At 42.9% G+C, this 288,358-nt stretch overlaps 6 protein-coding genes and 2 pseudogenes across 19 annotated transcripts in view; 3 read left to right on the plus strand and 5 right to left on the minus strand.

The window, feature by feature from the left end:
• Positions 1-20,661: 20,661 nt before the first annotated feature.
• PMFBP1 (polyamine modulated factor 1 binding protein 1) lies at positions 20,662-186,528 on the plus strand. 4 transcript variants are annotated; one of them, XM_063597724.1, is made up of 28 exons: positions 20,662-21,264; positions 56,275-56,348; positions 68,694-68,736; positions 80,277-80,441; positions 81,453-81,528; positions 104,931-105,078; positions 112,040-112,182; positions 131,358-133,374; positions 134,160-134,231; positions 140,468-140,620; positions 150,932-151,180; positions 154,566-154,787; positions 164,805-164,975; positions 165,988-166,098; positions 168,567-168,693; positions 168,781-168,938; positions 172,387-172,630; positions 174,651-174,840; positions 175,016-175,160; positions 176,139-176,306; positions 176,578-176,715; positions 179,241-179,405; positions 179,968-180,135; positions 180,439-180,651; positions 181,723-181,826; positions 182,384-182,458; positions 185,283-185,521; positions 186,018-186,528. In XM_063597724.1, the coding sequence occupies exons 9-28, from the start codon at positions 134,220-134,222 to the stop codon at positions 186,032-186,034; spliced, it is 3,069 nt and encodes a 1,022-aa protein (XP_063453794.1). In that variant the 5' UTR covers positions 20,662-21,264; positions 56,275-56,348; positions 68,694-68,736; positions 80,277-80,441; positions 81,453-81,528; positions 104,931-105,078; positions 112,040-112,182; positions 131,358-133,374; positions 134,160-134,219; the 3' UTR covers positions 186,035-186,528. The 4 variants fall into 4 exon arrangements, with proteins under 4 accessions (XP_063453794.1, XP_054956208.2, XP_054956210.2 ...); XM_055100233.2 differs by lacking the exons at positions 20,662-21,264; positions 56,275-56,348; positions 68,694-68,736; ... (3 more) ...; positions 112,040-112,182; positions 131,358-133,374 and adding an exon at positions 133,477-133,695 and having other exon boundaries at positions 172,387-172,645; XM_055100235.2 differs by lacking the exons at positions 20,662-21,264; positions 56,275-56,348; positions 68,694-68,736; ... (3 more) ...; positions 112,040-112,182; positions 131,358-133,374 and adding an exon at positions 133,479-133,695.
• On the minus strand, positions 27,262-27,657 carry LOC100995724 (c-Myc-binding protein-like; annotated as a pseudogene).
• Positions 186,529-192,470: 5,942 nt separating the features above from the next.
• On the minus strand, positions 192,471-209,101 carry DHX38 (DEAH-box helicase 38). Its single transcript, XM_008954865.5, has 27 exons — positions 208,779-209,101; positions 208,250-208,437; positions 207,478-207,582; positions 206,467-206,614; positions 206,214-206,332; positions 205,979-206,055; positions 205,372-205,527; positions 204,663-204,824; positions 204,067-204,174; positions 203,648-203,760; positions 202,049-202,186; positions 201,472-201,658; positions 201,129-201,314; positions 200,634-200,774; positions 200,123-200,233; positions 199,912-200,028; positions 199,636-199,743; positions 199,143-199,255; positions 197,699-197,907; positions 197,448-197,602; positions 196,865-197,020; positions 196,640-196,774; positions 196,323-196,448; positions 195,853-195,948; positions 194,285-194,406; positions 192,849-192,965; positions 192,471-192,753 (listed from the first exon to the last, which is right to left on the minus strand). Exons 1-26 carry the CDS (start codon positions 209,099-209,101, stop codon positions 192,881-192,883), a joined length of 3,684 nt encoding a protein of 1,227 aa, XP_008953113.1. The 3' UTR covers positions 192,471-192,753; positions 192,849-192,880.
• TXNL4B (thioredoxin like 4B) overlaps positions 207,131-288,358 on the plus strand; it is an 89,753-nt gene continuing 8,525 nt past the window's right edge. The window contains exons 1-6 of one of the 9 annotated variants that reach the window (XR_010110289.1): positions 211,744-211,881; positions 214,462-214,630; positions 216,110-216,261; positions 277,457-277,512; positions 283,589-285,993; positions 286,494-286,607. Coding sequence is in view for 8 of the 9 variants with exons in the window: in XM_063597733.1 (XP_063453803.1) it covers positions 214,499-214,630; positions 216,110-216,261; positions 277,457-277,512; positions 283,589-283,725 (477 nt within the window). In the remaining variant the exon portion in view is untranslated. Of the gene's footprint in view, positions 207,468-208,933; positions 209,144-209,798; positions 211,056-211,590; positions 211,882-212,120; positions 212,275-214,461; positions 214,631-216,109; positions 216,262-218,441; positions 220,363-277,456; positions 277,554-283,588; positions 286,416-286,493; positions 286,608-288,358 lie in introns of those variants that run through there. The other 8 variants (XM_055100243.2, XM_055100244.2, XM_034940609.3 and 5 more) reach the window with 8 other exon arrangements.
• LOC134729309 (large ribosomal subunit protein P1-like) lies at positions 216,133-233,355 on the plus strand (annotated as a pseudogene).
• LOC100972567 (haptoglobin) lies at positions 222,951-233,012 on the minus strand. Of its 2 annotated transcripts, none has more exons than XM_034940606.3 (5): positions 232,895-233,012; positions 231,395-231,480; positions 230,975-231,076; positions 230,149-230,223; positions 222,951-228,913 (listed from the first exon to the last, which is right to left on the minus strand). In XM_034940606.3, exons 1-5 carry the CDS (start codon positions 232,978-232,980, stop codon positions 228,135-228,137), a joined length of 1,128 nt encoding a protein of 375 aa, XP_034796497.1. In that variant the 5' UTR covers positions 232,981-233,012; the 3' UTR covers positions 222,951-228,134. The 2 variants fall into 2 exon arrangements, with proteins under 2 accessions (XP_034796497.1, XP_034796498.2); XM_034940607.3 differs by lacking the exon at positions 232,895-233,012 and adding an exon at positions 232,684-232,813.
• Positions 246,264-249,356, minus strand: LOC103783441 (haptoglobin-related protein). Its single transcript, XM_008954870.5, has 3 exons — positions 249,127-249,356; positions 248,297-248,371; positions 246,264-247,220 (listed from the first exon to the last, which is right to left on the minus strand). The coding sequence occupies exons 1-3, from the start codon at positions 249,284-249,286 to the stop codon at positions 246,442-246,444; spliced, it is 1,014 nt and encodes a 337-aa protein (XP_008953118.4). The 5' UTR covers positions 249,287-249,356; the 3' UTR covers positions 246,264-246,441.
• LOC103782687 (haptoglobin) lies at positions 262,446-274,512 on the minus strand. Of its 2 annotated transcripts, XM_008954872.5 has the most exons (5): positions 267,119-274,512; positions 265,533-265,615; positions 265,145-265,246; positions 264,312-264,386; positions 262,446-263,389 (listed from the first exon to the last, which is right to left on the minus strand). In XM_008954872.5, the coding sequence occupies exons 1-5, from the start codon at positions 267,163-267,165 to the stop codon at positions 262,611-262,613; spliced, it is 1,086 nt and encodes a 361-aa protein (XP_008953120.2). In that variant the 5' UTR covers positions 267,166-274,512; the 3' UTR covers positions 262,446-262,610. The 2 variants fall into 2 exon arrangements, with proteins under 2 accessions (XP_008953120.2, XP_057156050.1); XM_057300067.2 differs by lacking the exons at positions 264,312-264,386; positions 267,119-274,512 and having other exon boundaries at positions 262,459-263,372; positions 265,181-265,246; positions 265,533-265,550.

Below are 288,358 nucleotides of genomic sequence, written 5' to 3' on the forward strand. Positions count from 1 at the left end.
AAACTGGTACAGCCACTATGGAGAACAGTATAAAAGTTCCTTAAGAAACTACAAATAGAACTACCATGTGATCCCATGGAATCCCACTATTGGGCATTTATTTAGAGGAAAGAAAGTCATTGTACTGAAGGTATATATTGTCCTCCGATGCATAAAGCTGTTTATTGCAGCATTATTCACAATAGCCAAGATGTGAAGTAAACCTAGGTATCCAACAAGAAATAAATGGTTAAAGAAAATGTGGTATATATGCTAATTTATATATATATATATATATGTTATATATACTATTTTGCCATAAAAAATTGAAATCTCATCATTTGCAGCAACCTAGATGGAACTGGAGGGTATTATGTTAAGTGAAATAAGCCAGGAACAGAAAGTTAAACACCACATATTCTCACTCATATGTTGAAGCTAAAAAAAGTTGCTCTTATAAAGGTGAAAAGTAGAACAGATGATACTAGAGGCTAGAAAGTGTAGGAAGAAGGGAGAGATGTATTAAAAGATACAAAATTACAACTAAATAAGAGGAATAAGTTCTAGTGTTCTATACCACTGTAGGATGACTATAATTAACAATAGTATGTGATTTAGATAGCTAGAAGAAAGATATTGAACATTCCCAACACAAAGAAATAAATTTTTGAAGCAGTAGATACACGAATTACCCTGATCTGATCACTGTACATTATATGCATCAAAACATTATTGTGTACCTCATGCATATGTGAAATTATTTGTCGATTAAAAATAATGTTTTAAATGGGAAAAAGAATGAAAAGCAAAAAAAAAAAAAAAAAAAAAAAGGATGTTTGATATGGTTTGCCTGTGTCCCCACCTAAATCTCATCTTGAATTCCCACGTATTGTGGGAGGGACCCTGTGGGAAGTAATTGAATTATAGGAGCAGATCTTTCCTGTGTTGTTCTCATGATAGTGAATAAGTCTCACAAGATATGATAGTTTTAAAAGGGGGAGTTTCCCTGCACAAGCTCTCTCCTTGCCTGCTGCCACACATGTAAGACGTGACTTGCTCCTCCTTGCCTTCCACCATGATTGTGAGGCCTCCCCAGCCACACAGAACTGTAAGTCCATTAAATCTCTTTCTTTTGTAATTTTCCCAGTCTCAGATATGTCTTTATCAGCAGCATGAAAACAGACTAGTACAATATTCCAACTTAGGCTGTATGTTTCCTGCAATAGACCTGGAATCAACCATTTCTCTAAGAAGGTTTGATTTCTGTTAATAGAAAATAGTATTTCAATACCACAATCTGGGCACTAAAGATTCTTAATGCTACTGGATTAGTCATTATTTCTAGACTTTTAAATTGGATTGAACTATGAAAATATATATATTATATATATGGATATTTTAAAATATAGCATTTATTTCCTATATTTATGTTTATAAATATTTAATTACATATACTTATATTTATTATATCTATGTATCCTATATTTCCTATGTAGCAAGATAAATACATCATAAGTTCATATTGATATCTCCAATTCAAATTCAGGACTACAGGATTAATTTAAATGTTCTGTGTTGCACCTACATCTCTTTTCTTCCACACCAAGAGTTCTGGTTCTCAAGGACATATGGGACAATAGAATTAGAATATCCCATAATTACTCATTTACTTTATACCATATTACATATACAAGTTTGAAATTATCCTTATTCTACCATCAAAAACCATTTTTGATTACTAAAAACAGTTAAATATTTGTGGCATATGTTATCCTTATTTTTCTCTGCCCCTCCCCTATTTTTTAATGATTATACCATCTTTAGATTTTCAGATCACATAGGTGTTATATACTATGAACTCTTTTTTTAATCCCCAGTTAGTTCTACAAGTAATTATTTAATGTCTAATGCCTCTCTAGTAATTTTAGTCTAAAGTTTGTCCTCTAGTAGATCCCTTAGGTAGAGCTTATGGGAACAGTTTCTCTTCCCATCACCTCCACTGTTACTACCCTAGTTCAAGCCACCCATCATTTCTCTCTTGGTGCTGTAATACCCTCCTAACTGATGTCTCTGTTTCCACTTTTGCCTCCCTGTGCTTTTTCCCCACACAGTGGCCAGAATTAGCCCTTTACAATGTCGACCAGAGAATGTCATTCTCTACTCAATATCTTCCAATGATTCCTCATCACTATTAGAATAAAATATAAAGTCTTACATGGCCTGCATGGCCCAATACAATATAGCCCCTGGCTACCTCTCTGAATTCATTTTCTGCTACTCTTCTTACTGCATTTCAGCCATGCCAGCCTCTTTGCTGTTCCTTAAATATGCCAAGCACATTCCCATCTTTCAATTTTGGACTTGCTTTTTTTTTAGCCAAGTATATTCCCCTGCCCTACAGATGTTCCCATGGCTCACTCTACTTCAAACAGGTCTGTGCTCAAACGTCACTTCCTCAGAGAAGCCTTCCTTGATTGCCCTGTCTTAAAAAAAACTCCATCAGTCTCTCTCTTCTGATCTTGTTTTATTTTTCTTCATAGCACTCAATTGTTACTTGACATTATAATGTATGTCAATTTATTTATTTGCTCAAGTCTTTCTCTTCTACTGGAATATAAACTCTGGAAGGCAAGGACTTTGTCTCTCTTGCTCACTGCCTTCTAAAGCACTGGGGACCCTAAAGAGAGAACATCCTCAAGGCCAAGAACAGTCCTTAGGACAAAACAAACAAAAACATTACAGACGTTAAGGGTTTCAAGGCAACACTTTGACATATTTGTAGGGCTCTTCCACATAACCACATTTACCTCCAAACCCCTAAAATAAGGGAATAAAATTTTTGATTTTGTTGTTGTTGTTGTTTATACTTGGTCCCATTTTCTGAAATTTTTAGAAAAAAATTTCAAAATTTCAGAAATCATAACAGTGGAAAAAAAGGTCTGAATTCCTTTCCGAAAATCTGTATTTATTCTTAACTTTCCTAGGTAGTATGGGCATGTATTCCACTCCCACAGCCTTAACTATTTAATCCACAAAAAGAAAAACTTTCAGTGGTCCTAACACAAAGCCAAGTGTCTGTGGTGTGTCTTTGCGTTGATCACAGGATTTGTGAGGGGTTTTTTCCCCCATCTTTACTCTGTTGCCATCAAAGGAGGAACCAATTAAGCTAAATAATAATATTTAAAACCTGACAGCACTCAGGAGGCTGAAATGAAAACCTGTATTTGCCTTGTGGATGCTTTAGAGCCCATGCTCTTTGTGTGACCATAGATTCACCCCAGCTTGATGCCATGTGCATTACCGGTGCCTGGACACAGCAGAACTAATTATAGACAGAGCTCAAATTTTCTGTGTCTAAATGTCACTCCTTATATTTGTTGATGCAACTTAGAATCCCTCTTCCTGACCCATGCCATATGAGAACAAAAACAGAATAGCCTAGAACACAGTGAATAGTGTGGAATACTCAACTTGTCCTTGTAACTGCCTACACAAAGCTAAAACGGTCTGACATGTGAAGTGTTTGTGCAGAGACCTAGGACTTCTGGGATTTGTACAGAAGAATTAAACAACAAAAGCAGTTTAAAGAATTTATGTATTTTGTTGCTGTGACTTCTCCCTATATTTTCTTCCTTTTTTGACTTTATCTATTTTAGTATAAGAATAAAAATTTTCAGTCTTTTATAAAGGAAGAAAAAAATATAGCTTTTAATGTGGACCAGATACTGTGCATTGCTTTTATTAAATTAGTCAGAGAGCACAGTATTTTTTCCTTGTATCACGCAGGAAAATGTACATGCATAGGACTTAGGGGTACATGAATATGTACGTGAATATGTACACGCATAGGACTTAGGAGTACATGAATATTTTCCTGCACACCCTATCATGTGCGTTTATGCCCTAGCACAACCATTTTTGTGAAAGTTTGTGTGTGTGTGAATGTGGCTGTGTGCAAAGGAAAAGGACTTCTGCTCCAGTATTCCAAGCAATTAAACTCCAACAGCACAGGGATGAAGAGGGGGCCCTGATTTTCTTTTCCTTTGCAGTAATTGCCTCAGCATTCATCTTTGATCAGGGAAGAGCAGAGGAGGAGAGTCCTGCAAGTTGAAATCCCCGGTATAAATATATACATTTACATACACAGGGGCAGCGCAACTCTGGAGCTTTTTACTGACGTCTCTGACCTGAAACCGTTGTAGCTCCATTGACACCTCATTTAATTGAATCCTTCCCTAGCAGTGCTGAAGCCAGAGACTTCAAAGGGGGAGGGAAGAGGAAGGATGGGTAATCAAGGCAGACTCTTCTGCCTGAATGTCTAGAAATGACAGGGAAGTAATTGCTTTTGAAAAGCAAAAAACCAGAAATAGCACAATTTGTTCTATTTAGCAAGATGCTAAAACAGGATAAAGATATGGGGATTTTGCCCCAAATATAGCAAAATCCCTACACTGAGAATGAGACTGATTTGGATTTCTGTGCAAATAGGAATGAAATAGGTTTTTTAAAAGAAGAAGAAAGAAAGAAAATACAATCCTAAAAAAATAAAAATCCAGAGGTTTTCCTGGTTCAAAATGGCCAGAGAAAATAGTAAGATAATTCTGAGCCCAGAGCCACAGCACAGCCCCTTTTGTCAGCTTCAAATCAGTGAGCCAAAGGGTCGAATCAGTTTAACCTGCCTGTGTGACACATCACCCACCCGCCTGACCCAAGAGTGGCCTCATTTTTATGGATGCAGAAGCTCACGGTGTAATTCATTCCCCGGCACACCCCACTCGTTCAATCTCCTGCCTTTGCCACAAAGGTACACTGCATATTCTCTGCCCGCTGAAGGGATGAGTTATCAGTCAGCTTCCTGCTTAATGCAGGAGTTACCCTGCCTTACAGCTGGAGAATAATGTCCCTCACACAGCATCAATCTGGGGGCCAAATCACCCATGCAAATTAGCGCATGTCCACAAACTGAGGGTCTTAAAGTAATCCTTCTGGACCTGGAGGAATCAGCAAGTTTAGGAAAAATAAAACCTAAAGGATGTTCATTTAATAATCTTTGCCTCCTTGTCATCATCTCTTCATTCTTGATTTTTGGTTATATGTTAATGAGGACACTAGAGCAGGTGCACAGCAGACAGGTGCTTTACCCTTCCATTAGTGCATGGTAAAATGGCAAACAAAAAAAAATGGCATAGTAACAATACATTACTGGTATATAGAATCTTTACAAAGTACTCACATATACTGTTACATTTATGTGGATCTCTCAACAACCATGTGTAGTGGCAGAAGCAGCAGATTTAAGACCCCTCATACAGATTAGGAAACTGAGGCTCATATAGGTAAATGCTGGCATAAGTCCCCACTGCTGACAAGCAGCAGAGTGGAGAGTCTAACGTACAGCAAGATGGGCCCCAGTTCTGTGCCTCAGAGAGCTCTACTCTGGCCCCACTCTGACTCCATCTCATCCCTTCCCATTGTGTGGGGAGTCCATGGGATCAGGGGGGCAGGGAGCAGGGTGCCCACTCATCACTTACCAACTTCCCTTCCTCTAGACCACATTCCACTCCTCAGGAATCTAGAAATTCAAGCGTGCCTGCAAGACCTGTACAGGACTCTTCCCTGGGTCCATCCTTTTGGTCTACAACACTAGGCCTGAGGGGTATCCAAGGGGTAACTGTTTGCAGGACTGGGAAATGAATGAATTTTGTATGTGTAGGCAGAGTATCCCCACACATCTGCATGAAATAATTCATAGAGACAAAGACAGAGGTAGAAAGAGAAGGGGGATGGGTTGGAGTCTGGGACCTGTGAACTAAATACCTACGCTGTCATGGTCTAAAGTCCAAGGGTTCCTAACTAGAATGTGGTTTCTCAGGGTGTAAGGAAGGTATATATTTGCCAGAGTAAGAAGATACAGCATGTTTTATGTTTTTATGTAACCATTTGATTTGTAGCTTTTAAATATTTAGATATAGGGAATACAGACCTCCATTTGAGCTCCCACCTCAGGTTCCGTGAATGTTAACGGCAAGCTGGTTGAAGTGGCACTGGGGTACTGGTAGAGACAGGTGAAAATTTGGAAGAAATTGCATAACCTGCACTGACATAAATTTTCTGTAGCTCTCCTTAAGGGGCCAATTTATTGGCTTTTATAATATAGAAGTTTCCCCAATAATTCATTGAAGGCTAAGAACCAATATTCCTGATAGTTAAAGGTATTGATGAATCTGATGAGAAAGTAATAACAATTTTATGTTTTCTAAGTGTATTAACACAAGCTGCTGGTTAATTACCTTGCCACGTTCCTAAATAATATTAAAGTGGCCCAAAAAAGTTAGTACCCTGGATTAAAGTGAAACATTTCTTCCAGGCAATTATGAATTCCTCTTCATCAGCAAGATCAGGCTTAAAACTCTGCTGCAGATTCATGACTAAGTTGATTAGCCATCCATTTTCAGCAGAAGAATCCGTTCTGAGAGAGGGCAGCCCAAAGCAGATGAGACAATGCTATGTATATGGCTCCCTGCAGCAGTTTACATCTGGCTTCTACAGAAATGCTTGTGCTAACCTAAGGGACATGCCAACTCTCACCTCTTCCATGAAGTTCTCTCTCCTAATACTGAACTTTCATACCACTTTGTATCTCCATAGGGTGGAAATTGTGTTCTTTGTTCACCAGCCATTTCACTATCTCTTATCTTTCCTGATAGACTGTAGAAGCCTGGGACCCTACAACTTTCACTTTTGAATCCCCACAGGGTGAAGTGCATATAACAGGCATTCAATGAATATGTAGTGAATGAATAGACAGATGATTTCTACTTTTGTCATTATTTTTTGTACTTAAACAATTTTTTGCCACATTTTTATATGTTCTGCAATATTCTTCATGGCACATCCATGATTTTTTACCAACCACTGAGGAATGCCATTAAAAGCATAGACAAGGCTTTTCTTTTAGCCTTGGGAATAGCCATCAGCTAAAGATATTCCTGTATGTGAACAGGGCAATTTTGTATTAGTTGGTGTAGGGACTGATTGTGTCCCCTACAAAACTCATATGATGAAGCCTTAAGCCCCAATTTAATGGTTCTTGAAAATAGGGCATTTAGGAAGTAATCAGGAGTAGATGAGGTCGTGTGGTTGGGACCCTCATTATAGGATTCATGTCCTTATAAAAAAAAGACCTCGGAAAGCTTGCTCTTTCCTGATGCACAGGCATGTACTGAGGAAAGACCATGTGAGGACTCGGTGGAGAAGGCGGCCGTCTGAAAACCAGGATGCTCTCACTGGGAACCAACCCTACTGAACTTTGATCTTGGACTTCTAGCCTCCAGAACTGTGAGAAAATTTCTGTTGTTTAAGCCACCCGGTTTATGATATTTTGCTTATGGTATTTTGCATGAGCAGACTCAGACAGTTGAGAATGCTTTTTGCAGAAAATAACAGAAAACTTAACATCTATTAGTTGAGTATGTAATAAAGACATTTAATCTCAGATAGTAAGATGTTAGAAGGTTGGTAGTTCCAGAGACACAACAATATTATCAGAAACTCAAAACCTTTTCCTCCTTCTGTCGTGTCATCTTCAGTATATTGGCTTTTTGTCCCTGTGCTTTTGCTTTTGGTAATGCTGATGAAGTCTCTAATCAGGAAGAGAAACAAGACATACACAAGCCCAGCCTCATTTTTAGAAAGCAAACTATTTCCCAGTAAGTCAATAGACTTACCCATAAATATCATTGGCAGGGACTCTGTCACATTGTTACCTTAGCTTCAAGGAGCTAGAAAGGTAAGTATCAAACAAAGAGGCATAGATTGCCAAATGGTCCCAGGCCAATTGTGATCCATCCCCTGAGGCTGGACACATTACCATTTGAACAAAGTCTGAGTTTTGTTAGCAAAGAAGAAGAGCTGTAATGGTTGTTGAATGACAAACAAATAGTGTCTGCCACCTCTTCTGTATGTTTAGTTTCAATATTATCAGTGGATATTTTATTCTCTTAGTCTATTTGGGCTGTTATAACGAGATACCATAAACAGAGTAGCTTATAAACAACAGCAATTTATTTCTCATAATTCTGGAGGCTGGGAAGTCCAAGATCAAAATGTCAGCAGATTCAGTGTCTGGTAAAGGCATGTTTCCTGGTTCATAGGTGGTACCCTCTCACTGTGTCTTCACATAGTGGAAGGGGCAAGGCAGCTCTCTGGGGCCTCTTTTATTAGGTCAATAATCCCATCTGTGAGCGTTCTGCCCTCATGACCTAATCACCTCTCCAAGCCCCCAGCTCCCCACACCATAACGCTGCTAAGTTTTAACACATGAATTTTAGAGTGACACAAATATTCAGACCATAGAACTGTTTTCCCCAAACACTTCATCTTGAGGTTATTCTAAACTGAAAGTTCACGTTTCATTAGTACCCCTGCTTTACTGTGGCAGACATATAGTTTGTCATACATAAAACCCACAAACTCAAGAAAAAAAGAAAGCATCCATGGAAATATATAATTAACATTTTATTAATCATGATGGATTCTGGAAAAAAACTCCAGAGCTCCAAACAAAACCAGCTAAATTAGAATCTCTAGGAATAGGGCCCTACCATTGGTAAAGATTTCCTCGTGATTCTAACATGGAGTCAGGATTGAGAACTACTGCAAGAAGGATTTATAGAAAGCAAAGATACAAGTCATCTCTACTTTTAGCCTCTCTGGAAATCTTTTCCTCACCCATGATTAATTTTCTCATTGTTTCTCAATATTCATATTTGTTTACTCATTAAGATACTGCCTATGTGTGTACTGTGTGCATATAGCTCTGTGTGAGAGGCTATGGATATTATTAAGGAGATTTTAAACAGCCTATATTTCAAGAATTTTCTGTTCTTTGGAGTAAATGAGTGAAGTATTTGTATTTAAACAAGGTCATATTTATTAAATACCAAAATTAAAGACACAGATATTATGGGCTTTAGGAGGTCCCATGAAGGCCAAATAAATGAGGACTGGAACAGTTAGTTAAGGCCCCATATAGGTGTTAGAAAACTTTGGATAGGCAATGGCAAAGGAAAGGCCATACTTGGAAATCACAACATGCTATTTCTAGTGTGTTTGGGATCTGGCTAACTCTATTGGTTCTCTTGGGTAATGGAAGATAAGACTAGAAGTATTGAAGGAACTGATGGTTTTGGAGTTTTGTTGTTTTTCTAGTTTTAATTTTTTTTTAATTTTTGTGGGTATGTAGTAGGTGTGTGTATGTATGGGATATATGGGCTGTTTTGATACAGACATGCAATATGAAATAAGCATGTCATGGGGAAAGGGGTATCCATCCCCTAAAGTATTTATCCTTTGTGTTACAAACAATTCAATCATACTCTTTAAGTTATTTTGGAACTGGTGTTTTGATGGTTTGATGTCACAGCTAAAGAAAATGTCAAAGCAGGCCATCAGATCCTAAGGTTGCAGGAAAAAATTCAGTTTGTTGGGGCTAGGGAATGATAATTTGGAGATGTCCAGTAAGTAGTCAGAAATATAGGAGTATGCATGGGACAGAGGTGTGTTTGGGGCATAGAGATAATTGGAGAAGCTTTGAAGGTGGACACAGAGGTAGAAAACTGGAAGCTCAGTTCCCAGGATTCCTCCTGGCTCACCCCCTCCTTGGAGCCAACACTGGGCTTTGTACATACCATAATGTAAGCATCTGACACCACTGTAATGCAATTATTCATCAGTCAGCAAATATTTATTAATCACCTAATATGTGCCAGGTATAGGTGATGTGGCAGCAAATGATATAAACAGGAGCTAAATTTGGAGAGAGAGTAAGAAATAAACATGTTCAGGAATGGATAAGTTCAGTGAAAAAAATAAGATGGGATAATGTTTAAGTGCATGAAGTTGGATGTGTCTCTGAGCTAAGGTGGTCAGGGGGCCCTGAATGATGAGAAGGAAACAGCCATGTGAAGATCTGGGGACCAGCATTCCAAGTAGAAGGACTAACATGTGCAAAGGCCCTGAGAAAGGAATGAGTTGGCACATTCAAGGCACAGAACAAAGGCTAGAGCTTAGAGGCCAAGGGGGAGAACAGAGGGGCATTCACCTATTTCTGTATTGATTTATGTTTTACAAATATTCATGAAGGGGCTACTCTTCTAGGTTCTAAGGTACAGCAGTGAGCAAGCAGAGTTTTTCCCACATGAAGACTGCATAAGGTCACCTGCATAGACAGAGCCTTGAAGACTCTAGTAAGGAATTTAGGTTTTCTTATGGTTGCCATGGTAAGTCTCTGGAGGGTTTTTGTTGTTGGAAACACATGACCCAGTTTGTGTTTTATTTTTTCCCCATCTACTTCTTTTTGCCAGACCCTGAGGCCCTTCAATGAAGAGACTATCTTGCTCACCTTTGAATCCCCCAACGTCTGAGCAAAGGGCCTGTCCCTTGGTAGACACTTAATAAATATTATTAAGTGATTGAAAGAGCCTGTCATGAATGTCTGCACCCTGAGCCTGAGAAAACTGCTTCAAAAAGAGACACAAAAAGTTTTCAAAAAGTTAAACATAGGATTACCATGTGACCCAGAAATCCCCTTCCTTAGGTATATACCCCAAATAATTGAAAACAGATTTACCAAATATGTGTACACAAATGTTCATAGCAGCACTATTTGCAATGGCCAAAAGGTGGAAACGACTCAGATGCCCATCAATGGAATGAATGGGTAAACAAAATGTAGTACATCTGTTCAATGAACTATTCGGCTATGAAAAAGAAAGAAGTCCCCACAAGCTTGTCCAATATGCAACCTGAAGACCGCATGTGGCCCAGGTTGGCTTTGAATGTGGTCCAACACAAATTCATGAACTTCTTAAAACATTATGAGTTTTTTTGCAATTTTTTTTTAGCTTATCGGCTATCGTTAGGGTTAGTGTATTTTGTGTGTAGCCCAAGACAGTTCTTCTTCCAGTGTGGCCCAGGGAAGCCAAAAGATTGGACACCCCTGTTATAATATGGATGAACCTCAAAAGAATCCAGACACCAAGGGTTGCATATGTATGATTCCATTTATATGAAATATACAGAATAGGCAAATCCATAAAGACAGAAAATAGATTAGTGGTTGCCAGTGTCTGGGGGGAGGAGGGGGAACAGAGAATGACTGCTTAATAGGTGCAAGGCCTCCTTTGAAGGATGATGAAATGTTTTGGAACTAGATAGAGGTGATAACTGGACAACATTGTGAATGAACTAATGCCCCTAAATTGTACATTAAAATGGTTAATTGTGTCTTATGCGAATTTTACCCCAATAAGGGAGAGAGACAGATAGAAGTATCAGTCAATTTAAATCATGGGAGAAGCAAGTATAATTTCCCATACTTGAGAAATTTGACAGAGAAAAGGAAGAGCGATATAGAAGGATAGCAAAGTGGACCATTGGCTCAAGCGAAGGTTTTTTGGGGTAACAGGAAGACTTGTGTCTATTTGAAGGCAAAGAGGAAAGGTGTCAGACTGAGATCCTAGGGAACACACTGAGGTCTTTCCAGGTCTGAGAAGCTGAAGACCTAGACATAACCCTATATGAAGAGATTGGTCATTCACTCTTGTAAAGAATGCTGCAATTAGGATACTTCAAGGAGAAATGTAATTGGGGGGAGCATTAGAAATGATCTAGTCCAGGCTGCCTATTTACTAGTAATGCAGTGAACAGACAGCCCAGTGTTGGAAGTCAAGTCTCCAGACTTACTGGGCATAACAACTATGATTATTTTTACTTTACTAATAGTTTGGGATTATCCACAAAGGCCATTTGCTGTTAAAACTGTATTTTATCCTTCATTTTTTTTGTTTTTGAATTCAACAAATGTGCCTGGCATGTGCTAGGAACTCAGAAGACGAGTATGTTTGACTGGTGAGTTCCACTTACCCTAATTATAGCACAGGTGTCAATATGTCAGTAACTCCCAAAGCCCAGTAGCCTGATAATGTTGCCGAGAACCTCACTTGCCAAGGATTTATTCATCTTTCTGAGTCTGAGGTCTGATTAGCAAATGAAGTTTGATCTGGATGTATGTGTGGTTATGGGTATGTCTATGTGTAAGAGCTATTTTTTAAATATGTTTATTTATTAAATAGAGAATATATCCTTAGAGTTCAAAAAGCAAAGTACAAAAGGATCACAGTGAAAATCCTGTTTCTACCCACCTTATTCCCTTTCCCAAAGGCAAGGCATGTTGTCAGTTTTTGTGTACTCTTTTAGATATTCCATACATATACGAGCAAATACTAATACATGTGTATGCTCCTCTGTCCAATTTTACACGAACAGCACACTACACAACCTGTTGTCCACCTTTTTTTTTTTCATTTTACAATGTATTCTGTTCATAGATATTAAGACCTTTCTGGACCCCTCCTGTCATTATTTTATTTTCCTGCAATGGTTACAAAGAAAGAATTTCTGTTTAGGAGAATACTCAACGTTTTCATAGCTTCATGATATCCCGTTGTGTGGACAAACCATTGTTAATGTAACCAGCATCCTACTGATGGCCATTTAAGTAGTTTCTAATCTTTTTTCATTACAAAACTGCAATGAGTAGCCTTCATGTGCCATTTCACATGCGTGCAGGCATATCTGTAGGATAAATTCATAGAACTGGACTTGCTAGGTAAAAGGGTAGCTGCATGTAATTTTAGTGGGTCTTGGAAAATTGCATTCCATAGAGTTTGTGCCACTTTCCACTTCCACCATTAATGTATGAAATAAACCTATTTTACCGCACCTTCACAAGTTCATTGTATTATCAATAGTTTGGGGGTTTTGCAAATATATTAAATACAAAACGGTATCTCAGTGTAGAGTTAATTTGTGTTTCTCTTACTGTGAGTGAGATTGTTTCCTTAATATGATTAAAAGTAATTTTATTTCTTTTCCTGTAAACTATTTCCCTGTTTTCCATTAGGTTATTAGACTTTTATATATTGATTTATAGGAGCTTCTTGTACATATGTTTTAGAAATTAGCCCTTTGTCTGTTATATGAATTATAAATTTTTCCTGGTTTGTCATTTTTCTGTTTACTTATGATGATTTTTTTCATATAGAAATTTGTTTTAGTTTTATGATGATGAATTTATAAATCCTTATGTTTTGACTTCTGGGTTGTGTGTTATATTTAGAAAAGACTTCTCTCCAACATTATTTTAAAAAATTCTCTCATTATTTCTTCTGGTAATTTTATGGGCCTATTTGTAGTATTTTTATTTATCTGAATTTATTTTGGAACATTTGATGCATTGTTGGATGTTGTCCCGGCACCATTTTGCCATCATCAAGTGAATGCCATTTGTATTTATTCGTCTAGTACAACTTAAATCAAAATATTGCTGTCAATTTCCAAATGAAATAAATATTGATTGAATTCCTACTATGTGCAAAGTATAATATCATGTTTTCTTTCTAATTTTTTTCTTCAAGAATAAATAGAGACAGGATTTTAAGGCCAGAGATCCAGGAACTTCCTCTGATAGGTTAAAAAAAATCTTTAGCGATAGTCTCTTCATATCAGTAGGAACTGAATAGGGCCATATTCAGTGAGACAATAAGCTAGTCAAAACTGCAAGCAGAGAAAAGAAAACATAAATGATTATTTATAGGTATGAGCTTTCCTTGTAACCAGGGAAGGAAAATGAAATAGATAACAGGAGAGATTGTCAAAGACCACAATATCTATGAACATATGATGCTACAATATGAAGACCATAGCTATGAACACTATGTAAACATTCACTTGAAATAGAGCTTGTGAAATGGAGCTCAAAACGGATTAGTACTAAGAGATTCTAAAATAAGTCATTATCTTTTAAGTATACTTTCCTTTGGCATGAGAAAGACTATCATAAAGACTATAAACCTTAAATGCTTCATTGAAACAATCATAGGAACCCTATGACTCAGCTATTGATGAACTGTTCCTCCAGACTTCCTTTACCACAGCCTGGAATCACTGGCTGCTCTTCTGCCTAAGAGCTATTATGCTTCTAGCTAGAATTTAATTATCTGATTTTTGGAACATCATTGGAATCCATATCCTAGAAAAGTTTCTAATGAAAACCAAGTTGTACTGTTGCATGGATTCATAATGTGCATGTGTGTGTGATTCATCCATACAGAATGTTACAGAAATATTACTGGAAGGGGAAGAGACAGGAATAAGAGCCAGTGAGTATGAGTCACAGGCAGGGGAGAGAACAAAATGCAAGGAGAAAATATATAGGATCCCTGTTCTTTTAAAGAACACACAGAAACTGAGGATGAACAGGAAGGTGATGTTTACAGTTTCATACTGCCCGTCTGTAGTGGGTTGAATAATGTCCCCCCAAAATTCTTGTCCACCCAGAATCTTAGAATGTGATCTTATTTGGTCTTTGCAGATGTAATTGGTTAAGATGAGATCATACTGGATGTGGACGGGTCCTAGATCTGACTGCTGATATCCTTATAAGAAGAAGAAAGGACACGCGGAGACTACAGTGATGTTGCCACAAGCCAAGAAATGCCAAGAATTTCGGGAGCCACCAGAAGATGGAAGAGGCAGGGAAAAATCCTCCCCTAAAGCCTTCAGAGAGAGCATAGCTCTGCCAACACCTTGATTCTGGACATCTAGCCTCTTAAACTGTAAGAAAGCACATTTCTGTTGTTTTAAGCCATCCAGTTTGCGGTAATTTGTTATGACAACCCTAGGAAACAAATACACCACCCTACAGAAACATCATATACCACCCTAAACAAAAGTCTTTCCTCTGTGTATCCTATCTGTCCTTTTCCCAGTGTGACATAAGTGAAAATATCCTCATAAGGTTAGTCTTTGGGCCTTCAGTTTTGCCAGGCCATATTGTGACCTGATACTCACTGGCTATAGTGCTGTTAGCACTTTTTAAAATCGGTAAAATGCAGAGAATAATATCTGTATCCTTCATAAAGTTGTTTTTAATCAAGTGCTTTTGAAAGTAGAAAATACTATATTGATATAAACGTAATTATAAATACTGCAACTTCATAAATAGTAAGCTAAAATAGTTACTAGTCCAGACTTTTATTTGTATCAGCTGAATTTCACCCATAGTTACACGTAAAAAATAGTATTTATTCTGATTTCCTTACATAAATTATCTATCTTGAGACAACAGGTCAAATACTTTCTTTCCAGGGCAGACCAATTAATAGTAAGTTTTCTTAGTCCTCAGGTGTCTCATTTCTTCTGTCTCAGAAGTCATGGATGTCAATGAAGATATGGAATTCACTTATTCATTCTTATAAATATTACTTAGTGTCCTTGTGCTTGGCACTGTGCTTGGTCATTGAGATCTACTGTTCAAAAGCAAGATAACATACAGGGTAAGGTGATGGGGACTGCCTCTGAGGTGCGTAGTCTCTGAGAAGATGGTATTTGAGCAAACACCTAAAGGACAAGAGGTGGGGTAGACCTTGCTGGGTAGACCTTGACAAAGAGGTGGGATTTTAGTCAAAGTGCAATGGTAAGCCCTTGGAGGGTTTTGAGTGAGGGAGTGGCATTATCTGATTTCAATGTAAAAGATGGAGCTGGCTGCTGTGGGGAGGGCTGATTGTAAGGTGCAAAGTGGAGGCAGGAAGGCCCTTTAGCAGGCTTCTGGGGCATGCTATGATTGATGGTGGCTTGGAACAGGATGGTCTTGGGGTGGTGGGGTGTGAATAGACCAGGACACATCTGAAGGAACAACAAGCAGATTCTGTGAATAGGTGGGATGTTAGGGTGGGGAAGAAATAAGTGGGGCTCAGATAGCCTGACCTTTTCATCAGCAGCCCTGATTGAAAGCAGCCCCACTGGATACACCAAATTTTGCAAATCATTATTGTCTCAAGTATCTGTCTCCTACCTGGTAAATCTGCATTCACTGCTGGAAGACAGATGAATGTGGTTGAGCTCAGTTACCTCATTTTGGCTGCTTAGAACAACTTGCTTTGAAGCCATGCAAAGAAAGAAGTTCTCTATTAGCACCTGCTCTTCTTAGGGCTCTGAATGACTTTGTCTCTATTTAAACCTGCTAAGGAGGGCTAAGGGCATTTATCCTATCCCTGGTTTTAATATAAGATGAGAATATTTGGGTCATTTCATTTTTCTTTATGTTTCATCCAAGAAGTGGGGATATTAGTGCCCACTCTGCAGAGGTTTTCTGACAATAAGATGAAATAACATGTGGTCTGGCAGATAGTTGAACTTCAGTAAAAGATAATGATGATGGTGATGGTGATAAATGTCTCAAAAGACACAAGTGAATGAAATTGACCTGATTCCAGCTGAGCTTGGAATCATCTAGTTCCATCTAAGTCTCTCCACTACCAAAAACCCTCACTACAACTTTAGCCTGGGTCCCTAAAGAAATATCCTAGCATTTGGTCCATCCAGAGCACCAGCTCAGGCTGACTGGGTAACTCTTAATGTTAGTACATTACTTATTCTCAGTTATTTTGTGAGGCATGAGAATAATTTTTGAAACAGTAACAAGAAAAACTAGTTTCTGATAAAATAACGAGCCTTCCTTATTTTGAGCTTTCCTTTGATGCTTGCCACCTCCCTCCCATTATGGCTTTTTGTCCACCATTGAAAAGGCCAGTGTCCTCAATTTGTGCCCAGCTGGAAAGAGAACATTGAGCTGAACAGTGCAAAGAAGCAAAGAAATCACACTGAGATGATATTTTCCTTTATGAGACATTGGAACAATCATAACAGAGAGAATGTCTTATGAGCTGATCATCAGTTTTAAATATGGAAAATGTTTCTTGCTTTGGAGCCGTCATTATGCCCTTATATATTTGATGTCACTGACAGAGCAAGTGAGAGATTTGTCCCATATAAATAACATATTTAACAGAAAGAGAGAAAAGAAAAAAGTATGATTGCTTCCTAAATCCTGATATCATACCAGGAGTCCTACACATTTGGGAAGAAGTTGTATTCTTTTTGAGATGGGGGTCTCGCTCTGTCGCCCAGGCTGGAGTACAGTGGCATGATCATAGCTCACAGCAATCTCAACATCCTAGGCTCAAGCACTCCTCCCCTCTCAGCTTCCTGAGTAGATGGGACTACAGAGGTGCACCCCCAAACCCAGGTAATTTTTTTATTTTTTATTTTTTTATTTTTTTTAGAGGTAGAGTCTCACTATGTTGCCTAGGCTGGTCTCAAATTCCTAGCCTCAAGTGATCCTCCCACTTTGGCCTCCCAAAGTGCTGGAGTTACAGGTGTGAGCCACCATGCCCAGCCTAAAGTTGCATTCTTGATCTGAATGCATGGTTTTTATCCTCCTCTAGTTTATTCTCTTTTTTTTTTCCAAAATGCTTTGCTATTTTTGCATGACACTTTTCTTTATGTCTTTAATCATTTTAAGCATATTTATTTGCAGTCTCTACCAGATTGTTCTGTCACCTGAAGTTCTCAAAGGTATAAATCTGCTATTTGCTTTATCTACATTCACTCTTGGTCTTTAGTTTGTAACGTGTGGGTACATCCTCAACAGGGCTTTATTTACAGGAATTCTAGGTGCCCTCTGTGAAAGTGTGGCTCTCCAGAGCATTTGGGTTTGCTCCTGCCAAATGCCACAGGGATATTCCTGGCCTGAGACTAAGTTTGATTTTAATTTTTCAGCTTAGAGGTTTCTCAATTTGGTAGATAGTAACTATAAATCCCCTTACCTTGTAAAGCATAGTCACAGATTCTCAAAGGACACTTGTTTCCTTCCTATGCACCATGAAAAGACAAGCATTGTTGTGACAATAGATGGATTTTTTCCCCCCTAGGCCATCTTTTTAAGGGTCTAGTTTTATGTGAGGATTCAGTTTCCCCTTGCTAATTTTCATGGACCCTTGTCCCCATGTGAGTACTAAAACCTAATCCCTGTAGTCACTGAGCCTGAGCAGTGCTCCTCAAGGCAGATACACGTCCCACAGCTTACTGATTTTGTTTCAGTTCCCTCTTTGTACCTGGCATTTGGGGAGTTTTCTACTTGCAAGCTTAGCCCTATACTTAATGTGTGTTCCATTTTATTCAAAATATCTTAACTTTCTGGTGGAAGGGTTTTTGAGTTATCTGGCCTACCCACCATATGGCTGGAAATAGAACTACCAATTCATTCTTCAGGCTTGCAGCCAAAGAGACCTGTCTAAAATACAAGATTTTGTCACCAGCCTTGCATAAAACTCTTGAATGGCTCCCCATTGATCTTAGGACAGACACTGAAATCTATAATCTATAAGGCCTTGAATGGTTGGGTCCATACCTGTTTCTCCAGTCTCACGTTGCATCATATCCTTCTCATTCTCTGTGTTCTACTCATACTGGGGTTTTTTGGTTTCTGGAATGTACCTTACTCCTCCTTACCATATCAGCTTCCCACATTCTGTTCCTTCTTAGTGGAACACCCCTGTGTTCTCTCAGGACTCACCCTTCATATCTCAACATAATTGCATCATGGCAGTTGTCTAGGTTGAGTTTCCTCTGGCTCATGTGTTTGTTTCCTCAGATACCTATCCTTTATTATACTTACCACAATTGTGTTTTTACTTTTATTTTTGTAGTTATTTTATTAATGTCTCTTTCACCCACTGGGCTTCAGGCTCTGTGAAGGCAGGGGCTACATCTGTTTTTGCTTTGTGTTTTTGTTAGTCAGTGAAAGTAACATTAGCTTCTACACTCACACTAACATAAACAATCCTAAAATCTCAGCTGTTTAACAACATTAAAATTGGATTCCTTTCACCATAGTCCAAAGTGGATCAGGGCACTCTTCTCCAACTGGATCCCCAAAGACCCAGGTTGCACGCCCATCTTCAGCATGTCACCGTCAAGAGTCACATTGGAAGGGAGGAGAAGGAAGGGCCATGAGGAAGGTTTCTATGAGCCAGGCCAGGCATGCATCTCTCCCACCTACATTCCATTGGCCAGAGCTCAGTCATAAGGCCCCATTGTAAAAGAGCTGGGAAATACAGATTATCTGTGAGCCTGGGAAGAAGAGGAGAAAATAATTATCAGCAGGCATTCAAGTCTCTGCCACACCATCCTATTTTTAGCAAAGAATAGTTCCTGGTAATAGGAAGTTCTTGATAAGCACAAATTGAATGTATCAATGAATAGATGGCTGGCTGGGTGGTTGGGTGGGTGGGTGGGTGGATGGATGGTTTTGCTATCAATGAATGGCTCATTATTCATTTAGTCTGTAAGCTCTTTAAATACAATGGCCATAATGACCATATCTTTAAGTATAATGACCATATGTTAAGTATAATGACCATATCTTTAAGTATATTGACCATACCATATTGTTCATTATGATATCCCCACTGCTAGAGAAGTTTTTGGCACAAGTAGAAGCTCACGCAGGAATGAATAATTACCACTGCTTGGGAGATTTCATGAAGGAGATGGAGTGCTAGGGGGTCCTTAAAGAAGGGTATGAAAAGAAATTAGGAGGGCAACTTAAGAAATAAATTTGTAAAGACATGGGATGGATAGGGGAAAAAGTAGAAAAAATGATGAAAGGTTAGTGTGCCTATAGCTGAGGGTAACAAAGGAGGGAATCAATGGCGAGTGTGCCTATAGCTGAGAGTAACAAAGGTGGGAATCAATGGCAAGAATAAAGAACCTTACAGAGGTAATATTTCACCTGGCTAGTGTTACTTGAACACCATGTCTGCTAAGTTGAAAATTCCTTCATTTTCTCTTTCGATGTATGATAGCCTTACACCTAGGAATAAGGTTGTCTCTTCAGTGAAACAACATCTTTCCCTCTCCCTTCTTGACCCTTACTGACTAAAATGAGTACTATGTGCACAGTAAGTGTGTATTTGGATTGGCTGGAAGTTGGTATTGTGAAAGTCACTTTGCCTCTGACCACGCAGAATGGAAAACCACAGTAGTTCCAGCCCCAGCTGTCAGGCCAGGATTTCGCCCTAGCCCTTTTCCAATCAATACTTAGAAATGCCTGGTGCCATCAGGAGGGAGTCGCATTTTAAAAAAATGAATAAAGTAGGACAGCCAAAATCTTTTACATTCTTTATGCTCTTCTCTGCAGCTTTCTGCCCAGGGATGGAGACTACTCTGATAGCTGCAGATGGGCAGCCTGAAGGTGCCATACTCCCCTGCCCTGAGAACGGGATCGGGGATACAAAAAGTAGCCAGTCCTACAATACAGGCTTCCGAAATGCACTATCAGAGTTAGTGACAAGGGAGCCGCTCTACCTCTGGGGCTACAGCAGTGCAGGGAGCTTTAGGGGATCAATACTTTAGTCTTGTCATGCTAATTGCTCATTGGTTGACATTCATGATCCTTCCTTGCTCCCTCACTATGTAAACTCTTTACAGCTGGAACAGCGAGATGCAAGAATCCCAAGCCTTCAAAGCCAGCTCCTGCAGAAGAGAGAGGGCCTGGCAGCTGAGGTATGGTGTGCCCCCATTTTCTTGCTCCCCTTAAAAGAGCTTCATGTGTGTCTGTATGTGGTGGTGTGATAGGGAGACGCACGAAGAAATTGCCTCAGGAACTCTCCTGCGACACGTAAATGGTATTATCTTTTCAGAACAAAACAATATCTCTTCCTCTTCCACCCCCGCCCCCCCAAAAAAAAACCCCAGAAAACAAATATATCCACTGGTTCTATGAGTTTGGTTGCAGCCCTTCTTCTGTTTTGGTGAATGTGCCACCCTCCACCAGTTCACAATGAACATGTACCTGCACTGTCCTCTTTGCTGTCAGACTAGGGCATGTCAGACCAAGCTGCCGAGAGAGAGAGAGAGAGAGAGAGAGAGAGAGAGAGAGGGAGGGAGAGAGAGAGAGAGAGAATATGTGTGTGTGTGTGATCACGCCTACCATATTGGCTTCCTGTCCCTGGAACATCAGGTTTTCTAGCTGGCTGAGCCTGTCCCCACACTCATTGTTGCCACTGAGACCATCCCAATTCCTACCCTGTATGCTCCAGGCCTGTGCTATGCAGGGTTTTGTTAAGCCGGTTAGTATTAATTGATTTTTTTTTTCCATTTTTTTCTTTCTTTCCCTGGGCGGGTCAATAGCTGGATGCTTCAGGAGCAGAGGATCTATCAACTGCAGACCAAGCATAGGGAGACGCAGGCAAACCTGGAACAGTAACCCAGCCAGCTCCAATTGCTCCGACAGTACTTGGTGGCCAGAGAGTCGGCAGCAGAAAGCATGCCCCGGGCCGTGAAGCAGGAAATCGACTCTGACTCAATCCTTGAGGTCTGGTAAGTTTCTTTACTTTTGGAAAGTAAGGCAAATGTTAACCAAGTCTTTATTTCTTGCTCAAGAGAGTCAGCAGTATCTGGGCCGATTTCAGTGAGTGAGCTAAAGATCAAAATTGGAATGCTCCAGCAGATCTGGAAGGATGGAGGGGTTGGAGGAAGGAATAGGGGCTTGCGGTATAGACAAGGGCTAACCAAACTGCGATCTTAAGGTGAGCCACTGCAGCCAAGCAGATGTCCTGTGTATCGATCCCTGCATCCTGTTATTGATTTCCTCTTGGGGCCAAGAATGGGGTGGACCTATGCAGGACAAGAGGGGAACTGACACCCCCCAGAGGGCCAAGCAGCCCTAATCGGTGATAACAGTGTTAAGTGGTCAGCCTGGAGATGAGGTTTGCTTAGATCTATTGATCTGCACTCCCCTGGGATATAAATCCTTCTGAATTTGCTTCCATGGATATAAATATTTATAATTAAAATAGCCTAGGAGCTTCTTACAGACACAGAGAGAGTGGCCCATCCCAGGGTAAGGCTTGATACCAATCTCTTTCGTCTCCGTACTTGGTACACTCTTCTCACTGTCTTGCATCTGTTTATACATCTCTGTTCTCTGTTTTGAACCCTATTTTGCTCAGCCTCTGAGTGACAGGCACAATATCTCAGACTATCAGAAGCCGGAAAAAATCCATTCTTTCTGAATGCAGCCTCCAGCTGAGGAGGGAGTGATGATCCCCCAGCCAAGGCTACACAGTTTCATGTGCATTCAGGAGCCTGGACTCAGAAAGGATTGGGCTATTTGGGGGGCAATGAGGGAAGACGTTTTTAGTTGTTGCTATGTTTTTGCTTTGACTGGGGCATCCGTTTGGATCCAGTAACAGACAAGCTTTGTAGAACAAACATGTTAGCCAATGCTAAGATCCTGTGTTGGCTCACTTGCAGTATTACATCTGGGAGTACAACTTGAAGGGCCCCACACTCTTGTTTCTCAGCACCTCATAAATCTAAGCCCACATGAAGTGAACAGAGCATCCCTTCTTCAAGAGAATGGAAAAAGAGGATGCTGAGGAGGAACTGTTGGGGGCAGAGCCCTTGAAGCCAGCTGGCAAGACTGAGACCACTGATCAATGCTTTGCCCACTGAAAGGACAACCTTATAAAGAATTGGAACCATTAAGCTTTAATTTTTAGAAATTTGGATGCTAGAGGGAATGGTCTTTAGGGACCGCTGCGGTCCCTAAACCCATCATCTGCTCTGGTGCCAGGATACAAATCTGTTCGCCCTGAATCCTTCATCTACTTGGATGTCCAGGATACAATCTTTTCAGTTTGGGAACTTCTGACTGTTTTTCTCAGGTGTCTGCCTTGCTTCAATGCTTATATCTTGAACATTGTGTCTTTACGTGTCTGCCTTCGGCAGGTTTCATTAATTTGTAATTTATGCCTACAAAATTGTTTAAGCACTTCTGGATCTTACACTGGTCAAGGGTGTGTATTAGTGGGTGTGTGTGCACTATACAGACTGTGGGGCAGAATCTACTGGGTTTTGTTTTTCCTGATTTTAAAATGTTTAGTCATTCTGATCCATATGTGTGAGTTAATAAGTGTGTGTCTCTGTATCTTGGTGCAAGTGTCTGTACTCGGGAAGCAGTGAACACAAGCAGTTTAGAATAGTATTCCACATTTCTCTACCATTTGCATTAACTGTGTCTTTCCCACATGCATATTCAGCTTCATTTTTTTTTTTTTTTTTATTCAGAGGTGGTAGTTTTCAAACTCAAATCTAGCTCATTTGTCTCTTTTAGCACATGATTGAGGATTAGGGACTATTCTAACTGGCAGTCAAGGGTCAGTATTTTGGACTCCATTTGGCTCAGATAATTTATATAAAATAAAAGTCTAACAGGTATAATCACAATAGCCTTGGCTTAATAATTTTCCAAGCATACTTGAAGTTGAAAAACACTTCAAAGTAAAATTGGAAGAATGTTCTGGTTAGTAAGTTGTATGCTTCTGTAATAATGGAGAGAATTGGAATGCAGTTCTCTTTGTTTGATTTATATGGCAACACCAAGAATGTGAGACGTGTGTTTTACTGTAGAAATAAACTTTCAACATTGACCTAGAGAACAGAAGACTCAGGTTGGTACTTAAATCCTGCTCTGCTAGGTTATAATGAAAAGCATCTTAATAAGAATAGATTTTTTAGGAAGAAAAATCTTAAGATTCATGTCTTTCTCTCATTGTTTGCAATATTTGTCAACATTTGCTTGCATGATTCCTATGAAGAACAAGCTTATTTGGAGAAAGTGATCTAAATTTTAGAATTGAATGTACTCCACTAATTAAATGTGTATGTCCTTGTGATCTTAGTGCCACTAAATCTAAATAGCACATACATAAATTCACTGCTGTCTTATGCTACAAGTCATATTTGAAAGCTTGTTGCCAGCCCTAAGAAAGTGATTTTATTATGGAGTTATCTAATGACTTCAGATAACACGTTTCATTGTCTATAGTCTTGTAAGAATTTAACTCTTATGTTATAGATATTTCATATGCTACATTTACATTTTATATTTTATACATATAGAGATCTTTAAAATTCTCTGTCTAAAAGGTTTCCTCTTCAATGTATTTTATAATACAATGATAGAAAATTTCACTTTATTTCTATATTCAAAACATAAAGTGTTATAATATTGATATTTCACCTTTATTTCCATTTTAATAACATGTATTATGTTTCAAACCTTTCTAAGCATCTTGACATACTCATTTGATCTTTAGAGCAATTTACAAGATAAGTTAGAGCAGAAGTCATTATCTTCATTTTACCAATAATAAAACATGCACAAGGTGACACAGATATTAGTGTCAGACTTGAAGCTGTGGCCTGAAGCTAAGGACTCCTGGTCAAGTACTCTTTCCACACCTACTGCTGCTTCTGTTAATGTTTGATAACTTTTTAGCATACTCTGTATTTCCAGTACCTATTATAACCATTACAATGCATGTAACGCAAATGTTGGTTGCTCTTAGACGATCCTTAGCATTCTAACCACATAAGAAAAAGTAGCAAATAAGTATTTCAGGCATCTTTCTTGGGCTTTTATCACAGCACAACCTGCTGCAGAGTCTGATGTCATGATGGACCTTTATTGTTAGCTTCAGAAATTCTGGGTGAGCTATTAATATGCTTAATGATTTTGCTCCCCAGCAACATGTTCCTATGAAAACATGGTGAGTATATATTACTCACTATGTTTCACAAAACAATTGTGTACATATTTTGTCTTCATACCTATCAACATTTGCCTTAAAGACACATTATGTATAATTTGAAACATCCATGAGGCTTTTCCTTTTCCTGGAATAACTAGCACCCCTTCTCCAACCTCTTCCCCATTCAGGGGTTCTTGATCTTCACTGTGTTATGGACCCCACTGCCAATCTGCCATAGACCTAAAGCCTATGGACCTTTCTTAGTATAATGCTTTTAAATATATAAAATAAAGAATAAAGCATGTAGAATTACAAAGAAATTCAATTTATATTGAAATTCAGCTATCAAAATATTAAAATCAAATATTAACACCAATATTTGGTATGATAATATGGATAGTTTCTATTAATACATTAATAAAGCCCAGTGGTTGGTGTACTACTATAATTTTAAAGCAGTGATGAGCATAAGGGATATTTTGAAATATCTACAGTATCTGATATGTAGCTATGGTTTCTATTGGTGACGTTGTCACTAACGTTAATATTACGGTAGTTTATTTTCTACATTTATTTTTTTCACTTTTACATCCATTATATTTAATTTGATTCTTACAACAACCTTGTGAGGTAGGCAAGATGTGAAGTCAATACTTTATAGACAAAGAAGCTGAAGCGTAGCAGGAGCTTAACTGATGGGATCCATTTTCTCTTCCATCAAGCATCTTCTTGTATATTGTCTTAATCCAAATCCTTGACAGAAATGCTGAAGAGGACCTCTGTAGGCTAGGTTGATCCTGAATTCTCAAATAGCACTGACTGGTACGCAGTTTAACCAAGTCAGTTTCACCTAAAAGTGTGATTATCCAACCCACATGTTGCCATTCTGTTCAAAAAGGATGGTACAAAAGACAGTCACAGTCACCTGGCTTACTGACATAAATATTAATATTAATCCAATAAGTAAAAAGCACATGAGAATTGGCTGCCACAGAAAAAAAAAAATTTCGACCTGTATCTACCAAGAAACTATCTTACCAACTAAAGAAGCCAAGTCTCTCTCTCTTTCAAAACCCTCATGGGGCCATGTTTTATTATAATGGTTTGTCACAGGTCCTAACCCATACTGTATTTGATTATATACATGTCTCATAATTAAGTCATTCCTCTTTATCACACCCAGCACTTAGTCCACTGCTGCCCATGTAGGAGGCACTCAAATTGGTAAAAGAGAAATCTATTCAAGCGAATATTCTTCCAATATTATCTCCCCCCTCCAAAAGCAAACTTGTGACTAGAAGAGGCACCAGTCATTGCCACATTCCTACTAACACGACTGATTTAAATGCCCTTGTAATTGACTTGGTCATAGTTTCCAACAGGTGCAAAGGCTTTTGCTAGTTAAACCAGTTTTCATTGGATCATTTTGTTTTATATGTGTGTTTTGACCAAAAACAAAGATACGTTCTCTAACAACAGGGAGAGGATACATGCAATAGGAATATGTCTATAAAATGATGGTCTATCAATAAGGAAAATAAGTGATTAATAAAACAAAACATCCGACTGTAAGTCTACCCAAAGAAAGGAAAAAGGACTAACAAACAAGAATATAGTGCTTTACCATTTACATATCTTTCACATACATTCTCATTTGACCCTCACAACAGCCCTGTGAGGTAGGCATCACGGATATTCTTCTCATTAACCAGATGGAGACAGTAAATCTCAGAGCAGTTCACTGATATGCCCAAGGCTCTACAGTTAGTGAGTGATTTGTATTAACGTCAGTCTTTGGCCTAAAAATTCAGCACCCAACTTCCCCTCATACTTGCCCACACCTATTTCACAGGGATAATGAAGATAAAATGAATTCAGGGCTACAAAAATACTTTGAGGGAAACAAGCACTGTATAATTATGCCTACAAACTATGATTTTCCACAATATATGGCTCATTCCTCTTCTTATCCCAGCTTGTGTGTGAACTCAGAGTTGTATATTGCCTCTGTTCTGTGCTCAATAAGCAAATAAGGCAGGCAGGGGGTACAGTGTGATCCTGTTTAAAGTTGCATAAATTACAATCAGGGTAACCGCTGTTATTAGGCAAACTGAAAAACAGCACAGAAAAGTCAGTGTGTAAGTAGGACCCACTAAAGCTCAGAGCAAAGCAATGCAAGATTATCAAACAAGGCATGATTGCATAGAAGGAAAATGTGGTATCAGAGTTCAAACTGGCACACACACACAATTATCTAAGGCAAAGTGGTGGCAAAGAAGAGTTATTTGTTCCATGTTACACAAACAAGAGCAGAAGATTCATGGGAACCTGTACAAAAGCATGTTGTGCCACACGGATCTCTCCAGCTGCCTATAGGGAATGTACACAACAGTATATCACCTTCAAAGAATGACTGTACCTATGTTCATATCCTGAACTACACCAAGGAATAGCTCCATGCTAAACTGCCTTGGCTAAAATACAACCAGTGCCATCATTCCTAATCAGACTAATGAACAGAATGGCTTTTAAGGTAAGGAGTTAGATGGCTATGTTTAGGGTGTTTTCAGGATTTACTTTGGATTCTCCTGCTTTAAAATCCAAAGAAAGTTATATTGAGTTTTTATTGATGATTCTATGTGTTTATAACAGAGTGTGATAGGTGAATTAAACATATTAAAAGAGTTCTATAGCATCTGTTTGGAAAAGATTATATATTATACAAAGTATTCAAGTGATACAAAACCATTTTTCAGTGTCTTTTCAACTGAGAAGAATCCTATTCAGCATACTTCTCCTCCTGAGGTGGTTCATACTGAGCAAGCTTTGCTTTCAGTTTTTTATTTTTTTCTACAATAGCTTTATATTTCTCTTTCGTTTTTGCCAGTTCTAGGCACAGCAGCTCTATTTCTGGATTTTCTGGGGTAGCAGTTCCTAAGTGATGCTTTAAGAAATCCAAAGCACTGTTAGGTTTCTCTGGTTCTTCATACCAACACCTTGGTCAGTGTGTCCAGCACCCCTGACTTCTCCAAGTACCTCCGGAACTGCTCACGCTTCAAGTTGGCGGCTTTGTAATGGGCCATAGTGACAGCGACAGCAGCGTAGCTGGCCTGTTTTCTACATTTATAATAGAAGGAAATGCTAAACTGTAGCTCAGTATTAATGAAAATAAAGGTGGATTTTTTTCCCATCTAACATTCATAAACACATTGAACCCTATCCTTGGCTATCAGTGGATGACAGGTTAAGAACCCCTACTCTAGCTAGTTCCTACTTACTTTCAAAACTATATCATTTCTTCTAAAGAACTTCACCAACCTCCCCCTAGATACAGTTAGCTGCCACTCTTCTGTGCCCCAAGAGCACTCCACAACCTCTCCAGCCTAACACTTACCACTGGCTCTGCTTCAATGTACTCGTTTGTCCCTCCTATAGGAGCACACATTCCCGAGGCATGGGCCGTGGCTTGTGAGACTTTATATTACCACCATGTAGCCCAGTATCTGGCATATAGCAGGGCTCACTAGATATTAAAAGGGAGGAGGAAGGAAAATTCAAAGATAAGGGAGCCATAGATCATAGACTATGATCTTTAAAACAGAAAATTAAAGTTAGTAGCTTGAATGTTTCCTTGAGTCAAATTTCCTATCAATGGGATCTTCATATTTCAAGGAGTAGAGATGACCATGTGCACCTGTTCTACTTCTCTTTCAGCGCAGCTCTCAATTTACAGCCTCCTAAGAAATCACAATCCCACACTACCCATCTAATAATAATAATATCCCAGTTTCAGACCTCTTTATTTTAGGTTCTCATTAGTACAGATGAGGAAAAGGGGCAGTAGAGACATGAAGATAAAGGGCTTTCTTCACACCCTGAGCTTTTTTAGGGCTTTATCTTTCAAATTTTTTTATACTTTTTAAGTTCTTGGATACATGTGCAGAACGTGCAGGTTTGTTACATAGGTATACATGTACCATGGTGGTTTGCTGCACCCATCAACCCATCATCTAGGTTATCACTCCAATGTTAAAAGCCAGGAAAAATGATTTAATTTTAAGGCACGTACAAAATGTATATGTTCTCCCTAGAACTCAATGTATTTGAAAATGATTGTTAATATTTCCTTAAAAAATAGAACACTAGTAATAAAAACCTCCTAAGTCCTCAGCACAGATGCTTTATGTAGAATAAGCATAGATGCTTGTGCACAGCAAGGTACACTTTCAGACATAACTCAACTTCTTCCTATTAATGTCACATAAACATTGGGACTTATTCATGCATATTCACTTAATTTTGTATGCATTCCTTCTTTCCCAATAATAAATACTTGCCATTCCTACTCAAATGAATGGACATTCACATATCAATGTGAGGCTGCATATTTCTTGGGTACAAGTTGATTTTTGATCTACAATGAACTTGTTTATTATAGGAGGAAGAAGGTAGAGATCCATATGGAGATAAAATTGGAAAAAATTTATAGCCATTTTTATTGTCTAATAGCAGTCTTCTATTCAATGTTCTAATGTATGAGTACAGGTTGAACCAAGTCTGTGATTAGCATTTCAATGGCATTCAATAAACCCCTACAGACTATCCTATTGAAATATACTAGTCACCCTCACATATTTAAGTTACTAAATTGAATCTGATTTAATATAAAGTTCTAAGATCTTGACTTGAATAAAGTTTATTTCACCTCATCATTTAATAAGACACTGACCCATTCTCACTGCATGTATTCTGTAAGTGATATCTTATCAGGGTCCTTGGTAAGTAACCAAGGAGCAGATGCTAAAATAGCCTTGTGGGCCTTGGTTCAGCATTCACCACCCTTTACCTACTGAGCAGCAAGTTGAAAAGCAGTATTCTGAGTCCTCCTTCCCACTAACTTTCCTAAGTGGAGTGTTGGTTGTACACAGAGGAAAAGCTGGACGATGTTTATGATGACAGATGAGAAGTTACTTGCATTGGAACTGTGGGTCAAGGAATTGATCTCAAAGAAGTAGTCTATATTTGAGCCTCTACATCTTTTGAAAGGAAACCCCACAGCACCATAACTGATATTCCTGTACTTAGGCTTCTAAAGGTACACAACTTATTGCATGCTCTTTTACCTGCTACATACCTGCATCTCTGACTTTATCATTCTTTTCTTATGTTATATTATTCCTTTCATTCCTGCTGTCTGTCCTCTTTTGAAAACATCTTATATTTTGAATTAGCTATTACCCTAAATTTACTGATTTGGTATATAACTTTTGAGCTCTTCAGAAAAAGAATCTACCCAAAACTAAAAGTTTAGAAGTATGTTTATAAGGCAAGCAAATTGATCTAATACATATAGAGAAACATTCGCTAAGATTTTTTTGCAAATAAATGTAGTCATTCATAGTAGATATGATATTAGTATTACAGCAATAATTTTATACTTATTATCACCCTTAATTTACATAATACAGTACACATCTTTCCCAGGCAGAAAGGGAAATAGGACACTGGAAAACAATTCAAACAAGCAGAACAGGAAAGACAGTTTAAATACTGTATTATAGTTCATAACAAAACTTATTTTAAAAGAAAATAAGGCCTGGGAAAGTGTTTTGAGAATTATCACTTGAAGTAAAGAGATTGTATTAAAGCAATTTGCTTGCAAATTTAACAGTCAGTAGACATTTTCAATAATCCACATTTTAGAGATTACTTGAAAACCTTAAATATTTTCTAAACAGAAAGAAAGGTGTTACCAGTAATTATCATCTATTAAAATATAACCCCTGTGTCTAATAGTATAATGAATCAGACGTGAAGAGGGAAAAACTGAAAGGATGGAGAGGATAATGGAGCCAAGAGCAGGAGGCAGCTTTGGGGATGGATAAAGGACAAATCATTCCAGACAAATATGATCACTGTTTTAAATCGCATTACGAGATTAATGGATGAAGGGAATGCACTAGAGGTAATATATATGGATTTTACTGAAGCATTTGATACACTACTCCATGAATTTCCACTTGCAAAATTAATTCAAATTGGGTAGAATATGTGCATGGTCACATAGATTGAAAATTGGCTGAAGGACCATAAGCAAAGAGCAGTGACAAATATCGGTCCCTCACATTTAGGTGGGAGACAGTGTCCACTGCATTCGTGAGGACCCATGCCCACTTTGGCATCACACAACCACTTCACTAATGATCTGGGGCAAGGAAAATGAAAGTACAGAATTCCCAAATCTTGGCATGGGAAGTATCACAAACCAAGGCACAGTTAGAGCACAAAAAGAGTTAATAATAGTAGAGAATAAAATCAAATATAAGCAATACTTAACCTCTTCTAATGACTGAAAGAAGAACAAAGAATTACTAGAAAAAATTGTTACATACAATTTTCATTTTAATTGTTAAAACACTAATTGGGGAAAGTGCTCTGAAAGTCATGCTGTCAGCTGGGCACAGTGGCTCATGCCTGTAATCCCAGCACTTTGGAAGGCTGAGATGGGAGGATTGCTTGAGCCTGGGAGTTCAAGACCAGCCTGGACAATATGGCAAAACCCTGTCTCTACAAAAATACAAAAATCAGATGGACATGCTTATGTGCGCCTATAGCCCAGCTGCTTGGGAGGCTGAGGCAGGAGGAAGGCTTGAGCCTAGGAAGCAGATGTTGCAGCAAGCCAAGATTGTGACATTGCACTCCAGCTTGGGTGACAGAGTGAGACTCTGTCCCCCCCAACCAAAAAAAGTCATGCTGTCATTAAATAGGGTTGTTCTTCATTTAGTTAGAATCTGAGGCCAGGCATAGTGGCTCATGCCTGTAATCCCAGCACTTTGGGAGGCCTAGGCACGAGGATTGCTTGAACACAGGAGTTCAAGACCAGCATGGGCAACATAGCAAGACCCCTCATCTCTACAAAAAAAAAAAGTTTTTAATTAAAAAAAAAAAAAAGAGGCCAGGCATGTTGGCTCACGCCGGTAATTCCAGCACTTTGGGAGGCCGAGGCGAGTGGATCATCTGAGGTCAGGAGTTCAAGCCCAGCCTGACTAACATGGTAAAACCCTGTCTCTACTAGAAACACAAAAAATTAGCCAGATGTGGGGGCAGGCGCCTGTAATCCCAGCTACTCAGGAGGCTGAGGCAGGAGAATTGCTTGAACCTGTGAGGCGGAGGTTGCAGTGAGCCAAGATCTTGCCACTGCACTCCAGCCTGGGCAACAGAGCAAGACTCCGTCTCAAAAAAAAAAAAAAAAAACTGAAATGCTGTGCTCCTGTGTTGCTCCAAAATTTTAATTCATCCAAAGAAACTCAGAAATGCTGAAGGAGCAAAGAGAATTGATTTATAAAGAAAGAATTTAATGTCTACTTAAGTGAGTAACTATTGAGGTATCAGTAATTTCCCCAAATATGTGATGAAAACAGGGCAAATAATCATCTTATGTGAATCTTGGCTTATTATAGGAATCTTTCTGATGAAAAGTCTCCAAATACCATTTTGATAACTGCCAGGTCAAACTTAATTTTGTTTCTGATTTTTTTGTTAGAATTATTGAAATCACGTAAAATTTAATTGTTTAGAAGCAACATGAGCTCTTAAAAAGTGGATGGGTAAAATATGATTTTCCTTTTACAGAGAGCAGGATCTTATTTATAATCAAAGCCATTTCATATTCACCATCTCATCCATTCCTCATGGCCACCTTGTGAGGGAGGTATCATCATCCCTGAATTATAGTGTGGAAACTGAGGCTCAGAGGGGACAAATCCTTACCCAAGACTATACCTTTAGTAATGTCAGAGTTACTAAGCCCAAATTTTGTGGACATCTAGTCTTGGAGTCTTTCCACTAAACAACACTGTTTCTCATGTCTATGCCATGAAAGAGACTGTCTCAGAAGCCATGTACCAGACTTTAACTGTTCATTTTGTGCTGAATTAGATAATGTAATGGAAAGGGCCTAGCATAGAATCTGGGACAGAGAAGGCACTTAATAATGTTTAGCTCATTTGCTTTTAACCTTTTTACAATTTCTTCATTCAACATTTATTAAGCACCTAAGTAAGAGATGCTGGGCATTGCCCAGCAGGTCAATCATCTTAGCTCTTTTTAAGTTCAGGTCTCCCAAGTGAGACCTGAGGCCCCATGGGAGAAGATCCCTGTGTCTGCCTGTTCACTGCAGTGTCCTCAACACCTAGCACATACTCAATGAAGACTTTCTGAGTTACAGAGAAAACATCTCACCTCATCCCTCCAAAGTTCTTGTGAGCTCTGGCCAGGCTAAAGCCTCATGTTCTCACTTCATACAGCATCAGATAAATGACCAGCAACTCCCTGCACCCACTAAATTCCTGGATGGGTCCATTAGGAAGCTAGTTGGCTTCACTTGTCAAGGTATTGGTTTGGTTTGGTTTTGTCTTGTTTTGTTTTGTTCTTTTCTTTCAACAAAGCATCCCTGGAACCTGATAACAAGTTAAGGGCCATGCTAAAGCGCTTGACTGCTTTGCTTAATGTAGGGGATGGGTCTTCTGCTTCCCCTGTGCCTATTCTTGAACCTCTCCACAAAAAATTCTGTAGAGGAGCAGTAAGAGCACATGACTTTATAGCTTTTGAACCATCTTTCCTGCAAATTTGGAAGGAGACTAGAGTAGGGAAGGCCCAGATGATGGAAAAGCTTGGAGCTTCTTTAGTGACTAGGCCAAATCTAAGGACAGGTGACGGAGCATGTAGCTCAGGTGGTGATGCACAACATAGAGATTCCCCATTGCCAGAGAAAAGACCTGCCCATAACACAAAAACAAATGTGTGCATTCTGCCTGGGAATATTTTACACCACAGATATTTCCACCCACAATTGAATTAGTCATGTTATTTTCAAAAAGTACTTTTGTCATTTCCACCCCTCTTCTGCATTAGGCTTATTGCAGTTGGGTGAGTGCACCTGAAGTCTTCAGTGAAGTGTCAGGTGTAATTTAGCACTGGGAGATGAATTATGGGATTGCCCTTTAGGAAAAGGCTGGGAGCTCAGCCCTGCCTGTCAAATAGGTCCCTGCCTTATAGTGAACTCTGCAGGTGAATGAATCAGTATTTGGCATATCAGCATTTCATTGAGCCTCCATGCTAATGTCTTTTTGAAATGAAACCGAGAAAGCTGTTAACCTCAGTTAGCCGGGTGTCCCCTCTGTGACCGGGATAAATCATCAATGTAGAGGCTGAAAACTCTGTTCTTACTGCTTTGGGGAATGAGAGCCGGGGCTGTGGGGAAGCTGATGGAAGGGGACTCCAAATCTCGGAAAACTAAATCAGGATTTTTATCTTCCTTAAAAGGAGAAATAAATATTACTTCTCCTTGCCTCCTGTTTTAGCTGATCTAAAAGGATTTTGGAGAATTTTATTCAATTAGATAGCATATCCTTACTTATCCTTTTTTCCAAGCCTTTGATCTCTCATATATATATATTTATATATAAACATATATATAGATATATAGATATAGATATAGATATATATGTATGCATGAACATATATATATATATGTTCATATACATACATACATAAATTCCTGGGATGTCTCACAACTGAAAACCTGGTCTTAACTGCCTGAGTAGCTACGGTCAGCCAACTAGAAATTCTCCACCATTTGTTTTTGTTTTGTTTTGTTTTGTTTTGTTTTGTTTTGTTGAGAAAGAGTCTCACTCTATCACCCAGCCTGGAGTGCAGTGCTGCAATCTCAGCTCACTGCAACCTCTACCCTCTGGGTTCAAGAGATTCTTCTGCCTCAGCCTCCCCAGTAGCTGAGATTACAGGCATGTCCCACCATGCCTGGCTAATTTTTGTATTTTTAGTAAAGACAGGGTTTCACCATATTGGTCAGGCTCGTCTCGAACTCCTGACCTCAAGTGATCTGCCCATCTCAGCCTCCCAAAGTGCTGGGATTACAGGTGTGAGCCACCATGTCCAGCCTCCATGACTTCTTGAATATTTTTCCAAAGCTCGGATTCAAACAACATCTACATGAAATCTTCACGTCAACCTTGTGAAGCAGGAGTCATTATTTCTGATCTTCCATTTGAAAACACCAGGGTGCAGAGAAGTTTCAGGAGTGGCCAAACTCAGGGTCAAACCCAGAGCTTCTGCTTCATTTGTCTGTTCCTCAGTCGGTAGCTGCTGTGCAACCACTGTGGCCAGATGCAATGCCAGGCACCAGAAATCTTTCCCCTAACAATCCAGTGCAAACAGAAGGTTTATGACCTGGGCTTGCAGGCTGTTTTTTGCCTCGAAGGCTCTGGACTACTTCCTCCTGCAGCTGTCCCAAAGGGAAGGCTGTTTGATTACTACTTACGTCTTCAGCCTTTGGTATTTACAATCATTTGTACACTTGCTATTTATAGCTCCAATGTGCATGTTATTCCCTTTTTCACTTTGCCTGCCTGAGCTTTCTGAACTGGAAAAGGAGTAGATGAATGAAGTTAGGGCCCATGATTTTGAGTGTTCAAGAGGAACACGGGGCAAGATGCTAGAAGGATTCTCAATCAGCAGGAAAACAAACTAGGTTAAGTAAGCTGCAAGGTTTTTAGAACAATTATAGATTCATGATAAAATTTATTCTCTAAAACTTAAGTCCCAGAAAAAAAATTGAAAAGCACAAATTATGAAAAGGGCCATAGACAGCCTATAAGCATGTAAGTGTCATGCTTGGAAAAGGAGATTTCTTGCTTGCTGCTTTTATTCTTTGGTTGGAGGGAGGAGCAATCAGAGTGGGGATGAAACTGGCTGGTAAGGACAGAGTTCAAACGTTGATAGAATGCATGACACAAAGGTTTGAGGACCAGTAGGAAAGTCCAACTGCATCATTTTACAAAGGTGAAAACTGAAGCTCAAAAATGTCAGCCAGTTTGTCCAAGGCCACAAAGCTTGTTAAATTGAAGAATTAGAACATGAGTACAGATCTTCTGGTGCCAAGTCAGTGTTCTTTATGACATCTGAGGTGGTCTAGTTGAGTTTCCTTCCTTTGTTAAAAGTCCTGAGTGGCAATCCCAAAGGAAAGAGCAGAAAATGACCATCCAGTGCTACTCCGTTTTAAAAGAATACAACCTTTATTTCCAGGCCTGTTTTCACTTTTGTTTACCCACACCCAGGTCCCGCCCACCTACTCCCACGAAATCACATCCTCCACTAGCCTTCTCTTATCTCCCCAGAAAAATTTAACCATGTCTTCATTCACACTACATCTATAACTTTAAACATACCTCTATACTTGCATTTGTCCTTCATGTTGTAATTTATTTGTTCATGGGTCTCTTGTTCCTATAGATTGTGAATTTCATGAGAACCCATTCACCTTAGCACTTCCTCATATCTAGCATTGTAATTGGAAAATGGCAGGAACCCCATAAAAGTTGGTTGAATTGAATATCATCTGCTCTCCAGCAAACTGAAGTGGTCAGGCAATTCTATCTGAGTTTCATATAATCTGGCAATGACAAAGATCTATTGTCTTGGGCTTCATGTTGAAGTCTGAAGGCTCATTATGGCTTTTTCTCATCCCCTTAGCCTGTTTAAGGACTGATCAGGGCCAGGCACAGTGGCTCACACCTGTAATCCCAGCACTTTGGGGAAGTGAAGTGGGAAAATAATTTGGGCCCAGGAGTTTGAGTCTGCAATGAGCTATGATTGCATCACTGCACTTCAGCCTGGGTGACAAAACAAGACCCTGTCTGAAAAAAAAAAAAAAAAAAAACACTGATCAGGATAGAAAGAAATTTGTAAGTGTTTTCTTGTACTTGTGACAAACTACACTTGTGCAAATAAGTGATCTGGAGACCCTCAAAATGTACTTTCTCCTTGTGAAGCCACTGAAATGGCATTACATTAGTTTTACTTCTTATTCTTTAATGAAAATGAATCAAAACTTTGTGGCAATTTTGCACTCTTTTTATATTTCCAGAAGCAGATCTATAGACAGAGCCAGAAACCACTCCTCAAACAGCAGAGAGATGTAAGGAAGTACAGCTATTTGACTTCACCCTTAAAGGATTTACACTGATCGTGGAAGATGGTTTTCTTGTGAACCCACCCAAAGGAAAATTCTGAATCCACCTAAGGGAAATTTCTGGTTTTTCCAAATTGAACATCAAAATTAAATGCAGGGAAATTTAGTGTTTTGCATGCCCAAATATTCATTGGTTCCTCAGCATGTTAGTGGGATCAAATCAGAAGAGGTTCCCAATTAAACATTTAAAAAATGCATTCACACAAATCAAAACTACAATGAGATATCATCTCACCCCAGTTAAAATGGCTTCTATCCAAAAGACAGGCAATAACACATGCTGGCAAGAATATGGAGAAAAGAGAACCCTCATACACTGTTAGTGGGGATGTAAATTAGTACAACCACTATGGAAAACAGTTTGAAGTTTCCTCAAAAAGCTAAAAATAGAACTACCATACAACCCAGCAATCCCACTCCTAGGTTTATACTCAAAAGAAAGGAAATCAGTATATCAAAGATATCTGTACACCCATGTTTATGGCAGTACTATTCACAATAGCCAAGATTTGGAAGCAACCTGAGTGTCCATCAACAGACAAATGGAAAGAAAATGTGGTACATATACACAATGGAGTACTATTCAGCCATAAAAAAGAATGAGATCCAGTAATTTGAAACATGGATGGAACTGAAGGTCATTACATTAAGTGAAATAAACCAGGCACAAAAAGACGAACTTTGCATGTTCTCAATTGTTTGTGAGAGCTAAAAATTGAACAATTGAACTCATGGAGATAGAGAGTAAAAGGATGATGACCAGAGGCTATGAAGGGTGGTGGGGAGGGTGGGAGAGAAGTGGGGATAGCTAATGGGTACAAACAAAATTGTTAGAAAGAATGAATAAGACCTAGTATTTGCTAGCACAACAGGGTGACTATAGTAAAAAATAATTGCACCTTTTAAAATACCTAAAAGAATATAACTGGGTTGTTTGTAACACAAATGATGAATGCTTGAGGTGATAGATACCCCATTTACCCTGATGTGATTATTACACATTGCATGTCTGTATCAAAATATCTTATGTACTCCATGAATATATACACTTACTATGTACCCACAACTTAAAAAAAATATTTTTAATGCATTCACAATACATTAAGATTTTTGAAACTGGCTTGGTCTTTCTCTGTTCCATATCAAAAAAAGAAACTGCAATTCATTCACATTTCCACCACTGACAGGGAACTTACAAAATATTCCATGGAAATAGGAGATAGGAATAACATAATAACTTAAATCCACAAATAACTCCCAATCCAATGTTAGCTAATAATTCCAACCCCTACTTACCCTTCCTTTTATCAGAGCTGCCTTAACAAAGACAGAAGATGTGACAGATCGAGCTGCATCTCCTTGGATTTCCTTGGCATCACTTGAACATGCAAGGGCCAAAAGAAAGGAAGGAAAGGTAGGAAGGAAAATAAGAGCAAATCCACAATTCATATAGAACCAGAATCACTGAGATTTGATTATATGCACAAGACTAATAACCACCACAGGCCTCTCACCATCACCAATGGGAGAGGAGAGTGGAAGTTCTCCTTCGCTGACTCCTTTATTCTGTAAGAAGATCTATGTTGAGAGAGAAATCTCATACTATTCTCTCCACTCTCCAAACAGTATATACTGGGGAAATATTTCTCCCAGGGGAAATCTAAATTCCTTCTGATTTGGTTTTAGCTGAGGGGTTGCAATCAGTCTTCCCTAAGGATCCCTCAGGTGAAGGAGGCAAGAAGGAAAAGAAAACGGACTGACACTGTCAGATCTAGGTGGAAGCCCAGGACCTGTAGGAATTTGGAGCTATTTTCACTTTCTAAGGTGGGCTTGACTAAGATCAGGGGTTGGCAAGCTATAGCACATGGACCAACTGCCTTTCTTCATACATAAAGTTTTCCTGGAACCCAGCCACACCCACCATTTACATATTATCTGTGGCTGCTTGCACACTACAATAGCAGAGTTGAGTAATTGTGACAGAGACTGGCCCATGAAATCTAAAATATTTACTATCTGACCCTTTATAGAAAAAGTCTACTCACCTGTATTAAGATCATCAACCGGCCGTGTGCGGTGGCTCACGCCTGTAATCCCAGCACTCTAGGAGGCCGAGGTGGGCAGATCACAAGGTCAGGAGATCAAGACTATCCTGGCTAACACGGTGAAACCCTGTCTCTACTAAAAATACAAAAAATTGGCCAGGCACGGTGGCTCACGCCTGTAATCCCAACACTTTGAGGGGCCGAGGCAGGTGGATCATGAGGTCAGGAGATCGAAACCATCCTGGCTAACACGGTGAAACCCCATCTCTACTAAAAATACAAAAAAAAATAGCTGGGCATGGTGGTGGGCACCTGTAGTCCCAGCTACTCAGGAGGCTGAGGCAGGAGAATGGCTTGAACCCAAGAGGTGGAGCTTGCAGTGAGCTGAGATTGCGCCACTGCGTTCCACTCTGGGCGACAGGGCAAGACTCCGTCTCAAAAAAAAAAAAAAGAAATACAAAAAATTATCCGGGCATGGTGGCACATGCCTGTAGTCCCAGTTGCTTGGGAGACTGAGGCAGGAGAATTGCTTGAACCTGGGAGGTGGAGGTTGCAGTGAGCCAAGATTGTGCCGCTGCACTCCAGCCTGCATGACAGAGCAAGACTCTGTCTCAAAAAAAAAAAAAAAATCAACCTTGAGCAGAGATAAGAAATGAGAAATCTGTATAAAAGCATAGACCACAATCAAGAGTTTATTATAAACTACATCTAGAGCCAGCAATTATAATAGAATGTGACACATTTGTAATAAGTATAAATTTGTCTTTTCAACTAGGTAGGACTCCATTCGGCTGCAAGGAATAGAAACAACAATAGCAGGCAACAGCTGGGGGTGGTGGTGTGTACCTGTAGTCCTATCTACTCGGGAGGCTGAGGCGGGAGGATCACTAGAACGTCAAGTGCTAATGAGCTGAATCAATGATATAGTGTCTATATCTTTCTACCTAGAAATGAGCACTTGATCTCCTAGTGATCTTCCCTCCTCAGCCTCCCGAGTAGCTAGGACTCTAGGTACACACCACCACACCCAGCTATAGCCTAGCGAGGTGGGAGGATCACTAGGAGGTTGAGGTCACAATGAGCTATGATTGTGCCACTGCACTCCAGCGTGGGTGACAGAGTGAGACCCAATCTCTCAAAAAAAAAAAAAAAAAAAAAGAGTAAGCTAAACAAATAGGCTCTATTTCCCTCAAATAAGTCTAGGTGGCATTGATTCAATACTCAAAAATGTCATCAAAGAACCAAGCCTTTTCCATCTATGATGTCAGAGCCAAAGATGCTGAGATTCTTGACTTTTTCTTCATATTGGTTACAAGATGAGTGCTATGGCATCAACCATGATTTGTGTGCCCAAAGAAGGAAAAAAGGTGAAGAAGCGAGAAAAATCATGCCCTCTGTGCCTATATCTTTCTACCTAGAAATGAGCAGCTTCCCCAGAAGTCCCATCCCACCCCTCTGGCAGACATCTGCTTACACCTCACAGTCAGATGAGTACCAAAGCCACCCTCACTGCCCATGCGGCTGGGAAGGCAAGTATTTACCACCCCAGCCTCTATGTGGGAAGGCTGCAAAAGACAAGGGATTAGGAATGGCTTTGGGCTAATCAATCAGTAGTGTCTTCCATAGATAGTTTTCCTCATTTTAGGTATGTAGGCACAGAGGGTACTATCTATGAATATTTATTAGGTGGCCAAATGTACAGGTGGTTCCGTTGATTATTATTTTATTCCATATCAAAGAAGTTATGTCCAGACAGGAACTGCAGAATCTTATCTAAAAATACTTCCAAAGATCTCTCAAGAGAACGCCATTGAAAAGAGTTGGGGACAGGGCAGGTGGATGCTCTGGGTGAATGGCAGAGCTAGGATGCCCTCAAACACAGATGATGCCTATCCTGTTTGCTCACCACATGGTTCTAATTGGATTGTCACAGGGTGGATTTATGGCTCATTTTATCTTGGAATTTATGTTGAGGCTAAAAGTGTCGACACCATTTCCTTTAGTAATGTGAACCTACCCACTTGATGTTAAATATTAAACTAGTCCCTTTAAATAAACCAATAAAATAGTAAAATAAGTTCAGAATCTGTAGGTTGACTTAGTCTCATCTACCTGTGAAAGTACAAAATAATTTCTCCATTTTCTTTTTTTTACTTAGCAAGCTATTGTATTTATGGTATTATTCAATTCATCTTTATACTGGAGAACCTCAAGAGTTGAAGATTCGTAAGTTTGAAACATGCCATGTCAGTCCTCTTAGAGGGTTAATGCCATTGTTATAGCCATGTCAGGTTCATCTCTTTATCTGTAAACTTTCTGCTTGTGGCTGGATCTCACCTCCTAGTCAGACAGCTGGAGGTCAGAAAGCGATCATAGCTTGACAGGGATTTTGTTTTAGCGGAAGTTTGTCTATGATTCTATTGGGATAATAATAACAACAACAATAATAATAAAAGGTTGCTTGTTCTTTCAGGGTTTCACAGGAAAACAGCAGTTCACAAATTTACAACAGAGGGAATTTAATGCAGGGAATTACAGGGAGACCCTGAGAAGCCAATGGGAGTGGTGAGGTTAACAACAGCAGGAAACCACTACCCTCACTAGGCTGCAGAGACAAAGCGAGGAAGTGGCGTTACCAGAGCCCAGAGCCCAGGGTCATGTCATAGAAACTGGAATCATGGAAGAAGGCCTGTGTAAGAGAGCTGGAGCTACAGAGGAGACACAGCTGGGGCTGGAGCCCTATCCCAAAACAGAGTGGGAGGCAGAGATGTGCCTAATTTCTCCCTCCCTCACTCCATTCTCCCTTCAGCTCCTTCCATTGCCTGAACCTATCTGGAAGCCAATTGACTTGTGAGCCTAGAAATGCAGCCTTCGGGGGATCCGATCCCAGCCACACAGAGCAGAACAGGGGAAAGTGGGGAATGGATTTGAAAGCAAACAGGCTTAGAAACAATACAGAAGTTCTATTCCTCCTCTTACCCGACTGTAGGTGAAAACATACACTTTGGCCTCTAGTCATTATTAAGTTGTGCCTCTCAGCCATGTGTGGGTTTCTTTCTAGTGTTGGTTAGAATGGTTATGTCAGCACATTAACAATCTTTATTGCATATCCAATGGATGATAAATATTACTAGACTCTGTAGGAAATAGAAAGAAATCGAAGACAACATCACTAACTATATGTCATTTACCCTTGCACTTATAGTTAGTTGGAGGTTTTCTAAAAGAGGTAAATCCTAAAACAAGAGGTAAAAGGTTTCCTATAGAGTAGATAGGAAGAGTGTTTTAGGTAGAGGAAGTACCCTAAGGAAGTGTGACACACATTTTGCATGACACACAAATATCCATGACAGGAATGCGCAGTCTAGATGGGCTTGGGTGACAGAGAAGTCAGTGGAAAACTTTGGAGGTGCAACAGAGGACTTTAAATGTGATCAATAGGGAACATGGTAAACCTTCCATGTGAAAAATGGTATTGAGCTCTGCTTGGTGCCGGATGGAGCACTAAGGAGCTATTGGGATAGTCTAGTCAGGAGGTAGAGAGCAAGTGTCTGAATGTGAGGAGGCATCATAATGTGGTGGTTAAGAGCACAGGTTCTGAAGCAAATCTGTCTGGGGTCAAATCTCAGTTCTACCACTTACTAGATCCTTCTCTGGAGGACAAAGATGATAATAGTAAGCGCCCCTGCTTGTAGGGTTCCAAGCATTAACTCCATGCCTGAGACATGATAAATGTTAGCCACTATTGAAATCATATTAGAGGACGAGCTTACCAAGGAAGGAAGAGAGAAAGAGTAAAATGCCCATCAGGCAGCTCAGATGTGTATTTGGAATTGTTTGTAATATAAATTGTAGTTGAAATCACTATGAATGCATAAACTCACTGCAAGACTGAGTTCAGAGGAAGGAAAAACAGAGGATCCAGGACAGACAGAGGAGACAATAGAAAAGCAGTCAAGGAAATAATAAGAGAATTCTGTGGACCAGCATATTAAAACCTCAGAGAATAATAAAGCCATACAAAACAGTGGTCACTTGACAGGATATTGAAGCCCTGGATGAATGTCTTCTGTTCAGTTTGCTGAGCTGATTTTCTGCTTACTCTGGCCTAGGCATTACCATCATTTTCGCACGTTGCAGCATTTAAAATAGTATCATTAGAGTAAGAGCCAAATCCCAATGTATAAGTGCCTGTCATCAGTGACCATTAGTGATACATTTTTAAAATCATCCATAGGGAGTTGAGTGTACATCTTTAAATCTTCCGAGGAAGCTAATATGGCGACAACAAGAGCACAACACTTTCTTGTAGGGTACCAGAGCCACGTTGCTAGTACCAATTTCCCTGCTTCTCACTGGAGCCTAAAAACAATAAGGAGAAGGAGTTCAGGAAATGAAGACATTACCAACAGCCACAAAACAGCCAGAATTGCTGCAAAAGGTCTGGCGTTAGCCCTATAACAGCTTTGGCTGAGGCTGTACATCTATATGACATGTGGTTATTGTGCCTGACGTTTGGCATGAACAGTGGAGTGCTGGCCTGAGAGTAGAGATAAGGAAAGGAGATGAGGAAGAGAGAGATGGGTGCACAGATTTGCTGTAGGGTTTTGTGTGTTCAATTTCCAACACTGCTTAAAGAATAGGTGTGCAGAACTCCACTTGGTGGTAGCTTAGAGAATGTGCCTTTCTGTGTTTCTCCTTTCATTAAAACCAGTAAGGGTGAAGTTGAAGTATGGAGGCCACTAGGGTTGGGGAAGGGGCTGTGATCTGACCAAGGGGATCAAAGAAGCTGGCTCTTGTGGGTCTTGAGGTAGTGTGTCATAGAAAGGCAGAGCCATTTCATTTATTTTTCTTAAATGCCTTACAGTTCTTAGTCTCTATACATCACATGAGCCAACATTGAAGAATTTGAAGAAAAGCCCTGTGGTTGATCGGTTTCTCTTATAACTAAAGTAACCATGTAATTTCTCCTTCAGACTTTTTATTGAAAGAGCATACAATGAATACTTTTCCTGGGACAACAGGCATAAACTGGACCATCCCAGAATGATTAGAATATGTAATCATTGGCTGGGTGCAGTGGCTCACGCCTGTAACCCCAGTATTTCGGTAGGCCAAGGCGGGTGGATCACCTGAGGTCAGGAGTTCGAGACCAGCCTGGCCAACATTGCGAAACCCCATATCTACTAAAAATACAAAAAATTAGCCACGTGTGGTGGCATATGCCTGTAATCCCAGCTACTCAGAAGGCTGAGGCAGGAGAATCACTTGAACCCAGGAGACAGAGGTTGCAGTGAGCCCAGATCACGCCATTGCACTCTCACCTGGGTGACAGAGCAAGACTCCATCTCAAAAAAAAAAAAAAAAAAAGAATATGTAATCATCCTACTTATAACCCATTTCAAAACTTTTTAGTTCATATAGTATAGTGATTAAGAGAACAGACCCTGGAACCAGACTTACTAAAACCCCAGCTATGCTGGCAACTAGCTATGTGACCTTGACAAGTCACTTAACTTCCCTGAAGTTCAGTACCATCATTAGCAAAATAATTGTTCCTACTTTTGAAGGTTATAGTACTAAGTTAATATGGTTAATATGTGGACAGGCACTTACAGCAATTCCTGGTAGACAGTGCAAGCTGAGTGTGTACTGTTCTTGTTATTTCACACACTGAAGAGTAAGCAACCTAATCTTACAGACCTGATGCGCAGCCTTCCTTTCCCATGCCATGGCATGGAGGGGCATTTGGCAAGTTATTTATATGCTGAATGAATAAATTAAAAGAAAGAAGGAAGAAAGGAACATGATTTTTATCCTTTACCTACAATTTTTTCTTTATTCTTTATTCTTTCGCTACTTTTAGGCTACTTTGAAGGACAAGGAATTGACATTCACCCAAGAAGCCTTTCAAATGCCTGTTCTAACCTAGCCTTTTCTATGCCCTGGGATCCCTTGTATTATGAGCTTCCTCTGGAAGGAAGAGAGATGGATTTGGATTAAGGAGAAAATTAGGCCTAAAACCAACACTGGACTCTCTTCATCATCCGCTTTTCCACCTGCATGCTTCTCCTAAGCTGGCAGACCTTGTTGTAGAAAGTTATGTCTTGTCAATTAAAATTAAATATGTCAATTAGCACTATTGCTACCACCTCAATTAGGCCTGTTAGCAATTCTTTTATTTACTCTCAATCATATTCCCCAAAGATATCATCTTTCCCATCCCTCAAGCTTGCAGCCCACTCACCCATACATCTCTCTCCCAAGTTGACCTGCTTTCTGCTTTATTGAGATGAGACTTTCTAAGATGAACTTCAATTTCCCCCTTCCACATCCAAGTGATTTACAACCCCTCCTATTATTTCCTTGCCTGTGCCAGAAAGGAAACTGCCCCATCTGCAAACTCCAAAGCTAATTTGCTCCTTAGTCGAAATCCATCTCTTCTCCTTCCAGAGCCCTGTTCCATCAGTTATTCCATTCTGTTTTGTTTTTTACACGTCTCCCAAATTTCTGGTTTCTTCTCTTTTACATATTAATATACTTAAATATTTTTCTACCATAAAATGACAAGAACAACAAAAAGCTCATCTTTATCCTTCTTTTCATTACCAAACCTGCCAAAAGAATAATCCATGAATATTAGCCTCTCTCACTCTTAATCATTTCTAAACCCTTTTAAAGTGACCTCTCATACCATTAATTTGAAACTGTCCTCTCCTAAATTACTATTGACATTCTAATCCCTATATCTGATGACTTCTCCTGAGTCCTTGTCCTCCTCAATCTCTCTGCAGCATTTTCTGTCATTGATCACCCTCTCCTTCATAAAACACATCCTTGGCTTCTTTGACTCGGATTGATCTTGGCTACCCTCTTGGAACTCTAATTTATATTTGCCTCATCCTTCTATCAACCTCTAAATGGAGGTGCTCCCCCAGTGTTCAACTCTTCCATTTATGATCACTCAACTCTTGTGATGATTGCAACCATTTCCAGGCCATTGACTATGTCCTCAGTGCAGCTGGCTCCCAGATCTATATTTCTATCCCAACAAATACTGCAAGTTCACATTTCCAGCATTCTGCTGGACATAAACATTTACTAAAAACTAGACTTTTCTCCTCAACACATTCTTCCAAACCAACTCTACCCCCTGGGTTTCCTGTTTCCCATCTCCCAGCCTCAAAAATTATTTTTGTGCCTTCTTCACCTAATTAGTCTCCAGGTTCTATCAACTCTACCTCCACCCCTGTCAAATCTAACACTTACTTTCCGTGAGCACTGCCACCGTCCAGCATGTCACCTCTCGTCTCAAATTTCACTGCAACCTGCTACCTGCTCCCATTTCTTCCAATCTATTCTTCCAGCATGTCCTGAATCTTCCATGACTCTCTCTCCTAATAGTGCTTTATGTGCTACAGATAAAAGCCCCAAATGCCACCATCTGGGCTCCTTTTTTTCCCAGACATAATCTCTATAATTGGTCTTTACACATACTGCTCTCCAGCCAATCCAAACTTCACCTTTCAGAATAAGTCCCACACTTCCTACCTCTAGGCCTCATCTTTTTCCCTCTCGCATTAGTTTCCTAAGGCTGCCATAACAAAGCACTACAAATTGGGTGCTTTAAAGCAACAGAAATGTAGCCTTGCCCAGTTCTGGAGGCTGGAAGTCCAAAATCAAGGTGTCAGCAGAGCCATCTTCTCTTTGAAGGCCCTAGGGGAAGAACCCTTCCTTGCCTCTTCTAACTTCTGGTGTTGCTGCAGCCCTAGGTGCTCCTTGGCTTGTGGATGCATCACTCCAGTCTCTGCCTCTATCTTGTCATGGCCTTCTCTCCTGGATATTTGTGTCCAAATTTCCCTTTTTTTATAAAGACGCCAGCTCTAATCCAGATGAGTTCATCTTAACTTGATTATATCTGCAAACCCAATTCCCAAAGGAGGTCACACTCTGTATGCACTGAATGTTTGTGTCCTCATCAAAATTTTTAGGTTGAAATTCTAACCCCCAGTGCAATAGTATTAGGAAGTGGAGCTTTGGGGAGGTAATTAGATCATGAGAGTAGAGCCCTCATGATGGAATTAGTGTCCTCATCAAAGACACCCCAGAGAGCTCCTTGTCCTCTTTCCGCTTGTGAGGATGTGAGAAGATGGTAGTCTGCAACTCAGAAGAATGCCCTCACCAGAACTTGATTATGCTGGTATCCTGATCTTGGACTTCCAGCCTCTAGAATTGTGAGAAATAAATTTCTGATGTTTATAAGCCACTCCGGCCATGGTATCATCTTATAAGTGCACTTACAGAGTGTGACTAAGACACACTTACAGATTCTGGTGGTTAGAACTTCAACATATCTTTCCGGGGGACACAATTCAACCCATAACACTTCTCTGCAGAGACTTCTCCCTCCACCCAGTTCCATAGGTTAAAATCCTTCCACTGCTCCAGAGTTTGGTTGATTTTGACCTCTCCCAAGAAGTTGCTTATAATCCTCTGAGATAACACAGTATTTTGCCCCTTTTATAGCATAGCTATTTCTATATATCTTCTTTGTGCTGCTAAATTCTAAACCCTTCCAGACATAGGACACATATATCACTCATCTTTGTATTCCCTCCCCCACCCCATGCCTAGCAGAGTGCCTTTTACTCATGAACTTACCTGGTTAAATCAAATTAAAATAAATTTCCTTTTAGATATGAAATTTTGAGCATTCCTATATTTTTGTCACTTAAAGTAATTTTTCACTTTCATCATTAAATCTAAATGTTGGCCAGGCCCAAATAATTTCAATCTGGACTTACTTTTCATTGAAATGTTTCAACATTAAAAACATATCTCTTTCTCCTTTTTTTGAAACTCTATAAATTGGTTTCTATAGGTCATTTTTCTATGCATCGATTTCTTCCTTGGATTATTTTGAAGTTAATATTGCAGGTGCCCTGAATTCTGTTGGAATCTAATCATCTAGCATTCAGAAGATATATCAAAGAGTGGTCCAGGGAGTCTGGCTTGGACCTTCAACTTCAGCCTTGCAGGTAGTATCCTGAGATTAAATAAGCATAGTCAAACACAGGTTCCTTCAGGGCTAATTTTTATGTTTTAAATATGTAAATAACTCCTTATTGTAGGGTCATCATAATTAATATGGTATTCCCAATCCTACATTAATTTATTTTTTATTCCTGCAGGTTTCAAGTTCGAAAAAAGAATAACTAAATGCTATGCTAGCTCACAGCATTATTGTTCAAGAGGAATAATGCTGTTGTACTTTACAGTAGGTAACTATCCTAGTTTTTCATCTGGAGTTGCTGCATATGTATATTCCTCTGTGTGTGTGTGTGTGTGTGCGTGTGTGTGTGTGTGTGTGTGTGTGTGTTCATGGAATGGCTGGAATCTGTTTAATCTCCTAAATAGATTGAGCACATACACAGCAAGAGCATTCAGACTATAGGCTTTTAGTCAAGGACACGATTCTCTTTCTAATGCATATTTGGGACTGACAGACAGAATTACTGAGGATCAGCAGTCATGGGGAGAAAAGGAAAAACAAGTGAAATGGTAGATTGAAATGGTGTTTAAGGGCCAGTTTCTCTGCATGTGCTCCCTCTACAGAAAGGGTCCTAGGGGCTGTGGGGAAATAGGCGGCCTCCGGGCTGTGAGCTAATGCGGCACCACTGCTGTTTGCATAGCTGCACAGCCCTAGGAGAGACCTGGGAAAGCTAGCTTGAATTCCAATGAATATTTACAATTACACTGCTCCGTAGCAGAATGCAATCATAGTGCTCCAGTCTACAGGTTTTATGCATCGAAAGAAAATGAGAGGAGAGCAGCAAAAATGGAGTTGCCTTTGGAGAGACTTACAAACACAGATCTCACTGCTGTGGCAGAACTAAAATGCTTTATTTCTGATAAGAGCAATTTATTCTTCAGGCATCTTCCTTGATAGTAGAAAGCACCTGACTGGGTTTTGAAGTGAGAAAGTCTTCAGTAGATGGTTTTTAATTCTGAGCAAGAGAAAGGCATGGAAGGAATTTTATTGCGTAATTATGATTTTGTTTTCTAACAGCAGACCCTAGAGAGGGGTGGGAAAATCCCTAAGCCTGTTCACAAACTCCCTCTTCTTTCAGTTTGTGTTTTCATTCTGTTCTCACAGATTGTCATTGCTTCATTGGATAGCCCTGGGAAAAGCTGCCACCATTTTGTATCCCTAGTTTAAAGCCTTTGGGTAATTGATTACCAGTAAGGCATGCAATCCCCTTGCTCATTTTTTTTCTCATGAGCTATTGATCCATACCAAAGATCCGGAGAGAGCTAGATGGGAAAAATTAGTCAGAGCCACTTGGACCCAGTGAGGCAATTCTTAACTTTTAGAGGTGCCAGAGTAGATGAAATGGAATGTTTTAAAAGGACTCCACCAGAATCTGGTTTTGGACTCAGCTGACTAATCTCTCTGACTATTAAGAGTTATACTGGATTACTATTTGCTAGCAGCCTGGGTTGCTGCACTAAGTAGAAGCCCTGTCTGCCACCCATCCGTACTTTTACCCATCATCAGCCCATTCCCTTCCATCAAGATGTCCACCTGATGCCACTGTCTACCATCCACCTCCCTGCCTGTTGACCTGTCCCACCACTAATCCATGCATCTTTTCACATATCCATAAATCAACTTGCTTGTACATATCCAAGCTTGAAGCAGAGGCAGGCAGGAGTCAAGAACCTATATTTGACCTATATATGACTAGGCATTGGCAGATCAGAGAATGCATTCTTCCTTCTCTGATTGTATCTTCTCAGATTCTCAGTGGGTTGTAGATGCAGTGGAATTATCAAACCAGGGGCTGGGAAAAGGGGAGGCTTTAGGTCCCCATGACCTCCATCAACTTTCTGCTATTCTTTGTTGTACATGAATCATGTGTTCTCAGTCATACATAATTGCTATGCAAGCACAGCTTCAGGGTATTCCTCCTGCCAACTGGATCACTGCCTCTAAGTCCCTTCTTCAAGGAAATTCTGTATCCTCTAAAGTTATTTAGTAAGTCTTATGGTATACAAAACACGTATGGCCTATGAGTTTGCAATACACGAGTAGATATTTGTTGTAAAAACCCATGGATGTGGTATTACTTAGTGCAGGACAAATAATCACCTTAAACTAATGTGATTGCTTGTTCTTTACTCTTATGGTCAAAGAAGTATTACAGTTTAATACCTAGTGATGCCAGGAGGCTAGGCATTTGTTCCAATATGGCTGCTCCTGTTGAAAACATTTGGGTCTCCTCTTCTGGAAGTGCCCATTAAAAATCTTAAAGTAGGCAAAGGACTTGAACAGACATTTTTTCCAAAGACAATCTACAAATGGGGCTGGGCGCTGTGGCTCATGCCTGTAATCACAGCACTTTGGGAGGCCAAGGTGGGTGGATTACTTGAGCCTAGGAGTTTGAGACCAGCCTGGGCAACATGGCAAAACTCCTTCTCAATTAAAATTTTATGAAATCTTTTAATAACAAAAAGGATATACAAATGGCCAACGAGCACATGAAAACATGCTTAACATCATTAATCATTAGGGAAATGCAAGTCAAAACCATGAAATACCACTTTACATCCAGTAGGATGCCCACATTTTTTAAATGAAAAATAATAGGTGTTTGTGAAGATATGGAGAAATTAGAACCCTCATACATTGCTGGTGTAATGTAAAATGGTATAGCTGCTGTGAAAAACAGTTTGGTGGTTCTTTAAAAAGGTGAATATAGAATCACCATACGCCGCAGCAATTCCACTGTTAGGTATATGCACGAAAGTATGGAAAACAGGTGCTCAAACAAGGACTTGTAAATGAATGTTCATATCAGAACTATTCACAATAACCAAAAGACATTTGGAGCAACCTGTATGCCCTTCAACAGATGAATGGATGAACAAAATGTGGTACGTACATACAATGAAATGATTTTAAAAGGATTGCTACATGCTACAAAATTAATGTACCTTGAAACCATTCTGCTAAGAAGTCAGTCACAAAGTACCACCTATTATATAGTTCTGTTTATATGAAATATCTAGAATAGGCAAATCTATAGAAAGTAGATTAGTGGTTGCTTAGGGCCGGGTTGAGGAAAGAGGAGGTTGTGAAAAGTAGGGACATAATGGCTAAAGGATGTAGGGTTTCTTTCTATGGTGATGAAAATATTTTTAAGTTGCCTGTAGTAATGGTTGCGCATATCTGTGCCTATACTAAAAACCATTGAATTGTACACTTTAAATGGGTGGATTAGATGGTATGTGAATTAATTTTCAATAAAGCTGTTTTATTTTTTAAAGCAGGTTGTAAACAATACTTATAAATAGTATTAACTCATTAGTTTATGGTCCTAGCCAATATTTTTAAGTAACAAATAATATTATCCAGCTTGTTGACTTACTTATTTTAGAAGTTTGATCCCAAATGACATTTAGCTATTTTTAGAAATCTACTTTGAAGTGGTAAATATTTGCCACCAATGATAATATTCACAATAAAGGCAAGAGGTGATGAGAGAACTGTCCAGAGAAGAGTTCCCAAAATTTTCACTTGTATCCGTGAAATAAATGGGTCATCTCATGACTTCAGAAAGGGCAACTCTCATTTGGAGCTAAAAATTCTGGTATGTTAAAAAAAAAACATAGTCACACTTCATCATATATCTATGTATACTTTGGTATACACATATAATTGGTATATACATCTACATTTACACATATAATTTAGTATATACATATAATAAGTAAATCTATGTGTGTGTGTGGCCAATTTTTGATTTGTAACAGGGCAAGTAGAAAGAAATGGAAGTGAGACTTTTTTCTATTCTTTCAATGAATGTTTATTGGGCATTTAATAAAGGGTATAAAAATCTTAAGACACATTTGTCAGGAAAACCCCTTATCCAATTAAACAGAGGTAGTGCAGATTTTTGGTAAACTCCAGACTAGAGTTAGAGGCCAAATAATTCATTAGTGCTTAAGAGCAGAGAATATTTTGTAAGATAGTCGAGACAGGTGTTCCCCTGGAGAAATTCCCTGGCAAATATTTTTTAAAGCTTCTAAAAGGGCATTTGACCACCAGAATATCCGAAGGTGGTATAACTAATTGTCTTGGCAAGAACTTATGTACCGTTGCTATTTACCTACGGAGAAGAATCCATCTTCGGTTCTTCCCGTAGTTTCAAGCCCTCCAACAGTAAGTACCCAATAATTTTTGTTAAAATGGTTCCTGTTGGCCCTATCAGCTGATGACAACTGCATAATCATACAACAGGAGAGGGTGTTATAGGTATTGGTGGCTTCTTTGAAATACTGTCCACTGTACTAATGAGCTCTGGGTAAAAAGAGTCACTCATGTATTTGTATAGAATTATTTTAGGTTTTTGTCATTTTTCCTTCTGCTAAAAATGTACTAAGTAAGTCATAATAACTAGCTAACTAATTGCCTCCCCCACTGATGTCCAACTTCTATAGCAACTGGGTTTGAGTGGAAACTTAGCCAGAAAATGATTTTTGTGAACTTAAGTGAAACTCTAATGATACCACCACATAAGAGAAAAACTGCTGCCATCATATAAAAAAAGTTAACGCAGAGCAGATTGATATCTAACAGAGGCCTTTTCAACCCTGCAGGCAATGGTGTTTTCAAAAGTTTGCAAGCTGACCATTCTATCTGGTATTGTTTGAATGTTCAGATGTGCCCCAGAAGGATAGATAACATTTTTTTTTCTAACCTTGAAATAGACACTCAATGGAAATGGGAAATAATGAGATTTGCCTGTACATTTCTACTAATATATCAGTCCTCACTAATGGTCGCCATATCCAAGATTTCATTCCTTAGTCAACTTGAATCCCTAACAATCCACCTTCCACAATTATTAGTTTTATTGATGATACTTCAGCATTTATTGTTTTGGGAAAAAATTGTTATTTATTTACAGAGTTAAAAGCTACTTGGATTCCTACCTCTGGGTAGCTACTGGTCAGTCACATTACCTTTCTATGTTTATGTGTGCATTTATAAAATAGGTATAAAATGCACACAACTGGACCTAGAGGAATATGGGAAACAACATTTGTTGCAAACATACCACATGTCAGACATTGTACTTGGTATTTTACAGACATGATCCCATTTTAATCCTCAAAATAATTGTGCCCAGTTAATGAGATTACCGTATTACAGACAACAAAATAAGAATTCAGAAAGTCACTCAACCTGTGACTATTGTCAAATGATGGTACAAGGATTCAAACCTAAGTGGAAAGCTAAGGTCCGTATAATGTTTAAGGTCCTTGTAATTTTTAAGGTCTTGCGTGCATGCCCACTCCATACACCTTATGTCTTGGATCTCAATTCCTATTAACTCTTCTTCACTATCCTCCAACCCTGCAAGCCTACTCCCACCTCAGGGCCTTTGCACTGGCTGTTCCTTCAGCCTGAAACCCCTTCCCCACATGTCTAAATGATGTATTCCCTCACCTTCTCAGGTCTTTGCTCCAATGTCACCTTCTTAGTGAGACTTCTGATCATCCTATTTAAAACCACAACCTACAACCCACTCCCCACTCCCAATCATTCTTACCCCAATCTGTTTTCTTTTCCTGTAGCATTTATCACCCTCTAATGCTATTTTTATTGTCTGCTCCTCTTGCTAGAATGTATGCTCCACCAAGACATCGATTTTTGTCTGTTTTGTTCTTGATGTTCCTTAGCTACTAGAACTGTGCATAGCACATAGTATGGGGTCATTAAGTGTTGACTGAATAAGTGAAAGACTCAATTGATTCCAAAGCTGTGCTCTTTCCTCAATGGCCCCAGTAATGAGCTTCTAGAGATTTTCATTTTAAACATTATTAATCTGAATCTCTCCTTCTGCTCTCTGACTTTCTCCTTTCACCAAACAATGGGAAGAAACCCTCCCCTCAACTACCTGGCTGGTGTTTATGTGATTGAGGGTCATGGTTAAGGATCAGAGTATGCAGGATATTATTTGTCTCATATCCGTGAGGGTCTCTGTTGTGTGTGGGGCTGTGAGAAGATGACCAGGGGTTCTGTGTATACAAAGGCTAGATGTGACATGCTTCTAGTTACCTAGCAAGGGGACTGTCAGCTCTTCTAGCCATCCCACAAGCAGGGTGAGTGAAGCCCTGGTGCTGGGCAGCATGGACACTGGAGCTGCAGGGGAAGGCAAGGAGCTCATTCCTCCCCTGTCTTCTTAAAGCCTCCTAGGCCTAAAGACAAGATCCATGCTGTACGTGGCATTTGCAGTCTTGGAGGATGCAAAATAACTCTGAGCTTGGATTATATTTCTAGATGGTTACAGTTCAGAATTTCATAACAGTCATCAGGCTTACTGGATTTTGTGCTTTGCTTTCACTGTTGGATATTTATTGAAATTCAATGTGGAACTAATTCATCTTTGAAAGCCATCTTAAACTTTCTAATAACCCATAAGCCTGTTGGAAGAAAGGCAATGATAGAAAAGAGGCTCTTGGCCGGGCGTGGTGGCTCATGCCTGTAATCCCATCACTTTGGGAGGCCAAGGCGGGTGAATCACGAGGTCAGGAGTTCGAGACCAGCCTGGCCAACATGGTGAAACCCCGTCTCTACTAAAAATACAAAAAATTAGCTGGGCATGGTGGCAGGTGCCTGTGATCCCAGCTACTCGGGAGGCTGAGGCAGGAGAATCAGTTGAACCCAGGAGGCAGAGGTTGCAGTGAGCCGAGATGGCGCCAGTGCACTCCATCCTGGACAAGAGAGTGCGACTCTCATCTCAAAAAAAGATAAAGAAAAGAGGTTCTTATCATTTCCTTGGTGTCATTCTTTGTAGGCCTGAAATGAACCCACTTTTTTTTACTTTATTAAAAAATGTGTGTTTTTCGTTGACTCACTGTATAATAAAGGAAAACTGTATAATAAAGGAAACCCAATAAAGTGTTCAATACAGACATACATAAATGTGCAAGCTACCTATCTCCTTTCAGGCTTTTTTCAATGTGTACGTGTGTGCACATATATACTAGAAGAAAAGTTGTTGAGGAAGTTGTTATTTCTGAATCATAGGATTCAGGGTATTTTTATTTTCTTTTTAAAAAATGTTTCCAAAATCCACCCACCCATTTGTACACTGATACTCTATTTACATGTCTGCATATTTTTCATTTTTTGCAGCAAATGTGTATTACTTTGTAACCATGCAATCAATTTTCTCAGTAATGTTTATAATTTTTATATCATTTTCTTTGAAAATCTACAGGTTTCCCCTATATTCATTATGTTGCTTTGAGTCTGTTTGCTTTTTCTGAATCCCTACCATAAAACTAAAAGCAATGAAAGTATTTTACTAATTAAAAGACACTTTTTGATTCATGCTAAAAAATACATTTAAAAAAATCATGAAACTGTTTGTTCAATGACTTGTCAGGAAAGATTGGTAGCCTTCTCTATGACAGGATAGGACAATATTTATAAACCAACAACTGAAATGCAGAATTATCTTCTGCCTTTGGTTAATACTGTCCTGCCATTCCATATTGCCATCCATGATAATATTGGGGAGCCATAGATGGAATACTCCATAGTCATTGGGAAGAATGGGGTAAATCAGCACACTTACTGACTGGAAGAGATGCTCATGAAACACCCTTAAATAGAAGAAAAAGTTACAAATCAGGATTAACTCTGCTCACATGTTCTTAAGAAATTGTTTTGTATATGTGTTTGTAAACAGACAGAAATCCAAAAGGACATACAGCAAATTGCTCATAGTGATTTTTGCTTAGGAGTAGAATTGGCAAAGATGTTGGTTTTTAAATTATCCTGCATTTTTGAAATGTTAAAAATAAAATAAAATGGTGTTTACATTTTAAATATGTCCATTTACTCCATTTTTCTAAGCATTCCTTTCTAAGATTCCAACAACTATTGATTGATGCATGATTTCTTTCTTTTTTTTTTTTTTTTTTTTTTTTTTTTTGCGATGGAGTCTCGCTGTGTCACCCAGGCTGGAGTGCAGTGGTGTGATCTTGGCTCAGTGCAACCTCCGCCTCCCGGGTTCAAACGATTCTCCTGCCTGAGCCTCCTGAGCAACTGGGACTACAGGTGCCCGCCACCACGCCCAGCAATTTTTTTTTTTTTTTTTGTATTTTTAGTAGAGATGGGGTTTCACCATGTTAGCCAGGATGGTCTCAATCTCCTGACCTCGTAATTCACCTGCCTCAGCCTCTCAACGTGTTGGGATTACAGGCGTGAGACACTGCGCCCGGCCTGATGCATGATTTATTTCCCCCGAACTCAGACATCAGATCAAGGTCACTGTTATCTTCCCAAGAACGTGTAAAGTGCCTGACATACAGTAGGTACCAGTAAATAATTATTGAATGAAAGAATAAACATATCAAAATGGTATCTACTTTTTAAAGGTTAAAAAAAACTAACAAATTTTTCTTTACAGTTTGAGAAAAAAATTCTTGTTTCCTGGAGAGCTAATGAAAGGAAACACACATTCACACATACAATACTTTTTTTTTTTTTCAAACTTTGGGGAATGGATCCGTAGTAAATACTCCTCCCCATACATTCGCCTGCTTCACGATTTTTTATTTTTTAATATATTATCAAAAGTCCTGAGGTGACATCTCAACTTCTCTCCTCACCTTACAGGCAGAGAAAACAAAAGCTCAGCTGGAAGACACTGAAATGGAGGCACCTACTTTCAAGCCCAGACTTTAAGAGAGGTAAACCACATACCTAATCCTTCTTAATAGATTCCAGAAAGAACATCGATGAAACTTCTCTTGATCTTTTTTTTTTTCTTACACAAATTTAATACTTTGATCGCTTACAACCAAAAAGCAGTATTTAAAGAAACAGCACAGGTCACTTTTATTATATACAGCTCTGTTAGCAAGATACTACCTTGAGTAGCTGTTTAAAGGGATCACACTTCAAAAGGTAATTGACCTAAATTCTTCCTGCTCTGCACTCGGTGAGTCTTCCCCATGTGCAGCCCTCCCATGGATCTCACACATGGAAGAGATACAGTGAGGTCCTGGGGAGCATGAGAATCTAGGTCACTGTGATTAAAACTAGTTCAAACATTATTTTAATGGCTGTGTTTAGTTTGCTAAAAATTCTCAACTTCATTGGGCGCCTAAAAGCTGACAGCCCCACTCTGGAATGAACCAGAAGTTGATTTATAGAGAAGAACACTCTAAAATGATCACACCTGTTCTGATCCCATCTGGTTGGGATATGCTGAAATGGAATTATGTGTTTCTACTTTCAAAGGATTTGTTTTGGTCTGAATCATTAACAAAATTATAAAACACACAAATCTCAAAGAAGAAACTATGCTCTAGCCAGTTGTCCTATGAGTAGCCTAATGCTACCTAATTTCTTTTGTTCATCTCAAAGAGATTTTTTTTTTGGCAGATATTCACTGATTCAGTCACATTCTCTGGTAATTTTCCTATCCCAGGTCCATATCATTGCTTTGCCCCAATGATATAAAGTGTTTTAACTTGTAAGTTTAAGCGACAGCTGGTAGTCATATTCTTAGGATAATTGTTCAATTGGTTAAAGTTCTTTAGAACTTACTGGAACACTGATTTAAAGTTTTAAGTGTCCAACACACTTCCTAGTTGTAGAAATCCTGTCAGCGCCAACTAATCATTGTTCCAAACATCTTTGGAACAAAACAAAATCAACAAACATCTTTGGTACACGATCTTCCTGGAGTGTTTTTATGGCTTTCTCCCATTATTTTGGAAAATAATATTGTTGCTATCACTTTAGAACACTTCCAGAAGCCGACTTGGCCTTGAAGTTCTGACTCATTTATAAGACCATGTGTTACAAATCACAGCTTTCTGTTCGATACTTGGCAGACCAAGGCAGATGTTTGGTTGGAAAAATTGTTCTGTTACCTGAAGTAGTGTGGTAGCAAAGAAAAATCTGCAAACCAAATTTCTAACTAATATTCATGTTTCTGATATGTGTCATCATATGAGTAAGTGTCCTCCTTGTGTGTTCCCCAAACAAAAACATAGCCATTGCCCTTTAAATTCTAAAATTAAACAGGATAAAAATAAAGAGATATACATAAAATCTCTGATACATAAAAAAGGAAATGGCTGGGGAAAGGAGACAAAAATTAAGCTCTTTGTATCCCAAGATTATATGAATATGAGCAAAAACCCATATGAAGTCACTTAATAATGAGGTCAAGAATGCTGAATAATTTAACATACCCTTGGATCCTGATTTGTGATTGTCCAAAACTAATATTTCACAAGCCACATTGCACCTTGTCACTGAATCCTATTTCACCCTCAAGATAATGTCCAAGTATTAATGGACCCAATTTGGTGGAAATTACCTAATTGGCTGCAGTCACTTCAACTTGAATGTGACATTTTGGGATGTTCTGTAGTCACAAGGATAAGTTAGAAGCTTGGGCAGCAGACTTGCTCTTTGTGATAATTGTAGCTGAAGCTTGTGTTATCACTGAAGCTTATTATTTTGCAAGTTGTACACTCAGCTTTTTGTAAAAATTGTACTCTAAGGAAAAATCCCTGAGGATGCTGCTTTTCTCTCCTGGTTTTTCTAAAACCTCCAGATGAAAATGACCAAACAAAATGCTCTGTGATTGCATTTAAGCACACTTAACTACATGCCACCTTATAAAATATCTTAGTATCATGCGTTAGACAGAGATCCTTAAGTCTCTGTGTTCTTTACATTGTGTGATTATTCAGTTAACTAAATTACTGCTAGCAAATGGCATTAATGAAGGGCATTCCTTCTATCCTGGGGAAATTGTGTACCTCTTCATCGGACAGGTAAATGGGGAGTAAGAAGTCAGCTTCCTGCTTTCATTGTCGCCTGCCCCATTTTGTGTCAGAGCATTTTGCTTGTGAAAACAGTAAGCTCATTCCTGAACAGTAGGAGGGCATCAAACAGTGGGCATCTTTCTCTTGTTAGTAAAACTTTTTATTTCTATACTGCTTTATAGTTTCAGGAGGATATTCCTTCCCTCTCTCCCTCTCTTTCTTCCTTCCTTGTATATTTAGAGTAAATAAGATGGTCCATGCCCTTTGCTAGGCACTGAAGATAAAAAGAGAAATAAATATAGTCTCTGCCCTCAATAAGCTCCCTCGTTAAGAAGGGGAGAGAGAATAATAACCAGTCAATCATTATCCTATACAGCGAGCGTTCTAACCATGTGTACTACAGGAAATACTGAGAAGACAGGAAGCCTCACAGAGAAAGTAACCTTGTGGCCAGATCTTGAAAGATGAACAGGTGTTTACAGCTGGAGAAAGAGGAGTGATGAGAGAGGGGACTGGGGAAGTTGTCACCTCAAGCAGAAGGGACAGCAGGTGTGAGGACATTAAGGCACAAAATACGTGACTGAAATGGCAGGTGAGGCCAGATCACAAAGGACCTATGTGCCTTGTCCAGGTGTCTGGAATTTGTCATATGGCACTTTCATTTCAGCTGTGCCTCACAGTAGCCTGAGGAGTCTGATGTTATCCAACAGCAAACCAGTGTCCCGAGAAATAGAGGACCTAGGCTGTAGTAGGATTCTGCCACCTACTACCACTTGTCAACTTGAGGCAAGTCACCAGGCCTCTTTGAGCTTAGAACACACATCACCTATTTATCACTTCTCTATGCAACAGTAATTTAATATTAATGCTATTGTCCTTTCAGCAACTGTCTGTTACCATATACTGTTAATGTACTTTTCTTAGGCACTGGGTGCTATTAGCCGATGAGAGTGAATCTGGCAAACTGTAATCTCCTCCCTCCCCAGTGCGCGTAATGCACCATTCTGCAACCACTCTTACCCAATGAGTATGCTCCCACACTATCCAGAGTAGACTGTCTTTTGCAGTGGTGGTGTTTATTCTGCCATGATCTCTCTTTCTGCCATTTATTTTTGCCCCGAGAAGCAGTTTTGATCCATAATGGCTAACAAAAGATGGGCAAGCACTGGTGCTGGAGCAAAGAAATAGAGAGTGTCATGCTGGGTGTTCAAATACAAGTGTAATATCAGCTCAAGTGAAGTTCAAGGAAATGGTTGGAGAGAGAGAGTGAAGGAGAGAGAGAGGGAGAAGCCATCAGCAGAGAGTTAAAGAGCAGTGGCAGTGTGACTTGGGAAGGGCACCGTACAGACCGGGGCATCCTGGGAGCACTGCACTACACCTGTGAAGGCAGGCTGGGAGAAAATTTGGCTGGAGAGAAGCCATGAACTCGGGGAACCTGGAGGGAACAGAGTAGCCATCGTCAGCCATTGCCATGATTCTGAAAACATGTCTCTGTAGGGTCTGTGTTTTCAAGACCATATGCAGCACGAATTCAGGCAGTGCACCCTTTTCTGAAAAGAGTGCAACCCCTGTGCAAACCATGGGGAATTCATGGTTTACTAAACTACAGCGTTTAAGAGCATGGGCTCTGTAGCCAGGCCATCTGGGTTTGAAGCCCAGCTTTACCATTTACCAGCTGTACCACCTTGGATATTGAACCTCACGGCATCTCAGTTCCCCCACCTGTAAAATGGAAGTAGCAGTACTATCTACCAAGCAGGGTAGTTGAGATAATAGAATACTTGTAAAGTGCTTAGAATAGTGCCTAGCACATGTTAAATGCTCAAAAATATTAGTTATAATTGTTTTTATTATTATAACTGCTGTTATTGTTATTTAGTTTTCTGTCTGTAAAATGAGGAGAATTGATTAAATAATCCCTGAGATCCCCCCCAGTGCTAACATTACCTGAACTCATTAATCCCTTTAGCCCTAGGAGAAAACTGCAACTCTGAGGAATTGACTGCCCCCACCAGGATTACACGGGGAGTAAGGAGTAAATGCAAAACTGGAACTGGAACCCAAGTCAGTTGCCCGACTCTCATGCCACCCATGCTCTCTTGCACGCCCAAAACTGACCAGAGCATCACGCAGCAGGGCCCCTTGCTCCCTAACCTCTTGCACCCTTGGAGTGGCAGAGTTTCAGGCCAGCTCTGGTTTTTGTTTTGTTTTTTAACCCCTTCCATTCTTCTGTGAATCAAGAAGGGAAGTGGCAAGCCTGGGGAGTGAAAGGGATTTGTTGCACTGGAAGAAATAAAATTTAGCCTAACTTTAATAAACTAAAGAATATTTCTCCCAGCATTTACAGCTCAAGCATCTTCTGTTGGTCCCCATACCAGTAGGAGATTTGGTCATCCTTTTGGAGAAAGTGAAAGGATTTTCCACCCAATTTTGGAGGAAGAGAAATCTTTAGATGTGGCCCTTTGTCTTAACCACCCATTGCTCTTGTTTTATGTGGCTGGAATCTCAGTCATACTTGTTTCCTTTCTGGTGCAATTATGGCAATTCTTCAAGGACCCAGTAGAACCTGAGAAAGCAGGGAGAGGGGAGAAGAAGGAGAGGGGACGTATTTTCAACAAACTGACCTATGCTTTATCCTTTAGTGTCAATTTTGGCAATATTTGCATCTATATTCTTTTCTACACATTTACAACCCACTTACACATAACAGGGGCTCTGGTCTCTAGCTACTGGGAATGAAGCTTTCCTCTTTTGTTTATTATCTCTCTTTTTTTTCTTGTCTGTGTCCATTTCAATATTAGAATAATCATTACCCTCAATAGCTAAAATATCTGTGCAGGGTTTGTTTTTTTAATACGTATTTTTCATTTGACTGAACCGATTTCATCAAAGGAGGTTAATGTGATCACTTTAATTTGCAAAATGCCTTCCTCTTTTTATTTCTTCTGCATTTGATTTTGAGCACACGTTTAATTGTTTTTGATGGTTTGTGTTTCAGCCTCAGCTGGACATGCAGAATAGGCTCTAGACAGTCTCAGAATTTCATTATGACCAAGGAACCACTATTCTATAAACACTGAAAATTGGAAATTATCTCTAGAGCTGTTTGTTAACGAAGTCGAAGGCTAACCTTTAGGGCTCATTAAAATTCCACTGATGAAAACTCTCGTGCAGGTCAGTCCCTCTTTCAGGAATCTATCCCTGTGTTACGAGTGCTGGTGTGCGGAAATCAGTCTGGACCCTCCCCTTTGCCCTCCCCTTTAATCTCTTGGTCTGGTTTAGGCAGAGATCTTTAAAGCTTATAGATTCTCTTTCTCCCTACTCAGAGTATGTGTTGTGAATCCAAACAAACATGAGTAGGTCTCCGAATGTGTAACTGTGACTGAGCCACTTGGACTGGCAGTCCTGCTGAATCTCCCTTCCTCCATCAATAAAGGAACAGAGTTATTGATACTGGGGATAATTAAGAGGGGCAAAAAGAGGGGTACATTTTCTGTACCTGACAGTAGAAATAAACATGGAGGCAGAGGCAAGAAATGACAAATCTCCAATTTACACCAGTATACAAGTACACTGCACAATTGGTGGAATGCAATGAGTTGTTTTAATGAATCTATTTGCAAATGACAGTTAAAATACAGCCATTCTTTTCCAGAGATCCCTGCATGGTGACAGTGGCCACTCTTCTGTCCTGCTGGCAGATGAAACCTCCCAAATCCTCCCAAAGTGCTGCAGCATCCACGTGCAGAAGGGTATTTGCATTCACTTGGTGCCTCATTGTAAGGAAGGACACCATTGACAGCACATAACATCACTATTATTATTGCTAAACAGATGGAAAATAATTGTTTATGGAATTTGTGTTTTAATCGCATTAATGTCTTTGGCAGGAAGATCCACCTAAGTACACAATTCAAAGCCTGCCTTTGATCTGGGCCCCTTGGGGGCATTTTCCATGACTGATAAAATGCTCCTCTGAGTTCATAGGCAAATGATGAAAATGATAAAAAGACAAAAGTCAGGCACCAACCTCCCATTTGGATATTTTGTCTCCTTGGAGAATCACAAGCTCACCAGGCTTGCAGTCATGCTGATGATACAACACATCTCACCCTGTTATACCCACCCAGGGCTCAATATGAACGCCTTCGTCGCTCTCCTCCCTTCTTTTCCAGCTCCCTCCTCCCCTTTGCACACAAACACACACATGCTTGATGCAAGAATTCATGTGCTCTCTCTTTTCAAAGATTCTTACTGCCTTTTTATATGGGCCAGTTTAGATGCTTATAAAGTGTTTCTCAATAATAGCCCTTACACATATTCTCCCCTTTCATCCATCACGCATTTCTTGGTTAGCATTATATTGTGACAAGATAGAAATCAAAAGCATTGCTTTTAATGAAAATGAACGTTCTAATTTGGAAACAGTTTGTCTTCTAAATATTCTGCCATAAATCAGGCTGAGTGCAGTATAGTCAAGACCAAACCCTGAAAACTTGACAATTTCCCTCTTACCAAGACCCAAAAGACAGAAGCTAGTGTAGAAATTTTGGTAGCTAGTGAAAAAGAAAAGGTTCTATAGATTTTTGTCTCAGAAGCACAATCCCCATCTTTTCTTCTCCTGAGAAGGTTAATTAGATACTTTCCTTTACTCTTAGAATAAAGAGAACTAAGGAGGTTTTAAATTCATAAATGTATTTTTTTGTTTATTTGTTTGGTGTATTTTTCCCTCTCATTCTTTCTCCTCTGCAGAACACAACTAGTAAATGATTGGATCTTTGACAGAACAAAGGTATTTTTGATGGGCTCTGTAATCTAGTGCGCTAATGCGCCCAGTCCCCTCATTGTCTTGCTGTCTGATCCCATCCCTTCTGCCAGACAGTCACTGCGGGATGAGTCACTTTTAATGTCTGATAATCAAGGTGAATTTTCAAAAAGCTGCCATTTTGGAATTATGCACTATATCACGGTGTCAGGGAGGAGAAGAGAAGGAAGGATGAAGGGAAGGCTAAGATAGACACCTACTGCACATTGAGAGAACTGCAGGACACAACCAGCACCGTGCCAGACAGGATGTGTCCGGAGGGTCCAAGTCGATCAAGGCATACATAATGAGAAGGAGACTATGTTAATTATAAATTAAAAATAACTTCTATGATAATGAAGATTATATGCACAGGAGGAAATGTCTTAGTTAAAACAGACTGGAGGGATGGAATTAAACACCAGCCATTTGGGGGTATGAATTCTGTACCTACTGAATATATTGTGGTCCATTAAATAACCTAATACAAACTTACATTTGAAAAAGAATAGAAGTGAACTGTGGCTGTCTCCATGGATGCTGAATTGTCTGCCATCCTTATTTAAAGCAACATAAGCGAAGGGATGTTACTTAGTAGATGAAAACAGCCTTCCTTCAACTAGGGAGACTGGTTATTTCTGGAATCATTTAAAGAACTGAACCCACCCCCATGAAGTAGAGAGAGAGATACTGGAAACCCTGGGTACACAAAGGCCGATCAAATATTCTTGCAAGGCTTTGGCTGTTCAAATATATGGCAGTCAGTGTCTTCTCTAAGGTAATTAACTGAACCCACTGTTAGGTATGATGGCTTTGAAATTTTTTTAATTATTGGCATTATATTAAATAGTAGGGTAGCTGAAGGAAAATGACATAATATGAGAATAGCCTGCTACTTTTGTTTATTATTCAGAGAAGTGAACACCTATAAATAGAACCAGGATGTTTTGACTAGGGAAATGCTATCCTCATTACAGCTGGGAGATGCTGGAGTGATTTAAAGCCAAAGCTTCAAAGCTTTGTCCTGCTTTATAAAAGCATGAGGGTTTTCATGGCTGTTTCAGTGGTCGGTCAGAGCCTGCAGGTGCTTTATCTGTCCTGGAGGAGGGAGGAGAGCCATTTCTGAGAGTGCTATTTTGTAACCATGATGAGTACTTACATATTCCTCCAAGAGGTATTTAAATACCTACATATCTTCTTTAACATAAGTTATGTTTACAGATTATTACACCTTCATATTGTCTACCAAGGTTAACTAGTCCCTCCTCCCCTTAACCCCCTCCACCTGCACCTTTGCCACTCTCTCTCTCTCTCTCTTGCACGCTCTCCCTCTCTCTCTCTCTCTCTCACACACACACACACCAGCCAACACACAATTGCAAAATAAGGAAAGATAACAGAGTTACTGTGTTACTACTGTCATATTTACATATAAAAAGATTCAAAATATAAAGAATATTTGAGATGGAAAGGACCCCTTAGAGATCTTTTGGTACAGCCCTAATTGTACTGACATAACAGAGAAGTGACTTGTCCTAGGACACTCAGCCGGAGAACAGCAGATGCCAGGCTGGCATGCTTTCTGCCACAGCATGCTGTCTTCCCATTAAAAGAATTAAGCCTCTACAGCTTGGCTGCACCATGATTCAAGCACAGATGTCACAATGAAAAAATAAAAACCTAAGGAAGAGATAAGAATCATATGCACTTTCAACCATGATACAAAGGAATAAAATAGAATATGGTATGAAATTAAGGAAACCAAAATGCTAATGAACATCTATCTTAACAAAATGATCTGCCTAGTCAGGAATTCTATTAGAAGGCAGAATTGTCCTACTTTTAGTAGAGACGTTTGGAATTAGCCAAGAAAGCAAGCGCTTCTTGCAAAAATCACAATGCTTTATTTCTGTCTATATATTTTCATCTGAAACATTAGAATAATTTGGTCATATTCAAGTATGTAGTCGTTGAGATTCTGACTAAGCTCTGCAAACTAGTAACCATGATAAGTTACTAGAAAGAAACCAGCATTTCCTTTTATTCTTCTAGAATCTAGGTCTTTAGCAGGTACAGCCTCCTTGTTCTCTGTGCCACAGTCTACCTGATATGACCTGTTAGGTATTTTTGCATCTATAACTTGTATTTACCCCCTGATATGTCCTCCCTCCTGTTGGACTAATCTCTAGCTGAAATGTTCTGTGCATTTTTATTAAAATATTTCCCTGGTGCTTAAGGAACCTGAGGTTCTGGTTAAGAAACCCCTAAACCCTCGAGTATATCTCCTATTTTAATATTAAACTTCATGGGTTTTCTTCACAAACACCTAATGACAACAGGAACATTCTTTTTTTTTTTTTTTTTTTTTTTTGGAGATGGAGTCTCTCTCTGTCACCAGGCTGGAGTGCAGTGGTGCAATCTTGGCTCACTGCAACCTCCGCCTCCTGGGTTTAAGCGATTCTCATGCCTCCCGAGTAGCTGGGATTACAGGCACATGCCACCACACCCAGCTAATTTTTGTATCTTTAGTAGAGACGGGGTTTCACCATGTTGGCCAGGATGGTCTCGATCTCCTGACTTTGTGATCCACCCACCTCGGCCTCCCAAAGTGCTGGGATTAGAGGTGCAAGCCACTGCGCCCAGCCAACAGGAACATTCTTGGAGGCACTAGATGATAGTAATGATAAACCAGACATGATTGTAAACCAAATAGGACCTCTCAGTTGCTGTACTTTTCCTTCTAAAAAAGGTTTAAAGAAAGGCCCACACTAGGAATTAAACGGTAAAAAAGAAAATGCATATAAATTGAGAATGTGTTTTATTTAGCATCGCAGAGAATTTTGGGGTAGATAAAGGAATGGATCAAAAGATTATGTATCATGTAAAAAGCCTTAACAAAATATGTGGTGATTAACAGACAATGGAAGGGTTACAAAAGAACAAACTGATTCCTTCAAGTCTCAAAACAAATGGCCTTTCATAGTCTTCCTGATCCTACTTTTTGCTTCTGAGGAAGAAAAAATTGAAGAATATATGTGTGGCTGGTGGGGTAAACATGGAAACATGTTATCGTTGTTTTTGCTTAGAGAGCCATCAGGAGTCTTAATGAGATTTCAGTTTCAATGGTACTATTAGGAAAAAAGTTTCTCAATCTCAGCACTAATAACATTTGGGGCTAGACAATTCTTGTTTTGATTTTTTCCTTACTTTTTGCAAAATCCCTTTTCCTGTTTTTTTGTTTTTTTGGGTGTATTTTATTATGCAACACCCTCTTCATAGAATTGACAGGATAATTATTTGCTGAGGGGAGGCAGAGGAGGGGCTGTCCTATGCATTTTAGGATGTTTAGCACCATCCCTGGCCCCTACCCACTAGATGTCAGTAACACCCACCCCACCAAGTTGTGACAATTAAAATGTCTCTAGACATTGCTCCATGGGGAGCAAGATCACCTCTGGTTGAAAACCACTAGACTAGAGTGAATGGTTGTTATTTTAGAAAATAGGCTTGGTTGTCCCATATTTTGGAGACAATCTTTATCTATGCAATAAAGCCTGTGTTTCTGAAAATATGCTCAAAACATAGCAGGTACTTTATGGTTCCTGATATTGCCTGTGAATAGGTCCTTCCACAGAAGTCTGAAAGCTCAAGATATATAATTAAGTCTAAAGGGAAGCATGTTTCAAAAAGAAGTGAGCAACTGATTACTGACATATAGACTATAAGGAACTTAAACAAATTTACAAGAAAAAAATCCCATTAAAAAGTGGGCAAAGGACGTGAACAGGCACTTTTCAAAAGAAGGCATACATGCATACATGCAGCCAACAATTACATGAAAAAAAGTCAACATTGCTGATCATTAGAGAAATGCAAATCAAAACCACAGTGAGATACCATTTCACACCAGTCAGAATGCCTATTATTAAAAAGTCAAAAAATAACAGATGCTGGCAAGGTTGTGGAGAAAAAGGAACACTATACCCTATTGGTGGAAGTGTAAATTAGTTCAACCATTGTGGAAAGCAGTATGGCGACTCCTCAAAGACCTAAAAACAGAACCACCATTCAACTTTGCAATCCCATTACTGGGTATATACCCAAAGGAATATATATAAATCATTCTATCACAAAGACAAATGCACACATATGTTCATTGCAGCACTATCCACAATAGCAAAGACATGGCATCAACTTAAATTTCCATCAATGATAGACTGGATAAACAAAATGTGATACATATACACCATAGAATACTATGCAGCCATAAAAAAGAATGAGATTGTGTCCTTTGCAGGAGCATGGATGGAGCTAGAGGCCATTATCCTTAGCAAACTAATGCAGGAACAGAAAACCAAATACCACATGTTCTCACTTATAAGTGGGATCTAAATGATGAGAACACATGGACACATAGAGGGGAACAATAAACACTGGGGCCTATTAGAGGGTGGAGGGTGAGAGGAGGGAGAGGATCAGGAAAAATAACTAAGGAGTAGTAGGCTTCATACCTGGGTGACAAAATAATCTGTAGAACAAACCCCCATAACACAAGTTTACCTATACAACAAACCTGCACATGTACCCCTAAATTTAAAATGAAAGTTTTTTTAAGAAAAGACATATAGAGTTGGCTAGGATCAAGTAGATACAAAACGACATTTTTGTAAGAGATTTAATGCCAAAAAAAATTTTTTAAAAGAAATTGAAGACCTAAATAAATGGAAAGACATCCCATGGTCATGTATTAGAACACTTCATCTTGTTAAGATTTCAACCCTCCTCCAAAGAGCCAGCACCTAGAATTTTTTTTTAATGTGACTATTTGAGACAAAGATGGCCTGGAACCCCCAGTCTTCTATGGAAAGCAGGCCAAACCACAGTGGAAAGCATTTTTTTCAGTGCCTTTCTTAGATATGGCCAAGGAGGATAATGAGAAGAAATTACCTTCCTGAGCTATGGACAGCGGCAATATAGGAAGCTTTCCCCAGAGAGCAGAACCAGAACCTAACCAAATAATGTTCCTCCTATCTCTAGGGGTCTCTTCCCATGTCATCCCACAAAGAATTTAGAGTTGGCTGTGAATCAGTGACTGCTCAATGATTTTCCTTCTTTCTCCTTCTAAGCGGGAGTATTTATGGTAGTTACCCTGTCCCTCTCCCACTACATGTTGGGCATGTGGGAACAGGTAACTTGGCTTTAGTTCATAAATCTGGATCAAGAGGAGTCATGTGAGATCCAGTGTTTTGAGTTTGAAATGTGATTGAATAAGACTTTGGGACTTCTTTAGAGAAGTGATGAAAGTATTTTGCATATAAAAGGGGGGAACAAATATTTATTACTAAAAGAGCCAAGTGTGGTAGATTTTATTACTCTTCTCAATTATTTGCTGCCCTTTCCTGTGAAAGTACTATACATATCACTTATTTTCATTTTATTTTCAGCACCTATCCATATGAGATGACTGTCTCTTTGACATCAAGCTTGGTAAGACTTTCTTTTGCCAGTGAAATGTGGGTATAAGTGAGGTGTACAACTTGCCACAGAAGCTTACACAGCCATGTTATGGTTTGATCATCGTTTTGTTTTGTTTTGTTTTTCCCCCAAAGTGGGGGTTTCAGTCACTTTGTCCAACTGAAAACATTTAGTGGGTACTGCCAAATCAATTCAGAGATTACAGCAGAAGGAATGATGGCCTTAATCTTGATCATGTCTTGGGTGTGGGGCTTTTAAAAAAATGAGCCTTATTACTAAAGGCATTTCTCAATTTTATCTTTTGCTGGTTGGAAATTAAAAATAGTTACATTTTTCAATCTCACTTACAAACTAGCAAGTTCCTTTGAGCTCTCTCTTTCTTGTAGTACCTTGTTAAATGTAGCCAACAGAAACTAAGACACACTAGTAACATTTTGTTTCCTATCCTCTTCACTTAAGTTTACAAGTTCATTAAGTACATGATCTGCCTTCCTGGAAAAACCAGACTTAAACAATGCAACTTTTGAATTCAAAAACAGAGAAATAGCAGAATAAGCATTTGACAAAATCTAATACCCATTCATGATAAAAACAGTCAACAAACTAGGAATAGTAGAAAAATTCCTCAACCCAAAAAAACAGCATTTACAAAAACCCCAAAATTAATGTCGTATTTAGTGGTGAAAGACTAAATGCATTCCCCCTAAGATCAGGAACAAGAGAAAACATCTACTCTCATCATTTCTATTCAGCCTTGTATTGGAGATCTAGTGATGATAATGAGGCAAGAAAAACAATTAAAAGCTTCCAGATTGGAAAGGAAGAAGGGATACTCACTTTATTTTTAGATGGCATGATCTTGAATGTAGAAAATCTTAAGCAATCCATATAAAAGCAACTCTTACAACTAGTGAACAAGTTCAGCAGTGTTGCACGACACAAGATCAATAGGCAAAAAATCAATTGTATTTCTATACAGTAGCAATAAACAATCCAAAAATGAAATTAAGAAAACAATTCCATTTATAATAGTATTTTTTTAAACTTGGGAATACATTTAATAAAAGAAGTTCAAGACTTGTAACTGAAAACTGCAAATCATTTTGAAAGAAATTAAAGACCTAAATAAATGGTCATGGATTGGAAGACAGCTGTCAAGATGACAGTATTTCCCAAAGTGATCTACAGATTCAACACAATCCCTATCAAAATCCCAGGTGCTTGATTTCAGAAATTGATATGCTGATACTAATATGCATACAGAAATGCAAAAAAAAAAAAAAGAATGGCCAAAACAGTGATGAAAAATAGGATTGTTAGAGAACTCTCACTTTCTTATTTCCAAACTACTACAAAGTTATAGTAATTAAGACAGTGTGGTAATGGCATAAAGATAGAAAATAGTAGATAAATGAAATAGAATTGAGAATCCAGAAGTGTCCCCTTATGTTATAGTCAATTGATTTTCAAAAGTTGTGGTATGACAATTCAATGAGGAAAGAATAGTCTGATCAGCAAATGGGGCTGGAAAAACTGGATATTCATGTGCAAAAGGTACACCATACACAAAAATTAACTCAAAATCGATCATAGACATAAATGTAAGAAATAAAACTATAAAAATCTCAGAAGAAAACATAGGAGCAAATCCTGACCCTGGGTTAGTCAATGGTTTCTTAGTTATGACACCAAAAGCATGAGCAACAAAAGAAAAATAGACAAATTGGACATCAAAATTAAAAACTTTTGTGCTTCAAAGTACGCCATCAAGAAGGTGAAAGTACAACCCACAGAATGGGATAAAATATTTGCAAATAATCTATCTGATAAATAACTTGTATCCAGAGTACATGAAGAACTATTATGACTCAACAATAAAAAGACAAGTAATTCAATTTTTAAATGGGCAAAGGACTTGAATAAAAATTTATCCAGTGAAGATATCCAAATGGTCAGTAAGCACATAAAAACATGCTCAGTATCATTAGTCATTAGGGAAATAAAAATCAAAACAGCAAAGTTGTCAATGGGTCAGTTCAGGTTCTTGACTTCATGACACAGGGTCATGAGAGTGAGTTCAAAGTAAAATAGGCAAAGAAGTTTATTGCAAAGCAAAAGTACACTGATAGCAGGCTGCTTGAGAATAAGACAGCCCCATGTGACACTGGGGAAATTCCCTTTATAGGAAGCTTATATAATTATTCGTAAGAGGGTGGGGTTGGACGTTGCTGTTAAGCATGTTGCAGGTAGTCTCCTGGGTGCACATGCCAGTTGCTGTACGTGCTATGTACATCACATGTCTCATTAGCGTCTTAATTCTCCAACCAAGGGTGTGTTTTTTACTATTATAATGAGAATAGGTCAACTCGGGGACACTAATCCTGAGTTTCTGTGTTTGTACGAATTTGGGGATTGTCCCTTCTGCTCATTGTCCTCCTTGCTACAGGCTGTTTTAATCACAAGTCCCAGATAGTTTGTGCACTGTCGGATGATTTGTTCTCTCCATCTGTTTGGCAAGTTTGTTCCCCTTTAAGGGAAGCTATGACAACAAATGCTGGTTAAGAGAACCTTCATACATTGCTGGTGGGATTCTAAAATGGTGCAGTCACTTTGGAAAATAGTGTAGCACTTTCTCAACATGTTAAATATATAGGGACCAAATGACCAGTAATTCCACTCCTAGGTTTAAAACCAGGAAAATTGAAAACATATGTCCACACAAGAACTTGTACAGGAAACCTCATAGCAAAATTATTTATAGTAGCCAAAAGTGGAAAAAGCCCAAATGTCAATCAACTGATGAACAGACAAAATATGGTATGCCCATACAGTGGAATATTATTTGGCCATCAAAAAGAATGAAATACTGATACCTGTTAACAACATGGATAAGCCTTGAAAACATCATGCTAAGTGAAAGAAGCCAGACACAAAAGCCACATATTGTATGATTCACATGATATGAAATGTTTAGCATAGGCATATCCATGGAGGTAGAAAATAAAGTAATGGTTTCCAGGGGCTGAGGGAAGGAGGGAATGACGAATGACTGCCGTTAGGTATAAGATTTCTTTAGGGGTGATAAAAATCTAAAGTCAGATAGTGGTGATAGTTACACAGCTCTGTACACGTTGTGTACATGTACTACAAATCATTGAATTGTATACTTTAAAGAGTTGAATTCTGTGGCATGTGAATTATATAAAGTTGTTATAAAAACAGAAATAATGAAGGACAATAGTATTGGTAATTATTCTTATTAGTTACCAACCCATCACAAAGATGCTGTGTTCCATTCAATCTGTTCAAAGCATTTATCTGTTGCATATTTGTTCAGAGGATCTAAATGTGTCCAAGCCCAACAAAGATGTGGGATGACCATCTCTTCCGAAGATTTAAGCCAAGTAGAATTCATTTTTTTCGCCTTTTTGTGGATCCCTCAGTGCTCACTCAGAATGGTTATTTCTTAAAGACTCGATTTTACTTGAATAAGAGCTTTACTGGGTGGTTTGGGTTAGGGCTAGGGGTGTTGGTATGTGTACATATAATTTTTGGTGGAAGGTAATTGTCCTAATGAACAGTTTTTAACCTAATCCCTTACTGTTGGGGGGGTTCAAGTGCATACTGGACTACAGGTAAATTAAACCTTAGTTTTCCCTTTAGCAATTTATAGAAATGATTTACCTTAACATTTTGAGAGTCATTTTTACCAATATAAATGGCTTTGTAAGTTTTTATGTTTTCTAACAATTCTGACAGAGTTAATCACTGTCTCATCTGTATATCAATATCTTGTATAAATTCCTGTTTCTGCCTATCTCCTACCATTTTGCAATCATTTGTATACATGTCTGCCTCTGACACCAGACTATAAAAATGGAGACAGTGTTTTATTAACTTTGCATCCCTAACACTTAGAACATGTTCGGTGCATGTTTGCTGACCAGAACTCCCACTTCCATAGGATTTGTTTTTCATTGCTTGAAGGCTGTCTCCCTGAAGTCTTCACTCCTCCAACCTCTTCATGTCAGTCCCCTCAAATTGAAGTTTGATCTATAAATTAATACTTTTCCTCTTCATGCACTATATCCATTTCCTTATTTCTAAAATTACTACTAACCATTATTTCACCATTGGCTATAATGAGAAACAGCCCATGACAGTCATGTTAAATGTGTCTTCTAATGGGGTTTCAAGCCACAGTATGAGGACAGCTTATCTGTAAACAAGATTTTAAGTGGTAAGAAATAAATACCTCTGTTCATTCTTTCTTTTGACTATCCTTGCTTTACCAACATTTCTTAGCCTTTTTAACCTAAAACAATATTGGGTCTGCGAAGCTGAGATCTTCCTTCTGATGTTGCATGCACAGACTATGCATGTCTTTTCCAGAGAGAGACAGCTGCCCTTGTATTTAGAATAAGGACAGCAAGAAGCCTGCATATAGCTTGTGCTTGACAGATATTTATTGTTCAGCAAAACCTGCCCCATCACTAGAGTTTCTATCACTGTGGCTATCAGCCTCTCAAATCAGACATCATGATAATTGATTGAGATCTGAAAGGCATGGAGGGACATTCTTTATAGTTGATTGAAAAATCCATCACTAAACAATACAGTGAACATTATAGTCACAGCTTATATATTCTCTAATGAGGGCTTTTAATCCACACAACCATTGTTTTTCTAGAGATTGACTTGGAGCTCACTAGTTTGATAGGTATTTTCTCACGAAATGGTGTCAACTTGGCCTGACCAGAGATTGAAGTTCTCCAAGACCCAAATAGCCAAAATGTTTCCATCTTTGAAGGAAAAATCCAAGCATATCAGATGATAAATGGGTGTCTTCCCAAAAGTATATCTTTGTGAGGAAAATTTTTCCCACCTATCTTTAATAAATGCTTTAAAACAGTGCTATTCAAAGTGAGGTCAATGGACCAGTTTGTTACTGGTTTGTAATAAAATACATATAAAAATTAAGAATGAACACTTAGAAAATTTTGCAGCAGCATGACAGAGTAATTGTATATCTGTGCAATCCTCATCATTAAATACAGGCCTTGTGTTTTATATTTCTTTGATATTTTATTTTTTAAGATTAACTTTATTGTGTTTTACAAAAATATTAGTCCATAATGTTTGGATATGTTTTAAAAACTGATCTTTAGCACACACAGTTTGAGAATCACTAATCTAAAACACCATGTCTCATCTCTATTTGTTTGCTAGTCATATTTGCCTTATTCCAATTTTCAGGCTTCATCCCATTTTATACTCATTGCCATTTTCTCTAAACATGGGAAACTTAGACTGTTTTCCCTTTAACCTTCAGGCAGTGGATGTGTCAAAGGTTTGAGGCACTGGTAGCTTCATCTAAAGCCCCTCATATTTGGGGTTCATTGTGGTCATGAAACTGAAAAAGCCTCCTTTTAGAGACTGTAGTAATGTATGTGTCATTTTGAGAGGAGAAAAGGTTGTTCCTGTTGGTTGTGACTTTGGCTCCTGGAATTATCAAGCTATAATAGGCTTTCGTAAATGATCCTCTGCCTGCCACGTTCACAAAGATCATGTGGCCCTCAAGACACTGGAGAACTTCACCTTAATCCTCTGTGCCCTTCCAGTGCTACCCCCACATCATCTCTGCACAATCCAATCAATGTCGGTTCTCCATGAGTATTATTTAAAGTGAACTGATATATCATTCATTGTTATATTTCATTTGATTCTCAAGCCAAGCAGTCAACCTGTCTCCAGGAGAACTATGTTTAACTGATTATGTCTTAACCTATGACATCATATTTTTTAAAGAACATGATTTGAAGACATTGATATCTATTGCCATTTACAGCTCTTTTTCATCCAGATTGATTATATGCTTATGACAGGAATATGAGTGATGGAATGGAGGGAGCAAGACCAGAATCAGGGAGACCAGTTGGGAGGTCACTGTGTTAATCCAGGCAAGAAATAATGAAGAGCTGATCCAAGGTAGCGACAGCTGAGGAGGAGAAGGGATGGGTGGGAATGATATCTAGGTGTTAGAACATCGGGATTTGGTGACTACTTAGATGTGGGGTTGAGAAGAGGGAAGTGTTGATCATGACTCCCAAGTATTTGGCTTGGGGTAACAAAATGGGTGATGATGATATGGGAAGTTACAGCAGGAAGAGCAAATTTGGACAGAAATAGTTGGGAGTGGGGATGGATCCAGCTTTGAGCGTGTTGAGTTTGCCATACCTGGACCATCTAGGCAGTTGGTCCATCTAGGCAGATGAGTCAACTCAGGAGAAAGTTCTGGGCTAGAGATTTGGATTTTTGAAGTCATGGGCATATGAGTAATTAAAACCATAGGATTGAGTGTAATAATTTAAAGTGTCTTAGAGTCATCTCAACCTATTCAATTTCCCTTTAAATGTAAGATTTTTATAGTTGTGATTTCTCTATCTTCCATGTGACAAAATGGGATAACCTGGTTATATCCTAATGGTTTGTGTATGAACACTATGGGATCTTATGAAAAGGGAAGACAATCAGAGAGGTCAGTTTAAATATTTCCTAAACTTGGAACTCTATTATCCTAGTGCCTAGCTCTCCTCATTACCAGTCAGTAAAAGCACACAAATGAATGTGTTAGGATTCTACGTGTGTTGGCCCATTTGATTCAACTCAATCATCACATGCTCCCCTAAGAGGTATTGTTAAACCCATTTACAGATGAGAAAATAGGTTCGGAGAAATTACATGTATGGAAAGTGACTAAAGTCACCAGCCTTCAGCGGTGTGTACCTCCAGCCCTCTGGTAATATGTGCTGCTGGACAGTAACATTTTCTAGGGCCCTACTTTGTACTGGTCACCTCAAGCACTGGTACCTCTGTTTAGCTCTGTTTATCTCAAATCAGGCACCGCAAAAAAAATAGCCAATTTTTATGGTTAAAATATTGGCTTCTTCAGCTGCATTCCCAAACACAAATAGCAAACCCTAATGGACACAGGAGAGACAGTTGTCTTTCAAATAAATGTCGTATAATTTTCTGCAATAAATCTTACCAAGAGTGCATCAAGAAGCCTAGACAGAGGACATGAGCAGACATTTCTCAAAAGAAGGCATACACACAGGCAACAAGCATATGAAAAAATACTCAATGTCACTAATCATTAGAGAAAGGCAAATCTAAATCACAGTGAGATACCATCTCACACCAGTCAGAATGCCTATTATTAAAAAGAAAAAAGAAAAAAAAATATTGGTGAGGTTGTGGAGAAAAAGGAATGCTTATGCACTGCTGTGGGAATGTAAATTAGTTCAGCCCTTGTGGAAAGCAGTTTGGCAATTTCTCGAAGAACTTAAAACAGAACTACCGTTCAACCCAGCGATCTCGTTACTGGTTACATACCCAAAGGAATATAAATTGTTCTACCATAAAGACACATGCACACATATGTTCATCACAGCACTATTCACAATAGCAAAGATATGCGATCAACCTAAATGCCCATCAACAGTGGACTGGATTTTTAAAAGTGTGGTACATATATACCATGGAATATTATGCAGCCGTAAATAAGAATGAGATAATATACTTTACAGCAACATGGATGGAGCTAGAGGCCATTATCCTAAGCAAACTAACACAGGAACAGAAAACCAAATACTGCATGTTCTCACTTATAAGTGAGAGCTAAACACTGAAAACACATGGACATAAAGAAGGGAACAATAGACATTGGGCTTACTTGAGGCTAGAGGGTGGGAAGAGAATGAGGATCATTCTCTACCAATGGGGTACTGTGCTTATTACGGGTGATGAAATAATCTGTACACCAAACCCCCATGCCACCCAGTTTATTCATGTAACAATCCTGCACATGTACCCCCGAACCTAAAATAAAGTTGGAAAGTAAAAAAAAAAAAGTAATATATAAAGAGTATACAAGAAAAATATTGTACTCATCTGTAGAGAAGTAAGGAAAAAAATATACAAGAAAGAAAAGAAGCCTAAAAGTGGTCATCCTTTTGACCCAATAATCTGCTTCTGCAAAACTATCCTAAAGAAATAGAGAGGCACCCCAAATTTATTCATAAGTTTGTAGATTTAACAAATAGTTTTGGTGAGCATGTAGCAGTACCAGACGTTATGCTGGGGACTGGGAATACAGCTGTCAATGAGATGCAGTCTGTGTCCTGTAAGAGCTCACAATTCAGCTCTGTGTTCCCCACAGTGATGGAGAACTTGACCAGGTATCCTAGAAACAGGGGAGAAGAGTGTCTCAGCAGGCTGGAGCAGGGATGGCTTCCTGGGTGAAGTGATGTGCAGATGGAGTCCATTGTAGGTGTTAGCCTTGGGAAGATGGGAGTTAAGAACATTCCAGGCAAAAGCAACAACATAACAAAATCGTAAGGGAATAAACTGCATCGGGGTCTTTCAGGAACGAGCAGTTTGGAGGTATCGTACACCATACTCAGAACCTTCCTTTCACCCAGTAGGCCAAAGTTCCTCCCAGTGTGTTCAGAGTAGCCTTAGCATTCCTCAGAAATGCTTTAGGGGCCTATGTCAACGACGGTGGAAGAAGGGCTGGGAATTGGTCCAGGCTCTGAACCCCACCCCTGCCACAACCCAAGTTGCCTGGGAAGTTTTCCTTAAGATGTTTAACAAAAGGCTTCCACTTCTGAAAAGAAAGTTTGAAAACCTTTGATGGGGAGCTACAGATTTCAAGCACAGGAGTAAGCATAACAGATACTTATTTCAGGTAGGTTACCCTGGGGGCTACGGGGAAGATATTTCACTTGGCGTTTAGGTGTTTACTTATAACTGGAAACAACCTAAATGTCCAATAATAAGAATGTGATAAAATAATAACAATAAATAACTACCATTTATGAAGTGCTCATTGTGTGGGGGCACAATGCTAAGTACATATATATGCCACATCATTTAACCTTGATAGAAACCACATGTGGTGAATATTATCAATATTTTGCAGATGTGAGGACTGAGGCTTAATGAGGATTAGTAGCTGGTTTTGCATCACCTAGCTGTTAGAGGGGTGGGATTGGAATTCTATGCCACGTCTCTCTGACTCTTAAGGGCATACCATTCTGCCTCCTGAGCAATGATAAATCCACATGGAAGAATGTTATACGGCCCTTTGAAATCCTATTTTCAAAGACTTTAATAATATGGGGAAATATCAATAGAATAATGTCAATTTTTTTAACTCAAGTACAAAAATATATAGAATCATCCCAATTTTATTAATCATGCTAAAATGTTAAAAATATTTATCACTAGATGATGAACTGTAGGTAGTTTTAATTTTCTTTCTTACACTTTTCTTCCAAATGTTCTAGAATAAGCATGTGTCCCTTTAATCATTGGAAGCATAACAAAAAGTTATAAAAAGGATTCAAGGTGAATTGCTGTCATCAGTCATTCTCACCCTAGACTCAAGAGGAAGGATCAGCTCTTTAACACATCTTTCAGAATAACAGTGCAGACTATCCTGTGTGCAAAATGTAAGGGAAATCAGCATGCTAATTATTAGCCATATAACCTTGAAGTTAACGTCTCTGAATCTCAGTTTCTTTTCCTATTAAATGCGGACATTAAGCTAAGTAGTCTTTACAATTCCTAAAAACACTAAATTTTATAGGCTTTTTTTTTTCTACAAATGAAATCAGGCAGAGGGGCATAAAAGAAACATATTAAATTCTTCTTGGTTTAGTTACATTTTCATGAGCATTTAGGGAGGGTGGGTTTTTTATTAGGTCTCAGCTATTTGGTAATATGGTAATATGCTCAGATTCATTTGACATCCAAGCAATGCCAGGTACTTTCATAAAAATTTTTCTCATCTCATCTTCGCTAAAACCTTTTTAGGTGAGCATTATTATCCTCATTTTTGCTGATGGAGATCAAGGGGTTAAGGAACTGACAAAAGGTCTCTCTTGACATGTTGTGGCGAGACTGAAATCCAAATGCTTCTTTGCGAATCTCTAGAATATTGTTAGTTCAGATGTGGAATTGTTGTTTGTTTGTTTGTTTGTTTGTTTGTTTGTTTTATCATTTCAACCACCTTATGTACCGGTTATCAAATAAAATACAGTTTCTGCCCTCAAATATTTTTTTTCTAAGAGAGAGACAAAATTCTTACAAAGAAACAATTCTGAAATTAAAATTAAAAATGATATATAATGGAGACAAATGGAAGCTTTTGGCAATGTGTCTGTATCCTTTAGTGAGAAGCAAATAAAAGGACATTATTATAAAATTGAAATGGGGGCAGAAACAGTCACTTGTCATTAGTGTCAGGGTCATTTTAATGAAAATTAACCCCGGAAATGCTTGACTAAGCAGTGGAAGCCTGCGCACCACTTGGACCTTGACAGAACCAGGGCAGTTAAATCTTTCCTACCTGCACATTAGCTTAAGAGAATAAATCAGTCCAAAGCTACTGGCCATGCTAATTGCTCTAATTATTATCACTGGAAAGGCTAGATAATACCTATGAGGTATTGAAAGATAACCACAGCTCAGAATAATCTAGTAACCAAAGAATTCCCAGAGGAATACTCAGACACTGCTCACAAAGCCTGGGCCAGTTGGATTGGATAACAAAGCATACAAATATGTAGCTTGACAGAGAGGATGGATTCCATAGCATAGGGTATAGTCTTCAGCTGGGGATCACCATGTTCAGTGGGAATAAAGTGCTCATAGGAAGAACTGGGTAGGGAATCTCAGAAAGTAGTGTTTGGTAGCTTAGAGATGCTTTGGCTTCTGAAGACTGTTGCTCAGTGTGTGTGTGTGTGTGTGTGTGTGTGTCTGTGTGTATCTGTGCATGTGCATGCATGTGTGTGTGCATGTACATGCACATGTGATGTCAGGTATAAGAATTAACCGATTTCTCATCTGTGACCTAGATTGATTTCTTCAAATGTGACTACACACCTAGCATCTATGGGCTATGTGAAAAGGATTATGTCGAAATAAGAGCTTCTAGGATTTTGTGAGGCTTTATTATTATTATTATTATTATTATTATTATTATTATTAGAAACAGTCTCACTCTGTCATCCCGGCTGGAGTGGAGGGGCATGATCATAGCTCACTATAACCTTGAACTCCCAGGTTCAAGTGATCCTCCCGCCTCAGCCTCCTGAGTAGCTGAAACTTTAGGCATGCACCACCACACCTGGCTAGTTTTTTGTTTTGTTTTGTTTTTGTAGAGACCCCGTGTAAAGACATGGGGTCTTGCTATGTTACCCAGGCTGGTCTTGAATTTCTGGGCTCAAGTGATCCTCCCGCCTTGGCCTCCGTAACTGCTGGGATTACAGGCATAAGCCACTGTGCCAGGCCAGTGGGGTCTATTGACTTCTTTATTTCCCTGCTGTCCTGAGATAAAAGAGTGACCTAAGGTGGTAAGCTTGACCTCGGAGACTAAGTGAAACAGGCATCTTGTGCATGACCAGCATGGATGTGCCTTCTGTGCATCATTTGGGGTGTGGGGAGAGCACATGGTTTCTCCTGCTCAGACATTGCTTCTCTGATAGGCTCTTCTTTCAGGTGCTTAAAGAAGTAACTATTCTGAAGTGTTCTAGTTCTTTGAGGAATGCTGATGTATGGATAAAGTATGGTGGAGCAAAGAACACTGGACCAGAAGTTGGGGAGGTCGCCTCAGCTCCACCACTGTGTCTCACCGTTAAATTCATCTACAGGTACCATTAATTCTTCATTATTAAAGACAGAACTACATGCTTGTTTATGTAAGTAACTCAGAACAAAAAATGTGTCAAAACACATAAATTTTATTGTTAGTAGAGTATAACTACATTTAAGAAGCCCTTACTATGTGCAAAGTACAGATTCTGTGTGGGATACAAACAAGGCCTTGTTCATATCTTTAGGGATCCTGGAATCTCGGGAGGTGACAGACCAGTGCACGTATTGCAACCAACTGAGGTGTAAGAGACAATATGAAATTGCTATGAGCAAGTTGATTCAGTCACTCAACAAGTATTCACAGGCACTGTGTGAACTCTAAAAGCAAATTACTTCTCTCTGAGGCAGGCGAGGCAAGGTCACAGAAGCTTTATGGAACTGAGCATTTGGGCCGGTCTTTGAAGAAGAGGTTAAAATTTGTCAGGCAGAGCAGAAGGGAGGCAGGTGTGACAAAGGTCATGTGGGAGTCAAAGGCGTGGGAAAGTATAGGGTGTGCTTGGGAAATAGTGAGTGGTTGGGTTGGGCAAGAATCAAAAATGTGTAATTAGAAAAGGAGATAGGGAGAGATAGGCCTGAAAAGATCAATTGTGGCCAGATTCCAGGTGGCAACGTTGAGAAGCTTGAACTTTATTCTGTAGACATCAAAGTCTTGGGACACAGAAGTCACGTGGTTTCATCTATGCTGTAAGACAATCTGGCAGTCAACGGAGTAGAGGAGAGACTGGAGGAGGGAGACTCAGGAAGAGGCTCTCGCAAGAGCTCAGACAAGAAAGAGCCAAACTAGGGTGGAGTGGGATGGAAAAGAGAGATGGATATAGAGGACATGGAGGATGAAGAATCCACAGAACATGACACCGATTTGGACATGAGGCCAAGGAGAGGACAGAGTTGCTGATGAAACTTCTCAAGTGTTGCCATCAGCAGCCCAGCCCTGGACAAATTTTTGAAATAGGTTGGCTTTATTTTTATCACTTCAGAGAACTCAGTGCAGTACCTCTCTTCTGCAGGCCAGAGTCGTGTCTGTTTACTTCATTTCCACTGTCAAATCTGTCATCTGGAAAGGGTGTGAAATTCATCCTGAAGGTAAGAATTTGCAATGCTATCCTTCCCAGGTATTTGCCCTTCAATAGATCTCTGGCCTTTAAGGTATAGATAGGAACCTTTAAGAAGGAAATTTCTATTCTTAGCTAGTAATTTTCCAATGTGTTTCTCTTCATGTATTATATTCCTTTCAGTATAAGCTTGAAGTTTCAGAAGGTAAGTCCTGTAGCCCCATCCTCTGATAGGTTCCTGGTGCCTTTGACCATGCAGCAGCCCTCCTTTGTCATGTCTACTAGTTTTTGTCCTTTTCCTGTTCAGGGTACTCTACTCAGCAGCTCTGGCTTGTTGGCCCTTACTTATGATTTGGGCAGGTGACCTGCTACCTAGGAAGTCTTTTATTCTCATGCTTCATATATTTCAAACTTTGCCTTGGTCCAGCATGGTATTCAAAACACTGAATAATTTTACAGCCCAGCCACTGACTGGTCATAAGGAACACTGAGAACACCAACTGTAAACAACTGTTAGGGCCATATCAGAACAGCCAGCTGAGTACCCACTTGGATATTGGCATCTTCTGGGTTACGAGAGCCTTGCAGTTAAGGATGAGCCAACAGACCTGTAATCGGGAACTACACCCAGTCTTTTAAAAACAAGATTAAAACAAAATGAAAAATAAAATGCAATCCACTCACTGTCACTGAATTTCCAAAGATTAGTAATACCAGTTCACTAATACTGATCCACAACTGTCTCCTAGGCAAGGCAGGAAAGAGCCATGGAAATTCGGTGCTGTGACATACTCCCTCAACTTTAACCTTTCTTCCTTGTGCAGGATGGGATTTTTTTCCCCAGTGCCTTTGAGATGTCCTGGAGAACAGGAAGCAAAACTTCCCCCCAGTTCTTGCCCTGCTGCATCCCACTCCCATGCACAGCCTGGGGCAGCATATTCATGACCCAGTGAGGCTGTGTGTCATGACAAGCTGGCTAGCCTTTTATTAATACCCAAGATTATTCACTCCCCTTTTTATTTGAAAGAGCCAAATAATTTTAAATACCACCCATAAGACTGCAGCTGTCCCCAGAAATGGAATTCTGATTGAATTCCTACTGCTCCTTTAAGAGTCAACTTAAATGTCACCTTTAAATAATAACTGCTGACATTTACCCAGAGCTTACTCTAAGCCAGGCACTTTGCTAAGGGCTTCTCATGGATTTCTCATTTCATCCTCAAAAAAGAAAAAAACAAAAACAAAAAACTCCAAGGTAAGTACTAGTACTATCCCCATTTTACAGATGTGGAAACTGAGAGATTAAATAACTTACCCAACATCTCATAGCTGGTAAGTGGGAGAGTCGGCAGTCTAACATCTGGGTCCTCAGCACCGTTACATAGCAGGTATTCAACAAATGACCTGAGGGATGGGCACAGTCTTTGTTTCCCTTTGTGCTGTGGTCTCTGCAGTGACCCTCACATTTGCAGTGACTTAACCAGCACCTGTCTTCCCAAACTCAACAAGGCCACTGCTCTATCCCCCCAGACCTGATACCATGCTTGGCATATTGCAAGCATGCAATAAAATATTTGTGGAAATAAGAGATAGAAGGAGGAAGGAGGGAAGAACAAAAAGCCTTTCTAGTTTGAGGCTTGGAAAATACAGTGACCTGAAATGAACTTTGGAATGAAAAGAAGCTGAGGGCTGCACCGATCTTAGGTTTAACATGCCAGGGTTATGCCAGGCATGGTGGTGAGTGCCTTTAACCCAGCTACTTGAGAAGCTGAGGCAGGAAGGTCCCTTGAGACCAGGAATTCAAGACCAGTCTGAGCAACATAGCAAGATCCAGACTCAAAAAAACCCAACCAACCAAACGAAAAAACCCCACCGGGATTGCAACCCCAACTCTGCCACTTACTCGCCACACGACTCCCATGCATATTGCTTTACTTTGAGCTTCAGTTTCAACATCTTGTAAAATGGTTTTCTTTTTTGGAGTTACGAAAATTAAATGAAATGACACATATACCTGAGCCCGGCAAAGCGCCTGCTACTCAATAACTGTTGTTAAGTGAGAGATACAGGGAAGAGGTTGGCATATTTCACCTCATATAGAGGAACATGTGGTCATCACTGATATATAAAATATTGCAAGAGACTAGTAACTGTTTCGAGTGATTCAACCAAATGACTCTATGTCTAAACATTAAAGTATGACATATGAAGTATCATCAGGAACATCAATTTTATGTCTCAATGCCAGCTTTACTAAGATGTGTAACTGTTTATATTTATAATGCAAATGTATTGCACGATTCCTGGTCAGAAGAGTTTAAACATCTGTTCTTTTCTCTCCCCCTTCATCCTTCCCGAGAGTAGGTACTCCTTCCCCATACTCTCCCTCCAGCACCCTTCATCTGCCTGTCACTTTTCAAAGACAAGCTCCTCAGAATGAAATCTCTGCTGTCTTTGTTTTCCTGGTTTCCATTTTGTATCCTAAAATATTCACTCCAAGTTCCGCTTGACAGACATTCCTAATCTAATCTCCACGTCTGCTTTCTAATTTTCACAGTCAGGATAAAACAAATAGGTTGGAGTTAATTGCCGGAGCAGCGGGCCAGAGCGCTGAGCTGTGATTTATGAGCTGAGTGCAGGCGCTCTGCAACACATTTTTCTTAATTTATTTTTAATGAGTCTCTCAATTAATTTTCTTGGAAACATCTTAATGATGTTGGAGGCGGGTGTTAATGAGGTCTGCACCAGCTCCTAATTTTGCATATTTTAAAGTGCCTAATGTCATCATGCACCCTTTCTTTCCATTTTAAGAAGAGATGTCAGGGGTGGCAGGGGGCGAGGATTATTGTTGAATGGAGAATTTTCACTCTTCATACCTCAGTCTTTGCTTAACCTTTCAGACTTTATGGGCTTTTGGTGTTCTCAGCGCAATCACATACCCCTGCTCTCCTTCCCCACCCTTGCTCTCTGTAGGTTCGCTTAGGCTGAGAAGCTGCAGCAGGAAAGGAAGGGAAAGGGCACAATCCTCAGGAAACTGAGAGTTCTGGGGAGCAGTCAGTGGCCCTAGTGAAGATGTCCAGGGGTACTTTTGCTAGGTTGATCGACCTTTCCCAAAGCAGACAGTGATTAGGGAAAAATGCAACTGGAAGAAACAACTCGAGGGATGTGTTCTTACCATCTGGCCATTTGTTCAGAGCCCTGGGTCCCCTCAATGTGTCTGCAGAGCCTAGGGCACCAGATCCACAGGACTGCAGCACTGTCCACCTTGCATCCTGCAAGGCCTGGAGAAAAATGCAAGGCCGAGTACTGTCTCTGAGCCCTCTCTCATACCTCCTGTCTCCAGTAAGTCTTCATCATTCTTCATTCTGTGTTTTCTCGTTGGAGCTCTTTTTTCTGATTAAATAGTCATTAAATGTTTATATAGAAAATCTAGGAAATGCAAAAGAATTTATCAAATAGGGGAAAACCAAGCTCTACCACTTAAAGACAACCTCTATTCAAATTATGGTATGTTTCCTTCTAGACATTTTTTTCCTATTCATGGGCTTTCGGTTTTTATTTTATGCATTTGCGATATACTGAATATCCTTTTTTCCATTTAACATTATAACATTAGATAACATACTTCCTTCAAACATCGTTTTTAATGGCTGTTTAATATTCCATCTAGCAGATGTGTCATAATTTACTAAACCACTCCACTGTAGTTGGGCATCTAAGCTAATTCTCAAACTGTTATTGCAAATACTTTGTGATGAACATCTTTGTACTGAAAGCTTTTTAAAAATAGTTTGAAGTTAGTTTCTTTGGAATAACCTGAGGAATTGATTTAAAGAGTATAATTCTTTTTAAGGCTCTTGAGATATATTTCCAAGTTACTTTTCAAAGAGTTATGCCCGTTCATTTCCAACTGCCATACGTGAGTGTGTCTGTTTCTTCAATCTTGTGATAGTATGGAGTATTATACAATTGTATAAAACATTCGCTAAGCTGGCATTTTAAATGTATTTATTTAATTTCTCCACAAGTCCCCTCTTTGGGTAATGTTTCAGTTAAACTGAAGGCTGCTTTTGCTAAAGAACTTTCTAGGCCATGAACCCTAACATGGCCAAGACCTGGATTCTTCTGGTGCATAGCAGAGTCTAAGCAAATGTGTGTTATATTGACTTATCCACAAAATAGAAAATTGAGGACATTATCTCTCCTTTGACTTCCCTGCTTTCCTCTGTGAAGGCTCTGTGCCCTCATTGCCTTTCTGTTGATAATTCCAAACCTGTATCTCATCCCTCTTCTTTTTCTGGAATGCCAGCCTCAAATTTCATACCATCTGGGTGTCCCACCTCCACCTGGATCTGCCAATGACCTGTCCGGCTCAGCATTTCCAAAACTGAGTACACATCTCCTCACTCATGTTTTCCATCTGGAGCAAACAGGCCCCCCCGCCCACATCGAGCAGCTCCCGCAGGCACCAGACATCAGTCTTCTGCCAGGCCCCATCCTCACAGGCCCCCGACATATGCACATTCAGTCAGTGAGCAAGTCCTGTGGATATACCTGTCCACGCGCTTCTGGGTGCCTCTTCCCTCCCATCCCTGCCGTCCTGCTTCAGACCCATCTCTCACCTACACTAGTGCAGAAGTTGTCTCCCCACTGTCTTTTGCCTGCTGTCTTTCCCTATGTGCCTTAGCCCTTCACAGTGCCAGGGCACTGTCTTTCTAATACAAGTAAAAAGCCCTACAGCGATTCTCTCCTCCTTGAATAAAGAATACAGTTCACAATCCTCAGTAATACATCATGGTGACTACACAACAATATGTTGTATATTTGAAAATTGCTGAGAGAGTCATTTTAAGTGTTCTCACCACAAAAAAAAAGTATGTGAGGTAATGTATATGTTAAATAACTTGATTTAGCCACTCCACAATATATACATGTCTCAAAACATCATGTTATATGTCATAAATTGATAGTTTTTACTTAATTTAAAATAATTACTTAATTTTTTAAAGATCCACAGTACATGATGAGGGGCTTTCATACCATTTGTCCCCTCATGTTTTACACATTTTTCAAACATGCCATGCCCTTTGTTGGGGTTACTTCCTAAGCCTGCGATGCCCTTTTTCCCATACCCCATAGAACAATTGCATGCAACCTTTTCCCTGAAGGTTTATTTACCACTGTGGTTTCAACACACCTGGAATATATTTTGCACATGGTAGATGCCTAGTGAACTTTGGCGAGTGAGCATAGGGATAAGGCATCTGTAGAAATGTGTGTCCTTCAAAGCTGTTACCCACTGTACTTTCTGGAATGTTTTGCACATGAGGTTAGAAGTTGATATTTGAAATTTTAAAGAGCCTTTCAACTTGAGGATTAGATCTTTATATTTAAAATGTTTAAGTATTAGGCCGGGTGCGGTGGCTCACACCTGTAATCCCAGCACTTTGGGAGGCCGAGGCAGGTGGATCATTTGAGGTCAGGAGTTTGAGACCAGCTTGGCCAACATGGCATGGCAGCTGTAATCCCAGCTACTCAGGAGGCTGAGGTAGGAGAATCGCTTGAACCCAGGAAGTGGAGGTTGCAGTGAGCCAAGACCGCGCCACTGCACTCCAGCCTGGACGACTCAAGTCTCAAAAAAAAGAAAAAAAAAAGTTTAAGTATTAAGAATCCTTCAGTCTGGGAAAAATAGTTTTTCAAGGCATTTCTGTTTTCTGGTAGATTCCATTGATTTTTTGCTGGACATTCATTAATTTCCATTAAAGGATCTATTGAGTGTCTCCCACTAATTCCTTGTGCTTAGTGTAAGTATTGTCAGAAGGTTCCCTGAGAAAAGAGCACAGATTTTAGCTTTAGGTGCTAATTGATTCAAATAAGATTCTGTATCCAGATGCAGACCTAAATATCTAGTAGTCTTAAAGTTCAAACAGGATCTTGTTCAAACAGCCACTTGTATGGATAAGCAGGAAATACTGTATAGCAGTAGCTACTGTGCATTTCTTCCTGACCCCGTGTTTGGAGGCATCATGTTGATAGTTTGAAATCGACCATGGTGGGGATATTTATACCATGGAAACAGGCAAACACTATAAATCAGAGCTTGACTTATTGTTCTGTTGATTTTCTAGGACGTTTTGTTTTGTTTTGTTTTTGAGACAAACTTTCACTCTTGTTGCCCAGGCTGATCTTGGCTCACTGCAACCTCCACCTCCCGAGTTCAAGCAATTCTCCTGCCTCAGCCTCCCGAGTAGCTGGGATTACAGGTGCCCACCACCACACTCGGCTAATTTTTTGTATTTTTAGTAGAGATGGGGTTTCACCATGTTGGCCAGGCTGGTCTTGAACTCTTGATATCAGGTGATCCACCCGCCTTGGCTTCCCAAAGTGTTGGGATTACAGATGTGAGCCACTGTACCTGGCCTAGAGACTTTTAAAAGTTATGAAGTGTTGTTAATCCAGATTAACTAAAAGCATGTTGTGTCTGTAGCCATTACATTCTGAATAGCACAAAATATTGAGAGACTATCCTTACAGTGTTTGAAAACTGTTAACTGATTCAGCAAAGAAGTTGCCCTCATTACTGATGAAGAAGTAAATTGTGACCTACATAAAAACAACAAAAGCATTCTGAGAGAATCAATCAGCTATATGGAAATTACAAGAGTACTGTGTATTTTAAAATGTAATTATAGTGTTATTAATTATAAATAACTTGCTGTGCAACCCTTATATTAGCAAATTTATCATAAATTCAAATACATATGCATATGTCTTTTCTGGAGGGCCAGTTGTTAAACCCTTACCAGCATACCCTTCCCTCTTCTTATGCTTCATTGGCCAGAACTCAATCATGTGGCTTCACCTAGATGCACGGACTAGAGAGCAATTAGATTAGCTGTGTGTCCAAGAAAGAGAGAACCACATATAGGACACACTCATCTCTGCCCAGGGAAAACAACTCAAAGTCCTGTCCAGTCACTTCATTCCAGCTCAGAGTCTGGGGTCTCTGGATGATGCAAAGATCTATCATGTGACTCTTCTTGGCGTGGCACCCAATGAACTAAAAGAAGTTATCTTTCCTCCCTTTCTCGCTTCACTACTACTTATACTGCAGCGAAGCAAGCTGCCTGCAATAATTGCAATTACAAATTCCCTGTCAGAAAAGGAACAAAAAGGAGGTACACTGAAGCCACTCTTAACAAATGCTGGAATCCTATGGGGCAGATCTCTGCTTGTTTCTCTGGGCCTTTGTCATTTATGCTCTACTGGAAGCAGTAAGTTTTTTCAACCCTTTGACTCTGCAAATGTCTGGACTCTTTGCATTCCCATTTATTTCTGTTTACAAACCTGCTAATTCTCTCCTGAGTTTATCTCCTTAATAGCTTAGCAAAGGCTGCCAATAAAAACCAACACACATTACTAATAGTCTGCTTTCTAGACTCCTCTAGAGCCGCCAACTTGAGGGGAGACCTTATATCTAGTGTGTTACCACAGGTGACAGTTTTACCGCTGCATGTTCTGGTTCTTTTCTTTCCGTCTGCTGCTGATGGTGTCCTTGTCACTCACTGCCTGACCATTAAACCAATGCCACATATTTTTGGTTTTTATTAGGGCATTGTTTCACTTCCATTTCTGTATTAATCAAATAGGATAGGCTAAGCTGTGATGACAAAGAAATTCTAGCAGCTTAACACGATAAAATCATTTCTGCCTAATGGAAAGTTCATCCAGATTCTTGTCGTAGGGCAGCTCTCCTCTAAGTAATGATTCTGGGATAGAGGATTCTTCCACCCAGTAGTTCCATGTCCCCTGGGGTTTCCTCAGAGCCCTCAACACTCAGCTGACCAACAAGCAAAGAAAGAGCAAGGAGGCCCACATGGTGTACTTTAGGGGCCAGGCCTGGAAGGGGTATATCCCACCTCCATCCCATGGGCCATTGGCCGGGACTCAGTCACATGATCCCACTTACATGCAAGATAGCATATGTGCTTTGGTAGTGTAGAAAGAAGAGAAAGGAAGAAGAAGAGAGAGACTGGTGAACAGTAGCATCTATATACACCCAAAGGGGGTAAAGGTAGTTAGTATATTTATCCTCTTCCTGACAAAAACAAAGATCTTAAAATGCCTGAACTTCCCTCCTAACTTCTTCCACCCATCTTCCCTATTAGGATTTTCTAGTATTGTAGTTTCAGCAACCTTTTGTATGAGCCAAATGAGAGTTTTTTGTTGTTGTTGGATGGATGAGTGGTTAGTTTTTGTGTGTTTTTACAGGGAGTACTTACTTAATTAGCCAACATGTTTCACCTACTTTGTTCACTGTTGCCTCCTGTGTCCTCTTCTCTTCTGGTATAATTTGCCTTCTTGAAACTATTTCCTCTATTCATTCTTTCTGCAAGGGTCTAAGACAAGTAAACTCTTCATCTTTATATGTCTGGAAATGTCTTATACAACCTCACTTTTGAATTATTATTTAGTTGGGTATAAAATTCAGGGTTGTCAATTATTTTCCCTAAGAATTTTGAAGGTTGTTCTATTATCTTCTGATATGATTATCCTGACAAAAGTTAGCTGTCAGACTAATGGCTATTCTTTTGTAAACAATCTTGTTTTTTTTTTTTTTTTCTCTCTCTCTCTCTCTGGAAGCATTTATTACCTTACCTTTCTGTGCTTCACTACACTGTGTCTAGGTCTGGATTTAGTTCTCTTTGTTTTGTCATGTTTGGGACTCTGTATGCTTCTTTAATTTAAGGGCTCATGTCCTTCTTCAATTTTGGAACTTCTGTTTTCTCAAATATTGGTTCTTCTCCAGTCTCTCAGTTTTCTTTTTCTGGAATTTCTGTTAGACATGCATTGGCAGGTTTCATTCTGGGATTTCTCATTACTTGTCTTTCACATTGTACATTTACCTCACTGTATAGTATTTTTTATTATTTCCTTTGGTCTCTCTTCCAGTTTGCTCATTCTCACTTCAGCCATGTCTAATCTTTTTCACCCACCACCGAAGGTATATCTCAAGGACTGATTTTTATTTCTGAAATTTATAAATTTTTTTCAATGTATATTGGGCCTTTCTTTTTTATGATGCCCTAATCTTACCTTAAGTTTTCCATTCCTTTCATTATCTTTTTGAACCTTTTAGATACATTGCTAAAGTCCCTTTTATATTCCTCTAATTTCCATGAGTTCTTTGATATGATTTCTCCCTTTTGATGTACCTGCTGACATCTCTTATAATGTTGGATTTATTCCTGTGTTTTGTCACATAGTCAATTAGCCTATTTTGCTAGAAGTTATCTTTTGTGGGGTCCTACACATGCTCTGTATTGTGAATGTGTCTTTATTATGCATTTCCATCATTATGCTGGGAACTCTACAGGATTCAAACATTCCAGACCAATTTTTATGACTGTTTCTAAACACTGAATTTCCATAAAGCATGATTAGTAATGGAATTTGGCCTCACATACATTAGGAATACTAATTTCTCATCGTTCCTTCTACCCTGTGCTTGGAGCAGTGGCTCCACGCAGTGGCTCACGCCTGTAATCCCAGCACTTTGGGAAGCTGAGGCGGGTGGATCACAAGGTCAGGGGATCGAGACCATCCTGGCTAACGTGGCAAAACCCCGTCTCTACTAAAAATACCAAAAATTAGCCTGTAGTCCCAGTTACTCGGGAGGCTGAGGCAGGAGAATGGTGTGAACCCGGGAGGCAGAGGTTGCAGTGAGCCGAGATTGTGCCACTGCACTCCAGCCTGGGCGACAGAGCAAGACTCCATCTCAAAAAAAAAAACTTATAATGAAAAACAAGAGACTCCTTTCTACCTTTCCACCATGTACTGTCCTAGTTCTGCTCTGCAAGGGCAACCACTTTCAACTCTTCTAGCTGTTTCTTCTGATAGTTACCTCCACACTTATACACAACATATTTATACTGGTAATTTTTTTGTGATGTTAAAAATTATTCAGTGACTGCATATTATGATAAATGAGAACATAGTTATCTCATTCCACCTATCACTCCTTGTTTCAGTTATATATTCAATATTTACAACAGGATGATTATGTTAATACTGTTCACTGTAGAGCCAAGTAGTGAACTATGATTGCATTTTCTTTCCAGTGCAACTTTGGAATTTTCTGTAAGTTTCCATTTGCTGTTTATGTGTAAAATTTGCTACCTACTAATCCTTGATCTCTTCCCCAAAAGATTCCATCATATCAGTTTTCGCTCAACTTTTTTGTATTAGTTATCTATCACTGTGTGACAAATTGTCCCCAAAACATTGCAGCTTAAAACAATGAGTATTTATTTTCTTACAGTTTCTGTGGGAAAATAACCAGACTTGGATTAGCTGGGTCCTCTAACTCAGGATGTCTCACAAGGATGTGATTAAGGTGTCAGCTAGGACTGTAGTCCTCTCAAAGTTCAACCAGGAGAAGATCTACTTCCAAGCCCACTCCAGTGATTGTTGGCAGGATTAGTTCCTCACAGGCTTTGGCTAGGCCCTCCCTTGGTTTCTTGTCACATGGGCCTCTCCACAGGGCAGCTCACAACTTGATGGCTGGCTTCATCAGAGCAAGCAAGTGAGAGAGCAGGATGGAAGCCAGAGTCTTTTTAAATCCTCATATTGGAAGGAACACCCTATCATTTTTATCATATTCCATGTATTAGAAGCAAGTCACTAAGTCCAGCTCAAGAGGAGGGGATTATAGAAGAAAGGACTACGGGGAGTCTGAGATCACTAGAAGTCTCTTTAGACGATGCCTACCACACCCTTTCCCCACCCGCCGGGGCTCTTGCTGTAATCTGGACCAGTTAATCTCTAGTGAGAGTTTCCTTCACCACTTTCTTAAGTTGATGTATGTTTCCTGGACCCCATGGTCTCCTTTCTTGGTTTACTGTCTCTCATTTTAGGAGAGCACATCTGTAGCAAGTGCTGTCAGCTAAAGATACTGTGAAGATAAATGTTCTAAGTCTTTTCGAGTCTGAAATGTCGTTATGTTGATATTCCCTAACATTTGGACAGATATAAAATTCAAGGCTAAAAATTACTTTCCATCAGAATGTGTAAGGTGTTGCTCCATTTTCTTCTAGCATGAAATACAGCTATTAAGATGTCTGATTTTTCATTCATCTGTAACTGACCTGTTTTTATCCCCACTGGAAACTTTCAGGATCTTTTTTTTAACCCCAGATGTTCTGAAATTTTACAGTGATATAATCGAGTTAAGGCTCAGTCTTCATTTATTGTGCTGGATACCCATTCACCTTTTCAGCCTGAGATTCATGTCCTTACATTTTGGGAATCGTTCTTGTATATTTTCTTTGATAATTTCATGTGTCCGCTTATCTCTTCTCTTTTTCTAGAATTCCTATCAGTTGGATGTTGGACCTGCTAGAACAGGAGTAAGCAAGTTTTTTGGTAAAGGGCCAGAGAGTAAACGTTTCAGGCTTGGTGAGCCACATGTGGTCTGTCACATCTTCTTCCTTTTTTTTTTTTTTTCCAATACAACCCGTTACAAATTTTAAAAGCACTCATAGCTTAAAGAACACATAGAAACAGGCCACAGGCTGGATTTGGCACATGTACCATTCATTGCCAACCTCTTCTAGACAGGTTTATCCTCTATATATCTTATCTGTTCTCTCTTATTTTCTATTACATCTTGCTATAATTTCTGGGAGATTTTCTTGAAGATGTGGTAGGCATCTTCTAAAGAGACTTCTAGTGATTTCAGACTCCCCGTAGTCCTTTCTTCTATAATCCCCTCCTCTTGAGCTGGACCTTCTAATAAATAAAATATGATAAAAGTGATAGGGTGTTCCTTCCAATATGAGGGTTTAAAAAGACTCTGGCTTCCATCCTGCTTTCTCACTTGTTTGCTTCCTATTTTCTATTACATCTTGCTATAATTTCTGGGAGATTTTCTTGATGTTACCTTCCAACTATTTTACCACTTTTTTTTTAATTTTAGAAAAAAAAAAATTTTTGATACAAGGTCTCACTATCTTGCCCAGACTGAAGTGCAGTGGCAGGATCTCAGCTCACTGCAACCTCTGCCTCCCAGGCTCAAGCAATCCTCCCACTTCAGCCTCTCTAGTAGCTGGGACTAAGGTGCACACCACCACACCCAGCTAATTTTTTTGTATTTTTTTGTAGAAACAAGGTTTCACCACATTGCCTACACTGCTCTCGAACTCCTGAGCTCAAGCAATCTAACCACCTCAGCCTCCCAAATTGCTGGGATTACAGGCATAAGCCACTATGCCGGGCCCTAGAAATTCTATTTTTAAATTCTAAGAATTCTTTCTTATTCTCCAATTGTTCTCTTTGCATAACATCTTCTCAAATCTCTCTAAAGATATGAACTAGAAGGTTTTTTTCTTTTTTAAGTTTATTTTCTGTTCTCTGCATTATTTCTCTTTCTGTTTGTCTATTTTTGTTTCCTTTCATTCAGAGGTTTTCCTCAAAAATCCTTGCCTGTCACTGTATTTAAATGTGAGATTCTAAACAGGGAGCATTTTCTTTGGGAGTGGGAGCAGGACTTGCCAACTAACAGGCTTCACTTTAAGGTTATTAAGTAGAGAATGTTTGTATGGGGAAGTTTAGTCCCTAGGGCCATCTAGTTTATTCAGAGAAGAAACTTCTGGTTTTCTGCCTGGGGGACAGATGCCTTGCCTCTGGTGTTCTGTGCACTGAGACTGGGAGGTGGGAGGAAGGCCAACTGTTCTGGTCACTGATTTTTATCCAAGCCTTTTGACCATATCACACTCACCACACACAGACCTAAGCCCCCAAGCTCCAAGTCTAGTTTGTTTCATAAGACCTAAGTCCCTATGTTGCCATAGGGCCTGACAAAGACAACTTCTCTGAAAGCACCTAGCACACCCTTAAGTGCATTGTAGAATCTCTTTTCCTTCACCTTCCCTTTACTAATCTGTCCTCTAAGGTGATAAAACCATCCCTTGCCACCCTTCACCAACTGTTAAAGAACTTACCTAGCAAAGAATCCACTTGGCAGGGGACTATTTCTAGCCCCTTCTGGCATATGGTAGATCTTGGTAATCTTGGGCTACAAAAGAGTCGGCTACTGGATCATTTTAGTAAAGGTGGCCATGAGACTAACTTAATGTGTCATTTGTCCTGAGAACCCCTGGCTAGCATCACTCTTACTGTACTAGGGAAGACTTCACCTCAACACTCTATTTTGCTTTGAGTCAACCACTGGTGACCCAGTAGCCGTGGGAGGGAAATTGCCCCTGTTTTCCTCATGGCCTGTCAGTCTCTATTACATCAGAGAAAGCTGAAAAATTGATTCTTTTTTGTCCCTGTCCACATGTGGCAGCTGTTTAATTTCAATTAGCAAAGCTTGAAAAAGAATATTATGCCAGGAGTAATTAAAGCAGGAGGGGGTTCCTTGCTCACCCGCACTCCATCCTCCTAATTGGGGATCTGAGGTGTCCCCCAGCAGGACTGTGAAGTTTGGGTTCTGGGGAATTCTGGTGCCTGGGGCTTTGATGTAGCTCTCTCTTCAAACAAGTGACAGGACAGGAAGCATAAGCCTCCAGGAAGGATTCATTTAACTTTTTAAAGTCTAAAAATTAGCTGTACAGATCAGACTTGTCTACACCAAAACGCCAACTTGTTCACTTCAAGCCCTTGCTTTTGCTCTCTATAAGTCATCTGTCTGCTTTCAAAGCTCCTCCTACTCTCCTGCTGGGGAAGGCCAACTCCTTTCTCCTTTATCAAACAAGTATTTGTTCTGGTTGACACATTCAAATCTTTACCAACAAGTGAAGCAACCCCCTACCTGCAACTTCGTAAGTTTCGCTGCATCCGTCAGAGTCCCAGGAGGAAACAGAATTCACTCCTAATGGTACAGGTGGATGGAATTTAAGGAAGGGGCTACTGACAGAGGAATAGACAGGGGTATGAGAACAAGCAAGGAAAGGTGCCCAAAGACTAACAACACCAGGAAGCTGTTACTACCCATAGGGTGAAAGGAACAATGGAAGGACCAGAGCCAGTGAGAGCTGGGGGAATGGCCCAGCAGTGGCTGTAGTCAGAGAAGGATGTGACCTTCCCAGAGAGGCTGAAGCAGGGTAAGAACAGGGAAAACATGCCCTGCTGCCTTTCCATCTTCTGCATGTGCCTCCCATGGCCAAATAGCCAGGAGAGTTCATTGTCAGAGTTCATTGTCACTTCTCATGTATGGGTCTTGTTTCCCAGCTTGTGTGTGGTCAACCTGAGGGTCAATATTACGTCTTGTATTTGTTCTGTATCCCATGGGGCTTAAACTAATACTGAGCACATGGGTACTTAATAAATGCTCTGGTTAGATTATTTGAGTATAATTTGTTATTATATTTTAGAAAAAATTGAGAAGATAGATGTCTCCATATATTGAATTTTACATATATTATGATGACAGTGTATATTTAAGAATATGATATACAGTTATATATACATATATACAGATAGTACATGCATGGATAATATATACAGATAATATCATATATACAGATATCTATATACAAAATGATATATAGATAACGATATATGATAACAATATATAATAACTGAAAATATATGTACAGTATCATTGTAAATTAATAAGTGGGTCTCAACTGGAAATACAGAGATGACCTTTAAAATAAAAGTAAGAAAACAGTGAAGTCAGTGAGAAATGACAGCTAATGGGCATGTTTGGCAGCAACTTACATATCATGCAAAGCCAACCTACCTGGGATGCTTGGAGTAGAGATACAGGCATGCTGTGCATGTCACTTTCTGGACACAAGCGCTATTTGAGGGCTATTTGTACGCTCTTCTTTAAGAGACTAAGTGATGGAAGATATGGGGTTTCCAGGAAGAGGGCTCACCAGGGCTGAGTGTCCGGGCCCACTGGCTATGTGGGATCTGTCTAAGAGCGGAGGTGTGTGGAGAAAAGGCAGCCACACTGGTGAAACATGAAACTAGGATTCTAGCAAACAGTTTGCAAGCTCAAAAAGGATTTCATCACTCTTTACACTTAACATTCTGCAGAGTCTCAAGTCCTCCATTGTGATCATTGCACTGATCAGATGGGGACCAATGCAAGGACATGTCACTGTGCCTCAGCCAACTTACCACCTGCCCCAGCTGACACAACTGCGGGTTCTTTGGCTCCTTTCTGACCCATCTCGCACCAATGCCTGATAGGTGTACTTCCCTGTATTTCTTTTAAGTGAACACTAAGGTGGTCAAGATGCTGACAGGAAACATCCATTCTTCTGCACCAATGTTGAAAAGCCACGAATCACACAGAAAAATTAACTTTGATAATATCCTTGTAAGTGGCATGCATCTTTATCCACAGCACATTTTAGATTATGAACTGGATTATTCCTTTGCCCCAGAGTCCTTCTGAGCCACCTGCTTCTGCCAATAGTTGGCATGCCTGCCAAAAATGCAAACTACTTTAAAGTTACCTTTGGGAAAATATAATTAGAATGGAAAATTATATATTCAATTTAATAACCTGGGGGAAAAGGAATGACAGAACAAATGTCTACATGGATTAGCATAAAAGCATCAAGTCAGAAGGTCTCTTTTATCATGTAAAGAAATGTTGGTTAACCCTGCTGCCCATTCAGATTAGTCTGTGATTTTTCTGCTTCTTTTGGCTGACAGCATTCTCAAGTGGGTCGTCTGTGTCTTCCTGCATCCTTTTCCCTACCACACATTTCTTCATTAGCCTTCAACAAGCTAACTTCATGGCACTGTGGTGATGAATTTTATGTATCAGCTCGATTGGGCTACAGGGTGCCCAGACATTTGGCCACACATTATCTTGGGTGTGTGTATGAGGGTGTTTGTGGATGAGCTTAACATTTGAATTGGTGGACTGAGTAAAGCAGATTGTCCTCCCTAATGTGAGTGGGTCTCACCCTATCAGTTGAAGGCCAAAAATTCAGACCAAAAATGCCAAGAGGGAGCTTCTCCTGCCTGGCTATCTGAGCTGGGACATTGGCTTTTTCTGACCTTTAAATGTGAACTGAAACATTGGCTCTTCTTAGGTCTTAAGTCTGCTCGCTTTTGGACTGAAATTTGTACTATGCTCAGGTATTTGGACTCTCACTGGAACTACACATTGACTCTCCTGGGTCTCCTTCTTGCTGACTGTAGATCTTGGGACTTAGCCTTCATATTCATGTGAGCCAATTTCTTATGATAAATTTCTTTATATATGTATATGCGTGTGTATATCAGTATGCACACACACACACACATGCCCTACTGGTTCTCTTTCTCTGGGGAACCTGGACTGTACTCTCAAATGTCACCAGTGGTTTTCCTGCCAGGCTCTATGAGAGGCTCTCCACCTTCACCCTTGTTGATGCTGGAGTTAACTCTTAGTTCTCAGCCCTCCTCTCACAACCTCCTCTAATTCTCAATGCTGCAATGTCCATTTCTCTACTAAACCACAAGCTTGAGTTATTCTCTGTGTCCCAGCACAAGATCTCCTACTACCTATTAGCCTTGCAACTTAGTGCCCCTATCTCTCCTAAAATTCAGTGGGTCTGAATATTGTTTCTCTCAAAACCATCACTTTTTCTTCTTGATTCTCTTGCTTCTGGCTGAAAACCTCCATGTCTGCTTCTCCCACCCCAGGATCCAATTAATCACAAGCCCTGTGGCTTTTCCTTTCATTTCTGAGGCCATCACCATCTTTTCATTCCCTCTCCTTCAATCCTAGCCCAGCCTCCTCCTCATGTGCAGCAGCCTTCTCATTGGCCTCTCCATCTTCCATCTCCCTTCACCCTGCACTCTGCACTGTCAGCCTGATTGTAGCAGAACATTCGTTCATCCCATCTGTCTCCGCTCGAAAATCTCCAGGGACTCAGTGCCAAGCCCAAACTTCTTTACTGAGCCCCTAAGCCTCTCTACCATCTGACCCACCATTCCAGGGTGGCTACCGAGACAAAATGGAGCTCCAGGCCATTGGAGCCACAGGGCTGCCTTCCTCAGAAAGCTTGTATTCCTTCCAACTCTGAAACATAAAGTAATGGGAAGGACTCATCTTTTCCAATTTAAAATCCCCTTTCTACAGGCATATTTTTAAAATGTTGAGATCACATGCAGTCTGGGTGATAACATGATTCACATGAAGTTCACTATAAAACTTTTAGGGAGGTAAGCATTTCCTAGCCTCCTTTGCTATTGTTACTTTTAGCTACGGTAATCGTTGGCACGTTGAGTTCAGCTAAAAGCAGTGCACCGGGAAGCGATGATTAACATTGTGGACTCTCAAACCAAACTACCTGGATTTGAATCCCAGCTATATCACATACAGGCAATATGGCCTTGGGCAAGTCAGTTAACCTCCTGGGGCCTTAGCTCCATCATCTGCAATATGGAAATAACAATAATCACACCCATGGACTGTTGTGAGTTTCCCAGAAAGTGGTTAGATCAATGTAAATGCGCATTACAAAGGCCGTATGCATTTCAGTGCATTGTTCCTGATGGTGAGCTGCCAGCAGTATCAGAAGTGACTTATCTGTGGAGCTGCCCTCCTGGAATGCTGATGTCATGGCCACGAGTGAGCATCCCAGTGGTTCCTCCAAATCTTGGCTCACCTATAAAAGTTGTAAAGAGGTGCAGGTCACAGAGGCTCCTGACCAGAAGGTGCCTTTCATTCTATTTGTCAAACATTCTATGAGGACTGTCACAGGCATGACCTCATTTCAACTTCTCACCAACCCATAAAATGAAACAGAGGCTCAAAGGGACCAAGAAATTTGCCCAAGGCTTACAGCTAGAATGTGAGCCCAGATCTACCTGTACATTTTAACTCATGCCTCTGCTTCTGTCCTGTCTCTGCCAGACCTTCCCAAGTCACTCTCACTCACTTCCCCAGACCCCTGGCCCATTTCCCAATAGCAAGCTATTATCTAGTCAGGACATTCATTCATTCTCAGTGGGCCCTAAGTGGAGCAAAACAAAGCAGTGAGGTTTCTTTCTGGCTCTGTGTGTGTGTGTTTGTTGTCTTTGGAGCTTCCACTTTCATAGACGGTGACCCTAGAGCAGTAGAACAGGAAGAGATGGAGGCCCTCAGAGCCTCCATCTAGATGCTTCTAGAACGTACCTGCTTAGGTTATGCCAAGGGCATCAAGGGTGATGGGCAGGGCTGAATTCTGTGGATAAAAATATGAGTGCGCAGCAGAGTGGACCAAAGTGTGGTTGATGATCTCCAAGAACTCTATGAAAGAGACGACTATAAACAAAAGGGCCCTGCATGTGTGCTCTAGGAAACTCATGAAAGGAGGCCACTCTGCAGCCAGGTGACCATGTATGTGCACTAAGTGTGTGTGCCATGCTCTGTCTTTGCATCATTATCCTAGTTCTGTCCTGGCATCATACCCTTTTGTATGTGTATGGAGAGCTAGCAAAGTGGCCAGGCCTGGGATGTGTTGGGGTCACCCTACCCACAGCAATCCAGGATGCTCACAGGGGTTGTTTGCATTCTTGCTGTCCAGCTGCAATTGGACACACACGTGGTTACTGTAGGAGATGCCACAGAGTGGGACAAATGTCCTCATGAGAAACTTATTATGCTCTCCAAAAGGAGCTATCCATTCAGGGAAAATCGGTAGCAGGAGGCTGCTCAACACAAGGCCAACCGCCCTTCTAGCGACGTGCTGCCTCTTGCTGCCACAGCACCACACCAACGCTTCAGTGCTTTGGAGTGCAAGAAGCAGGCAGATTGCTTTTAGAAATTAGGGAAAAGAGTATTTGAGAGCTACTCACCTGTTTTTAAAGCCTCCCCATGAAGCTTCCACATCTCTGTCTTTCTCCTGCACTGTAAGGCCCTGGTCCTGGCCCAGAAAGTCAGAGTCACAGCCTAGACACACTGAGGATGGCATCCAGAGTGTCCTGGCCTGTCATCCTGTCCATGGCAGAATGAGTAGTTAGTACATAAGGCCTGTGTGCCCGCCAGGCTAGGATGTGATTTGATGGCGCACTCTCCAATATGGCAGCCAGTAACCACAGTGGCTGCTTGGATTTAAATTAATTCAAATTAAATAAAATTTAAAATTCCATTCCTCAGTCACACTAGCCACATTTCAAATGCTCAATAGTCACCCGTGGCTAGGGCTACCTCACTGGACAGATAGAACATCTTCATCATCACAGAAAGTTTTGTTGGGTGGTGCTGGTACTCCAGTGCCATCATTTAAACTGGCATGAGTTCTTTGAAGGGCCCCCAAAATCCACGTGGAGGAAAATAAAAAATGGTATATCAAGTACTAGCCAGGGAGCACAGCTACCTGTACATCCTTCCCTCTGCTCATTCATTTGTTCAGGAATGTCATCGTGTACCTGAATACACAAGGCACACCAGGGTTGACATACTCAGGACCTGCCAAAATGATCCAGACTGTGCTCCTGCTCTTAAAGGACTGCCCATTTGGTTCAGGGGATAAATGTGCACAATGGCCAGGTGTGGTGGCTCACGCCTGTAATCCCAGCAGTTTGGGAGGCCAACGCAGGCAGATTGCTTGAGCCCAGGAGTTTTGAGACCAGTCTGGGCAACATAGTAAAACCCTATCTCCACAAAAAACTAGCAACGTGTGGTGGTGCACGCCCCATCTCTAAAAATAAAGTAAAAGTATTCCCAGCAACTCAAAAGGCTGAGGCAGAAGAATCACTTGAGCCCACGATGTTGAGGCCGCAGTGAGCCAAGATCCTGCCACTGCACTCCAACCTGGGCAACAGAGCAAGACCCTGTCTCAAAAAAAAAATGCGCATGAGTAACAATAACACAAGAAGAAAGTGATCATTTGACCATAAGAGAAGTATGCTGAGTGCTCACAGAGTTCAGCAAGAAAAATCTGCTTCCAGCTTGGGAAAAGGAGTAGCTTTCAAAGGAGAAACGTAGACGTGGAAGAAAAACTATCCCAAGCAGCGGGAAGGACGTGAGCGTGGCACAGAGGCAGACAGGGTCCTCCCTGGCAGAATGGTGGCTCTCCTCCCTGGGAACATCCAGCCTGAGGCTGAGGTAGGACCCCTGCTGACTGACTGATTACCTCAGTGCACCCTGCTCAGCAGTGGGGGATTAATGTCCTAGCCCAATTGCCCTCTGTTTTGATTAAGGGTCAGTCGTAAGGAAGTCATAGGGAATTCACTCTAGCAAGTGAAAGAAGGGTATTAAATGACTTACAAAATTACCAGGAGAGCTGAAGAAACAGACACTAGATTGAGCTTTCAGGAGTGGCTTGAACACCAGGGCACCGAGGAAACTGCTGCCTCGTTGGTGATCAGGAAGCCACCAAGATCAGGAAGTGATATAATTAGAAAGTGGCCACCATCCGTACTTGCCACAGAAAACCCTGACACAACCATGATGGTGCTGCTGGAGAAACAGCAGCCCCAGAAAACATGAGCTCTGACTCACTTCCCCTTCCACATTTCATCTGGGCACGTCTGACTGGCAGAACTTAAATCACATCCAGAGACCCAGGGACAAACGCATCTGAAAAATAGAAAAGAGCATGGAAAACAATGGTTGCTAGTTTTCCAGACTCCAAAGTATAGGAAGGAACATTGGAAAGTTGGAAATCCATTTCACCTCCAACATACCACACCCTCTTACCCACCAGTGGTGGGGGATTAAGTGACCAGACATGCTCCAGTGTGTTTAGAGCAACTTTCAAATGTGAGAACCTGAGATATTTTCTGCTAAAAGCAGAAATCAGGAGACAGCACTCATATAAGTGCACTAACAAGAAAGAAAAGTGGAAAATATTTGAAGGAGACTGGGTGCCATTTATAAACCAAAGGTTCCAGAACTGGGCAACCTCTTTGTTTCAATGCAGCCACTGTGATTCCTAGCTTTTTGCAAAGAACTGCAAGAATCAGCAGGGTTTTACAACACCCTAGCCAGCCACACACTGTAGGACTGAGGGAGGCCACAGGTAGGGTGAATTTCCAAGTCTGAAAAATACCAGGGAAGCCAAAGAAACAGACACTAGGTTGAGCTTGCAGGAGTGACTCTGAACGTCGGCACCCAGCTCTTGGTTTTGTTTGTCATATCAGTCCCTGCTGAGGAAAGCAAACAGCAGGTAACTGTAGAACACACCTGTCTATAGCAGCTGTTTGATGTTAGTAGGCTTTGATTGTCAACCGAGCAATTTGCTTAGGATTTGGAAACAAAGGAAGGAGATTGTCAAAAGCCCGAGGAGCAGGTGACATGCAGCATGCCTGTGTGCTCCCAGCAGTCAGGAGGAGGATGCGTGAGTGAGAGATTGGCACCAGAGCTAGTGCAGTTTGGGGAAGTGACAGCCTCCTACGGGGCAATAATGGGAACTCTGCAATAATGTGCCAACTTCCTATCCCGATGAAGTGTTGATGTCAGCAGAGACCACACTACAGGCAAACTAGTCTAACCAGTGTCGGAGTGGGACCTAGGGAGGAAAATTGCTCAATTCTTAGTATGGTTAGAGAAAAACGTCAGGGCCAGGCTCAGTGGCTCACGCCTGTAATCCCAGCACTTTGGGAGGCCAAGGAGGAAGGATGGCTTGAGCCCAGGAGTTCACGACCAGCCTGGGCAACATATCAAGATCCCATCTCTAAAAATAAAATAAAATTTTAAAAAGAGATACATCAGTGAAGAGTCCATGAAGGATGCCAGCTGGAATGATTTATAGGTGATAGTGACTAATCTAGAGTCTACTGTGACTGAGAAGTGAATCAACCCTGCTGACTCTTGCAGTTCTTCAGACACTGAGGAGTGTCTAAACCCACCTGTCCTTTAAGATCCAGCTCCAGTCCCAAGTTGACTCATTCACTCACTGATTCATTCATTCAAGGGTTTCTACTCAGCACCTTTTGTGTACAAGATATACAATGAACCATGCTAGTCATGGTGTCCACAGGGAGATGAATAAAAGTAATTTCTCTCTAATATGATGATAGGACATGAATAAATAACTCTATTACAAGGTAGCAGGTGAAATAAAGTAATGTGAAAATTCCAGGATGGGACAGTTACTTCAGTTTGGTGGAGGAAAATGAGAAGGATCTGGGAGGCCTTCCTGGAGGAGGAAGTGGTCTTGGTGAAGGCCTCGTGGAATTTGTTGTCTTTCAATATATCTGATCTTTTCATTTATATCTGACTTCAATAATGAGCTTTGAAAGTATTTTTTAATAAATCAAGGTAATGTATATAAAGAAAGGTGTTTAACCGTATAGTGGGTAATTAATCAATATTAGCCCTTTTCTGGGATGGAAATGGGCCCAGAGGGAAAGGTAAATGTTGTGATTGAATATAAGCGGGAAATGCTCTGCAATGCCTTGATCCGCTTCAATGTTAAAGGATTGTGATTGGCAGCTTTGCTGGAGTTCTTTGTTATTTGTTTTGGAGCCAGGCCCTTCTGTAACCTGGGAAAGTGTTCCCCATCGTATTCTGGAGAATTACTCTGAGCATCTCTGTTGGTTTCTAACTATGATATTCAGAGGAGGCATACAGGATTTTAACTGAATTGAAAACAAGATGTAATGTGGGAAGTACTGGAGATATAGTAACTGTTGGGAATGAGGAAAATGTATGATGAAAATGTGGACATAGTTCCTGTAACTTTTGCACCTCTCAAACTCCAATTGAAATTTAAATCCAAAATGCATTATTCTGAGGATAATTGTTCAGCATACAATTATGAACTCAAATTAGTATCTCATCACCCTCTCAAAGGAAAGCCTGAGAACCAAGGACATAGAACCAAATTTTAGCTTTCCCATCAGACCCCTCCAGGTCAGTGTTAAGGTATTGCTGGGGGAGGGGGGGAAGAGCTGGGAAAGCAATGGTGTGGTCACACATTATGCATCTGCACCAGTCTTGAGAGCTCTGCAAATCTGTCCTATAGGTGGTGTGGGGACAAGGAGTTATTCAGGCTGCGAAACAATAAATGGGGAAACATTAAGTGGACAGTTGTCCAGGCAGAGAGTCATAACCAGGCAAAAGCACCCAGGGACCCCCCACGGCCAGGTCCCTATGGATGTCACCAGCAGCATACACAGCAGGCAACTCCCTTTCTCCCCTGGCAGCACTGGACCAGGTGTCCTAAGATCTAGATCCTGTCCTTACTCTGTGTGATTCTATTCTAGCCCCAACCTTTCTAGATCCAAATTTTCTCATCTTTAAAATGCACCCACCTACATCACAGGGTTGCCATGCAGTTGAAATAAGGTAATAGTTATGAAAGTACTTTGAAAAGCTGTAAGAATTGTAATAATGTTATTCCTTGACTATAGATTAACGAACATAATAAAATTGCTATTGCAGATATTAGCATAATAGCACAGATTGTCCTTCCCTTTAATGCAATTCATCAGGAATAAAATGCTTCTGCTTTTTCCTGACATTCTCTCACCATCTTTCCTCTGTAGGAGACTATGAGGCTCACTGGTCTCCAGAAATGTACCTCTGTGTGCGGAAATGTTCCAGAAGGCCACACTGTCTACAGGGCCATTGCTTCACTGCAGATTAGATGTCCTCCCAGAACCTTCCAGGGCACTAATTGCCTAAACAGCTCTGGTAAGAAGATCAGCAAGTATTTTAGACTAGTAAGTGTGGAAATTCTGATCTAGTATAAATCAAACCAATTTTGATTAGAAAATATAATCTGTTTCATGAACAGCTGGACAGTTTACTCTGCCAGTTAAAGGATAGTACTTCACCCATCCTAGCCAGAGGGAGCTTGCGCTGGGTTGAAGTCCCTGATAGGAGTCAGAGGACTGGCTCTACCTGAGGTCACCCTGCTCCTCTGCTCTGTGGACAAGTGACAGTGGAGTGAGCCTGTTTGGCAAAGGCCCCTCAGAGGCTCCATCCCAGCAGGGCGGGCACAGAGCCTTGTGTGCTACCAACAGCTTGCCATGTAGTTTTCTCCCTCCAGATCCAAATGTCACACTCAAACTGCTGATATAAAATTCACTGCAACGCTTCCCTTCATTTCCTCTCGGGCTGCTTTTCACTCACAGGCTCCATGAAGATTTCCATAGTTACTAAGCTCTCTATGTAGAGTCAGCTCTGACAACCAGCAGCCCCATCCTAATTCCACGCTGCCATTCCCTCTCTTCTTGACTTCTCTCCATGTTTCCTATTCCAGTGCAGCATTAGAACAATGGCTTGGAACTAGCTGAGTAAGTGATTTGCAACTACATTCCCCCCTCTATCACTAGAGGAACCGACCTGCTAAAGGAAGTCACTGCAGAAACTACCTTTTTTTTTCTGAAAAGCCCTTTCCAATAATCTCCCTACACTTTTTTTTTTTTTTGAGACGGAGTCTTGCTCTGTCTTCCAGGCTGGAGTGCAATGGCATGATCTCAGCTCCCTGCAACCTCCACCTCCCAGGTTCAAGTGATTCTCCTGCCTCAGCCTCCCGAGTAGCTGGGACTCCAGGAGTGCACCACCATGCCCAGCTAATTTTTGTATTTTTAGTAGAGACAGGGTTTCACCATGTTAGCCAGGCTGGTCTTGAACTCCTGACCTCAGGCCATCCGCCCACCTCGGCCTCCCAAAGTACTGGGATTACAGGCATGAGCCACCACACCCAGCCACATTTTTAATGTTCCTTTTGCATGACGTTCAACATAGACTTTCTGAGGACTGGGCTCTGCATTGTCTTCACTTAGCTCTTCAAGCAGGTCTTCTTAAAAGTGACATTCATAAAGCGGGGAGGTCACTGAAAGGCTAGGGCCATGCAAAGGCTGTCAGCCACGGAAGATGCTGCCCCCTGCCTCAGAACACAGGCGGACTGCTGACAACACCTGAACCGACAGGGGAGAGGTGACCTTGGGTTGGAAACAAAGGGCTAAGCCCGGGAAGCATGCTTCCTAGTTCCCTGCAACAGCACAGCCACTCACCCTAGGCAGCGCAAGAGCACAGAAAACAAAGCCTCATTTGGCATCTCTGATATCATCTTTGGAAGTGAATAAGACAAATAACTTAAAAGGGGCAGGGGAGATCGATGACGCTGCTAACTTGAGACTGTCCATAGGAGAGGTTCTGATTTATCAGCCTTCATAGAAGCTGATAAGCTCTTGAAATGAGTGTTCTGTGATCGGCGGCCGTACCTCCTGGTAGTCTGTGTTGCTCTCCTGGTTGGGGTGGGTGGGGGTGGGGGGATGTGACTGTGACAGGGACTGAAAATACACACTGTGATTCCATCATTCACCGATCCACGGGTTTGCCTTATTATGATGGGGCTGTTACTTGTGTCAACCCCAGGTATAGCCCAAAGCTGGTGGGAATTATATTGCAGCACAGGTTTGGGGTGGGGGGAGAAAAAACTGCTACTAAAAGTGGAGACCGGTCATTTTTTAATTGGTATTATTATGAAAGCTATGTTCCTTGCATTAGCAGACAGAGCCAGAGAAACCGTGCAGCCATTCGGAAAGGAGGAGGGCAGCTCTCCCCAGGGCAGGGGGATGTGCGGGATCCAGCAGGGAGAGGGAAGCTATTATTAAAAATAAGAATAAAAAAATAGAGCTGTAAAGTGGGTGAGTAGCCCTCCTGAATATTGGTGCTGAACAGTGTCTGAGCACTGGCTGGGGCTGCCTGAGTAAGATTAAAATCTGCAGGGAAATTTTGTTCCTTAGCACTGGCAGAAATTAGGAATAAATTCAATTGCATTCTGCACAATAGCTGGAAGCGATTGAGGTTAAGTGGCCTCGCTCTCTGATGTGTTAGTATTACTGAGCACTCTCTGCTCACGTGACTTGGTGCGATCTGCTCTTGGAACACGTCGCCATGGCAACTGATGATTTCTATTACAGTACATTCAAGTTCACATTCTAGGCCTGTCATACGCTTGGAAATTTCCAGTTAAAATATTTATTTATGAAAAAGGCAAAAAGAAAAGAAAAGCCACCCCCAGACTCTTTCAGGGATAGAAAACAAAAAGGTGCCCCCAACGAAGAATGATTCATCTGCCAACAAGAAGGGAATGCTGCGTTTTCACTCAGCTGTTGCCACTAAACAAAAAATGTCCCATGGGGTGGCCAACTTTGTCAGGGAGGGGACAAGTTGGAATCTTAGCTGCTGTGGTTTGGTGTGCAGATGTGATGTTGCACTGGATGCAGAGTGACAGAAGTGGCCCTAAAAACCTGCAGATCAGAGTCTCCATTTGACCCTCTGAGGCACACTGCTCCAATTTCAGCTTCTCGCTAAGGTTCTGCACTTTATCTTAGTCAATCCTCAGCAGGGAAAGAGCTGCACTCTCTCCTCAGCCACAAAGAAGGGGTGGAGGGAGCTCTCACTGGGTGGGTCAATATTCTGGGGTCCCTGGGGATTCCAAGGCTGACCCCAGTGGAGGAGGAGGGCAGCCGGGGACATAACGTGGCAGACTGCTCTCTCGAGGAAGCCATAACCTTGTCCATGACAGAGTTCCATGTGGCTTTCTCTGTACTCCTCCCAGACACTGCCCATGGAGCCCTGGGTACCCCCAGCCCTTTTAGGAAGACTACTATTTAAGTGTGTATATGCCTGCTGGCTTCTCCCTGGAGAAAGACAGCCAAAGGTTAAACTAAACCTTTCCTGAGAAAGAAAGCATTATTTCTGGACCATGCATGATGCAGGGTTGCTAACAAGGCCTCCTGGCTTCTCATGCTTTTTTCCCTTAGTCAAGCACATTAAATATGTTAATAAAAGATTCCCCAGTGCTTTCTCTATCAGAAGCTTCCAGGTGGCTGCAATGACCATAGGTGCCCAATTACCTGGTGAGGGCATCCCATGACTCACAGATGGTTTTTTCCCTAGCTATTAAAATCTCCATGATCTTCTTTTGCACTGTGGCTTCTGCTGAGTCTGATTGGACTCACACTCTGGTTCGTAGCTGGAACCCACTTTGTACAAAGGGGCAGTGTTTCCTGGACTTGCTTGATCATTAGAGTCACTGGGCTGCTTGTTTAAAATGCATATTCCCAAGGGGACCTCAGACCTACTGAGTCAGAGTCTCCAGGGCAGAGACCTGAGAATCTGTATTCTTATAATCAAGCAAATGTAAGTCACACTGCACTTGGTTTGTAGAGCCTATCAGCAATATTAGGGCTATCTTTCAAAAATTATCTTGCTGACATACTCCTAATGTCTCTCTATAAGGCATTGGGCCAGGAGTCTTCTGGGAAATTCCTAACCATTATTGGTGCAGAATGGCACGAGAGATTGGACAATATTAAAGAGTGGATTGATGGTTGTGGTCCTGGAGATTCCCCAGTGGAGGCACGGATGAATTCAGTCCCATTAATATGAATGTATTCTCTATGCAACCAAATAGTCATCCCATGTGTAAGAAAATAACTTCTTCAACTCAGATTAACCAATGTGCTTACCCAGCTGCTCCACAACAGGAGTGCCGTGCATGTAGAACAGATACCACTCTTTGGAGTGTGAGTGAAATGGTAGGGTTAGATTTTTAGTCCCACTCAGCAGCTTTGCCTATGAGGATTTACAAGACAGGTGTTATGTTTACTGATTGCTAACTGCACATGTCAGAGGTTGGGGGAGGCAGCGTCAAAGATGGCAGTGTTAAAGAAAGAAACCTGGCCAGGGAAGTGCCAGTTCTGTACTACAGAGAAGACACCAAGCACAGAAGAAGCCCCCGTACCCTGTACTCTATTTGTCTAACACAAATGAGTGTTGCCCAGACACCCAACTCTTTGAAGGAATCCTAGATAAAGACTTTGGTGTTGGTACCATTCGTATTGATCTTTCTCCCGTATCTGGGAGCAGGAGGAGGGGTTGCTGAACTTTCAGTTGTTCTGTGGATCCAAAAGAGCATTCATGTAAGGTGGACTCAGGGGCATCTGCAGAAATTAGAGCAACCAGGGTTAGTTTCTGAATCAGTTCAAGAGTTTTTGAAAGCTCCTTCTCTCTCTCTCTCTCTCTCTTTCACACACACACACACACACACATTCTGTAAGCTCTGAGAGAGAGAGAGATTTAACACACTTACAGTCTTTACTAGAGTCCAGAATCATGAATACAAAAATGACTTTTTCAGATTCTGCAGTGGATTGCAGACCTGCAGGCCCTACTCAGCCAAGGAAAGGCAGGACCCCCAGCCCAGGACGGCCCTGGCCAAGCCTAGCTCAGGCCGCAGCCTTTGTGTGGGACAGCAGCATCACCTAGTGCTGCTGAGGTTTAAGTACAAGCTTTTCCCTGAGAACGCTCCAATGTGATCAAACTGTATAACAAGATCAATTATCCACATTAATGAAAGAGAGTAGTAGTATTTACAGCAATCCCAAACTGGAGATAACATCCAGGTCTGTTTTTCACTTAGCTTGGAATGTATTCAGTGACTATGTAGCATTTGAGTTTTCCATAAAGTAACATAAAAGAGTGTATGGCTGGGCTCATGCAGGCAGGATGGATGGGGGAGGCAGGAGGGGTTAGCAAGGTTAAAGCGGGGCTGGGTTCTTGTGTCAGTTCAGGTCCTTCAAGAAGCAGATGGTGTTAGAAGTGCAAGAGATTCAGTGAAAGATAAAGGGAGAGGGAGCGGAAGCGGGCAGGGAGAGCCATCAGACTTCAGTGTAGGTCTGACATCTGTGAAAAGGAGAGGGGGAAGGAAGGAAGATGAGGTAGGAGGAGCCTCAGACTGCAGTGCGGCTCAGAGAACAGCTTGACCAGCCCAACAGGACAATCTGGTGCAAAGATCACCTATTGAGGAGTCCTGCACTGGCCAGAAAATGTGGGCCCTGGTGCCATCGCTGCACCCAGTCATTGGCCGGAAGCTGCCCTGGAGACATTGACAGCTGGAGGCTGTCCGCAAAGTGCACTCCCTGGGGCAAGTTCTCTGTCAAGGGAGACCCGAACAGCAAGCCTCCACGGCTGCTGCAGATTGAGGGGAAGTTGTCTCAAATCACATATTTACCTGCAGATCCCCAGGTCCACAAACTGTCAAAAACAGAATGAAGGAACACTATGGATTGATGCATCTAAATTGATGAGTGTAAAATCTAGCACTTGTTCTCATACCATTAACTAATGTAAGCCAGAAAGAGGAACTCCTGAGCAGCCTTTATTAAGCATGGATTTTTAAACAGCAAGTGGCCTGCCTTCTGAGGTGTGTTCTCTGCCCAGGAAACCAAGTTCAGTGTCAACAACCTAGAACACCAACAGTGCCTTAGCTTCTTTGTCAAGGATGGATTTGGGTCTGAAAATATCTATATCCTGCCCAAAGCATGAACAGTGACCTCACATCTCTACCGATTCTCTCACTCCCATGAATGGTCTTTAATACTATTGACCATGAGATACCACTGCCCAGATGATATGACCTGATCTCTGTATTTAAAAACATTAAGGAACTTGCTCAAGCTCAAAGATTTTCAGAAATCCAATTTGGGTGAATTAAGAAACACAGATAGCACTACAGGCAAGGGCACAAAGTTTTCAAATCACAGTTAAGCCACAAAGGCCCAGGATGCCTTGAATAAAAAATGCAACGAATCACTTGACAAAGAATCTTGAAAAGATCTAAGGATGGAAGAAAGCCCACTGCAGAAATAGAGAAAGGATGAGGAAGAGCCAAAAAAAAAAGAATGTGCAACTCTTTCTAAGGCTCATGGAGGAAAGATAAGAGCAGCTGCAGAGAAAGCAGAATGAGTTTTTAAACTGGTCTTTAAAAAAGAAAAATAAAGAAAGGGAGCATAGATAATTAGGAAGTAATGAAGACTTTTAAATATAGATGTTGAAATATACCGGGTAAGGGAATACTTGAAAACATGGTACAATATGTAAATCAGCAGGTCCAGAGAATCCACATTCCCCAACCTTAAGAGAATTAGATAATGAACTCGCTGAACTACTGACCATTATTTTCAAAGGCTCCAAGAGATCAGGGGACTATAAAATGAAAATATTTGACCAGTCTTTTACCAAATTAAAAAAAAAAAAAGCAGCCTTGATAATTACCATACCTGCCACTATAGACTCTTCCACCTCATGGGGAGGTTGTAATGACAAATGGAACTAGAAATATTAACCCACCCTGTGGAAAACTTGGGGAGGTGTGGTTAGCTAGCGGTGGTATGTGTGCGCCATGCTGATGGACTGGAGCCGGGCACATATGATTGGGGTAATACAGATGTTTGAATTTTTGTTCAATAGAATGCATTTGGGGGTTGTGTAATTGTATTTCTTTTTTTTTTTTTTCCTCACTGATATAAAGTCAGTTTGCATCCCCAGAGAGCACTGCAAGGGAGAAAAGTTCTTCATAGTAGGTATCAATGATTTTAAATTTTCCATCCACAGATGGATAATGGACTATAGGTCACATAAAAAATCTCCAAGCTTTCTCTTTAATAAATAGACTAGTACAAGCTATTTTTCATTTTCACAAAATAATATATTACTCTTCTAGAAAGACAAAAAATACAGATAAGCAATAATGATAATCACCTAAAATCTTGTCCCTGTTTATACAATTTGGTGTTTTTGCCTTCACAATTTTTTTCATACATATAAATTTATTTATTTATTTATTTATTTTTAGAGACAGAATCTCACTGTGTCACTCAGGCTGGAGTGCAGTGGCACCATCATGGTTCACTGCAGCCTCAAACTCATGGGCTCAAGCAATCCTCCCACCTCAGCTTCTTGAGCAGGTAGGACTACAGGTGTGCACCACTACACCAGGTAATTTTTATTTTATTTTATTGTAGAGACAGAATCTCACTCTGTTGCCCAGGCTGCTCTCGAGCTCCTGGCCTCAAGTGATCCTCTCACCACAGCCTCCCATAGTGCTGGGATTACAGGCGCGACCTACCATGCCTGGCCAGAAGTTATCTTTATAAAAATTAGAGGGTCCTCCATATAGGGTGGTCCATGTAACTGTTGTTATTATATAATTGTTATGTATTATATAGCTGCTTTTTTCCCACTCAATATAACGTGCACATTCTTTCATCATTTTAAATCACTGCATATTTAACCAATAACTTTTGGACATTTAGATTATGTCTTCTTTTTTTTTTTTTTTTTTTTTTTGAGACAGAGACTCCCTCTGTCACCCAGGCTGGAGTGCAGTGGCAGGATCTCGGCTCACTGCGACTTTCGCCTCCCGAGTTCCAGCGATTCCGCTGCCTCAGCCTCCTGAGCAGCTGGGACTACAGGCATGTGCCACCACACCTGGCTAATTTTTTGTATTTTAGTAGAGACGGGGTTTCACCATATTGGCCAGGATGGTCTCGATCTCCTGACGTGGGATGGTCTTGATCTCCTGATCTGCCTGCCTCCGCCTCCCAAAGTGCTGAGATTACAGGTGCAAGCCACCACACCTGGCCCTGCAGTTAACATCCTTAAAAAAAATCTTTGCATACTTATTCTATTCTTCCCTTAGAATAAAATCCTGTAAGGGGTATTGCTTGGCCCATTGTATTTTTTTAAGGACTTTAATTCCATCCATATTGCTAAATTACTTTCAAGAAAAAAGGCAATTAACACTCTACAAACAATACATGAAACTGCCAGTTCCCTTCTACGTGCACCAACTAGATTTAATAAAATTAAAAATTTTTCAGTACAATAACATATTTAGCATCCTATAACAGTTGAATTGGGACCATTAGGTGAAACAAAATACCTGAGGAAATGTGTGTGTTTTCTAAAGTGACATTAAACTATTAGGGAATTCTGTCTCTCTCTCTCCTCTCAAACGTGTGTGTCTCTTCTTCCCTCCCTCCTTCCATCTCTTTCTTTCTCTCTCCTTACCTCCCTCCTCTTAGGAGGATACATATGTGATAAAAGTATTTTTTAATCACAGGTAAATAATAAACACAAAATTCAGGATGGTGGGGAGAGGCAAGGGTCAGAGGAATGCCACAAGGAGAAACACTTAGAAGCCACATATTGGTAATGTTTCAGCTCGCAGGGGATCACACACACACATTTGATCATTCTGCTTCATAGCTTATGTATATGCTGTAAGCATCTGAATGTATTAGCTACAGAGTGGGGATTATGCATTGCACACTCAGTAGTTAGCAAATTTCATTTTCCAATATGTAAAATCGGGTTCTCATGTCCCCAAAGAGTGGAAGCAGTTTTTCACTGCTAAAACCAGGCCCGATACTTTACTAGCTGGGTGCCTGCCAGGACAGAGCCTCTTCAGAGGATTCCAGAATTCCCCAGAGAGGTGGCTGTGCCCTCATACCTCAAGAGGAGAACTCCTTCCTGCTGGAGAACCAGGAATGGAGAAAAATGAACCAGAACGTACAATAGATACAACTTCTCAAGGAATTACCTAAGGCTCAGGACTATGACCTTACCCATTCTCCTGTACTTTTCTAAAAATAGATCCCCAATTCTGGTAAACTGTTCAGAGAAAATAGCCTATTTTTAAAGGAGAGCTCCTAAATAGCTAAATCATTTTGCTTAAGCAATGAGCCAAGTCGCTTCTAATGAGGTTGTAGCATTACTGGAAATAAGAGATATATTTAAATAAATAGTCCATACATTGCTCCAATAAATCACTTGAAAAATATTCTCGAATGTACTAAATGTGTTTTTAGTGGCATGTGCCTGACCTTTCTGGAAGAAGAAAGATAATGCTAGAACATTTTGAGAATAAACATTTATCCAAATTAGTAGGCAAGACACTAGTAAAATTGTTTTACATTTTCTTAACACCTTTAACTATACCCTGCGCTTCCGAAACAATTTATTTTTCCTACCTTTAATAAAATACAGAATCTGTCTGTAAAGTAGCAGGAATATAGGGGCAGAAAGTTTTTTGATGACCCAATGAGAAATCCTATAATGGCCCTATTACCTCAAGGCCTCGGGCAGGATGGATGGATGTATTTGCAGCATTTCCTGAAATGACTTGCAGGCCATAAAATTTTCATGTTTTATGACTGTATTTCCAAGTGTTTTAAAATCAGTGTCATGTTCTTTTTTCATAATATTCACAATAAAAATGTGAATAAGACCCATTCATTCATTCAACAAACACACAAAGAACCTTCTCTTTGCCTGGTACTCCGTTAAGGAAGCCTAGGTCTTCCCTCAAAGTCCTCACGATCTAAGATGTCCTATAAAGCTTCCTGTATTAAATCTGCAACCGAACCTGTTAATGTTATGCTTCACTGCCTGAAAGAAATAATAATTACATTGTGCCCCAAAGAGTGTGTGCTCAGATTGAGGTGTGCCAGAGAGAAGTTCTGAGGCTCAGTCTTCTTCATCTGGTCTGCCTCCCCAACCCCACCTCTCTCTCACCCCCGCAACTCTCTGTTCTCCCGCCTGCCTCTGACCCTAAGCTAGGCTCACTCTCTTTCCTTCCATCCCATTTCACTCCCTCTCTGTCGCTCCCTTTCCCTTTCTTTTCTCTCTCTCCCCTCTTCCCTTTATTATGAAACTTCTAGAAAGACATTCACAGCACTCTCTCTTCCCATCAGTTCTTCATCAGTAAGTGTAACTGCAGTCCTCTGTTCTACCCACCCTGTGTTCACTAAGGTCAGAAGCAAAATTGCCTTTGCAAAGATTATGACAGTGAGAGAAATCAAGCATGGCTGAATCCATCTTGCCTCTAGCTTCACGAGCTGGCTGTCCACTCTCATTCCTGGGTATAGGCCAAGTTAACCATGGGAGGAATTTCGTTCATGGTTTAACTTTGAAGCAAGGATGATAATAGTCCGTCCCTAAAACCAACCCCCTCCTTGCTCAGAGACTGAATAAAACTAACAAAGGTCAGGAGATTAGGATTATGGGAGAGGCCTGAATTCTACTTAAAATGTAGACATAGTTTCTATAATCCCTTACTGCTTAGGAGTCATGTAGCCAAAGGTCACAAGATTTGTGACTTCCCCGATTGCTGCTATAGATAACGTTGCTAGTGTAGAACCTAAGATTGGTTTTTTGAGATGTTTTTTCAGAATTTTGCATTCTAGCAACTGACTGACTGCCTGCCAAGACCCGTGACTCGTGACTCAACCAGTCCCATGACCCTCACCCAGAGGCAGATTCAGCATACAAGGACTATTTTCCACACCCCTATGATTTTATCCTCAACTAATCAGCAGCACCCATTCCCTAGCCTCCTACCCACAAAATTATCCATTAAAAACCCTACCCTCTGAGTTATCAGGGAGACTGATTTAAGTAATAACTGTCTTCCATGTGACTAGCTTAGCATTAATTAAACTCTGTCTTTACTTCAATACCATGGTCTCAGTGAATTGGTCTTATCTTTGCAGCAGGCAGGAAGACCCCTTGGGCAATTACAGCAGAGGCTCCTAATCTCCAAAAGAATGGCTTGGTTTTCCTCTTACTTGAACTTCTGTAGCAGCTGACACTGTGGACTCTGCCATAATTTATCTTCCTTCTCCTCTTTGGAGAGGCCCCTCCTCTGGTTTTCCTTCTGTGGGCTCCTTCTCAGCCCTCTTTGCCAGTTCCCTTTCTCTGCCCATTCCTTCAAGATTGGCACTCACACCCCAGACAGCATCTCTTCGTATGCCACTGCTCTGACCACTGGATCTCTCCTTGTGGGCCACACGTGGTCACACATCAGTGCCCTTGAACAAGCTTGTCCCATTCATCTTCCAGGGACTGGCTTAAAGGGACGGCAGCATGTGGTGGCTGAGGGCATGGACTCTGGAGCAAGATGGTGTGAGTTCAAATCCTGGTTCTGCATTGATGAGCTGTGTAGCCTTGGGAACATTACTTAACCTCTCTGTGCCTTAGTTTCCTCAACTGTAGAATGAAAATAATCATAGTGTCTGCCTCTGGAGGTTGTTGGGAGAATTAATGAGCTAATATTTGTAAAGTCCATAGCACGGTGCCTGGCACATCCAAAGTACTGTGTATTTGTTCAAAAAAAAAAAAGTCAACACTAAAAGTATTTTCCAAATGCCGAAGCTTTTAATCATCTCCTACCGACCGTTTGTCACCATGTGTTACACTTTTTAGATAAGTGCCTCCCCAGGGCACTCTGCGCTCCCTTGGTCGGGGACCCTGTCCTAGTCACCTCTAAATCCTAGCCTGGCACAAGGCAGGTCTCTGCAAATGTTTGCTAAATGAGCAGGAGGTCATAACAGATGGGTTTTCCATGGCCGCCGAGCTTAATAGCAAATTAGGGAGTATGGGCATAGAATTTCCTTGGGAAGTATTTTGGCGGGGGTGGGGTTGAGGTAATGTTAGGCACCAGCGCTTTCCATTCCCACAACTTCTTCAGTCCAGTAAACTGATCAGCTGACAGGAGCCATAATCATGCCAAGCCCAATTAATCCACACCAGAATGGCACACACTGTACCTTTCTGTATCCCATCAGTTGAGTTTTATTTTCCATCCTTCATACCTGTTTCCTTCTCTGTGTGTACTTTATGAGCTTCATATGTAAAGCATGAAAAATCCAATAAAACATGAAAACCACAAGTCAACAGTGCTTTATTCAAGAATATTCCTATTAATCAAGAAACTTTCCCAAGTAATGTGCTCAATCCACCCACCAGGTGCCAGGTGGCAATAGGTGCTTAGGGAGAGGGTTAGGGAGCACGTAAGAGAGAAGAACTGTGCCCCCTGGCCTTGGAAAGCTCTCAGTGCTGTCTATGATTAGAATACACCATCCCCTTCCTAGGAAAACATCTTTAGAAATCAAAGGTGTTCATAACCCACTAATGCATCTGTACCTTTAATTAGCCCAATCAAGCATATAACTTGGAAAAATCTCTCACCTCTTTTGCTCCTTTCAACTAGTTTCTGAACACTGCATTTTCTAGTAAGATTTCACTGCATAACAAGCAGTAATGAAATGACCAATATTAACCCATTGTTATATTAAACAAACTACATCATTGGCTGCTGGCATTCTATAGTCTTGGGGTTTGAAATGGGTTCTATCCTATGATGAAAACATTTGGCATTTGCCTAATGAGACCATTCTTGTACCTACAAAGGAAAAGAGACATTGTATTTAAACATTTCATGTTAATGACAGCATGTTCAGCACTTTCTGCTCACAGCCACATCTGTGGGTGAGGCAGGTTTCTCGATATTAAATGCTGCAGTTGGGCCCATATTCTTAGTGAGGTGTCTGATTGGCTACTCCCCAAATACAACTTAAATTGGCTTAAAATAGAACAATCACATGCTAACCCGGTAGCATTAGCAACTCTATTAACAGCCAATTTCACATCCACACCAGAGGGAGTAAAAGGTAATTTGCTCATTATCAACACCCTTCGGCAGTGGGAGGAAATGACTGTTCATCAGAAAGTATTTTCCAACATAACAATAGCAGTGCCCATATGTAACCACCTCACTCTCCCTTCCCTTCCACGACTTGATCACTGAAGAACCGCTATAGGAAAAAGGCTTTGCAATATAAACAGGTTCAATATAAGAAGTCTCACCACTCCCCCTCCAAAATCAGCCCTACCATCATCTCACCTTTGCTCTTTAGGGTTACAAGTGAAGTGTTTGGCAAATCACCCTACAGGGTACAGGGTGGATCCCAGTATAATATTAGATAATATCATGTAGACATTGTCTAGACCAAAAAGCTTCCCCATCCCTATGACTTGACTAGTACCCCAGACAGCTTTAACCCAATGAGTTGAATGTGGACAGATCTTGGAGCCCACTGTAACCAAATCTATAATCTGCAGACTCATCTAAGGATGGAAGATACTGGACCATTCAAAATTGTAGTATTGTCCTAATGATTATTTTAAATCGCATCCACTATCAATCTTTATTTAGTAAATGTTTCTTCAGAAGTTAAGTTTCTTTGTTTGCTTGCTTTTATTATTTTATTATTTTTATTTTTTTTGAGATGGAGTCTCACTTTGTCACCCAGCCTGGAGTGCAGTGGTGTGATCTTAGCTCATTGCAACCTCCACCTCCCGGATTCAAGCGATTCTCCTGCCTCAGCCTCCTGAGTAGCTGGGATTACAGGCGCACACCACCATGCCCAGCTAATTTTTGTATTTTTAGTAGAGATGGGGTTTTGCCATGTTGGCCAGGCTTGTCTCGAACCCTTGACCTCAGGTGATCTGCCCACTGAGGCCTCCCAAAGTGCTGGGATTACAGATGTGAGCCACCTCGCCCAGCCTGTTTGCTTGCTTTTAATTGCTGCTTAATAAACTTCTATAAATGTGTTTATATATTTGGATATAATATAATATTACAGTGACAAATTAAAGAAATAGATTTCACACCTATCACTCTGCTCAACTGGCTATTTTTATTTGAAGAGTCATCTCCTAACTCCTGTCTAGCTTTCTAGGCCTTCTGCTCTGCTTCCTCTCTCTGTCTATTCGGTCTCCCACACACAGAAGTCAGGCTAATGTACACGAAGCAATTGTTGATGTGTCTCTCCCCAGCTCGAAAACCTTCATGGCTCCCTGTTGCCTCTAGATAAATTTCAGACTCTGAATTCTAGCATCTACAGCTCTTCCCATTCCAGCCTCTCCTTCTCTTCCAGCTTCAGCTTGAAAATTTCATTTCTCCTCAACATCTTAGAATATAGCCCATCTTCATCTGTCAGAATCAAAAGTAGGATCAAATGCAACTATCTCCATAAAATCTTTCTTAATTATTTGAATAGAAAGTGATCCACTGCACCTCTGAATAGCAGAAGCCATTTGGAACATACTGCAAATTCAAAGTAGATTACAGGGGAGCTTCTTCCAGAACTTGAAAATGAGAGAAAAGTTATTCTGGGAGAGCTGGACCATACCCAGCGTCACCTTAGAGAGACAGGATAAATCTCAGATCTGCAAAACTTGACTGGACCAGAGTAGTCTATGTAAGAAAGAGCTTATCAATCTCATGATGCAGACGGGTGGAACATATAGTCCCAGAGGGAATGATGGGTGGACCCCTCCTAGCTCTGTCCTGGAGAGAGGGAGCCTTAGCCAACAGACTGATTGTATCAGCCCCAAGATCTTTGCTATCTAAGATAGTTACAAGATGCTGTCCTAGTCAGTTATAATTCAATATCAGATTATTTCAGTATCCCTTACTTCTGATTCTGTCACCCAAAACTCTCTTTGGCTTCTCATATTGGTCTACCTCTGGAGAGAGTGTGTGCTGGCCGTGTGGACTGAAAATATTCCAGTTCTCATGACAGTGATCTCTTACTGCAAATTAGTTAATTTGGCTCTTCATTCTTTCAGTAAATATTACTGAGCATCCACTATGTGCCAGTTATTTCTCTACTCACTTCAGGTAAGATGGTGAACAAAAATTTACAATCCCTTGATCTATGGAGTTTGCAGTCTAGAGGGAGATACACACAAGTATGCCCACAATTCTAATATAGTGTGAGGACTGCCCTGGTGGGGACGTTCAGATCAGGAAGGGAGCATGTGCTTGGAGGAAGAACCCAAGCTTGGGGATTCAGAGAAGGCTTTGTAGAGGAAATGATATTTACCCTGAGTTCTGAGTTAACCCAAAGATGATGGGAGGAGAGAAATGGAATAATGCACATAGCTGTAGCACAAGCAGAATGGTCCAAGGACTGGGTGTGTGTCCAAGAAACTGAACATAGTTCAGTAGAGCCCTGGCGGGAAACGTAAAGAAGGGCAGGGAGGAGGGTCAGAAAACAGGACACAAGGCTGTGCGCGGTGGCTCATGCCTGTCATCCCAGCACTTTGGGAGGCCAAGCTGGGTGGATCACTTGAAGTCAGGAGTTCAAAACCAGCCTAGGCAACATGGTGAAACCCCGTATCTACTAAAAATACAAAAATTAGCCAAGCCTGATGGTGCACAGCCATAATCCCAGCTACTCAGGAGGCTGAGGCAGGAGAATCACTTGAACCTGGGAGGCGGAGGTTGCAGTGAGCCAAGATTGCACCACTGCACTCCAGCCTGGGTGACACAGCGAGACTCCGTCTCAAAAAAAAAAGAAAACAGGACACAGATGAAGAAAGGCCTCCTAAACCATTTAAGGAGCGCTTTACCTTGAGAGCAATGGATAATTATTAAAAGGCTTTAGGCAAGCAAATGACATGATCGTATCTCTGGTTGTTGGAGGAGTGGGCGGTAGTATTGGGGTTGAGGAGAAGAGGACCAATATAGAAGATTAATTGGGAAGATCCAATAGGCAGGACATGGTAAGTGATGGGATGAAGGGTCTGGGAGTTGAAGTGAGTGAGAGAGAAATACAAAGAAGAATCAAGATGGTGCTTAGATTTCTGGGCTGGAACAAATGAAGTAGATGGCAGTTCCTTTCACTGATGCAGTATATAGTAGTGGTTAAGAACAAATTCCAGAGTTGGGCTACTTGAGTTTGAATTCCACCTTTACCCCATGGTACTCTGTGATCTTGGGCAAGTTTATTCACATCTCTGTGCCTTAGTTTCTCATTTACAATAAAAATAACCACAGTACCCATAGGGCTGTTATGCAGATTACATAAGTTAATAGTGAAGTGCTCGGAATTGTGCCTCTCCTTCTCACACAATAAACGTTATGCAAGTTTGTTAAATACCTTAAAAAGGTGATATCAGAGGAGAAGCAGGTTTGGAGTAGAGGCTTACGGATTTAGTGTTGGAGAGATTGAATTGCAGAAGCCTGTGGGTCAGTGGAGCACACCTGTGTAGAAGGCAGTTGTTATCCAGATCTGGAGCTCCAGATGGAGAGCTGTGCTGGAGATGTTATTGTAGGAACAACCTGATATGGATGATAACTGAAATCTGACAAGAGAGAACAAGACCAGGGAGGATGTAGAGTGAGAATGGGGAGGACAAGACCAGGAAGACCAGGAAGAACCTGGGACCATTTCAGGAATGGCCAGAAGGAGAGGACTTGCCAAGGAAGTGAAGGAGCCATCAGAAGAGCAGGAGGAAGTCTGGGAGAGAGTCTCAGAAACCAAGGACAGAAAGCATTTCTAGAAGGAGAAAGTGCTTCTAGAAAATATTTCTAGAGGTAGCCACTGATGTCAAGTTTGGGAGATACAATAAGGACCAAAAAGGGTCCCCTGGAGTTGACAACCAAAACTTTGACCTTGGCCATTCAGAGTTGCTGCCACCAGGGTAGGGGTGACAAGGTGAATATGGGGAAAGGGGGATAGAGGAAATATCAAGAGGCAGCAAATGCGAACAATTCATCCATGAAGATGAGAAGTGAGGGGCAGAGAGGAGAGAGAAGACGGTGGCTGGAGGAGGGCAGGAGAGGATGTTTTCCCCCAGTATAATAGAAGATAGTTGCTCATAGGTAACTACTGTTATGGGTTTAGTTGTGTTGCCCCCACCCCAATTCATATGTTAAAGTCCTGACCCCCTGAACCTGAGAATGTGACCTTATTTGGAAATAGCATCATTGCAGATGTAATGAGTTAAGATGAGGTCAACCTGGAATAGGGTGGCCCCCTAATCCAATATGACTGGTGTCCTTATAAAAGGGAAATTTGGAGACAGACATGCACATAGGGAGAACACCATGTAAAGATGAGGGCAGAGACTGGGATGATGAGTCTACAAGCCAAGGAGCACCAAAGGTGGCCAGCAAACTGCCAGAAGCTAGCAGAGAGACATGGAACCAATTCTCCATCACAGCCCTTAGAAGGAACCAACCCCACCAACACCTTGATCTTGGACTCCCAGCCTCTGGAGCCACCTAGAGTGTGGTATTTTGTTACAGTAGCCCTAGGCAACTAATATGCCTGCATATGAGACTTCCTGTTATTTACCTTATAAACTAAGATCCCACCAGGAAGCAGATGGCATGCTCAAGCTGAGTAATTTGTGGACTACTTCATAGAGGGACTAGGCATAAAGGTGTGGCCATGGTATAAGGAAGCTACAAGGTGGCATGCAGTGCCCAGGTATAGTAAGGGTAGGTCTTGATCACCTCCAAGCCTCAGGGGCCAGGGGAGGGAGCAGACCTGAAATGGGGAGTGGAGAAGGCCCCAAGTCCCTCTGGGGACCTGGCAGGGCAGAATCTGAGGACCCAGTCCCCTCCCCCACTGACCTTCCTGCTGATGTTCCACACTGGTCAACCAAGCAGGGGCCAGAGAGCAGAGGGCAAGAGAGCTGGTTGATGCAGCTCATGGGACACAGAGCAGAGGGGAGAGAGGCAGAGAGTATGTGAGGGGCAAAGGAAAACCCAGCGCAACTCCGTATCACATTTTGAAACCAACAGGACTGTTACATATTCAAATGTTGAAACATTAACATGGTAATAAGAAGAACTACTGGAGAGGGAGAGGCTACAGCACAAGGTAGCTCATTATAGGGCACGGGTATTTTTGGAGTTACACTTCTCATCGTACATTTCTGCTTCACCCAATGCATACTGGGTTCTCAGCACTTTTGAATTAATAAGTAAGTTCATATTTATAGTCTCTGTTTCTCCTTTCATCTTTGGAAATAATCACTGAGAGAGACATTTCCTGCTATCCCCTAACCTCTTGGCCTTTTTTTTTTTTTTTTTTTTTTTTTGAGACGGAGTTTCACTCTGTTGCTCAGGCTGGAGTGCAGTGGTATGATCTCAGCTCACTGCCACCTCTGCCTCCCAGGATCAAGTGATTCTCGTGCCTCAGCCTCTCAAGTAGCTAGGATTACAGGTGTGCACCACCATGCCTGGCTCACTTTTGTATTTTTAATAGAGATAGGGTTTTGCCGTGTTGTCCAGGCTGGTCTTGAACTTGTGAGCTCAAAGCCATTTACCCACATTGGCCTCCCAAAGTGCTGGGATTACAGGTGTAAGCCACCTCTTGACTTTTGAAGTGCCTGAGGTGCACCTCTCTTCTAGAATACCTGTGAGATATGCCAGTGACCAGGAGAATAGGTCTGGTTTAAACTATGGGCTCATACGAAGCAAAGTGACTCCATGGGAAGCTTCTAAACCAAGCTTGTCTAATCAGCGGCCCATGGGCCACATGCAGCCCAAGACAGCTCCGAATGTGGCCCAACACAAATTCGTAAATTTTCTTAAAACATTAGGTGATTTATTTTTTATTTTTTATTTTTAGCTCATCAGCTATCGTTAGTGTATTTTACATGTGGCCCAAGACAATTCTTCTTCTTCCAATGTGGCTCAGGGAAGCCAAAAGATTGGACACCCCTGTAAACAGACATGTAAACACAGCACAATCAGTAACAATCATTTCTTTTATCTGTGATTATAAACATTTATTTAACTAAACCTACTACAAAAGACTATATTATCTAAACTAATACATGTTGGCATGCTATCTTCTTATATGCTTCTATGCTAGATTCAGCCAATGCTTTATTTTATAATGAATATGATCAATTCATTAAGGAAGTCAGCACCATACTCACTGATAAGAATAACAAGTCTTTTATAATGAAGGACGATGTTCACATATTCATCTCAGTTCACCTTTGGGTTTTGCAACCTGAATAATTTTTTAATCCCACAAGGAAGGGCTAGCTTCATGATAGTCTTTTGAGTCCCTGGATTGGGACCCAATGTTTGAGTTGACCCTCAGATGTTTGAAAAGTGGACAGTAGTATAGGGAGAAAACTTGTGAAGCAATGAGAAAAAGCCATAGATAGCTAAGAACTTTTTTAAAAGTAAAAATAAAAGAGGTAAAAGACAAAATGGAAATGAAGTGTGCAGTATCCCAAGGTCCAAAATGTCTTCCAATAAAATGCTCTTCTGTGATGGCCCATAATCCTTATCGAGTATTTAATTTAATTTAATTTAAATATTTTTTTTTTTTTTTTGAGATGAAGTCTTGCTCTGTCGCCAGGCTTGAGGGCAGTGGCTCGATCTGGGCTCACCGCAACCTCTGCCTCCTGAGTTCAAGTGATTCTCCTGCCTCAGCCTCCTGAGTAGCTGGGATTACAGGCGCGCGCCACCACGTCCAGCTAATTTTTGTATTTTTAGTAGAGACGGGGTTTCACCATGTTGGCCAGGATGGTCTCGATCTCTTGACCTCGTGATCTGCCCGCCTTGGCCTCCCAAAGTGCTGGGATTACAGGCCTGATCCACCGCTCCCGGCGAGTATTTAATTTTTTTTAAAAAGGCACACCCAAATGCTGCAGTGCACAGGAATCTTTTCATTTCTTCCACTCATTTTGGGGACAGACATTCCCTTTGAAGGCTCCTGGTTACCGGGACCACAGGAGCACTGGGGTTTCCTCCCTCATTGCCACTTGTGCAGTTGATGTGGTCTTAGTTACAAAGCACCAGACTGCTGCTGCCTTCAGTCAATCTGTTTAGCCAAAGGCCTCTGATTTGTTCACGTTTACTAGAACACATACAGAGGGCTGGAGAATTTTTTTTTTTTTTTTTACTATTGATCTAGTGCTTTAAGAGGGGAAAAAATCTCCTTGGCTGTCTAAACACTATCGATCCCTGCTTGGGAGTCGCAGCAGAAGTGTAGAAAGGGCGTGGATGAATTGAAATTTCATTTCCGACAACTTGTTCCTGTTATTTTTACCCTTTTGGTTGGGGAGAAACACATTGCTGCGGCTTCAGTCAATGTGGTCGATAGCTCCACTGAGAAACTCAACACGGCTTCTGCCAGAGGTTTGGCAATGAGACATGATGTTGGATTTAGAGTGTATGAAACTGAAGGATGCTTGTGAAAAGTATGAGGTCTTAACACCAGTGGAGGCAGAACAAGTGGCTCTGGGCTCACTACAATCTACAAGAGCTGTGGCTTTGCAGAAAAGCAGGATTGTGGAGACTAACACCAGTCCCATGTAGGAAGGGCCCAGAGTATGCACCAGAAGCTTCCCTGGCCTCTAAGTGCCTTGCTTCCTACTCTTAGCTGGCTTTCTGCAGCAACCATGGGAAAGGTACCCTTTAGCAAAGCTACATTTCAGCCCTCAAAGAAGACCATGATGTTGAGCCCTTACAGGAGGTTGCTCACGTACTGTGTGGGAAAGGACCCATGTAGAAACTGGAGCTGCAGGCCTTCAGGGAACTAGTGGACAGACTGGGCATGCAAGGATAGGTATCTGCAGCCAGTGGTTTTGGGAAGCTCCCCACCCCTCGAACACACCAAGTAGGAGATGTGGTTTGGTGCCAGCAGCACCAGCTTTGTTCTTTTATTAGATGTTCAAAGAATACAGGAGAGAACCAGGCTCCTTCTTCCTAATGGCAACATCTGGCATTTATGTAGCCAGGCACCTTTGATCCTTAAGGATCCCAAAGCACTTTACAACCTGCTATAGTGCTAATGGCCATAGCAACGATCATACAGTAAACATGGCCAAATATTCCCCGTACTGGTTCCCTCCTCTCCATTCTGCAGTGTACACACAGTTTTTCCTTCTGGAAGGAAAGATTCCAGTTTGGATCCGAAACATCTCTTTTGTTTGTCATTTTTTGCTAAGTTTGTTCAGAACTGCCTTTTTTTTTTCACAAAAATACTTCACAACCATTTCTTAATAAACAGTACTTCATTTACATTTTCAATTATCTTATAAGCCCATTTCTGCCCCTCATCCTCATCCCTCCCACTCTAGAGAAAGATGGAAATGTTCTTCTCTCCTGGGAGTCAAGAATCTGCATTGCGGATGAGGTTGCAAATTCAGACACAATAAACAGAATTAAGAAAAACTGAGCTGGCGTTTGACAGAAATTGTAAAATGACACTCAGAAATGTTGCTCTTGTGGAAATTACTGATATTAAAATATAAATCAGTGTCTTGTGTTTCCCATAGCACCAGGGGCTCTATTAGGTTATGCAGTTTGATTGCTGAGCTGAACCTAAGAGACTTGGCAGTTCAGAGCTGAAGTTATCACAAAGCATTTAACCCTTCTCCTGCTGGAGAGCAGGCACCTCTGAGAATGCCAATTGATAATATCGCCCTCAAAAGTCCTTGACTTTTTTGTTGAGCCCTTTGAAACCTGGGAGAAGGTGGAGGAGGGCTGGGTTGGGGAGAGAAGATAAAGGAATTTGGAAAATCTTTTCTTAAGACAAGAGTCTTGTTGCATAGTATCAGCCCAGGGCAACTCAAGAAGCAGAGTCTATGTTGGAGAATTTATGGTGGAGAGGGCAAAGAAAAAATGCCCATTAAAAATGTCTGAATATTACCCCATTACATTATTTATTTAATCCCCATAACAACCCTGTAAGGTAGGTATTATTGTTCCAGTTGTTTCCAAATGGGGAAACTGAGACTCAGAGAAGTTAACTTGAGTCAAAATGTGAGCCCTGACTCCATGAAGAAGTGGCTGAGGCAGGGAAAAGTATAAGATGAACCTGGAGCATCTCGTACCCAAAAGTAAGGATGTGCTTAAGAATGGGTATTGTTGAAAGGGCTCAGGAGCCAACCTTTGGCCCATTGGCCAAAGCTGGAACATTTGAGCAACAAAATAAATAACAGTATTAGATTATAGCCCATATAATAGATATCCATGAGTTCATAGTGATGTAAACAGTACATTAATTAAATGGGTGAGAAAGAGCAGCTCTTTCTTACAGAAGAATTCCAGTGAATAAATGTAGAAGAAATAAAGGAAAAAGAAGACCCCCATTAGAATACTACTGTAACAATTATTGCAAGTGAGATCCACCTTGCTAAAGATAGCAGGTGACATTTTGAAGAAAAACAGGATATTTGTATACTCTTAAAGTATCTCCCTTAATATATTTATTAATTATAGTGGGGAAAAATAATAACTTTATAGTAGATAAACCCGGTAGACACCAGCACAACCAGGTGACCAAGGTCAACATCATCAGGGATAAGATGCATTGGTATCATGTATCCCCTGACATGATACACTAAGAAGGTGTATGACACACTTGCCCAAAATGCATAGCCTCAATCTCAGCACAGAGAAACATCAGGCACTTTGGGAGACCGAAGCAGCCAGATCGCTTGAGCTCAGGAGTTTGAGACTAGCCTTGGCAACATGGTGAAACCCTGTCTCTACAAAAAAATGCAAAAATTAGCCAGGCGTGGTGGTGAGTGCCTGTAGTCCCAGCTACTTGGGAGGCTGAGGTGGGAGGATTGCTTGAGCCTGGGAAGTCGAGGCTGCAGTGTGCCATGTTCACACCACTGCACTCCAGCCTGGGCAACAAAGTAAGACTCTTTCTCAAAAAGAAAAAAAAAAAATCAGGCAAATTCAAATTGAGGGGCATTCTATGAAATAACTTTCCAGTACTGTTTAAAAGTGTCCAAGTCATGGAAGACAAGGAAAGACTGAGGAATTATCATAGATTAGTGGAGTCTAAAGATATAAAACAACTAAATGCAATGTGGAATACTGAATCAGATCCTAGAACAGAAAAAGGACATTAGTGAAAAAACTGGCGACATCCTAACAAAGTATGCAGTTTTGTTCATAGTTTTGGACCCATGTTAATTTCTTAGTTTTGATCATCGTATCATCATGTAAGATGTTAATATTGGGGAAACTGGGGAAAGGGTATACAGGAACTCTCTGTACTATTTTTGCAACTTTTCTGGAAATCTAAAATTATTTCAAAAAGGTCTGTGTGTTCCTGTTCTTTCACCAGAATAGATCACTTCTACCTTTGGGGAGAGACAAAGCAAATCACAAACAACCATAATAAAGGCAGATCATTGTGTTAAAAGAGGTATGGGAAAAGGGCTGTAAGGGGGAAAGGGTACACACCTGGCAAGGCTGCTGTGAGGATTAGCTCTGTTATTTTATGTTCAGAACACTGCCCGGCATATAGTAGCTGCCATACAAGAGTTAATGTGACATGTAGTTTAGGGAAGTTGAAAGAAATGGCAATTGGGTTGGGTCTTGAAGATGTGTGGCTTTGGACAGGCAGAAAGAATATATCTCGTAAAGAAAGAAAGAGCAACCAATTGGGAGAATTTTCTCCATGTCAGTCAATGATAATGGCAACAAAGATTAGGTGGACTGTGTACTTCAAAGTGGGAAATTTTCCAAAATGGCATGGGAGTAATAGTGGTGGCAGTAGGAAGGCTGAAATGTTCCTCTCTCCCTGACCCTGGCTGTTTCTACTCCATACAGCAAGTAGACAAGGAGAAAGTGAACACAAAGAACTGATATCTCAAGAGAAAACCAAGGCAAGTCGAGAAAGGGAAGGGGCATTTGAGAAACATATCTGTGGAATCACTGAAGAGCTGGTCCACCATGAAACAGGGGTTCCAAAATGTAGAGTATAAGCAACTAGTGGAGGTGCTAGAAACGGTGAGTGAATTGTAGAGAGAGATCTCTGAGAGTAACTTAAATAAGTGTGTTTTGTCAGTGTCAGCTTGCATTAGATTCAGGTGTATGAAACAGAAAAATTAAAAACAAAATCATTACTTAAGCAAGATAGAAATTGCTCCTTCTATCCAGGGCTGGCAGTGGTAGTTCCATAGCATTAAGGCCTCATGTTCCAGATGGCTGGTGGAACACCAGGCATTAAGTCAGCATTGCAAGTCATTAGAAAGGTGGGAAGAACAAAGAGCTGTGCACTACTTCTCTTTCAGAAGATTTCATGGAAGTCCCCACAATACTCCATTTTATGTCTCATTGACCAAAACTTAGACACATAATCATACCTAGCTGCAAGAGAGGCTAGGAGATAGAGTCTTTTAGATGAGTGCATGCACATCCCAATAAAATGAGCATCTGTTACTAAGGAAAATATAGAGTATGGATGTTGGAACAGACAACAAACAGCCTCTGTGAAAGGTAGCAAAGAAGAGAGCCAGGGGGAGACGTTTTCACCTAGGACAGTGAGTCTCATAAATCCTGGATTCCTTCTCCTGCTCCTCCTGGCCCCTAATTTCTTCTGTCATTCAAAAGCCTCTTTCTGGGGAGACCCAACTAGCCCTACTTTCTCTCCAGAAGAACTCCAGTCCTGGAATTGGACTATGGCTCAGTCAGTGACATTGGTGTCAGGTTCCTATTCATTGTTACTCTGCAGAACCCCAAACCCTGGCAAAACCATCTCCAACATCATCTCCTCATACCATCTCCCCCTACCAGTTATGCTCTGCACTACCAGGGATTTTCTCCTTTAGAACCGGGTTTGGATTCAAAAAGGCGAACTCTCTGCATGCCAAGCCTCTGCACACCAAGCCTCTGCACATTGGCTCCAATCATACTTTGAGGGTAGAAATAATTAGTATACAATAAGTATCCCTGTCTGTTCATGGGGCTCACATATTTTTAAAAATAGAGAAAACGTTTAGCTCCCTCTCATCATTTCAATAATTAAGAGCTCTAAGATTCATCACACTTTTTTCACTGGTAGGAGGTAGAACATTGGAGAAAAATCTAAAGCCCAACATAAGTAAAGGAAAGACTTATGGCTTAGTATAGGTAAGCCTAAGTTAGTTTGTATTATCCCACAAAGATAGCTTTAATTTTAAACCAAAAAAGCATCTCTTTCCTGAAAACCCAGAAACATGTTTTAGATTAGGAAAAACAGACCCTTGATATTCTTCCATCCAGGCCATGAAGGAAAAGGAATAGTCGGTGTTCCTTAGAGCAACAAGGTTGCTATAAGGCCAGGAGTCAACCATATACCCAGGCACTTACCAGTTCCTTGGTGAGGGAGTCAAAATTAGCAAACTGTGATTACGGCATTTGTGTAACCCAATGTGGGCAGGTGGTATGTGAAGTACTAACTGATGTGTTTCACATCCTGGCCTGCTAAAACTGCATTTCAGAGAACTTGTTCACTTATGCCCCTTTTCCTTCCTCTCTCCAAAACCACACAAAGACTGTTTGAGTTAGGAAAGAGGAGGAATAGGGTAACTGGAACATAAGCAGGAGAATTAGACGCTGGTGAGATCTATGAGATGGGGCAGAAGGGAGGGAAAACAATAGATTCCCAGATAGGTTTAGTGATCGAAGGGCAGAGGGACTTTTGATCAAAACCAGGAAAGTGAGCATCCTGTCCTCTTTCTCTCAATACCTTTCAAGGTAAAAGATAGAATGCTGATAGGACAGGTCTAAGAGACAGTCTGAAACTGCTCTCATGTGGTGTGTGTGTATGTATGTGTGGTATGTGTGTGCATGTGTTTGTGTCTTGATGGGGAACAGGGAGGAGCATCTTCAAAGGATGAGGAAGTGCCAGGTGACCCAAAGCCCTTAGGATGAGGAAGACACAGGATATAAGGTGATATGGTTTGGCTGTGTCATCTTGAATTGTAATCCCACAATCCCCATGTGTTATGATAGGGAGCTGGTGGGAGGTAATTGAATCATGGGGTGTTTTCCCCCATGCTGTTCTCATGATAGTGAATGAGTTCTCACGAGATCTGATGGTTTTATAAGCGTCTGGCATTTGCCATGCTGGCACTCATTCTCTCTCCTGCCACCTTGTGAAGAGGTGCTGTCTGCCAAGATTGTAAGTTTCCTGAGGCCTCCCCAGCCATGCAGAACTATGAGTCAATTAAACCTCTTTTCTTTATAAATTACCCAGTTTCGGGTATTTCCATATAACAATGTGAGAACAGACTAATACTAGTACATGTGGCCTACTGACCAGGACAATGACACCTCGGCATACTCTAGCTAGGAGAGATGCCCATGACCATGGACCACAAGCTTCCCCTGGTGCCAGGATCCAAACTGGGACCTCAAAATCTTAAGCACACTCTGGAGATGCCTTAAAGAGGTTGAGAGAATCATGAACTGTGAGGGAATCATGAACTGATTCATTTTTAACCTGAAAGTCGTGGTGCTTTCTCAGAAATAACTAAGATTGTGTTTTCTGCCATTTGGTGAAAATGGGGCTAAACAAAAACACTGAGTAATAGAAAGAGTTACTTTCTCTTTTTGCACACCTGACTTGATACTTGCTACCTTAGTCACCCATTTGAGGTGTGGTGTTAGGTGTTTCTTGGGAATCTGCAAGATGCTCTGATAGTAGACTGAGGGAAGGCACAAAACATCACTAGAAGCTCTGACCAAGTTTTTGTTTTCACTACAATCATTTTTTTAGGCACAGCTGTCACCAAGAGAAGGCCTACTTTGAAAAGCAGATGGCAGGAGTTTTGAATACAAAAAAGGAGTTGCCTGGGCAGATGGCAGTAGACAAGGCATGAAGAAATGAAGGTCTCAACAGAGACGCAGGAGGCAGAACAGAATATGTAAGAACAAGGGTTCAAGAAGAGAGAGACATGAGCAAAGTCCTGGCTTCAGAGAGTCAGTAGCCGGGGATCTGGTAGAGAGTCCCTGCCTCTGGGATGAGCCCTTCCTCCACAAAATATCTGTCCAGCCATACTCCTCAGTCAGACAGCACTGTGAAGGTTCACATGGCATTTCGTAAAGCCTGTGGGGCTCCCCCAAAACACTCTTCCCTATCCATCTGGCAAACATTACTGTCAAATGTATCAAAAACTTATCATATAACACTTCCAGGTTTTTCATCATAAGCCCTTCCAAACTGCCTGCTGCTATTGTTGATGACTCAAGATTCTGACATCTCCTTCATGGAACAAACTCCAGCTCTCTTTTTTTCTTCCTACTTACCTTACTTAGTAAATTTCAATATATTTTCATGCAAATGTTAGAACCTATGCCTTCTACTTTTCCTTCGAAATGCTCTTGGCTCTTGCAACTACAGCTGTGTAACTCCATAGTGGATGAAACCATCACAATCTGGAAAATCATTTTTCTGTCTTTTGGACAAGATTTCATTTGATTTCAGAATCATCTCCTGACTATCCAGTGGGCTTGCCTGCAAAGAAGTATGATTCTCAAGGATACATTTGTTCCATTACAACTTTTTGTATGATACTTGGGTGAGTTCATAGTTCCTCCGAAAGAAAGGTGTCCATCGTGGTAGAGCACTGAATCAGTGAACTTTAAAGCTAGGAAAGACTTCTAAAGGCCATTTATTATAGCTTCCTAGCTTACAGAAGCAGAAATGAAGCCGCAGAGATATGAAGGCCTTTCCAAAGGCCACTCCTCCAGTGAGGTGCTGAACCAGGTTTAGAAGCTTGGTGGCCTAGAACCCTGTTTAGTGTTCTTTTATGCCACGCTTTTTTAAATCTTGCTTGACTAGCATGGAAGTCATTTGTGAGTTCGCCAGTACAGGCACACCTCATGTTACTGCTCTTCACTTTACTGTGCTTCACAGATATTGCATTTTTAACAAATTGAAGGTTTGTAGCAATCCTGCATCAAGCAAGTCTATTGGCGCCATTTTTCCAACAGCATGTGCTCCTTTGTGTCCACATCAGCATTTTTTTAGCAACAAAGTATTTTTAATTAGGTTATGCACCTTGTTTTCTTAGACATAATACTATTGCACACTTAGTAGACCACAGCATAGTGTAATCATAGGTTTTCTATGCACTGAGAAACCAAGAAATTTGTGTGACTTGTCTCATTGTGATATTTGCTTTATTTTGGTGGTCAGAAACCAAACCCGCCATCTCTCTGACATATGCCTATATTTCTTTGAGGAGGTAAAGGAAGAAGTTAGGCATGGCCATGTGACTTGTTTTGGCTAATGAAATGTGAGCAGAAGCAAAGTGTTTCACTTCCGCTTTAAGAACCAGTAGGTGATTCACCAAGTTCCCTTTCTGCTACCATGGCAACATGCAACATACTAGATAATAGAAGTTCACCAGCTGAGGACTACGAGGACATTGAGGACAATGTGGAGCAGAGCCCCAGCTGACTCATAAAGGACATGTAGCATGAGTAAAAAATAAACCTTCACGGTCGTAAGCCACTGAGACTTGGGGGTTGTTTGTTACTACACCATCACCTAGCCTGTCCCCACCAGGTGAGCCTGAGCCACACCTCCATTCCCATGATGCACCTCTGTGCATGAAGACTTCAGAGGGTACTCAATGCAGGAAATCAGAATTCAGCTCCATAAAACATTCCAGAATCCACATATCACCAACATTCTTTCTTCCTCTTGGCTTATATTAGGGATAGGGGATGTGGTTTGTTACAAAGGATGAGTATTTTGATAGCTTCTCATTCCTTGAACTATTCTGCAGGTAAGTTCCTGGTGGAAATTCCTCTATTCTTAGGGTTAAAAACAGAATGAATGAGATGATTTTAATAAGCTCAGTGCATTATGACCTCAAATGCATCATCCTGTACTTACATGCACATACATATGCAAAGATCTTTGGTTTCCTGGGAGGCTTTCTAGCTAGATAAGTCTCAGCACTTCACATGTTTCCTAACTTTATGAGCATCAACATTATGGCAAGCTGATGCTTCAAAAACACCATATCATCAGATATTTCATATGAATAGTTACAAAATTAATGGAAGCTCCTCATAGAGTAGTAAGAGAGCCTCTGTGACCCTGGGTAAGTCACTTAGCCTCTCTGGGCCTCAGTTTCCTTATCTTTAAATGAGGATAGTAGTAGTCCCTGCCTCCCAGGGTTCATGTGAGAATGAAGTTAGGTCATGCACATCATGTCTGGTTCATAATAAGTACATAATATTAGCTATATCTGAGCCGTAGAGTACATAGAAATCTAAAAAGTAAACTCGATTCAGACTTTTTGCTTTCCAAGAAGGGTAAATTCAGAAACTGTTTGGTTCACCAAGTAGTGGTTTTCTGGAAAAGATGTAAAACCATGGTCCTGCCATCTGGAGGTTTTAACACCCTTTTAAAAACACAAACAGATGGGTAAGCAAGTGGGTATTGCTAACAGTTCAGGAAAATTTTCCAAACCTCTTGCTGAGGGCATAGATCCAGCTGGGAAAATCTTTAAAGGGCAGAGGCTTATTTATACTTTTTCCATCTTAAATACTTGGACTTTTTCAGGTTTATAACAAAGCTCAGAAAATACTAAAGGTTAAAGGAGAATTGAGAGCTGCCAAGGAAATGAAAGATGAGGTAAGGCTCCTAACTCCTCTATATGCATGGAGTTGAATATTCATTACAAGGGACTTTTTTCATGTTTTATGATTCAAAATTCCTGTAATAAGCATCACAAAATATCATGGACAGAGGTGGGCAGCAGAGCATCGTGTTTAAGAGCCCAGACTCGAGCTGGGTGGGTCTGGGTCCATATCTACCAGCAGTATGATACTGAGTTTGTTTCCTACTTTTAAGTTTCCTTTGCCTTATCTAGAAAATATGAATGATGATCACTTATTCCAAAGACTTGGTATGAGGATTAGCAAAGGTAGTGCATGTAGAAAGCACTTAATCGATATTAACTATTGTTGCTAACATTCTCTCTTTATCTGGAATGATATGAAAATGGAGTGTCTGATTAGTTTAATATTTTGGTCAAACTGTGTTTATGGGGCCAGGCGCAGTGACTCAAACCTGTAATCCCAGCACTTTGGGAGGCCGAGGCAGGAGGATCACTTGAGCCCAAGAGTTTAAGACCAGCCTGGGCAACATGGTAAGACCCCTGTCTCTACAAAAAATAAAAAAAATTAGCCAGATGTGGTGGCATGCTCTTTTGGTCCCAGCCACTCAGGAGGCTGAGGCAAGTGGATCACTTGAGCCTGGGAGGTTGAAGCTGCAGTGAGCCATGATCACACCAGTGCATTCCAGCCGGGGCGACAAAGACCCTGTCTCAAACAACAACAACAGCAGCAAACTATGTTTATGTATGCCCTACCTTGTTCCAGAAAGGATTTAAGGGGACTTTTTTGATGAGTAAAGGGTTGTCCCATGTACCATATGCTTTTTAACAGACCTCCTACCAAGAGGTGAGCAGATTCTGAAACAGGCAGTCCACTCCTTTCCTGCTGCATTACTGGAGCCATACAGAACTTGATACCAGTTCTGTGGGGAACAAGGATCTCGTATGGATTTTCTAGAAGGCTCTTTCTTCATTTAATTTATATCTTTGGAGCACCTTCAATATGCCAGGCGTTCGTTGTTCTAGGAGCTGGGAATAAAGCAGTGAACAAAATAGACAAAGATCTCTACTCTCATGGAGCTTACCTTCTTAGTAGAATAATTTCTCAAATGATATCATAGTGAAAAGTCTGTGAAAATTGCCCAGGTGCCAATAAAAATCAGCCCACGTTCCATAGGTGGCTGATCTCCACCATATGTCGTATGTATCCTAGTCTGTATACTCACAGGGTGTGCCAATTTTGTTTTTATGGCAAACACTAATCTAGCCTTCCACGATATGTGTCAGACAGTGTTCTAAGTACATTGTATTTACCAATACATTTAAACCTTGCAACAACCTTAAGAAAACCATACTTATCTCTATATTATACATGGGGAAATGTAGGCACAGAAGTTAAATAACTTGTGCTTGAATACACAGCTGATAAGGGGATCTCTCAGATATCTTTTTTAATTTGTTAATCTAAGTGTGTGCATGTGTGTGTGTGTGTGTTTAGCTTTCTTACATTTCATAATGTTTTCTTTATTTTTTAAATCTTTTTTATTATACTTTAAGTTCTGGGATACATGTGCAGAATGTGCAGGTTTGTTACATAAGTATACACCAATTTTAAAAGAATTTAGAACACCATAAAATATAGTCACTCTTCAGTATATGAACATAATTGGTTCTAAATTTTTGTTCACAGGCAAAACCTCGTATAAGTACCCATTAATTTCATTCATAAGTAATGCAAAAACTGTAATATTTCTATAAATGGAAAAGTCAACTTGGGAATCAAGTCAGTAATATCAATAATAGTGTTTAAAATTACTGTAGATAACTGTAAACTCTACTATTACACAAGTGAAATGTAAAAATTCCTGAATCAATGTTAGTTTTTAAGGTTTCATGATTCTTAAGGCATAACTCTTACCATAAATTGAATGGTTGTGATATTAGTGGTGGTTAAAAGTGGTTTCCCATTGATTATTGAAGATTTGTCCTCATCCTCAGACAAATAAGATAATATCCCGAAGATGATGACCTTTATGGTGTTATTGGTTGAATCCAAAATTACTCCGATTTTCATGTTGAAATGCCACATCCCTAGGAATGCTGCCATTGTGAATCTTTGCAATGCTCTTGGGCTCTGAAAATGCTACTGAATTACGAGCTTCAATTTAACATTAGCTTCCCCCAAGAAGAAGCTTGAGACTGTTAATACTTGGAAACCTAAAGCAAAATGTCTTCTCCTGTTTTGAAATGTATGTTTGAGATACCATGCTTTTTGACAAAAGACCCGTTTAATCAATACAGAAAATTTGCTTCAGTAAATAACCTATTTTCCAATAGTTATCATGAATATGGTAGCAACTGCAGTATCAGCACTCATCATTTTGCCTGTGGGTTGATAGCTGCTGCTGCTGTCATATGTTTCAAAGCAGAGTGACCAGGTTCCAACCTTATATAAGAGAAACCGGGTATCTAAGTACATGACTTATGTAAACGAAAACTCACCTAGCAGTGGAGACTTATGATTTCAGCCATTGTTAATGACTTCAGATCCAGGACAAGATCAGATGGTGCCTGAGGGTCAACATTATGACTCTCAGTTCATCTCATGCCCCAGTAATGGTTACAGAGCTATGATTGATGAAATGTCAGATTAAATCTATCCCTATTGCATGTTGATACTCAAAAGGCATCTGCCTGGAATTTAGCCTTCATAAAGTAGATAGGATTATAAATAGTTTACAGCTAATATCTGTGCGAGATACCAGTAAGAAATTAGGTTCACTGAGACCCCAGAAACATTGGCTTTTCTGGGGTTCTGAGGTGAACACAGCCTTTTCTAATAACTCCCTATAATTAAAAATCGAACATCATTCTGGAAATCACCTGATCACTCTCCCAGCATTTTTACTCCTTTTCTGATGCATCAAAACCTCTTTATAATTTGGTCTTCAGGAGTGAATGGTTTTCTTTTCAAAAGTAAATTTCACTTGACATCCATCAAAACATATTTGTTATTCAACTGGTTTAAGGAATATTCAAAGAAAGATGATTTATTCCAAACCTTGTTTCATGAATGAAGACATTTTCTCAGAGACTCTGAGCCAATGCTAAATGTACAAATTAGATGAGATCATCTATATTGAAGATCCAATTCTGAACTTCTGGTGGTGCAAAAGAATTGGACTGTCAGGCCTTCTACTCAGAGGACATCCAAAACTGGAGGGAGAAAGGATATTTTTATTGGCCTGAGAGAGAGCACTTAACTTTTAATTTAGAGAGACTCAAGTGTGTATTGTTGGTATTTTGTTAGTGAGCCCTCAGTGTGCTGGTCTCCATGGGGAACAATCTGGTGTCAGGGTCCCTGCCTTAAGACACATATATTCAGCACCAAGGCAAGAGTATAGGGTATTTGGCTCTCCTGTGGAGCAGGCATCTTGTTGTCACCTAACCTGCTCATAGATGCCAAAGAAAGACAGTCCTGTGGCCAGAGTGGAGAGGCTCCTTAGGGTCCCACTTCCTGGAGAGGCTCCATACCCTATTCCCAGTGTGGTGACCACAGGAAAGGGATCCAAAGCACCAGAATCAAACTACCACTCTTTATCGAGTTAAGGATTTTGTTTCCAAGTTAGAAAACAGTGTCTGTACACCATCTTTTAAGGCCACTCTACACATATTCTCTTAAGAGAGTCCCCGGTAATTGTCTTAATGGTAATTACATGCTTGGGGCAGTTGACATCCACTGTTATTTTTCTGGAAGTGAGGAACGAAGGATAAGAGCAAGAGAGGAGGAGGGAGAGTTTTGAGATAATGAAATCCTTTTAATGACAGAGCCATGCCGTTAACCTAATTAAACTGTAAAGTGGTTAAAAAAAAAAGTCCAGGTACTAAATGGAAATGAAGAAATAAATCAGCGGAGACAGCAGCAGTTCTGGGAAACCTTCTGAATTCCGAATACTCTGACATTGCAATGTCCAATTCTCACCGTTGTCCTCCGGCCTCCCTCGGCCTTGTGCAGGGGTCCTTTAAACTGACCTGTCCAGTAAGGTTTGATTTACGATGTCCATATCAGGTCTCCAGTTCCTCTGGGAATGTGTGTTATGCAGCTCATATATTTCAAAAGACAGACCAGTCAGTTGGATATGAGGGCAGAGCACTGGCTACAGGGTCAGGAAGAATGTGCTCTCCTGGCCCTACTGCTAACCAGATGTGAGACCTTGGGCACTTTGGCTTAGATCCCTTCACTATTTCCATGCACCTATCCCCTGCCTACTATGCACTTTTGCAGCTGTAACTCTCTTAGAAGAATTGCCTTTAGACTATTGAAGTCACTTTGCCTACAGGGGCAGAGAGCTGGAAGTTCTTAGGAGCTTATAACCCATGGGGTGGCCATTGGCCATTGACTGACTGATGCTGAGTTTGACAGCCCAGCTTTCATTGACACCAATCAAGACAGACTCTAAGGTGTAGCTCATATTCCAGAGTTTCATGTATGAGCAGGCTAAAATTACTGACCACAGGACTCTCTGAAAATGTACCTATACTTGGTTTTTACCCCTTCCCTGTCCTGCTTCCCCCTCTTCCATGCTGGTTTTTCTTGGGAGTGTTCCTTTAATAGATGCCATGAATCCTCACTTAAGAACCCTCTTGGTAATCTAACCTAAGAGATAGGTACTGTATTAGCCCATTTTCACACTGCCATAAAGAACTACTGGAGACTGAGTAATTTATCAGGAAAAGAGGTTTAACTGACTCACAGTTCCACATAGCTGGGGAGGCCTAAGGAAACTTACAATCATAGCGGAAGGCAAAGGGGAAGCAAGGCACATCTTACATGGCAGCAGGAGAGAGAGAGTGAGGGGAAGTGCCACACTTTTAAACTATCAGATCTCGTAAGAACTCACTCACTATTAAAAGAACAGCATGGGAGAAACCACCCCCATGACCCAATCACCTCCCACCAGGTCCCTCCCTCAACACATGGGGATTACAATTTGAGATGAGGTTTGGTTGGGGACATGGAGCCAAACCATGTACTTACCATGAAGGAGCCAGCCTCAGTTCCTAGATTTAAAACTCAGTAACGGTAACATCTGTGCTCACAAGTGTTGTAGAAAGCCAGCACAGTGACAGAACTGAAGCACTACACAGGTTCACACAGGACTTCTTCCACCTTCCTTTTCACACCATTGCCACCCACAACTCTGGGAGTGGAGGTGGCATCCTGGAGTGATAAAGCCCCACCGTCCTACAACAGCTCTGCACCTGCACCCCCACCCAAGTTACTATGCCCCACACATTCTATTTATATCTCAATCACTACTTTCCATCCCCATCTAGCAACAATTAGCTAATTCTTTTCACTCATAATCAAAGACAGAAATCTTACGCCACCAGCCCAGGGATTTCACTTTTGTTCCCATTGTGAATGCCTCTAAAGAAAAGCACTGGGTTGGCCAGGCACGGTGGCTCATGCCTGTAATCCCAGCACTTTGGGAGGCCAAGATGGGCACATCACGAGGTCAGGAGATCTTGACCATCCTGGCTAAAACAGTGAAACCCTGTCTCTACTAAAAATACAAAAAATTAGCCGGGCATGGTGGCGGGTGCCTGTAGTCCCAACTACTCGGGAGGCTGAGGCAGGAGAATGGTTTAAGTAAACCCGGGAGGCAGAGCTTGCAGTGAGCCTAGATCGTGCCGCTGCACTCCAGCCTGGGCAATAGAGCAAGTCTCCGTCTCAAAAAAAAAAAAGAAAGAAAGAAAGAAAAGAAAAGCACTGGGTTTATAGGTGAGGGAGATCTTTTGGTCTAGCGGGTAGAAGAGAAAGGTAAGAGACTTCAGAATCCCATATCAAGCCCATCATGGATTCACTATACTTGTCTTGACAAGTTCATTTGACATCTCAATATGTTCATCAGTGGCAGAGCCATTAATATTTATAGACAGTCCAGTAGGTGCCTAGAATTATTCTAGGCACTGACTTCCTCTTGAAAAACAGGGGAATTGTCTGTTGTGCACCCCCAGCAGTGTGGTGAAGATTAATTAATATAAATCAGTAATTGTCTGAATAATGCAGAGCGCTCAGACACCTGGCAATTGGAAACTGTGTAAATGTTACACAGGATGAGTAATAACAGCTAATGGTTGATGGACAAATTTCCAGCAAATTTCAAGTCTCTGTCAACCTGTTAAGTGAACGATAGCAGCACTTTCTTGATAGTTTATAATTGATGCTTTTGTTTTTCTGGCTGCCTAGGCGGGGGAGAGAGACAGAGAAGTGAGCAGCCTGAACAGCAAGCTGTTAAGCCTGCAACTTGACATCAAGAATCTGCACGATGTCTGCAAGAGACAGAGGAAGACCTTGCAGGACAATCAGCTCTGCATGGAGGAGGCAATGAACAGCAGCCACGTAAGGGACTTGGCAGCAGCCGCTCACCCCTGCTCTCTTGACTTCTGCCTCTGCTCCCTTGGGCGGGAATAATAGAAAGTTCTTCCACTGTTCATTCAGGAGTACTTATTAAGCAAGCAATGAGAGAGAATTAAGAGAATTAAACACACACACCCCAACGCACATACACATGGAAAATGCCAGTCCTGCCTTCAGGACTTTTCCATCTATCTCCAAGGTCATGTACATCCTAGGCACGATGTTTTCCTTATCTGGCCTTTCACACCTGTATTTACAGCTCATTGCCCTGAAAATATCAGATCATAGTGATACAAGGGGAGCAGCATCTGCTATGGATCTCAGACAAACTTCTAAGTCAACCATGAAAATAAAAACCATCACACCTGCACTAAGGTATCAGTGTCCATTGGGGTAGCAGGGGGTCTTTATTGCTGCACCTGTGTCTCACTGCCTGCAAGCTTTTCTTCTGGATGTAGGAACCTGATCATAGGACAAGCTCAGGTTCTCAAGAGTTAATGCCCCTAGAAGCAACCCTCAAGCAATGTCAGATGGGGAGATGGTAGATTACATCTCCCACCTTCCTTTCTCCCTAATCAGAGGTAACCCGAGGCATGCTGTCTCACAGACTTCCTCAATGGACCTGAGCCCAGTTGCTCACAGTGGTACCTGACTTGATGACACACCTTTTTTTTTTTAACCCAATGTTGTTGTTGTTGTTGTTGTTGTTGTTACATGAGTAAGTTCTTTAGTGGTGATTTGTGAGATTTTGGTGCACCCATCACCCAAGCAGTATACACTGAACCCAATTTGTAGTCTTTTATCCCTCACCCCCCTACCCTTTCCACAGAGTCCCCAAAGTTCATTGTTTCACTCTTATGCCTTTGCATCCTCATAGCTTAGCTCCCACTTATAAGTAAGAACATATGATGTTTGGTTTCCCATTCCTGGGTTACTTCACTTGGAATAATAGTCTCCAATTCCATCCAGGTTGCTGTGAATGCCATTAATTCATTCCTTTTTATGGCTGAGTAGTATTCCATTGTGTATATATACCACATGCGAAAATATGGAACCAGTCAAATGCCCGTCAATCAATGAGTGGACACACCTTTTATCTGCTTCCTTCCCTTCCTTGTTTCAGTCTCCCACTCCCCAACCAGAGTTTCCTAAGACCACCTCCCACATCAACTACTACTTGACCCTCAGTTCCTTGTCACAGAGCCTGCTTTCAGGGGTGCCCAAGTCAAGACACTCAGTAGCACTGATCCTACACATGTGTGAACATGCAGACCTCCTGGCATAAGCATCTTTCTTGAGACTGTGATTTTGGACTAATACTTATCTAGAGTCTAGGCTGTTCATCAGCTGAGGTAATTTCATTTTAGCCTGAGGTTTGCTTTCTTTGGAAGCTCTAAATCTAAGGTCTTTAAGTCAGTCTCTAAATTTATCCACATAAGCTGGGGAGCCAGCTGGGAGATATTTTCCCACAGCTCCCTAACACTTTGGGTTTCCAAGAATTCTTTACTTGTGGTCTTCATTTCCATTTACTGACATGAGTTCTCGGTAAACATAAAGAAGGTCCTAGCTGCACAGACCTGTTGCTGGACACCCAAAGTTAGCCTCTGGGAGGCTGTGAAGCCGCCACTGTGTTCTTCACTGTTTGTGGTCAAGGATCTGGCCTCTTTTCATTGCATCTATTAGAGTTCTCCCAGGACTTACCACCTCACTATTGAAACCACAAATTGTTCCTCTGCAATGTCCTAGAAATACTACCAACAAAGCATTTCTACTTCATCTTGTAAGCATTGCTTTCCTCAGGAAGTCACAAATAGAGAAAAATCCACCGGTTTCCTAAATGGATCTCAGGAAGAAGATTATCATAATTTACTTCTTTCTAAATATTAACATTTTAGGATATTTTCACCATTGCTGTCATGAGTTTACTTATTCCCCCAGTCAGGGAAAGCCATGTGGCTTATAAATGTACCTGGCAACTTGGAAGGAGAAAGGTATTAAATTGCATTTTATTATTCTAATTGCCCAGAAGAAGGTCTAACAGCTTGAAACAAGCTTTAAAGCGAGCTCTTTTTTCCCCTAGCACTTAGTGCAGAATTTAAATAGCAGACTATGCATACAAATCCACAATTAGATGTAGACTTACACTCATCCGCTCGGAAAATCCCTTTAAGATCTGCCTTCCACATGGAAATGTAATATGGGAACAAAAGGGAAACCAAGACTTTCTGAAATTCTGACTACTCTCTAACAAGGAGCTGGGGAAACAAGCAGGAGGTCATAGTTTACAACCGCAATTATGCAAGAAGATTAAAATGTTACATTAGCTGTTATGTATAACAAAAGGAGTGGCAGGGAAGGGGCAAGTGATAGAAAAGAAAACGGCATGACCTTGCAAATCAAAACTACGTTATGCTCCCAATCCCAGGAACACAGCAGGAAATAGGGTGAAGCAAATGAGGTGGCTAAGGTGCAAAATTCATGGGCACAAGCTCTTCAGGTGCCAACCTGCATGTGCTCCACCCTGAGACTGAGTGCCTCCTTAAAATTTGCACCTCACTTGCCTCACTGTAGTCCTGGCCCTGCCCAGGAATCAAAAGAGCATCTCAAAGTGAAAGGAGAAAAGAACAACAGAGATATCATAATAAAATGATCAAACCAGAAAAGAAAGGGCCTTCTGAGCAATTTTCCCAGGCTCCATTCCCTGATGGTAGCATAGGGTGCATGCCCTGATATTCAGTAGAGCTCAGATTGCCAAACTCATCTTTGAAGCGTACAGAGGACACTTTTTAGCATAAAACTATATAAGGCAAGTTTGATTCCTGTGGATAAAAGTAATTTGTTGAAGATGTAAAGATTAGTAGAATCTTGATGGGCATTATTACACAGTATCATTTTGAATCATTGGGAATGAAAAAAAATATTTCACTGAATCTTCTAAATGCAATGTGAAATCCTGGATTGGATATTGGAACAGAAAAAACACGTTAGTGGAAAAACTGGTGAAATCCAATAAAGTATAGTTCATAGTAATCTTCCAACATTAATTTCTTAGTTTAGACAAATGTACCCAGTTATTTAAGAAGTTAACCTTAGGGAAAGCTGTATGAAGAACATATGGGAACTCTCTGGGCTACTTTTGCAATTTTTCTGTAAATCAAAAATTATTCTAAAATACTTTTTTTAAAGTGAACGTCAGGCAAGCAGAAGTCACTAGTGAGAAGAATGTCTGCATCAGAAAGATGCATCTAAAATTAATTCATGTCACTTAAACATACAGTTCTATGCTCTGCTAGTACAAGGAAGTACAAGACATGCAATTTGTAGAAGACATAAGAAATAACAGATAAGGCCGGGCGCGGTGGCTCACGCCTATAATCCCAGCACTTTGGGAGGCTGAGGCGGGTGGATCACCTGAGGTCAGGAGTTTGACGCCAGCCTGGCCAACATGACGAAACCCCATCTCTACTAAAAATACAAAAATTAGCCAGGCATGGTAGCAGGCGCCTATAATCCCAGCTACTCGGGAGGATGAGGCAAGAAAATCGCTTGAATCCAGGGGACAGAGGTTGCAGTGAGCTGAGATCATGCCACTTCACTCCAGCCTTGGCAACAGAGTGAGATTCCATCTCAAAAAAAAAAAAAAAAAAAAAAAAAAGTAACAGATAAACCTATCCAGTGATATAAGGCTAAACTAGAGTTCAAAGGAAATATCTCACTTACTTCAAAGATAGGAACAGAAGTTCATGACAATGACTGAAAAAGTGAGTTAGTCCTCATCTGTGCTAATGGTTGCTGCTGCTACCTTGTGAACAAGGAGAAACTGATTCAAAAGCCAAATAACCCCTCATGCAATTCAGCTCAAAGTTTGAAGACTTCCTAGATTGTTCTATAGACCTCAACACCAAGAATACATATCACAAATTTAATAGATCATGCTGTATCAAAAGGTCAAATATGAAGCACTTAGAGTTTTTCAACTATACAAATGTATTCTCTGGGTTCTGCTATGGCCCGGACAGTGTTAACTTCCTTTTTCTATTGTGGGTTTTGGTCCCCTCCCCAGGAAATTAATTCAGTTTGATGTATCCAAGTCTTAAGTTTCTCAATAAAGAAAAAAATCTCCATTAAAAAAAGATAGTGAGACTTTTCGGTTCTTAAATGAAAAAAAAAATCATTAGGGATTCAGTTATCAGAACAATGCCAACCTAGTCAGCGCAAACTAGAACAGGGAATAAAATGGTTAAAAAGTATTTTGAAAAGCCAGCTTTAGGCAAATCAGCAGGGCCTGATGACATACTTCGAAGAGTACTTAGGGAATTGGCAGGTGTTATTACATAGCTGCAAGTGATTATTTTTGAGAACTCAAAAGGATAAAGAAAGTCCCTGTAGACTGAAAAAGGGTAAATGAAGTGCTCATCTTTTTAAAAAGGGAAAAAGGACAATCCTGGTAATTATAGACCTGTCAGCTTAACTTCAATACAAGGAAAATACAGAACTTAACATCAATCAATTAGCATCAACTTGAAAAGCATAAAGTATTGGGTGGAAACCAACGTGACTTTTCAAAAGGCAAATCATGCCAGGCCAATTAATTTCCTTCTGTGATCAAGTGGCCACATAGGCAAGGAAGGAGCAATAGCTATAATCTCTTTGACCACAAGTAGGGATGAAATGTGTACTAAATATGGGAACAGGTTCCTATGAACAGCCAGCAGTCCCCATCTTTTCTAGCAGCTGAGACCTGGATAGAAATCCAGCTGAGAAACCTGGTAGACCAGATGGCCTCCAGAATCACATCTCACTCCAGATGGTCATTTTAAGAACTAGTCTTACCTCTGTAAAATCATTTCCAACGTACTTATTTTCTTCAGATCTCAGTTTAAAAGTCAAAGAAGACTCTTAATAAAATATCTGTGTCTTCATTAGGAAGAATGTTTAAAAAAAAAAAAAGACAAAGAAGCAATAGGAAATAAGTTGGTGCCTTTGTGATACTGCTCTTCAGCACATTTGTAAGTGAAATGTAGGCTTCATCCATAGCGTGTCTTTTTCTATTCCTTTAGAATTTAGAAGGATAAATAAGTAGAAATTTAATAGGTCTCAAATAAGTCTAGGCATTTCTCCAAGTCTTTGAAATTTGATTCCTCTAAACCCATTGATATCTATAGTGTGCAAATGTTTAAAATTCCTATCCAAAGAACTCTAGTTTCTCTGCAGATAGAAGCAGTCCTTGGATCTTTATAACCAGGCAAATTAGGTTGGGTGCTATATTTGTCCTGTACTGGAAGAGTTGCATAAAATCTCATCATCTGGCTAGCCCATCATGTTGCCTCAGACCAAAATTAAACCCAGAAGATCCAAGACGACCTCTGGGGAAGATAAAGCATTGACATTTCACCAGTATCCCTGCCAGGCTGCTAAGCTTTATACACATCATTTAGAAAAAAGCATTTATTTCCCACCGGAAGCTTTAAGACCAAAGAGTAATTCTGAGCACACCTAAGTATAGATGGGGGTACCAGGTACTAGAGGGGAAGCCCTAAAGAGAGAGAGAGTTTGACTTCTTTTAAAAGAAGAGCATTTCTCTCATTCTTCTGGGCAGTGAAGAAAAAATAGGGACGTGGAAGCAAAGAGAAGCAAAGAATGAAGGAGACCACGGTTAGTTTTCAGCAGGGTCATACACACTCAGCAGTGGACAGATGCTTACAAAGCCAAAAGAAAAAGGATTTTGGCAAAATCTGATAAGGATATTTTCTGAGACAGTGTCTTGCTCTGTTGCCCAGGCTGGGGTGCAGTGGTGTGACCATAGCTCACTGAAGCTTCAAACTCCAGGGCTCAAGTGATTCTCTCGCCTCAGCCTCCCAAGTAGCTGGGACTACAGGCACGTGCCAACATGCATGGCTAATTTTTTTATTTTTTATAAAGATGGTGGTCTCGCTATCTTGCCCAGGCTGGTCTTGAACTCCTCATCTCAAGCCATTCACCCACTTTGGCCTCCCAAAGTGCTGGGATTATAGGGATGAGCCACCATGCCTGGCCTGATAAGAATTTTATTGGATTTATACTAAAATAAGCCCTTCTGAATTAACCCTACCACAGGATGTTCACTCCTTTGCATTAATTCTGTCCACGTTAAGTACTTACTTGTGATCATGTTTTTTTCCAGGTAGCTCCCCACCCTCCTAACTTACTATGTAAGCAGGAGGACTCAGGCTCTTCAGAAGCCCCTCTATCCGTGTATGTGCATGTACACACACATACATGAGCACACCACACACGCTACTCCCAACTCTCTTCTCTCCAAACCTCATTCACAGATGAGTTGTGAGAATAGCAGTGTTTTTATCTTGAAAAGAATGAAAGCCCTTAAAAACAACATTTAATATAAATGCTGGCAATTATAGCTACACAGAGTAAATACAAAATTTAGCTTTGTTCAACTTAGAACAACTTAGAAAAGAGGTCTCATCAACTTTCCTCCAGCCACCTACACTGGCGTGTCTTTGCCTAGGATTTCTTTTGCCTGGTGACCATAGTGGGTCCATTTTCTCTGTCTCTCTTCTCAATTCTGAGGCACTTAAGATGAGACACTTCCAAGAGAGCCTGGAAAGGGTCATTCAGATTGTGCTGACACAATCAGCTATCATCTTTCTGGTTCTGGACTGGGTTAAGCCTCCTTTACCTTCCCTGTGCTGCCACCACCACTCTCAGTAGAGTTTTTTTGTCTTTCAGGTCCCAGCTCTTACTGAATTAATCTCATTAAAATTCCATCTCCCCAGTTACTCAGACAAAAACCCTGGCATCATCTGTTACGGATGACCATCATGTCCCACCATCTAACCTGTAACCCAGCAGCAAATCCTATGTCCTGTCACTTCAAGATACATCTAGAACCCAACCACTTCTCCCGCCCTCCATTGCTACCATCTTGGTCCACGCCGTCATCCTTTGTCTGGATTATTGCAGTAGCCTCCTACCTGGTCTTTCTGTCTTTGCCTGCCTAGAGTTGATTTCCAATAAACAGCCAGTGTGACCTTCATAAAAGCTCAGGGAGATCATGTTGCTCCTCTGTTCAGTACCCTCCAAAGGCCTTTCATCTCCCCAAAAGAAGTTAAAGTCTCGAGAATGGCTATACGATCCTAAAGACCTCACCTCTTTTCCTATCTCACTCCATCAGGCACAGCTTTCCCCCTTACTGTCTCTGCTCCAGCCAGAAAAAAAAGTGGCTGCAACCCCTGGGGCTCCTCAAATACCACCAGGCATGCTTCCACCTCCAAGGCCATCACTCCCTGGAGCATTCCAGATACCTTCTTTTGCCTCCTTCAAGTTTTGGTTCAAACGTCAGCTTCTCAATTTGGCCTTCCATGCAAACATTTAATTCAAAAATGTAACCTCCTCCATCCTGGCATTCCTCATCTTCCTCCCGTTTCACTCTCCCCTGTTGCATTTTGTCCTTCTAATACACTACATATATACTTGCTTAGTTTTCTCTCTCCCCATATTAGATGCAAACTCCACAAAGTCAGGATTTTGTCTGTTTTTTTTTTTTTTTGAGATGGAGTCTCGCTCTGTTGCCCAGGCTGGCGTGCAGTGGTGCGGTCTCACTGCAAGCTCTGCCTCCCGGGTTCACGCCATTTTCCTGCCTCAACCTCCTGAGTAGCCGGGACTACAGGCGCCCGCCACCACACACGGCTAATTTTTTTTTTATTTTTAGTAGAGATGGGGTTTCACCGTGTTAGCCAGGATGGTCTCGATCTCCTGACCTCGTGATCTGCCTGCCTCCGCCTCCCAAAGTGCTGGGATTACAGGTGTGAGCCACCGCACCCAGCCGATTTTGTCTGTTTTATATACTGCTATATCCCCATTACGTAGTGTAGTGCTTGATATACTAGGTGTACCAAATTATTTGCTGAGCACATTAATTAGATGAAAATAACATACCCACACAAAGGCTAATATGGTTAATGTTCATAGCAGCAGTATTCGTAATTGCCAAAAACTGAAACAACCCAAATATCCATCAACTGGTGAACAGATAAACCAAATATGGTATATTTATACAATGGAATACTATCCAGCAATAAAAAGGAATCAAATACTGATTTTTTTTTTTTTTCTGAGACAGAGTCTCACTCTGTCGCTCAGGCTGGAGTGCAGTGGCACGATCTCAGCTCAATGCAAGCTCTGCCTCCCAGGTTCATGCCATTCTCCTGCCTCAGCCTCCTGAGTAGCTGGGACTACAGGCGCCCGCCACCACGCCTGGCTAATTTTTTTTGTATTTTTAGTGGAGACGGGGTTTCACTGTGTTAGCCAGGATGGTCTCGATCTCCTGACCTCATGATCCACCCACCTCGGCCTCCCAAAGTCCTGGGATTACAGGCGTGAGCCACCGCGCCCGGCCTCCAATACTGATTCTTGCCGCAACCTGGATGAACCTCAAAAACATTATGCAGCCAGGCACAGTGGCTCACACCTGTAATCCCAGCACTTTGGGAGGTCAAGGCGGGCAGATCGCATGAGCTTAGGAGTTCGAGACCAACTTGGCCAGCATGGCAAAACCCCATCTCTACTAAAAATACAAAAATTAGCTGGGTGTGGTAGCGCACACCTGTAATCCCAGCTACTCCGGAGGCTGAGGCGTTAGAATCACTTGAACCGGGGAGGTGGAGGTTGCAGCCAGCCAAGATCACACCACTACACTCCAGCCTGGGTGATGGAGTGAGACTCCGTCTCAAAATAAAATAAATATATATTTTTATTTATAAGAAGCCAAAAAATGACATATTATACAATTCCATATGTGAAACGTCTAGAAAAGGCAGAAAATCCATAGAGGCAGAAAGCAGATTTGTGGTTGCCTGGAGCTGGAGGAGGGAGCAGGGGTGACTGAAAATGGGCATGAGGAAACGTGGGGGGTTGATAGAAATGTTCTAAAACATTGTAATGATGGTCACACAATTCTATAAGTTTATTACAAGTCATTGAGTTGCACACTTAACAATGGTTGCATTTCATGATATGCAAAGTATACCTCAATAAATCTGTTTTCAAAAAGTTAATTTAAAAATTTGAAAGCCACTGTATTAGAAGTACTCTGTTAATGAGGCCAAGGCCACAAGCTCAACCCCTCGGGAGCCAATGAGATTGCTTGGACGCTATTTTCATTTCTTTCATTCAATACATAGGTATGTATGAATCTGTAATCTAGGCCCCATAACAGCAAACATGGCCCTGCCCTCCAGGAGTTTATAATCTAATTAGAAGTTAAAATGCACAGAAATAATTACAGACAGAATACAGAATAGCACATTAAGGACATGCTAGCAAAGTCTGTGGTACTGGTGCAAAGACAGCTTTGCAGGGAAAAAACAGGAAGGAGAGCAGGATTTAAACAGAATCTTAAAGAATGAGTAGGAGGATAATAAGCAGGGTTGGATGCTAAGGACTGCCCACAGGCTACCCTCTTTATCCACCTTAACCTCACGTGTCATTGTCATAAGGGATGCTGGAAAATATAGGAAATATAGAAGCATCAGCAACTCAGAGATGTGTCCTACCAGCAGAATACCTGGTAAAACATAGGTGCTTAGCCTGTGTCTGTTGAGTGAATGAATGAATGAATGAAAATGAAGGATGAGCCTAGCAGCATTTCAGATAGATTGTGGATTAGCAAGAAGAGATCACACCACACACACACATACACACACACACACACACACACGCACACGCACGCACGCAGAGTCAGCATCCGCAAGGTCACATCTTCCTTCAGGAGAAGGAGACAGAGTCAGTGCCCAGATGTACCTGAACAATATCTCTGGCTCTCATTTTTCAGCGTTTCAAAATCCCCAAGAATTCACCCTTGACTCATTGCAATGCTCCTTTACCCAGGGGTTTTTAATACCAAGTTTAGTCCAAGAACCAAGGCCAGAAATCCATTTCCTTCCAAGTCACTAGTGTTATCTTTATATGGGAAGGCAACACCTCAGCATATTATTACACATATCTCCCTAGGTCCTTTATGTGTATATTTTTTCTTCTGACCTAAATAATAAGATTTTGGTAGATAAGAACCATTTTTTTTCTTCTACTGAATTCTTCTTACTGAGTGGGAATACTAAGTGATACATTTCCTTGTGAATAGAGTGAAATGTTTAATAAGATCTCTGTAGATGAAAAGATAAAAAGATGGATAGATGGATGTGAATGAATGAACAAATGAAAAAAAAATCCTGGAATGAATACGTCCTTAGTGATGATCTAAAGCCTTTTTTGTATATCCTGTCTCTATGGTAGGACAAGAAGCAAGCACAGGCATTAGCATTCGAGGAGTCAGAGGTGGAATTTGGGTCCAGTAAACAGTGTCATCTGAGACAACTCCAGCAACTGAAGAAAAAATTGCTGGTCCTTCAACAAGAACTGGAGTTTCGCACAGAGGAGTTGCAGACTTCTTACTATTCTCTCCGCCAGTATCAGTCCATCCTAGAGAAGCAGACTTCCGACCTGGTTCTTCTGCACCATCACTGCAAACTGAAAGAAGATGAGGTATAGACAGATTAACCATGGAAATAACCCACATTCTTAGGTACCTGCAGAAATCAGACCAGGCCCACTAGAAAGCAGACGCTGGACTTAGGAGAGCTTTGCAACATCCCGAGCAGGTTTTATAAACCTTCCCCCTTTAATTCTTGGTCTTTTTGAAGCTGAGCAGAAGGAAACTAAACTGAATGGCATAACTCGGTGAAAGCTGCAGTATTCATGCATGTGGAATATGTGGAGTGTGTGTGCAGGCATGTGTGTGTGTGTGTGTGTGTGTGTGTGTGTGTGTGTGTGTATAAGTCCATCTTCTCCATTCTATTACCATTGCAATGTAAATGCAAAAGACTGTAGGTCTCTGAGGGTCATCAAAGAGGTATAAGGTCCATTAAATGCACCATTTTTAGAAAAGTAAGGTCTTGATAATATATAAATTCCTGGCACGTGCACACTAGATAAGATAACCAGATGTTGAGTGGGAGTCAATCATTGACAGTACCAGGTAATTTTTTCAGACTGGAGTTTTAGATCATATAGACTTCACTTAGATATATTCAGGACATTAATTCCCATTCATGTTCCAGGGTGGTATTTTCTAAGCCGAAGAGTACCACCCCTTTAGAATCCCAAGTAAATTCCAAGGACCCAAAGCTGCAGCACTAAAACCACTTGAGCAGTGATAGCACTAGCTGCAGTAAACCGTGGGTTCTAAATGATGGGACAGACATACTCTTCCATCCTGGGGTTTCCCCTGGCATTTTCTTTCTTTAGATTTAAAGATAAAATTTCAAAGAGTTAGGTTCTATTGGAAGGACGGAGAAGAAAAAAAAATTTCGAAGAGTGTTTTGGATGGTGCTGTTGCTTAAGGATTAACTTCAAGGACTTTTAGGAAGGACCTTAAAGACCATAGACTTTTTAAAAAGGGAATATTGTCACCTAGTGAAAATCTGCTCAAAAGAATTAAGAGTGGGAGGAACAGAGAAAGGTTATTCTAATCCTACAAATATAATCTATGACTTAGCCTGTGCACACACACATAGTTTTAAAAAGATAGTGCAGGGCTGTGTTAAAACTTACTGGTTCACTACAACTTAAATAAAAGGGTCCAGCCTGGATAAAGTGACCCTGAATGAGTTGGGATTCTATTTAGCAGCATATAACAGAAAATAAATAAGCTAGTTGATTTCTGTGTCATATTTAAAAAGGTCAGAGACAGGTGGTCTGTTGCTGTTATGCCAACTGTGTGTGTCATCAGGTCTAAGGGTCTATCCTTGGGTTCCACCAGCATCAGCTCAGGGCTTCCATTCTCTAAGTCACCTGAGGTGCCTGCTGGAGCTTCAACCGTCACATCCTTTTTTTTTTTTTTTTTTTTTTTTTTGAGACGAAGTCTCAATCTGTCGCCCAGGCTGGGATGCATTGGCCCGATCTTGGCTCACTGCAAGCTCTGCCTCCCAAGTTCAAGTGACTCTCCTGCCACAGCCTGCTGAGTCGCTGGGATTACAGGCACGCACCACCACACCCGGCTAATTTTTGTATTTTTAGTAGAGACGGGGTTTCACCATGTTGGCCAGGCTGGTCTTGAACTCCTGACCTCGGGTGATCCGCCCATCTTGGCCTCCCAAAGTGCTGGGGTTACAGGCGTGAGTCACCATACCCGGCCACATCCTTGTTCCAAATAATCCAGATAAAAGGGCAGAGGACCAGGTGACAAGGGTGGAAGGGAAAGGCACACTCCCTTCCTTTTAAGGACACTTTCCGGAAGCCACAACACCTTCACTTAAATATCCCTGGCCAGAATTAGTCACATGGCAACAGCTAGTTTCTAGGAAGCCTAGGAAATGTGGTGTTTTAGGAGGTGCATTGCTGCCCCCAGTAGAGTCAAAGTTCTATTAGTAAGGAAGAGCGGGAGAATACATACAGGACTCGGCAAATAACAGTCACTGTCAAAGATCCCAAACCGAGAAAGCATTGAGAAAATTATTTTAGACATTCTGCCAAGTTCCACCAATGTCTTGTTGCACAGCCTCATCAAACTTCTGTCTAAGGTTGGGTTCACTGAACAGCAGACCCTAAGACAAGGATATAAATTCAAGTAACTAATTCCGGAGGTGATTCCTGCATGCACATGAGCAAGTGAGTCAAAGCAGGACCGGAAGCCCATAAAGGACACTGGTATTGAGTAGATTGCTTGCTTGGTCCCTCTGGGGAACTCTGGGAGACAGTGTAGAACATGCCTCAGAGTGAACCCACCAACATAGCCCCAGTCATTGGTTGAGGGCTGCTCCTGAGGGCGTTAACCCCCCAGCACTTCTAACCTACCCTGTCTTGCCTCTCTGGTTGAATGGGCTCCTGGTATTAGAGAAGCCCTCAGGCAGAGTTGAACATGCTTGCAGTGGGAATGGGGTTAACTTGCAAAGAAATAGCAAGTGCCCAGGGGATATGGGCTGGCCACTGACAGCTTCGGTTACAAATATTTGGATATAAAATATTCCTCTCCTCTTCCCCTTACGTAGTAGACACCTTACACAAAGTTATCCTTTCCTAAGAAGAATCTCAAATGACAGACAGCAAGTATAATGAGCTTAAACTAATGGAACATGTTCTATCAGCATTCTACATTGGATTATTTAAACTAATATAAAGCCATCCTTCATGACTCTTCTGCTGTTAACTCCTTCAACACATCAAATTCGAGCCATACAATTTAGCATACTCAACTACCTACAGCTGTTTATTCATTTTAAATCTTATGTCCCCAAGATTGTGAAAGTTTTAAACTCTTTGAGGGGTGAGCATATGTCTAATATGTATATATCCCCTCTGCACTTAACACAATGCTCGTGAGCTTTCAATAAATATCTGTCAGTTTGTTGACTAATTACTTGATGAGGAAGAAAATAAATCTAAACAAGGATTGTGCAAATCCCAGAGGAACTTTGGGTCATGTTCCCCACCTATCTCTTGGGAACTTTCCTGACATAGTCCTGTGTGCAGGAGGAAGTCTACATTTTCTAAGTTCAACCTCTAGAGAATGCCTGGGAAGGAAAAAATACCAGCATTTCAAGCCCTTAAAAAACAGAGCTATACAAATTCATTCCTATTAATCAACTAGCAAGTATTTATTGAGTTCCTGCCACATGCTGGGCAGAATGGGAAATGGATATGGTCCTGCCTTGAAGGAGCTTACCTCTAACTAGGGCCGCCTTTTTTTATTTCCAATCATTAGCATCTTGATATTACATACTGTAGCTTTTAGATCTGTGCAGCCTTCTCTTCTGTTCACCTGGTCTTCTGGTTTAGATACAAGACTTCTCTGCAGGGAATCTTACAACCGCATCCTTTCCTCATTACGTGCTTCCATGGGCTCAATGTGGATTTATTCCTACACCTACAGGTGATTCTCTATGAGGAGGAAATGGGAAATCACAACGAGAACACAGGGGAGAAGCTCCATTTGGCGCAGGAGCAACTCGCCTTGGCCGGGGACAAGATCGCCTCCCTAGAGAGGAGCTTAAACCTCTACAGGGATAAATACCAGTCTTCCCTGAGCAACATCGAGTTACTAGAATGCCAAGTGAAGATGTTGCAGGGGGAACTCGGCGGGATCATGGGTCAGGTAGGACTTAAGCCAGGCCATTCAATCCAGGCAAGTGGATGTTCTCCCAGGTGGTCCCCTCAGACAGTCCCAGCCTCCTCCACTGGAAACCCAAACCTTTACCCAGATGTCACTTCCTGCCCTTGATTTTGTAGCCCTCAGCTTTTGAACCTCCAGCTTTCACATATCCTATAAGATCACTTCTTCACAATTTTGAGGCTCTTTAATTAACATAAAGAGCCACCACTTCAAATAACGCCAAAAGAGAATTACCAAATAAGCTTCAGCCCCGCAGTTCCCTGTGAGGTTGGCTGAGCCTTTGTTGAGATTGCATCACAGCTCATCTCCCTCTGCCCAACCCTGCTTCCGCCCTCTTCCTTTCACAGGTGTTAATACCAACAGCTCTCCCTAACAATGTCCAATCTTTTCTTAGTTCTCATGGGGGTCCGGCAGGGGGCTCTGCTAGGCCACAGGACTCATGCAAACCACAACTTCAGGATCAAATAGGGGGAAAAAGCTATGAAACATGGGAAAGAAAAGTCGAAACACCTGATTTGTTTCTTTTTTCTTTTAACTGCTACTTTTAATTACACAAGTAATACAATTATTATAGGCTCTCTAGACAGAAGTACGGAGATTAAATATGAAAGTCTGCCTTCAACCTCTTCCCCATCATTCTCCTCCTCTTCTTAGGTAATTACTTGAATCATGTGTTGAGAATCCTCTCGGGGCTTGTGCTATATACAGTTACATATATAAATGGGCAGGAGGTTATTTTTACCTAAGTGGTTATCAATGTGGTTTTAAAACTTACTTTCAAAATGCACATTTTTTTTTTTGAGATAGTGGTGCAATCTTGGCTCACTGAGGCCTCCATCTCCCAGGTTCAAGTGATTCTGCTGACTCAGCCTCCAGAGTATCTGGGACTACAGTCACGCGCCACCATGCCCGGCCAGTTTTTGTATTTTTAGTAGAGACATGGTTTCGCCGTGTTAGCCAGGCTGGTCTTGAACTCCTGACCTCATGTGATCCACTCACCTCAGCCTCCCAAAGTGCTAGGATTACAGGCGTGAGCCACCGCGCCCAGCCTAAACTGCACATCTTGACAATTTATTTTACTTACTACCTTGTATTCTGTAGTAGGGATGTACTACCTATTGACCTGTTTTTTCCTCTTTTTTACAAACGAGCTGTAATTGACTTCCTTATTTCTTTTGGATAATTCTTGAAGTGTGATTGCTGGGTCAAAGGATATGCTTATTTTTATTGTTTAAAGATACTTCTAAATTATATACCAAAAAGGTTCTACCAGTTTACACTTTTACCAATAATAATTAAGAGAGCGTATTTCCCCACACCCATCCACACTGTACGTTTTCATTCTTTTAAAGTTGTGCTAAACACTGATGGGTAGGGAGATAACGTTTACTAGTTACAATTTTCATTACCTTAGTTCTAATAGTCGCAGGTTGGGTTCCCCAGGAAGCCAACTCTAAGACAGAGTAGTGTGCAGGACATTTTTAGGGAGAGCTCTTGGTATTAACACCAGTGAAAGGAAGGAGCGGAAAGCAAGGTTGGGCAAAGGAAGAAGTCGAGCTGCGATGTAGTCTCAACAAAGGCCTCAGCCAACCCCACAGAGCTGGATGAACCTTCAGAGCCTTGCTAAATTGAAGGGAAGGGAGTTGGCCTTTAAGCCTCCATGTCGTCATCAGTTATGGGATGTGGGCCCCATAAGGAGAGGTGCTTGGCCTTGGGCAAAGCAGTTTTCTTCAGCCTACACAATCCCCATAAAGGGCAACAAGTCCTTCATTGCCAAAGGGGATCTGGAAGGCCCAGCACAGTCTCCACCACACTTATGAAGGATTGAGCACTATTCATAAGCATATTGGTCATATGGATTTCTGTTTTATGAATTACTTGTTAACTCATTTTTTACTGGGTTTTTAGTCTTTTTTTCTATTGGTGTACAGGAGCTTCTTAATATATTACAGGCAATAATGCTTCATTACATATGTGGCAAATATTTTCTCCCAGTCTGTAACTTTTCATTTTACTTTATTAGTGGTATTTTTCACCATACAAAATATTTTAATTTTTTTTTATTTTTTATTATTATACTTTAAGTTCTGGGGTACATGTGCACAACGTGCAGGTTTGTTACATAGGTAAACATGTGCCATGTTGGTTTGCTGCACCTATCAACTTGTCATTTACATTAGGTATTTCTCCTAATGCTATCCCTCCTCCAGCCCCCCACCCCCCGACAGGCCCCCGTGTGTGATGTTCCCTGCCCTGTATCCATGTGTTCTCATTGTTCAACTCCCACTTACGAGTGAGAACATGCGGTGTTTGGTTTTCTCTTCTTGTTGTTACTTTGCTGAAAATGATGGTTTCCAGTTTCATCCAGGTACCTGCAAAGGACATGAACTCATCCTTTTTTATGGCTGCATAGTATTCCATGGTGTGTATGTGCCACATTTTCTTTATCCGGTCTACACTGCTGGGCATTTGGGTTGGTTCCAAGACTTTGCTATTGTGAACAGTGTGGCAGTAAACATATGTGTGCCTGTGTCTTTATAATAGAATTACTTATAATCCTTTGGGTATATACCCAGTAATGGAATTGCTGGGTCAAATGGCATTTCTAGTTCTAGATCCTTGAGGAATCACCACACTGTCTTCCACAATGGTTGAACTAATTTACACTCCCACCAACAGTGTAAAAGTGTTCCTATTTCTCTACATCCTCTCCAGTATCTGTTGTTTTCTGACTTTTTAATGATCACCATTCTAACTGGCATGAGATGGTATCTCATTGTGGTTTTGACTTGCACTTCTCTAATGACCGGTGATGATGAGCTTTTTTTCATATCTTTCTTGGCTGCATAAATGTCTTCTTTTGAGAAGTGTCTGTTCATATTCTTTGCCCATTTTTTGATGGGGTTGTTTTTTTCTTGTAAATTTGTTTAAGTTCTTTGTAGATTCTGGATATTAGCCCTTTGTCAGATGGATAGATTGCAAACATTTTCTCCCAATCCGTAGGTTGCCTGTTCACTCCTCTGATAGTTTCTTTTGCTGTGCAGAAGCTCTTTAGTTTAATGAGATCCCATTTGTCTATTTTGGCTTTAGTTGCCATTGCTATTGGTGTTTTAGTCATGAAGTCTTTGCCCGTGCCTATGTCCTGAATGGTATTGCCTAGGTTTTCTTCTAGGGTTTATATGGTTTTAGGTCTTACATTTAAGTCTTTAATCCATCTTGAGTTAATTTTTGTATAAGGTGTAAGGAAGGGATCCAGTTTCAGCTTTCTGCATATGGCTAGCCAGTTTTCCCAGCACCATTTATTAAATAGGGAATCCTTTCCCCGTTGGTTGTTTTTGTCAGGTTTGTCAAAGATTAGAGGGTTGTAGATGTGTGGTGTTATTTCTGAGGCCTCTGTTCTGTTCCATTGGTCTATATCTCTGTTTTGGTACCAGTACCATGCTGTTTTGGTTACTGTAGCCTTGTAATATAGTTTGAAGTCAGGCAGCATGATGCCTCCAGCTTTGTTCTTTTTGCTTAGGATTGTCTTGGCTATGGGGGCTCTTTTTTGGTTCCATATAAAATTTAAAATAGTTTTTTCCAATTCTGCGAAGAAACTCAGTGGTAGCTTTATGGGGATAGCATTGAATCTGTAAAGTACTTTGGGCAGCATGGCCATTTTCATGATATTGATTCTTCCTATCCATGAGCATGGAATGTTCTTCCATTTGTTTGTGTCATCTTTTATTTCCTTAACAGTGGTGTGTAGTTCTCCTTGAAGAGGTCCTTCACATCCCTTGTAAGTTGGATTCCTAGGTATTTTATTCTCTTTATAGCAATTGTGAATGGGAGTTCACTCATGATTTGGCTCTCTGTTTGTCTGTTAATGATGTATAGGAATGCTTGTGATTTTTGCACATTGATTTTGTATCCTGAGACTTTGCTGAAGTTGTTTATCAGCTTAAGGAGATTTGGGGCTGAGACGATGGGGTTTTCTAAATATACCATCATGTCATCTGCAAACAGAGACAATTTGACTTCCTCTTTTCCTAATTGTATACCCTTTATTTCTTTCTCTTGCGTGATTGCCCTGGCCAGAACTTCCAATACTATACGAATAGGAGTGGTGAGAGAGGGCATCCTTGTCTTGTGCTGGGTTTCAAAGGGAATGCTTCCAGTTTTTGCCCTTTCAGTATGATATTGGCTATGGGTTTGTCATAAATAGCTCTTATTATTTTGAGATACGTCCCATCAATACCTAGTTTATTGAGAGATTTTAGCATGAAGCGCTGTTGAATTTTGTCGAAGGCCTTTTCTGCATCTATTGAGATAATCATGTGGTTTTTGTCATTGGTTCTGTTTATGTGATGGATTACGTTTATTGATTTGCGTGTGTTGAACCACCCTTGCATCCCAAAGATGAAGCCGACTTGATCATGGTAGATAAGCTTTTTGATGTGCTGCTGGATTCGGTTTGCCAGTATTTTATTGAGGATTTCCGCATCAATGTTCATCAGGGATATTGGTCTACAATTCTCTTTTTTTGTTGTGTCTCCGTTTTGGTATCAGGATGATGCTGGCCTTTTAAAATGAGTTAGGGAGGATTCCCTCTTTTCCTATTGATTGGAATAGTTTCAGAAGGAATGGTACTAACTCCTCTTTGTACCTCTTGTAGAATTCAGTTGTGAATTCGTCTGGTCCTGAACTTTTTTGGTTGACAGGCTATTAATTATTGCCTCAATTTCATAACCTGTTATTGGTCTATTCAGAGATTCAACTTCTTCCTGGTTTAGTTTTGGGAGGGTGTATGTGTCGAGGAATTTATCCATTTCTTCTAGATTTTCTAGTTTATTTGCATAGAGGTGTTTATAGTATTCTCTGATGGTAGTTTGTATTTCTGTGGAATCAGTGGTGATGTCCCCCTTATCATTTTTTATTGCATCTATTTGATTCTTCTCTCTTTTCTTCTTTATTAGTCTGGCTAGCAGTCTATCTATTTTGTTGATCTTCTCAAAAATCCAGCCCCTGGATTCATTGATTTTTTGAAGGTTTTTTTGTGTCTCTATCTCCTTCAGTTCACTCTGATCTTAGTTATTTCTTGTCTTCTGCTAGCTTTTGAATTTGTTTGCTCTTACTTCTCTAGTTCTTTTAATTGTGATGTTAGGGTGTCAACTTCAGATCTTTCTTGCTTTCTCTTGTGGAATTTAGTGCTATAAATTTCCCTCTACACACTGCTTTAAATGTGTCCCAGAGATTCCGGTATGCTGTGTCTTTGTTCTCATTGGTTTCAAAGAACATCTTTATTTCTGCCTTCATTTCATTACTTACCCAGTAGTCATTCAGGAGCAGGTTGTTCAGTTTCCATGCAGTTGTGCGGTTTTGAGTGAGTTTCTTAATCCTGAGTTCTAATTTGATTTCACTGTGGTCTGAGAGACAGTTTGTTGTGATTTCTATTCTTTTACATTTGCTGAGGAGTGTTTTACTTCCAATTATGTGATCAATTTTAGAATAAGTGCGATGTGGTGCTGAGAAGAATGTATATTCTGTTGATTTGGGGTGGAGAGTTCTGTAGATGTCTATTAGGTCCGCTTGGTGCAGAGCTGAGTTCAAGTCCTGGATGTCCTTGTTAATTTTCTGTCTCGTTGATCTGTCTAATATTGATAGTGGAGTGTTAAAGTCTCCCACTATTATTGTGTGGGAGTCTAAGTCTCCTTGTAGGTCTCTAAGAACTTGCTTTATGAATCTGGGTGCTCCTCTATTGGGTGCATATATATTTAGGATAGTTAGCTCTTCTTGTTGCATTGATCCCTTTACCATTATGTAATGCCAGAAGATTTTAATTTTTATGGAGTTGGATCTGTCAGTCCTTTATAAATTCTAGGTTTTATGTCTTGCTTAGAAAGGCCTTCACTACCTTCAGGATTATAAAAGTTTATTGTATATTTTCTTTAGCACTTTTATAATTTTGCATTTTTATGTTTTTATCTTTAGTCCATCTGGAATATATATTTTATATGTATAATGACATAAGGCTCGAATTTTATTATTTAAATGAATACCCAGTGGCCTCAAAACCATTTATTGAATATCCCAAGCCTTCCACACTGGTTCAGGTACCAGCTCACAGACCGATTCTTCTGTACACGGGACCTTCTCTGGACTCTGTATTCTTTTTATCTTTCTGCTGGTTCGTGTGCCAGTGTCAGAGTTTTTTAGTGACTTTAACTGGTGGCTTGTTTTCATAGATCCTGTTAGGACAGGTCCTCCTTCACTCTTCTACACTTTCTGTTTTTTCTTGGCCATTTTTTTATTTCTTCTCTTAATGAAATTTAGATTTATGTTGACTGACTTTCAAATTATGTACTAATTTGGGGGAAATTAGCATGCCCTATGGAATATGACATATTTTTACTTTTATGCAAGTTTTCTTGTGTGTCCTTCAGTAAGATTTTGTACTTTTCTCTGTATTTTCTCACGTATTTCTTGCTATGTTTATTCCTGGACATATTTCAGTTGTTATTGGTTTTATAAATGGGATCTTTTATACATTTAATTTTATTAATTTTTTTTTTTGAGATGGAGTTTCGCTCTTGTTGCCCAGGCTGGAGTGCAGTGGTGCAATCTCGGCTGACTGCAACATCCGCCTCCCAGGTTCAAGCGATTCTCCTGCCTCAGCCTCCCGAGTAGCTGGGATTACAGGCATGCGCCACCAGGCCTGGCTAATTTTGTACTTTTAGTAGAGACGGGTGTTTCTCCATGTTGGTCAGGCTGGCCTCGAACTCCTGACCTCAGGTGATCTGCCTACCTTGGCCTCCCAAAGTGCTGGGATTACAGGCATGAGCCACCACGCCCGGCCAATTTTTTTTGTTTCTGAGATGGAGTCTCACTCTGTCACCCAGTCCAGAGTGCAGTGAGGCAATCTCTGCTCACTGCAACCTCCGCCTCCTGGGTTCAAGCAATTCTTCTGCCTCAGCCTTCCAGGTAGCTGGGACTACAGGCACGTGCCACCACAGACAGCTAATTTTTGTTATTTTTGCAGAGACAGGGTTTCACCATGTTGGCCAGGCTGGTCTTGAACTCCTGACCTCAAGTGATCTGCCCACCTCAGCCTCCCAAAGTGCTGGGATTACAGGTGCGAGCCACCACGCCCGGCCTAATTGTATTATTACTGTTGTATAGGAAAACTTCTCTCTTATCCTGCCACCTTACTGAGCTCTCTTACCAGATTTTCACTTGACTGTCTTGGATTTTCCTAAATTGCTTTCCCTTTCAAAATTTACACAACTTATTTTCCACCTTATCATACTGACCAGCATCTCTAGAGCAAAGTGGAATTGTAGCCTCTTTGCCTTGCTCCTCATTTTAAAGGAAGTAATTCTAGTATTTCACTATTAAATATAATGCCTGTTCTTGGCTTCTTTTCAATATCCTTTCTCAAATTGTAAGTATGACTGTCTATATTTAGCTTATCAAGAATTGTTATTAGGAATGAATGTTGAATTTTATCAGATGTTTTTATTAGCATCTATCCATCAATGAAGCAGATTACATGAATAGATTTTCATATATAGAACAATCTTTATGTTCCTGGAATAAACCCTATTTGATCATAATATATTATTAATAATTTTAATGAACTTTACTAAATTTGTTAAAAGTTAATTTTTTTCATCTATTTTCAGAAATGAGATTAATTTGATGGCCTAAATTTTGTGCTTTCCTTGCATATTGGTGTCTGCATTATGCCGTCCTAATATAATGAGCTGGAAAGCTTTCCACCTTCTTTTAAATCTCGGCCACTGTGTATATATAGGAAGTATCTATTTCTTAAATATTACAGATAAACCCAACTGTTTCTCATTACTGTGCTCGGCAGTCCCTTCACCTCTTCTGCATTCTTGGAGTTTTCCTTTTGCTGTAAATAATTCCTTCTTAATTCTTTCAGAAACGATTGTGGGTGGCACAATTTCTCAATATTTCCATGTCTGAGCAAGGTTTATTTTGTCATCATCCTTGAATGCTAGTTTGGCTGGATATACAAACTTTCAAAAGCATCTTCCCTTAAGTCTTCAAAGATACTGCTGCATTTCTTTGTACCACCTTGTACCACAGTATTAGAGATGCATTGTTAGATGTCAGTGTGTTTCTCATTTTTCATAGTTTACCTATTTTATCTCTTTGAACACTGGAGGTTTTTAGGCTTGGGGTGTTAAGCCATTCAACACTTCACTAACCCTTTTAGTCTGAAGATCTACATTTTTCTTCACTTCAGAAAATATTTCTCCTATTCCTTCTAAATTAGTTTCCATTTTTCATCCCATAGTATTAAGAAGATATGTAGATATCTTCTTCCTTGTTAGCTTTTCTGTTATGTTTTGCAGTCATTTGCCCCTGTAGACTCTGCATTATCTACATGAACATTATTTACAGTCAATTTTAGATTTCTGCCTGGCCTTCCTGCAGCTTGCTCACAGAAGGCTTTCATGCTCACTGAACATGAAGTATTCCTAACTTTGCCTGAAAAAGCCCAGTTAGAGAGACAAGTTTAATGGGGAAAGGATCTACCATCCAAACTAGAACGCTTTGCTTTTTTTTTTTTTCACGATGTATATCAATTTACCCCCTTATGATTGTGAACCAATAAGAGGGCAGTAACCTTCGTGCATGATTTCAAACGATCTAGGGAAAGACATTTAAAACAAGCATGGTTCAAGGAAAATAGCCATACTCCTGTTGATGACAGTGTTAGGTGTTAATTTCTTTGAAGGACAATAGTACAATATCCAATTTTAAATATGATCTGGGAGTCCTACTTCTATGAATTTAATGTACACAATTACCAGAATAAATACTCAAAGATTTATGTACAAAAGTATTCATTTCAGCTTTGTTTCAGAAAAAAAAATATGGAAACAACCTATATTCTCATCAGTAGGAAACCAGATCAACACATTTAAAAGCAATTTAAAAGAACAAGATAGAAGCACATGTACTAGCATTGATAAATCTCTAACACATCTTGCTGAGTAAAAAAACATTTTTTATGTTTTAAAAAGCCAACATAATTTATATTGTACAGATTCATTTATATTATGTAAATATAGTATAAAGTTCTAGAATATGCACAGACTGTCATCTCTGGAAAGTAGAGAGATAATGAAATTAGAAGTGATGGTTGAAGAAAAATTCAGATCTGCCTGTAGTGTTACAATGTTTTAGAGAGACAATATAAATATAATTACTTGTGTAATTTGAAATTAATTTTAAAAGAGGAGTAAGATAGATCAACAAGTAACAATATGAAAACTATCTTAAATAAATTGTCAAATGAAAACACAATGTTTAAATACTGTATAAGACACTCATTTGTCCGCCAGATGTGGTAGCTCATGCCTGTAATCCCAGCACTTTGGGAGACTGAGGCGGGTGAATCACCTGAGGTTAGCAGTTTGAGACCTGCCTGGCCAACGTGGCGAAACCCTGTCTCTACTAAAAATACAAAAAAATTAGCCCGGCATGGTGGCACATGCCTGTAATTCTAGCTATTTGGGAGGCTGAGGCAGGAGAATCGCTTGAACCTGGAAGGCGGAGGTTGCAGTGAGCCAGGATAGTGCCACTGCACTCCAGCCTGGGCGACAGAGTGAGACTCCATCTCAAAAAAAAAAAAAAAAAAAGACTCATTTGTGTAAGAAAAAAAGTGATTTTTATGCAAATATGCATAAAATATTCCTGAATGATATCCAAAAAGCTGGTAACATGGATTGTCATCAAAAAGGACACCTGAGTCATAGTTAGGATGGAGGAAGACGTATCTTTCAGTGTCTTCTCTTGTGAACCATTTGGACTTTTTAACATATATATGCACTAGTTAATATTTTTTGTTTTGTTAAGGAAACCATGATTTCCATATATGAACATATACCTTTAGAATATAGGTCTACAGATTTTCCATGCTCATGGAATTCTGAAGTAACTCACAAACTATAAGCAAAATCAACCCATTATTTTTAAATCTCTCAGGAGCCTGAGAACAAGGGTGATCATTCAAAGGTACGGATATACACTTCTCCTTGCATGATTCAAGAGCATCAGGAGACCCAGAAACGACTGTCTGAAGTCTGGCAAAAGGTCTCTCAACAGGATGATCTCATTCAAGAACTTCGAAATAAGCTGGCCAGCAGTAACGCTTTGGTAAGTGTCTTCTTCTAGAACATGTATCTGGGAGACCCTCAATCAAGACATGGGGAGAGAAAGGAGGGAAAAAGAGTCACCTAAATTAATCTTTTTCGCCAAGAATCCTCAAATGTCTGATATATACTTGCCCCCCCACTTTGTTCATATTCTCCATGGTAATGCTTCTTCCCACCCACATAGTGTGAGATTCTAAAGAATCTTAAAATCTCTCACACAACAACCTAAATGCCCATCAGTGGGGAAATGGTTAAAGAGATTAAGAGAAATAATTGAAGAGATATCCCTACTGTGGAATAATATGCAGCCAGTAAAAAGGACTAAGCACATCTGTAAGAGCTGCATGGAAGGCGCTTTGTGACTTATTGTCAAGAATAAGTTGCAGAATTCCATGTATAGTTCAGTCCAACTTTTGTTTTATCTCTAATGATAATACTAATATATAAGTACAAACTGAATTTTCAATACTGTCCTCTCCCTTAGTGGAAGTGAGGGAAGGGAGAATAAGTGAAGAGGGGGTTTCACTTTTCCATGCTCAGGTCTTATTTGAATTATTTTCAACAAATTCAAAAAAGCATAAAATTAAAACCAAAATTTCATGTTTTTTATTTTTCAAAAAAAAATTACACACACAATTACACACTCCATAAGGAACTTCCTTCTTTAACTTTCAAACTTTGTATCCTGTCCTCTGATAGATTAGGTATATCTCTCCATCACAGCCCCTGAAGAACCTTCTTCTGCCTCATCAAATGGACCAAACGGAGGTTTAGGAGAGAGTGCAAGGGTGGGCATTGATGAACTTGAGACAGATCACATACGCCTTAGAGAACCTTGATGTAAGATGGGGAGCTTAATTCCTTCTCCCTACCTACCCCACAGGGAATGCCTGATGAATTGTATAATTCTGCAACAAACTTATGGGGCAGAAAGGAACACTCTGAAATAATAGTCATGGTAACAAGCACGTTCCATTGATCATCCAGCATAACTGATCTAAGCTTATTTGCAGGTTCTGGAGCGTGAAGAGGCTTTGATAAAACTACAAGCCGATTTTGCTTCCTGTACAGCCACCCACAGATACCCTCCTAGCTCCTCAGAAGAGTGTGAAGACATCAAAAAGGTGGGAGAAATTTGCTGATCTGTGCCTACTGGGATCGGGCTGAGCTGGGTTTGATTCTGGGCTTTCCTACTTATTTTTTATTTTTATATGACAATTTATATTTTATTTTATATCTGTGTGAGCTTGGTTGGCCCTGCCACAAGGATACTGTGTATAATGTCTGCCAAACCCAAAAGACAGGCAGCATTCAATTTTGGAACTGCACCTGTCTCTTAACCCACTTCTAACAGTACACCTAAACAAGACAATACTTCTGTTGCCTGGCTACATTCAAAAGGACCATCTAGCCTCCTCGTGTCTGGCTGGAGTTGAAAAGTACTAATTTAGGAAAGATTATTAATCCAAATTTATTCCCCCTGCTTTTTTTTTTTTTTTTTTGAGAACTCTGTGTTTGCAAAATTCAAAGCAGTATCAAAAGTTGATTCTAATAATAGGTAAGCAGTTAAACCATGTAAACAAATAGCAAGAATTGAGTGGCCAGGTGTGGTGGCTCATGCCAGTAACCCCAGAACTTTGGGAGGCCAAGGTGAGCAGATCACTTGAGGTCAGGAGTTAGAGACCCACCTGGCCAACTTGGTGAAACTCCATCTCTACTAAAAATACGAAAATTAGCCAAGTGTGGTGGTGCGTACCTGTAGTCCCAGCTACTAAGGAGGCTGAGGCAGGAGAATCACTTCAACCCAGGAGGTCGAGGTTGCAGTGATCTGAGATCACACCACTGCACTCCAGCCTGGGCCACAGAATGAGACTCCATCTCAAATAAAATAAATAAATAAATAAAAGTTGATGAACCAGGAGTTAAAACATGGCCAGGTGTCCTCTTAGGTGAGGTCCTGTTAAGTCAGCCATGACTGAACTTGGTACCTGGCAAAGCCAGCCACAGGAGGCCATGCTGGGCAGGTGCTGGCATGCCTGCATGCCCCAAGACTGATGCCGAAATGGGGGCGAAGTGGGGTGGCAGAGGGAGTAAACAACACATGTCAGCTCCCCAAGGGGTTCTCTAGTCGGGGAGGAGGAGATGCTCCTCTTTCCAGGACTTTCCAATCCCAGAAAGTTGGTTGAACAAGGGATCAATATTGAACTTTGTAGTTCTTCCTTGGACATCTGTCAATATTTATTTTAAAGATCAGTTCCATGTTATTCACATCCTGACCTCGAGCAAAAATCTCATAAGACTCCATTTTTTTAGTGATACAAACTTCCCCAAGAAGCAGAATACACTTTCCCCCACCGCATTATGTTTCCTTTCCAAAGCCCTCACACTCCCTGGGGCTCCATTAGGAACGAGAGACCCGCGCCAGCTTTTTCCAGCAGGCCTCTCCTCCCCTCGGCCAGTGTGGCACAGTGTGGGGCTTTGAGTCCCTGCAGTGCCCACTCCTGGGTCCTGCAGTGGCTGCCCTGAATCTCTCCAGCTGTCACCTCCTGGCTTCCTGCTGCTGCCCTCCCTCCTAGCAGCTCTGAAATCACACAAATAACTCTCCCCAATATCCCTGATGCCCAGGCAACGAATTGCTCCTCCCCAGCCACATGCTCCTGCCTTCTCTTGGTGAGGAAGGCATCCCCTCTCCTTCAGGGTAGAAGCCAATGGTCTTGCAGAAGGACCCCAAGCCCCAGGTGATGTGACCACCCAGCTCCTCACCTCGTCTCCTCCAGCTCTCCCCATTGCCTGCTCCGTGCCAGCCGCACTTGCCTCCTCCATGTTCCCACCACAGGCGTTGTCTCTGGCTAGTCTCCCCACCTGAAAGCTCACCTCCAGCAAGTCTCAGCTGAGAGGCCACCTTCGCAGGGAGGCCAGCCCATCCCCCTACTTAAAATTGCAACATGCGCCTCCCCCGCCCATGCCCCTCCATTCCCCTTCACTCTTCTGTTTCCCCCATAGCACTTATCCACTGTTAACATTTTCTATAAGTCACTACTTATTATGCTCTTCATCTCACCCCACTAGGTCAGCTCTATGGGGACAAGGATTTGTCTGTGTCTTTTGCTCCACATTATTTGCTTTGAAAATATTAATGGAGCCATGCCCAGCACCCAGGACAGTGCCGGGCACACAGTAGATTCTCCATAAACAACTGTCTGTCTCAGGGAGGAAGGGATACAGGGATGGCTGCTTTTATGTGTATTCCGTGTGAGCCTGAGAAGTCTGCAATATCCTTTTGTTTTATTCTCTTTTTTAAAAAAAATTCATTAGGAGACAATGGACAAATTATAAAATTCACCATTGGTTTTTAGTATATTCACAAGGTTGGGCAATCATCACCACTACCTAATTCCAGAACATTTGTGTCACCCCAGAAGAAACCCTGTACCCATTAGCAGTCACTCCGCACACCCATCCCCTGGCCCCCAGCAACCATTACTCTGCTACTGTGCCCCTACTTACTGTTGACTGTGGATGCTGGGCATTTTAGAAAGCACTCTCCATTGTCTCTCATCTCCTCATCCTGCCCTGTTCTTCCATCTGCCAGATACTGAAGCACTTGCAGGAGCAGAAAGACAGCCAGTGCCTGCATGTGGAGGAGTACCAGAACCTGGTGAAGGATCTGCGCATGGAACTAGAGGCCGTGTCGGAACAGAAGAAAAACATCATGAAGGGTAAACTGGGGCTGCAGGCTGTGGCAGGGGAGCCAGAAGGAAGCCTAACTCTCCCCTGAGCATAGACTCTGTCCCGCCCCATGGTAGACATGATGAAGCTGGAGCTGGACCTGCACGGACTGCGGGAGGAGACATCTGCCCACATTGAGAGGAAGGATAAGGACATCACCATCCTGCAGTGCCGGCTGCAGGAGCTACAGCTGGAGTTCACCGAGACCCAAAAGCTCACTTTGAAGAAAGACAAGGTAAAGTGAGGAACTCTGGTTGGGGTTCCCAATGGGGCAGGTGTGAGGCCATGTCCTGGCATTAACCGGTTCTGCCTTCACCCACCATTATTGCTTTGGGAGCCTCAACACAAGCACAGTGAGATGGTGGCTCTTCAGGCCCAGGCTCAATTCTAAGCACTTCTTTGGTATTTCTCATCATACATAATAAATGAATCTGATTATGCAGGGACCAAAACAGAGGCACTGACTTTTCCCAAGCCCTGCAAGGTAGCAAGAGCATTTGGGACACACTTACTTGCATTGTTCCCTTATACTCTTTTTATGCTTGATAGTGGAAGGAAATGATATAAAATAACAGGTAGCCTTACTAAGAATTTCAAGTGAATTTCACTTTTAAAATTACAAATATCTGCCTGGGCATGGTGGCTCAAGCCTGTAATCCCAGCAATTTAAGAGGCCGAGGTGGGGAGATCTCTTGAGCCCAGGAGTTTGAGACCAGCCTGGGTAAGATGATGAAACCCCGTCTCTACAAAAAATACAAAAATTATCTGGGCATGGTGGTGTGCGCCTGTAGTCCCAGCTACTTGGGAGGCTCAAGTCACAGGATCACATGAGCCCCTTGAGCCCAGGAGGTGGAGGTTGCAGTGAGTCGTGATCATGCCATGCACTCCAGCCTGGACACTAGAATGAGACCCTGTCTCAAAAAAAAAAAAAAAAAAAAAGAAAGAAAAATTAAAAATATCTTATGAATATGTAAATAGGCAGTTTGAAAATATTAATGGAGCTGTGTCCTAAAAGAACTGTTACTGCCAACATAAATCAAGTTCTTGGAAAAGCCTAGAAATGGAACCAAGAACAGAAAGGTCGTGAAACCAATGCAAGCTTTTTTAATCAGTACTATTCCGACTCTGAACTTCCGTCAGAGCTATTAAAAATAATCCAGCTGAGGGCCGGGTGCGGTGGCCCACGCTTGTAATCCCAGCACTTTGGGAGGCCAAGGTGGGTGGATCACTTGAGGTCAGGAGTTCAAGACCAGCCTGACCAACAGGGTGAAACCCCGTCTCTACTTAAAAAAAAAAACAACAACAACAACAACAAAAACACACACACAAAATTAGCCAGGCATGGTGGTGCACAGCTGTAATCCCAGCTACTTGGGAGGCTGAGGCAGGAGAATGGCTTGAAGCCGGGAGGGGAGGTTGCAGTGAGCCAAGATTGCACCACTGCACTCCAGCCTGGGCAACAAGAGCGAAACTCTGTCTCAAATAATAATAATAATCATCATCATCATCCAACTGATAGACTGGCTGGTCATGAAAACCTCCTGTTTCAAGGCACAGAGGAGATATGCCCGTCAAAACAGAGGCATTTGGAGAGATGATGACAAGGCACGGAGTCTGGGTAAACAGTTTTGAGTTATTCGTATATTCACTCCACAAATATTTTTGAGCCCTAAAATATGCCAAGCACCGTCCTAGTCACTAAGAATATCACAAAACCTGCAACATGCCTCCTGTCATAGAGCTTGCACTCCTGTGTAGGGAGACAGCCAGTAAACAAAATTAATATATAATACTGATATACCCACATCAGATACTGATAAATCCCTCAAACAGCTTGATGGCGGTTGTACACAGGGTGATCAGAGAAGTCCTCTCTGATAAGGTGACATTTGGGCAGAGATTTGAATGAAGTGAGGGAGCCACCCAGGCAGAGGTCTGGAGGAAGAATATTCCAGGCAGAGGGAATAGCAAGTGCAAAGGCACTGAGGTGGGGTCTGCTTGGAGTGTTTCAGGAGCTCAGCAGAGGCAGAGAGTTGTGAGGGTGGCAAGGGGTGAGGTCAGACAGGTAGCCTAGGACCAGACCATGGGGTGCTTGTAAGGACTCCCTCCTTTTTCTAAGAGATGGAAGCCAGTGGAGGGTTTTGAGCTGAGGCAAAAGATCTGACTTGCACTTTTAAGATCCCCCTCTCTAGCTGGGCACAGTGGCTCATGCCTGTGATCTCAGAACTTTGGGAGGCCAAGGTAGGAGGATCACTTGAGCCCAGGAGTCTGAGACCAGCCTGGGCAACATGGCAAGACCCCATCTCTGCAAAAAAATGTTTAAACTAGCTGAGTGTGGTGGCACACCCCTGCAGTCCCAGCTACTCAGGATGTTAGCAGTGGTAGTTATCCATATGGGTCTGTAGCAACCTCAGATCTTGCCTCCTCAGAAGAAAGAATTTGACTGAGGGGCAGAAGGCAGAAGGAGAGACTGAGGCAAGTTTCAGAGCAGGCAGGAGTGAACATTTTTTAAAAGCCTTAGAGCAGTAATGAAAGGAGGGAAAATATACTTGGAAGAGGGCCAAGCAGGCGACTTGAGAGACCAAATGTGCCATTTGACCTCTTGATTGGGGTTTTCTTACTGCAACCTCCCAGGTTCAAGCGATTCTCCTGCCTCAGCCTCCCAAGTAGTTGGGATTACAGGTGCCTGCCACCATGCCCGGCTAATATTTGTATTTTTAGTAGAGATGGTGTTTCACCATGTTGGCCAAGCTAGTCTCTAACTCCTGACTTCAAGTGATCCACCTGCCTCGGCCTGCATACTTCCGGGGTCCTGCATTACTTCTCACCACTCTCCCAACTCCTGAGACCTTACCCAGGAATCTGCTGATCACCAGTTTCAGGTGTTTTCTATCTATTAGGACCCTGCCTTTCCCTGGCATGGCCGTGACCAATTATTACTTTAGAGTGACAATTAACAACCTCCTGACCATCACCTGATGGTCGCCCGACAACCCTGGTGTATGTGGCAGGGGAGCCCTCTCCTGCCCTGCTCACACCTGACTAGCTACCTGCTGTAACAGGGAGACTGAGGTGGGAGGATCGCTTGAGCCTAGGAGGTTATAGCTGCATTGAGCTACGATCGTGCCACTGCACTCCAGCCTGAGCAACAGAGTGAGAGTGCCTCAAAAACTAAAACTAAACTAAGATAATAAACGGCTGGGTACGGTGGCTCAGACCTGTAATCCCAACACTTCGGGAGGCCGAGGCAGGTGGATTACTTGAAGTCAGGAGTTTGAGACCAGCCGGGCCAACATGGTGAAACCCCGTCTCTAATAAAAATACAAATATTAGCCAGGCGTGGTGGTGGACACCTGTAATCCCAACTACTTGGGAGGCTGAGGCAGGAAAATGGCTTGAACATGGGAGATTGCAGTGAGCCAAGATCATGCTATTGCACTCCAGCCTGGGCGACAGAGAGAGATTCTGTCTCAAAAACAATAACAATAATAATAATTATAAAGACTCCCTCTCTCAACTGCGTGGAGAATAGCCTGAGGGGAACAGGAGTGGAGGCAGGGAGGTTCGTGCAATGTCCAGGCAGGGGATGCCAGTGGCTTGGATGAGGGCTTGAGACAACCTCTTATTGCCTTCACCCACTGCCACTCAGACCTTTCCCAGCATTTGCATTTTGCTGTCTTCAGTTCCTCCAAGAGAAAGATGAGATGCTGCAAGAGCTGGAGAAGAAACTGACACAGGTTCAGAACAGCCTCCTGAAAAAGGAGAAGGAGCTGGAGAAGCAGCAGTGCATGGCCACAAAACTTGAAATGACAGTCAAGGAGGCTAAGCAGGACAAGTCCAAGGAGGCGGAGTGCAAGGCCCTGCAGGCTGAGGTCCAGAAGCTGAAGAACAGTCTCGAAGAGGCCAAGCAGCAGGAGAGGCTGGCTGGTGAGGCCCCTGCAGGTGCTGTCCCACCACACTTTTCTGTGGGGCTAGAGCAGCCCTAGAGCAGCCACCTTCTCTCTCCCAGTGGCCACTTCCCCTCGCCCTCCTCCAGTGTCTCACTGCAGACCTTCTCAGGGCCTCATCCTATACCTCACAGCAGTGGCCACCGCCCTCTTGAATTCCTTCACCCACTCCCAAGCTCGCCTGCCCTCTGTAGTCACCCACCCACCATTCTCCCAGCAGTCTTGCCTGAAGACCCTGGCCCTTCCTGGCCACAGGGAGGCAGGGCTCTGTCCTTTGCACCACAGTCCTCTCCATCTTCTTCAGGCCCTCATCACACAATTCACTTCACCCTTCCCTGGCTTTTTATTCCCTTTCTCCTTTTTGCCCCCAAATACATTCTCTTCTGTGCAGCTTGCACTGTGGATGATGTCCTTGTCCCTCCACAGAGCCTGCTTTCTCAGAGGTCACCAATAACTTCTTGCCTTGGGTACAGGGTTTCTCTGGGGGTGATGAAAATGCTCTGGAATTAAATATTGGTGATGGTTGCGTGACTTTGTGATTATCCAAAAAACTACTGAATTGTATACTTTTAAAGGGTGAATTTGCCAGGCACGGTGGCTCACGCCTATAATCCCAGCACTTTTGGAGGCCAAGGTGGGCAGATCACTTGAGCCCAGGAGTTCAAGAGAGCCTGGGCAACATGGCAAAACTTTGTCTCTACAAAACATACAAAAATTAGCCAGGCATGGTGGTGGGCACCTGTAGTCCCAGCTACTTGGGAGGCTGAGGTGGGAGGATCACTTGAGCCTGAGAGGTCAAGGTTGCAGTGAGCTGAGATTACACCAGTGCACTCCAGACTGGGCAATAGAGACTCTGTCTCATAAAAAGTGGGGGGGAGGGGCTAAATTTATGTTATATGAATTACTTATCAATTTATAAGATAAGATCCAAGCTTGGCTTCCTTCCTCACCCTCCTTTAATGCTGTGTTCCTTGATGCTGTTGGCTATTTATGCCTCAAAGTTTGTTTCTCAGCTTTGGAGACATCACGGGTCCGTCTTTCTCCCACAAACCTCCCCATTGTTCTCTTTTCTCTCCTGCTCTGACTGTAGTCATCTAGAGACTCTCCTCCCCTTCTTACTCGTTCCTCAGTGAGCTCCCTCCTCTGTGTAGCTCCCTTTCTCTACAGGTAACTCCAAGACTTCAAGCCCCAGCTCTAACTTTGTAGCTGCCTTCCCCTCATACCCAGTGGAGGCAAAGGCGTGGGCTAGAAGGATATTGCTGGAAGTTTTTCTCTATTCTAATGTATTCCAATTTTCCTGAAGCAGTTTTTCTTTTATGTCAGATTCCTGCTCAAGAACCCACTAAACCACATCTAAGCATTTCTCTTAGGCTTCCAAAGTCCTCCAAAGCCCCCCTCATCCATCCACTTACTCAACTCTATCGCCCACCATTCCTCCCCACTTCCCTTTCCAGTCAAACTGGTGTCTTCTACCCTCCTCCCACACACCTTCCGCATTCTCCTCACCAGGCATCTGCTCTAACAATCCCCGCCCCTGGAATTCCCTTCCTCCCACTTCTTTTTCTACATCTCAGCTTCTGTTCCTCCACTCATCCATCTCCAAGCGTTCTAACCCATGTGGATCTCTCTTCCTGAGCCTAGTTGGTGCGAGTTTAACATGACAGTGTTCTCTAGGACGGTGGGCCGGTAGCCTCCCTCAGGAGCCTCTAAACTCCAGAAGGGTCAGGATTTGTCCCCAGTGACAGAATGAGTCGCACAGGAGTTGCTGAGAAATTTCTACCAATTTGTTTAATTTTAGTCCAGAAGGTGTCCACATCTGAGACAAAGACAGATAATTTAATAGAGCTCTTTAGGACTGATCATGAAATGGAGAGAAATGAGGACAGACTGGGAACTGAAGTAGGGCACAAAATGAAAGGAAAAACTCTTCAGCCAGGCTGATAAGAGTGTGATCTTCATACACCCTCCCTTCTCACATGGCCATCTCCCTGCTTCTGCAGCTCAGCAAGCAGCCCAGTGCAAAGAAGAGGCTGCACTGACAGGCTGTCACCTGGAGGACACCCAGAGGAAACTGCAGAATGGCCTCCTCCTGGACAAGCAGAAGGCAGACACCATCCAGGAACTACAGAGAGAACTTCAGATGCTGCAGAAGGAGTCCTCGATGGCTGAGAAGGAACAAACCTCCAACAGGTGCCCAGGCTCAGGCTCCCCTCCAGAGAGAGGTTCTGTCACTCTTGACCCAGCCGGGCCCTCTGTGGGCAGCTGCCCAGGCGTGGGAGAGCAAGGACTTCCCATTGGGTCAGCTCCACAATCTGCCCACATGGGCACTGAAGTCTGTCCTCCTGTGGCTGTTATTTTGCTTTAGAAAACGGGTGGAGGAGCTGTCATTAGAACTCTCTGAAGCCCTGAGGAAGCTTGAAAATTCAGACAAGGAAAAGAGGCAGCTTCAGAAGACAGTGGCTGAGCAGGATATGAAAATGAATGACATGCTTGATCGTATCAAGCACCAGGTATGACGGGCAGGCAGATGGCCCATTCAAGTGCTTGCTCTGCTTAAGATAAAACACAGACTAGGAGCAGTGGCTCACACCTGTAATCTCAGCTCTTTGCGAGGCCAAGGCAGGCAGATCACTTGAGCCCAGGGGTTCCAGACCAGCCTAGGCAACATAGCAAGACCCTGCCTTACAAAAAAAAAAAAAAATACAAACATTATCAGGGCATAATGGCACATTCCTGTAGTCCCAGCTACTTGGGAGGATGAGGTGGGAGGATCCCTTAAGGCTGGGAGATTGAGGCTTCAGTGAGCTGTGATCGCACCACTGCACTACAGCCTAGGTGACAGAGTGAGACCCTGTCTCAAAAAAAAGAAAAAGATTAAACATATCAGTCATTATTTGGGAAGATGTCACCACCAATCCATGCAAATTAATTGACCAGAATTGTGTTAGTATGCTAAGCCAGCCACTCAGCACCAGCTCCCATTACCAGTAAGAAGCATTTTCAATGGTTAACCTTAAAATTAATCAAATGACAGTGTTGTTCTTTCTAGGATTCAAAAGCTATTCTTATCAATTTATTTATTTTTTAAATAGTGCCCAGCAGTAGGAGATAATTGTCAGTCAATTTAAAGTCTTTGATCTCTGAGTTACTCTTTTTGTTCTCTTCTAAGATTTTTTAAACTTCATTCAAAAAGGTTTTTGATAAAGATTTGGAATCTTCCTAATCTTTGGGAAGAATTGGTAAGAAAGTGGGAGAGAAAGCTGGTACTTAGGAATTAGATCAATAAATAAAATAAATTGGTATATCTGACTGAACAAAGAAAAAATGTTACAGGCATTGGAGGAAACCTTTTATTTTACATATGCTATATAACTAAGGAATTGTCTTCTTCTTCATCTCAGCCATGCCCTGTGTGCAATTGTCTGTATTTTTCCCCCAAATATAATATAGTCTAAGACAGTCTTTCAGCTCAGTCTTTATTTTTTCAGCACAGGGAGCAAGGCTCCATCAAATGCAAGTTAGAAGAAGATCTTCAGGAGGCCACAAAGCTTCTGGAGGACAAACGGGAGCAGTTGAAGAAGAGCAAAGAGCATGAGAAGCTGATGGAGGAAAAACTTGAAGCTTTGCGGCAGGAATTTAAAAAGAAAGACAAGACGGTGAGTGGGAGAATCCCAGGAGAGCTCGGTCAGGAATCCAGAGCGGGACATGACCCCACCTGGGCCTCCGGGGATGCGGAGGCCCTGGATGCTCAGAGCTTAGGAAAGACGGGAGGGACAGTGGGAAAGGCCAGCGAGGAGGGGAGCGAGAATGCCTGAGCTCCCTCAGGGTGGAGATAGAGCTGGGTGAGAGGGAGGGTGGAGTGGGGCTTTTATAGTTATCTGAGATTAACACCCCTTTGCTGTGCCTTGTTCTTTAATGAGGGAACAGTTGAAAGAGAATTCCAGAAAGTTGGAGGAAGAAAATGAGAATCTCCGAGCAGAGCTACAGTGTTGTTCTACACAACTGGAATCCTCTCTCAACAAATACAACACCAGCCAGCAAGTCATCCAAGACTTGAATAAAGAGGTGAGTAGACAGGAACCCCAAGGGAGTGAGGAATTTGAACCCTGTGACCCTTGACCTGAAATCTGTACCCACCTCTCCTCCACACAGAAATGCAGCTAACTGCTCAGCCAACTGCGGATCCTGGGCCACCTACAGCTCTACTTCCCTCCCCATTGGCACCTGGTTGCTGAGCCAGAGAAATGTTTCTTCCATATGTGGAAGGTCTCATCTCATATCTGGTGGAGCCCCAAGCTATTTGGGCTTTGGCATCAAGTCTTCCAATGTTACATTTTAGACCAGAGTTAAGTGAATCCATTTTGGGGGGCAATTTGCTAGGGAACACTTCCAAAACTTGTCACAAAGCACAAAAAGGAGATGAAAGGGGGGACAGTTATTTTTCATTACACAAGTAAAAATGACAGAAAGGAGTAAATAGCATCTGACATATGCTAAGCACTGTGCTTGAATTCAGTCGTCATTTATTTGTTGTCCACTTAAGCTCTTTACATGGCTTCCATCTGCTTTACTGCCAAAAAGAGAGACATGATAGAGGAAAGAAAGATGGAGGGCCAAAGTCACTGACCAGCAAGTGATGGAATCAACCACTATTTGAACCTGAATTATCCAGCTCTAACACCTGTTCCCTTTCTCCCTCATCATAAGCAGCCATACTTTCTCCAGCTAAATCCATTCCATCTTTCTGGGCAAGAGAAAAATATAACACCTTGGTAGTTGGTCTCTTGGGCTACAAATGAAAGGCCAAGCAGCCCTTATTCCCTCATAATATAAAAATAAATCTTAAAGTAGTATGACTTTTCTAAGTATAAAAATAGCACTGCCCAGTAGAACTTGCTGCCTTTCTGTGATGATGGAAAAGTTGTATGTCTGAGCTGATGGAATGAATGTGAGAGAAAGTGAGGAATCAATGATGACTTCATGAAATTCACCTATAAAACCATCTAGACCTAATACCATTGACAGCAGAGAGAGTAGGTCTTTTATTAGAACTTTTACTAGAACTTCTTGGTTCTATAATTTACATACTTCTATATGTAGATTTTTAGAATCTTTCTCCAAGCTAAACCACTCATGTTAGCAAAAATTTTTAAAGCTTCCATTTTAGCTTCTAGCTTCACTGTAATTTTTTTTCACCATCCTCAGTTTTAGTGTCTTACCTCTATACTTACATTTCTCAGTTCAGCCATCACTTATCAAGCATTGACAGTGAATTATAGTTTCTCCAGTGATTCCTCTGGTTTACTGGGCAGACGCTGCTGACTCCATGTTTTTCAGAAGTCCCCAGAAAAGATGCACTTCTGTTTTCAGAAGACCAAATTATTTCATCTTTAGGAATAGTTTCACCACCAGGGCATGTAAAATATGGTGTCAGAAGTCCAATTTACCACTTTTCATCTCACTAATTCCCAGGGCCAGAGGTACTCAAAATTCTATCTGAAAAAGTAATAAACTTGAAGCACTGATCAGTTACTGGAGATAAAACAAGAAAACCCAAAAGAATGTGTTTCTGTGTGCATGGCCACTTTCAGATGCAGGTGTGCTAGAATACCAAAGAATACAAGTCAGGCATATGAATTTCTGAGGTCTCCCTCTGGCTTCCAGACTCAGAAGCAGATCTCTGTCCTGTACTTAAAGTATATAAGAAGGCTAGTTTCTGTGTGTGTCTGTGACAGTAACTCATAGTCGTATAGTAAAACAAAGCCCTTTTAACACATATCACCTCATTTGATCATCATAAAAACTCCACGAAACAGTTAAAATGATTTCAATTTGTGGAAGCAGAAACTGAGGCTAGAGAAATAAGTAAATGATAGAACCTGGACCTCAACCCAGATTTTTCTGACTCCAGATCCCAACTTCCTTTTAACTATACCATGAATACTCATTACGATGTTGAAAACAGACTTCAGTTTTTAAACACACTTCTACCAGAACTACATGTTCCCTAACATGTTGATCAATTGATCCCTAACTCCAAAAATGCAATATTTCACGTGACAGAACAAAGACCATTTTTGAGCATTTCCTGAAACTCTGTCATGTGCCATGCCCTGAGTTACAGCAATGGGGAAACAGCAGGAAACAAAACACAGGCACAGTCCTGCTTTCATGGCACATCAAGTCTAGTGAATTACATCAGGAACTAAGTGAGGCATAAAACACAAAGGACATGTTGTTATCATGTCCACTAACCTCAAATCGGATTCCAGGTCTTTATCAAAGGCTGCAGAGGATGTGAAAGGGACTTTTTTGTGTACTTGGCATATCATGCCCCAGCACCGCTGGTACTCCTGCTGTTTGAGGGAAATGCTAACTAGAAAGGGAAATATGGCTGGGGGGTGCAAAAGAGCCTGGAAAGACAGCTCTACCTTTTACAGTGGTGAAGTGAAGATGTGAGTGTTAACACGGACTCTGCAGGTTGCTGCAGACAGGAGAGAGCCTGGCTCTTGTTCATTTCCTATAGGCACAGAGAATGCCTCTATGACCCTGACCTGGCACCCTGACAGTTCTGCTCTCCCTCCTTAAAGATAGCCCTTCAGAAGGAGTCCTTAATGAGCCTGCAGGCCCAGCTGGACAAAGCTCTGCAGAAGGAGAAGCACTATCTCCAGACTACCATCACCAAAGAAGCCTATGATGCATTATCCCGGAAGTCAGCCGCCTGCCAGGACAACCTGACACAAGCCCTCGAGAAGGTGAGGCCACACCCTCTAGTCTCCGGGGCTGTTTTCAGGCAAGGAAACGTCAAGGTAGCGGGAGAAGCACAGGAGCCAATTTCCTGCCTATTGACTGTCAATGGGGCCATCTCAAACCCTTGTGTGGGCTGGGATGTCTGTGCAGAGAAGGCCTGCTTCCTCTTTGTGAGGCTTGGAGTTGGGTGGAGGGCGGAGGAAGAGGACAAAGATCAAAACCAAATCTAGCAAGCCTTTCTGCCCATGGGTGACTCGGGGGCAAGGTTTTCCCAAAGTCTGGATTGTCAGGGAAATTCATGCCCCATCCTGTGCTGATCATGGCTGGCCCATCAATTCATGGGATTGGAAAGAGAAGAAATGGAGGGAGTGGGTAGGGAGGAGAAAGCAGGGTGCAGAAAACCAACCACTGTCATTTCCCACCCCTCTCTGGGAGACTAGGCAAGGTGACTGTCTGTGTCACCCTGGGCAGAGGACAGGAAGGGACTGGAACCCTCCTCCATTCAGGACTCAGCAGAGAGGGTCAAAGTCTCTGACAGCCATTCGTCCTCTTTGTCTTTTCCGGAAGCTCAATCACGTGACCTCAGAGACAAAGAGCCTGCAGCAAAGCTTGACACAGACCCAAGAGAAGAAAGCTCAGCTGGAAGAGGAAATCATTGCTTATGAGGAAAGGATGAAAAAGCTCAATACGGAATTAAGAAAACTGCGGGGCTTCCACCAGGAGAGTGAGCTGGAGGTGAGGAGCTGCCAGGGGCTTGGGCTGCCTTCCTGGTAGGGGTCCACAAGGTCACCTCTTGCATCCAGAATTATTTAGCACTAAGTCATTCCCTTGGGCTGCTAGGTTCCCTCCACTTTCTTGGCTCCCTGAACTTCAGACAGAGGCAGCAAAGATCGGAGCATGGGTGCCCTCTGCTGGCCACTGGGAAGAAAATACCCCCAACACGTATCCCAAGGCCCAGGAAGCACCCTCTGGCCTTGTGGGTCCTGGGGTCAGGGAGGCCAGCTGGAGTCCCCCTCCTCACTTTGCTCTCCTGAGTAGGTGCACGCCTTCGACAAGAAGCTAGAGGAGATGAGCTGCCAGGTGCTGCAGTGGCAGAAGCAACACCAGAATGACCTCAAGATGCTGGCAGCCAAAGAGGAGCAGCTCAGGGAGTTCCAGGAGGAGATGGCCGCCCTAAAAGAGAACCTCCTTGAGGACGATAAGGAGGTGGGCATGCCTCGGCTTCTGCGTGCCTCCTCTCAGTGCCTCCAGGTACATCCTATGACCACCCAAATGCCAGACAGCCCTTGGTGGGGGTGGGAGAGCCTGGGAGCAAAGGAAAGGTCACCCCCTCCATTTAGCACAAAGCAAGAGCCACAGCTGCTGGTTCAACCCACCTGTGTTCTTGTGGCTTTGTTGATAGATACTGAGCAGAGCGAAGGCCCCATTCTAGAGAAGAGACTGTCAGGTACACCAGCTACCCCTGACCTAGTCCACTGGGTCCCCTTCCAGAGTACATCCTGACACTTCTGGCAGCCCTGGACCCTACAGTAGAATGGACTAAGTGACCTTCTGGGCTTGTCCCAGGCCCACCTCCCTGAGCAGTGAAGTTCATGGCAGGAGGCCACAGGACAGCTCAGGTGGCCACTGGGCCTTTGCTCGAATTACAAAGAAGGCATCTTAGGCCGGGCACAGTGGCTCATGCCTGCAATCCCTACACTTTGGGAGGCCAAGGCAGGAGGACCGCTTGAGTCCAGGAGTTTGAGACCAGCCTGGGCAACATAGCAAGACCTCATCTCTACAATAAGTTTAAATGTTAGCTGGGCATGGTGGCCTATGCTTGTGGTCCCAGCTACTCAGCAGGCTAAGTGGGAGGATAGCTTGAGCCGGGGGGAGGTTAAGCTGCCATGAGCCGTGATCATGCCACTGCACTCCAGCCTGAATGACAGAGCAAGACTGTCAAAAAAAAGAAGAGAGAAAAAGAAGGCATCTCTTCCTCTTCCTCCAAATGTTTTTCTTCCATCTGTTGGAAAATTGGCTTAGCATACTTCTTTTTTAGGAGTCACGTTAATGCCTTCACACTGAAAACCGTGATTATAAGTGTACAAATCTACGTGTCTCTGCCATAAATGGTGCCTTCTCAGAGATGTCACCTTTGTGTGAGATGCCACCCGCACAAGCCAGAGGGGGAGGTCTGGTGGCAACTCCACAACTCTGGCCTTGGGTTGGACAGCAGAGCCAAGTTTTCTTTTCCCAGGGAGATAGAAGAGGCCTGACTCAGAAGGAGGGGTGACAGGCCTGTGCTCCCACCTCTGACTGTCTCGTTTTCTTCTTGTACCCAAGCCCTGCTGCCTGCCCCAGCGGTCTGTGCCCAAAGACACCTGTAGGCTCTACCGAGGGAATGATCAGATTATGACCAACTTGGAGCAATGGGCAAAACAGCAGAAGTGAGTATGGGAGGAAAAAGGGAGGCAGGGTCCGAGGCCTGGACTGAGCCGAGGAGCCACATGCATGCCAAAGATTAGTCACACACACCCCTGCACTCCTGGAAAACAGATCCAGTCTCAGCCCACACCCAAGGGATGGAAATAAGATGGAGAGGAGGGCTCAACCCTTCAGGCAGGCCTGGAAAGCCCTCTGCTGAGCTGGAAACAGCGACGGCAAGAAGGAAGGGGTGCTTTGCTCAGCAGCAAGAAGGAAGGGGGACATTGGCTCAGATATCCTCCTCCCGTCCCAGGATCCAGCTTCACTGCCTGGCCCCCTTGAACTCATTCCCTTGAACTCACCTGGGGCTCACAGGATTTTGCATAGGAGTTGAGTTCAGAGAGTCCTCTGAATTCCCAGGTGCTAGGAAGGCCTTAGCTCTGGGGACAGGGTGATGCGTGGGGGACCTGGGATGCAGCAGCAGTCTTGCTGAGAACCCAGCATCCCATTCAGCCAGCTGCACCCTTGCTCACGGGAGGCTGGCGACTGGCTGCTGTTTTCTCCTGTGATTTTATTACAGGGTCGCCAATGAGAAACTAGGAAACCAGCTCCGAGAGCAGGTGAAATACATTGCCAAGCTGAGTGGTGAAAAGGAGTAAGTCATCTTAAACCACCCTGGCTGCTTCCTGGGAGCTGACAAGAAGGGTCAGCAGGGAGCCAGGGCTGGCTTTAGCCCTTGATAGGGGGATCAGCCCAGGAAAGGCCTGGTGCTTTGGAAAGACCCCCAGGTCTCGAATCTGCATCTATGTGACCTTGGGCATATCACTTGACCTCTCAGGGCCTTAGTTCTCTCACCAAAAATCCAAAGGGAGTTTAGTAGTCTTTTTGCTCATTCCTGCTCTCATGGTTCTCAGAGGTCAAGGGTGCTAAGCAGGGAACAGGCACTGAAAGGCAGACTGGATTATTTAGGGCAGGGGCTGAGATGCTCTAACAGATCCCAAGTGAAGGAACAAACAAGGAACATCTCTTCATGAAATCATCAGGTGAGCAGGCCAGGTTGGAGGAGCCCTTCTGTTCCACCTGGTCATCTGGGGGCCTGTGGTCTTGCTTCCCCTCATGGTCAAAGCTGGGTCCACTAAGAGGGAGGTATGCGAGGAGTGTTACCAGTTTGAGAATGGAGGTGAAGGTATGAAGGCCTAAAACTGAGATTTTGGAGGTGGCAAAGTAACAAGTAACAACAAGCCTTAGGACAGCGCTTCCCAACCTTTTCTCAGGGAACACTTAGAAAACAACCATGCCTTACGTAACACCATGGATACTATGCAGCTATCAAAAAGAATGAGATCATGTCTTTGTGGGAATATGGATGGAGCTAGAGGCTATTATCCTTAGCAAACTGACACAGGAATAGAAAACCAAGTACCACATGTTCTCACTTGTAAGTGGGAGCTAAATGATGAGAACTTATGAACACAAAGAAGGAAACAACAGACACTGGGGTCTATCAGAGGGTGGAGGGTGGGAGGAGGGAGAGGAGCAAACAAGATAACTATTGGGTACTGGGCTTAATTCCTGGGTGATGAAATAATATGTACAACAAACTCCTGTGACATGAGTTGACCGATGTAACATGTACCCCTGAATCTAAAATAAAAGTGAAAATAAAATAAAAATGAAAAAGAAAATGACCACAGTTTAGGATCACTTGAGGCCAGGAGTTTAAGACTAGCCTGGACGACAGCAAGGCCCTGTCTCCATAAAAAATTTAAAAATTAGCCTAACCAGGCGTGGTGGTGCACACGTACAGCCCCAGCTAGTTGGGAGGCTGGGGTGGGAGGACTGCTTGAGCCCAGGAGCTTGAGGCTACAGTGACCTATGTTCACACCGCTGCGCTCTGGCCTGGGTGACAGAATGAGACCCTGTCTCTAAAAAACGATGAAAGTAACCACATTTGTTTGGCATACTTGTGACAAAGCTGACCAAGCAGTGGCTGCCTCAGAGCCTGCCCCCAAGGGCAGGCAGGCATCTCCAAACACCTGGAATCCATTCGTGGCACCCCAGGTGGAAAGCCCTATTCTAGGCTTTGGCCTTAGGTACATGGCTGAGTTGAAGAGAAGGATGAGACCTTTGGAATAAGGAGGCCAATGAATTGAGAAGTCAGGATGTGGATGAGCTGTATGGGATATTGAAGGCTTTGGGGATGCTGACAGGAGGGAGCCAGAGAGCCAGGGAAGGAGGGCACTGCTGAGACCCCCTCTCCAGACCCACCAGCACTGGGAGTGAGGGGCTACTGGGCGGGGGAAGAGGCGACCTCAAGGTTGGCCAGCTTTGTAGAGAGCAAAAGGGTAGAGCATATGCCCACAGAAGAGGTTGAGGATGAATTCTCTACTTGATTTCCTCTAGAAAAGACCACGAAACTTTTTACTAGGGTGTAAGTAAAAGAAAAGTTGTCAGATTCTCAAGGTAAAAGATAACTTCAGTCTTTTTCTTCTGTTGTGCCAAGTCCAGGAAGTTCTCTTTCACAAAGAACTCACTCTTGAGTTCTCCTGTTCTTATCTGAAAGAAAACCAACTTTTAATGATGATAGTAGCTCAACTAATACATATTATTTGCTGTGTGTGAGGTACTAAGCGTTGACACGTATGAGCTCATTTCATCTTCATAAGACCTCCTGTGTTCAGTATAGTCATGATCCCCATTTATGGATGAGGAAAGAGAGGACCTGGGAAACTAAGTAACTTGCCCCTGGTCTCAAAACTAATAAGTGGCAGAGTCACAATTCCAACGTGGGAAGTCTGGTTTCAGAGCCCACTTTCACCCACTGCCCTCAACATTAGTTTGGAGACACACAACAGTGATAATAAAAGTTGCTATTTATTGAGCCACGGGGAATGCGCTAAATTATCTTTCCCCTCCTCTACATGGCAGCCTCCATTTCCTAATCTGTAAAATGGGGATAAGTAACTCACCCAAGTTCTTGACAGAGCTAGGATCTCCTGTGCTCCCGACTCTTCAGCAAAGGGGAGCGGAGAGAACGCGGGCTTTGGCATTGGTGCTGGGTGAGAGTGTTTCCAAGGCACGGCCATGAGAACCCGAGGACACATGATCACAGTTGTCCCTACCAGCCTTCTGGCTCTTCAAGTCAAATTTCTATCATTTATCAAACCAGATCCTCGTATGAATCCCATCAGTCAGGCCAGGCCTGACTGTCCCCGTCTGACAGATAAGAAAACAGGCCCAGAGCTGGCAGAGTTGGGCAGGAGTACCAGCTCCTGGTCCACTCAGACCCCAGGCCTGGGCTTCTTTCACAGGACACACGTAGGCTTCCATTTCTACAGAGCATGTGTAACAGGCCGGCTCTGAACAGACCTGGGCATCTGTGCTGTCTTCCCTGTGACACCTTTATCTGTCCTTTCTAGCAGGGAACCAACCAGAGCCAGCAGCCCCAACACAACCCATCCTTCCTCTCCTTCCCACAGCCACCTCCACAGTGTAATGGTCCACCTGCAGCAGGAAAACAAGAAGCTGAAGAAGGAGATAGAAGAGAAGAAGACGAAAGCTGAGAACACAAGGCTATGCACCAAAGCCCTAGGCCCGAGCAGAACGGAGTCCACACAGAGGGAGAAAGTGTGCGGCACCTTGGGCTGGAAGGGGTTGCCCCAGGATATGGGTCAAAGAATGGACCTCACCAAGTACATCGGGATGCCCCACTGCCCGGGTACGTCTGCCATTTGTCAAAAAAATAAGTGTGATTTTTTTCTTTAAATCACTGGATTGAGAATTCAAGTAGGAAGAAGAAAATAGGCCTTTTGTGGCCTGAAGTCATTTTCTTAGCGACTTTGGACCAAAGATCGTTGTTTTCACATCTGTAAAGGGAGGAGGCAAATTAAGACCCCTTCTGATCTAAGAACATCTGAAGCATACCCAAGTGCCTCACATCTCAGACCTGTCCCCTCCCCTGACCCAGACCCATTTTAGGGAACAGGTAGAAGAGGCATCTTCCTTCTACGTCTGGAAACCCCGTAAGAGCACCCCAGCCACCTACCCAGCCTGGGTCCACAGCCGCCTTTCCTGCCACCTGTAAACTCCGTGTTACCCCAGAGGCAAGAAGTCACCCTGCAGCAGAGCTGCCTGGCCATGCGGCCAGCCCTTGAGGAATCACCTCGTTAATTTCTCCTCGAATCAAAACTCTCATTTCCTCCCTATTCCCTCAGGTTCCTCATACTGCTAGAATCCACATCTAGCCCTGAGCAGCATTTCCACGGGTGTTTCTTCAGAGGACAGTGAGTTCCCAGCCCTCCCTCTCTCTTGACCTGGATCAGCTCTTACAGGAGTATATCACAGTCCCAGCCTATTTTGCAAGACACTAACTTTTGTTGAGTTTTGTCCACTTCCTGCCATGGAGTGAGCTTTAGAACCATACTACCATCTCCAGGCCCAAACTCTGAAATAAAGACATGAGCATGAGCACAGCAGTTGTGGTGAGCTGTTGGCGTCTTGCGGACATTTCTGCCCCGCAATCCCCCAGCAACATGTTCATCCTGTTTTCTCTGAATTCTAAGAGATATTGGTCTCTTCCATATACAGGGAAGCCATAATACCCAATGCAAGCTTCTGGATTCGTTTTTAAACCAACAAAAGTGATAAGTAGCTCCTTTTTTTTTCTTTCCATTACTATCTGAAACTTAAAAAGAGACAGTCTAAAAACTCCAAAGAGGAAGTAATCCTGAGACCCCAAAGAAAGGAAGAGCAATAAGGGCTGTATTTTCCAAGTGGGGGAGCAAGAGCACGCCACCTGCCCCCCCGCCCACCACCGGGCTCCACATTCCATTCCTCCTTCTAACAATTTTATTTTCCTCCCCAGCCACCTCAATACAAGTGAAATTCCATTATGACAAACTCTAAGGACAGCTAATATTTTATTCTGGTAGGATTTTGTTAAACTGAGTACATGTCTAGAATTTATATTTCTAGTCTATAGGAAGTGGAGACAACTCACTACTAGGGTAATATTAATATAAGGGAAAGAAATGAAAGATCTTACACTTCTGAGGGGGGCAGTAAAAGTGAAGGAAGAAACCCACTGGTTAGCAATGATTCTTCAATATTCTTCCTGGGCCTAATAAAGGCCAAGAAAATTCACTGCTAATAGGAACACTAACATGTTACATAGGATGCCCCTGACAGAACTTGGGAAGGGCAGTTCCAGAAATGCAGTGTGAGCTAGGAGTGACAGGCATCTCTGGTAGTTTCTGTTATGATAGTTGTTGTCTGTTTAAGCTCTTTGAACTATGTTCCCCCATGTGGTTTAGAATACGGGTTGTTTTCCAGAGAAAACAAAGATTGAAAAAATCTAGTACTCATCTAGCCTGTGGCTTACTTTATTCAAACTAAAGTTCAATGCCATTAAAATCCCCAGCCTAGTCTACTAAAAAGGGATTTTATCTCTATAATTTACCAAAATATTTCATATACATTGGCCAAAATGACAATCTCTGGTTTCTTTGAATGTTGTACATCTTTCCAAAGTTATCTTTCACTTCCTGTGGAGTGATTACACCAGAGCAAAGCAGGTAGTCAGTTATGGAGAGCTAATTGGTAGCAGAGCCAGAAAAACATCGACATGTTACCCAGCCATCCGACTGTGACAGCCCAGCCAGGCAGAAGACCTGGCTGAGTACAGGGGATGGACTTAGAGAAGTGCAGTTTCTCTAAAGACAGGAGGAAGGGCAGGGAAACTGAGTGTTGCCTGCCTATAATTTGTTAAGAAATAACCAAGGAATTGAGCTCCTAAAAAGTAGTGCGAACAGCTGATATTAAAAAGAAATGGTTACAACAACACTCTTTTATGAATTTTTTAAAAAGCATTCAACAAATGAGGATTAGAAGGAAACTACCTCAGCAAAATAAAGCCACATATGAAAAACCCAGAACAAACATTATACTCAATGGTGAAAGACTAAAAGCTTTTCCTCTAAGATCAGGAATAAGGCAAGAACACCTGCTTTGCCACTTCTATTCAGCATCGTACTGGCAGTTCTAGCCAGAGCAATTAGGAAAAAGAAATAAAAGGGATTCAAACTGGAAAGGAAGAAGTAAAATTATCTCTGTTCACAGATCTTATATGTAAAAAACCCTAAAGACTCTACAGACCACCCCACCCCAAAAAAAAGCCTGGTAGAACTAATAGTGAATACAGCAAAGTAACAGGATACAAAGTCAACACACAAAAATGAGTTGCAGGTTTATATAACAACAATTAATAATCTGAAAAGGAAATTATAAAAATAATTTCATTTCATTTATAATAGCAAAAAAAAAACAAATACCTGGGAATTAACCAAGGCAGTAAAAGACTTGTACAATGAAAACTGTAAAACATTACTGAGAGAAATTAAAGAAGACATAAACAGAAACACATCCCATGTTCATGGATTGAAAGACTTAATATTAAGATGTCAATATACACAAAGTGATCTACAGATTCAATGTAATCTCTGTCAAAAATCCCAATTTTTTTTTTTTTTTTTTTTTTTTTTTTTTGCAGAAATAGGAAAACTCAACCTAAAACTCACATGGAATCTTAAGGGATCCCAACAGCCAAAACAGTCTCAAAAAAGAAGAACAAAGCTGAAGAACTTACTGATTTCAAAACTTACTACAAACCTACAGTAATCAAAATAGTGTGGTACTGCCATATAAATCAAAAGACAGACATACAAACCAATGGAATAGACTAGAAAGAATCCCAGAAATAAACCCTCACATATATGGTCAAATAATTTTGACAAGGATGCCAAGACTATGAAATGGGGAAAGGATAGTTTTTGTTTTAGTTTTCCAACAAATGGTGCTGGGAAAACTGAATATTTGCATGCAAAAGAATAAAGCTGTGCCCTTACCTAATACCTCATACAAAAATTAACTCAAAATGGATCAAAGACCTAAATGTAGCCACTAAAACTATAAAACTCATAGAAGAAAACATGGAACAAACCCTTCATGGCACTGGATTTGGCAGTGATTAGTTCACCAAAGGCACAGGCACGAAAAGAAATAATAGACAAATTAGACATCCTGAAACTTTTAAAATTTTGTGCATCAAAAGCAACATCAACAGAGTAAAAAGGCAACCCACAGAATAGGAGAAAATATTTCCAAATCATATCTCTGATGTTAATATCCAGAATATATAGAGAACTCCTAAAACTCAAGAAAACAAACAACCCAGTTCAAAAATGGGCAGAGCACATGCCAAAGAATGAAACTGGACCCCTATCTTTCACCATATATAAAAATTAACTCCAGATGGATTAAAGATTTAAATGTCAGACCTCAGACTATAGAAATCGTTATCACCTGTAATCCCAGCACTTTGGGAAGCCAAGGCGGGTGGATCACGAGGACAGGAGATCAAGACCATCCTGGCTAACACGGTGAAACCCCGTCTCTACTAAAAAAAAGAAAAAAAATTAGCTGGGCATGGTGGTGGGCGCCTGTAGTCCCAGCTACTAGGGAGGCTGAGGCAGGAGAATGGCATGAACCCGGGAAGCGGAGCTTGCATTGAGCCGAGATCGCACCACTGCACTCCAGCCTGGCGACAGAGTGAGACTACTACTCAAAAAGAAAGAAAGAAAGAAAGAAAGAAATCATTATCAGGCCAGGTGTGGTGGCTCACACCTGTAATCCCAGCACTTTGGGAGGCCAAGGCAAGTGGATCACAAAGTCAACAGATCGAGACCATCCTGGCCAACATAGTGAAACCCCGTCTCTACTAAAAATACAAAAATTAGCTGGGCGTGGTGACACACATCTGTAGTCCCAGCTACTTGGGAGGCTGAGGCAGGAGAATCGCTTAAACCCAGGAGGCGGAGGTTGCAGTGAGCCAAGATCAAACCACTGCACTCCAGCCTGGCAACAGAGCAAGACTCTGTCTCAAAAAAAAAAAAAAAGAAAGAAAAAAAGAAATGGTTCTCAACATCGGCTTTGGCCAAGAATTTTTGGCTAAGTCAGCAAAAACAATTGCAACGAAAACAAAAATTGGTAGGAGGGACCTAATAAACTAAAGAGCTTCTACACAGCAAAAGAAACTATCAGCAGAATAAACAACCTACAGAGTGGGAGAAAATAGTCACAAACTACACAGCTGACAAAGGCCTAATATCTAGAATCTATAAGGAACTTAAACAAATCAAGCAAAAAACAAATAACCCCATTAAAAAAATGGGCAAAGGACATGAACAGACACTTCTCAAAAGAAGACATACAAGCAGCCAACAAACATATGAAAAAATGCTCATGATCACTAATCACCAGAGAAATGCAAATCAAAACCACAATGAAATACTATCTCACACCAGTCAGAATGGTTATTACTAAAAAGTCAAAAAATAACAGATGCCGGCAAGGCTGGTGAGAAAAGGCAACACTTATATACTGCTGGTGAGAATGTAAATTAGTCCAGCCACTGTGAACAAAGGTTTGAAGGTTTCTCAAAGAACTTAAAATCGACCTACCATTTGACCCAGCAATCCCATGAGTGGGCGTATACCCAAAGGAAAATAAATCATTCTACCAAAAAGACACATGCACTCGCATGTTCATCGCTGCACTATTCACAATAGCAAAGACATGGAATCAACCTAGGTGCCCAGCAATGTTGGACTGGATAAAGGAAATGTACATACACACCATGGGATACTACACAGCCATAGAAAAGAATGAAATCATGTCCCTTGCAACAACATGGATGCAGCTGGAGGCCATAATCCTAAGCTAATTCTTGCAGGAACAGAAAATCAAATACTACCTCTTCTCACTTATAAGTGGGAGCTAAACATTGAGCACACAGGGACATAAATATAGGAACAATAAACACTGTGGACTACTTGGTTGGGAGGAATAGAGAGAGGGAAATGGGTTGAAAACATACCTGTTGGGTACTATGCTTACTACCTGGGTGATGGGATCCATACCCGAAACCTACCACATCACACAGTATACCCATATAATGAACCTGCACATGTACCCTCAGTATCTAAAATAAAAGTTGAAGTTTAAAAATTTTTAAAAAGTTACTAATGCAAAAAAAAAGGGGGGGGGGAAGAGGACTTGAGACATTTCTCCAAAGAAGATAAACAAATGGCCAATAATAAGCACATGAAAAGATGCTCAACACCACTAAATACTAGGGAAATGCAAATCAAAACTGCAATGAGATACCAGCCATTAGGATGGTTACACTAAAAAAAATACAGACAATAACAAGGGTCAGCCAGACTCAGGAGTCCACAACGGGGCCATGGTGCTAGAGACCATGTCATAGGTATGCTTTTGTACCTCTAGAAAAACAATCAGTTGCCATCTGAAGAAAAGACAGTGAGAATCAGAATATTAAAGCTCGAAGGAACTTTAAGGAAGATCTGAATGGAAAGGATCTGTAATTTAAAAAAACACTGGAAACACAGGAAGAGACAGAGCCTTGAGCAGAAGCTCCAGTACTGTGGCAAATTCAGGGGAGCTGCTGTGGGCAGGGGACCCCTCCATGCCTCTTGTAGCACCCACATGTACCAAGTATCCTTTACCAGGTGTTCCTTGCTTGTAAATACGACGGTTGAGTTGGACCCATTGTTTTAATAGCCTCTCTGACCTTATTTTTTTATCTAAGGGACTTAGTGAGTTTGTGACCAAGGTCACAGCTTATTAATAATAACTGTTAAGTAGAACCTCAATCTTTTTCCTACTCCATTGCCTGATTCTGTAAATAGGTCACACATCAGCCAACTTCTAGTCCTCCAACCTAGGGCCAAGATTAGAAGGCTTCCTAGGCAAAGTGCTGGCAGCCCTCTCTTCACTACGGAGCCCTGAGAAGCCCATTTCCACCTGCATTCCCCCAAGGGGGCTAGAGGGAAGAATGGAGGCAGAGGTGGTAGCTGGTGCTGGCTGGCAAAGCTAGGCTTCTGAGCTCACCCACAAAATTGACTTACATTTTAACATTTATTGAGTTATAACATGGAAAGGCAAATCCCAGGAACAGAGGGAGAAAGGGATCAGAACAGCACAGCAGGCCACGCACCACAGGGCTCACGCTGGCACTGGCCTGGTATCAAGGTGCTTCCGAGCCCCAATCCTGTCTGTGACTCAACCCCAACACAGAACCTGCCAACCAGCACACCTGGCAGAAGCCCAGCCTGGAGGAATCACAACATACACACCATGGTTAGTGGAAAGGGCCAAACACCCAAAAAGCCACCTCAGCAGACTTAAGAGACTGCTTAAAAAGAGAAAAGACTGGTGATTCTGGTCACCTTTTACATGAAAATCAATAAGCAACATTTTACACTGTTTTTCAGTCAATGGACAACCCTTACCCTCTGCCATCCAGAGCAATCACATGGACCTCTTTCAAGCAGCCAGACCACCCCGGGGAAGGCTGGGGTGGACTCCTGCGTACTTCCCTCCCATGACCTGGCCATCAAGGCAGACCTGCCAGTGCCCCCCAGCCTCAGGAGCAGCTGGGCACCCTCAGAGCTTGGTCTGCCTTGTGCAGAAATAAGGGCAGAGTTCCAGGACGACCCATGCAAAGGAAGTCAGGGCAGGCTTCTGCACCCCCCACCTTTATTACATGATTTAAGAGGGTGAAGGAAAAAATCAGACATGCAGTCATGTTTTACAAATAATAAATTTATTTCCAAATCCTGAATTATAACCAAATTACAATTCCCTTTAGGTCTTTTTTGCTGCTTTACACAAGGATTAAAAAAGACAGCCACAGCCAAGTCACACATACACCAAGTGTCCTGGGCCAGTTTTAGATGCGATGGGTCCAGCCACCTCCCGCTGCCCCGGCAGCACCTCGGATACTCTGCAGCCCCGCTCCCGCCATGCCGTGCTCCTGCATGGAAGAACTCCACCTCCTCTGCCAGAGAGTCCGGTCCAGCAGGAACTGCCCTGGGGGGCCGTGATATGCACAGATGAAAGTCCTCAGATGAAAGGGCTTTGTCCACAGCCTCAGGGCTCCCGCCAGAAGGCTCAGGACCCAATACCTGCTGCCATCCTCTCTGGGGACAGCCTCAGCTCACAGACCAAAGCGGGCTGGTGTGCGGCGAGGGGTCATGGGCTCCCCTTGCTCTTTCCGGCCTGGAGTGTAGATCTTCGTAGACCTGGAGACACAGCAGGAGAGATCAGGAAACACCGTGCCCTCACCCACAGCCGGGAGGGCAGGAGGATGCAGAGCCCCAGGACTTACTGTTCCTAACCCATGGTGGGGAGCTCTGGGCCGAGGGACCTCCTCCCCGGCACATTCTCACTCCTCTGCCGTCCCCATGTTCGACTGGCGACGTCATCAAGGAAGCTCACTCATTCCGATATGCTTTAGATCGGATTTTAACAACTCCTCCCACAGTCCCTAGGGGAGCTACAAAAGCAGCTTCCCTCCACCTCACGTGCGCCACTCCAACTGTGTAGCAGCCTGCCTTTGTCCCCAGTGCCTAGGAGCCAACTCTAAACCCTTGGAATTTCCCAAGTGACTGGAGTGTCTGCTATTCATGGGGGCCCCTCAGCCCTCGTTTGAGAGATTATGCTAATGAGGTGACTCTTGGTGAACCCCTTGAGTTTATCTAACAACATGACTCAAGGCAGGCTGGCCTCTCTGCCCCGGGGTTAGCACTGGTGCTCTGAGCCACGTGCTATCAGCCTCACCTCTGGGGAGGAGGGGGACTGGAGGCTGAGCTCTACCACATGACAATGATTCAGTCATTCATGCCTAAGTAACGGAACCCCAATGATAAGAACTCTGGACACTGAAGTTCAGGTGAGCTTCCTGGCTAGCAATAACCTGTCATACTGTCATGCATCAGTGTGCCACGGGGGGACGTGGTCCTGAGGACAAACGAGGCTTCGCATTTGAGACCCTCCCAGACCTTGCTCTATGCATCTCTCCTTTTGGCTGGTTCTAATTTGCACCTTTTTATAATGGTAAGTACGGCACTCTCCGGAGTTCTGAAAGTCATTCTAGCAAATACTGAACCTGCAGGGGTCCATGGGACACCAGTGAGGATGGTGTCTACACCTGCAGCTGGTATCTGAAGTGAGGGCGGTCTCACGGAGGCCTGTGCCTGCGACCTGTCAAGTCTGGCCTAACTCCAGGGACCAGCACAGACGCAGAAGCCCAAGGCGCACTTCTCACCACTGCACTGGGGTTTCCAACCCCCTCGCTCATGAGTAAAGCTGTGAAACCCATCCTGCTACTCCAGGCTGCCTCATGCCCTGAATCCCTGCAGGTGTACTGTCGCTCCTTTAAAGCTGTCAGGAACTCCTCCCACACATCCATGTGACCACCAAATGCACAAGCAACTTCTGTCACCAGTTTGCCTTCACACATGCACCTTCCCATAAATCCTGACCGTGCATCAGGGCCTGGTCTCTGGCAGCCTCCTGGGATGGGTGCCACCCCAGCCAGAGCCCGAAGGCCGGAGCTCACCTGACACTGCCCAGGGGGCTGCGCTTCTCCTGCTCCTGCCGCCGGGCTCGCAGCTGCTCCTCAGCCAGCGCCATCTCCTCCTCCATGGCAGAGGCTTCCTCTTTGGCCCGACGACGGTTCTCCTATTGAAGAGGGACAGACCTGGCTGAGCCTACTGGGGACCACTAAGGAAGGAGGCGTCGTCGGCACCCAAGTCCCTGCCACAAACCAGGTGCTGCATCCACCAGGCCAGTGCTCCACATGGCTGCCTGCCCCAGTACCAAAGCCGCCTTCTCTTCTGCAGCTGAGGCCTGCTTTTTTCACTGACTCAAGACACTGGACAATCAGTCCTAACTCAGTCATCCCTCAGTCCAGGAAGTACTTACATTTCCTTCTTTTTTGAAAAATCAAGTTCACAACTATGCTAGGAAGTACAGAAAAACAGGGAAGATGTGATTACCTGCTGGCTGGAAGAGACAGGCATAAGATGCAAGGGAGCCTGGTGTGGGGAGAATTATGCTACGAAAAGGGGTAAGCCAAAGCCCAGCACCATTTTGCAACCCTAAATATGGATCTAGGCAATGGCCATCAACAGACGCTAAAACCTCAAGATGGAGGAGCAGTGGAAACCTATCAGGGAAGAGGCAGGTTGCCACCACTGGGGCCCCTCATCCATCCTCCCATCAGCAAAGGTGGGGCCACCAGACCTCACACGCCTCCTGAAGGCATCTAAGAGGAGGTTCACAGTGCCACATGCAGGCATCTCTGCCACACGCAGCTCAGCCGGGATCTAATTGAGCGGTTGGACTCATCGCCAGCTTACAGCAAGTGCACGAAACACAGGCACAGGTTAAACACCACTGTGAGCAAGCAATGAGGCAAATACATCATATGGACTATTCGACAGGACAAATGACCTGGCTGCTCCAATAAATCAATGTCATGAAAAAAAGCGTGGGGTGGAGCCTGTTCTAGAATGAAACAGTTAACACACATAAGCAGTTGCAATGCCTGGATCCTAATTCAAGCAAATCGATCATAAGAAGTTATCTTTGAGATAAATGGAGAAATCCAAATGCGGACTGGAGACTTAGGTGACATTAAGTATTCATTTTTTTATGAGTGATAACGGCACAGAGGTTATATTTAAAATTTTAAGTCCTTTTAGTCAGAGACACATACTCAAGTATTTATGGATGAATAATATATGAGATAAGCTTTAAAATATTCCAGAAAAAAAAAAATGGATGTGTGTGGAGTGGGGTAGGAATAGTGAAATTGAACAAACGTTGACAATTATAGAGGCAAGGCAACGAATTCATGGTGGCCTGTTGTACTGTTTTTCCCACTTTCATGAATATTTGGACTTTTCAATAATGAGTTTTTTGGTTTTGTTTTTAAAGGCTCAGCCTACCAAACAACTGGAGTGGGTGTGGGGAATCAAGACAGACCCAGCCTGCTGGATCACAGCCTTTATGTTTGCAGAGAGAAGTAAGTGGGTTGGATGACCGCAAGTCTTCAATACCAAGCGGAGGGAACACCGACCCCACAGGCAAACAGCACCCCTGCGAAGAGCACAGAACCCTCACCTGCCGTGACTTGCCCGCCTGTTTCACGCTATAGAACATGGGGCCCAGCTCCGCCAGCCACTCCCCGTCCACAGCGGTCACACACTGCATATACTCCTGCGGGCAGAAGGGCAGGGAGGCGAGGGTCACAGGAAACTCCTCCACACTTGAGAAAATGCCCCCAGTATCTAAGAGAAAAGGCCCAACCCCTCCGAAAATCCTTCTAATGACACCAAGAGGGGTTGCTCATCCCAAGCAGCAAGTGGGGAACAATCGTGCCCATGCAGCTGAGGTCAATGCAGTCTAGAGGTCAACCCTGTGCAGAGCTTCCCCAAGTCCCCAAATGAAAACCAACCTCACATGCCCCGCAAAACAATGCATGTGGCCTCAAGGCTCCCAGGCTAAAAGCTCATGCCAGAAGGCAGTGAAGGGTTTCAAAGCCTGGCCAGACAGGGGGCCTGCATTATGCAAGTGCCTTGGAAAAGACTCACCTTGGTGGTCATGACCAACTCGTGATACACTATGTAATCTGGGGTGTAGCCCATTCCAAAAAGGGAGCTGGTGGGGTGCAAGTGGCAGGGCATCCCCGTGCGGATGTTCACGTACTCCCCGATGCCCTAGGGAGGAGACACAACAGGCAGCCACATCAGGAAAACAACACCCATTTGGGCAGCGACCCCATCCCTTAACACTCTTGACACAGACTTTGGCGGAAGCCAGATCTGCAGAACCACACCAGGACAAAGGAAGAACTTTGCCCTTATACAGGTATCAGGCTGGGAGGGGCTCACTGGGCTCCTGGGCTCACCTTGAGCTTGGCTGCTTGGTGGAAATAGGCAGCACAGATGCACTTCCTGACGATGTCCCAGTCAGTGCCACACGAGGCCAGGCTCATCCGCTGCTGCACCATGATGTCCTTGAGTTGAGCTCGCACCTCCCGGACCTAGGGCAGGAGACGGAGGCACCAGGAGGGAGCCCTCCTTTCCTCTCGACCCTCCCCTCATCCCAACATCCTGCTCATCCACCACTCTACCTTCCGCATGGCCTTAGCATGGATGAAATGATCGTTACACCAGATGGTGGAGTAATTATTGTTCTTCCACTGCAGGTAAACATTCAGGTAGGTCAAATGATCGCTCTCAGGAACAGCGAACTTCTCCCGGATTTGATCACTCTCCTCCTCTCGACCCTAGGAAGGGAAAAAGAACCTTCACTCTAAGTACAGGGGGGTCCAGGCCCACTGAGCACATCCCAGAGGTTCTAACACTACCACCTACCCACACATAGAACTTCAAACATGTCAATAGGTTGCCCTGACAATTTGAGAAAAATTAAAATAATTTTTAAAAAGGTCTACTGTAAAACATGAGGGCTCAAGAGCAACCATACTAGAAGATAAAAAATGCTCTTGCAAATTTCCAAAGCATTCCCTGAGAACCACTGGCCCAGCCCTTCCTTTCCCCTACCCCAACCTGCTTAACCGAGAACAGCAAAATCATTCTTCAGAAACTCTGATTCTGCCCTCTGTTCCATTTCAGTAATACAGAGAGAAGCCATTCCCCTCCCCAACACTTCCTCGAGCCCTCCGGGGAGAGGGGAGCCAGCCGCTGCCCCACCTTGGGCCTGTAGAAGATGGCTGGGACCGAGAGCATGGAAACGATGAGCAGGATCTCGGAGCTGCAGCCCATGTCACAGGACACGATGAGCATCTTGGACAGGGCAGGGTCCAGCGGGAACTCCACCATCAGCCGCCCGGTAGAGGTCAGACCACCTAGGAGAGATGAGCAAACCCGGATATTTGACGGGACAGTAGAGGAAAGAAGGAAGTCAAGCGCCAGCACCCATGAGGCTCCCGGGGCCGCCTCACCTGTGTTGTCCAGGGCCCCGAGGATCCAGAGCTGATACATAGAGTTGAGCATGTTGTCCTCTGGGGGCGGGTCCATGAAGTGGAACTGCAGCAGGTCCTGCACCCCGAGGGACTTGAGCAGCAGCACCACGTTGGCCAGGTTAGTCCTCTGGATCTCGGGCACCGTGGTGGTCAGGAGCTCATTCTTGTAGGCGCTCTGGGTGTAGAGCCTGCCGGGGAGAAGACCCCATCTTCTCACCACAAGGAAACCCCACAGCAGCCAGTACAGATGAAATCCCACAGGGAGGGAGGAAATTCTCATTTCTTCTCCCCACCCACTACTTCAGTGAATCACTGACTTCCACCTATTCAAAACTCCAATCTGCCAATTTAGCCCTTCTTCTGGAGCCTCTTACATGTTTCATTTCTTTTTTTTTTAGGCAGAGTCTCACTCTGTTGCCCAACCTCTGCCTCCCAGATTCAAGCGATTCTCCTGCCTCAGCCTCCCGAGTAGCTGGGACTACAGGCATCCGCCACCACGCCCAGCTGATTTTTGTATTTTTAGTAGAGATGGGGTTTCACCATATTGGCCATGGTGGTCTCAAACTCCTGACCTTGTGATCGGCCCGCCTCGGCCTCCCAAAGTGCCGGGATTACAGGCGTGAGCCACCACACCCAGCCATCTGTTTCATTTCTAGAAACAATGGGCCTGGGACTAGAATCATGGCTGGGTTTTATTTTCTTGATATTTTTCTATATTCACTAACGCTCTATAGTGAATACATTAATTTTTTTTAATTGGAACAAAAAAGGGGAAGAGAGCCAGGCAGAGTGGCTCACACCTATAATGCCAACAGTTTGGGAGGCCAAGACAGAAGAATCGCTTGAAGCCAGGAGTTCACAATACCAGCCTGGGCAACATAGCAAGACCCCATCTCTACAAAATATGAACAAATTAGCCAGGTGTGGTGGTGCCTGCCTGCAATCTCAGCCCCTTGGGAGGCTGAGGTGGGAGGTTCACTTGAGTGCAGGAGATCAAGGCTGCAGTGAGCTGTGATTGCACCACCACACTCCAGCCTGGGGTGACAGAGCAAGACTCTGTCTCTAATTGGAAAAAAAAAAGAAAGAAAGAAAGAAAGAAAACGGGGAAAGAGAACAATAGAAATAAAAAGAACCCATGGCATCATCTGTCCAGACCTACCCTCTGAAGGGAGGCAGGCTGTAATTACCTGCATGTGTACCTACATCCACGTAGGTTGGCCTCAGACCTCTGAAATCCCTGGAAAGCCACTCCTTCCTTCCACTCAGTAGCATAGGATGAAAGGACTAACAAGTGGCAGCCCTGCCAGCAGCTTCCAGCCTTGGGGACCAGCTCTAGAGCCAGCATCCTGCCCGCCCCCGCCCGGGCTCCACGCTCAGCAACCCCAGCGCTGCCCCAGAAAGCAGGCTAGCACAGGGCTCCTACCTGAAACACTGACCTGGGCCCGTCCTGCCGGCTCGCCCTGACCGCTGGTTGGCATTGGCCTGGCTAATGGGATAGATCTGCAGAGCATCCATGCCAATCCTGGGGTTGAAGACCTAGGAGGGGACGGCAAAGAGCTGACGAAGGACAGAGTGAGGGGAAAGTGGAAGTAGGCCTGAGACAAAGGCAAGCCCTGGTTGCTACACATGGCAGAGGAAGAGCCAGGAGGCTCTAGAAATGTTCTCATGAACACCTGAAGAAGTCTTCCCCACAAACACCAGCTCTCTGAGCTCTACTGTTAAATTATCTACCTCATCAAGTATTACAAGGGTTAAACAAACCAAGCACAGTGAGTCCATGTGAGCCTCCTACCACCACCACCACTTCCACGCGCTCCCCACATCCCAGGGCCAGGAGCGAGGCCCTGGCTTCCCACCCCGCAGCTAAGTTAGCTTCTGGTGAAGACCCAGGCCTTGCCTCCCGTGTCTTCTCTTACCTTTAATTTGCAATAACCAGAATCGATAACAAACATGATGCCGTCAACAGTGAGAGACGTCTCGGCAATATTGGTGGCAACGATGCACTTCCGAACGCCATCTGGGGCCTAGAGCAGGACATACAGGGAGGGAAAAATGAGTCCCTCGAGACAGGAAAGGCTCCGCAAGGGGGAAAAACCTACCTCCTAGCCCACCCCCTGCCAGGACAGTCACATCCCCTCTCGCTTCCTTTAGAGAATTCCAAGAGCCACTCCTGGACATTCCTGCTGACACACCTTCTGGAAGATTTTGGCCTGGAGGTCAGAAGGCAGCTGAGAGTAGATGGGCAGCACAGCCAGGGCAGGCGCGTTCTCCAGTTCCTCCAGATGCTCCACAATCTGGTCTGAGGTCACCTGAGAGCCCAGGGAGGAGCTGTGAGACACTGGAACCCTAACCTCTCATATGCAAGACACACCCGCTCATCACAGTCGTGACCAAGGCACGCACCTCAATGTCCTCTTGGCCAGGCATGAAGATAAGGATGTCTCCAGGGGCCCCCGACAGGTGCACCTGCAAGGACTGCTTCACTGCAGCCTCCACGTAATCCTCCTGTGGGGTCTGCAACAGCAGTGGGGACACAGTCAGAGGGAGGTACTAGAAGCGCAGGCCAGGCATCTCCTGGGAGCCCAGTGGCCCAGGCACTGCTCTGGAATGGAGCCATGGACTTTGAGGGCCACCACACCTCCACATGGGCCTGACTGCGAGGCCTCTACAAGAGGGCACAGTGCCTCCCTGGGCCCTGTACTTCAGCCTCAAAGAAATGATGAAACAAAACCTCACCCAGAGCAGAGTCCTTTGTCCCCGAGTCCCAGAGCTGCAGGCTGCCCCATTTGCCCCATGGTCCCCAGGAAATCTTCTCCAACCCAGTCCCCTACCCACCCTCCACCCTCCAGCCGGCTTCGCATCAGAGAAGTGCGTGGCATGGAAGGGTCAGTTCGTAACATGGTGGCCTCAATACCTTGCTGAAGAGGATGTCAACAGGGAAGGTACGGCCAGGGATGTGGAAGATGGGGACATTCCCAAAAAAGGCAGCAAACTTCTCCGCATCCATCGTGGCTGATGTGACGATGAGCTTCAGGTCTGAACGCCGAGCCACTACCTGAGAGAAGAGGCGGCTCGGAGGCCCCCATGGTGGGGACCCTTGGCTCCTGTCCCCCAGTCCCATCAGCAACACCCCCGAGGAAACACAAGCCAAAGCTGACAAATGGGCCTATTCAATTCTTACCAATCCTGAAGACTGAAGCAATGGAGCCACTGCCCAGAAAACCCCAAGCCACCCTCAGCAAAGCAAGAACAGCATGAACTACAACCCGAGTCTGAACTGCAACCAGAGGCCTCAGGAACCTCTGGCCTACCAGAGACCCCCTCAGCCCACCTGGAGCACCCCACTAGCTACTGGTGGTGCACTGGTCAACACCCCATGTGCAGAGAGACCAAACCACACAGCCCTCACCTCCCGGAGCAGCCCAAAGAGCACGTCAGTGTTGAGGGAGCGCTCGTGGGCCTCGTCCATGATGATGGCACTGTAGTGATCCAGGTCGGCTTCCCGGAGGGACTCTCGGAGCAGGATCCCGTCAGTCATGTATTTGATCAAGGTGTTCTCTGAAGTGCAGTCTTCAAAGCGGATGGCATAGCCCACCTGGAGGTCAGAGAGATGGCTCAGATGCCCTGGCCACCGGCTCACCACCAGCACACCCCGTACTCGGGTCCGAGTCTTAGCAGATCACACCCTTTAGCAAAAATGGGTGGAAGCTACTAGGGAATAACTACATGGCTCAGCCCCCACGCCCACTCACCTCCTCGCCAAGGTTTCCCCCCATCTCTTCACTGACTCTCTTGGCCACTGACATGGCAGCTACACGCCGGGGCTGGGTACACCCAATCATCCCATAGTCCGTGTAACCATCTTCATGCAGGTACTGTGTCAGCTGAGTGGTCTTACCACTCCCCGTCTCCCCAACCACGATCACGATGCTGTTGTCTCTACAAGGACAAGCAGGCAAAGGGCTTATCAGCCGAAGTGGAAGGCCAATGCCCAGCCTCCAAGAAGACTCCGCTACCTCCTATCCCCATGACTAGCTATCCAGGGAGCATGCCGGTTTAGAAGGGAGAATTTCACTGGGACAACAGCCTCTTACTGAGATACCACCTGAAACATCTGGAATACGGTGAGGTTTAAACAGGTGAGCTAAAACAAAATGGTGCCATCCCGTTACTTTGTGCAGTGTACCCCAGGCATGAGGTCAGAGGAAAAAATTATTTCCCTTCTCCACTGGGTGCAATGCACAAAAGAAAAAGAGCTCCTGGGTAAACATGGGAGACCAAGGGCACCCCTGACTTGACACTAGATTCCTGGGCCCCGGGTGAAGTTACCTGATAATAGTGAGCAGCTCCTGCTGCACTGCAAAGATGGGCAGGTACTGCCTCTGCTCCAGGATGGACTTCTTCTTTGCAAATTCACTGCTGGCTTCGCTCTTTCTCTTCATGTGATCTGCAAACTTCTGCTCTGTCCTAGGAACACACAGCAGCCTAAACACCCTGCATGGTGCCCCATGCTGTCCTTCCTGATTGGGTTGCTGCTCTCCTTCCTACGCTCAGGAATGAGGACTTCGGCAAGAGTCTGAGACACCAAAGCAGCCAGGGAATCTGAGATGGTTCTCATCGACCTCAGGACTGAAACTGCTACTTGAGAATCCATCATCCACAACACACTCGACACCACAGGGTCCAACAGAGCTAGCTGAACACGGATCGGAGGATTTACAGATCACCACGTTAGCAAACCCTCTAACCAAAACTGAGTGAGCAGAAGAGGAGTGGAAATCAATCCCCAGGTCACTAACTTGTAGAAAATACCCTCGGGCAATTTCAGCACAACACCTAAAGGGCTAAAATAGCCACACAGGCCTTGTGAGGAGGTAAGGGTGCAGAGCACGGGACATGGGTCAAACTTCCTCCCTCCTCTTGGCAGGACAGCAGGAAAGCATAGTCTGTACGGTTTTGTTTTCAAAGAACTGTGAAAACAGCCCCACTAAACAGTAACCTGCAACCTCAACTGAAAGCTCTCAATGTCTGACACATGTACACACCCGAGATGCAGAGCACTGTCACTTTCTCAAGGCTGCCCGGCAAAAAGACACCAGTTCAGTGCTCCACACTGTCCACACACCCCTCCCCAACCCCTTCCCCAGAGACTTCCTGTCTGATGTGCCGCCCCAGGCTCTGCTGAGCTTCCTATTTCTAATTTCACCCAGTCCCTCCTGGTCACCCAATAACTAATACCTAAGGAATTAAGTTAACTAGAGATGAATAAGGGCTGATCAATAGTACCAACTTCTCGTATGGACATTTCACACAGGAGTGGAGAGAATTATTAACTCAGATGACCGTTCAGTAGAACATAAGGGCATTCGAAGGATGAGGATCTTGAGGGACAGATAAGTCCAGCCACCTGCCCAATGCAGGAATCCCAACTCAGCATCTGCTTAGATGCCTCTATGAACAGAGAAGTCACTGGCCAATAAGATAACCCTTTCTATTTTGGAACCTCTTTTAAAAATAGTTCTTATAGTGAACTGAAATCTAAGGGACTAAAACCCAGCTGCCCATGCTGAACACCTGGGAGGTACTTCAGCAGAGTGGCTCTGATGTGAGACGGCCTGGGTCTGATCCTAACTCCCTCATTGACGAGCTGGGTGACCTCAGACAAGTTACTTAACCTCCCTGGGCCTCCTTCCTCTCACAACACCAGCACCAGAGGAAGCAGTGTGAGGGAGCAGGAATCACATATAGGAAAAGTGGAGGACAGTGAAGAGACCAGGAGGAAGGGACCAGAGAGAGTGGAAGATGCAGAGAGGTATCCTAAGAGTCTCCCACTCAGGAGCCACAAAGTCGATGGGTTCTGCCGCAACTGCCCACATGGGCCCCCATCTTTGGAGCAAGGCTGATCTGCTGCTGGCAGAGGCTGCCCACCTGTAGTCCACCTTCCCATCCTCCGTCACAGCTTTATCTGGCTCTTCCTCCTTCTTGACGCCCATTATATCTCCCAGTTTGGTCCCCGCCAGTTCCCAGTGTTTGTGCTGAGCCTGAAAAGGAAAAAGGTCAGTCTGCTCCATCCTGCCACATGACTGCGAGCAATGGAAAATCAATCCCACGGGAGAGCAGGCTTCACCCCGCAGGTGGTAAACTCCCCCAGAGTGCTGGTGGCACTGAGCCACATTCCAATCCTCAAGCCTCCAGCTCTCCCAACACCAGGCCCCGCAGCTGTAGGGACTAAGGACTTGATAGAGGGGACTCCTAACTTCTATCTGTGGGCCTAGTAAGACTTATGAAGAGAAGAAAAAAGAAAAAAATACACATAAACTTCCCAGCCACGAAACCAAGAAACCAACCTTCTTGCGCTCCTTCTGCTCCCTGTGCTTCCGCACTGTCTGGCTGCCTTTCCGAGCAATGATGGCCAGGTCAGAAGTGGCATCCTTCACTGGAATCACCGGCTCCGGCTGCAGCAGTGGGGAGAAAGAGCGATGCCCGTTAAAATCAGCAAGAAGGCCATGTTCATAAGATCCCTACTTGTGAAAGGGACTGCTACCCTCTCATGGTACAGGGCTATTTTCTCCCTTCTCTTCTTTCTGTCTCCACATCAGGCCTTTTTTTTTTGTGAGACAGAGTCTTGCTCTGTCGCCCAGACTGGAGTGCAGTGGTGTGATCTCTGCTCACTGCAGGTTCTGCCTCCCAGGTTCAAGCAACTCTCCTGCCTCAGCCTCCCGAGTAGCTGAAACTACAGGTGCCTGCCACCACACCCGGCTAATTTTTGTACTTTTGAGACGGGGTTTCACTATGTTGCCCAGGCAGGCCTTGAACTCCTGGTATCCAATGATCCACCCTCCTCAGCCTCCCAAAGTGCCGGGATGACAGGCATGAGCCACTGCACCTGGCCCACATCAGGTCTCTCTGAGCTGTCTTGTCCCTGGCCACAGAGGAGCCTCACCTGCTTGGTGAAGACAATGCGCCCATCCAGAAAGGGAGGCACCAGATTGTGCACCATCAGATGCACCTTGGCCGCGTTGTCCTCTTCAAAGTCCTCATCCACCTCCAGCCGATGGACCACCCCACTGGTGAGCATGCGGTTTGTCTCCCAGCGCTCGTTATCCTGTGAGGACACAATGGGAGCCACACTCAAATTGCCACCCCAAAGGTCGTCCTGAAAGGTTATGAGGTAAGTCCACACATCAAGTCCTGACAGAAGGCCACTGGTAGCTGCAAAGATGTCACAGGCCTCTACCCACAGCTCCAAAGACAGAAGAGGTGCTGATCCCAAATCACCTGCAGGACTTTGTTCCAAGCAGCAGCACCTTTCATCTAAATCAGAACCTCTAGAGGGACACACAAATGGTAAGTGTCCCTAGCCCACATCAGAGACACAAAGAACACAGACCACAGAGGCAGGTCCCAATGCACCTGTTCCCATCAACAGTACTTCCCCCAAGGAAGTACTGCAAAAGAGAGAAGTACGAGCCGGGGCTTTCCTTAAGCTACTAAAAGGCTCATCACCCACTCCTCTTCCACCTCCAGAGGATCTGGGCTTCTCGGCAATCAGGGGACAAGCTGTGCTGCCCTCACTTGGGGATAACCTGCTGCTTCCCCACGTGCTCTACCTCCAGCTCTGAATCTGCTCCAACTTCTGCAGGCAGCCTCACCTCATTGATCTGTCTCCGCTGAGCTGAAATGCGCTTCTGCTTCTGTTTATGCAGGTGCTGCTCCCGCCTCCTCACGTAGTCCTCGGAGGAGTAGGCCAGCGGGTTGTGGAACTCGTCATAGCCCTCGTCCATCATGTACCAATCCCGATCAGCTTGCTGCAGGGCAGGAGGCAAAGCAAGGGAGTGAGGGACAGATCAAGTTTATGCACAAGACATGGCCAACAGAGGAAGGGACGCTTGGTAGGAAGTCACTACTGCAGTGGAGCTACCCTTGTGAGGGGTGCAGGAGAGGCCTCCCTGCAGGCACATGCCATCTGGCGGAGAACCACAGTGGGCGACTACACAGGACTGGAGGGCAGCCCATCACGATAGCACTTCTTAGATTTACCACATGGTGGCACCAACACATAACAGAACAGTTAGGTCAGCCTACTGCAGTGAGTGACAGGGTTCACCGTGCCGTCTATGCCTCTGCAAAGAGACTCCAGGGCATTGGGTCTGAACAGGGCTCAGGTGTACCCTCATCAAAGCCCAGTCCTGCTAGAGGGTCACCCATCTACGGACGGCCACCAGCCTCGATCAGCCCCTCAGAGGTATAAAGCTTTACCCTCTGGTCATCTTCCCACTGCTGCCGCTCCTCCTCCGTGTCAAATGAAATTCCTTCTTCGCCCTCCTCGCGTCTTCCTGGAGGAGCACAGGGAGCAGGTCAGTCCATGCCCTGGCCTGTCCCCAGCGGCCCCAGACAGATCTGCAGGGCCATGCAGCTCCAGAAGGGCAGCCCCTGCTCATCCTCGCTAGGGCAAGCAAGCCTGCTCTTCTGCCTCCTGCCCCACAGGCCTCACCTCGGCCCCTGGACAGACGCGGGGTGGACCCCAAGTGTCTTCTGTCATCGGCCCACTCGTTATATTTGTAGGAGGGAGTTGGCAGAGGCGTGTCATCCGAGTACTTGCCCCTCACAGACCTGGGAACAGCAGCACCAGCATCACAAAACTGTCACTGAGCTAAGCCACGTCCTCCTGGCCGCCATCTGCTCTCCCTGCCGAGGCTCCTTACCGCCCACCCAGCGAAACTGGGCTGCTCTGCCCAGAACATCACCTGTCTCGATCTCGAGTGGACAGCCGATGGCTCCGCTCAGAATCCCGATAGGAAGGCGTCGGGGAGGGCGATTCCCACTGTGAGCGCCTTGAGGAGCCATGGCCACTGTCCTCTTCCTCCCAGGTAGACCTTGAAGGGGTGGCTGCATCTGGGCCACAAAAGACACATCCACAGGAAACATCTCACTTAACCATGACATGGTCTAGAACCAGTTGCCAAAAGTCAATTCCCCAAATTTACTCCTTTTACTATTTCTAAACCTTGCATGTATCTATAACGGTTAAGATCGGTTTTGACAGTTTTTAAAGATATCTCAATTTTTAATGGTCCAGGATATATTTTTCCTTTTTTTCTTTTTTTGAGACAAAGTCTTGCTCTGTCGCCCAGGCTGGAGTACAGTGGTGTGATCTTGGCTCACTGCAACCTCCGCCTCCCGGGTACAAGTGATTCTCCTGCCTCAGCCTCCCGAATAGCTGGGATTATAGGTACCCACCACCACCCCAGGCTAATTTTTGTATTTTTAGTAGGGATGGGGTTTCACCATGTTGGCCAGGCTGGTCTCGAACTCCTGACCTCAAGTAATCTGCCTGCCTCAGCCTCCCAAAGTACTGGGATTACAGGTATGAGCCACTGCACCTAGCCAATGGTCCAGTTTTCATTCTGTGTTTATGACAACATTTTAAGGGATATTTACTTTATCTCTACAAACACACCCTTCTTGGATATAAGTAGTTCTTTTTAATAAACACTTCTTCTACCTCCAGCTCCCTATTCTTTCCTACCATTTGGAAAACTGGCCATTCAGCAAACCAGCCTCTCACCTTACAGGAACCATATCCACCCCAAGTGCAGAGCTGTGCCCACCTGACTCAGAACCAACTATCCCAAGATGTTCATGGTAGAATCGGGAATTCTGACTCAATGCCTCAGCAATCTCACTGAAGACGAGAGTCACTCACTCTGCCTTTTATACACTTGAATCCTCACAAGCCACCAAAACAGTGAGTCTACCTTTAGGTCGATGTCGTGGGCTCTCGGGTTCATTTCTTCTGCTGCTACGCTCTGACCCTCCATCTCGCTCCGATCTGCTGCTGTGCCTACTTCTATCCCGCTCATCTATGAAGAGTCACACGAAGCTTAAAAACATGCATCCCATCCTAAGGTATACACATCTTCAACCTAGAGAAAGGACAGGCTGCCCACTCACTCACAGGTGCAACCTGCACTGCTCGAATGTGATCCGTGGACTCCTGAAACTCACCTATGCCCATTCTCCCAAGGGGGAAAAATAGTTACTGCCTAGAAAGTTTCAAACCCACAGTAACAGTTATTTTCCAGCAAGAATTCAAAAAACACTAGTGCGAGTTTACAGTGAATCATTTTTTTTAATAGTTACAATTCTATCAGCTATAAAACTTAATACTGAGCAAGGACAGCATTGGATTTTTTTGTCTAGCTTTGTTCCATAGCACTGTCCTTTCTCTATCACCAATACTATTAGAAACGCTGGTCTCTTATACATATTTACCCATTATCTCCTTTATCATCAATTTTCATAATAAAACGAAGACCACACACTCAAGGAGAGCAGCTATGTTACAGGCAACAGCTCTTTTCTTAAACTAGTATTCCCAATCCCAGCAGGGTCAAAACCACTCAGGCGGACATCATGCAAATAGGACTCCCTAACAAATGGGTGTTGCAAAAACTCCTGCAACAAGAAAAAGGCTGACACATTTATTCGAATGCTAATGGACAATAGGAACTGTGCTGGACAGTTTACCTCTGTCCCTCTTGCGGTCATAGTCTCGATCCCGCGATTTCTCCTTCTTCCAATCCTTTTCTTCTTTGGACGAGGCATAGACACCATGTTCCCGCCGCTCCCGCTCTCTCTGCCGACTGCGTTCCCAAAACTCTTCGCTCACACCACCCGGATGGGATGGAGTCTCTACCCGAGCAGACCGATAATGTCTGAAACAGGGAAAGCAACTGGTAAAGGCCCCTCCATAGGAGAAAAACTCTGCCCTAAAACCTTTGGCTGTCCAAACAAGTGATCTGTCCTTTTCCACTTTCTCTCCCTGGGACGCAGGCTCACATATGGCAACAACCCAAGGCATTTCTAACCTCTACCATCTAGTCTTTATTCACCTTTGTTTTTCCCCACAAATTCCTACCTACCTTCAGTATTACAGAATCATAATAAAATCATAAAGCTCTAAATCTCCAACAGGAAAACTGAGAGATAAACATGAGCTGTTATTTTCCAGCCTCCGTTCGCTTCCCTCTGGGCTAACCCATACTAAGGCCTTTACCTGTCTTTCCGGATATTTCGGCCAGCCTGGTCACCGCCCTCTTCCTCAGCATCCTTCTGGTCATCCTTGCTCTCTTCCCAGTCCTTGTAGGAGGAGACTTTGGACTTCTTCTTGTCCTCCCCGTCGTCCTTCTCCTCTCGCTCTCTCCGTTTCAGGGAAGCCAGCAAGTCCAGTCCCAGTAATGAAGGGCGGGGAGCAGGAGCCTTGAAGACATGCTGCTCGCTGGCCGCACTTTTGGACTTGCAAATAAGACCGCCAACCTGACAGTCCAGATCAGTGCCTTCCAATCGATGGATCGAGGCATCCTCACTGGTGTCCCCCATCACAGGATCTGGGATTTCTCTGGAAGGAAGGCAAACCATTTGGTACTGGAGAAGGCTCAGCTCTACTATATCCCAGAATAAATGCAGTTATGGTTATATGTAGGTGATTAACCTTCCCCATCTCCCCTTAAGACCAGGACTACTTTTGCTCCCTCTCTCCAAGACCTTTCCATCAAGTCACTGCCAATCTCCAAAGATTCTCCTATTCCAACCCCCAATAAACACCAAAATAGATACACACACACACACACACCCCATACATTCCTCCCCAGCCCCCACAAAGATCCAAGAGGCAATAAAAGGTCTCACTAAGGGACACTTTCTAGAGCCTGATGTCAGCAGCTGTAACAGGGATGTAGGAAAAACACCACTAAATTTGAATCAGAAACCTCAGTTAGAAACCAGGCTCTTGACACTTTCTACCTGTATGATGGTAAGCAAATAACTTAATCTTTGTTTAGCCATAATTTCATATCTATTAAATGGAAAAAATTTTTACCTTATCTAATCCATGAAGCTATTGTGAGAATCAAACAAAAAGTGTATGTGAAACCATAAAGAGTAGCTCTTTATGTAACCATAACAGTTAACATAAATGTAACTGCTACATTATATTATTCGCTATCCTCCTATATACTGTTGGTCCCTCACCCATTTTTTTACATGAGTTCTACCTCTTCCTCTCTTTAAACAACAGGTACAGCAGCACAGAGATGGGGCAGAAGGCTACCGTCCATGTTCTCCATACTTTAGTGGCTTTTCTTGGCCTAGCTGCGTTTTACAGAAAACAATTTACTCACAGCAGCCAAAATCAGTTTAATAACAATCCATGTGCACCAAAAATATTTATGAGAAACACCAGGTTAGGAAAAGGTGTTACTGAGAAGTATTTAAGTGGCTACAAGACTTCTGGCACTCAAGTTGGAACAAGCTCCTCTTTACCTCTCACTACACATCTGCCACTCATCAACATATACCAGTTCTGGATGCTTGGATAATTCCTCTCATTCCAACAAGTTAGCAAAGCAAAGGAGATGCCACCAGAATCCAGAATTGTTTACCAAATTCTAATTAAATGCACAGCTCTACAGAGTATTGCCAAACAGACTGGACACATAATATTAATGCAGAAACAAGAGTTACATTTTGAAAATGCCATCAGGCAGAACAGAAAAAAAGAAAGCTGCATATTGGTGACATCTGTGCGCATGTGAGGAAATCCACACAAGAAGGTAAAGATATACAGGCTCTACTCAATAGTTGTGTAAACTAGGAAAGGTACCCTGGACTGCCATTCTACGCAGTTGAGAGAACACTGGGTGTGTTGTTGACTGCTGTAGCTCAATGTCTAGCAAAATAAGCGTTTGATAAATTAAAAAATGAATTAATTTAAACTTATTAAAGGAGGACAGGAACCCAAACATTTCTGGAGACAGCAAGGGAAGATTCCAGCAACACAGGACAAGGAGACAGCCAGAGAGAACTTCATTAGCTGCTGAGACGAACAAATAAGGAGCTAAAGAGCAAGATTCTTGAGAAGGATTAATGGCAAAGAAACTACAAGGCGTACGAGAAAGCCAGGGAAGAAAGAACCTGGATTCATTCATTCAACAATTATTCACTGAGGGTGTCCCTGAGCCAATTGCTGTTCTCGGCGATAGCAACAGAGAACAAGACAAAAATCCCCGCCCACCTGGAGCTGACATTCTAGTAGAAGAGATCGCCCACCAGATTGCCTGGTATAAATAACACTGTGAGAGAGCAGAGGAAGACACAAGGAGTCCTACTCGGGCTCGGTGACAGTCTGGGGTGGGTTAAAGCGGAGGCCTGGGAGAGGGAGCAAGGCCACTCCAGGCAGCATCCCTGGATCTCAGCGAGGCCGCTCCAGGCAGCAGGATTTGACCAGAGCAAGGAGGAAGGCCAAGGCGGCCAGGACGGATGCAGCATCCCTGAGGTGAGTAAGGCAAGGTGGGTGACAGGGACGACAGAGGAACTCCCGAAACTGGGGCCCGGACCTGAGCAGGGGACCAATATCCGCCGCCTGGAGCCGCCATGATTACAGAAGGGCAGGCCAGGAAGGAAGAAGGGACTCTCACCTCACCAAGCGCGACTCTTGGGACCCTTCTGTCCCGGATTCTGGGGCGCCGGCGCTGCCACCCCTCGCTCAGACAGGCTCAAGGAGCCAAAATCCACACCTTGAAAGCGGCCATTATTGTCCCTTAATACCTTGCGCGCCCCCTCTATCCGCCCAAAGCTACCATAGAGAGCAGCCTGGAACACGCCGATTCCTGGATCCAAGTGTGGAACGGTACGCCAACAGGCTCTCAAGGCCTCCTCTGGGGCTCTGATCAGACACTTCCGAGTCTCCTTGTGACCAATCACTCTTAGCCTAAGAGACTACATCCCGCCTCTAGTCTGGGGGCAGGAAAAGGAGGGGAAAAAGGTCGACCATCTTTAATACGGGCGGAGGTGACGCCTAGCTTCCGGTCAGAGCCGAGCAAGGTGGGCGGTGACTAGAAGCTCTTCCGTTTATTGGGTTGTTGAGCGGGGGCCGACCGACGGCCAGGAGTTTCTTTTCTGCGCTTGTGCGTTTTCTGTTCGGTTTCCTTCCCGCTAGCGGGGCCACGAGGGTTGCTAGGCAACAGCCCCTGGGTGACTTGGTCTTAGGGTCCTGTCCGGCTTGTGGCTGATGAAAGGAGCTGTCCGCGCCCGGGCTCTTCCGAGAAGTGGTTGCTGACAGCCACAAAGTGAAAGGGAGAGAGGCGGCGTGGACGAGTAAGGTAAGTGCTGGGGTCCCTTAGCGCTTGTGGGCCAGGAGCAGCGCAACACAGGTGACTTTAAATATGTATATCGGATATTTTGGAAAATGGAGATGCGCGCCCGGCTGTAAATAAAAATCACCCATGCGTTCACACGCAGAGATGACCACTGATTTCCAGTTGTTTTTCTGGAATACACTGTAGTAAGGTTCTGTACAAAAGTGAGTTCAAGCTTTTTTTCTTTTTTGGTGTTTCTGCAGTTGTGGCGCGCGCCTGAGGTTCCAGCTACTCGGGAGGCTGAGGCGGGAGGATTGCTTGAGCCTGGGGAGTTGAGACCAGCCTGGGCAACATAGCGAAACCCCGCCTCAGAAAAAGAGAGGGAGAGAGGAAAGCAGTGGAGTTATTGGTCAAAGAGTATGTCAGTTTTCTTTCCAGAAAGGTTTTGTGTCTGCATTCCAGCAGGAACTCCCTGTGCCTGCCCCTACCACTATCTTGTTTAATTTTTGCCAATTCAGTGACTTTGTAAACATATCTTTTAATTTGCTTTTCTTTGCTTACTAGTAAAGCTTAACTTTTTAGTTTATTTACTGTCCATTTGTATCTCTTCTTTTGGGAATTCTCTGTGGGTATCATTTACTATGGACATTTTCTTAGATGTGGTCTCAGTTTTCCTCTCCTGCTTCCAACATTGGTCCAGTTGCACACCTAGCCTCACCACTAACAACTTTGTTCTCCCCTTACTTTCTCCTTTCGATCAGTAACACAGAGGAATTGCTGTTTGTTTGAATTCTAGTGGGACAGATCCGTCTTCTCTTTGACCTTCCCTCTCATTGGTAATTTGTTCTGCTGCTCACATCTGATGACGTCCCTTTGGGCCATCAATGTCCCTGTTTAAAGTATGACCTATAGCTGGAACAATCTTATTTCCTATGTGAATTATAGTTAAATAATTCCTTTTTTTTTTGGAGACGGAGCTTCGCTCTTGTTGCCTTGCCCAGGCTGGAGTGCAGTGGAGCGATCCTAGCTCACTGCAACCTCCGCCTCCAGGGTTCAAGCAATTCTCCTGCCTCAGCCTCCTGAGTAGCTTGGATTACAGGTGGCACCTGCCACCACGCCCGGCTAATTTTTTGTATTTTTAGTAGAGACGGGGTTTCACCATGTTGGCCAGGCTGGACTCGAATTCCTGGCCATAGGTGATCCACCCTCCTTGGCCTCCCAAAGTGCTGGGATTACAGGGGTGAGCCTGGCCTATTTCGTATCTTAAAATGTGACTTGTGACAAAAAATATAGGAAAAGAAATCCTCCCTTTTCATATTTGGAACTGAATTCAAAATACCGACCATCTCAATGGAGTCTCTTATAGATGACCACAAAACTAAGCTTCTTTGTCAAAGAGTTTCTCAAAAATGAAATTTCTACCAATCATGAAAATAGATTATTGTAGTAGAAGGACCCCTGGACTAGAAATTTGGTGGCCTGTATTCTAGTCCTTGTCATTGTAGTAGAAAGTGCAACTGTAAGCAAGCTAGTTTGTAAAATGACGGGGTTGGATTAGGTCCCTTGTACCTCAGTATTTTATTATTTGTTTATGGTATTGTAGTTTTCACACACACTCTTAATTGATCTGTTTGCCGTGTAATGAGGTGCACCTAGTAAGGTGCACACCAAGAATCTTTAAGCCAGGACTTGTAATAATATAATGTATACAATAAAGGACTGTTTAAAAAGTGTAACACATGCAAGAAATGATATGCTGCCATGACAGAGAATATGGATGTTCTCTATATAGAGATATGGGGCAATCTTCATAGGTTAGGTTTGAAATAATGAAAAGTGCTGAAGAGTAGATAAAGTGTGTGTGCTGAATGAACATCTGCCATTCGTCCCTCCACAGCCATTCTTCATCCTCCTCTAGACTGCTCTGGGACGGGGAGGCTTGCCTGCCTCAACAGGCCCCTGCCCTCTGGTTCCAGTTGGAGTCAGCCGGTGGTTGCATGAGCAAAGGTCAGAGGGAGGGAGGAGAGTGGCTGCAACACTTAACAGCAGGCTGCCCTCCTATACACTGTCCTCTCCACTCACCTCTTTCTGCCACACAATTCTTATAACTGTTTCCTACCATGGCTTCTTCCTCCCATGGCCTAGGGACGGGTACAGCATCCCGCTGTTACTAGCCCCAAAGTAGTACACTTTACCGTATTGTTTTTCTACACCTGCCTTAATTAAACTGCCTTCAAATTACCAAAGTTGAGAGTGTCATCGCTTTCCTGCTGGAACACTGATACAATAGGCTATCTTTTGGGGGTGGGGAGAGAGAGAAAAAAAATATCGGAACGCATATTTGTATTTTTTGGTGAATGCATAACAAAACTCTGAAAGATACATGAGAAACTAATGAAAGCAGTTATCTGGCCCGGGGGAGGGAGCAATGAAAACTGGTTCCAAGGAGCAGGGACAAGGAGAGGGAAACTCCACAGTGTTACCTTTCTATGATGTTTCTTTCATACCATGTGAATACATTAGCTACTCTGTGAATTAATTTTTTTTAATGAGGGCTCACGCACTTAATCTAAACTGTCTTTAAACATTGCACCTTTATTTCAGGAGTGACAGTGAGGATTCACATTTGGGTTATTTCAAGATGAGCTTCCTACTGCCCAAGCTGACTAGCAAAAAGGAAGTAGACCAGGCGATAAAAAGTACTGCTGAGAAGGTGTTGGTTCTCAGGTTTGGGAGAGATGAAGATCCTGTCTGTCTGCAGCTAGATGATATTGTAAGTGAATGTCTAAAATAAGTGGTTTTTATTAATAATCTGTATATTCTCACTTCAGCATCTGAGTAGTACATGAGAGGGAGTAGTCAGGGTTGGGTATATAGCTGTTCATTTGTTAGTTCACTAAGAGCTGATTGTGTGCCTGCCCTGAACCAAGCCCCCAAATCTGTGTGTGCTGAATCTGTCTTGGATGTCCTTACCCACTAGAAGCTGTCAATGCTGTTTCACCAACAAGGTGATGGAAGAGCAGAAAACTATTAACAAGCATCTGTGAACACTATCTTTTCAGTGCTCGCAATAGTAGGATAATAGTAGCCCCATTTCCCAGTAGGAAAAAAAAAACCAGAGAGGTCAAGTAACTTCCCACAGGTGCAGATCCACTATATTGCAGAGTTGAGATTTGAACTCAGTTTTCTGTAGCTGCAAATAATCTTTTCTAGTGTGCTGCCTCCAGTATGTGCCTGATGCAGAGAGAGACCTAACCCAGAACTAAGACCTCTTACCGCCATTTCTACTGCTACCATCGCATGTAAGAGCTGAGCGTACAAATCCTCATTTCCATGGTTACAATGAGGGTGTGATGTGTTAGCTTGGGGGAAAAAGGACCAGAGGATTCTACCCTCAGTCATAGGCAGGAGGAAATACCACAGAGGTCAGTGATGTAGACACTGAAGCCATGCTGCCAAAGTTCAAACCCCAGCCCTACTGCTCAGGAACTGTGTGACCTGGGGCAAATTACTTTACCTTCCTGTGCCTCAGTTTCCCTATCTATAAAATGGGGACTCTGATAGCATATACCTTATAAGAATGATGTAAGGATTAAATGAGTTAACAAATGTTAAGCACTTAGGACAGTTACCACATAGTAATGTTATATAAGTGTCTGCTACTAATTATCATGGTTTTCATTTCTGGGAGGATTGGGAGGAAGGAGACGTTAGGGAATTTCAGTATCCACATTACATATTTCTAAGTTGTGTTGTTTTAAATGAGCATGGGCTACTTTTATAAAAGCATTCAAAGAAAGAAATTAAAGGAAGAAATAGATTCACACAGTTTTCCCCAAGGATTTGTATGCTCAGCTCTTAACACGGGATGGCAGCAGTAGAAATGGCGGGTAGAGGTCTTAGTTCTGGGTTAGATCTCTCTCCACAATGAATAGACAGGAATACTCCCATGCTGTCACCGTCCTAAACTCACACAGTTTTCCCCAAGGTCCCCTTCTAACCTCACACAGTTTTCCCCAAGGTCCCTTCCTAACTTCATACAGTTTTCCCCAAGATTCCCTCCTAACCCCGTCTGCAGTGAATGAGACTCTGGAGGATGGGGTTATGCTTTGTCTAATGTGGGAGCCACATGGGCTGCATTGTTGGCCCAGGAGTTTTTTCAAACAAAACACTCTGTTGTAGTAACAAGTTTCACAGAAGAAACATTAGCTGCCTCTCATATTGTAACCTTTGTCTCTCTCGTCATTTGCAGCTTTCTAAGACCTCTTCTGACTTAAGTAAAATGGCTGCTATATACCTGGTAGATGTGGACCAAACTGCAGTTTATACACAGTATTTTGACATCAGTTATATTCCATCTACTGTCTTTTTCTTCAATGGGCAGCATATGAAAGTGGATTATGGGTAAGTGCAGTTGATCTGAAGTTAATTGCAACCTTGTAAGTTTCCTTGGTAAGCAGTTTCAGTAGCTTGCCTATTTCCATGTGATGTTGGCTCTGTGAGTCTTATATCAGTACTGTTTCCTCAACTGACGCACTCTCTAATTTTTTATGCAAAACCTGCTACAAAATGAGAGTGCTTCAGGTATGATTGTCAAATTTTATTTATTTTTTTAATAGTGCATACACATGGTTTGTCAAATTTTAATTTCCGACTTAAGTATGAAGAAATAGTACAGTTGGCAAAGCACTACCATCCATAAGTCTATAAAATGTAAAATAGCCATATTAGCTAAATAAAGAACTCTTAAAATTTTCCCAGGAATTTCATTTGAAACAAAACATGCAGTTTTTCTTAAGCTTTTGGACTGGTAAGTGGCATTTATAAAAGAAACATTCCTTCTAGCAAACTAAGATGTGCTTCTCTCTTGCAAAGTTTCCTGCTTTTCGCCATTGAATTTTAAATCATTCTTCAACAAAGCCTGTCAAGAATAAGTAACATGATGTCCTCTTTAATGCCTTCCACTCCATCCAATTACCATCTCAATACTTAATATTGATGATTGGATGCATCCATGATTCTGATCATTTCTTACTGTGGTTGATGTGTCCACTTATCTAGATCTGTATACCCTTTTTGTCTTTATTTGAAAGTATGTGAAATATTATCTGTTTTAAAGTGTTTTAGGCTGGGCATAGTGGCTCACGCCTGTAATCCCAGCACTTTGGGAGGCCGAGGCAGGCGGATCATTTGAGGTCAGGAGTTCAAAACCAGCATGGCCAACATAGTGAAACCCCATCTCTACTAAAAATACAAAAATTAGCCAGGCATGGCCAGGCGCAGTGGCTCACGCGTGTAATCCCAGCACTTTGGGAAGCCGAGGCAGGCAGATCACGAGGTCAGCAGATCGAGACCATCCTGGCTAACACAGTGAAACCCTGTCTCTACTAAAAATACAAAAAATTAGCTGGGCGTGGTGGCGGGCGCATGTAGTCCCGGCTACTCTGGAGGCTGAGGCAGAAAAATGGCATGAACCCAGGAGGCGGAGCTTGCAGTGAGCCGAGATCGCGCCACTGCACTTCATCCTGGGCAACAGAGCTGCCGTCTCAAAAAAAAAAATTAGCCAGGCATGATGGTGGGTGCCTGTAATCCCAACTACTCAGGAGGCTGAGGCAGGAGATTCGCTTGAGCCCAGGAGGTGGAGGTTGCAGTGAGCAGAGAACGCACCACTACACTCCAGCCTGGTGACAGAGCAAGGCTCCATCGCAAAACAACAACAACAACAACAAAACACAAAAGTATTTTAAAGCTGTTTATTCTACTGGAGCACATTCGATGTAAGTATTAATTTGGTACAACCTTTTAAGGGGGCCAGTTCAACATTATGTATCAAATAGTTTAAAGTTTTTAAACTTTTTAACCCAGTAATTACACTTCCAGGACTTTAATATGATGTTGTAGATGCACATTTAACAAATGAAAGAAATATATGTCAGCTAGAAAAAAGCATATTACTGAATAATTTGTATGACATAATTCCCAATGTTGGGGAAAAAGAAGTATGTATCTGCACATACACACACACACACACACACACACACACACACACACACACACACAAGATTGGAAGGATAGACACTGAAAAGTGACCTCTGGCCTCATCCGTGATTTTATTTATTTCTTTAAAATTTTTACAGTAACATACCTGGTGTTTGAGATACTTTTCTAAAAAAACAATTTTTTAATACCTACCACTCAAAAGGCCATGAATATTGAATGGGCTTTGCACACTGCCCAGGCAAAAGCAACAACAGCAAATGAAGAAACAATGTGCACTCCAACACTTGGTGAAATCTGCTTGATGATTTGAGAGGTGATAAAAATAGATTTTGTGATTACAATAGCTTTTGAAGCTGAAGCTTTGCACATGACAGAGCTTTCATGCTAGTGGCCCACAGCACTGGGTTGAGTCATTTACTAAATGGAAAAAAATGATTGAAAAATTAATGTTGGGCTTTATGTCTGAAGTCTCATTGACAAGAAGAAAATAACAAAGCTGTTTTTCATTTTGTTTATCCTGAAAGTCTTCAACAAGTGATTACTCAAAGTTCTTAGAGCAGTTGTTTCTCTTCTATGCTGTCTAGATCTCCAGATCACACTAAGTTTGTGGGAAGCTTCAAAACCAAACAAGACTTCATAGATTTGATTGAAGTAATCTATCGAGGAGCAATGAGGGGGAAGCTTATTGTCCAAAGTCCTATTGATCCCAAGAATATTCCCAAATATGACCTTCTCTATCAAGACATTTAGTACATTAATTGCTGTCAAAGATGAAGAAAAAGGCACATCTTGACACAGTACCTGAATCCAGCTGTGCTGTGTTTCTGGAGTCCTTTGGAAACATGTGTCCCAGAGGAGAAGAGGTTTGACTTGCGTGTAGAAAACCCGGCCCCTGAGGAAAAGACCCCACTGGTTCTCTGATGACCTGGGATGCCTAACTGTCTACTCCCTGCGAGCCTCAGAGCAGCCAAGTCATTGGTGTTCATTTTCCCCACAGTGATTTTTGTAACTTCTCTTTCTAATGTTTTTCTTTATCCCTTTAATACAGAACCCTCTCAAACATTGGCTAGTACAATTTGATTTCATCATGTTCATTTGATACACAAGTGAACTGGAAAGTCACTTCCCATAGAAGCAAAAGTACTTATTTTCTACCCTAGCTGGGTGCATGCGTGCACACACACACACACACACACACACACACCCCTTTGCTGGTTCCTCCACTCATACATCCCTCGTGCTTTCCCATCTCCAGTGTATTACCGTAGGTTCTCTTCAAATAATTAATTGAGCAGACAAGTTTGTTTTATTTTGGAGCCTTTTTGGCTCTGGCTTTTAAACATTGTCCTGGTTGGCTCATTCAATTTTTTTTTTTTTTTTTGAGACCGAGTCACTCTTGTCACCCAGGCTGGAGTGCAGTGGCGCGATCTCGGCTCACTGCAAGCTCCACCTCCTGGGTTCATGCCATTCTCCTGCTTCAGCCTCCTGAGTAGCTGGGACTACAGGCGCCCGCCACCATGCCCAGCTAATTTTTTGTATTTTTATAGAGGCGCAGTTTCACCGTGTTAGCCAAGATGGTCTCGATCTCCTGACCTCAGCCTCCCAGGTGCTGGGATTATAGGCGTGAGCCACTGTGCCCACCCCATTTAATTATTTTTTATGTTATAAAATTTAATATGAAAAGTGAGAATTTGAACCTTCACCATCCACCACTCTATTCAGGTAAAACAATGAATGAGCCACCTTAGCAGGAGCAGATTTTTCCCAGAAGCTGCTGCCTCTTCCTGAGGCAGAAAATTGGATTACTAAGGCTCAAAACTAAAAGAGATGTCAGCATTGTTGGAAAGAAATGTCACCTATGTGGGATTTGCCTGTTTTAATAACTTTGTAAGGAATTCTTGCTCTTCTAGGGGTGCCTGGCGCAACCGTGGGCAAGTTACTGCTCTTCTTTAAACCTCGTGGTGGTTATTGAAACAGATTTATTAGAAGGAGAGGGTAGGTGCAGAGCTGGAGAGCCATGGGCGAGGCAGCTTGTGACCTGCCTAGCAGCCGCTGACCACCTCTCCAACAGAAGCCCAGTCCTGTTCAGAGCAGCACTGTCACTGCAAGTCCAGCCCCCTTTGCCAGGGGCTCCATTCCACCCCTTTCCTGCAGGGAGGGGTGCCATGAGTCTTGCTTTTGGCTGATACAGGAGAGAGGGAAGGCTGCCAGGCACTGCTTGTATCCCTGCTGATGAGGGAGTCACTCCAGGAATAAGACAAAAGGAGAGGAGGAGGCCATCACCTCTGTCCTCTTCCATCGTACACTTCCTGTCTCTGGTTTAATCATGATGCATGGAGCTATAACAACCATCTTAGGTCCACGAGGTGCCCAGCATCAGGTAAAACATCGATATGCTAAGAAGAACAAAAAGAGCCCAATCTCTGATGTTATTGAGCTCCTGCGTGAACTCTGGACCTGCCTGCCTCAGACTTCTGTGAAAGAATAAAATTTCTTTTTGCCTAAGTCACTGTTAGTTGGGATTTCTGTTCTTCAGCCCAGATCACACAGTATTTGCGGTATGGTAAGCACTCAGTGCACCAGCCAAAACTCAGAGCCTGCGTGTGCAAAATTATCATGTCTTCTTCCTTCTGTTAGAAATAAGTTCTCTTATTTCTGAGTGCCGCAGAGGAAGAGGAGCACTCAGAAGAAAAGTTTCTCAGCAAGGCAAAGTTTACTTCTGCAGAAGGGTGCTGCTCGCGCCTATAGCAGTCGCAAAAGCACACCTAACAAAGGAGAACAGGTTTCTAACCCTAACGCAGTTCCTGCTTCTTTGTCTTTCCCCCATTGGCTGGGGTTGGACCGCACAGTCTAGGCTGACTCCAATTGGCTATGCGCTTGAATCTTTCTCAAATAAGGCAGAGGGTAAAGGTTACAGGTTAAGGTTTGGAGCAAGGCGGTTTACAGCCTATGACAAGAAAGTTGGATCTTTGAAGAGGAACCTTTCTTTTATTCTGACAATTTCCCCCTTTTTGTTGTTATAATTCTTCCTCTTCAAATTATTTTAGTAAGATTTGGCTTTGTTGCTCTTCTTGATTGTCTAGGAGTAAAAGTTGGTCTGAATATGGAGGGGGAGAGACAGAGAAGGTTTTAGTGCGAGCCATTTCTATGAGTCTTTGAACTAACCCACAAACACAAGGTGTGATGCAACAGCCTACAAGGATGAGTGCACTTGTAACAATGGCAAGGGAAGTGAGGATAGAGGCCATAAGTCCTTTCCATTTACCAAACCATCTTTTGGTTAAACCTGTGAAGGGGTCATCTATTCCAGAATTTTCAGCCAGCTCATTTGCTAGGGTGGTGAGGCCTTGTAGAGCCTTGGTAATGGTTCCATCAGGAGCTGTGTTATTTGGGATCAAAGTACAACATTGGGCTCTGATGATTACACAAACTCTGCCTTTTTCTGCTAATGTCATGTCAAGAGCTATCCTGTTTTCCCAGGCCATTTGGCTGGTGGGACCAAATTGCTCAGCTATCCCCAAATGGTATCTCTGGTATAATTAACAAATCCTTGTTGATTGTAATATATATAGTTTATCCAGTCTACGTTTTTGTTTATAGTAGACCACCAAAATAAGACTGACTCAAACCTGGCAGCTATTTGATTTCGAGCTTTAAATTCATTGGCTACTCCTCGTGGTACTCCAATTGCCTCTATATAGACATGGGGGTCAAAAGACCCTTGAGGAGCTTCTCTTTTTTCCCAAGAGGGTGACTTTTTGTCGGACTGATGAAATGCCAGGGTGAAAGAGATGGCCAGTTGGATTAGAGTGCAAGTGCTGCTCCAATTATTTGGCAGCATACCCAGTAGAGGTCCTCCGCAATACCACCAAACATCTGCTTGTGGATAGACAAGGGCAGTCTGATTGGTGAGCTCTCGAAAAGGCTCGGATTCACTGCATCCCATTACATTCCCGAAAGATGTAAGTTTTCCCCGTCATGAGAGACAAGAGGTAACATTGGCATCAGAGGCCAGGAGCCAGATGGCCCTTGGGGGCTGACCCACAGGGAAGTCTTTGACTTTTGGGAAAAGCAGTGAGAGACTGGTGCATGACTTATTACCCCAGGCTGTGGGGTGCTGGAAGAGAGCTACTGTACAGTCCATGCCCAGTTGGTTAGACCATCCAAGCAGGAAGGGAACTATTTGGGTTTCTGGCCTGCCCATTGCACAGGCATAACAGTCGCTTTTATTTAAATTGCAAACTGAATATTTGATCCATTTCAGCCAGGCATTCATTTCTTGGTGTCCGGTCTCGATGGCCAGGGTTTGTTTTAGGTCTTTGACTTCCACTATGTGCACTTTAGTTTTGTCATTAGGTAGTGGCAAGATAGTTGTTTCATTTGGAGGAGATCTTCGGGAAGGAAGGGGTGCTGGAGGGGCGACAAAACCAATCTCAAAGGACCCTATGGGGTCTTTCCCGCTAACATCTGCCCCATACCATAAAAGCGACTTAGGGTGGGAATATGGTTAGTGGAGGTTGAAGTAGTAATAGAAATATGCACCAGGTTACATCGGAGGTGTTGGCAGTTAGAGGAGTTATTTTGTTTAGTAAAATGGATATAAGGTTTTAGGGAGGTGCAGCCTGCTGAAGAAGTCCAGCCTTGGGACTGAGTGGTCCAGAGAATATTGTACCAGGAATGGCAAGGTAGCCAATTATAGGGAATCTTGCAAGGATCAGATTGAGGGTGGGGTGAGTACCAAGGGCAAAGATACTTTTCTGAAGAGGCTAGTTGCCTTTGACTTTGTAGGTCTCCGCAAGGTATGACTAGGCAAGCATCAAACACAACAGCTTGGGGGAAGGCTGACCTGGTTACATTAACAATGAAATGCGGGCTGGGCACGGTGACTCACGCCTGTAATCCCAGCACTTTGGGATGCCGAGGCGGGCAATTCACAAGGTCAGGAGATCAACCATCCTGGCTAACACTGTGAAACCCCGTCTCTACTAAAAATACAAAAAATTAGCCGGGCGTGGTGGCGGGCGCCTGTAGTCCCAGCTACTCGGGAGGCTGAGGCAGGAGAATGGTGTGAACCCAGGAGGCGGAGCTTGCAGTGAGTGGAGATCTTGCCACTGCACTCCAGCCTGGGCAACAGAGCGAGACTCCATCTCAAAAAAAAAAAAATGAAATGCCCCTGGGCAATTAGGGGGAAGAAGAGACAAATAAGACCTTTTTGAATGTTAATTTTGAGGGAGTTGGTCCTGGAGTGATGGTCCATGATTCCATAAGGGGTGGGGTCCTTTTTACCCGAGTGTGGTGAGTCCACCCCTGTTCAGCCGTTCGGGCTGCTGTTTCAGTTGTTAGGAGTATTAGATAGGGTCCTTCCCACGATGGTTCGAGTTTTCCTCCCTCCAGCTTTTGATGAGCACATAATCCCCAGGCTGATGTGGGTGTACTGGAAACTCTAGAGGCGGCATTTGTGCTAAGAGGCCTTGGGTCCTGAGGGAAAAAAGGGTGGAAGATAGACCACGTATATAGTTTTTAAGAAATTGATGTTTTGTTTCGAGTGTAGGGATGTCAGTGGTGGAATTTAAGCATGGCAATCTGTAGAGCGTTTCATAAGGGGACAGGCTGATATCTTTTCAAGGGGCGATACGAATTCTTAGTAAGGCGACAGGGAGGTACTTAGTTCATGGCAGTCGGGTTTCCAAGATTAGTTTAGTTAGGTGATTTTTTTATTTTGATTCATTCTTTCTACTTTTCCTGATGAGGGTGGGTGCCAGGGAGTATGATATTCCCATTTTATATCCAGTGTCTGTGTTAATCCTTTAATGACCTGTGCAGTAAAATGGGTTGCATTGTCTGAGTCAATGTTCTCTATTAATCTGAATCTGGGTATGGTATCTTCTATTAGTACTTTAACTACATTATTGGCAGTTGCACTTGGCAGGTGAATGGCTTCCACCCAGTGAGTGAGATGGTCCACTAAAACTGACAAACATTTGAGGCAGCCTATTTGGGGCATTTCGGTATAAGTCAATTTGGACACTTTGGAATGGCCTTAGCCCAGGATTTCTTCCCCCAAAGGGCAGTTTTCTTAAAGTTTGTTTATTGGTTTTTCTGCATACCATACAATGTCTGTGAGTTGCCTGGTGAGGGTATAAATCCCTGTACACCCATAGGTTCTAAGGACTGCATCACACATGGCTTGGGGACCCCAATGGGTCCCTTGGTGAAGTTGTGTTAAGATTTCTGTCATTAGGGGTTTGGACAACATTTCTTTGTTATCTGGCAGTATCCGTTTCTCTTCTGAGTTTTTGTTAGCCCCTATTTTCTTTAATTTTTCTTTGTCTGCTTGGGAGAAGATGGGGGTTGCAGATGGGGAAGGGAGACAAGGGGTTCAGTGGAAGAAGGGTGCTTCTTGGGAAGTAACTCTTGAAAGAGAGACCTTTATGGTGTCCTGGGACATGAACAATGGCTATATCCTCTGGTAGCTGAAGGTTTTCTAGTACTTGCATGATTAACTCTTTGTGGACAAGGTTTTGGCCCTTGATAGTAATAAGACCTTGTTCAGTCCAAATCTTCCCAAAGGTATGGGCCACTCCAAAAGCATATTTGGAATTGGTGTAAATAGTCCCTTCTTGATTCTGCAGCTATTTTAAGGCTTGATTTAGTGCGAACAACTCACATGTTTGGTTAGACCAGTTATTGGGAAGTCTCCCTGATTCTACTTCTGTGAGAGTTTCTCCATCAACCACTGAGTAGCCATTATGTTTTTTCTCTTCAATTACCCGGGAGGAGCTGTCTACAAAGAGATGGTGCCCTATTTTTAAAGGGGTCTCACTTAGATCAGGCCTTACTTTAGTTTGATGATTAAGTCTAAACATTTGTGCTTGGGGTCTCCAGCGTTTGGATTTCCTGTCAGGAAGGTGGCGGGGTAGGCCGGGCACAGTGGCTCACGCCTGTAATCCCAACACTTTGGGAGGCCAAGGCAGGCGGATCACCTGAGGACAGGAGTTCAAGACCAGCCTGACCAACATGGAGAAACCCCATCTCTACTAAAAATACAAAAAAATTAGCCAGGCGTGGTGGCATGCCTGTAATCCCAGCTACTTGGTAGGCTGAGGCAGGAGAATTGCTTGAACCCAGGAGGCGAAGGTTGCAGTGAGCCGAGATTGTGCCATTGCACTCTAGCATGGGCAATAAGAGTGAAACTCCATCTCAAAAAAAAAAAAAAAAAAAGGAAGGTGGAGGGGTTGAGCACATTGTCAGTGGTTAGGGTTAAATCACGTTTTTCTAATAGGATAGCTTCATATTTTAGGATTCTTGAATCTGTAAGCCATCTCCCTGCTTTTTGGCTAAGAATGGTTTTAACCTGATGGGGTGTGCTTAGGAGACTTCCCCCAAAGGTTATTTTTCTACTTTCCTCTGTCAATAAAACAGTTGCTGCTGTAGATAGGATACATTCGGGCCACCCACAGGTTACCACGTCAAGAATCTTTGACAGAAAGGCTGTGGGCTGGCAATGGCCCCATGCTTTTGAGTGAGTACTCCTATAGCTGCCCCATTGCTTATATTAACAAAAAAGTGAAATGGCTGATCTAAGGATGGCAGAGCTAAGACAGGGGCAGTTATAAGTAGATGTTTTAGTTCCTCAACTTGCTGGACTTCTTGTGGGGTCCAAAGAAGGGGGTCAGGCCCTTCTTGGGTAAGTTTTAGATATAGAGGTTTTGTTTTTAAGGCATAAGAGTCAATCCACAGGCAATAATTTCCAGCTAGCCTGAAGAATTTTCTAAGTTCTTGTTTTGTCTCAGGCAGTGGCAGGGATATGATCCCTTCCATTTGTTCGGGCCCTATCTTCCGCTTACCTTTGCTTATTAAGTGCCCCATGTGTTTTACCTCAGGTTCTACAAGCTGGAGTTTACTTTTTGAGACCCGTAACCATTGTTCCCTTAGGAAATTTAGAAAGCTAATTAAAATTGCGGTTACTTGGTCTTTGGTGCCTCCGGAAATGAGCAGGTCATCCACATATTGGAGTAGACATAAGGATGATGAAAGAGGGAAATTCTCTAGGACTTGTTCCAAACTTTGACTGAATAGGTTTGGAGAGTCTTTAAACCCTTGGGGTAGAACTGTCCATCACTACTATTGCTTCCAACTGGAATGAGGGTCTTCCCATTCAAAAGCAAATATGTCCCAGCTATCCACAGCTAAGGGGCAAGCCCAGAAGTCATCACTGAGGTCTATTACTGTGAACCACTGGCAGTCATGAGGGATCTTGCTGATAATGGTGTAAGGGTTAGGAATGACAGGGTGGGTGGTCTGGACTATTTGGTTAATGGCTCGAAGTTCTCGTAGTAGCCGATATGACCCATCCGACTTTTTTACAGGCAATATTGGAGTGTTGTAAGAGGACATATGGGGTTCAAGAAGTCCTTCCTGAAGGAGACCTTGGATTATAAGTTATAAACCTATTCTGCCTTTCAAGGGAATAGAGTACTGTTTTCTCTTTACAACTTCCCCAGGATTTCTTAATTTTACATGGATTGGAGAAACTTGTAATTTTCCCCAATTTCCTTCCTATGACCAAACATCATCAGAGTGGATTTGGCTCTCCTCTAGGGTGGTAAGTAAGTTTAAGGAAGTAGAGAATTTTCCTTGATTAACGTATAGACCTATACCTAATTTTGTCATTAAGTCCCTCCCCAACAGGTTTGTCCCTGCTTCTGGAATTAACAGGAATTTGATGCTAGCTAATTAGTCCTGATACCTGACTTTGCAGAAGCCCACAGGCTGAGGCCAGGAGGTGGTGCTGGGGAGGAAGGCAGAGAAGATGAGTGATCAAGAGAATGCCAGAACTTTTCTCTTACTGTTGTTTTACCAGAAGCCACTTAATACAATCAGACAATTCTTTAAGAAAACTGCAGAGTGCCTTGTTCTTCCAAGAAACTTGGTGCTGAAGAGATCTAAGAAAATGTGTAAGTGACTGTGTTCTAAGAGGCATTTTTTTAAAGAGTTTGACTGGTACTTGCCAGTTTCTGGCTATTATCTCTTTCACAGGTTCTAGAATATAGGTCTTATTGGCCTACTAGCGCTAACCTGTTGAAGTTTATTGATGAATCTGCAGGGTGCCTGTGAGGAGAGCTTCACAGAGATGGCCAGACCCTGGTGAGAGAGAGTGACATCAGTGTCATTTTACACCCTGCAAAGGAGGGGCCGTATTTTCGCATGAGAAGAAGGCACATTGGTGATTGGTGATATTGAAGGCTTATAGCAAGAAAAAGTTCTGTTAGAAGATCTGCTGTTTCTCAGAGCTCCAGAAGCTTTCTTCTGGGAGACCCTTAATAGCATGACCTGCCATCAGGAGAGGAGGCTCAGACAGCTTGCTTTTGATTCCTGGTGAAGGGTGGGTTTGTTCCAAGTAGGAAAAGCAGCTTCTACTGAGGCAGGGACTCTACCTCCCCACTCTTTACAGAGTCCCAGAAGCTTATTGCTGATAGGGACGTTACCCTGGCTCAAGTCCTTCATGGAAGAGACCAGGAACTAATGGCCAGGAAGCCTAAATTACTTAGCAAATGTTTGGGCCAAGCCATGATTTGGACTCAGCAAGTCCAGAGATCCTGCCTTTACATCATCATCTTTTGTTTTCTGGAGTGCTGGTAGGTTAGATCCCAAACTCTGAAGTACTGTCTGTGTTAAAACACTTTTTCCCCATCCCATTTTGAGCTAGCCTCTTCCTCACCAGGCCCATGCCCTTTCTCCTAATACGCTTTGAAGAGGCAACAGCATGCAGTGAAAAGAGCTCTGAGTTTCTATCAACCAGGCCTGGATTCAAAGTTCAGCTTCCCTGTTTCATAGCTATGTAATCTTAAGCAACTCACTTACCATCTCTGAGTCTCTGTTTCCTTGCCTGTAAAACAAGGACAACAGTTACCTTTCTGGGACCTAGCATTCAATAGGCACTCAGTCAGTGAGCATGATTCCCTAAGGTGGAAGAGTTTGTATCACCTTCGGGATTTCCAGTGGGTTTGGGGCTTTTTCTGCCATACTCCCAGTAGACTCTATACCTTCTGACTACCCTGGACCATAAAGGAGCAAATAAAAAAGACTCAAGACTGAACACAACACAGAAATGAGTCAAAAGAAAGCTCTTTATTGATTGACTCAGCAATGCAGGGCTGGCACCCATCAGCTTCAAACCACATCTTATCGCATCCACTCCTGTCCACTCCCGTCCACTTTGCCCTCTTCCAGGCTGAAATCTTGCTTTCAGGCAAGGGCTTCCGGCCAGCCTTCCATTAGTTCTCAGCTATGGTCTTCTGAACCCAGTCCTGGATGGAAGTCACCTTCACATACACACCATACTCAGCCACAGCACAGCTCTTATCAAAGCTTAGGATCCCAGCCGCGTACCAGGTGTCCTCCTCCAGGTCATGAACGGCAAAGGCACTGCCCGCATCGCCATAGCAGGTGTCTTCCTGGTACTTAGACATGCCGGCACAGAAGGTGTGTTTGTTCAGTATGGGCTGCACCCCTACAGGGCTCTTCGGTGCCTTCTTTTCGGGGACTGTGCTGCCTTCATAGTGCCTTATGCATTGGTCTTGGTCAGCCACAGGCAGCATGACATACTTCAGATGGTCAGTAAGTTTAAAGTTGTCACTTTGTCCCCAGCCAGAAACATAACCCACACGCCCTACTTCTGCATAATCCTTTGAAGGTAGGCAGATGGGCATCACTCTCTCATTAACAAGCACCTTCTGTTTGAGTTTGATGAGCCCAATATCTACCTGGGAGTAGTTAGGGTATAGAACAACCTTCTCAATCTCTACAAGCTGCTTTTCCCCCACATAGAGTGTTAAAGTAGGGGCAATGTCTTTTGCTATGGCATTTTCTGAATGGCTCAGGAAGAGATTTTTAGCCGTGGTCAGCAGCCATTGTTCATTGATCAGCGTGGCCCCTGTGGTGAGATTATGGCGGGAGACCATCTTAGCCTGCCAGGGAAAGCTGCCTTTGGCATCCAGGTGTCCACCCAGGATCCGCTGCACTGGGTTTGCCGGATTCTTGGGCTTCCCACATACTGTCAAGGAGAGCAAGACACTCATGAGTGGAAATGTGCAAGAGCCTTTCCATCTGAGAAAGGGGTGAAAGCATGGGTGGCTGTCACTGCTGCATGAACTAGAAAGATTTAAATGCTTTGCCCTTACCACCTGCTGATCTCATTTCCAATAGTTGCAGTTTTAAAATAATTCTGTTTTTTAAATTGTTTACATTACAAAAAGCTCTATTTCCCACTTTTCTAACAAAGGAAATGAAAATACTGAGATTTTTTTAACGCTGGCTGGTGAACTATATTATATTTAAACAATTATCCCAACAAAGGAATTTCCACAATTCCCTGAAATTCATTGAAAGGGCTAGGGGCCAGCTGCGGTGGGTCACACCTGTAATCCCAGCACTTTGGGAGGCCGAGGCAGTTGGATCTCCTGAGGTCATGAGTTCAAGACCAGCCTGGCCAACATGGTGAAACCCGGTCTCAAGTAAAAATACAAAAAAATTAGCTGGGCGTGGTGATGGTCACCTATAATCCCAGCTACATTGTGAGGCTGAGGCAGGAAAATTGCTTAAACCCGGGAGGCAGAGGTTGCAGCGAGCTGAGATCACGCCACTGCACTCCCGCCTGGGCGACAAGAACGAAACTGTGTCTCAAAGAAAAAAGGGGCAGTGACTAGGAGCTACAGTAATTCATTCTCTCTGAAGAAAGATGAAACTAGAGCAGCACTGGCTGGAGCTCAGATTTTGTACATGGTGCAGCTAATACGACACAGGTTGGCAGTTCCGCACCAGTAAGAGCAGAAGAGGCTGGGCCTTTGCCTCTGGTTCTGAGACGGAAAGCAGAGAGCAACAGTTCCTCCTAATAACGAGAAGCAGGAGTTCCAGCCCATGTCCAGCCTCCTGCTAGGCTTCCATGGATTAAGATTTTATGTCATCCCTTGACTTGTTCTCCCTGGAGCTTGCTTCTCCTTAGATCCAGGGCTCTCTAGCAGGCTCTCTGTATGCACAGGCTCTCCTGATCTGTGGGCAGTGCCGACAGTGGATTCAGCCAGTGCCCTTCAGGCCCCAATGAACAAGACCCTTGGTGACCCTTAGGGGAGTCATCACCTAACTGCTTAAGTCTCTCCCTGGCCAGCTGCAGTTCTCCCACATCCCTCCTCCTGGCTCTTGTGTGCTCAGAGGAAGCCGCACTGGAAGGCTGTGCCTCTAGGACGTTCCCCGCTGGACGCCTGTCTGCTCTCTTAAGTGCTCAGCACCCACCTGCTTCACATTCAGGAAGTTTATCTCCAACAGCCTTATTTATCCACTGCTTCTCATTGTTTAAGGTGTACACTCCTGAAACAAAAGGCAAGAAGTGAGCCAAAGGAGAAGTCAAGTCTGGACCCAGAGCAGAGTGAGAAGGCATTTAAGGAGAATAATTAAGAAGAGGAAAGGTGGCAGATAGGAAGGGAGAAAGGAGGGAGAATACGAGAAGGAGGAAGGGAAAGAGTGCTGTGCTGGAAGCCAAGTGCCTGGACACCAGTTAAGCCCAGCAGAACACACTGCGGTCATGGCGGTCACAGCCAGGCAGTACAGGGAGGGCTCAAGGTTCAAATCCTGACTCTGCCTCTTACAGGCTGCCTGAATTTGGGCAAGATACTCAACCTGTCTGTGCCTCAGTTTCCTTATCAGCAAGGTGAAAACAACTCTATTCCGAGGAATACTGTGAGTACTAATACTGTGAGGACTAAAGCCCTTAGAGCAGTGCCAGGACAGCAAGACTTCACTAGGTGAGGGTGACACTGTCATCAGCATTTCTTCTTTTCCCACATCTCCTTCTGGAGATGTAAATCTGACTCTGAGATTTACATGAGGTAGGCTGCATGGCATCGCCTCCCCTTAACAAAACAGAAAACTTGAGGCTGACAAAAGTTAGTCTGCCCAAAGGGCCATGGCTACTGGCGACAAAACGCTTATTAGAATCTAAATCTCCTGGCTCCAAGGAGAGCAATGAACTTTCCGGCAAATCACCTCAGCACCCCCCATCATGGAAATGTCAGAGTAGGGGGTTGTATGCAAGGCATAGAGACAGTTGTCCACATCTTACCATCTCCTTCTGTGCGCAGCCTGTAGTAGTTCTTACACTGGTAGCGAATTGAGTGTTCCCCATAGCCATTTGCAATCTCAGGGGGCTTTGGGCAGCTGTCATCTGCAAAGAAAGTTTACTATCATCATTTGCCAGAGAGTTTACTATTTGGAAATTGTTCCCAGAGACCCATGAAAAGTCAGATGAGAGGAAGCTGCTCTGCACATCAATCTCCTTCCACCCCAAATAGAAGACAAAGGAAGCGCAAGCGCCCCTCATTTCTGGCAGGATCCCCAATATTCTTCGCGGTCCTGAAAGCCCAGAGGTCAAGATAAGAAGGGGGAACTGGGTGTTCTCAGAGAGAGAGTGCAGACCCGAGAGGGTCAGAGTGGGATGCGGTGGCACCAGGGATGCACCCTCCTACCCAACTCAAAGACTGACCTGAAATATCCATGACATAATCGCCTGAGTAAAATGAAAAAAGGTGTCGTCCCCAGAGCAGGAAAGCAATGACACCTCCCAGGGCACTGCAGGGAGAAGACAAGAAGGAGTGGAAAGCTGGTCTCCCTGCTTCACAGCACACGCATGCATCCACACACACAGGCATGTACACACACATGCACACACACAAACACACGCATACACACACACTCCTCCCACTAAGCAGCCAGAAAAGAAAATCGATACATGGAAGTGCTAGGACCAAGAAGTTGCCCCCACCCCCGCCCATATATGCTTTAGCAGCTTCTGAGCATACCAAGCTTCCAGCAAGCTCTGTCCTGCTGGGAATTCTGCAGAAGCTTCAGAGAGGGATAGGAAGGCACATAGGAATGGGGGCCTCAGTTTCTGGTTGCGTTCAAGAAAGTACGTTGTCAATAATACAGAAGCCCTCCAGGAAAGAGAAACCTCCCTCAGGCACCCCAAAGTTACTGCTAATAAAATGTAGATAAAGATGAGAAAGCAGGGCTTATTATGCCATTCCCTCTATTTATTGAAATTTTCCATTATCAAAGTTTCCTCAAATATATAATTTTAAACACTTATATGGTTATTTCTAGTATGTTATGATAATTCATCTTTAGGAAATGGTATCTCAAACTCCAAAATGCAAAAAAGTTACCTGGAAGAGAACCAGTGTCTGAAAGCAGGACTGTGGCCATGGGGATTGGCACACAGGTACCACCTGCCAGTTCACCATCCCACTAACAGACGTCGACCATTCAGACACTACTTGCTTCTATTAAAATAGTTTCTAGTCTTGTTATTTCAACGTTTCAGAAAGTCTTTATTTTTATAAGCTCTAAGTGCCTTAATTAGATGTATCCCAGGGACTAGTGTGTATCCCAGGTACTAGTCAATTAATTGTGTCATTCAAATGTGTTACTACTAGTCTTTCTTATTATACATTTTTAGAGAGGAAAATATCTGCCCATAAATATATTCAAAATGCCAGGAAGCCTACCACAGGAGCTGATGACATCCCCTACAAAGTCAAAAACATAACCTCAGGGAAAAAGAAACTCCTGAGACTAAATCTCATCTCCTGGGAAAGACAGCACTGTCTTCTATGGATGCAGAAAAGGAGAAGATTTAACAGACTAAGCCCTTTAGTTCACTATAATTTAGCCAATTTTCCCTGTTTCTTTGTTCTATTTCTGCATCTTTACCAATGTATGCAAAGAAGAATGAAAGAACCAGAGCAAAGGCAGGAGGGAAAGCTGTGGACCCACCTCATCTTGGTTGGTCTTGCCTCTGGAAGAGCAGTGCTATGGAGCATGTGCTGGTCTTTTTATGGCACCATTAGCTCACCTCTCGCCCTTCTCCATTTCGTAATTCCTGTGTCTTCAAACTTTGGCCCTGATAAGGTCACTGTCTTTTCCAGTAACAAAACCACAAATAACACCCCTGTTAAGAGTTGAGCTCTTGAACCTCTTTCCTCACCTGCCACCAAGGTGCTCTGTCCTTCCTAGGAAGCTAAGGCTGCATTGGGGTGATGCCCTCACTTCATCCGGTGAGTAGCACTGCATCCAGCGGCACCAGCGCCACACTTGCCCGCACCATGGACTCCGTCTTTGAGCTCGCCTGCATCTACTCGGCCCTCATTCTGCACAACGATGAGGTGACCATCACGGAGGATAAGTTCAGTGCCCTCATTAAAGCAGCTGTGTAAATGTTGAAACTTTTTGGCCTGGCTTGTTTGCAAAGGCTCTGGCCAACGTCAACATTGGGAGCCTCACCAGCAGGGGCTGGTGCACCTGCTCCAGCAGCGGTGCTGCACCAGCAGAGGATAAGAAAGTGAAAGCAAAGAAAGAAGAATCCGAGGAGTCTGATGATGACATGGGCTTTGGTCTTTTTGACTAAACCTCTTTTATAATGTGTGCAATAAAAAACTGAACTGTTAAAAAAAACAAACAGTTGAGCTCTTGCTTTACACTTGATTTTCCCGTGGTGTTCTTTTATAAGCCCAAGGAAACCTGGCAAATTCATGACCCACAAACCTGCCAAAGTATTTCCCGAAATCAGCAACTGGGCAGGACAGGGCAAAGGCAGGACCCATCAATCTGTCTCTTTATCTTGGAGGATTTTCACACTGCAGAAGGCCTCACTTTCATTTGTTTCAAACCCATCATAGACATTTCTGCAGCCTAGTTTAGATGGGGCTCTAAAGAAAGCTCTTCCTTTTCACAGTAATTTTCTCCAGCTTGTGTGTGGCCGTCGCCCTATTACTTAAAAGCTCTCCAGCCTGAAATCAGTAAATGTGTTTATTGTGTCTTCTCTGATTGCTCTTTGCAAGAAATCACACAACTAGTTAAAGCTATAGTGTAGACTGACACAGACCATACTCAATGTCAGTGGTTCTCATGATTTTATAGTCTGGTGATTAGCCTAAATAGGCAGAAGAGAAAAATCAGTAGATCTCAGTCAAGTGTCTACACCTGTGTTTATCCCAGGTACTAGTCAATTGAAATTTAGTAGCAACTCAATAAAAGATTTATTTATTCATTAAAAAGGTTAGTGATTCTTGGCCGGGTGTGATGGCTCACACCTGTAATCCCAGCATTTTGGAAGGCTGAGGGAGGCTGATCCTTTGAGGTCAGGAGTTCAAAACCAGCCTGGCCAACATGGTGAAACCCTGTCTCTACTAAAAATACAAAAATTAGCTGCGCATGATGGTGGGTGCCTGTAATCCCAGCTACTCAGGCTGAGGCAGGAGAATCGCTTGAGCCCGGGAGGTGGAGGTTGCAGTGAGCAGAGATTGCACCACTACATTCCAGCCAGCCTGGGTGACAGAGCAAGGCTCCATCTCAAAAAAATAAAAAGAAAAAGAAACCACAAAGGGTTTTAAAGCTGTTTATTCTACTGGAACACATTTGATGTAAGTATTAATTTGGTACAACCTTTTAAGAGGGCCAGTTCAACATTATACGTCAAACACTTAAAAGATTTTAAACTTTTTAAACCAGTAATTATACTTCCAGAACTTTAATATGATGTTGTAGATACATATTTAACAACTGAAAGAAATATATATTAGCTGGAAAAAGTACATTACTGAATAATTTGTATGGCATAATTCTCAATGTTGGGAAAAAAGAAATATACATCTGCACATACACACACACACACACACACACACACACACACAAGATTGGAAGGATAGACACTGAAAAGTGACCTCTGGCCTCATCCGTGATTTTATTTATTTCTTTAAAATTTTTACAGTAACATACCTGGTGTTTGAGATACTTTTCTAAAAAAAACAATTTTTTAATACCTACCACTCAAAAGTATAAGTGACTAGAACTTAAAGGCCATGAGTATTGAATGGGCTTTGCACAATGCCCAGGCAAAAACAACAACAGCAAACGAAGAAGCAATGCGCACTCCAACACTTGGTGAAATCTACTTGATGATTTGAGAAGTGATAAAAATAGGTTTTGTGATTACAATAGCTTTTGAAGCTGAAGCTTTGCACATGACAGAGCTTTCATGCTAGTGGCCCATAGCACTGGGTTGAGTCATTTACTAAATGGAAAAAAATGATTGAAAAATTAATGTTGGGCTTTATGTCTGAAGTCTCATTGACAAGAAGAAAATAACAAAGCTGTTTTTCATTTTGTTTATCCTGAAAGTCTTCAACAAATGATTATTCAAAGTTCTTAGAGCAGTTGTTTCTCTTCTATGCTGTCTAGATCTCCAGATCACACTAAGTTTGTGGGAAGCTTCAAAACCAAACAAGACTTCAAAGATTTGATTGAAGTAATCTATGGAGGAGCAATGAGGGGGAAGCTTATTGTCCAAAGTCCTATTGATCCCAAGAATATTCTCAAATATGACCTTTTCTATCAAGACATTTAGTACATTAACTGCTGTCAAAGATGAAGGAAAAGGCACATCTTGACATGGTACTTTGAATCCAGCTGTGCTGTGTTTCTGGAGTCCTTTGGAAACGTGTCCCAGAGGGGAAGAGGTTTGACTTGCGTGTAGAAAACCCGGCCCCTGAGGAAAAGACCCCACTGGTTCTCTGATGACCTGGGATGCCTAACTGTCTACTCCCTGCGAGCCTCAGAGCAGCCAAGTCATTGGTGTTCATTTTCCCCACAGTGATTTTTGTAACTTCTCTTTCTAATGTTTTTCTTTATCCTCTTAATACAGAATCCTCCCGAACATTGGCTAGTACAATTTGATTTAACCATGTTCGTTTGATACACAAGTGAACTGGAAAGTCATTTCCCGTAGAAGCAAAAGTACTCATTTTCTACCCTAGCTGGGTGCATGCGTGCACACACACACACACACACACACACACACACACACACACACCCCTTTGCCGGTTCCTCCACTCATACATCCCTCGTGGTTTCCCATCTCCAGTCTGTATTACTGTAGGTTCTCTTCAAATAATTAATTGAGCAGACAAGTTTGTTTTATTTTGGAGCCTTTTTGGCTCTGGCTTTTAAACATTGTCCTGCTTGGCTCATTTAATTATCTTTTATGTTATAAAATTTAATATGAAAAGTGAGAATTTGAACCTTCACCATCCACCACTCTATTCAGGTAAAACAATGAATGAGCCACCTTAGCAGGAGCAGATTTTTCCCAGAAGCTGCTGCCTCTTCCTGAGGCAGAAAATTGGATTACTAAGGCTCAAAACTAAAAGAGATGTCAGCATTGTTAGAAAGAAATGTCACCTGTATGGGATTTGCCTGTCCTAATAACTTTGTGAGGAATTCTTGCTCTTCCAGGGGCGCCTGGCGAGACTGTGGGCAAGTTACTGCTCCTTTCCAAACCTCGTGGTGGTTATTGAAACTGACTTATTAGAAGGAGAGGGTAGGCAGAGAGCTGGAGAGCGATGGGCAAGGCAACTTGTGACCTGCTTAGCAGCTGCAGACCTCCTCACCAACAGAAGCCCAGTCCTGTTCAGAGCAGCACTGCCACTGCAAGTCCAGCCCCCTTTGCCAAGGGCTGTATTCCATGCCTTTCCTGCAGGGAGGGGTGCCATGAGTCTTGCTTCTGGCTCACGCAGCAGAGAGGGAAGGCTGCTGGGCACTGCTTGTATCCCTGCTGATAAAAGGAGGGAGTCACTCCAGGAATAAGACAAAACAAAAGGAGAGGAGGAGCCCACCACCTCCATCATTTCCCATCCTACACTTCCTGCCTCTGGTTTAATCATGATGCATGGAGCTACAACAGCTATCTTAGGCTCACAAGGTGCCCAGCATCAGGTAAAACATCGATATGCTAAAAAGAACAAAAAGAGCCTGATCCCTGATGTTACTGAGCTCCTCCGTGAACTCTGGGCCTGCCTCCCTCCAGACTTCTGTGAAAGAATAAAATTTCTTTTGCCTAAGTCACTGTTAGTCAGGTTTTCTGTTCTTCAGCCGAGATCACACAGTATTTGAGGTATGGTAAGTGCTCACCCCACCAGCCAAAACTCAGAATGTGCATGCGCAAAATTTTCATGTCTTCTTCCTCCTGAAGGCTTTCTCTCATCTTTCTCTCATGTCCTGATTTGTATTTTTGATCCTATCTTAGTTGCTTTCCATGCCACAAGTATTTATTAAGTGCCTGCTGTATGCCCCATCCTATGCTCACAGCTATGTAAGTACTGTGATGTAAGTACTGTCCAGATGGCTCCTGGACAGGAGAAAATGTCCTTAGAGGAGGCAGTGCCTGTATCTTGAAGGAGAGTAGGAGGTGCTCATACAGGAAGGGGAAGGAAATTTCAGCAGAGGGCCTCCGAGGAAATAAAGCCCAGGGGGTGCAGACAGCTGGGCATGTCAGATAACAACACGGAGTTGGGTGTTGCTGAAGCCCACAGGCTGAGGCCAGGAGGTGGTGCTGGAGAGGAAGGCAGAGAAGATGAGTGATTAAGAGAACGCCAGAGTTTTTCTCTTACTTTTATTTTACCAGAAGCCCTTAATACAATCAGAGAATTCTTTAAGAAAACTAGGGAGTGGCTTGTTCTTCCTGGAAACTTAGTGCTGTATAGAACTATCAGAGGAAAAGGTATATGTTGGAAACAAATGCTCAGTGCTGCAAAGAAGAATCAGCACTCCAGGAAAAAGCTTTCTCAGCAAGGCAGTGTATTTCTGCAGAGGGGTGTCACTTGTGCCTGGTGTGGTCACAAGAGCACACCAAGCAGGGTGGGGCGGGGGGTTTTATCCCTAATGCAGCAGCTCCTGTAGCTGTGTCCTTTCCCCATTGGCTGGAGTCGGACCACACAATATAAGCTGACCTGATTGGCTACTGTTTAAAATTGAATAGGGCTAACTAGGCGGGAAGGGAGAAGCTGTAAAGGCGGAAAGGATGGTTGCAGCGTGGGTAATCAAGAGAATAGATGTGAGTTATAGATTAGCACTGGCAGGAAGGTTGTTTACCATAACTAGGGGGACACAAAGAACGAGGAAGTTACTCTTTGAAAATAGAGAACAAAGAACAATGAAGCTGAACAAGCTGACTCTTTGAAGAGGAACCCACTGTACCCAACAATTTCCCCCTCTTGATTTTTACAAATTTTCCTCTTCAAACCTTTCCATCATATCTTGGCTTTGCTGTTTTGATTGGTTTTCTAAAAGGAAAAGCTTATCTGAGTAAGGTGGAGGAGGGCTAAGAGAGGTTTTGGTGAGTGCTGTTTCTATGAGTCTTTGTACCAGTTCACGAATGCATGGTATGATAAAGCATCTAACAAGAATCAGCACGCTTATAACAGTTGCAAGAGAAGTAAATATTGAGGACATTAGTCCCCTCCATTTTCTAAACCATCTCTCTATCCAACTTGTAAAGGGGTCATTTATTCTAGAATTCTTTGCTAACTTACTGGATAAGGTTAGGCCTTGCAAAGCTTTTGTTAACTGTTCTGTCGGGGGCTGTGTTATTAGGGATAAAAATACAACATTGGACTCTAATCATGACACAGACCCCGCCTTTCTCTGCTAACATTGTGTTAAGAGCTATTCTATTTTTCTAAACCATCTGACTGGCGGGGTCTAATTGTTCACCTGTTCCTTTAATGGCATCTCTTGTGTAGTTAACAAACTTTTGTTGATTATAGTAAATATAATTTATCCAATCTACATTTTTGTTTATACTTCACCACTAAAACAGCACAGATTCAAATCCTACAGCTATTTGATTTTGGGTGTTAAATTCATCTGGTGCCCCTCCTGGAACTCTAATAGCGTCTGTATAAACATGAGGGTCAAAGGACCCACGTGGGCCACTTCTTCTTTTACAATTTTCTTTTCTATCATGCTGATGGAATGCTCAGGTGAAAGGGATGGCCAGCTGGACTAGAGCACAAGTGCTGCTCCAGTTACTTGGCAGAGTGTCTAGTAAGGGTCCACCACAGTACCACCATACATCTGCTCAAGGGTGGACAAGGGCAGACTGACTGGTAAGCTCTTGGAAGGGCTTAAGCTGACTGCATCCCTTTAGTCTCCAAGATACGCCAATTTTTCCCCTTGTCATGAGAGACATGAGGAAAAATTGGTGTCAGGATACGGAGGCTGGATGTCCCTCAGGGGCTGACCTGCAGGGTGTTGGACTTCAGGGAATAGCAGAGAGAGAGAGAGCTTGGCAGAATTCATTACCTCAGACTGTGAGGTCTTGGAAAAGAGCTACCATACAGCTCATGCCAGGTCAGCTGGAAGACCATCTGAGTAAAAAGGGGACAGCCTGGGCCTGTGGCCTACCGTGCATACAAGTGTAACAGTCACTTTTGTTTAGAGTGCAGATGGAATATTTAATCCATTTCACCCAAGCATTCGCATCTCGGTACCCTGTCTCAATTGCTATGGTCTGCTTTAAATCTTTTAACTTCTACAATGGCTACCTTAGTTTTATCATTGGGTAGAGGAAGAGTAACGGTTTGATTGGAAGATGTATTAGAAGGACGTGAAGGGGGTAGGGGAGCAATACAGCACATTTCAAAGAATCCTATAGGGTCTGTTCCTGAGACTTCTGCTCTTGTGCCATAAAAACGATTTAATGAAGGGGAAGAATTTTGGGAAGCTGAGATGGTAATTTGTACTGGATTACATTGGTTTAGCTGACAGTTGATGGGGGTAATTCCTTTAGTAAAATGAATATGTGGTTTCAGGAAACTGCAACTACTGGTTGGGGTGGTCCATCCTTGTTCCTTGATAGTCCATAAGACATTAGACCAGCTACAGCATAAAAATTCTATTCTAGGAGGGCAAGATTCCCAGTTCATACTGGGATCATCATCAAAATCTTCCTAGACTAACTCATCTCAGTTAACAGATTTCCAGTCTGAGGAGAGCCAGGAAAGACAAAGATACTTTTCTGAAGTGGAGAGTTGCCTCTGGTTTGGCAAATCTCCACAGGGCATCACAAGGCAAGCATCAAAAGTAATAGTTTGGGGTAAACTCAACCTAGTCACATTAATAACGAGAGGATTAGCAATAGAAGGGGAAAAGAAAGAGATGCAATATAAGAGGATCAAACCCGTTTTAGCTTTAACTTGTTTGGGGTTGGCCCTGGAATAGCTGTCCATGATTCTGGAGAGGGTGGTGCTCTTTTGACCCGGGTGTGATGAGTCCATCCTCTTTCTGCTTTTCGAACTGCGGTCTTGGTGGTTAGAAGCACTAGGTAGGGTCCTTCCCAAGCCAGTTCGGATTTTCCTTCTCTCCAACTTTTGACTAGGACGTGGTCCCCAGCCTGATATTGCTGTACTGGAAACTCTAGGGGTGGTGCCTGTGCTAAAAGACTTTTAGTTCTGAGGGAAGAGAAAGTGGAAGATAAACCAAGTATATAGTTTCCGAGAAACTGATCTTTTGTTTCGAACGTGGGAATGTCAGCAGTGGAGTGCAAATAGGGCAACCTATACAACATTTCATAAGGGGATAAGCCAACATCTCTCTAAGAAGCAGTTTGGATTCTTAACAGGGCAATGGGAAGGCAACCAAGTCTCTAAGACTAATTTGGTTAGGTGACTTTTTAGAGTTTCGTTCATTCTTTTCCACTCTTTCTGATGAAGGTGGGTGCCAAGGAGTATGATACTCCCATGTTATATCCAGTAGTTGGGCTAATTTCTTAAGGACATGTGCAGTGAAATGAGTACCTAATGAGTAAAGTGATCTACTACTGCTAATAAATACTTTAGATGACCAATTGGGGCATCTTGGTGTAATCAGCTTGGATACTTTGGAATGGCCTTAATCCTGGATTTCTTCTCCCAAGAGGTGGTTTTCTGAGGGTCTGTTTATTAGTCTTTTTACATACTAGGCAACTATCTGTAACCTGTCTTGCCAAAGTATAAATTCCTATACATCCATAAACCCTAAGAACTGCATCACACATAGCTTGAGGCCCCCAATGAATCCCTTGATGCAGATGAGAGAGAATATCTCCCATGAGGGGTTTGGGTAACATTTCTCTTTGGTCTGATAACACCTATTTCCCTTCTGAATTTTCCTTGACCCCTAATTTTTCCTTTTCAGTGGAAGAAAAGATGGGGACTGCGGTCAGGGGAGAAAGACAAGGAGTTAAGTGAAAAACAGGCATTTCGGGGGAAACAGCAGCTTGTTTGGCTATATGATCTGCAAGATTATTCCCTTGGCTTTCAGAAGAGATACTTGTCTGATGTCCTGGGACACAGACAACAACTATTTCTTCTGGCAGTTGGAGGTTCTCTAATACTTGGGTGATTAATTCTTTATGGATCAGGTCTTGACCCTTGCTACTAATAAGACCTCATTGAGTCCAAATTTTTCCAAAGATGTGAGCTATTCCAAAGGCGTACTTGGAATCAGTATAGATAGTCCCTTCTTGGTTTTGCAAGTGCTCTAAGGCTTGATTTAATCCAAACAACTCACATGTTTGGGCAGACCGATTATTGGGTAGTCTTCCTGACTCTACTTCTGCAAGGGCTTCCCCATCGACCACTGAGTACCCATTATGTCTTTTTCCTTCAATTACCCAGGAAGAGCCATCTATAAATAAGTGCTGCCCCGTTTTGAAAGAGGTCTCTCTTAAATTGGGTCTGACTTTAGCATGATAATCAATTAAATCTAAACACTCATGCTCAAGTCTCTTTAAATTTGGATTCCCAGGCAGGAAACCTGCTGGGCTAAGTGAATTTTCAGTGGTTAGTGTTAAATCATCTCTTTCTAATGGGATAGCTTCATACTTTAAAATTCTTGAGTCAGTAAGCCCCCTTCCTGCCTTCTGATTAAGGGTAGTTCTAAATGGATGAGGTGTACTGACAACGAAGTTCCTTCTAAAAATTAATTTCCTGCCTTCTTCTGTTAGTAGGGCTGTTGCTGCTACCCTCGGATTACAGGGCCAAGAATTTTTGACCAAAAGGCTATGGGCTGCCGATGGCCCCCGTGTTTTTGAGTGAGTACTCTTAAGGCTACTCCTTTGTTTACATTGATGGAGAGATGAAAGGGCAGTTCTAGGGAGCGTAAAGCTAGGACAGGGGCAGTTACTAGTAACAACAGAGTAGTTGGTTTGGACTATCTCATTAATAGCTCTAAGATTTTGCACTAAGCAGTATGACATGTCTGGCCTCTTTACAGGCAGTATTGGAGTGTTATAGGGAGACATACAAGGCTCAAGAAGCCCATCACGGAGAAGACCTTAAATTATCAATTACAGGTTTTAAATTTACCCTGGCTTTTAAAGGAATAAATACGGTATTGCTTTCTCTTTACAACTTCCCTAAGGGTTTATAATTTAACATGAATGGGAGGAATCTGTAACTTTCCTCGATTCCCGTCTTTTGACCATACCCGAGGATGAATGTGTTCTTCGTCTGTGGTGGTGAACAAGTTTAGGGAGGGGAGGAATTTTCCATGATTGATTTGGAGGCCTAAGCTTAATTTTAGCATTAAATCTCTTCTCAATAGATTTGTCCCTGTTTCTGGAATTAACAGAAATTTGATACTAGCTGATTGGTTTTTGTATTTCACTTCTGTCTCCTCTAAGTTTGTTTTTTGTTTTTTTTTTTTTTGCTGTAAACCCTTCTCCTTTTACCTTTGAGATAAAAAGTTCTTCTTGTGAGCAAGTTACACTAGATGGAAGATAACAAACTGAGGAGCGAGCTACTCCTGAGATGATTAAAAAGATAATAAGCTCAACATTGGGTCCCACTTCTAAATTTATCAAGGGCTCTTGGTGGGACTCAAGATAGAAAGATAGAGCCCCTGACTTCCTTAGTCTTCTTCAAAAGCCATAACTGGGTTTCTTTCTTTTCTCATTTGGGACATTGTCTTTTAAAGTGACCTAATTTTCCACGTTTGAAACATTTGTTCTGTCCTTTTTTTTTCTACCTTTGAGTCTGCTGGCTTTACTCTTTTGTACCCTTTATATTGCCTGGAGAGTGGGGGTCTGGGTTCTTTATAGGTTCTGGCCCCCTGGGTACTTTGTTGTATGGTAGACAGCAGAATTTTTGCCTTCTGCTTTTGTTTTTCTTCATCTCTTCTTACATTTACTTTTTGGGCTTCTCTCAGAAGCTCTTCTATAGGTCTATCTTTCCAGTTCTCTATCTTTTGTAATTTCTTGTTAATATCTGGCCAACTGTTAGTGACAAAATGAAATTTTAACATTCCCTGCCAAAGAGGATCCTCAAGATCTAGATCAGCATATTTTCTCGTTTGTTCCTTTAGTCTGTTTAAAAATTTTAAAGGCCCTACATCTTTCCCTTGCTGTATATCAAGTGCTTGGGTAAGATTCAGGGCTCGGGGTACTGATTCTTTAATCCCGTTTATTATCAATTTCCTAAGGTCCTGCATATTTTCTTGGTGGGTTGTGTTGTTATTGTCCCACCAGGGATCTTGGGCAGGAAATTTTTTTGATCTGCTGTAGGAACATTTTGGCCAGGAGGGTGTTCACATTCCCAGGCTATTGTAGCAGCTCTGTGGATCATGCCTCTTTTTTCCCTGCAAGAAGAGGATGCCTAGGATGGACATTAACTCACCCCAAGTATATAACTGAGGTCCCAGAAATTGGTCAATTTGATCTGCTTCTCCATGAGGGTCGTCTAATACTGGCTTAAGCTCTCTTTTTTGGTTTCAGACCTCCAAGCTGGTTAAAGGAGCATTTACAAAGCCAATGCCCCCTCCTCCTAGGGGCACCCCCCTTCAGGGGAAGAGAGCTGGAGCTGATTCCCCCGAAGTAGAGGGGAAAGGGAAGTTCTGAATATTCTTTTTACATTGCTTTATCTTGTGTTGAAGTCCTTTCAGGGAAGGGTACTTAGGCTGGTAGTAAGTGAGCTCTTGGGATGATTCCAAAGAGGCAGGGTTATAAGGAGGGGACAACAGGGGTAGGAGAAGGGTCTGGGACAGCAACTGCTTTTTCTTGTTTTTGGTCCTTTCATTATCCTTCTAATATTTTAACATTAGGCCTAATGGACTATCAGGGGAATATTAGTGTTGCTAGCTTTATCCTTTTTATCCCCTACCTTACTTGGGGTATTTCCCATCTTGATGGTTTTGGGGTAAGGCTCAATCTCCCCTACTGGAGATTTCTCACCTTTCAGGGTGAGGCTCAATTTCCTCTACTGGAAATTTCTTGCCTTCCCTACTACTGGATGTGTGTATGAGGCTCAATCCCCCATACTGGAGATTTCTCGCCTTCCTTTCCTAGAGGCTCAAGCCCCCTGCTGGAGGCTTCTCGCACTCTTCTCCTTTTGCTTCATCCTTCTCTGGCTGCTTCTCTCACGGGAATGTTACATCCCTCTTAGCATTGGCGGGTTGGTATAAACCCCCAATCCAGACTCTTAACAGGAGGGCCACCCTAGGCCAGATGAGGTGACCACAGAACTGCAGATCTGAACTCACCACTCACTTTGCACTCAATGGTGCATCTCATTCACACACTTTCAACCTCCAAGATACCCTAACCACCAAGGAAATACTTTGTCGCTCTTAACAACATTTCTTACCTTGGTCTGTAACCAGAGTTACCTGGTCATTGCAGTATGTGACGATCTTTTCTCCCCAAGTTGTTGGTCTGTTTCTTCCTGCGTTGCTGAAAGTCCAGGTTTATTTGTCACATTGGGTGGGTCTCGATTCCTTACCCCTGAGGCCACCACAACGAGGCAGCGCAGTGCGCCTCCTCACGGAAGAGGACCAGAGAGACCCTTCCTCGGAGGAGAATGGGAATCCCAGGTGGGCCCCCAAATTTTTTAGAAACAAATGCTTGGTGCCGGAAAAAAGAATCAACACTCCGGCAAAAAGCTTTCTCAGCAAGGCAATTTACTTCTGCAAGAATAGTGCCACTAGTGCCTGGCATCACAAGAGCACACCGAGTGAAGTGGGGCAGGGGTTTTTTGTCCCTAACATAGCAGCTGCTGTAGCTGTGTCCTTTCCCCATTGGCTGGAGTCGGGCCGCACAATCTAATCTGACCCGATTGGCTACTGTTTAAAATTGAATAGGGCTAAGTAGGCAGGAAGGTAGAGGCTGTCCGTCACAGTTTTAGGGCACAGTAAAGGCAGGAAGGATAGTTGCAGAGTGAGTAATTGAGGGAATAGATGTGAGTTATAGATTAGCACTGGTGGGAAGGCCATTTACCGTAACTAGGGGCAAGAAGACACAAAGAATAAGGAAGTTACGCTTTGAAAATAGAGAACAAAGAACAACGAGCTGAACAAGCTGACTGTTTGAATAGGAAATCACTGACCCAAAGGTGTAAGTGACTGCGTTCTGAGAGGCTTTTTTTTTAAGAGTTTGACTGTTATTTTCCATTTTCTGGCTATTATCTCTTTCACAGGTTCTAGAATATAGGTGTGTGTCTTATTGGCCTACTAGTACTAACCCGTTGAAGTTTATTGATGAGTCTGCAGGGTGCCTGTGAGGAGAGCTTCACAGAGATGACTAGACCCTGGTGAGAGAGTGACATCAGTGTCATTTTGCACCTTACAAAGGAGGGGATGTATTTTGGCATGAGAAGAAGGCACAGTGGTGATTGGTCAGGGTATTGAAGGCTTATAGCAAGAAAAAGTTCCGTTAGAAGAGCTTCTGTTTATCAGAGTTCCAGAACCTTTCTTCTGGGAGACCCTTAATAGCATGACCTGCCATCAGGAGAGGAGGCTCAGACAGCTTGCATTTGATTCCTGGTGAAGGGTGAGTTTGTTCCCAGTAGGAAAAGCAGCTTCTACTGATGCAGGGACTCTACCTCCCCACTCTTTACAGAGTCCCAGAAGGTTATTGCTGGTAAGGACATTAGCCATCGCCTGGCTGAAGTCCTTCATGGAAGAGACCAGGAACTGATGGCCAGGAAACCTAAATTACTTAGCAAATATATGGGTCAATCTGTGATTTGGACTCAGCAAGTCCAGAGATCCTGCCTTTACATCATTGTCTTTTGTTTTCTGGAGTGCTGGTAGGTTAGATCCCAAACTCTGAAGTACTGTCTGTGTTAAAACACTTTTTCCCCATCCCATTTTGAGCTAGCCTCTTCCTCACCAGGCTGATGCCCTTTCTCCTAATTCACTTTGAAGAGGCAACAGCATGCAGTGAAAGGACCTCTGAGTTTGTATCAAACAGACCTGGGTTCAAAGTTCAGCTTCCCTGTTTCATAGCTATGTAACCTTAAGCAACTCACTTACCATCTGAGTCTCTGTTTCCTTGTCTGTAAAACAAGGACAAGAGTTACCTTTCTGGGACCTAGCATTCAATAGGCACTCAATCAGTGAGCATGATTCCCTAAGGTGGAAGAGTTTGTATCACCTTCGGGATTTCCAGTGGGTTTAGGGTGTTTTCTGCCATACTCCCAGTAGACTCTATACCTTCTGACTACCCTGGACCATAAAGGAGCAAATAAAAAAGACTCAAGACTGAACACAACACAGAAATGAGTCAAAAGAAAGCTCTTTATTGATTGACTCAGCAATGCAGGGCTGGCACCCATCAGCTTCAAACCACATCTTATCCCATCCACTCCTGTCCACTCCCGTCCACTTTGCCCTCTTCCAGGCTGAAATCTTGCTTTCAGGCAAGGGCTTCTGGCCAGCCTTCCATTAGTTCTCAGCTATGGTCTTCTGAACCCAGACATGGATGGAAGTCACCTTCACATACACACCATACTCAGCCACAGCACAGCTCTTATCAAAGCTTAGGATCCCAGCCGCGTACCAGGTGTCCTCCTCCAGGTCGTGAATGGCAAAGGCACTGCCCGCATCGCCATAGCAGGTGTCTTCCTGGTACTTAGACATGCCAGCACAGAAGGTGTGTTCGTTCAGTATGGGCTGCACCCCTACAGGGCTCTTCGGTGTCTTCTTTTCGGGGACTGTGCTGCCTTCATAGTGCCTTATGCATTGGTCTTGGTCAGCCACAGGCAGCATGACATACTTCAGATGGTCAGTAAGTTTAAAGTTGTCACTTTGTCCCCAGCCAGACACGTAACCCACACGCCCTACTTCTGCATAATCCTTTGAAGGTAGGCAGATGGGCATCACTCTCTCATTAACAAGCACCTTCTGTTTGAGTTTGATGAGCCCAATATCTACCTGGTGGTAGTTAGGGTGTAGAACAACCTTCTCAATCTCTACAAGCTGCTTTTTCCCCACATAGAGTGTTAAAGTAGGGGCAGTGTCTTTCGCTGTTGCATTTTCTGAATGGTTCAGGAAGAGATTTTTAGCCGTGGTCAGCAGCCATTGTTCATTGATCAGCGAGGCCCCTGTGGTGAGATTATGGCGGGAGACCATCTTAGCCTGCCAGGGAAGGCTGCCTTTGGCATCCAGGTGTCCACCCAGGATCCGCTGCACTGGGTTTGCCGGATTCTTGGGCTTCCCACATACTGTCAAGGAGAGCAAGACACTCGTGAGTGGAAATGTGCAAGAGCCTTTCCATCTGAGAAAGGGGTGAAAGCATGGGCGGCTATCACTGCTGCATAAACTGGAAAGATTTAAATGCTTTGCCCTTACCACCTGCTGATCTCATTTCCAATAGTTGCAGTTTTAAAATAATTTTTTAATTGTTTACATTACAAAAAGCTCTATTTCTAAATAAGGAAATGAGAAATGCTGAGTTTTTTGAGACCTGGCTGGTGAACTATATTATATTTAAACAATTATCTCAACAAAGGAATTTTCACAATTCCCTGAAATTCATTGAAAGGGCTAGGGGCCAGATGCAGTGGCTCACGCCTGTAATCCCAGCACTTTGGGAGGCTGAGGCAGTTGGATCACCTGAGGTCAGGAATTAGCACCACTGCACTCCAGCCTAGGCGACGAGAGCAAAACTCTGTCTCAAAAAAAAAAAGAAAGAAAGAAAGAAAAAAGAAAGGGCTAGGAGCTACAATAATTCATCATCTCTGAAGAAAGAGGAATCTAGAGCAGCATTGGCTGGAGCTCATACTTTATAGATGTTGCAGTTAATACGAGGCAGGTTGGTAGTTCCACACCACTCACAGCAGAAGAGGCTGGGCCTTTGCCTCTGGTTCTGAGACGGAAAGGAGAGAGCAACAGTTCCTCCTAATAACGAGAAGCAGGAGTTCCAGCCCATGTCCAGCCTCCTGCTAGGCTTCCATGGATTAAGATTTTATGTCATCCCTTGACTTGTTCTCCCTGGAGCTTGCTTCTCCTTAGACCCAGGGCTCTCTAGCAGGCTCTCTGTATGCACAGGCTCTCCTGATCTGTGGGCAGTGCTGACAGTGGATTCAGCCAGTGCCCTTCAGGCCCCAATGAACAAGACCCTTGGTGACCCTTAGGGAGTCATCACCTAACTGCTTAAGTCTCTCCCTGGCCAGCTGCGGTTCTCCCACATCCCTCCTCCTGGCTCTTGTGTGCTCAGAGGAAGCCGCACTGGAAGGCTGTGCCTCTAGGACGTTCCCCGCTGGACGCCTGTCTGCTCTCTTAAGTGCTCAGCACCCACCTGCTTCACATTCAGGAAGTTTATCTCCAACAGCCTTATTTATCCACTGCTTCTCATTGTTTAAGGTGTACACTCCTGAAACAAAAGGCAAGAAGTGAGCCAAAGGAGAAGTCAAGTCTGGACCCAGAGCAGAGTGAGAAGGCATTTAAGGAGAATAATTAAGAAGAGGAAAGGTGGCAGATAGGAAGGGAGAAAGGAGGGAGAATACGAGAAGGAGGAAGGGAAAGAGTGCTGTGCTGGAAGCCAAGTGCCTGGACACCAGTTAAGCCCAGCAGAACACACTGCGGTCATGGCGGTCACAGCCAGGCAGTACAGGGAGGGCTCAAGGTTCAAATCCTGACTCTGCCTCTTACAGGCTGCCTGAATTTGGGCAAGATACTCAACCTGTCTGTACCTCAGTTTCCTTATCAGCAAGGTGAAAACAATAAACTCTATTCCGAGGAATACTGTGAGTACTAATACTGTGAGGACTAAAGCCCTTAGAGCAGTGCCAGGACAGCAAGACTTCACTAGGTGAGGGTGACACTGTCATCAGCATTCCTTCTTTTCCCACATCTCCTTCTGGAGATGTAAATCTGACTCTGAGATTTACATGAGGTAGGCTGCATGGCATCGCCTCCCCTTAACAAAACAGAAAACTTGAGGCTGACAAAAGTTAGTCTGCCCAAAGGGCCATGGCTACTGGCGACAAAACGCTTATTAGAATCTAAATCTCCTGGCTCCAAGGAGAACACATGAACTTTCTAGCAGATCACCTCAGCACTACCCATCATGGAAATGTCAGAGCAGGGGTTGTAGGTAGAGCACAGAGATAGTTGTCCAGGTCTTACCGTCTCCTTCTGTGCGCAGTCTGTAGTAGTTCTTATGCTGGTAGCGAAACAAGTGCTCCACATAGCCATTTGCAATCTCAGGGGGCTTCGGGAAGCGGTCATCTGCAAAGAGAGAGAAGCCAGAGAGTTTACTATTTGGAAATTGTTCCCAGAGACCCATGAAAAGTCAGATGAGTGGAAGCTGCTCTGCACATCAATCTCCTTCTACCCCAAATAGAAGCCAACGAAAGCTCAAGCTCCCCTCATTTCTGGCAGGGTCCCCAATGTTCTTGGCAGTCCTGAAAGCCCAGAGGTCAGGATAAGAATGGGGAACTCTGTGTTCTCAAAGAAAGAATGCAGACCCGAGAGAGTCAGAGTGGGATGTGGCAGTGCCAGGGATGCATGCTCCTACCCAACTCAAAGACTGACCTGAAATATCCGTGACATAATCGCCTGAGTAAAATGAAAAAAGGTGTCGTCCCCAGAGCAGGAAAGCAATGACACCTCCCAGGGCACTGCAGGGAGAAGACAAGAAGGAGTGGAAAGCTGGTCTCCCTGCTTCACAGCACACGCATGCATCCACACACACAGGCATGTACACACACATGCACACACACAAACACACGCATACACACACACTCCTCCCACTAAGCAGCCAGAAAAGAAAATCGATACATGGAAGTGCTAGGACCAAGAAGTTGCCCCCACCCCCGCCCATATATGCTTTAGCAGCTTCTGAGCATACCAAGCTTCCAGCAAGCTCTGTCCTGCTGGGAATTCTGCAGAAGCTTCAGAGAGGGATAGAAAGGTACATAGGTATAGGGGCCTCAGTTTCTGGCTGCAGTCAGGAAAGTACATTGGCAATAATTCAGAACCCCTCCAGGAAAGAGAAACCTCCCTCAGTCACCCCAAAGATACTTCTAATAAAATGTAGATAACTCAAAGATGGGAACAGAGGGCTTAGTATGCTATTCCCTCTACTTCTTGAAATTTTCCATAATCAAAGATTCCTTAAATATATACTTGTTGAAAACAAATGCTTGGTGCTGCAAAGAAGAACTAGCACTGAGACAAAGGACAAAGGGTCTCTCAGCAAGGCAAATTTACTTTTGCATAAGGTTGCTCCTCATAGGTTCGGTTGCCACGAGAGCACCCCGAACAAAGGAAAGCAGAGGTTTTTATGTCTAACGCAGCTTGTCCCTGCTACTGTATCCTGACTCCATTGGCTAGAGTTGGACCGTACAATCTAAGCTGAACCCGGTTGGCTAACTTGAAAAGTGCAGGAATGTGATTACACTGCTGGGAAGGCAGGAAGATCAGTTTTGCCGGGAGAAGCCATTGTGATGGGAGGGGTAATTCACAGAGTGGGTAGCAGATGTGGAATGTGGGCTCTATAGATAACGACTGGCGGGAAGGTTGTTTACCAGCGCAGGGAGAACACAGAGAGTAAGGAAGTCTGGCCTTGAAAGCAGGGAGCAAAGAACACGGAAACTTAAGCAAGCTAAACCTTTGAAGAAGAATTTCTTGCTGTATTTAACAATCCCCCTGTTAAATATTTTACAGCATTTTTTCTTTAAACCCTTTTAACATAATTCGGCTCTGTTATTCTACTTGGGTCTTCTAAAAGAAAAAGCTCACTGGAACGAGGAGGAGGAGGATTGAGGGAGGTTTCGGGGAGAGCTGTTTCAATGAGCTTTTGTATTAATCCTAGGGCACAGGGTATGACACAGCTTCCTACAAGAATAAGCAACCCTATTCTGATGGCAAGAGACATGAGGATTGAGGACATAAGTCCCTTCCATTTGCCAAAGAATTTCCCATTAAATTTGTGAAGGGGTCGTTTAGTCCAGAATTTTTGGCTAGCTCATTTGATAAGGCAGTAAGACCTTGTAGTGCTTTTGGTGTGATCCCACCTGGAGTAGTATTATTAGGGATAAAAGTATAGCATTGGGTTCCGATAATGACACAATCTCCACCCTCTTTCGCTGGTATCATGTCTAATGCTATTTTATTTTCCCAGGCCATTTGACTGGTGGGTCTTAATTGTTCAGCTGTCCCTTTAAGAGCATCTCTAGTATAATTAACAAATCATAGGCTGGGCACAGTGGCTCATGCCTGTAATCCCAGCACTTTGGGAGGCCGAGGCAGGCAGATAACCTGAGGTCGGGAGTTTGAGACCAGCCTGACCATCACGGAGAAACCCTGTCTCTACTAAAAATACAAAATTAGCCAGGCGTGGTGGCGCATGTTTATAATCCCAGCTACTCGGGAGGCTGAGGCAGAAGAATTGCTTGGACCCAGGAGGCAGAAGTTGTGGTGAGCCAAGATCATGCCATTGCATTCCAGCCTGGGCAACAAGAGCAAAACTCCGTCAAAAAAAAAAAAATCGTCATTGGTTGTAATAAATGTAGTTTATCTAATTCACATTTTTATTTATAGTTAACCACCAGAAGAACGTGGATTCAAATCCTGCAGTTGTCTGATTTTGGGCCTTAAATTCATCTGGCACTCCTCGTTGGACTCCAGTGGAATCTATATAAATGTGGGAGTCAACAGACCCATGAGGGGCCTCTCTTGTTTTACAGTGTTTGGTTTCTATCTTTTCTGGTTGATGAAATGCCAGGGTGAAAGGGATAGCCAATGGAATTAGAGTGCATGTTCTGCTCCAGTTACTCGGCAGTGTCCAGTAATGGTCCACCACAATACCACCATACATCCGCTCGAGGATGACTAAGGGCAGACTGATGGGTAAGCTCTTGGAAGGACTTAAGCTCACTGCATCCCATTAAGGCTCCAAGGAACACCAAGTTTTCTCCCTGTTGTGAGAGACACAAAGTAAAATTGGCATTGGGAAACGGAAGCTGATGGCCCTCGGGGGCTGACCCTCAGGGTGTTGAGCTTCAGGGAACAGCAGAGAAAGAGCTTGACATGATTTGTCACCCCAGGCTGTGTGGTCTTGGAAGAGAACTACCATACAGCTTATGCCCGGTCAGTTGGAAGACCATCTGAGTGGAAAGGGGACAATCTGGGCCTCTGGTCTACCGTGAGCACAAGCATAACATTCATATTTGTTTAAAGTGCAGATGGAATATTTAATCCATTTTAGCCAAGCATTTGCATCTTGACATCTTGTCTCTAGGGCTATAGTCTGCTTTAAATTTTTTACCTTTACAACCGTTACTTTGGTTGGGTTGTTTTGGAGATGGGAGGAGGACGCTGAGCTCGCTATACTTGGAGAGAGTGTTGGATTCCACTCGTTTCCCAGACTCTGGGTGTGGATTTTTTTTTAATTATCATTGTTAACCAGAGGTTGAAGATTTTTATGGGATTTTGTTTTGTAACATTTGCTCCTAATCCATACTGTTTGAATATAGTGGGTTCTTGGGCCATTGTTTGGGGGTTAGCTATAATTAGCAATGAGGGGTTACACTGCAGTGGTTTACAGTTTGGTGGGGTGGGACCATGAATTAGTTGGAGTTTCTGTTTCAGTCCCCATAACTTATTTGAAAAAGGGGGCCTGGCTGTCCACCCTCCATACTGAGTGGTTTACAAACATCTGTCCAGTCACCACAGGGACTTTTTAAGGCTCTATACTTATACTTGGTTGACTCTTTATGGTATGGACATAGGTACTTATCTACATGAGACAGCTTCCTTTGAGCTTGCTTGTCTCCACACAGGATGACTGAACAAGCATCAAACTGAAGGATTAAAGGATGGTTAGCCCAAGTTACATTGATGACAAGATGACCTTCTGTTGGAAAGAAAAGAAAAAATAAACAAGTGATTATTAAGCCCTTTTTAGAGTTAATTTGGTTGGGGTGAGCCCTGGAGTGACGGTTTATGATCCTGGAGGTGGCAGCGCCTTTTTGATGCGGGTGTGATGAGTCCATCCTCATTCTGCTGTTCGGACTGCAGTCTTAGTATTTAGGAGCACCAAGTAGGGTCCTTCCCAAGCTGGTTTGAGTTTGCCTTCCTTCCACCCTTTTATGAGGACATGGTCTCCAGGCTGACGCTAATGTGCTGGAAACTCCAGGGGTGGCGCCTGTGCTAGGAGACCTTTAGTCTTAAGGGAAGAGAAAGAGTATGGACCAAGTATATAATTTTTTAGGAACTGATCTTTTATTTTGAATGTAGGAATGTTAGCAGTGGAGTATAAATAGGGCAATCCATAGAGCATCTCATAAGGGGAAAGGCCAATATCTCTCTGAGGAGCAGTTCGGATTCTTAACAAGGCAATAGGAAGACATTTAGTCCATGGCAATCAAGTTTCTAGAACTAATTTAGTTAAGTGGCTTTTTAGAGTCTGATTCATCCTTTCTACTCTTCTTGAGGAGGAGAGATGCCAAGGGATATGGTTTTTCCATTTTATGTCTAGTATCTGGGCTAACTTTTTAATGACATATGTAGTGAAATGGGTTCCACTATCTGAATCAGTGTTTTGTATTAGTCCAAATCTGGGTACAATGTTTTCAATTAATGCCTTAACTACGTTACTGGTGGTTGCATTTGAGTGTGGGATAGTCTGTACCCAGTAGGTAAAGTGGTCTATTATTACTAATAAGTATTTTAAATGACCAATTGGGGGCATTTCAGTATAATTAATTGAACACTTGGAAATGGTCTTAGCCCTGAATCTCTTTCTCCAAGGGGCGGTTTTCTTAGAATCTGCTTACTAGTCTTTTTACATATTAAGCAACTATCTGTAACTTGTTTGGCTAGGGTGTAAATTCTTATACATCCATAGACCCTGAGAACTGCATCGCACATGGCTTGGGATCCCCAGTGTGTCCTCAGATATAGTTGAGACTAGATCTTCCACATAACGGGCTTGGATAACATTTCCTTTTGGTCTAGTAACAGCTGTTTTCATTCTGGTCTTCTCCTCTGGCTCCTATCTTTATTCTTCTTTTTCAATGGAAGAGAAAATGGAAATTGCAGTAGGGGAAGGAAGACAAGGAGTTAAGTGAAACATAGGTGTTTCGGGGGAAACAGCAGCTTGTTTGGCTATCTGGTTTGTTAGGTTATTTCCTCGACTTTCAAAAGAAAGGCTTTTCTGGTGCCCGGGGACACGGACAATAGCTATTTTTTCTAGCAACTGAAGGTTATCCAGTACTTGGATGATTAACTCCTTATGAACAAGGTCATGACCTTTACTATTAGTGAGGCCACATTCAGTCCAACTTTTTCCAAATGTATGAGCCACTCCAAAGGCATACTTAGAATCAGTATAGATGGTTCCTTCCTGGTTTTGCAAGTGCTTTAAGGCTTGGCTGAGTGCAAACAGTTCACAAGTTTGGGCAGACCAATTATTAGGCAATTTTCTTGACTCTGTTCTTATACATAGAGAATTTCTCCATCGATTACTGGATACCCGTTGTGTCTTTTTCCCTCAATCAGCTGGGAGGAACCATCTATAAATAAGTGCCGTCCTGTTTTGAAAGGGATCTTTCCTAGATCTGGCCTGAGTTTTGTTTGGTAGTCAATTAAATCTAGACATAGGTGTTCTCTCATCTTTTTTTAGTAGAATAGCCCCATATTTTAAGATTCTGGAGTCAGTTAGTCACCTTCCTGCTTTTTTATTTAAAATAGCTCTAACTTCGTGGGGTGTGCTTACTGTTAATCTCCACCCAAAGGTTAATTTTCTACTCTCTTCAACTAATACTGCTGTAGCTGCAATGGATTGGATGCACTGAGGCCATCCACAGGTGACCAGGTCCAAAATTTGTGACAGGAAGGCCATGGGCTGCCAGCGGCCTCTGTGCTCTTGGATAAGCACCCCTAAAGCCACCCCATTTTTCACGATGACGAAAAGGTGAAGTGGTTTTTCTAGGGAAGGTAAGGCTAGGGCAAGGGCAGTTATAAGCTATTCCTTTTAGCTCTTTGACCTGATCGACCTCTTTAGAAGTCCACAGGAGATGCTCAGGTTTTCCCTGGGCAAGTTTTTGGTATAAAAGTTTACTGTTTAGGGCATGTGAGTTAATCCATAAGCGGCAGTATCCAACTAACCCTAAAAATTTCCTGAGTTCCTGTTTAGTCTGAGGCAAGGGTAAGGACACGATTCCTTCGACCCATTCAGGCCCTATCCTTCGCTTGCCCGCACTTATTAAGCGGCCTAAATATTTAACTTTAGGCTCCATACACTGAAGCTTTCCCTTTGAGACCCGTAACCCCTCGAACTGCAGATGGTCAAAAATATGTGTAGAGAAGCCAGCTTCTTTCTCTATATCCTCACCAGATATGAGAATATCATCGACATATTGAAGCAGGCATAACTGTTTCGGAACAGAAACTTTGTCTAGCACTTGTTCTAAAATTTGACCAAAAAGGTTGGGTGAATCCATGAACCCCTGAGGCAAGACTGTCCATTGATACCATTGTTTTCACCCTAACTGGGGATCTTCCCACTCAAAGGCAAATGTGTCTCGGCTCTCTTCAGCCAGGGACATGCCCAAAAAGCATCCTTTAAATCTATTACAGTAAACCATTGATGATTATATGGAATTTTGCTGAGAATGGTGTAAGGGTTGGGGACAACAGGGTTAGTGGTCTGGACTGTTTGGTTAATGACTCTGAGGTCTTTCACCAGCCGGTATGACCCATCTGATTTTTTGACAGGCAGTATTGGGGTGTTATAAGGAGACATACAGGGTTCAAGAAGCCCATCATTAATGAGACTTTCAATTATAGGTTTTAGCCCTAGCATGCCCTCTAAGGGAATGGGGAATTGCTTCCTCCTCACTACTTCCCAGTGCGGGGGTGTTTAGCTTGATGTGGATTGGGAGAATTCGAAGCTTTCCTCAGTTTTCTTCCCTTGACCAAACATCAGGATGAATGTATTTCTCATCCGCAGTGGTGAGTAAGTTTAATGAGGTAAGGAATCCCTTTGGGCTGACTTGTAGGCCTATGCCTAACTTTAACATTAAGTCTCTTCCTAACAAACTAGTTGCTGCTTCAGGGATTAACAAAAATTGAACCTGGCTTGTTTAGTCTTGGTACTTGACTTCTGTATTTTCTAAGATTCTCACCGTAAATCCTTCCCCTTTTATCTCAGAGACTATAAGTTCTTCTGAAGAGCAGGCAATATTAGATGAGGGGAAACAAACAGAGGAACAGGCCGCTCCTGAATAGACCAAAAATGTGATAAGCTCATGTGTAGGTCCCACCTCCAAATTTATCAAGGGTTCCTGGTGGGACTCAAGATAATATAGACAGAGCCCCTGACTTCCCTGTTCCTCTTCAAAGGTCGTGAGTGGAAGGGCTTCTCTCTCCTTTTCTAATTTGGGACATTCTCTTTTGAAGGGGGCTGTCCTTCCACATTTGTAACACTTATCTTGTCCTTCCCCTCTCTCAGTTTTGGGATTTTTTGGTCTTGCTTTTCTATGCTCTTTAGGGGGCCTGGGAAATGTAGACTTGGGTCCTCTAGCTGAAGGTTTAGTTTCTCTAAACTGGGTTTGGGAGGCTTGGGACCTTTTATAGTTTCTGGCTCCCTGGAAGCCTCATTTAGTAGCATATGGGTTTGGAGCCACCTGCTGGAAAGTAGATAACATCGGTTTTGACATCTGTTTTTGTTTTTCCCTGTCCCTCCTCACATACACCTTTTGAGCTTCTCTGAGAAGTTCTCTTAGAGGTCGGTTTTCTCAGTCCTCCAATTTTTGTAACTTTTTTGAAACATCTGGCCAGCCTTTAGTGACAAAATGGATCTTTAACATCCTTTGCCCAAGGGGATCTTCTAAATTCAGACCTGTATATTGCTTCATTTGCTCCTTTAGTCTGTCTAGGAATCTTATAGGTCCCTCATCTTTCTCCTGTTATATATCAAATGCTTTAGAGAGCTTTTGAGTTCTGGGTATGGATTCCCTGATTCCTTTTATTATTATTTCCCTTAGGTCCTGCATGTTTTCTCAGTTGGCTGCATTGCTGTTGTCCCACCAGGAGTCTTGCTTGGGCAGCAAATGTTTGGTCCACAGTAGTAACGTTTTGACCAGGAGGGTGTTCATGTTCCCAAATTGCCATAGCAGCCCTACGGATCATGCTTCTTTCCTCCCCTGAAAAGAAGATGCCTAGGATAGACATTTGCTCGACCCAAGTGTATAACTGAGGTCCTAAGAATTGATCAACTTGATCTGCCACTCCATAGGGGTCATCTAGCAGTGGCTTAAGTTCTTTCTTCAGACCTCAGACTTCTGAAATAGTCAAGAGAGCATTTACAAAACCAATGACTTCCCCTCCTTGTGATACCCCTTTTAAAGGGAAGAAAGTTATGGCTGACTTCTTAGGTGTGGAAAGAAAAGGGGAGTTCTGAATGTCCTTTTTACACTGCTCTATTTCATGTTGGAGCCCTTTTAAGGAAGGATATTTAGGTTGGCAATGAACAGGCTCTTGGGACGACTGCCCCTGAGAGTCAGGGTTGTAAGCGGGAGGAACATCATGAGTTGGGGAAGAATCTGGGATGGGATCTGGGGCAGCGGCAGCTGCCTGAGGAGTAGGGGGGTTAGGATTGGGGCAGTAAGCAGAGGAAGACTGTCTAGGGGATCCCATGTGCTGACTTTAGGTGTGGGAGTCGGCTTGTCTGACTTCTCAATTTGAGATGCTGGATCGGATTCTTCCCTAGTTGTCTTTAAGGGAAAGAGGAGGACAGGACCCTGCTTCCAACAAAGAGCATAGTCTAGTTCTTCTTGAGAAACCAGACTTTTATCATTAACATATTGGATTAGGAGTTGACACATTACACCCTCATTCGACCCATACTTTGGCCAGAAGATTGAGGGTCTGAGGATGGGACCTTGGGTCCAAATGAAACAGCAATATTTTATCATTTGCTCCTTCTTCTTATGCTTAGTCCTCTCATTATCTTTCCAGTATTTTAACATGAAACCTAGGGGACTATCAAGGGGTATATCCTTGTTACTATTTTCATCCTTCTTATTCTCTTTCTTTCTTGGGGTATTTCCCATATTGGGTCTTAGCTAGGCTCAATCCCTCATATTAGGGATTTGTTGCCTGCTGGAGGCTTGCTGTGGCTCAGTTCCTCATATTAGGGATTTCTTTTTTTTCTGTCTGGAGCTTTCTGTGGCTCAATCCCTCGTATTAGAGATTTCTTGCCTATCTTTTAGCCCCACCTCCTGGAGGTTCTTCACACTCTTCTCCTTTTGCTTCATCCACTCTGGCCACTTTCCTCCTAGGAATATTTTAAGTCCCGCTTAGCATTGGGAAGACTATATAAACCCCAACATCAGGATCCTTCAGAGAAGGCTAAGCTGTATGAGGTAACCATAGACCCACAGATTGGACTCATTCACTCCACACAGCAGTAGCACTTGTTACCATTCACGAACTTTCAACCACCAGAATATAGTGACCCCCAAGGAAGTACTTTGTCACTCCTGCGACATTTCTTACCTTGGTCTGCGCACAGAGTTACCTGGCCACCATAGTGTTGCAGGTCTTTTTCTCCCCACGTTGTTGAGAGTCTGGGGTTATTCATCACACCAGGTGGGTCTCGATTCCTTACTCATGAGGCCACTGCAACAAGGCAGTGGGATGTGTCTCCTCACAAGAGGTGATCAAAGACCCTTTCCCAGAGGAGAATGTTTTCCCTGTATGGGCCACCAAATTTGTTGGAAACAAATGCTCGGTGCTGCAAAGAAGAAACAACACTGAGCCAAAGGACAAAAGGTCTCTCAGCAAGGCAAATTTACTTTTGCAGAATAGAGCTCCTGGTAAGTCTGGTTGCCACAAGAGCACCCTAAACAAAGGAAAGCAGAGGTTTTTATGTCTAACGCAGCTTGTCCCTGCTACTGTGACCTGACTCCATTGGCTGGAGTTGGACTGCACAATCCGAACCCGGTTGGCTAACTTGCAAAGTGCAGGAATGTGGTTGCACTGGTGGGAAGGCGGGAAGATCAGTTTTGGTGGGAGAGGCTATTGCGACGGGAGAGGTAAATCACAGAGTGGGTAGCAGATGTGGAATGTGGGCTGTATAGATAAGGACTGGCAGGAAGGTTGTTTACCAGGGTAGGGGAAACACAGAGAGTAAGGAAGTCTGGCCTTGAAAGCAGGAAACAAAGGACAAGGAAACTTAAGCAGGCTAAACTTCTGAAGAAGAATTTCTTACTGTATTTAACAATAATTTTAAACACTTATGTGGTTATTTCTAGTATTTTGTGATAATTCACCTTTAGGAAATGGTATCTCAAACCCCAAAATGCCAGAAGGTTACCTGGAAGAGAACTGGTGTCTGAAAGCAGGACGGTGGCCATGGGCATTGACACACAGGCGCCATCTGCCAGTTCACCATCTCGCTAACAGACGCCCACCATTCAGGCACTATTTGCTTCTATTAAAATAGTTTCTAGGCAGGGTGCAGTGGCTCACACCTGTAATCCCAACACTTTGGGAGGCCGAGACAGGTGGATCATGAGGTCAAGAGATCGAGATCATCCGGGCCAACATGGTGAACCGCATCGCTACTAAAAATACAAAAATTAGCTGGGCGTGGTGGCACACGCCTGTAGTCCTAGCTACTTGGGAGGCTGAGGCAGGAGAATTGCTTGAACCGGGGAGGGGGAGGTTGCAATGAGCTGAGATCGCGCCACTCACTCCATCCTGGTGACAGAGTGAGACTCTGTCTCACAAAAAAAAAAGTTTCTAGTCTTATTATTTCAACATTTCAAAAAGTCTTTTTATTTTTTAAGATCTAAGTGTCTTAATTAGATGTATCCCAGGTACTAGTGTGTATCCCAAGTACTAGTCAATTAATTGTGTCATTCAAATGTGTTACTATTAGTCTTTCTTATTATACATTTTTAAAGAGGAAAATATCTGCTAATAAATATATTCAGAATGCCAGGAAGCCTACCACGGGAGCTGATGACATACCCTACAAAGACAAAAACGTAACCTCAAGGAAAAAGACACTCCTGAGAGTAAATCTTATCTCCTGGGAAAGACAGCAGCACTGTCTTCTATGGATGCAGAAAAGGAGAAGATTTAACACACTAAGCCCTTTGGTTCACTATAATTTAGCCCATTTGCCCTGTTTGTTTGTTCTATTTCTGCATCTCTACCAATGTATGCAAAAAAGACTGAAATAAAGAACCAGAGGAAAGGCAGGAGGGAAAGCTGTGGACCCACCTCATCTTGGTTGGTCTTGCCTCTGGAAGAGCAGTGCTGTGGGGCATCTGCTGGTCTTTTTATGCTGCCACTAGCTCACTTCTCCCCCTTCTCCATTTCGTAATTCCTGTGTCTACAAACTTTGGACCTGGTATGGTCTCTATCTTTTCCAGTAACAAAACTCCAAACATTGCCCCTGTTAAGAGTTGAGCTCTTGATTCACACTTGATTTTCCCATGGTGTTCTTTTTTTTTTTTTTTTTTTTTTGAGACAGAGTTTCACTCCTGTTGCCTAGGCTGGAGTACAATGGCATGATCTCAGCTCACCACAACTTCTACCTCCGAGGTTCAAGCAATTCTCCTGCCTCAGCCTCCCGAGTAGCTGGGATTACAGGCATATATCACCATGCCTGGCTAATTTTTTGTATTTTTAGTAGAGATGAGGTTTCTCCATGTTGCTCTGGCTGATCTCAAACTCCCACCCTCAAGTGATCCACCCGCCTCAGCCTCCCAAAGTGTTGAGATTACAGGTGTAAGCCATCACGCCCAGCCCCCTCGTGAGGGCTTTTGATCGTCTTTCTCTCACATCTTGATTTGTGTTTTTGATCCTATCTTAGTTGCTTTCCATTCCACAAGTATTTGTTAAGTGCCTGCTGTATGCCCCATCCTATGCTCACAGCTACGTAAGTACAGATGGCTCCTTAGAGGAGGCAGTGCCTGCATGTTGAAGGCGAGTAGGAGGTGCTAATACAGCAAGGGGAAGGGAATTTCAGCAGAGGGCCCCCAAGGAAATAAAGCCCAAGAGCTGGAGACGGCCGGGCTTGTCGGAGAGCAACATGGAGTTTGGTGTTGCTGAAGCCCACAGGCTGAGGCCAGGAGATGTTGCTGGGGAGGAAGGCAGAGAAGATGAGTGATCAAGAGAATGCCAGAGCTTTTCTCTTACCATTATTTTACCAGAAGCCACTTACTTAATACAATCAGACAATTCTTTAAGAAAACTGGGGAGTAGCTTGTTCTTCCAGGAAACTTGGTGCTGAAGAGAACTACCAGAGGAAAAGGTATAAGTGACTGTGTTCTGAGAGGCATTTTTTTTAAGAGTTTGACTGTTATTTTCCAGTTTCTGGCTATTACTTCTTTCACAGGTTCTAGAATATAAGTGTGCATCTTATTGGCCTACTAGCGCTAACCTGTTGAAGTTTATTGATGAATCTGCAGGGTGCCTGTGAGGAGAGCTTCACAGAGATGGCCAGACCCTGGTGAGAGAGAGTGACATCAGTGTCGTTTTACACCCTACAAAGGAGGCGCCGTATTTTGGCATGAGAAGAAGGTGCACTGGTGATTGGTGGTATTGAAGGCTTATAGCAAGAAAAAGTTCTGTTAGAAGAGCTTCTGTTTCTCAGAGTTCCAGAACCTTTCTCCTGGGAGACCCTTAATAGCATGACCTGCCATCAGGAGAGGAGGCTCAGACAGCCTGCATTTGATTCCTGGTGCAGGGTGGGTTTGTTCCCAGTAGGAAAAGCAGCTTCTACTGATGCAGGGACTCTACCTCCCCACTCTTTACGGAATACCAGAAGGTTATTGCTGATAGGGACATTAGCCATCGCCTGGCTCAAGTCCTTCATGGAAGAGACCAGGAACTGATGGCCAGGAAACCTAAATTACTTAGCAAATTTATGGGCTATTCTGTGATTTGGACTCAGTAAGTCCAGAGATCCTGCCTTTACATCATTGTCTTTTTTTTCTGGAGTGCTGGTAGGTTAGATCCCAAACTCTGAAGTACTGTCTGTGTTAAAACACTTTTTCCCCATCCCATTTTGAGCTAGCCTCTTCCTCACCAGGCCGATGCCTTTTCTCCTAATTCACTTTGAGGAGGCAACAGCATGCAGTGAAAGGACCTCTGAGTTTGTATCAAACAGACCTGGGTTCAAAGTTCTGCTTCCCTGTTTCATAGCTATGTAACCTTAAGCAACTCACTTACCATCTCTGAGTCTCTGTTTCCTTGTCTGTAAAACAAGGACAACAGTTAACTTTCTGGGACCTAGCATTCAATAGGCACTCAATCAGTGAGCATGATTCCCTAAGGTGGAAGAGTTTGTATCACCTTCGGGATTTCCAGTGGGTTTAGGGTGTTTTCTGCCATACTCCCAGTAGACTCTATACCTTCTGACTACCCTGGACCATAAAGGAGCAAATAAAAAAGACTCAAGACTGAACAAAACACAGAAATGAGTCAAAAGAAAGCTCTTTATTGATTGACTCAGCAATGCAGGGCTGGCACCCATCAGCTTCAAACCACATCTTATCCCATCCACTCCTGTCCACTCCTGTCCACTTTGCCCTCTTCCAGGCTGAAATCTTGCTTTCAGGCAAGGGCTTCCGGCCAGCCTTCCATTAGTTCTCAGCTATGGTCTTCTGAACCCAGTCCTGGATGGAAGTCACCTTCACATACACACCATACTCAGCCACAGCACAGCTCTTATCAAAGCTTAGGATCCCAGCCGCGTACCAGGTGTCCTCCTCCAGGTCGTGAACGGCAAAGGCACTGCCCGCATCGCCATAGCAGGTGTCTTCTTGGTACTTAGACATGCCAGCACAGAAGGTGTGTTTGTTCAGTATGGGCTGCACCCCTACAGGGCTCTTCGGTGTCTTCTTTTCGGGGACTGTGCTGCCTTCATAGTGCCTTATGCATTGGTCTTGGTCAGCCACAGGCAGCATGACATACTTCAGATGGTCAGTAAATTTAAAATTGGCATTTCGCCCCCAGCCGGAAACATAACCCACACGCCCTACTTCTGCATAATCCTTTGAAGGTAGGCAGATGGGCATCACTCTCTCATTAACAGACACCTTCTGTTTGAGTTTGATGAGCCCAATATCTACCTGGGAGTAGTTAGGGTGTAGAACAACCTTCTCAATCTCTACAAGCTGCTTTTTCCCCACATAGAGTGTTAAAGTAGGGGCAATGTCTTTCGCTGTTGCATTTTCTGAATGGTTCAGGAAGAGATTTTTAGCCGTGGTCAGCAGCCATTGTTCATTGATCAGCGTGGCCCCTGTGGTGAGATTATGGCGGGAGACCATCTTAGCCTGCCAGGGAAAGCTGCCTTTGGCATCCAGGTGTCCACCCAGGATCCGCTGCACTGGGTTTGCCGGATTCTTGGGCTTCCCACATACTGTCAAGGAGAGCAAGACACTCGTGAGTGGAAATGTGCAAGAGCCTTTCCATCTGAGAAAGGGGTGAAAGCATGGGCGGCTGTCACTGCTGCGTAAAGTAGAAAGGTTTAAATGCTTTGCCCTTAACCACCTGCTGATCTCATTTCCAATAGTTGCAGTTTTAAAATAATTCTGTTTTTTAAATTGTTTACATTACAAAAAGCTCTATTTCCCACTTTTCTAACAAAGGAAGTGGGAAATACTGAGATTTTTGAGCCCTGGCTGATGAACTGTATTATATTTAAACAATTATCCCAATAAAGGAATTTCCACAATTCCCTGAAATTCATTGAAAGGGCTAGGGGCTACAATAATTCATTCTCTCTAAAGAAAGATGAATCTAGAGCAGCACTGGCTGGAGCTCAGATTTTGTAGATAGTGCAGTTAATACGAGGCAGGTTGGCATTTCCACACCCGTAAGAGCAGAAGAGGCTGGGTCTTTGCCTCTGGTTCTGAGAATGAAAGGAGAGAGCAACAGCTCCTCCTAATAACGAGAAGCAGGAGTTCCAGCCCGTGTCCAGCCTCCTGCTAGGTCCATGGATTAAGATTTTATGTCATCCCTTGACTTGTTCTCCCTGGAGCTTGCTTCTCCTTAGACCCAGGGCTTTCTAGCAGGCTCTCTGTATGCACAGGCTCTCCTGATCTGTGGGCAGTGCCGACAGTGGATTCAGCCAGTGCCCTTCAGGCCCTAATGAACAAGACCCTTGGTGACCCTTAGGGAGTCATCACCTAACTGCTTAAGTCTCTCCCTGGCCAGCTGCGGTTCTCCCACATCCCTCCTCCTGGCTCTTGTGTGCTCAGAGGAAGCCGCACTGGAAGGCTGTGCCTCTAGGACGTTCCCCGCTGGACGCCTGTCTGCTCTCTTAAGTGCTCAGCACCCACCTGCTTCACATTCAGGAAGTTTATCTCCAACAGCCTTATTTATCCACTGCTTCTCATTGTTTAAGGTGTACACTCCTGAAACAAAAGGCAAGAAGTGAGCCAAAGGAGAAGTCAAGTCTAGACCCAGTGCAGAGTGAGAAGGCATTTAAAGAGAAGAACTAAAAGGAAGAGGAAAAGGGGACAAAAAGGAAGGGGAAAAGGAGAGAGAATATGAGAAGGAGGAAGGGAAAGAGTGCTGTGCTGGAAGCCAAGTGCCTGGATGCCAGTTAAGCTCAGCAGAACATACTGTGGTCATGGCGGTCACAGCCAAGCAGTACAGGGAGGGCTCAGGGTTCAAATCCTGACTCTGCCTCTTACAGGCTGCCTGAATTTGGGCAAGATACTCAACCTGTCTGTGCCTCAGTTTCCTTATCAGCAAAGTGAAAACAATAAACTCTATTCAGAGGGATACTGTGAGGACTAAGTGAGCAAATAAGTATAAAGCCCTTAGAGCAGTGCCAGGACAGCAAGACTCACTAGGTGAGGGTGACATCATCATCAGCATTCCTTCTTTTCCCACATCTGCTGGAGATGTAAATCTGACTCTGAGATTTACATGAGGTAGGCTGCATGGCATCGCCTCCCCTTAACAAAACAGAAAACTTGAGGCTGACAAAAGTTAGTCTGCCCAAAGGGCCATGGCTACTGGCGACAAAACGCTTATTAGAATCTAAATCTCCTGGCTCCAAGGAGAGCAACGAACTTTCTGGCGAATCACCTCAGCACCACCCATCATGGAAATGTCAGAGAAGGGGGTTGTATGTAGGGCATGGAGACAGTTGTCCACATCTTACCATCTCCTTCTGTGCGCAGTTTGTAGTAGTTCTTACACTGGTAGCGAACCGAGTGCTCCACATAGCCATGTGCAATCTGGGGGGGCTTCGGGCAGCCATCATCTGCAAAGAGAGAGAAGCCAGAGAGTTTGCTATTTGGAAATTGTTCCCAGTGAACCGTGAAAAGTCAGATGAGTGGGAGCTGCTCTACACATCAATCTCCTTCCACCCCGAATAGAAGCCAATGGAAAGGCAAGCTCCCCTCATTTCTGGCAGGAACCCCAATGTTCTTTATGGTCCTGAAAGCCCAGAGGTCGAGATAAGAAGGGGGAATTGGGTGTTCTCAGAGAGAGTGCAGACCCGAGAGGGTCAGAGTGGGATGCACACTCCTACCCAACCAAAGACTGACCTGCGATATCCGTGACATCATTGCCTGAGTCCACTGCAAAAAGCTGTCCCCAGAGCAGGAGGGCAATGACAGCTCCCAGGGCACTGCAGAGAGAAGACGAGGAGTGGAAAGCTAGTCTCCCTGCTTCACAGCACATGCATGCATCCACACACACATGCATGTACACACACACGCACACACATGCATACACACACACTCCTCCCACTTAGCAGCCAGAAAAGAAAGTCTATATATGGAAGTGCTAGGACCAAGAAGTTGCCCCCACCCCTGCCCATACACACTTTAGCAGCTTCTGAGCATACCAAGCTTCCAGCAAGCCCTGTCCTGCTGGGAATTCTGCAGAAGCTTCAGAGAGGGATAGAAAGGCACATAGGTGGAGGGGTGGGCTCAGTTTCTGGCCGCATTCAGGAAAGTACATTGGCAATAATACAGGAGCCCTCCAGGAAAGAGAAACCTCCCTCAGACACCGCAAAGATAGTGGTAATAAAATGTAGATAACTCAGAGATGGGAACTTTGGGCTTACTGTGCTATTCCTCTACTTCTTGATATTTTCCGTAATAAAAGGTTCCTTAAATATATAATTTTAAACACGTGGGTATTTCTAGTATTTTATGATAATTCACCTTTAGGAAATGGTATCTGAAAACCCAAAATGCCAGAAGGTTACCTGGAAGTGAACTGGTGTCCAAAAGCAGGACGGTGGCCATGGGCATTGACCCACAGGTGCCGTCTGCCAGTTCACCATCTCACTAACAAATGCCAACCATTCGGGCACTACTTGCTTCTATTAAAATAGTTTCTAGGCCAGACACGGTGGCTCATGCCTGTAATCCCAGCACTTTGGGAGGCCAAGGCAGGCAGATCACGAGGTCAAGAGATCGAGGTCATCCTGGCCAACATGGTGAAACCCCGTCTCTACTAAAAATACAAAAATTAGGTGGGCATAGTGGCGCACGCCTGTAGTCCCAGCTACTTGGGAGGCTGAGGCAGGAGAATCACTTGAACCTGGGAGGTGGAGGTTGCAGTGAGCCGAGATCATGCCACTGCACTGCAGCCTGGTGACAGAGCGAGACTCCATCTCAAAAAAAAAAAAAAAAGTTTCTAGTCTTATTATTTCAACATTTCAAAAAGTGTTTATTTTTATAAGATCTAAGTGCCTTAATTAGATGTATCCCAGGTATTAGTGTGTATCCCAGGTACTAGTCAATTAATTGTGTCATTCAAATGTGTTACTATTAGTCTTCCTTATTGTACATTTTTAAAGAGGAAAATATCTGCTAATAAATATACTCAGGATGCCAGGAAGCCTACCACGGGAGCTGATGACATCCCCTATAAAGTCAAAAATGTAACCTGAAGGAAAAAGACACTCCTGAGAGTAAATCTCATCTCCTGGGAAAGACAGCAGCACTGTCTTCTATGGATGCAGAAAAGGAGAAGATTTAACACACTAAGCCCTTTGGTTCACTATAATTTAGCCCATTTGCCCGTTTCTTTGTTCTATTTCTGCATCTCTACCGATGTATGCAAAAAAGACTGAAATAAAGAACCAGAGGAAAGGCAGGAGGGAAAGCTGTGGACCCACCTCATCTTGGTTGGTCTTGCCTCTGGAAGAGCAGTGCTGTGGGGCATCTGCTGGTCTTTTTATGCTGCCACTAGCTCACTTCTCCCCCTTCTCCATTTCGTAATTCCTGTGTCTACAAACTTTGGCCCTGGTAAGGTCACTATCTTTTCCAGTAACAAAACCACAAACAATACCCCTGTTAAGAGTTGAGCTCTTGCTTCACACTTGATTTTCTTGTGATGTTCTATTACAAATCCCAAGAAACCTGGCAACTCTATGACCCACAAACCTGCCAAAGTATTTCCTGAAATCAGCAACTGGGCAGGACAGGGCGGCGGCAGGAACCATCAATCTGTCTCTTTATCTTGGAGGATTTTCACACTGCAGAAAGGCTCATTTTGAGTTTTTTCAAACCCATTGTAGACATTTCTGCAGCCTAGCTTAGGTGGGGCTCTAAAGAAAGTACTTCCTTTTCACAGTAATTTTCTCCACCTTGTGTGTGGCCATCTCCCTATTGCTTAAAAGCTCTCCAGCCTGAAATCAGTAAATGTGTTTATTGTGTCTTCTCTGATTGCTCTTTGCAAGAAGTCACACAACTAGTTAAAGCTATAGTGTAGACTGACACAGACTATACTCAATGGCAGTGGTTCTCATGGTTTTATAGTCTGGTGATTAGCCTAAATAGGCAGATGAGAAAAATCAATATGTCTCAGTCAAATGTCTGCACTTGTGTGTATCCCAGGTACTAGTCAATTGAAACTTAGTAGCAACTCAATACAAGGTTGATTTATTCATTAAAAAGGGTTAGTTGTTCTTAAATTAGAGTGTACAAAAGAATTACTTTTGGATAATCATGGTGACACTGATATAATAGCAAAGTAACTAGAAACAAGACAAATGCCCATCAACAGGAGGAAGGGTCAATACTGCATTGTATGTGGATATAATGGAATATTATACAGCATAAAATGAATAAACTCTGCAAGAACATAGATCATCTTATAAACATAATTTTTGAAAGAAAACCGCAAGTTTCAGAAGATTACCTTCAGTATGATAGCAGTCTTCTAGAGATCAAAACCAAGTAAAACTTGGCAATGGATTCTTAGATAATGACACCAAAATCACCAGCAATCAAAGAAAAATTAGATAAATGGGGCTTCATCGGAATGAACATTTGTGTATCAAAAGACAGTATTAATAAAATGAAGACAGGCCAGGCGTGGTGGCTCACACCTGTAATCCCAGCACTTCGGGAGGCTGAGGTGGGCGGATCATGAGGTCAGGAGTTTGAGACCAGCCTGACCAATGTGGTGAGATTCCATCTCTACTAAAAATACAAAAATTATCCAGGCATGGTGGCGCATGCTTTAATCCCAGCTACTCGGAGGCTGAGGCAGGAGAATTGCTTGAACCTGGGAGGCAGAGGTTGCAGTGAGCCTAGATCGCACCACTGCACTCCAGCCTGGGTGACAGAACAAGACTCTGTCTCAAAAAAAAAAAAAAGTGAAGACAGTCTACAGAATAGGAGAAAATATTTGCAAATTCTATATCTGATAAAGGGTTGTTATCCAGAGCATATCCTAACTACAACAACAACAAAAAGACAAACAATTAAAGCATGGGCAAAGGATTTAAATAGACATTTCTCCAAAAAATATACATAAAGTGCCAAAAAGCACATAAAAGATACTCAAGGCTGGGGAGTGACTCACACCTGTAATCCTAGCACCTTGGGAGGCCGAGGTGGGTGGATCACCTGAGGCTGGAAGTTCGAGACCAGTCTAACCAATACAAATATGGTGAAACCCCATATTTTGTAAAAATGCAAAAATTAGCCAGGCGTGGTGGCATGCATCTGCAGTCCCAGCTACTACTTGGGAGGCTGAGACAGGAGAATTGCTTGAACCTGGGAGGCAGAGTTTGCAGTGAGCTGAGATCGCACCACTGCACTCCAGCCTGGGCAACAGAGCGAGACACCGTCAAAAAAAAAAAAAAAAAAGTCACTCAACACCATTGGAAAATGTCAATAGGGAAATTTGCAAATCAAAACCACAATGAAACACCACTTCACACCTACTAGGATTGCTACAAATGTGTGTGTGTGTGTGTGTGTGTGTGAGAGAGAGAAATGTTGGCAAGGATGTGGAAGAGTTAGAACCCTGGTACATTACCTTGCTAGTAAGAATGTAAAATGGTGCAGTTGCTGTAGAAAACAGTTTTATCGTTCCTCAAAAAGCTAAGCATAGAATTGCCATCTGACCCAGCAATTCCACTTCAGGGTATACACCCAAAGAATTAAAATCAGAGACTCAGAGACGTGTACACCAATGTTCATAGCAGCATTTTCACAATATCCAAAAGGTAGAAGCAATCCAAGCGTCCATCCACAGACAAATGGATAAACAAACTGTGATATCTACATACAATGGAATATTATTCACGTATAAAAAGGAATGAAGTTGATACGTGCTACAACATGAATAAACCTTGAAAACATACTAAGTGAAAGAAGCCAGACATAAAGGGACAAATATTACTTGATTCCACTTATAATAAAGTATCTAGAATAGGCAAATGCATAGAAGAAAAAGTAGATTAGACTTTACTAGGGGCTGGGAGAAGCAAGAAATGGGAAGTGATTGCTTAATGGGTACAGAGTTCCTGTTTGGGGTGATGAAAAAATGTTGGAAACTGATAGTGGTGATGGTTGCACAACATTGCTGGTGTAATAAATGCTGCCGAATTGTACACTTCAGAATGGTTAAAATCAGAAATTTTATGTTATAAATATTTTAGCACAAAAAATTCAAGAAGTAAATAAGTAAACTTATTTTTATTGGAGAAAAAGAAAGAGAGAGAAAGAAAGAAAGAGAAAGAAGGAAGGAAAGAAAGAAAAAGAAGAGAGAAAAGGAAGGAAAGAAGAAAGAGAAAGAAAGAAGACTCAGCAGTATGTTGTTCAGGCATAGATATCAAAGAGTCAAAACTGTATTTTTAAATTTCTTGTTGGAATGGAAAACCCAAAATGTAAAATGTTACATCTCATGAGGAGGTAGGAGGAAGGCATAAGAGAAAGACACTTAGGTAAATATAAATAAATTGTTAATGACCCAGCTTTTGGGCTGGGTAGTAGGTTCATTAACATACATTATATTATTGTGCTTTATTTTTAATAAAACACATATATGCCCACACATATATGTCACATATAATATATTATAAGTATCAAATAAAATATTTTAAAATATGAAGGAGGAGGGAGTCACCCGAAGGACATAGTGAGAGGCCCCTTTTCCATGAATTGGATCCAACAGGTCTGTGTGGGGATGTGAGAATCTACATTTCAAGCGTCCATAACTTCTCCCCAGCCCTGCAGGTATGAGGCAATAGACTGCAGCTCTTCAGTCATAAGTAGGAGCCCATTTCTCCACCCCTGGAATCTGGGGTTGGCTCTGTGACTATGTTGAAATAGTAGCAGATGTAACAAGGATAGTCTTGAAACATGCTTGTGAATTGGGGTTTGACTGCTTTTACAGCACCCGGAATCTGGGGGCTACCCTGTGAATGAGCCCAAGTTATTCCTCCATTGCTGGAGAATGAAAGGTCCCCATAGAGCGGAACCCAGGCATTCCAGCTGACAGACAGCCAGCCCCAAATTTCCAGAAGCCCTCCACAGATGCATGAGTGAGCTCCTGCCAAGATTAGCTGAAACTGATCCTGACCAAAACCACCTCCAGCTAAGCCCAGCCCACATTGCTGACCCACAGAATCATAAGCTAAATAGAAGATGACTGTCCTAAGCTACAAAGCGTGAGGAACACTCATAGGTAGCGGATGTTAACCAGTAGAACTGGTGTGTGCAATGATGGAAATGGAGCTGCTCTGGCTGAATCTGGGGTGAAGGTTTTAGAATTCTGCTCCCTAGGTCCCTGGGTTCCTGCTATCCTCTGTCACAGCCTGTCTTTACCTGTGCTTTGCCACCCAGGTTTTCCTTCAATGGCCAGAAGGAGGGAGCTACACCCTACTTTTTCCAAAGAGAACCCGCACTGTAGACTGTGAAGGATTCCACTAAACCTGGAGCACTTCTGTCCTATGGCATCCTCATGCCCTCCTCCCCCTCCCACCTCATCCAGTCCATCATCCCTCCCCACAGAAACTGTCAAATCTCAGCCTCTCACAGTCCTCTATCTAGAGTCTTGCAAATGACACAGCCCCAGGCTTCTTTTTTCTTTTCTGTCCAGTTGCTGCTACTTTTCCACAGAGGGAAGAGATGGCCTCTATTTCTGCAGCTCTGTGGGTCCTCAGGGAAGTGGGGAGAATGCTGGTCCTATGAAATGGAGGGAGAGACTTCCTCCTCAGACTGGTGCCCTCCTAGGGTGTCTAAAATGAAACATTTCTCACCACTGTTGTAGAACAATTGTTTACTCACCAGGTACGTGAAAATTCACGTTCCTCCTCTGAACATACCCTGAACTCTATTACTCTGACCCCTTGTCTTGGGCAACAGGGGAGCATTCACACACAGCCTTCCTGCCCTGGGCATCTTTCATTAACTTGAGGAGAAACAGAATCCAGCCCAAAAGGCTTCTCTTTATCACTGGACAAGTCAAGATGGGAGATAGCAAGTCAGAAGACTCCACCAAGGAAAGTAGGCATATATTTTCTTGGGAGAATAGAAAGCAGGAAAGCTTGAAATATTAATAGGCCAGGACAGCAGTTGACAGAGGAGCTTGAAGGGGAGAGTTTTGATTTTAGAAGGAAAATATGATTTTTTAAAAGTTCACTCTGCCAGCCAGGCATAGTGGCTCATGCCTGTAATCCCAGTGCTTTGGGAGGCCAAGGCGGGTCGATTGCTTGAGCCCAAGAGTTGGAGACCATATGGAATAAAATGGGCAACATGGTAAAACTCCGTCTCTACAGAAAATACGTAAAAAATTATCCAAGCACAGTGGCACATGCCTGTAGTCCCAGCTACTCTGGAGGCTGAGGTGGGAGGATTGCTTGCACCTGGGAGTTGAGGCTGTAGTGAGCTATGATCATGCCACTGCACTTCAGCCTGGGTGACAGTGAGACCCTGTCTCAAAAAAACAAAAAGTTTACTCTGCCATTACAAAAGTCTTGAAATTTTATAAGCTACCAAAAAATAAAAATAAGAAATAAGTCTCCGATAATTTCACCACCTCAAGACAACCAATAACCACTATTAACATTTTAGTGTTACTTCCTTTCAGATTTTCTCTGTGCATACTTTTACACAATTTTGATCATTCTTTATATAGAATTTTTTGGTCTAACCTTTTCATCTGTTAGAAATGCAAAATGCTTGTTCCCCAGTGCCATAAAGAAATAGCACTTGAACATAAATTTAATTCTCTCAGCAAGGCAATTTTTACTTTCTGCAGAAAGGGTGCCCATCACAGATGGAACAAAGACAAGAGCACACTTGAACAAAGGAGGTACAAAACATTTATATCTGACCCATCCAGACCCTACTGCTGTGTCCTGATTCCATTGGCTGGAACTGGACCTGACAGTCTAGGCAGCACCCAGTTGGCTAAAGGTTTAAAACTTTTTCTAAAGAGGTAATGGCAGAGGAGAAGAAAGGAAAAGAGGAAGTTGCTTATGAAAAGACTCAGAAAAGTAATAACATTCCCAAATAAGGAAGGGACAGGGGCATAGGCTGCAAGCTGTGACATGCCTGTGCACAGGTCTAGCACAGATATCTTGGTTAAAGTACAGGGACATAGAATGTATTTATTTTCTTACATTTAATAACTACATAGGATAGGGCTTAACAAAGAGTTATTAGCACAAAGCAAGGAAGCTTGAAGGAAGTTAGTTTTTAAAAGAAACTATTATTTCTAACACTTATGATTTATTCTTTAACAAGAAGGGAAATTTTGAAGAGGAACATTTTGCTTTCTACATCACCCAATGTTGTAGGCATTTTCCATGTTGCAGCAAACTCTTAAAACATTTTAGGCCAGGCACGGTGGCTCACACCTGTAATCCCAGCACTTTGGGAGGCCGTGGCGGGCAGATCACGAGGTCAGGAGTTTGAGACCAGGCTGACAACATGGTGAAACCCCATCCTACTAAAAATACAAAAATTAGCCAGGTGTGATGGTGTGCGCCTGTAATCCCAGCTACTCAGGAGGCTGAGGCAGGAGAATCACTTGAACCTGGGGGGTGGAGGTTGCAGTGAGCCAAGATCGCGCCACTGCACTCCAGCCTGGGTGACAGAGCGAGACTCTGTCTCAAAAAAAAAAAATCTTAAATGCTATATTACACTCCTAACTTAAGGAGGTATCACATGTACTTTAATTTTACTGTTATTAATAGCTTGCATACACACAGGGAAGTGAGGTAAGGAGACCACACTCATTTTACTCCATTTGGATGTACAATTGATCCAGCATCATTTACTAAAAATACCAAACCTTAAGTGTTCATCTCAATGAATCTTTATAGTATGAAATATTTCTAGCACCCCAGAAAACTCCTTTGGGTTCCTCTCAGTCCACACCCCACCCCTACCAAAGTAACCACTGTCCTGACATCTGTCATGATGGAATACTTTTGCCTGGTCCTGAACTTTGTATAAATAGAATCAAATAGTAGGCATTCTTGGTTTCTGGCTTGTTTTTTCAACATAATGTCTGTGAGAAACATCCATGTTGTCACATTAGTTTCTTTTTTTATTGCTGAGAAGTATTCCATTGTGTGACTAAAGCACAGTTGATTTATCCATTCTCCTGTAGATGGATGTGTAGATTGATTCCATCCGGGGGCTACTGCAAACCAAGCTGCTATGAACATTCTTGCATATATTGTTTGGTGGTTACCTGCATTCATTTCTCTTGGATACATACCTGGTTTTGTCATAGGGTAGGCATATGTCTAGCTTTAATAGATTCTACCAGTTTTTCAATAAACTCTCCTATCATCAGTATATCAAAGTTCCAGTTGCTCTGCATCCTTGCCAATACTTTTTAAGTTTTGCCATTCTGCATATGTGTAGTAAAACATAATAATGGAGGCCAGGCACAGTGGCTCACGCCTGTAATCCTAGCACTTTGGGAGGCCAAGGCAGGTGGATCACCTGAGGTCAGGAGTTCGAGACCAGCCTGGCCAACACAGCGAAACCCCATCTCTACTAAAAATACAAAAATCAGCCGGGTGTGGTGGCATGGGCCTGTAGTCCCAGCTATTCAGGAGACTGAGGCGGGAGAATCGCTTGAACCTGGGGGGCAGAGGTTGCAGTGAACTGAGATCGCACCACTGCACTCCAGCCTGGGTGAAAGAGCAAGACTTCATCTCAAAAAATAAATAAATAAATAAAAATAATAATAATGGCTTTAATTTTGCATTTCCCCAATATCAAATGATGTAGAGCACTTTTTAGGTTTGTGTTGGACCACTTAGATATCCTCTTTACCGTATGTCTTCTCCTTGTAGATTTGTTGTCTTTTTCTAAAATATTCTGAATACTAGTCTTTTTTTGGATAAATGTATTGTAAACATGTTCTCCCATTCCATGGTTTGTCTTTTAATTCTTTTAATCTTGTATTTTGATGAACAGAAGTACAGAAGTTCTTAATCTTAAATAATTCCTAATTTGTCAGTTTTTTAAATTTCATAGTTAGTGATTTCTGTGTTCTGATTAAGAAATTTTTGCCTACAAGGTTGTGACAATATTCTCCTATATGTTTTTCTAAAAGTGTATTGTTTTATCTTTCAAATCTAGGTCTATGATCCATTTGGAATTAATGTTGGTATAGGATGTGAGAGAAAAGTTCATTTTTTCCATATAGGCATGCAATCGATCCAGTATCATTTGCTAAAATGACCATCCTTTGTCCCTGAATTCCAGTGGTATCTTTATTATAAATCAGGTGATTATATATGTGTTGGCCTCCTCCTGAATCCTCTATTCTTTTCCATTAGTCTATTTGTCTAATCTGGAGCCATTGTCATACTGTCTTAATAATGTGTGAAAGGGGGTTGGGTGCGGTGGCTCACGCCTGTAATCCCAGCATTTTGGGAGGCCGAGGCGGGTGGATCACGAGGTCAGGAGATCGAGATCATTCTGGCCAACATGGTGAAACCCCATCCCTACTAAAGTACAAAAAATTAGCTGGGCATGGTGGCGGGCGCCTGTAGTCCCAGCTACTCGGAGGCTGAGGCAGGGGAATCGCTTGAACCCGGAAGGCGGAAGTTGCAGTGAGCTGAGATCGCGCCACTGCACTCCAGCCTGGGCGACAGAATGAGATTCTGTCTCAAAAATAAATAAATAAATAAATAAATAAATAATAATAATAACAATAATAATAATAATAATAATAATGTGTGAAAGGAAACTATCTTAAACCCCCAGAATCACTAAGCTAAAGGGAAAAGTGAAGCAGAGAACTGCTTAGGGCAAACCTGCCTCCCATTCTATTCAATGCCACCCCTCTGCTCACTGAGATAAATGCATATCCTTTTGCCTCTTTTGGAGAGACTCATCAGAACCTCAAAAGAATGTAACCATTTGTCTCTTATCTACCTATGACCTGGAAGCCCCCTCCTGGCTTTGAGACTTGTCCCGCCTCTGCTGACGGAACCAGTGTTCATCTTACGTATGTTGATTGATGTCTCAGGTCTCCCTAAAATGTATAAAACCAAACTGTGCTCTGACCGCCTTGGACATATATCAGGACCTCCTGAGGTTGTGTTGGGTGTGCGTCCTCAACCTTGGCAAAATAAGCTTTCTAAATTAACCGAAACCTCTCTCAAATTTTGGGGGTTCACAAATGGGAACTTTTTTTGAGACAGGGTCTCACTGTCCCCCAGGCAGGAGTGCAGGGACACAATCTGCAGCCTCAACAATGGTCTCCAACAATCCTCCCACCTCAGCCTCACAGGTAACTGAGACTACAGGTATGCGCAACCACGCACAGCCAACTTGTTGTTGTTGTAGTTGTAGAGATGTGGTTTTGCCATGTTGGCCAGGCTGGACTTGAACTCTTGGGCTCAAGTGATCCACCCACCTCAGCTTCCTAAAGTGCTGGCATTACAGGCATGAGCCTCCACACCTGGCCAATAATGGGAACTTTATACTAAATCTTGCTATCTGGTATCATAAGTGTTCCAACTTTATTTTCTTTCAGAGTTTGTCTTGACTATTCTAGGTCTTTTCCATTTTATGTAAATTTTAAAATCAACTTTCCAATTCTCACAAAATGTCCTGATGGGATTTTTATTGGGATTACAATGAATCTCCAGATCACTTTGGGGAGAGTTGACATCTTGACTCTGTTGAGTCTTTCGAGTAATGCACGTAGCATCTCTCTTCATTTATTTAGGCTGTCTTTAATTTTAATGCCTTGTTCATAATTGATACAGACCTCTGGCACCTCTTTCATTAGATTTATTCTTAAGCATTTGATGTTTATGTTATTGTAAATGATATTTTTTAATTGATTTAAATAGTATAGGAATAAATACCTCAGTAGCCATGAAATGAGAACCCTGGATTTTCCCAGGAGTATACATGACCTTCAAACAGAATGGAGAGTGGACTGTTGAATTCAGAACAGCACATGTTGTTCAGAATTGCAGTTTATCTTGATAAGAAAATTAAACAAAGACATTCACATGATTACACCTATTTCTAGAATTTCTCCTTTTTTTCACAGTCACCAGGACCAGGGGCTACAGGGTCCCACGGTGCCTGGAACATAGGCATTGCTTCCCAGTTGCACTGCCTTACAGTCAGCAATTCTCTTCTCCAAAACTGAGCCACTGGCAGACACACATATTGATATTTTGTACCATACACATTGATATTTTAAGCTTTTTAAGAGCTTCTTAAAAGTAGGATCATCCCTGACAGTTTGTAAATGAGGAACTTCCAAGATCCAGGCTGCTAAATCAAATATTATCCTCAGACCAGCTTCCTGTCAGCAAAGACAGCCAACCAAGGTGGGAAACCCACACAGCCTGTCAAAACTTCCAAAGAAATGCTGCCTTTCCCAGCATGAAACTGGTCAGATGTCAAAGGCATGAGGATATTAGTACGAGTGTAAAAACTGACTCTATATTCAAAAGAATTCATATCAACCTTCCTTAATTTCTTCAACCTACCACGTTTGTGGGATGGGTCCCGGGAAACAAGGTAGGACCAAGTCGGTGTTTTTTCATTCACCCTTATCTCTATACCCAGCAATGCCTGGCATACAACAGAGGCTCAGTCCGGTTGGAAGAATTGAATGGGGGATAAACATAGCCTCTGCCTTCAAAGAGTTCAGAATAGGGGCAGAAATAAAAACTGTAACACGAGTAAGTAATGCCTGTATTGTCATCTTCTGTCTGCAGTGGAGAAGATCCAGCCCTCAGAAGCATAAAAGCTGTCCGCAGAACCAGCCCTGCAGGTACTTTAGGAGAAAAGCCAGTCAACTCCTAGTAATAACAGGTAACATTGGGAGGGTTCTGTGTGCCAGGCACTGTGCTATGTGCTTTCTGTGTATTTACTCATTTAATTCTTCAACAGCCCATAAGCATTGGGTCTTTTTATTATCTAATAATCCCGTTTTTTATAAATGGGGCACAGAGAGGATAAGGAACTTGTTCAAGGTAACACAGCTAGCAAAGAGAGGAGCCAGGATTCAAACCCAGGCCAAGCCCTTGACCACCCTGGGGTGCTACCTCTCCCACATGACAAACTACACAGAATTCTCAAGACTCCCTCACATGTGCTGGGCACAGTGGCTCATGCCTATAATCCCAGCACTTGGGAGGACATGCTGGAGGATTGCTTGAAGCCAAGAGTTCAAGGTGAGCCTGGGCAACATAGGGAGATCCATCTCTACAAAAATAAAAAAATAAGAAGTTAGCCAGGCATAGTGGTATGCACCTATAGTTCCAGCTACTCAGGGGACTGAGTGGGGAGGATCACTTGAGCCTGGGAGAGGCTGCAGTGAGCTCTGATTGCGCCACTGTACTCCAGCCTGGGCAACAGAGCAAGACCCTGTCTCAAAAATAAAATAAAAAAGATTCCCTCACATAATCAGCATCAAGGGCTCACCATTAGAGTCACTTTTAAGGGTCATCTGGAGACAGATCTTTCACTGGGTTAAGGCATTTCTTACCTGGAAGGGATAACAAACTTGCTAGCTAACCACATTAGCCAGGCTAAGGGTGTCAATTGTACATGGCTATGGAAGCCCATTAAGAACCTTGTGTATCAGATTTAAACCATGAATGAGGCAGTGATGCCCAGCAAAGAGGATAAGGAGGACCTTAAAGCACTGGCACCCAAGGCTGGAGAAGCCTGAGGCTGCAAAGAATTGAAGGTTTTCTCCAAGCATGACCCCTGTGTTGGCCTTGGGGGCACTGGAGCAATCTGAAACCACGTGGACCATGGCTGGGAAGCACGTTAGGAAACAGATCAAGTAAACTACCTGACAAAGCATTTGGGCAAGAGTGCCCTGGGTGCCAGCCAGATGCAGAGAGGAGTTGAACCATGCACCCTGGTCATAGCACAGATCTCCAGAAGGAATGGATTTAAATGGAGCTCTGCTTTTCAGCAGTCAGTGCAAGAAATCAGGGACTTGCATAAACTTGCCAAGCCCCAAAGCAAATCCCCTTCCACTAAAGAAGCGCTGGGCTTGTCGTAGGATGTGACCCACTGGATGCTGGCAGGCGGTTCTTCTGAGAGACTGAGAGATGCTGGAAAACTCAGCATCTCAGTGAATGATTGAAAGAACAAGGAGTAAAAGAACATGAAGGTGGTCCAACCTATTCACACACACACACCTATGTGTGTATAGATATTTGTATATATGTGTTTTTATTTTTAAATGATTCTGTCAGGGTCTCAGATAGAGGTGAAATTCTAACCTACTCAGAGTCATTTCTTTTAGGTTCCCAGACCTGGGATCCACATTTTTTGCTCTACTGAGGTAGGAAGGTGTCACTAGATCCATTAAGAACTGCAAATTCAACATCTGTGAGAATGGTTGAAGCTCAAAAGACTGGCCAGCTTCTCAAATACCCAGTGACTGAAATACCTAACTGGCCAGCTTCTCAAATAGCCAAGGCAGTGCCAAGGTTACTACTCAGGAGAATGTCTTCCATGTGCCTGGGGCAGACAGGAAGTGTTCTGACCCTCTGCCCACAGCTTTGTTCCTGTACCCACCAACTCAAGTGATTAATGGGGTGGCAGGTGGTGCAGCAGCCAAGTGACCTTCACACACTGTAACTCCTTTTGTTTCCTATGGGACACTTTCCAGATGGGGTTTTCAGCACTCAGGAAACCTCTTTGTGGCTGGCAGTAATGCAAGAAGTGCAGTGTTTATCCATTTCCTCTCCTGAAGCCCTGCCCTTTGGAGCCTCGTCCTTGTATTGCTGCCCCATCCTTATATTGCTGCCCAGGTATTTCACAAATTCCAGATCATTCCCACACTGTTCCTGCACACACAGCGCTATGCCCTGTCCCCTGCTGTCCTCTTGCATGTGACAAGCCACAGTGACTTTATTTCCTACGTGTCTAACCACAAGGCTCTTACAGAAATTTTCCCTGGCTGCCAAGACTCATTCAACATCATAGGTGGCCCAGACTAGAGGGTAGGTAACATTATCATCTCAGAATGTTCTTATGGTGTGTTGGGACCGGAGATCTGTACCTGGAGGAAAAAGAGAAATCCTGAAACATGTTTTAGCCAAGTAGTAAGCACATAACATCTCTTCCAAGCAAATATAAAACTATAGTAGACCTCAATCTGGCTTCTTTATTAGCTAGGATTAAATTTGACTAAGTGACTTAACAGGGATTAAAGCACACAAGGTCCCAGCCTGGGCAACAGAGTGAAACCCCATGCCTACAAAAAATACAAAAATTAGCCAGGTGTGGTGGCACACACCTGTAGTCCCAGATGCTCTGGAGTCTGAGGTGGGAGGATCACTTGAGCCCAGGAGATTGAGGCTGCAGTGAGCCATGATCATGCCAGTGTACTCCAGCCTGGGTGACAGAGCAAGTGAGACCTTGTCTAAAAAATTTTTTTGAAATTTTTAATTAAACACACACACACACACACACACATACACAAGGTTCTGTTTTCTCAAGTAAAAGAGGTAGGGAAGTAGGCAGACAGAGCTGGTATTAGTGTCAGCATTAAGCTGTTTCCAGCTTTTGCCTCCATCATCCCTGCAGAATGACCCTGATCCTTAGGTCTAAAATGGATGCCAGAGCTCCAGCCATCATACCCATATTCCAGGCAGCAGCAGACTTTCCAGAAACTTCACACAATATTTTCACATATATGTCATTGAATAGAACTTGGTCACTGGACCACATCCAACTATACTGGAAATCATGAAATGTCTTTATGCTGGGAATCCAGAACATGGAACCATTGATATGGTTTGGCTGTGTCCCCACCAAAATCTTATCTTGAATTGTAGTTCCCATAATCCCCACGTGTCATGGAAGGGACCTGGTGGAAGGTAATTGAATCAGGGGGCAGTTATCCTCATGCTGTTCTCATGATAGTGAGTTCTCATGAGATCTGATGGTTTTATAAGGGGCTTTCCCCCAACCTTCACTCTGCACTTCTCAATCTGCCGCCATGTGAAGAAGAACATGTTTGCTTCTCCCTTCCACCATGATTGTAAGTTTCCTGAGAACTCCCCAGCCATGCTGAACTGTGAGTCAGTTAAACCTCTTTCCTTTATAAATTACCCAGTCTCAGGTATGTCTTTATTAGCAGCATGAGAATAGACTAAAACAGCCATCTACAAGATAACTGGCCTGATCTTATGAGAGGTTACTGTTCTAGATTAAAAGAAACTAGCTGGGTACGGTGGCTCAATGCCTGTAATCCCAGCACTTTGGCAGGCCAAGGTGGGCAGATCACCTGAGGTCAGGAGTTTGAGACCAGCTGGCCAGCATGGTGAAACCCTGTCTCTACTAAAAATACAAAAAAAATTAGCTGGGTGTGGTGGCAGCCGCCTGTAATCCCAGCTACTCGGGAAGCTGAGGCAGGAGAATCGCTTGAACCCAGGAGGTGGAGGTTGCAGTGAGCAGAGATTGCGCATTGCACTCCAGCCTGGGCAACAGAGTGAGACTCCCTCTCAAAAAAAAAAAAAAAAAAAGGCCGGGCACAGTGGCTCATGCCTGTAATCCCAGCACTCTGGGAGGCCAAGGCTGCTGGATCATGAGGTCAGGAGATCGAGACCATCCTGGCTAACACAGTGAAACCCTGTCTCTACTAAAAAATACAAAAAATTAGCCAGGCGTAGTGGCAGGCACCTGTAGTCCCAGCTACTCGGGAGGCTGAGGCAGAAGAGTGGCGTGAATGCAGGAGGCGGAGCTTGCAGTGAGCCGAGATCTCTCCACTGCACTCCAGCCTGGGCAACAGAGCGAGACTCCGTCTCAAAAAATAAAAATAAATAAAATAAAATAAAATAAATAAAAGAAACTAAAGAGGCATATGGATGAGTGTTGATTGGATATGGAAGATATTTTGGATACAACAGGAGAAATTTGAACATGAACTCAGTGTTAGATGATATTAGCAAATCATGGTTAATTCTCTTATGTGTGATTATAGACTTACGGTTACATAGGAGCATGTACTTAGATAATGCAGGTTACAAAGTACTTAGGAGTGAATCAAAATACACAATAAAAATAGGTTAAAAGATTGGCAGAGCCAACAGGGAAAAGATAGTAAGAATTACTGAGTGTAGGTGGAAGGAGTATGGATATCTATTATACTATTCTTTCTGATTTTCTGTATATCTAAATTTCCTTTTTTTTGAGACAGAGTCTTGCTCTGTCACCCAGGCTGGAGTGCAGTGGCACAATCCTGGCTCACTGTAGCCTCTGCCTCCCAGGTTCAAGCAATTCTCCTGCCTCAGACTCCTGAGTAGCTGGGACTACAGACATGCACCATCATGCTTGGCTGTTATTTGTTTTTTTAGTAGAGACAGGGTTCCCCATGTTGCCTAGACTGGTCTAGAACTCCTGGCCTCAAGTGATCAGCCCATCTTGGCCTCCCTAAGTGCTGAGATTACAGGCATGAGCCACCATGCCCAGCCTAAAATTCCTTATAATACAAATTACACAAATTACAGGAGGGTAATTATCTATTTGGGCTGACTGTTCCTCAGCTTTCTCATGTGAGGCCGATGGCCTCCTGGTGAAAATGAGTGAGGTTCCTGGCAGTATTCTGGAACCAGTCAACACAAAGGGTCTGAGGAGTGGGTTGAAGCCCATGGTCTCAGCCAAGATGGATCTCAGAGCTTGTGGATGTGGGGAGAGAAAGCTGCCCTCCAGCCTCAGCTTCTCCGATAGTCTTCTGTCATCACCCAGCACTGCTGCAAGGATCCACAAATCCCATCACTTATGTGAGATAACAACATGGCAGAAGACAGAAAATGAATCTAAGACATCTTATATAGTGGAGACATCAGTACTCTGTCAGGACATGACTGGGTGGAGTAGAACAAATGCCAGACTTGAGATTAGGGGAATTTGTTGCCCCCTCCACCATTTCTGCCCATATCACCTTGGAGCAGGTGCTTAATCTGTTTCCTCGCCTGTAAAATGGGGATTGTAATTGCCACCCTCACCTACTCCACAGAGCTGTCTGAGGCTCAAATAAGATAATGTGTGTGATTTCTGGAAAATGTGCAAGACCATTTGGAAGAAAACCTTCTTGTCCCTGAACTACTGCTTCATCCTGTTAGGCTCGCATACAATTATCCACAGACCCCAGAACCAGGTGAACTTTTCCAAAACCCTGCTTGTGGTGGCTGAAAAATATCTCCACAAATTATTGGACATTCCTCCCTTCAAAAGTGGAAGCCCTTCCCTTGAGTGGTGGGCTGGACTAAATGACTTGCTTCTAACATAGGGTTGCCAGAGAAAATATATGATACCCAACGAAATTTGAGTTCAGATAAACAACAAATAAATTTTAGAATAAGTATGTCCTGAATACTGCATGGGATAGACGATAGACTTATACTAAAAGTGTATTCATTGTTTATCTCAAATTCAAATTTAACTGGGCATCCTTTTGTTTTAGTTTTGCTTAAACTAGCAACTCTATTCCAATGTGTAGAATGAGGCTGGGCACAGTAGCTCATGCTTGTAATCCTAGCACTTTGGAAGGCCAAGGCTGGAGGATCACTGGAACCCAGGAGTTCGAGACCAGCCTGGGCAACATAGTAAGATCCAATCTCTACAAAAAATACAAAACTTAGGGAGCCCTAGTGGCACGTGCCTGTAGTCCCAGCTACTCAGGAGGCTGAGGTGGGAGGATTGCTTGAGCCTGGGAGGTTGCAGTGAGCCGTGATCATGCCGTTGCACTCCAGCCTGGGTGACAGAGCAAGACCCTGTCTCCATAAATAAAATTAGAATGAATGTGGCATAAGTAATGATGTGTGACTTCCAAGACTAGGTCATAAAGGCACTGTAGCTTCCACCTTGCTCCCTCTTAGATCACTCATGCTGGAGGAGCTGGATGCCATGTTGTGAGAACACTCAAGCAGCCCTATGGAGAGGTTCACCTACACTTCCTGCCAACAGCTTGCATCGGGAGGAGATGCTCATACCCTGGAGGCTCCAGTTCTATTGAATCCTGGCCGTATGGTTTAGGGAAGTTATTTAATCTCTCAAAGCCCTTGTTTTATCTGTAACTATGGGTATACTAATATCTATTTTCAGGACCCATTTGTGATAATCAGAAATATAAAAATAATAGCTAACATTTATTAGAAATTTAGAATATGCTAAGCACTGTTCTAAGCACTTCACATTTAATCCGTGTAGTAACCCTCTGAGATCGGTGCTGTCCTTATTCCCATTTTACACATTGGGAAACTGAGGCACACAAAATTTACATGCTCACCCACAGCTAATAAGTACATAATCTGATGGGCACATAACATGCATCCTTTTTTTTTTTTTTTTTTTTTTTGAGACAGAGTCTTGCTCTTGTTGCCCAGGATGGAGTGCAATGGCCTAATCTCGGCTCACTGCAAACTTCTGCCCCCCGGGTTCAAGTGATTCTCCTGCCTCAGCCTCCCAAGTAGCTGGGATTACAGGCATGCACCACCATGCGCAGTTAATTTTTGTATATTTTGTAGAGATGGGTTTTTGCCATGTTGCCCAGGCTGGCCTCGAACTCCTAAGCTCAAGCAGTCCTCCCGCCTTGGCCTCCCAAAGTGCTGGGATTACAGGCTTGAGCCACTGCACCCAGCCTGCATCCTTTTATTTTTTTTGAGACAGAGTCTTGCTCTGTCGCTCAGGCTGGAGTGAAGTGGCGCCATCTTGGCTCACTGCACCCTCCACCTCTCAGGTTCAAATGATTCTCCTAGGCAGCCTCCCGAGTTGCTGGGACTAGATATAGGTGCGCACGACCACGCCCGGCTAATTTTTGTATTTTTAGTAGAGATGGGGTTTCGCCATGTTGCCCAGGCTGGTCTCAAAATTCTGGCCTCAAGTAATCTGCCCACCTCAGCCTCTCAAAGTGCTGGGATTACAGGTGTGAGCCACCATGCCTGGCCAATATTTATCTTTTTAAAAGTTGCTGTTGAGGCTGGGCGCGGTGGCTCACACCTGTAATCCCAGCACTTTGGGAGGCCGAGGTGGCGGATCACTTCAGGTCAGGAGTTGGAGACCAGCCTGGCCAACATGGTGAAACCCCATCTCTACTAAAAATACAAAAAATTAGCTGGGCGTGGTGGCGAGCGCCTGTAATCCTAGCTACTCTGGAGGCTGAGGTGGGAGAATCGCTGGAACTCGGGAGGCAGAGGTTGCAGTGAGCTGAGATCGCGCCACTGCCTGCACTCCAGCCTAGGAAACAGAGTAAGACTCCATCTCAAAAAAAAATAATTAATTAATTAATTTTTAAAAATTTGCTGTTAGCATATCATTGAACCCTCCAAACCACTGTTTTTACAGTTGAGAAAACAGGGCCTCAGGGAGGTTAGGTAAATCTTACAAGGCTGACTCCAATGTCTATACTTCCACCCTATACCCCCAGTGAGTCTGGGGTCAATAGCACACCCTCTGGTGCCCTCCTGCCCCACCCCTGGATGGAATGGGCCATTTTCCTGATATACCCCTAAGTCCTCCGCTGGTGCTCCTCGTTCGTGGACATTACTAATCACTACCAAGGATTGGTATTGTCAAATTTTGCCCCCAGACAAGATCGACCTGAGGGATGCATCTAAATTAAACTATGCACACAATTAGAACAAAGAGGAGTCTGGATTTCTCAAAAATACTAAGAGGCTTTCCTTTAATCAGCATTTTTGAAAGCTCCAGACGCAATTGGCAGTCTCTAAATTTTTAAAGGAGACTAACCGGAACAATTAACCAATGTCTGTAAAACAGAGAGCCCTGTATCTCCCTGCTCCCCCACTTGCATTCCACCTCCATTTTTTCCATCTCACCACCACTCTCTTTGCCTGGAATATTGCAGGGACCCTGAGGGTACCAGCAAAAGCCCTTTGAGCCCCTCCAGCTCCTCCAAGATTGCAGACAACTGGCTGCATTTCTCCTGAGTCTCAGACTTCCCACATAATTCCGGTCCTGAGTTCTGTTCAGCTAGATATTCTCACTCCTCGATGAAGTCGTGAGTTTTTCCTTGAGACTTTTTGTTTCTCAGGAAGGGGGTAATCACTCTGGGGTTCTCCCCTGTGTGCACGTGGATAACTGTATGCCATTTCTCTTGCTCAACTCCTTTGTGAGGTGATTTTTCAGTGAACTTTCAGAAGGCAAAGGGGAAGCTTTCCCTTGGACCCTACAGTTTTGGTGCTGTGGGCAGGCTCACCAAAGCCACTCTGCTCTTCTAGAAGCCACAGTGAAGGGAACCCAGGGCTTGACAACGGGCAAAAGGGTAAGAATTCCTCAACAGTCAGGCTCCCAGCCTGTCTTCCTGTGAAACCCAGTTGAGCAGACAGGAAAAAAATAACCGTTTATCTCCTCTACATAATCTCAATTAATGGGAGTGATATGGTTTGGCTCTGTGTTTCCACAAAACTCTCACCTTGAATTGTAGTAATCCCCATGTGTCATGGAAGGAACCCAGTGGGAGGTAATTGAATCATGGGGGCAGATTTTTCCCATGCTGTTCTGATAGTGAATAAGTCTCACAAGATCTGATGGTTTTATAAAGGGGAGTTCCACTGCACACGCTCTCTCTTGCCTGCCGCCATGTATGACATCCCTTTGCGCTTCCTTCATCTTCCACCCTGATTGTGAGGCCTTCCCAGCCATGTGAAACTGTGAGTCCATTAAATGTCTTTTCTTTATAAATTACCCAGTCTCACGTATGTCTTTGTTATGCTTTTTTTTTTTTTTTGTCTTTTTTTTTTTTTTCCTTTTTCTGGAGAACAGGGTCTCGCTATATTGCCCAGGCAGGTCTCAAACTCCTGGGCTCAAGCTATCCTCCCACCTCTTGCCTCCCTGAGAGCTGGGATTACAGGGGTGAGCCACCGCACCTGGACTCAGGTATGTCTTTGTTAGCAGCAGAGAACTGACTTATTCAGGGAGGAAAGGATTTGTGTGACTAGTTTTGGGTGTAGAACTCTGGTGTGCTTTTTGGTAGTTTTTGGTATGCATATTCTTATTGTTTGATCCCTTTAACTGACTGAAATAGTGTTTTCCTTTGTCTTCATCTTTCTGTGTCGTTCTGTCACCAAGAGGGGTAGAACACAAGGCTAAGCCGCTAGAAGCCCGCTTATTCAACCCAGCCCTGCAGACTGCTCAGTTTGTGGTTCCGATCAACATACTTTTAGTGAGACAGGGTCTTGCTCTGCCGCTCAGGCTGGAGGGCAGTGGCACAATCATGGCTTACTGCAGCCTCAACCTCCAGGTCTCAAGCAGTCCTCTCACCTGAGCCTCCTGAGTAGCTGGGACTACAGGTGGTTGCCACCACACCTGGCCAGTTTTGAAATTTTTTATAGAGACAAGGTCTCTTTTCTGTCCCAATAAAAGTACACACACTAAAAAAAGCAACAGAGTCTCACTGTGTTGCCCAGGTTGGTCCTGAACTCCTGGTGTTACCGGTTGAAGGTGTCCAGGTTCTTGGAGTCTTGAACAAAGAATTGGACAAAATGCACAAACAGAGCAAGGAAAGAATGAAGCAACAAAAGCAGAGGTTTTTTGAAAATGAAGGTACACTCCACAGGGTGGGAGCGGGCCTGAGCACAGGGGCTCAAGAGCCCCATTATAGAATTTTCTGGGGTTTCAATACCCTCTAGGGGTTTCCATTGATTACTTGGTGTATGTCCTATGTAAATGAAGAAGATGAAGTAAAGTTAGAAAGTAATTTACTCAGTGTATGCCCTATGTAAATGGAGAGGGTATTTCCTGTTAGAGCTGAAGTGTTTCCATTTGATTTAGTTCTAGGAAGTCAGCATGAATTGGCCTTATGTTCCCTATCTCCAGACCCTATTCTCCTGCCTTACTGGGCTCAAGCAGTTCTCCCACCTTGGCCTCCCAAAGTGCTGGGATTACAGGTATGAGCTGCAGTGCCTGGCTTCAACACACATTTTGTTCTGAACATGTCAAGTTCTTGGAGGGGTTTGTCTTAAGAAGTCACTGTGGGGGCCGGGCGCAGTGGCTCATGCCTGTAATCCCAGCACTTTGGGAGGCTAAGGTGGGCAGATCACGAGGTCAAGAGTTTGAGACCAGCCTGGCCAACATAGTGAAACCCTGTCTCTACTAAAAGTACAAAAAATCAGCTGAGTGTGGTGGCACGTGCCTGTAGTCCCAGCTACCTGGGAGGCTGAGGCAGGAGAATCGCTGGAACCCGGGAGGCGGAGGTTGCAGTGAGCCGAGATCACGCCACTGCACTCCAGCCTGGGCGACAGAGCGAGACTCCGTCTCAAGAAAAAAAAAAAAGAAAAGAAGAAGTCGCTGTGGGGCTTCTCTCATCTCAACCCTTGTTGCCTGGTTAGTCCTGGGAAAGTCCAATTCCAGGAGGGTCTGCCCAGTGTCACAGATTGAGAGGTCTGTGACTAGCGACCCCCCACAGACTTATAGGTTGCTAGAGGCAGCATATGCACAAACACCGTCATCCTTAACCATCTGTGGCAACAAGAGTCTTTTGCCAACTTAGCCTATTCCTGGGAGTGAACTTTTTTGCGTAGGGGGATATTTGGCATTGCCTCTTCTATACCCTTTCCAGGAAACATCTGTTTCTTAACTGGTTTAAAAAAAACAAAAAACAAAACTTTCTCTACACCTGGAAAATTACA

Source organism: Pan paniscus, chromosome 18, assembly GCF_029289425.2.
Source record: "Pan paniscus chromosome 18, NHGRI_mPanPan1-v2.0_pri, whole genome shotgun sequence".
NCBI classification, from domain to species: domain Eukaryota; kingdom Metazoa; phylum Chordata; class Mammalia; order Primates; family Hominidae; genus Pan; species Pan paniscus.

What these genes read in the sequence shown, in the direction of transcription:
- LOC103783441 (XM_008954870.5), bottom strand. Translation starts at nt 249,286, where the DNA reads ATGGGTCTCTGGGAACAATTTCCAAATAGTAAACTCTCTGGCTTCTCT. An exon ending in ACTGCGCACAGAAGGAGACG is followed by an intron (nt 248,372 to 249,126) that starts GTAAGACCTGGA and finishes CTTTTGTTTCAG; the next exon opens with GAGTGTACACCTTAAACAAT. An exon ending in ACTTCCTGAATGTGAAGCAG is followed by an intron (nt 247,221 to 248,296) that starts GTGGGTGCTGAG and finishes TCTCCTTGACAG; the next exon opens with TATGTGGGAAGCCCAAGAAT.
- LOC103782687 (XM_008954872.5), bottom strand. Translation starts at nt 267,165, where the DNA reads ATGCCCCACAGCACTGCTCTTCCAGAGGCAAGACCAACCAAGATGAG. An exon ending in ACTGCGCACAGAAGGAGATG is followed by an intron (nt 264,387 to 265,144) that starts GTAAGATGTGGA and finishes CTTTTGTTTCAG; the next exon opens with GAGTGTACACCTTAAACAAT. An exon ending in ACTTCCTGAATGTGAAGCAG is followed by an intron (nt 263,390 to 264,311) that starts GTGGGTGCTGAG and finishes TCTCCTTGACAG; the next exon opens with TATGTGGGAAGCCCAAGAAT.
- DHX38 (XM_008954865.5), bottom strand. Translation starts at nt 209,101, where the DNA reads ATGGGGGACACCAGTGAGGATGCCTCGATCCATCGATTGGAAGGCACT. An exon ending in CGAAATATCCGGAAAGACAG is followed by an intron (nt 208,438 to 208,778) that starts GTAAAGGCCTTA and finishes TCCCTGTTTCAG; the next exon opens with ACATTATCGGTCTGCTCGGG. An exon ending in GATGGGAAGGTGGACTACAG is followed by an intron (nt 202,187 to 203,647) that starts GTGGGCAGCCTC and finishes GTGTGTTCCTAG; the next exon opens with GACAGAGCAGAAGTTTGCAG.
- LOC100972567 (XM_034940606.3), bottom strand. Translation starts at nt 232,980, where the DNA reads ATGCAGTGCTACTCACCGGATGAAGTGAGGGCATCACCCCAATGCAGC. An exon ending in GCTGCGCACAGAAGGAGATG is followed by an intron (nt 230,224 to 230,974) that starts GTAAGATGTGGA and finishes CTTTTGTTTCAG; the next exon opens with GAGTGTACACCTTAAACAAT. An exon ending in ACTTCCTGAATGTGAAGCAG is followed by an intron (nt 228,914 to 230,148) that starts GTGGGTGCTGAG and finishes TCTCCTTGACAG; the next exon opens with TATGTGGGAAGCCCAAGAAT.
- PMFBP1 (XM_055100233.2), top strand. An exon ending in TTGATCGTATCAAGCACCAG is followed by an intron (nt 175,161 to 176,138) that starts GTATGACGGGCA and finishes TTATTTTTTCAG; the next exon opens with CACAGGGAGCAAGGCTCCAT. An exon ending in CCTCCTCTCAGTGCCTCCAG is followed by an intron (nt 180,652 to 181,722) that starts GTACATCCTATG and finishes CTTGTACCCAAG; the next exon opens with CCCTGCTGCCTGCCCCAGCG.